General features: G+C 35.6%; 2 protein-coding genes across 2 annotated transcripts in view; one reads left to right on the top strand and one right to left on the bottom strand.

Annotated features, from left to right (window-relative positions):
* Ziz (dedicator of cytokinesis protein Ziz) overlaps window positions 1-38,432 on the bottom strand; it is a 401,589-nt gene extending 363,157 nt beyond the window's left edge. Inside the window, exons 1-4 of the mRNA XM_081769231.1 lie at window positions 38,212-38,432; window positions 20,422-20,538; window positions 8,269-8,441; window positions 5,740-5,809 (exon numbers count right to left, since the gene is read on the bottom strand). Coding sequence (XP_081625357.1) covers window positions 5,740-5,809; window positions 8,269-8,441; window positions 20,422-20,538; window positions 38,212-38,322 — 471 coding nt within the window. The 5' untranslated portion in view covers window positions 38,323-38,432. The remainder of the gene's footprint in view (window positions 1-5,739; window positions 5,810-8,268; window positions 8,442-20,421; window positions 20,539-38,211) is intronic.
* Window positions 38,433-68,263: 29,831 nt separating this feature from the next.
* Window positions 68,264-276,501, top strand: LOC145691888 (uncharacterized). Its single transcript, XM_081767195.1, has 6 exons — window positions 68,264-68,334; window positions 68,727-68,806; window positions 125,431-125,627; window positions 179,063-179,201; window positions 181,417-181,497; window positions 275,507-276,501. Exons 2-6 carry the CDS (start codon window positions 68,735-68,737, stop codon window positions 275,783-275,785), a joined length of 768 nt encoding a protein of 255 aa, XP_081623321.1. The 5' UTR covers window positions 68,264-68,334; window positions 68,727-68,734; the 3' UTR covers window positions 275,786-276,501.
* Window positions 276,502-288,358: the final 11,857 nt, after the last annotated feature.

Genomic DNA, 288,358 nt, shown 5'->3' with positions numbered 1-288,358 from the left:
AAGGAAAAAAGCACTGTTAAATAGATTGAGAAAATCTTAATATGTTGTAAAAGTCACTATAGAATATGTTAGAATTATTTGTTTGGTTTGACATGTCTTCTTTTTAAAAAGAAAAAGTTAAAAAAAAATAGAAATAAAAAATCATAAAAATATGTGGAATATTAAGATAACAACAGTTGGAAAGACTGTTAGAGGAAATGATTGCAGTCACGATAGGGGGCGTGGTCAACGTATCCGACTCTACAAGCTAAAGTAGGTTCCGCTCCTACTTTACTTGTATTCGTATTGTCTAGCCGGAAGATTGTCCAGCCGAAGGATTGTACTTTCGTTTCGACAGGGTTTCTCTTTATTAGAGAATGGTTCACCGTTGTTCTTCTTGTTAGTGTGATTTGTGTATTATCCACGTGTATCGATAAAGTCATATTGGTGATATGTCAGTTATATATTACAAAGTGATCAGTGGAAAAAGGAATGTTTTATTCCTTGATTTCTCAATTCTCGCAAGCTAACTTAGTAGCAAGTCAAACGGGCTCTTTTTCTTTCCTCTTTTTGTGGCTACTAAGTTATGTTAGTGAAACAGAGTGTGAAATCTGTCTTTGAAAGTGAGTTAAATGCTTGTGAATTGATAGCACAGATAGTTATTTTCTTTATAATCTTTTGTTCTCGTTTTCTTTCAATTCTGTGCAGAGAAATAGTGCATTTAAAGGGCAGTGTTGTGCGGGGCCTTTTGTGCAAAGTGAAAGCCCGATTAGATCACGTTAATAGTAATTCCTATTGGGCATTAGCTGGTTTAGTTTGCTTGAAAACCAGTAATAAATCTTTCATGCTTTATATTTTTGTGAGGAAACTAAGGCATGGAAAGATTTTTGTGAGGAATTACGTTACATAAGAAAACTGACGTTTTTATACCAATTTGATTTTATTCGATAACCAGAAAAGCTCAGACTGAAGCCATATTACCTAAAGAGAGAGAGGTTAACTCATTGAAGGTAAATCCGTATTTGAAACAAATAAAGGTGAGTGAAATTTCTAATTTATTCCAAGTAGTCATTGTGGCTTGTTTAAATTTATGTTTGTCCGGTTGTCTAGCTTGTGATCCACTCCTGGTCGTATTGCTAATGCAATTCCAAAGTATTTTCACCCTTGCGTTAATTCCCAGATTTTTCTACAATTTTGGTCTTCGCGGAGTGCTAAGTAGTAAGGGGGGACAAACTTCACCTTTTTTGGTCAAATCACTATAATTCTAATATTTCCAGATTATTTTTTTTTCAGTTTACAGTTTATATTGGTTAAATATTAAGATTTCAGAGTATTTTTATCGTAAAAAAAACAGACTGCAAATTATTTTCCTCTAGCATTCTCATTCCACGTTTATCGAAAAGTTTAATGAGTGATATGAATATATTATTGACTGAGAGTTGGCTGAAATGTTGATTAAGATATATTTAATTGAGAATTGAAGTTTTCAACATTTTCATTCTACTGTTCTAGATTTGAGACTGAGAGTTTAAATGAAAGTAAAGTTATTTAATTACAAATTAAGAGATTTTATATATACTTATTTGCTTGAAATTGAATCTGGATATTTATCTCATTATCTTGGATCTTGTTAGTCTTCGTAAAGTGAAGAAATTAGAAGCGGGCTAATAAATTGTTAAATGTTCAGTTTACTTTATGAAGTCAGATTTGAAGTAACGTTGATAGTATATTATATTGAGAATAATATTTGAAATTAAGAGGAAATTAAATTTAATTGCTCAAGTAATATTTGCTCAAGAAATAGAATCTTCTTTTGAGGAATAAAATTGGAATTATCATTCTATTTAGAATTCAAGAAGATTAAAGAAAATTTATTGCATATTGGAATCATTTACATTTTTCATTAGTATTTTTTATATTAATATTTTTTCTTGTTTTGTTATTTCATCAGTGTATCTACATTATTCTATCGCAATAGTGTAAATACACAACCCTAGTTTTGTTTAATAAACTTGTTATATAAAATTGAATTTCTTTTGTGGTTATTTATTTGATATATAATATTTATTTCCTATATATGTTCGATTTTCTGCGGTATTTGGAAATATTGGAAAAATAAATTAAATCTACACTGACGAATTGTACGATGGAGAACTAAATCTTCCGACCCAAGTCCCATCGGCTAGGTGTTATCGGATTGCATTCGGACTGACGATTATTATTATTATTATTATTATTATTATTATTATTATTATTATTATATTATTATTATTATTATTATTATTATTATTACTTTGAATGGTAATAGTTGTCGGACTGAAAGCTTTCTGTGGATACTAGGTGGAAGGGGCGTTACATCTAGTATGTTTCTTTCATATGTACAGCATGAGCAATACGGATGGCTGGCTTTTCATTGCCATTGTGTAGTAACATTGCCTTGAGACTTATCCTAGAGGAATCTACGAATAATCTCCAATCTTCAGTGTTGTAGTTCAACTTCAGTTGTCCCATAAGCGATGGAATGTCACTGCAATACACCAAATCACCACCCTTTGTAAAATTAGGAACTAGGCTCACCTCTTTTCCTATACATCGATATAATCACATCTTGGTTTGGTAGGCTAGATTCCATTGTTGAAGTTGTGATGTAAGTAACAGGGCCTTAGACTTGGGAAAGTTTAAGTCTCTGATCAAATCACTCAGCTCTTCCTGACTTACCACATGTGGTTCATCAGTGTCAGGCACTGGAGCATAACTGGGATCTGACTGTGTACTCGAAGATTGTGCAACATACTCACAAGAAGCAGGTTCTTCATCAGATGAAACACTGCACAGGGTGTATGAGTCTGGTGGTACGGGTACAGGCAGACAAACATCATGTTTCACAGGTCTCCTCGCGGAATCCAAGTTAGGATACTGTATTTAAGCTTCATGTTTTTTGAGAAACCTTTTATATTAGTCAGGCAGAAGTAACAGTCTGAAACATGATCACGGGGCTCGCGCCAAACCATAGGTACGGCGAACGGCATCGATTTATGTGTATCTTTCAACCATCCTGTGAGAGTACGCGCACACGAGTTACAACTTTGTTTCGCAGCCCAAACGCGATCCTGGTCGTCGACGATTTTACACCCGAAGTACAGATGGTAGGCTGTCTTCAGGAATGGTGACAATGGCCTACTTTGTTCCTTGAAAATCACTTCCCCACACATGTAGCAGAATGAATCTGTCCAATTGTTGCAAGTTCTCGGCATGTTCGTTTAACACAAACGTCAATATTTCACGCAGAAATATTTTTCACCTACGATATACACAGACACAGCGTAACACCACCTTCTAACACGAAGATGAACTCGAAACTGAAATATCTGTTTCACGCGACAACGTGGTGTAAGTCTTGGCGCCTTTTTTCAACAATCTGTCTGTCGTCTAGACAAAAGGGGCCGACGAATGATCGCAAGTAGATTACGAAACCTTTCTCCGTCAATAACGCTTACGTTTTAGTGTATGCAATGTGGAACGACAATAAATCTTTGCAACCCAAGGGGAGGGGGTACGTTTCCGGGGGGGTCGTGAGCTAGAGAAAAGAATGTTCCTGGGATATAGCCTAGTAACAGTTCTTGGAGTAAGATAAAAATTCAGAATTATGCACTCCAAACACGAAAACCACATATTAAACACGAAAAATACGATTTTTCTGTCAATTATGGAAACAGCATCCCGCCAAAAAAAAAAAAAAAAAAAAAGTGCTGGAACTTTCTCGATGAGATATTCGTAATCAGCTTCTCGAAATCTATCCGGTACACCCTTTCACCCTCGTAAAAATTCAGAATTATGCACTCCAAACACGGAAAACACATATTAAATACGAAAAATACGATTTTTCTGTCAATTATGGAAACAGCACCCCGCCAAAATAAAAAAAAAAAAAGTGCTGGAACTTTCTCGATGAGATATTCGTAATCAGCTTCTCGAAATCTATCCGGTACATCCTTTCACCCTCGTAAAAATTCAGAATTATGCACTCCAAACACGGAAAACACATATTAAATACGAAAAATACGATTTTTCTGTCAATTATGGAAACAGCACCCCGCAAAAATAAATAAATAAATAAAAATAAAAAAAGTGCTGGAACTTTCTCGATGAGATATTCGTAATCAGCGTCTCGAAATCTATCCGCTGCACCCTTTCACCCTCGTGGGAGGATTTTCATGCCGACCAGTGTAATAATATAAACAGCGCACATTGCGATCTTTTGTTACCTAACCCTACTAACGTACGTCCTAGCTAGATGTTTTACAGCAGAGAAAATATCACGATACTATATCTTCCATTTTTTATACATGTTCAAAAGAACAATCAATTTCAAGACAGGGTATCTACTAGAGCTGACCTGTATATTTCCAATATTTCCAGTGTCTTGTGGTAAAATGAAAATTAAAAAAACACGAGGGCTATATAGAACTGTATGCTCTGATATTTAACAGCCTGCAAAATAAGTTGAAAAAGCAACATTTTCTTCGATATTCTAATAGAAAGAAACTAGTGGATTAAAATCGAAGAAAAGAAAGGACGTTTACTGGGCGATATTTCTCCCACAACGCTTGTCGTAACCCACATTCACCTTTTTATATTGGCGCCCACTTCTATTTCAGAGCCAACTCTGCCTCACCTGGTTCACCGTACATGTGTATTATATTTTGTACAGAAACACAGTTAAGTAAAAAAAAACTAATTAATTACAAATATCAAAAAGTAATATGTTTAATGCTCATGCTTACACACTTAGATATACTACTCTCTACACACTTCACAAAAATATTATGAATATAAACAGATTAAAATATAACATCATATCTTACACATTTAGATATACACTATCCACTTTTCTTTCTCGAACTAGTTTTTCAGTGGTTGGCCAGTTTCCAGTTAGTGCTATCACCACCTACATCCAGATGATTTGGCTGCCATCGTGGTTACGACACCCTCACCAAAGACTACCCCGCTCCAGCGGCGTTTGACCCCAGTTTGAACTTGTACAGCATACACGCCCTTATGACGCTCTGTGGAGGCCCCATGTTCACTGTCCTTGAGCAAGTTAACGGTGTAACTGAACTGCCACAACCAGGAAGCATGTTGGATATACCCACACCAACAACTGACCTTCGCCTTATCTCCATTCGCATTCAACTCACGGTGTAAGGGCCAATTGAACACAGACTTCCACAAAAAGCGACAGAACTTTCTTGGTTACCTTTATAGAATGATCATCCTTTTCGATAACTTTTTACCAATTTCAGGAAAACAAATTGTTAGATTATAAGTCAGGTTAAAATGGCCTCAAGGGCGTTTGACTAACAAGAGAGAGAAGCATGCAAATATATGTATTCCGAATTATTTACCGTTATCTTTGAACCTTCAAAAACAAGAGTTTGACTGAAAAAGACATGATATTGTACTAATAGTTACTAAGGAAAAGGTAATATTAGAACATGTAAATTACTTTTACTTGCTTACACTAAATCTAACAAGAAATAGTACCCAATATTCACGTTAAACATATCTATATATCTACCTACCTAAATTTGAAACAACCACTGAATGCTGTCAACTTTAATTAGGAAATAGATGCAACTTTGTGTATTAAAGGTTTCACTGAACGTTAGGAAAATTAGTCGAACTTTTTCCCCCTCAATCACTCACAATATATTAAAACTACTTTCTACTTTCAACTGAAAATGAGGTACTACTACTTACTTCATCTGCTTGATCCAAATCTGTGTCCACTTCATATATCTCTTCCTTTAATTCGTCTGATTTAGGAATTCTTTATTTGAAAAGAAAAAAAGAAGGAACAAAATCACATTTAATAACAAGAGTATTTAAAAACTGTCCTTATTACACATGGTAAAATTAATAAGGAAACCCTGAGTCGAACTATTTGATGTACTTAATGTACCATGATCCGAGATTTTGGAACACGCTGTACATGTTTTTTATGTAAAATTTAAAAATGTCATTGTGTCCCAATATTTAATAATGTTATCTTAACGTTGTCTATTTTTGTAACACGTCGAAATGAACATTAATTAGCTGTAAATTTTAATGTTTTTGCTGTTGTATGTCATTTATACGTGTAATTATTATTATTATTCTTTCAGTGTACTTAAGTGTAAATCATAGGTTATTTTAGTATTTAAGGATGTATTTTATCATTTTTCTTGTTTTGTGATGTTTTAATGGAAAAATCCAAACATGAAGTCTTCCTATAGAACTTAAAATTCCACAATTTCTGAAATTCTTTGAAAATTAATTTCATTTAAGATCGGTCATATTTTTATCTTCTCTAATTATTTCTTTTGTCTTCTTTAATTTTTCCAATTGGTGGTACAATTTCTGCAATGTCTAGAGTTTGATGTGTACACATTTTAATGGCTGGTCTCTTTCATGCGCAGAGATTAGTGGCTCTCCGCATGGTTGTTACGCCATTATTCATTATTCAACAATCAAGGGTCATCTCTTTGTTCTTCACAGTCTTGTTCTTGCGACTGCATGAGGGAATGGTCGTTGTTTTCCATCGTCTTCCAAATTGTTATAGAAATTCGGCTTAAATAAATGAAATTGAAATATTAATTTGGACCAAAATGATGATTTACGGGTTTCGCAGCGCAAGAATCGAAATGTGTTTCGATTAGTGTTTACAGGGAACGGAGTTTGCAGAAATGGAAAGAGCGACGCTGTGTGACCGTCATTGCGGTAGACGTCGAATGGATGAATAAGTTTGGCATTTAATCTCAAAATTTAAAGAAGAAGTGATTGAATGGTACATGTTCATTGTTCTAATTATAAAGGATTTTCTTCAGATGATGGTTTGTATGGATAGCACGACACATCAGTTTTATTTTGTAATGTGATGGCTTGGTTGGATACCACTCAGGGAGAAATTGTCTGGCTAATGTACCCTGCATGATTTCCATTATTCTAGAGAGAAGTAAGTGACGTGTTTCGATTTGTAAGTGATCAAAATTCACATAAATCGTATCTGCACAGTTTTAGCGGTGCAATATGAGGACACATCCTTTGTATCGTATTTATGTGGTAAAGTTCTAAAAATACAACCCTGAGAGAAATTTCGTAAGCTAACTAGTTTTCCGTATTCGGTATCTATTTCTTTTGGACTGAAAGTTTTAAATTGTTTTAGCGTGTCTGTAATCATTTATTTGATGTTTCATTAGGTACAGGTAGTACTATCAAAAGCCATAATTGCATCCTATCATGTAGGGGAAAAAATGAACGTTCACATACTCTCCTTATACGTTCCTTGTGCACTTAAGTCAAAATTTATTCCGATACATACAACAATGTGAAGTACCATATCCTATTATTAAGCGACCAGTTCTATATTTTTCATTTTGGTATATTCAATTTAGACGGGACCGTTGTCCTTTTCAAGTTACTTTCACATATCCTCCTCCGGACACTCCTTCACGAAATTTTTGCGTCATGCTCATCCACCAAGATATTTCGTATTCTAAAGCGCTTTTCTTAAAAATTTATCAAGAATATCTGCTGTAGCCCCTTTTAAAACTCGTTTGTTCTTCCGCCGGATCTAGGTGCTCTTAGGTTCTTTCAGTTACTTCACAATACGATTAACACACTGCTACACTTACGTTAATCGTTGAATAAATAGACTCTGTTCATTTTCACAAATTTTTGACTTGCTCTATTCTGGAAGCTATTTCCACCTGCTTCCATACCTTTGTACTTCTTAATTCCGATGCAAGCCCCTCCTGAATCCTTTTTCAAGCAATCTTGTACATGGGAGACTTTACTTGTGATCAACGTTGTATACGATATCTTTACTGTGCCAGAATACATTATACGCAAGTACAATATATTGATGAAAAATATATTGTACTTACGTATAATGTATTCTGGTAAAAATATTCATTAATCAGTGTGTAATCTGGTACAGTACATTGATTAAAACTCCTGGCTCGAATTTGGGATGCTGTCAATAAAAATTACTTTCTCCATATAAAATCATATACGTATCAAACTAATAAGCGATTATGAATATGAAACAATGTAATGCATACAACGCTTAAAAGGACATGTGATTAAAACGTTTCGCTGTTTCAATCTCAAAGTGTATTTACAAAGCTATTTCCTACCATTCTATTTCGTAAATACTAAATATTCGAATATATTGAACTATCTCTTAGTTCTTATGTGTGTTAAATGACACAATTATTATATCCAATCCCAAATATAAATTGTACTTACTTTGGTAATTCTAAATAGCTTCCTGAATAGGCACTATACTTATAATGAACTAAATTCCAATTGGATGTGTAACTCCTCATGCACTCCTTCGTAAAAAGACTACAACTTGAAGACTCCGAGTTCTGGGGCACACTGTGCACTACTGTGCGAAACCTTCGTGGTAGTACAACTTGCTATAAAATAGAACTTAATAAGTTTAAAACATGATATAGTGTTTTTCGCTAGAAGTTTAAAACCTAAAAGTAAGTACAATGAAACTAGGCAAATGAAAACTGAAATTATGTACTTACGAGGGCTTGTATGATCAAACATATCCACTAATATATAATAATATGGAACTTGTATTTTCCTTATTTATGTAATAATTTATTTCATTACAATATTTCGGCATCAAAATCTGCTGAAGCCATCGTCTGCGCAAATAAATCTTGAATTGCTTCGTGGTTCAAATGCCAGTTTTCTTCTTAGAACTACGTTTTATCCTATGCCTGTAATGCTACAAATGCACTAACAAATTATTTTATCCTTCTTATGACGTATGTATGTATAAATTTCAATACATAATATGACGAGTAACAAATAAATAATCGTGAACTGTAACTGGTACATCACACTATCTTTAATCTTCGTGCTGTTCACTACTCTATTTAATTCAGTGCTGCCAATTCCTGTCTGTCTAGTTTCCTTTTTGGAAGCATGGAAAATTCCCTAAAACACGGTAGTAGAATAAGGGTAAATAATGGGATATGTCAAATAATAATAATAATAATAATAATAATAATAATAATAATAATAATAATGATAATAATAATAATAATTTCTAAGTATATATTGGGTTTAAAATTAGATTACAACATTCATTTTAGGGACTTTTTGCATATTCAAAAGAGGAAACTAGGCAGACATATGAATTGAAAATACTCAAAAAGTATGGTGGACAGCATCGAAGATTGGATATAGTGTTGTATCAGTTATTGGTAATTATTTATTGTTAATTATATTATCTGTTGAATTTTATAGATATAGGTTATAACACGGATAAAAGGACTTGTAAGAGGATTTATAGCAATTGCAGACAGAGAATAAAACCAGGTCTAAGAAGAAGAAGAAGAAAAAGAAAAGGTCATGTACTCCACGACAGCGTTTCCCAACCGGTGTGCCGCGGGGAAATCGAAACAAAATTATCAATTCTATAGCAATCAGATTGCAAGACATAAGGGAAAATGTATATTTGTATTTCACATTACTATGAACCTCTACTATGAATCTACAATTTTAAGTTTCATACCGTGTACAATTTTAATGTTGAAAGAAGTATTTGTTATCATTGTTATGACCATTGTTGCTCCTTTATTGTTGCAGACTATTTCATAACCTGAAATTTTAAAATATCATTCAATACTTTCGACAAAGCAAACATGCATACAAATTACCTACATTCGTGTCTTAAAAGTAAAAGAGATTTGTTTGTTCGTTTGTTATTTAGTGATCTATTTTCTTAGTGAAAGGCTGGATACAGTTTTCGAAAAAGAAAGCGTACTTTTGCAAACCTGAGTCCAATATTTCATTGAATTGTTTTCTATTTTTAAATTAGAATGAAAAGTAAGCATAATGATTAACCACGGGGGAAAACCAGTGATCGAGCTTTCTTCTCTGAGAAAGATTATTAATCACAGAAAAAAATACCACGGTATTTTATATTTACAAATAATATATATATATATGAGTGTGCCGCGAGAATTCAAGTTACACCCGTCGTGTGCCGCAAGTTGAAAAAGGTTGGGAAACGCTGCTCTACGAAGTAGATAACGATCCTCTTCTGATTTATTTGCTCAGACGATTTGATGCCAATATATTGGAAAGAAAATAAATTTCACCGCATAAGGTAAATATATATTTATCATCTTATGTATACGTACTTAATATATGAGTGGGTAACAGCAATATCAAAATCCTACCATTTTACACATATTTATACCTAAGTACTTGTACTTTTAATAGGGAGAATTGTAAAAAATTGTTAATTGATTTGTTGGCTGTGTTTTAATGGAGACGCCAGCAGTTACGCTATTTGTCCTTGTCACGATAAGGTCAATGATAGATATATGCTGCACATTCAAAATTCGGACAAATATTCTAAAAGAGAGTAGTTCAGTTTTATAAACTGAGATATTACAATAAATAAATACATTTTAAAAATTAAAAAGACAAAAGTCGAGAAACGGCTTAAAGAATAAAAACCAATACTGAAAAAAATACGAGAGAAAATTTAAAAGTTTTTGCGCCTATTTTTTCGAGGATGTAATATATTTTTATACAAAATCGAGATATACGAGCAATATGGTAGGCTTTTCTTGAAATGTACCAATGTAACTTCCGACTTTTTCACCGCACGGTGATGTTATCAGCTGCCAAAAATGGCCAGAGTGCTCAGTACATTCACGCATACATGAACATACATGCATAGTGCACCTTAAAAAACCCAGATTTAGTGACATTTCCAAAAGGATTTGCTGAGAAAATGGCCAAAACACGAAAATTTTGAATTAAACAAAATGAACTATATAGATATAAAAGAAGCGAACAACGTGGTCAGAGCGTATTACTCTACACATAAATATCAAATAAAATTTTTGTATATAAGATCAAAAAAGCAAGAAGTTATGGAAGATTTGGAAATTGTACTAAAATACATACTAACGGTTATACTAAGTAAAGATAAAATTAGGAAAGAGATCACAGCTCCGCACTTTCAATGGGACTGTGGGGTAAACGACCGCAAGAAGGCATAAAAAGAATATATAAAGTAATAAGAAATTCGAACAAACTAACTTTAAAAATGAAAATACCAGATAAACAACTCTTCAATACAGCCAAATTAACGTTAGAATACCATGAGAAAGAAAGTAGTGAAACGGTAGCTTATAGGGAAAGAACAGAAGGATTTAGAGCATCCACAAACCAAAATTAAAGAAGATAATATCAAAGAGATAGAGAAGAGAAGAGAGTGGAGAGACACTGACAAAATGGATGGAGTACTAACAAGAGCAACAAAAAATGACAATACAGACCAACAGGACCCCAAAAATTTATACAATAGCAAAGATACCCAAATGATCCTAAGAAGATTAGAGGAGACCAATTTATTGACAATGGCCCTACCACTCTTGGTTAGACACCATATTGAGAAAGGGAAAACGATATCCTTCCCGCAACTCGAAGACGTAGACGAAATCAAACTTGAAACAAATGGGATAACCTCAGACCCAGAACAACTGCTTGTACACGTGAAATCAGTTCACAAAAGAAGAAAGAAGACCCTCGACTTGGAGAAAGTGTATAGGAAATTTGCCAAACTGTATGGACGTATCGTATTTGACCACAGAGCGGATGGTCACACACCCACATTAAAATATATAACCCTTGACCACAAGCATGGATGAACCGAGAAAGGATGAAAGAATAAAAATTATGCAGATAAAAGCAGGTGGGTCAGTTACAGTAATGCACGAGATAAAAGAACTCGCTGAGAAGGAAAATATAGACACAATTTTAATACAAGAACCCTATACTAAAAACAAACAAATAAACAAAATATACTAACAGTAATGGAAAAAACAGAAATAGTGTACACACAGAGGAGAAACCTAGAAATAACATAGGTGAAAAACAAAACATACGAGGAGGGAAACCAAACTTAAACCACATTGGAGAGAAAGCTATGGCAGTGAAACAGAAACAAAAACTACAAAATTCTAAATATAACCCAGTTTAGTGACCCGTGGACAAATTGTATAGAACTTAAATCACAAAATGGAGATATTATGATATTAAACTGTTACTGTCAATACTGTCTCGGTATAGAACCTTTTTTTAAAATACCATGACCAAATTCTGTGACACTTTCAAACACAAAGACATACTTATATGCGCCGACGCGAATGCTAAATCTCTAAGTTGGCAGAGTAGATATACAGACGACAGAGGACAGAAAGTAGGAGAAATGATAGCAGAAAATGATCTGGCAGTAACAAATGAGGAAGGTCATCCACCCACGTGCAGGAGTAGACACGGGGATGAATCAAACATAGACATAACACTAACAAAAGTGCAACTCAGCGAAAGAATAACAAATTGGAGGGCACTAGACGCGGCTACCCTAAGTGATCATAACGCAATACTATTCGAGATAAACACTAAAAGAATAAATTGGACTAAATTTTGGGAGACAATTAAATTGCCACAAATTGAAGACGATAGCGATGTTGATGAAATAGCTGAAACATAGGAAACTGAAATAATTAAAGCAATTAACCCTTAAAGGATCCTGGCTTTTTGGGCTATTTTTTAGACTTTCAGTCAAGCAGCTACTGTATCGTCATTAGGATCATGGTTCATACCTCATTCTCTTCAGAATAGAGCTGGCTTTCAAATGGTATCACTTGCATGCTCATACCATATACCAGAAGCGGGAAAAAAAATGTCAAAGTGAAAATTTCGGAAGGAATTTTTTTTCTCGAACTTTGCCCCCCCCCTGGACCCCCCCTGTGTGATCGTAGTCATCTAAAAAAATCTGATAAATAGTACTTGGTATACTGAATGTGTGTGCCAAATTTCAAGTTTCTATCTTGAATAGTAAGGGCGGGAGAATTTTTATCAAAAATTCCCACAATGCCCCAAAGTACCATAAAACACTATGATCTCAGGAAAAAAAATTCCTGAGACATCTCTAATTACCCTAGGACTATAATCCGCCAATCATTCTCTTCAGAATAGAACTGTCTTTTAGGCGGCACCATTCACAGGTCTCCATCATGTATCTAAGGCGGGAAATTCCTGAAAAAAGAGATTTTTTGGGGCAAAATTTCCCTTTTGTCAACTTTTGCCCCTCTGGACTCCCCCTGTTTTTACGCAGAAATCAAAAAAAAACTTCTGGTAAATACTACTCGGTGGACTGAATGTTTGTGTAAAATTTCAATCTTCTACGTGAAAAAATAGGCCCGCCAGAAAAAATTTCCCTACCATGCCCCACTTTTACCCTATACAGAAGTATATTTGGATAAAAATTCACTGAGACGGCCCTAATTTTCCTAGAATAATAATTCGACCGTCGTTCTCTTCAGAATGGAACTGCCTTTCAGACGGTATGACTCACGTGGTCCTATCATGTATGTGAGACGGGAAAATGACGAAAAACGGGATTTTTGGGGTAAAAAATCCCTTTTTTAACCCTTTGCCCCTCTGGTTCCCCCTCTGTTTTAACACTGACATCGGAACAAAAAATCTGGTAAATACTACTCGGTGGACTGAATGTTCGTGCAAAATTTCAATCTTCTACGTGAAAAAATAGGCCCGCCAGAAAAAATTTCCCTACCATGCCCCACTTTTACCCTATACAGAAGTATATTTGGATAAAAATTCACTGAGACGGCCCTAATTTTCCTAGAATAATAATTCGACCGTCGTTCTCTTCAGAATGGAACTGCCTTTCAGACGGTATGACTCATGTGGTCCTATCGTGTATGTAAGGCGGGAAAATGACGAAAAACGGGATTTTGGGGGTAAAAAATTCCTTTTTTTTTTTACCCCTTTGCCCCTCTGGTTCCCCCCCTGTTTTAGCACTGACATCGGAACAAAAAATCTGGTAAATACTACTCGGTGGACTGAATGTTTGTGCAAAATTTCAATCTTCTACGTAGAAAAGTAAGCCCGCCAAAAAATATTGAACATAGGCTTAGAAAATGAGAAAAGAAATTTTTGACTTATGACGTCATCACCTCCTATGTCTGGACGCAGGACGGTCTGAAACCATACGTAATGTCTTCTACAAGGCCTCTGGACTTGGAAAACACAAAAAACAAAAAAAAAACAAAAAAAATGGACGAAAAAGCTCAAATAGAAGAGAAATAACGCAATGTACCATGAAAAACGCGTATGGTACAAATTGTACCATAGGATCCCCAAAGAGTTAAAAGTTCAACTAAAACACGAACATTAGATGGAAAATAAAATAAAAACAACTTATTTTGGAATAATGAACTAAAAGACTTAAAAACTAAAAACGAGAACTAGAAAATTATATCAAGAGACGTGGGAAATAGAATTGAAACAAATACGACTAACAAAATACACGGAGCAGAAAGAAATATATCAAAACAAAATAAAAGAAATGGAGGTAAATAGTTGGAAGAACTACCTTAACGAAAATACTACCCTAGACATTTGGAGTGAACCACATAAAATAACTAGTCACAAAATAAAGAAGCCAACAACTCTCTCCACCTTAAGAAATGATGATGGCAGTTTTATTGAAGGATGGGAAAGCAACATAAAATTTTTAATGGAAAAACTTTTACCTAAGGACGAAAAAGAAGACGATGACGAGGAGCACAAACAAATGAGGGAAGAAATAAAAAATTTACCAATAAACGCCGATATTATGGAAGAAACAACCAATCAAGAAATAAGTAATTACATAAAAACGTTAAGAAAGAAGAAAGCAGTAGGTCCAGACGTGATAAAATCAGAAATTTTCCTGGAAATGCAGATTCAGGGTCACCATATCTATCAAGACACTACAATTTATGCCTCAAGACGAAAAGAATTCCTAAAATATGGTAACACTCAAACTTAGTAAAATAAAAAAGAGCGAAGATAAAAGAAATGATGACCCTAAGGCATATAGACCGATCTGTCTTTTGAATATAATAGGAAAAATATTCGAAAAAGTAATCACTAACAGACTAAGCATATATCGAAACATAGAAAGAGACAAGCTACAGCATGGCTTTAGGAAGAAGAAAAGTACGGAGACAGCTATAAGGAGGCTCTCAGAATTACCAGAAAATGAAAAAACAGACAAGTACCAGGTAGTAATCTATGCTGATATCAGTGGAGCTTTTGACAATTTGTGGTGGCCATCACTCTTCAAACAATTTAAAAAAATGAAAGTACCTAAATCATTATACCAACCAATGTTAGAATACTGCAATGAAAGACAGGTCACTTACAAGGCACCAAATAATATTACAACATCTACAACAAAGGGATGTCCACAGGGATCCACATGCGCCCCAACGTTATCGAACCCTGCCTAAATACACTGGAAATTACTGAAGACACGGAAGGAGTAATCGGTTATGCAGACGATATCGCAATAGTCGTATCACACGATCAAGAGACGAAATTGAGTGAAAAGGGAATTAAGTCTAACACACGCTTCAAAAATGGTGCGAAATAAATAAATTGAAACTTACAAGAAATAAAACTAAATGTACGATGTTTGGGCAACCTATACAAAAAGATCCAATATTAAAGATTAACAACCAAAAAATTGAACGAGTGAAAGAATTCAAGTAATTGGGAGCATGGATTGACGATAAACTGAACTACGCTAAACATGTCGAAAACGTAACTGACAAAGAAAAGAAAGTAGCACATAAAATACTCACAATTGCAAGAAAAGACTATATGATAATCAAAAAGACTCTACAAACGTACAATAATGCCAGCAGTAAAATACTGTGCCAGCATCTGGGCTCACAGAACATTTGCAAATAAAAGATTAAGGGAACAGATAAACAGAGTTCAGAGAGGAGTTTTAATTAGAACACTAGGAATAATCAAAACACTACCGATAGAATCCTTACAAATGATTGCACTAGAAGAACCAATCCACTACCAAATACTAAAAGAGGCTATAAAACTATGGAAAACAAATAATGAAACAACAAAAATAATAGAGATCCTACGTACAAATCCGAACAACGAAGATGAACTAAATATGTTGATAGAAAGAAAATGGCGGGAGGAATGGTACATCACAACAAAACGAGAAAAACTCAACTATCAAAGTAAGGAAATAAATTGGTGAGATAAAGAAGGAAACTATGGAAGCGCTGTCGGGACATGGACCTTCCAAAACACATTTGAAAAGATTAAATATTGAAAATGACGAAATGTATTCATGTGGAGAAATCCAAGCAGCTGAACACGTAATATGGAATTGTGAAAATTACGTAACTAGTGAAGAAATAAGGAATCTCAGAGATGAACTTAGTGATGAAGATTGGACTGGCTTTCGGCAGGATATAACACAATTCGACAAATTTCAAAAAATAACAGAGCATGTAGTGAGAAACCTATGGAATGAACGAACCCAACGAAGAAAGTAATTGAATAAATATCACTTTGAAAAGATACAAATCAATAAAACATATAAAATTCTCACAGAAACAATTTCAAAGTTCTGGCAAACACTCAGAACTATAGTACAAACTTACGTTTCTTTTATTTATTTATTTATGTCGTTTTTATTTCTATAACCTCTTTTTAATATTGTGTGTGTCAGTGTTGTGAGTGTTAGTGTAATAAACACGTATCGAGAAACAGTATGATAAATGCATACGGGATCATGGAAGAAAGAAGAAACTACAAGACAGTTAACACCAAATGAAATGTTTTTTACATTGTGCTTTGTTTATTTTCTTTTTTTTTTTTTTTTTTTTTTTTTTTTTTTTTTTTTTTTTTTTTTTTACTTTCAGGGTGGTGAATGGGCTGGTTTGCAATCATTTATACGTATTATGTATTAATCAATTATTTTCTTTTTCTTTCAGGTTATTTTCTGCATGTAAAAAGGGATAAATAAACGAAAATAAACAAAAAAAAAAGGAGAGAGAGAGAGAGAGAGAAATAAAAGGGCATGGTTTTAAATATTAGGTGCCATGCTGAAAAGACATGTGCGTCACCTCAATCTGCTGAGGTTTGACAGCCGAAAAGACAGGGAGATAATAAAGAAACATGAAAGTACAAGTGAGAGAATAAAGGTAAGAGATAGTTGCGTCTGCCATAAATAAGTCTGAAAGTAATCGGCCACGGCAGGGGAAAGTGGAGACTTAAAAAAAAAAAAAAAAAAATCACGCCACATGAGCAACGAAGTGATTTATTTCCTATGTTGCAAGGTACTCACAACCACAGACAGCCACAGGAAAATGGAGAAGCTGTACGGTAATAAGTGTTTAGTAGTGGAAAGTGTGCATTGATGGTGCAAAGAGTTCGAAAATGGATGAAAAAATATCCATGACATTGAGCAACCGAACCGACTTCGTCCCTCGCCGACACCGGACAATATTACGAAATGATGAAAGCAGACCGACGTGTTCATCTGAAGAACATTATCAGAGAGCTTGACATTTCCTATGGTAGTGTTTTAGACACTGCCCACGATTCACTGGAATACCGCAAGGTACCAAGGTGTGTTTATAAGCTTCTTAATTATGTCCACTAGAGAAAGTGAAGGGTCATGTCACTGAACCATCTGCAGCGTTACTTCGAGGAAAGTGACAGTTTCCTGGGCCGCATTATCACTCGCGACGAAACGTGAATACTGCATTACACTTTCGATTCAAAACAGCAGAGAATGGTGCGGAAACATCCCAACTCACCAATAACGAAAAAAATTCAGAACATTATCGACTGGTAAACGGATACTCACAGTATTTTGGGACAGTTGGAGATCACTCCTATTGGATTTCCTTCCAAGGTGAAACCATCAAACCAGAACGCTTTTGTCGTACACTCTTCCATTTGCGAGCAGCCATTAGGAACAAGCTTCACGGTATTCGGGAAGATGACGATGTGGTTTTCCTCTACGGCAAACAAAACTGCACATAGCGAAAACTACAATAGCCAAACTTCACACTTCGGGCGTGAGAAATTATGGATCATTCTCCTTATATTCCAGGAATTACTATCCTTTTCATCACTGAAGAAGTTTCTGGCAGGACAGAGGTCCACGAATTACACCAAAACGTAGAACGTTGTTCGTCGTTGGTTCCGTGATCAGCCGACCTCCTCCTACGTAGCGGGCATTGATAAACTTATGGCACGGTGGGATAGTGCCTCAACAGATGTGATTGAGTGAAAAAGGAGACAAATTTGAGTATCTCTTGTTTCTCGTTTATAATTTGTAATTTGACAATGAATCATAGACACAAAGATTTTTTTGATTGGCCATCGTGTATAACAGGAAAATAACTCAAACACAATAATAATAATAATAATAATAATAATAATAATAATAATAATAATAATAATAATAATAATAATAATAATAATAATAATAATAATAATAATAACAAAAAAGAAACATCTTAGTGAACATTAAGTATGTCAATCTTACGAATTACACTGAGGATAGGTCAATAAAGATAAACATTATCTCCAAAATGTACTTTAGACTTTTATGCAGTCCTAAACGATCTCTGAGGTCTAAGTATTCTGGAAATTCTACGATAAAGCTCCGGATACTCAATGGAAGGATACATTCTTTACAATACGGACAATAGTCTTTATAATAGCGCTACGCATTAAATAGAAATGCGTAAGATGAGATTGTCCGATATGCAATCGAGCCAGGATCACTTCATCTCGCTGACTAGCAAGTCAAAACATCTGCCAATTGCTTAAAATAGGTTTCAGAGTGAAGCATACTTTTATTAGCCTAGTTCCAATCCACCTGCCAGTGAGAGCGCATTATTGGACGAAATAGCTATGGAGATCTCAGCATGGAAGACTACTCCCGAGCAACTACTGTAAATGCGAAGTTTTTAGCTAGTGTGTCCTCATGCTCGTTTCCCCTAATGCCGACGTGACCGACACCCAGCAGAAAACGACATATTTGTACTGTAGCTGATGACATCTCTCAAGAATGTCCTGTATTAAGGGTGTTTTGCAAAGACATTCTGCAGGCTAATAATAACTTGTGAGTAAGTGCAGATGAACACACGATGACGCGAAACCTGAAGCGCGTTAGTTCAGCAGTGAATATTGAACATAGGCGGACTAAATTCCAAACTGTCCTCATCTGTGACGAAAGTACAGCCAACAGAATTCTCACTTTTCGAATCGTCTGTATCAAACACGCCAAAATTGGGGTACTGTTGTTCACACAAATTCGTCTGCAGTGAGACCATCATAAGCACGGATGTACCATGGGCAAGCAGCCAGAGGACATGCTGCATATCTGTCGTAAATCTAACCACCACCTAACGCAAAACTACAGAACGGTTAGGAACAAAACGCACATGGGCTGTATAAGTTTTGAAAAGTCTCACGACAGTAGGCTAAGTTGGGTTAAGAAAGAAAAACTCACGATTTTTAAGTAACTTTTGCTGTTTCTTTAATTTAAATCGATATTCTTTATTGAAATTATTTGCATCTGATTTTTTTAAATAATCGAATATAGTTTAAATGATGCTCTTTTTTACCGGTATGGGTTTCAGGTTTCTTTTAATATGCGATGTTGGGATCAAGACGAAATCTGATATCTCCTGATATTTATATAATGCTTTTCCCAAAGTTGTTTCTCATACGTGACAGTTAGTAGCAGCACATTATTGTTCTCCCAGCAGTGATCCTCAAAATTCAGTAAACAATAACTGAACGAGAAAAAAATAAATAAGTGATCTCGACTCGTCAGAAGATCTTTAGCAGAAAATGGAGCGAGAATGAGGAATTCGAGTCATTCAGTTTCAAGACATTCCTGTGAAGAGCCATAACGCCTGTCCAATGTATTTCTGCGGCTGTTGGAAAGAAGTCTCCAACATCGACGTTCGCGCACCATCGCTGGTATCTTAAAAGCTTGCAGGAAGAAGTGGGACCAAATTTCCTTGCCCGTGCTTTGCCGGAGTTTGCTTAAATAGAAACTTCGGACTTGAGCAATAGTTCACAATGCAGGAAGGGTTCCAAAAGAATATCAGTGGTGGCAGCGAGGGTTTACGTACTATGAGTAGTCCTTCGATATAAACCGAACTATCTTTTTTATAACTGCAATAATGATTTAAACAGAACTATATTCGATTCCAGACTTTTTAAAATCTATTGAACAACATAAAGGACAATCACATTTAGGTCATGTCACATTACACCCTTAAGTAAGAGTCATAATTAATTTAATTAGTTCCCGTTTGTGATTACGATCACTAGTCCATTCACTTCCTTCAGTACTTGTAATACATTTATAGCGGAAATTGAGATATTTTATTATTACACATTTAAACTGACACATGGTTGCAACTTAGCAGTATTTAATTAGTTATATTGTTGTAAATTTTCCAACTCACTAGAGACGAAGTCTGCACAATTAGAACATACCGAAACATCATCCGGTGGATAGAGGAGCATTTCCCGCTGGGGATCGTTTTGAAGAACAGTTTTATTCTTCAGAATAAAAGTTTCGAAGTCCACTGGTTCTACAAGCTGTGGTTTGTTCTGCAAAAATAAAAAGAAACAACATTAAAACAAAGACAGAAAAAACCTTGTTGTAACTGTATTTAACAACGCAAAAACATACTGTTACATGAAAAGAGAAATTGAATACGTAACTTTTAAATCTGTTTACCATCAAACTCTGCTGTTGACCAAGAATAGTAAAATACTGGCTGCGTGTCTTATCACGTATCAGACATCAAACTATAAGGACTCAAAAACTGATTTCTCAATGTTTTTAACTCACTTGCCATAGAATTGTGATTTTTTTCTTTCCTTTTTTTTTTCTCAACAAATGCATACCCAAAATTATAAATTATTTTCGAACAATTCAGTAATAAAAGATTAGTAATTGCTTATTAAAATGAATAAACTATATCTTTCAATATTAAGCACGATTTAATGAAAGCCACAACACTTTTAGTGACATTTGTCACTTTGATCAGCTGGTAATCTTCGTGCAAAATGTTTCTTACTGAGTATTTGTTGTTTTCTTTCTATACACTACCTGAAAATATCTTAAAGATGAGAAAATAGAATTATGTTAGAACTTCAACTAAGAAGTTCATAGAAAACACTGCGAAAAAAGTGCAGGAAAGAATTTACGATATTTAAACTATCTACAGAACATCCTTAGATTAGTGGTAATGCGCTTCATAAGAACGGGTGATATCAATAAAACGGAGAAGTTTCTCATTATTCCCAATTTGGAAGTAGTTACTCGCATTGGTATTAATAAAAAGAGAACTGAGCACTACTCGTCTCGGCTGACCTCGGAAAAGCCCCGCCCTTTTCAAGTAACCACACCTCTATTCTCGAGCCGAGTAACTACTCCGCGTTTGATACCAATAAAAATCAAAGGCTTCTCTGTGATGCTAGTAACTGTGGAGCAAGCTAAATAGGTGACTCCGTGCGAAATATGGTAAAGTGTATGATTGTTTTGCTACGTAGAAAAACTTATAAACTGCATAAAAATGTTGCAAATGGAGATTACAAAAAACATTATAGGTTCATGAAAGAAAATGCAGAGTGGTTAGCATAACATTTTTTAGGAGAATCAACCGAAATTCGGGGTGGTGCACTATGTAATGACGAAAAGATGCGGGTTTTCCTGCGTTACGTGAATGATCCTGGATTCCAGGTCGCAATGTCAGGGGATTCTCGTGTGGCTTAAAGTACTGTCTATGACTACTACAAGTGTAATGGATGCGATTATTGCGAAATCTGAAAATGGATTGTTTCCGGAAGTGTGCGTAATACGCAAACAGCAAAGGCAGAGTGGCAAGAAAAATACACATTTCCGGGTGCTATCGGAGCACTTGACTATACACACGTGGCAATAAAGAAACCTAGTATTTTGGAGAAGAATACGCTAATAGGAAGAGCTCCTTCGTGGCTAAGCGATTAGCGTACATGCCTTTGGCATGGGAGTTCCGCGTTCGATTCCCGGCGGGAGCTCATGTGGTTCGGATTCCACGTTAATCAGTGGGTCCCGTCTCATATAGCCTCGCTACTGAAAAGGACGTTAAACTCAAAATCAACTCAACTCAACGTTGGTAGGAAGGGCGTATACATGAGAATGTATTTTGTTTATGTCAAGGCGAAAGAGGACACATATGGTGTGGAAAACAAAATCAGATGGACGTGCTTTATGACGTGACTGGCTGGACTGTTTTTAAAAAAGGAAACAAAGGGGCCAAGTATCTGATTTCGTTCTTAAAGCCAAACAATCTACAAAGACCTTGGACAACACGTGATATGCGCTTGTCGTGTTAATCTTGATATTGCTGGATTCGAATCAACATCCATCAGCTCCAATATCTTCGCTCCCATGGTTTCAGTGTTACTTTCTTGTTTCCGTTTTTTTTTTTCTCTCTCTCTTTTTTATTTTTGTTTTATTCTCGCTCGAATATTAAAGATTCTCTTTTGGATTTGAATCTCAGTCGTAGATGTATATATTATTTCGTTGCATTTTACTGTAATTGAATTCAAAGCTTCGGCTTTCCTTCGTTTACTTTCTGGTAACTGTGACTTTGAAAGTACCACTGGAAACTCTCCACTAATGCACTTTGATTGAAACTGTCGCTGCTACCTGCCCGTTCCATGGCGGTTAGGATACTACGCCATAGGTTAAAAACAACGAAATGACCGCGCAAAGGATGGGAGTAATCACTTCTTTTATTGATACGACTCGCTGCTACGCGCAGAGGAAACGCGAGTGAACGTTCATAAATCTGAAGCAGTCTAGACCTGAGTAGTGGCTTGTTTTATTGATACGAAATTGAGGGCGGGAGATTACTTCAGGTGTAGTTACTCCGATTGATATCACCCAACGTTACTATGCCTAATTATGAATATTCAGAATATGATAAGCAAACAAAACTTTGAAATTTTAAACGTGAAGATTTTATGATGTCACCGTTAAAATAGTACTAACTGGGTATTCTAGTTCCAGTTCTTTTTCTCTAAGAAGAGCTTTTATACAGATGCGAAACACTGTTTCGTGGCACCTTTCCCACAACTATTGTTTTCTCTCTTTCGCTTTCATTTTTTTAATTTTTTTTCTCTCTTTGAATTAGACATTTCTTTAATAAATTATTTTTATTTTATTTTTAATGTAAGCCTATTTATCGATTTTCCTTTCTTCTCTTTTCAGGGTCAGACTCTATCATTGTTACATTATTTTCTTGCAAGTACAACAAAATGTGCACATTGTCATTGTTTAACCCAACACTGTTCTTAATGAGCAAGGACTCCTATGCAAGTTTTCTGTTCGATGTTTTATTAATTTTTTTTCAACAACAACAAGAACAAAATCGAAAGTTTAAAGTTGGTTGATGTATCTTCAGTTATCGTTAGACACGATTTTGTGGTAAATAAGAATTCGTAATTTCGTTATAAAAATATGCGTAAAGCGGGATAACATCGGTGAATAAAAATCCAATGTAAGAACACTATTTTTGCTGGCAATTACAATTAGTTACCTTTCATTTCACCTTAATTTCCACTCATCAATCATCATGACATGAGCTCATGTATGACTATATTAAACAAATATTTGAGTTTTTAAAAAATAACATTAAGCACACTCATTGAATAAAAGTATCATTTCAAGAATAGAAAAAATGCATAGAGAGAGAACATTAATAGAAAAAAGTAATTTTAGTATTCACAGTTTACTTATGCAAAGAACACGTAAGCATTGTTTCAATGTTTTCTGATGTTAAATTTGTTCTTTTGTCGGTAAGTATGGCATTGTAAGAAGAGCGAGCCCTCTCCACATCAACATTCGAAACTGATGTGTACATTAGTTGGAGACACTTTGCAGCGATTTCTTAATGCTCATCTAACATAACCGGTAACACTCCCTCCACTTTATCCACTTCACCAGTAGATACCGTTTGGAGCTCATTTTGTAACTGCATGTAAAGTTTCGAAAGTTAATGGTGGTTTATTTTCTTTAAAAAATGGGAATTTTCACCACATTGCTAATAACTGCCAAATAATGGTAATGAATAAATCGTAAAGGCGTCGAAAAATTGTCACTTTTGCGTAAATTTCGTGGCATATCAAGCCTTGTAAATTTCCCTAATTCGACAGAATTTCGCGTTTAATTCGCGAGCGTTGTATGGCCTAACAAATAGTGAAAAATTATATATTTTAGATACACAACAATTTCATACAAAACTGATACATTTCGCGTGTCACCAAAAAATTGTGTCTCTAGTTATCGTCTGTCGTAATCCTATGTCAACTAATCATTAAAATATATTACTGTGAGCTTTTACGTAAATAAATTTTAATATTACGTTAATTTTTCTAACTGAGAAATTATAGTTTTGATGTTTAATATATTCCAGGTTAAATTTTTACTCCACTTTGCATTACTAATACCGATTACAACACTTAGTCCATCAGTGTATATGTATGTCTTCTTTACCTGACTTGATTTCACATATATAACAGTGCTTGTCAGATTGCAAATGTTTCTGTTTCGAATATGGTTGCAATATAATACGGCAACTTATACTTAAACATTTTATTTTCTGTTGTAATATGTTTGACTGCTCCTATTAATGTTTATTATTCTTCGAGTTGTCTGTACATATGTATGTGAATTCTGTTGATAATTATAAATTAAATTGTAATAAATAATAATTTATCAATATGATATTGCCAAATATTAGGTATTATTGATGCAGATAAAAGTTGAGGGGTACTGTGGAATAATGAGATTAACTGATACCGTACCAATAACATGGAAGTACTGGAGCCTTGTAACTTTTCGATTATAAATATTGTATATTATTATATATCTGATAAATTCTTTATATTTAAATTAATAAGGTTGTCCTTTGTTCATATTATGCACGGAATGTTGTATGGTTTGTATTATCGGATAGTTCGCTACAGCAAATCTAGATAAGTATTTATACGTAATTTTGTCTATTTGTATAAGTGTATTATTTTCTTCTTTAAAGCGTTCGTTGCACAGGACGATAGTTGGAATGGATTGCTTTTAACATTTAATATTGAAATTGTGTGAGTTTTTGTATTGTGTGTGTGTAAATGCGAAGAACATCAAATCATAAAGGAGTCTTGAAATGATACACTATTTATAAATAATCTGCAATGTATTTGGATACAAACCCCTTTTCGATAAGTCAAACCTATAAATAGTTTTTCAAAGTTTATTAAGGTGATCTATATGACACTTCCAATTAAGCTTTTTACCTAAATTTAATCTAAATATTTGATAAGTTTGTTTTTTGATTTTTGCGTTTTTTGAGATAGATTTCCTGATTCCTTCGTCCTTTAGAGAAATTTATGATATATCTATTTTCCCTAGTTTATTATCAGTCCATGGAGATTACTTCAGTCATTTATTATGTGTAATTTTTTTTTCAAACAATCAAATCATCGGTAAAATATATATGTAGTTATGTTATTAGATGGCTTTTGAATTAAGTCATGCATATAGATGTTAAATAAAAAAAAAAACGAAAAAAGAAATGAAATCTTTAGTTTTACGTTCCACGGTTATACCGGTTAGGCTAAAGGAGACTGTGGTGATGAGAGATGAGTGAAATGGTGGAATGAAGAAAGTGGGAGGAAACGGGAGAACCCCAAGAAAACCCACGAGCATGATGTTTGTCCACATCTATTGGGATAACTATAGTCACATCACATCTATATTGGGATAACTATAGTTACTGTCTTTGAATTAGTCACATCTAGACTTGAAATTTGAGCGTTTTCTTGACTTGAACGTTTTTTTTTTTTTTTTTTGGGGGGGGGGGTAAATAATTTGCTCTACGTATTTATATCACATATGGCCAGAAATAAGTTTGTGTCGCCTTGGTGTTATTATGCAACAACCGGGTTATGCTGGAAGGGGTCACATAAGCTTGAAGCGGAACCCAAACCGCTTCTTGACTTACATCCGAGAGGAATTGTCCTCCATTTGAACTCGAAACCGGAACTAATTGGCCACAAATGCGATACGTCTGCCGACTCACTCCGAAGGACTCCTGATAAAAATACGTTGAACTGATCTTTACATACCTTTTAATATAATTGTCAAGGGTTATTTCAGAACGACAAAAAGATAAACAGCTGCACAAGTGAAACCATTACATATGGATCGTTTTAAAACATTGCAGAGTACAGAAGAACTAATTTAGTCCAAGTTAGTTCACTGCGCCTTTTATTAGTCCAAGTTAAAGGAATACAACGACTTAATTTGCATATCACTAAGAAAAGTGAATAAAGATACGAATTATTTGAGTCCACTTTGGCTCTGACAAATTTATACATAAATAAATACCAAAGATACTTCTGATTTCAATAAATGCCTCTCGTGGGATTTGTATGCCCCCCCTCAAAAAAAAGTACGCATTTCGATGTATTTTATCAATAGTAAACATTAATAAAACGAAACAATATTTAGAATTTTTCTTGATTGCAATTGCGTAACATTAATAACAAACTATTAAAAAATCACAAAGGAATCATTCATAAATTTATAACAAAAAACAGAAGTTGCTATTGTAGTATAATCTGAGTAATGAGTGGGAAATTTAGGTCTGAATATAATACGAATAATATACGGGAGTGAAACGTGATAATCCACAAATATATGTTTATCAAGATTTTACGAACACTTACGGTGCCTTCCATTTCAATTCAGGCAGAGCATGTACCATCACCATCTCAGATATTGTTGAAACCTTTTTTATAGCAACTAGACGTTTTTAAGAGACCCGTATTTTTTTTCTTTTGTCGAAAAAAAATTTCCCGCCAAGTAATGGGCCATCAAAGACGGGAAGTACAATTTATGAATTGTAGAAGACATGGAAAATGGTCAACTTCGGAGCCTCACCATTCTGCTATGGAGACAGGTAGAGTTATAATTCTTGTTGTGGTATGTACATAGGGATATAAATAAACTATATTTTATTATAGTTTGATTTGCGCATGCGTATCTTTTTGTACATAAATTAACAAATGAACGTCAATTTATCTGAAAAGTCGAAGTTTGCGAATTTTTTTGGAGCACTTCCGGTTCGAATTTAAAAATTCTGTTTTCACCGTTGGTAAAACCTAGCTACCCGCTTTCCGAAAAAAAAAAATGTATCGCTTCTGTGTGCAACCGTTTTGTCGCAAAAAATTCGAGAAATTGTAAAATTTTCAAAAATCCCATTTTCTCGAAAACACCATCTTTTAAAATTCTGAAATTTTGTCAGATGGTTCATCTTTACATGAATAATAAACACACCAAATACCATTCTCGACCAATGCTTCATGAATTAAGTGCAGCCTTTTAAAGTTAGCGAAGTTTCGTTAACTTTAATGTCACAGTTAGCAACACTGGGAACAATAAAAGTGCAATGATTTGATGATGTTTGTGGTTCACATTCATTAAATGAAGAATAAAAGATTTTCTTGACTTTTTTTTTTTTATTTATTTATTTTGATCAAGAAGGCTCTCTGAAATAGTAAAATGAGCCTGCCCCTACTCCTCCGTTTTCTTAAACCGAAATAATCTGAGGTGGAAATTACGATTACGAAACACACAAATTTTAAGTTTACTTGAAATGGCCATCCAATAAATTCTGATAGGTAAAAAGCGTGAACTATTACCTCAGTGATGATTTGGAATGCACCAGACAAAGTTTCAATTAAGTGCAATGTCATTACAGTGATCCAAAAAGAACAAAAAGAAAAAAAAATCGAAACGTTTTATTACGTGTTCCAAAGAAATTTACTAACTTTTTAAACAGAACAATCCCAACATAAGAATGGGTCACTCGGAATTTTACAGTATTCGACTAAAGTGGATGAGTCAGCAACCTGCGAGGGAAGTGTGTATGTGTGTGTATGTATTGTGCAAATTTTAAGTTAGCTGCTACTGCTTAAATCAAAGGTGCAGCCTGTATTGAAGCTGTCATGAGTGACCTATTTCCTTTAGTAGTATGATCCGTAGAAAATGACAACTGTCTTCTTCAAGAATGTGGTGAATGTCCTGGTGTGGAAGGAATAAGTGTGGAGTCTTTACTGATCCTGATGAAAATGAAAGTGTTACGTATGCCATATGGAAAAACAATAATCTCGTTATAAAACTGTGCCACTTTCTGTTTTCGTATCGTACACTGCTGGTTTAATTGTAAGAATTGTAATTCATGACTACATCACGAAAATCCAAAGAGAATCAATTGCTACCGAAAAGCACCGTATAAAATTTCAAGATACAAATTCTATTTTACTTCATGTGGACTTCGCTGAAAACTGGACCGTTATTCTGCAAAGTGAAATTCAGAGTTATCACCGGAATATGAAACAACTGACAGTTTTGTTGTAATAAACGACGATAAAATACACAATTCGGCTCATGTACTCATAGCCATAGACAAGATTCTAAAAATACTCGAAGAAAAGCGAAAAGATATTTTATAGAAAAAGGTTTGAATACGTCAAAATAAGTGTCTACAATTTCCCAAAACGTGTCAGTGATTTCTGATGGTGCTTCATCCCACTTTAAAAATCGCTTTCAGATGTTCGAGATGCAGACAGGTCCGATAAAGCAGTGGTTTTGCAGTGAAACCAGCCATGCAAGGGTCTCTGCGACGGTAGTGAGGGTGGGAGGTGTAAAGAATGTGGCAACCCGGCATAACCTTAGGCAAAAACAGGTACACAGTGGCTCATTCCATCTCCATTCAGGCAGGGGGGGCCAGGTGATCATCTCCGATTTTTTTGAAAAACAAAAAAAAAATATATATATTTGGTAGTCCTGTTGGAGATATGAAACCTGCAAAGAGGATTTTTCCCAGAAAAAATGTCTTCGCGTTATGGGCTAACGAAATTCGGACGAAAATCACTATTTGTGATACAAAAGTGAATCAGCATAATCTTGAAAGACACCTAGTTCAGTAACTACTTGTGATAATTGGATGATTCTTTTTTTATTTAAAAGTGCTCAGATTATATTTGAGATTCTGATATAAAAAGCACGAATTACAGTTTAACAAGAGTATTTTGTCAACACCGGAAAACTTAGTAAAAAAGTAAAATGCAAGAATTTTGACCTTTATTTTCCGTATGAAAGAATGAGAGAATAACCGTATTATTGTGACACAATATAATACTCCTTCTAGGATTCCTGCAGATAATTTTGTTTCCCATCTACGATGGCACATGGGAGAGAAAACGTGAGTGAAAGTATGATAAAACGTAATTTTCGCCTGAAATTTGGACGGATTTTCACCAAAAGGCCATTCTTAAAAAATCTGAAAATCTGCCCGAACGATCTTTCATTGTTCCCTATGTGAATCATGCAAACAGAAATGGAGATATTTGTGTATTAAATTTTTCGCAAATTTTTAAAATATTGTGTTGCACAGGGGCCGGGTATGCAACCACGCATAGCATTGGCGCCTGTAATGTATGCAACTATGATACTGGAGTAGTTGCATAGTATTGCGCAACATGTACCTAAGTATGATGCAACTGTTTTGCAGTACATCAAACGCTCTGGAATAGCTCCCATTTGGCATTTAGACTGCATTGGAGATACACTGCATTGTGTGAAGTGTTGTATGTCAACGATATTACCCACTGCGCATGTCAATGCATCGTCTTGTTCGTGTTTCACAATAGATATACTATCTAATGTATATAAAAGTTAGTTAGCATTGCAAATATGTCTTCACTATATAGCACCAAGAGAGTTAAGTGCAGTGATTATCTAAGAAAGTAATATACAAAAGTAACACGAAAAATTTTACTGTTGTTGGTGATCTTGCAGAGTCATTACAAAATTATTTCGGATAACAAGTACAAGTAAACAGTGCTGATAACTTGTGCAAAAACTGTTTTATTTATTACAAGGCTCAGATTGAGAAACCAGCTGCTTCGGTTGAACCAAATAGTGCGATCATTATTACAGATCAAATGACTGCAGATGACGATTCACTGACTTCAGATCCAATCTACGTTCCAAGTAGTGCAGTGATTGGTACTTTAAATAGTAGCATAAGTGTACTTGATACGTAAGTGTCGCCCGTGAAAAAAACATGGCAAGTGAAGGAAGAAAGAAGTCACGTACGAAAAACGAAAATCAGAAGAACTAGAAAACGTGTTTTCGACGGCAGTGTCTGAAAAATTACAAGATGCTTTTGGTGTGAGTGTACCGTGTTCCTCAGGAAGTTCGTCCGAGAGTTGCAATAATTGTGAAATGAGGTTTTCCAACATCACTTGTGCAATAGAGAAGTCATTCTATCGTGAAAGAGTACGACTTCTCAGTATTGTGCCTGAAGCCTTCAGTAAACGCATGATCGTCGAACGCATCCCATCTGCGACAAAGTATCTAATAGATAAGTCCCGCAAAGTGAAAAAAGAAAAGGGTATGTGGGCAACGCCAGATCCGTACCAAGGATACCCTTTACCGACCGCTTACCTCGAGACTGCATTGTCATATTACGTAGATGATAGTAAAGAGTGTTCTAGACAAAGTTCGAATCAAAAAGATGTTGTTTCTGTATATGAAAACGGTGGAAAAGTAAAAAGAGTTAAACGTTTTATGACCCGTTCCATTAAAGAAGCCTTCAGATTGATGAATGAAGGTAATCCCGATATAAAGATATCTATTTCTAAATTTTACTCTTTACGTCCCAAGTGGGTTAAATGTCAGCCGGTGAAACAAACATGCACATGTATTTATTGTACCAATATAAATCTCATATGTACATCCCTGAGCATTCTAACTGAACGAAATATAGTAGATACGGATCTGTACTCTTTGTGTCTCTGTGGCGATCCTACCGAAAAGTGTTGGTTGCAAGAATGTGAGAATTGCCCAGGACTAAATGCAATTTCGGAACAAAGTTTAGAGATACAAGTTACTGATGAAATCACGTATGCACTATGGGATAGCGGAGATCTTGTGAAAAAAACTGGAAACCTAAATAGATTTTTAAAGCATGTAAAGTACTGGATTTCAAAAGAAATAACTCATAGCTATATTGGAAAAATCCAGCGAGAAAGCATAGCGAAAATAAAAAGATCTACACTTCGTGAAACATCCTTGGTATTGCATTTCGATTTTGCCGAGAACTGGTCTGTTATTTTGCCAGATGAAATCCAAAGTTATCATTGGCACAATTCACAGATATCTATATTGACGTGTGTAGTGTACTTCAATGGCAACACAGAAAGTTATGCGGTAGTGACCAATGACTTGCAACATGATAGTGCTCATGCACTTTGTGCAATCAAACTGATACATCAAGATGTTAATGAAATCACCGACTCATACAATGAATTGCTCGTAATTTATATTTCAGATGGAGCGGCTTCTCATTTTAAAAACAGGCTCCAGCTGTATGAGCTTGAAAAACATTTCAATCAAGACGATTCAATCAAGAGAAGATGGATCTTCTCGGCAGCGGGACTCGGAAAAAGTGCATGCGACGGTATAGGTGGGCTCTGCAAACATTACGCAACAACGTTTAATCTTCGAAATGACCCGGTAAGAGCTATAAGGGATGCAGAATCGTTTGTCAACACCGTTTCGGAACTTATCAAAGGCACAAGGCTCTTATTATTAAGTGTACGTACTATTCAAGACTTCAGAAATCAAAAATCACAAGAGTGGGCCAATGTTAAACCTGTGATTGGTATTCAGTCTAGTCATTTTTGGCAGGTCGACAATACAGGCACATTCATGGCAAGAAGCACGAAACATGTACTTGAAAAAATACAAGTAGCTAACAGATCCAAAAGAATATATTATACTCTGAATGACCTTCAAATTGGAGATTTTGTTGCTTGCGTCTATGATAAGCAGTGGTGGATAGGTCAAGTAGTTTCTCTCACAGGAATTTCGCGATATTACAGTGTCTTTTATGATTCCTCATGGACCTGCAACTTCCTTTAAATGGCCAGCTGAAAACGATGAGTGTAACGTTAATTTGAAAGATGTTCTTCTAAAACTCACTCCGCCGTCTCCTACTTGTGCCTCAGCACGCTATCACAAATTCCTTTCCAAAGAAGTGATGCTGGTACAAGACCTCTTTGCTTCAACATGACTTACAGAGAGAGAAGCCAGTATGTAATAATTAATTATGCTATTGATTAATTTTTCATGTTATTTATACATACCACAAAATTGTTTAAATCGACCACTTTTTGTAACATGTTAAATTCCATATATATATTCTAGTGTACATTAATATAAGAATATTGCATCATTGCACGTTTCGATTTACTTCTTCAAACGATGAAAATTAAAAAAGAAAAAGAACTACCACGCCAAGCGTGGTTGCATACCCGACCCCTGTGCAACACAATATTTTAAAAATTTGCGAAAAATTTAATACACAAATATCTCTATTTCCTTTTGCATGATTCACATAGGGAACAATGAAAGATCGTTCAGGCAGATTTTCAGATTTTTCAAGAATGGCCTTTTGGAGAAAATCCGTCCTAATTTCAGCTGAAAATGACGTTTTATCATGCTTTCACTCACGTTTTCTCACCCATGTGCCATCGTAGATGGGAAACAAAATTATCTATAGGGATTCCAGAAGGAGTAGTATATTGTTTCACAATAATACGGTTCTTTTTTTAACCCTTCATACGGAAAATAAACGTCAAAATTCTTGCATTTTACTTTTTTACTAAGTTTTCCGGTGTTTACAAAATACTCTTGTTGGACTGTAATTCGAGCTTTTTATATCAGAACGACAAATGTAATATGAGCACTTCTAAATAAAAAAAGAATCATCCAATTATCACAAGTAGTTACTGAATTACGTGTCTTTCAAGATTTTGCTCACCCACTTTCTTATTAAAAATAGTGATTTTCATCCGAATTTCATTAGCCCATAACTCGAGGACAAATTTTTTTCTGGGAAAAACCTCTTTGCAGGTTTCATATCTCAAACAGGGTTACCAAATATATTTTTTTTTAAAAAAACAGAGATAGTCACCTAGTCAATTTTGCATATACCTGCCTGAATTGAGATGGAACGGGCCCAGTATTAAAACCGCAGAAGAAAAAAAATGAAATGAAATCTTTAAATTTTACGTCCCACGCTTATGCCGGTTAGGCTAAAAAAAAGATGGTGATTATGAGAAATGAATGAAATGGTGTAATGCAGAAAGTGGGAGGAAACGGGATAACCCCGAGAAAACCCACGAGCATGGTGTTTGTCCACCACAAAGCCCACACGGCGCGAGCTGGGATCGAACCAGGGACCCCAAGCACCGGAGGTGAACGCTCTACCACTGAGCCACCGCATCCCTACTAAAACCGCAGAAGAATTCGTGAGCATAGTGCAAGTACAAACTCCGGGTATTACTCTCGTTTTGTTGCCTGGAACTGAATTCGACGACTTCCGGAAGAAAAAAAAAAGGGAAAGTATGCGACCGGTAACTGGAATTCAACGAAGTCATCTTTGGCTTTCGGAAAATGGCAAAGATTTTATGGCAGTAACGGGTCACCATGAACTAACTTCATGCTTCCCCCAAAATCGAACTTCTGCAATTCAAACTGTAGATTTATCTGCAAAAAGGAACTTTTGTTACATACATATATGTATGATAACCAGTGCTGCGTAGCAGAAATATTATGAATAAATCATGAATTACGTGAAGTTGAAGTGCTGTTTATGCTTCCACATGGACCTTCAGCATTTGTGACTATCGACAATGTGCTACGCAGGGGCGGATCCAGGACGGACTTCTGGAAGGAGGAGGAGGGGGTAATACTCGTACTTAGAGCTACTTTTAAGAGCTCCAAACTCTGAGATCGGTTTTATTTATATATAAAATAAAAAAGTTTCTTCCCCTTTGATCCATTCCTGGACGAGTTGTGGGTGAGCCAACACCTAATGGAGCACCTGCAGGGTTACATGCTATTAGCGAAGAAGACACCAACCAAGCAAATGATTGGTCCATGTAAAAAATAAAAAAATAAAAAACAGTGACATTTTGTTTTCGAAGACCATTTTAAGTAAGTGAACTTGAAATTTCTGCGTTTCGTAATCGTAATTTCCACCTCAGATTATTTCGGTTTAAGAAAACGGAGGAGTAGGGACAGGTTCATTTTACTATTTCAGAGAGCCTTCTTGATCAAAATAATAATAAAAAAAAAAAAGTCAAGAAAATCTTTTATTCTTCATTTAATGAATGTGAACTACAAACACCATCAAATCATTGCACTTTTATTGTTCCCAGTGTTGCTAACTGTGACATCAAAGTTAACGAAACTTCGCTAACTTTAAAAGACTGCAGTTAATTCATGAAGCATTGGTCGAGAATGATATTTGGTGTGTTTATTATTCATGTAAAGTTGAACCATCTGACAAAATTTCAGAACTTTAAAAGATGGTGTTTTCGAGAAAATGGCGATTTTTGAAAATTTTACAACTCCTCGAATTTTTTGCGACAAAGCGGTTGCACACAGAAGCGATACAAATTTTTTTCGGAAAGCGGGTAGCTAGGTCTTACCAACCGCGAAAACACAATTTTAAAATTCGATCTGGAAGTGCTCGAAAAAAATTCGCAAACTTCGACTTTTTAGATAAATTGAGGTTCATTTGTTAATTTATGTACAAAAAGATACGCACGCGCAAACCAAACTATAATAAAATCTAGTTTATTTATGTCCCTATGTACATACCACAACAAGAATTATAACTCTACCTGTCTTCATAGCCGAATGGTGAGGCTCCGAAGTCTCTTTCCATGTCTTCTACAATTCATAAATTGTACTCCCCGTCTTTGATGGCCCATTACTTGGCGGGAAATTTTTTTTCGACAAAACAAAAATATATAGGTCTCTTAAAAACGTCTAGTTGCTATAAAAAAAGTTTCAAGAATATCTGAGATGGTGAAGAACCTTACACTTTTACGAACATTTTTCTTGTCTTGGTTTAAACCTTTTTTTTTTTTTTTTTTTTTTTTTTAAAAAAAAAAAGCTGCTTTAAACCAGCCAACCCTGTCTGTTAGTAAGTTTTGGACTTTTATGTGAAATTTTATATTAGGGTGTCTACTAAAATTAAACAATGAAATTTCGTGATCTTTTCTTTACCGAATCATAAAATTTCTTAACATTTTCAAGAGCGATTTAGACCGAATTTTCATCCATGCGATACAAACGTACTTTGCTTGCGATTTGGTAGCGTCTAAAGCCGACCCTAGACATTTTTGGTGTTGAATTTTGATGTTCTATAGAACAAAATTTTCCAATCTGTACTTACATTTGTACAGTTAAAGAAAAATCGTGACCCAAAAGCTAAATTTCGTGACTTTAATGACCGTTTTCTGATTTCGCGACTTTTTCGTAACATTCGTAACCGAGAGACACCCTGTATACAGGCTAATTTAAAGTTTAATTCTATTGCTATTCTTGCGCAACCATCCTCCCTGATGTGTTCAACAATTGTATAATTTCGAATTTTAGGCGGAAATATTATGTTTGACTAGATCTCTTGTATTAATACTATATGCGGATTAAACACGTCCACAGTATTTCCTGTAAAAACTGTGCACGTTCTACTAGAAAATAGTTAATACATTACTTTCTTTCTTATCTAGTTTTTCTCACAATATTTGTATTATTTGACAAATAATTTTGTTGCTTGTTTCTTTTGAAGTGTTTGTTCCTAACATTAATTGTACGAATCCAGAAAGTAAATTCCCCACGCATCCCATAGCTAGGAAACCGTATGTTGAACGAAGCAACTGCGGTGCACGTGAGAGAGTAAGGTCCTAGCATGACGCATGCGCCAGCGGAACTAACCTAGTGTTCTCAGTAGCGTCGTGGCAGTGATAAAGTTTTTGAATGTAAAGGGCATGCGCCGATTGAATGTCAGGGCTACAGGTCTAACGTCATGAGCAAGCAGATGGTGCGCCGCTCGTGTAGACAATTTGCAGCAGGGCGCCAAAATATGCATGACGAGGAGCGCAGTGGGAGGCAACCGTCATCACAGACGATCTTGCTATGTGGACTTTGTTCGGGAACGTATCGTGCAGAATCGTCGCTTCACAATAACGGAACTCGGCGGTCAGTTTCCGCAGATTTCTCGCCTCTTATTGCACACTATTGTCACGGAGCACCTGTTGTTCAAGAAGTTGTGTGTCAGGTTTGTGACTCAAGAACACAAGCAAGGTGAATGAGGTCAGCATTGACACTTTTGCAATGATACCACGACGAAGAAGAGTTTCTGGACTGGATCATCACAGGGGATGAAACGTGAGTTGCTTACAGGACTCAAAGACATTTTCTATAGTGATAATCCAATCAACTTACCCTGAAAAATGCCGCTCGATTCAATTCGTTTGAAAGATAATGAATAAATAACTAGTGGAAAAAATACGGGTTAACTTTACAATGCCCGTCCCAGTTTGGTATCCTTATGCAGAGACGAGAAATCACACTTCATTCGTTTTTAACTAAATGAACCTGACCTAACTAAACTTCCCTAACTTTAAGCTAACCCAACCCTTCTTACCTTACTCTATACTAGCCGCGACCTTATCCTGATAGCCGAGATACGCAGCTTCAATTCAGGCAACTCCGCACGTTACACACGTATAACATTACTTAGGAGATCAATTCAAAGAGCCAATTGAGTTCAAGTATATAAAAATGTCAATACAGAAACAATATTTAAAATAAAAGGTACTAGATTTATTAGTAACAGGTTATGAAAATGACGTCACGACTCAAATCGGAAAGAGAGAAGGAAAGAAAGGAGTGAAAAGCCGGCAGCTAAGATGCGAGTCTCTTGCAAGTGTTGCAAGATTATAGACTTGAAAAATCTTATTAAAACAGAGGACTAGTAAAATTAGTTAATTGATCAATGTTAGAAACCGTCCACAATGGATAGGAAATGGCTTAATATTTTTATATGATATATAAATTAAACAGAGTAGCTACCCCTTAAGAAACTTCTTTGCCTGCTGATAAATGAAACACAGAAAGAATAGGACTCACATGTAACTTCTGCAATTTTTGTACACAGAGTAAAACTGTTCTGCCAAATATAGTCTTCGCGTGTGCGTTAGTGTGGGTAGGTGGGTATACTGAAACTAAAACCATGGAGAGTGTTAAGCGCGAAGTTGAAAATATGAATGAATCCGAATTATCATCTTCTCAGTATTATTGTAAACACGAGGAAGGGAAACCTCTTTAAAGTCAAGCAAAGTAAATCGTCATCAATGTGTCTGCTCGACTAAGAGAAAAATATGCAGACAAAACTGTTGGAAGAAATTGTTGATATGATTGTTGCCAGTTCGCTGCTGGTTTACTCATTCCCAACATAGAGTTACTGTGCTTTGAGGGAAAAAAATCGTACTTTTAATTTATTGTGTGGGAGGATGGCTGCTCGTATGTTCCTGTTTATGATTGACCTTTTCCACGTAGATATATGAGAATAACTTTATTTCTTATCCTTTCTTATCTTAATCAATTGAAATGAATAAGCAAATTAGTTTTAATTCCTCTCGGGTTTTAATTGTGAGGATTGCAAATATATCATGTGTGAATTTCCAATACATTTACTACTATTATCGTATCTTCATGAATTATTAAAAACAAATAAGACCAAGAAACATATTTTCCGTTAGTGGCAGGAAAAGGACGAAAAATCACCGCTCTGCACATAGCTGAAACCCAGAGCAGCACCAGTTGAAACCCTGGCGATTGAGAACCAAACCAAAACACACACGCACATACAAAGGCTTCCCTGTAAAAAGGTTCGCGCGCCGACATGTACTAATGCGCTTGTGGTGCGGCTCTTAAGATAACATTGCGTTTAGTATAGTCTACTCTATCGTACTGTACTACACCCTTTTAAAGATCCTACTTATCGACGAGCAGCTGGCGCGTATAATGTAAAGTTTACCTATTTTACTTCTCAAGAATTGCTTCCAGTATTTTAGAAAAACCTAAATGCAGTAGGTTTTCCCGAATCCTTGTACAATTATACTTTTACACTATATACATTTTTTGAATCAGATTTTCGCTAGAAATATAGTTGCACAGCCGTTCACAATGCCTATTATTAGAATTAATAAAATACCTACCATATATTCGCAGTGGTCTCCGCTATTATTCTAGGTCATAACCTCACCCAAATAACACAGTATCCTATATTAATTCAAGATTACCTGTACAGTGGACTCCCTAACGACTTGTGACACTGTTTCACGCAGCTGTGCAGCCATTCCTGGCTTACCAAGAGCCTTTGTAAACTTTCTTTCGCTCATTTTGAAGGACATTTTCTAACTACGGTCTTTAAATCAAAATAAACCCATCTCCATGATAACAGAAAATATAAACACATATCACTAACGACGCCATGCTTATCAATGGTTCAATGTTGCTCATCGGTAATATAGTTTTACCCGTTAAAAGTCTCACTTAACACACTGCAGGTGCATCATTCTATAACGATTTGGTGTCAAAGCAAGGCTAGAATAGGATTGAGCTCATTCCGCACCAATCTTCACAAATGCACTCAATCCGTATAATGCAAAATGAAATAGTTCAAAAAGTTGATGAATTCCCATGCTAACTACATTATACTCATATTAATACCTGGCACTGTATTATGGATACCTCTTAAAAAAAAAAAAAATCAGAAGGGTACTGATATACTTTTGGCGCACCATATATTAGAAGATTTACAGGGAAAATTCAATACTTTGCATAAAAAAGACATATTTATAAAGAACAAATTTCTGCAAGCAATAGAATTAAATTCAAAGTAATAGACTCGTATTTTATGTTTAGAATTGTAGTGTTACTAGTGCAAAATGATCATGTGTTTTACAATGGATAAAATAAATGAGGGACAGTGTTCAGCACAAAGGGTTCAGCTATTTTTTCTAAGAAATGTTTCAATTTCGGTAGTTTCTGTTCACATTAGTTTAGTTTACGTTAATTTGTTATGTTAGAGTATATTAGTGTAGATGTCCAGCATAATTTTCAAAAAGATGATGGAATTTCGCTTATTTCTATTAATATTAGGCTAGTTTAAGTTAGTTTAATTTCATTAGGTTAGATATGGTTAGGTTGTACTAAGCCTAAGTACTTGCATTTTACATTTCCCTTGTAAATTTTTTTTACGTACTTCTGGACCCCTCCTGCGAAACATTTACCTAAGTGAGTGCATATGAAAGATGACCGGTTATACTATTTTCCACTACCACTGTATTTATGCATAGTTTACAGAAGCTGCAATTTATGTATACAAGTGGAACACTACTTCCAGTGGTATACAAACCAGCATCATTGCCAAAACCCACACGTTTTCACTACATCCGCTAACGCGCATGCTTCCCTCGGATGCAACTCCTCGCTGATGCTCGGGCCGCCGCTTCGCCCTGCCTAACTTGATTAGATAAGATTCGTGCTTTTCAGTGGCTACCTAGCACAGGCTGGTTTGTTTTATGCACTATTCTTCTTATACTATACATCCGGACGCCGTATTTATACGCAAATCGTAAAAGAATTTAGTTTTTCAATAGTTTCAATAGTTTTTAGTTTAGTAGATGGTTCCCTTCAATTTTATCTGTGCCACGTGAGATATTTTCATGTGGCTCAGCACAAATCATTTAGGCAACTATAAGAAGGAAATTAGTGACAAATTATAATTTTTCAACAATTATTTCGAGTGGTGAGCTGAAAGTAAACCCGCACGATCAGAAGCTAAATGAGCAGAATATAGGCCTAGATTAGTTGTTTGCTTCCACTTGTTTGTTTTCACCTTCTCTCATCTGATGTCGCTTAAATCGAAATCTTACGAATTTTCTTTCCGAAATAGAGCGTGCTCTAAACAGGAGAAATCTCATAAGATCAGGGATAAAGGTAGGGGCATGGTGGAAAGAATACCAGGTGATGCAATGCAGTGCTACATTCTTGTCGCTCTGGCGCATGACGTCATCTTGGTCCCAGACGTGGCCAGCGAGAGCACAGATCACATAGCCTAACGGCAAGATTGGTAACTACATGGGAAAACAAACGTATCAAAAATATCTATTGAAGCTTTCCTGGCGACGTATTGTAAACAGGTCTTCTCGGGCTAGCAGCCAGATGAATACTGTTATATCTTGCGATGTTTCGAGGGCTGACATCGTCCTCATCTTCAGGCGAATATGATGGCTCAAGAGTTTGGGACAGGAGGATAAAAGAAGCCGTTGCAATCATACAAGAAAAAACGAACCTTAACAGAGACACAGGATTCCAACTGAGTAAAACATGGACACCAATCATATCCCGCCATTTCAAGCACCAATCAGAAGCCGCCATTTCAACCACCAATCAGAAGAGTCCAATCATACATACATGAGTATAAATATTCCATACACTCCATTGCACCATCATAGATCTGATCTCATCTCTCATCCTAGATCTGAGTGCTACGGGGACATACTTAGAGAAGAGTTAATGTGCAGTGTAGGAGCAAAGCTGATAGATCGCCTTGCGAAGATAGAAGAGAAGTTTCGTCAATGAAGAGAAGTTTCAAGAAAGAAGATAGGCATTCCGGGAAGACCTTGCGGTGTTAACGAGGAATTGCCGTGAAAACAAAGGATTTCACATCCTTTGCATAAAGAGAAAACTGTTTATCTAAATAAAGATAGCTATAACAACACACTACACACACCGCTTCCTGGAGAAATAGGCATTGTTTTCCGTCGGCTGGACCCCCTATTGTGAGTCAAGCTTCGCGCTGGCTATATAGGTTGTACAGCCTTTGGCGACAGTCGGCTGACGGGAACTCAATACTATCTCTTTGGGATAGCATTAGAGTGGCATATCACACTAAATTAGAGCGCCAAACCCTGCATAACTCATAACTCAAAACTTAATTCATACTAGAAGACCGGCCCTTACTAGAGCCATGCCAAGACCCAGAAAGAAGACGCCGACGAGAAGACCGCCAGAGAAGGAAGAAGATGAAGAGTTCATCGATGGTGTCACCGTCACTGAAGAAGACCCGCCAGATGATGCGTTCCAGAGAGTTGCCCCAGTGACAATCGAGAAGACGTTCCTAGGAGCTACAGAGGCCTACCTCAACAGAGTCATCAGTCTTAGGATACTCAAAGAAAAATTCCATGTTACCCAAATAGAAGAAACCACATACAGAGTGCTTTTCAGGACTGAAGCAACCAGAGAGAGGTTCTTGAAAATATTCCAAGACGCAGACTTTGGCTCGAAGGCTAAGATCCTAGAGAAACACAATGAATCCAAACACAGAGAAGAGACCCAATCGTCGAAATCTAAAACTAAAACAAAAGTCCCCGCACAGGCAGAGAAACCAAAACACACGCAGGTGGAAAAACCAAGCTCAGGCTCTTATGAGGGGCACCGAAACATACAGGTGAAAAGCCAAACCATCCAGACGCAGAAATCACGCGCAAGTGAGAAACCAGACCCTTATGAGGACCATGATGCATCACCCCAAGATGAGGACACGCCTAGCAGCCATAAAAAAGAGGATGACTTCCAAACCGTGAAAAGAAAAAACAGAAGGAGAAAGGCAGCAGAAGATGTTGAAGCACCACAAGAAGACGAAAAAAGAACATCAGGACGTGAATCAACATTCACATGCGTGATCAAAGGTGTACACACTTCAGTAGATATGAACGAAATCAAAGCAGCCCTTAAAAAGGAGAAAATTCAGTTTACCAACATCATTCGTGTACAGACAGCAACAGGACCAGCGCCAATGTTAAGAGTATTTTCGAAGAATGCCGATGATGTAAACCGCTTAACCTCTTATGGACTGAAAACTAAAGACCACCACTACAAAGCAGAGAACTCAAGACTTCAACCAAGACCGATGCCGTGCTGGAACTGCTATCAGTACGGCCATCGTAAATTCCAGTGCAATTCCCAACGTGTTTGCTTCCGGTGTGGTAACACTCATAAAGAAGATTGTGGAAAGCCCATAAATAAGAACTTTTGTGCTACTTGTAAAACCAGTGACCACAGAACAGGAAGGAGCAACTGCCCATCAAGACCAAAAGGCAACATCCAACAAAGAATAAGAAACATCACATTCGAAACAGAAGCACGACCAGCCAGGCCTACTGGCCCTTCTCAGGACCAGCGCAGCCAACATCAGATCCCACCAGCTATTGAACCAGAACAATCAGATACAACAGAAGAAAACCTAAAAGAAGAAATTGAAGCAGCAACCAACCAAATAATAACCTGGCTTACTACAGTACTGACCATCTCAAGCCCACAGAAGGAACACCATAGGATGTTAAGCGCAATACAAATAGCCACCAAAAAAGTTTTTGGAAAAATAATTAACGCTCTCACTACAACAGGACACCTTCACATCACGAAGCCAACATATGCACAAAAAATCAAGGAGAAAGTAGCCGCAATCAACACTGCAACCCAAAGCAGACCGGAAGTACATCCTCAACCTACAAGCAGTAGAAGCAGCGGAGGAGAAACACAGGGGAGGAAGTAGCTGCAGCCTGCAAACCGATGACGACTCAGCACAGACAATGGCCCATGAATTGGAAAATTGCATGTTGAAAAAATAACAGTCTTCCCTACTAACAAAATATCCCCAAATACAGACAACACAGATAGCTTAACATATACAGATAGGTTTTAGTAATTTAAATTAAAATATAACTTATTAACTTATTAATACAGACATTTTTACATGGATTTTCACCACCCTTCTCAAGTGGTTTTGCCATGTAAATACTATTGCATGCAGCATGACCGATACAGGGTTTTTTTCCTGGTTTCCAGGTTTTTTGTCCCTCTATCAAGACAATAAAATCTTCTTACGTGCTTTCCTATCTTCTTCTTTACCCTTCTTTCTTTCTATTTTACACAACTACAGACTCGCGAGTAAATGTCTTACGTTTAAGATAGAAACCGCGGATTACATCTACACCCGACAATGGCTTGTAGACAGATGGTTGATGCCTTACTCTCTGTCAGGGCGCGGGCTTTCCCGAGGGGCGTCCTTATTTTTAAATTTTCTGTTTCTGTTCTGCACCATCATATTCGCCTAAAGATGAGGACGATGTCAGCCCTCGAAACGTCGCAAGATATAACAGTATTCACCTGGCTGCTAGCCCGAGAAGACCTGTTTACAAACGTATCAAGTTCGTCGCGCTTGCAGCGACATCTATTCTCGCTGGCAAGATAATGTAACTACTCGCCAGCAGTGTAACTATCCACCTAAAGAATTCACCAATATGAGCAGTAGATCCATAGGTATAAATTAGTTACCAACATTAGCAGTGTATCCATATAGCACCTTGACGTAGTTTATAAATAATATTTGCCATTAAATTTAAAATGCAAATATGATGCCCTTCTAGTAGTTCTAATTTCCTATATTTTATTTTCAACCGATTATTTTAATCGAAAGTCATATTAATAAGAGTTGAAATATCGTTATTGTGTACAATATTCATATAATTTTACCTATTTAGAATTTGGAGACACTCTTTTCTCACTCTATGTTTTAAGTGCGAATTCAATAAAATTCAAAGAGGAAAAAAATGCTAAACTTGTCTCGCAATCGAACCGGTCCTCTACTCTTACAATGCCGGTGAGCTATCATACAATTTCAGTTCCTCCCCGATTGGCTCTGCACTCTCCTGAACATTGAATTAGGGTTAGTCTGGACAACATACCGATACAGTAAGCTAGAGACCGGAATACGACCTCTTGTACATTCACATTTTCATTGTTCTAATTTTAATAGTTTCGTACCTACAAAAGATATAGTGAAAGAAAAATCAAATCTTTTCCCTCAATTTCTTAATAAATATAGTTTTATATATACGCAATAAACACAATTAAAATGTAACACTAACACGCTTTCAATTGGAATCATATAGTAAAGTGAAAAGTTTCCAAATTAAGGCTGTTAGAAGGTAATTATAACTATTTAACTTTAATTAATGTTAGGTAACTATTGATGCTATAGTTCTAAATATATACATTTATTTAAAATTCTTTTATATCTTGTTTGGGTGCATTGTATTGCTCTTCTTGCGGATGATACAGGTGTCTTCACATTCCCAGCTCCCAGGACTGATTATTTACTTTAAATTTCTCTGTTTTCTTACAAAAGTAATCGTTGTAGATTTTTCTTATCCTCTCTCCCTAAGTGAGAAATCAATAAATTTCCTAACAAAGCTTGGTAGAACATATTAATTGTGTTGAAAGCCTTACCGGGAAGTGCAGTGGTATAGCGTTCACGTCTAGTGCATGGGTCTCTGGTTCGATTCCAGTTCGCGCCAAGTTAACTTTGTGGCGGATAAACACCGCGTGCTTGAGTTTTCTCATGGTTCTTCCGTTTCCTCACCATTATCACCCATCTCATCACGATTGCATGACTAGGCGCACAGTGGATGACGTTTCAAAAAAAAAAAACTTACCTGAATTTCAGTCTCACCTAAAACAGTCACTTCTTCATTGCTGTTCCATAACTAAAAGGTGGACATTTCTGCCAGATAAAATTAAGATAAACATTCCCTACCTTTGTCTCCCCATTCGTATGATTTCAGAACGTAATAATACCATCCTGAATAAAGAGCTAAAACTTGCATTATTTAGTAGGCCCTCTATTTCACTTTTCAAACTCGTACCGAATTCCGCAGGCGCAAAAATAAGTTCAAAAGAGAACACTTCAGTTTAAGAGAACACTTGGTGCCTCATTCCGTATCAGTTTGCAATAACGTAACTCAAAATAGGAGTTTCAATTTGCGAAAATCTACATAGATGTAATAATTACACTTTTGCGTTGCTTTGGAATCCGCAAACTCCGTGAATATTATTACGCAATGAATCTCCTGAGCCCGTAGTGATGGAACTCTAGTATTTGTATAACGAAAATAAATCATGATTAGGAGAAAGCGACGAAAATAAGAATCATAATTACTACAGTTCCTTTTATTTAACATTAGCACTACGCATTTATTACATAATAACAATGCAACTTAAAAAAACAGTCTTAATTTTACTATTTACCCTTATTCTTTGTTTTATTTTTCATTCAATTTACAGATAAAAAAATTATAATATTGTCTACGTTTTCTACGACATCCAGTTAAGTACCGGTACTTATAATTTCAAAGTGGAAATAAGATTGCAATGCAAATACAAATCCCATTAAATACAGAAGGCTGTTTCATCCTTATGGTAGCAATTTGCAGTCGCTACCAGAGGTGCTAGTTTCGCGTCAGCAACGTAACGCACGCAGTACGGAGTAGCCAGACACTTGTGTACAAGCCGTGCAGAGTAGAGACGTGTGTGAGAAGAATTCCGCCGAAAATCGACCCTTTTTGGGAGGGCTACATCGTAGCACTTTCTGATATAGGCTACAGCTATAGCCGAATAAGAACACAGTGCAAGAAGAAAGGTTTCACAGTGTCTGATAAGGGAATTAATGCAGCCATCCATCGCAATGCAAACCCAGAGCAAACCATTGCCATGCGTCGTCAAAAGGGGCAAAAGAAACTACCGGCTCCACAACGCAGTCAAGGCGTCATTGCCAAGGTCCGCCGGTTTGTAACCTAGGAGAATCCACCCACCCAACGTGACATAGCGAGGCGTGTTGGACGGTCAACTGCAACTGTACACCGAATCATACGCGACAATTTGGGTCTCAAAAGTGCACACAAGCGGCGGGTCCATATTCTGAAGCCAACGCACATCGCAGAACGGCGGGCGGCATGCAAAAGGCTATATGAAGGTTACCTGGCAGGTGACAAATAGCGTTATGTGATCACCTTAGCTGAAGCATGGGTCTATTTGACAGGATTCCAGCAGATGCGTGCAATTTACTACCGCCGCAGTGATGGAACCGATCATGCAAAGTGGGTTCGCTCCTGCAAGGAGAGTTTTCCAAAGGGATTTATGATAGTGATGGGTTTCTGTGCAAAAGGAAAGCTTCCGATACACCGGGTGTCATCAAATGTCAAGGTGAATGCAGCGTATTATATCGAGCATGTACTGGAACCCATCTATCGTCAACATGCCCCGGCTTTGTATGGCAATCACACTGACAAAGTGTTCATCCACCAGGACAAGGCCAGCAGCCATACTGCCAAACGAACGGTAGCCTACATGACACGTATGGAACAGAAGACAGGTGTAAAGGCTATCCCATTTCGAGACATCCCCGTCAAGTCACTAGATGCATCCCCTATGGACTTCTGTGCTTTCGGCCTCCTCAAACGGAACATCAATAAGCGTCGTCCGACCACACTTGGTGGCCTTTGGAAAGTGTGCAAGGAGAGTGGGCGAAATTGGATCAGGCAGTGCTCAATAGAGGTCTCCTTCAGTGGAAACTACTATGTCGTGCAATCGTTCACCAACGGGGCTCTCACTCGAACATGATCGCTGGTGAAAACGGGGTTTTATGCCCTAGGGCATGGGCCTGTACTTCACTATCATAAGGCTGAAACAGCCTTCTGTAGGATACAAATCTCTGCATGCCACAAATGTGTATGATCAAATATTTATAAGATGTATAGTGTACAAATACTACACACTTTTTAAGTCAATAAAGGATAGAAAATCATGGATATAAACATGAAAGAAAGCAAACCCTCAATTTTCATTATGTTAGAGGCAACGGTAATAAAAATGTATTAACCAATAATTACTTTTTGTTCTCAATTTTTGTATAATATGAGTCATAAGTCTAGTAATATTCTGGTACACAATCAGATTAGCATTCAAAATACACCTATAGCCCCTCGAGTTAACTATCTGGAGCTACCCTGCTAGTTCCTCGTTTCCATGTGGATAGCCCGGAATAGCTAAATAAGAATATAATTCATTTGGCATAAAGCCCATTACGCTTGGTTTTGTGAGCAGTAACAAACAGAATACATGTACCTATACACACCAACTTGTATAATGGTAGGAATAGACTTGTAATCTAACGATTAATGATCAATGTTGGTTACAAATATCAAACATAAAATAAAGAATATTAATTTTTGTCAATAATGACCGTTTCTGTTGTACAGACTGTATAGATACGCACGTCTTGTATTCATGATTAAGGGACTGTGAAGTACGTGGGGACAACCGATTTCCCTCTATCTCACACATGGCGTAGTTGAATCGCAAACGCTGGTTAAATCCTGAAGAGTGTAGTGACTGCGAGCATTAATCCTGACATTCATATTGTTGTCACTATATGTGATAAAAGGACGTGAAGACTTAAAAGCTGCTAGGAATAACAACAGAAGAGTTATGATCCTTGTTTCCTTCACGTGAGGGAGAACCAAATAATAAGGTGTTCACTTTATGACTCATCGCATTCTTTCAAATACAGAGGTAAAAGCTATGACGTTTATTCCACTCAATTAATGTTCAGGTTTCTGTATAAGCTTAATGCTTCTGTTCGCTTCTGACACCTGTCAAAATAAAGAGATAATAAAAATAAATGAGATAATAAAGAGATAAGAAAAAGAGTGAGATATGTATTTAAATCAGTGATGTGCCGTAAACTATAATTTTACGTCTACGCGATTGTCTACTGTAATCTATACGTAATCTACATTACACTTTTTCCCGTGTAGACTATGTAGACAACCACTATCAAATGTAAGGAACAATTTCGTTGCTCGTTTGTTCATATTTCCTCATTCAGTTGTTTCGCTTCGGTGCAGCGAGCATTTTTGCCGATCCCAAACGTTTCAGCATTCTTGCCAATTTGATGTCGAGAACAGAACCCAAACAACCCCTGCGGGGCTTCTAACCCGTTCCTACTACTACTACAACAACTACTACATTAGCTGTGGATCTATATAGTACAAGGGCAACGTACTACTACTACATTTGCTGTGGATCTATATAGTACAAGGGCAAACTTATTTTAATGAAAGAAGTTTAATGAAAATAAAAAAAAGGTCGTTAAATCACTTTTTGAATATTATTTTTAATCTTATTTTAACGAAAGAAGTGTTATAAAAATTTTTAAAAGTAGTAAAAAACTGTCCTTAGGCAGGATTTGAACCCACGCCAAAAACATTTTCTTTACTAACATGTTGCGCTGGCCCACTCGGCTCCAGAGCCGACACTAATTTGCCATTTACTTTGTGCTATATGTAGATCATGTCTTGCGATATCGTATCTGTATCGACCAATCAGATCAGAGGATATCTGAAACGTTTGGGATCCGCAAATATGCGTGCAGCAAAAGATTAGAGAAACGAGTAACATAGAAAAAGTGGAGGGAATTATCTAATCTGTACGTTTACTCTGCTCTGCACATACCACTTCCTTAGATTTTCCATTTCGAGCACTGCTTTTATAATGAAATTTACAAAACTAATTCTCACCTGTGAGCTTTCAGTCTTGAATATGTTGTATTTGCCAATTTTTTCTTGCATATTTTACAAAATGCATAATATTTTTCATTTTCCTTCAAGACGAAACTAAGTATTCGAAAGTTACTATTCGCTGTCTAGGCATTTTATTTTGTACGCAATTTCGCAAGGTAACGACAAAATAAAGCTCGTTTATTGTCCACGATGCCATATTAAATTACGTGTTGTTGACATATTCTACATAGTCTACGTTGTTTACATTGTCTACGCATAGTTGACACGTAAACGTAAACTATCATTTTTTACGCGTAGACGCACATCTCTGATTTAAATTACTTCGTAGGATTCGATTATCGTAACCTGTCTTATTTCTAATATCATTATAATCTTGAAATAGCCAGTATTCGCTATTTTTATTTTAACACATCAGAAAAAATAACTCTATTCTAGATTATGAGGGTGTTTAACCACTTTTGACTCATTCTATTGAACTTAGTATTGACAGAAAGTAATTAAGGACATTCATATCTGCTTTTGTGTGCTACGAGGCGCGTTATCCACATAGCCCAAACACATCTGTTATAGATTTTGATAACTACTTCAAAGTGAACATACAGATGGTGATCAGAAAAATGGAAACACCTGTAGTTGGCAACACGTCAGATGTATGGGTTGGCAGTGGTGTCATGGCGCCCGCAGTGCCGGACCGCTGGTGGTGGTGTGTTAGGTCGGTCTCCATACTACATTAGGCGCAGTGGAACAGCAGTGTCCAGTGGCTGCAGCAGACGGAGGTAGTGTAAAATGGGAGACCTCTCAGATTTTCAAAGAGGGCAAATTGTTGGTGCGCGGTTACGTGGAGTGAGTGTGATGGCAGTGGCTACTGTGTTAGGTGTGTCGCGTGGGACAGTGTCGAAGGTGATGACGGCCTACACAACACACGGGAAAACCACATCGGGGAAGCGGAACAGTGGGCGGAAGAAAACTATGAGTGACAGGTCACGCCGGGTATTAAAGCGCATTGTCACGCAGAACCGTCGTGTCACTGCGGAGCAAGTGACGGAGGAACTCAATCAGCGCCTCCCCCACCTGTTTCGACAATCACAGTCCGCCGCGAATTACATGACATGAACTTACGGGGTCGTGTTGCACGGGCCAAAGAGCTCATCAGGGACCATAACGCTTTCGCACGCCGGAAATGGTGCCGCGACCATGCAACTTCGACCGTTGAGGACTGGAAACGTGTGATATGGTCGGATGAGTCATCCTTCACCCTATTCCCAACCACGGGCCGTGTTTATGTGTGGAGAACGCCCAAAGAAGCTTATAATATGCAGTGTCTCCGCCCAACTGTGAAACATGGCGGCTTCTCGGTGATGCTGTGGGCCGCCATATGGTTTTCATTGGGTCCTGTGGTCACACTTAGCGGACGAATCACTGCCAGCGATTATATCGCAATTTTAGGAAACCACTTGCAGATGTTGTTCCTGGACAATGACGCCATATTTCAGGATGATAAAGAACCCATTCACACAGCTGGCGTTGTTGCAGCGTGGTTTGAGGAACATCGGGATGAAGTTCAACACCTCCCCTGGCCCGCCCAATCCCCAGATCTCAACATAATTGAACATCTGTGGTCCGTCTTGGAAACACGACTCCGGCGACGATTGCCACCTCCATCCTCTCTCACAGAACTGGCCGATGCCCTGCACGAGGAATGGTGTAAAATTCCCCTTGCTACCATTCACGACCTCTATGCCTCCATCCCACGTCGCATCAAGGCTGTTCTGAAGGCGAAAGGTGGCTCGACACCATATTAATCTGGTAAGTTGCAATTTCGTTCAGATGTTTCCATTTTTCTGATCACCATCTGTACATCCGGTGTTGGAAGCTGAAAGTATCAGCAATTCTCTCATTATGTCATTCAAATTATCGAACCGATAAACCACCTGTCGACATATACTAGCCAAAACGTTGTAAGATATTAGAGTACGTTTGTTTTATCTTGGCACACTTTCCGCCAGTGCACTTGGGTGGCCTTAAAGTATTTTCTGCTAACATTCACGTCAACGTTTAAATCCAATAGTTGTCTTATTGCTTTTGTCCTGTATGTGACGTTAGTTGTCAGCCAGCCCATCAAATGAAGTAATTGCTGTTTGGCGAGTATTTGAAGTGTTCAGTTGCCACACGCGAATAGGTGTGTTACAGTGATTTGTGAGTAGTGTCGCGTTTTGCTGTATTGTAACTGTCAACTTAACCGTGCCATGGCAACAATGCATTTGCAGACAGATCCATCCTTTAGGCGGAAGGCGTGCCAAGATAAAACAAAAGTACTCTAAAGCAATTTCATAGGAAGTGGCCACATCAGTCATGCAGACTTAACTTGTCTTCGCTTAACTTCTACATATTTGATCCAATGAAGGTAATCTTACTGGATAGAAGAGCCCTCTACCAACAGGAATAACGGGTAAAAGTCTCGGCTCATCTCGATAATAAGCGTATTTCATTACAATTCTTCAGAAGAGTTTAACTTGAAGATCTAGGATTATAACAAAATTTCAGGGACTATTAAAGAAAAATCATGTGCTTCCAAAATACAGAACCTTATAGTTATGTGGCAAATATCTGCTGCCGTAGCAGAAGAGTTAATAGAAAATAGCACAGTAAACTTCAGTCCATACTCTACAGTTATCTAAAAATTCAATCAGCCATATCAGAACTGAAATAGTGATATATGGGTGTATTGTATGATACAAGTGGCAGTATTTTAGTCTTCGCATGATTTACCAGAGTTCCGGATAGATTCACATAGTCTCCAAGGCATGTTTCCACAGAATGAAGATCTTCTTAGTCACGTAAAAATACCGTTACATCATCCGCATAACTACAAATTTTGAGTCTATTGTTGTAAAGAGGAATCCCTTCAGGGGTGTAGCCAAGGGGGGGCATCGGGGCCCGGCCCCCCAAGTGGTTTCCTGCCCCCCCCCAAATGACCAGGTTTTAAAACATCATAGTAAAATTATCTCACTTCATTCATTTAAAAGTAACAAAGCTTATTGACAATTAATAATTTATGGTAAAATAGCATGGAGAAATATTGTTTTTCCATACCGATCGAAAAATAGTATAGTATCTCTTCCTTATAACGATCGAAAAATAGGATACTTTTTTGTGACAGCAGATTACACAAATTACTGCGATTTATATTTGACAGTTTGAAGACAAACGTTTTAACAAGGTACTACAAATACAGCCATAAAACAAAGGTACTAAACTGATTTGTAAGTACAGTATATGCTTTAACAAGTGTTTTAAAAGACATAGGGGATGGAAAATTTGGTGAGAAACAATGCTTTTATTCAATTTGGATTTCATTCACTCTCTTTTATTTTTACTCAGTGTAATAAAATAATTACCGTATGTTTTGTTTTAGTCACGAATAATAAATAAATATTTTTGTGAGGAAAACATAAAGAAATTAAGTGAAATTTCAAAGAAAATCAATCTTATGTAGATAGGTTCTGTATACAAGGTCTTAAATTAAAATATAAAGGTAACCAAGAAAAGTTTTGTTGCTTTTTCACCACCACCTTCGAACATCGATATGTCACCTAACCTGGAAGATCAAAAATAGTCCCCATCAGCATCGACGACCTTCTGAAAACGTTCTGGAAGGCCATGCAATCCATCGCGGTAGAACTTGGTGGGCCGTGAAACGAAGAAAGTATGAGGTGCATTTTGGACTTTTACTAGGGATTTGAACTGGCGTTCTCTAAGGTGATTGTCCAAAGAGTGGAACAGGTGATAATCGGACAGTGCAATATCCGGGGAACATAGTGGTTGCAATATTGTTTCCCATCCAAGGCGGAAAATGGTGTCCTGAGTCATCCTAGCCACGTGGGACTTAGCGTTGTCCCGTAAACGAGGACCCATTCGCAATTCAGGAGTGATGGCTCCAGAGTTTTGAGTTTTTGTTGAGCACAGCTCAACTGCTGACAGTACACAGTTGCATTGATACTCTGACGAGCTGGTAGCAGTTCCCGATGCACGATGCACCAAACACACAGGACATTCTTCTGGTACAGTGCTGGTTTCGGCTGTTTTGAAATCGGTTCATGGGATGCTAACCAATGATGACAGCGCGGTGGAGCTTTGTATAGGACACACTTTTTATCACATGTCAACGTCCTGTCCAGAAATGGCTCCGAAACAGTAAATAAACACAGGCGACTGCCGCGTTGCCTTCTGGCCCGGAGTCAAAATATGAGAGACCCATCGACCCAACTTGTAGTGCTTCACAAGTTGATGGATGTGCTACCGAATGGTTAAACCACATACTGAATTGTAATCCCAGTTCCTCTTTGTACATGTGTTAGTCTTCTGGCACGTGGTGTTTTCGGGTGTTTGTCATAGTTCTTAAACTTGTTAAACCATCGCTGCAATGTCCGCGTCTTCACGACACCCTCACCAAAGGCCTGGCATATCTTCTGTCCCGCTACAGCGGCGTTTGACCTCCATTTGAACTCGTTCAGCATACATGCTCTTATGACGCTCTGTAGATGTCCCATGTTCCCTCTGTCTTTACGCAAGTTCACGGTGTATCTGAATTGCCACAACCAGGTAGTATGTTGGATATACCCAAACAAACAACTGATGTTCGCCTTATCTCCACTAGCATTCAACTCACGGTGTGAGGTCCAATTGAACACAAACCTCCACGAAAAGGGACAGAACTTTCTTGGTTACCTTTATAGTTATGCACAAAAGTATAGCGTTTGGTCCCGGGCAGTAGTTCTTGATTAAGCATAATAAAAACGATCTTGAATATAATTTATGGATAATAATAATAATAATAATAATAATAATAATAATAATAATAATAATAATAATAATAATAATTATTATTATTATTATTATTATTATTATTATTATTATTATTATTATTATTATTATTAGAAGAAGAAGAAGAAGAAGAAGAAGATAAAATAGTGTTTTTAGTCTTCCAGAAGGAAACCATAATTTTCCTTTCTTTCAGGCCTCAAAAACACTAGCAGCAACACTTTTTTTGGCTTTGTACATTGTAGCTGCCCCCCCCTCAAAAACGACGGTCCCCCTACACAAACCTGCTGGCTACACCCCTGAATCCCTTGAATATTTGCGGCAATGTGACTTAGTAATGGACTCAGGGAAATGATGAAAAGTGTCATGCTCAGCGGACAGCCTTGTCGGACACTTCATTTGATTTTTATAGGGTCACTCAGAAAGCCATTTATTTTGAGCTTTGTTTGTGCTTCGTCATATAATACACGGATCCATCGTATGAAGGTCTCCCCTATGCCGAACATTTGTAGAAGAGTCCATAAATAGGCTTGATTGACTCTGTCGAATGCCTGATGAAAGTCAATTGATAAAATCGCAGGATTGTTTGGTGAATCTTGGCAACTGGCAACGAAATCTCGAATCGTTTGCAGAAGATGGTAGATTTTCCTCTCTCCGACACTTGGAAATTGATGCGGTCCAGCCAAGGATACCAGATATGGTTGTAGTCTATTGTTCAAGCAGCGGGCCAGAATTTTGTAATCAGAATTCATTAGGGTAATGAGTCTATAATCAGCGACCAAACTTGCGGAACTCTTTTTGGGAGTAAGTACTTTCACTCCTGGAGATTTATAATTTTTCTCAGGCGCAGCACTGAAATATTCATTAACTAAGGCTGTTAAAGTGTCTCCTATCAAAGGGAGAAGCGTTGGTACCATTCCGCTGGAAGTCCATCAAGACCAGGAGATTTGTTACTACGTGCGTTCATTACAGCAGATTCTACCTCCTCTTTCGTAATTGGAGTTTCCATTGTTCTAGCGGAATCATAATCAACCACTGGAGAGAAGTTGTTTAGGATCTGTTGGTCGGTGTTTGCATCACCGCGTTCGCCAAATAGGTTATTATAGTAGGAATAAAATGCTTTGTTGATTTCAGGGAAGGAAGAAAAGATATCCCCATCCTCATCTTGAGTACGTGCTACTAATTGACTCGCACCACGCTTATATTCCTGTATAACATGATAGAGTGATGGCTCTTCCTCGAGATCGAATATGGGAGATTTACTTCAGATAAATACACCTTTCATTCTGTGTCTATTCATGGTTAAAAGGTTTGCTTTATATTTATTAACAGTAGGTAGGAAAGTACGATCACAAATTGTAGAATGTTGAGCGTCACACAAATATCTGTAGGAAAAATTATACAGGGCTCGATTATCTCGACTTTTCTCCCAAGAATACCATCTGGAGAAACTAGAAACGCGAGGTTTCAAATATTGATGCCACCATTCGCTGAGAGTTCGGAAATGTCGTTGTTGTATCACCCAATAGTGCCATTTAGCTGCAAATTCTTCACAGAAGAAGGTGTCAGAAAGAAGGGAAGTGTTGAAATGCCAATATCCTCTACTATGTTCAATTTTAGCGTCAGGAATTTTCAAGGATATGGCATAAGCTTGATGACCAGAAAAGATGGTATGGGTAACTTCTACGTCTAGTATATTTTTTGCAAGAACGGAAGACAAATAGATGAGGCCAATTCTCAAAGCGGAGTTGTTCCGTATGTAAGTATATCCACGTTCATTTGGACGTTTCAATGACCAGCTGTCTTGTAAATGAAATCCTGTAAGCAGTTCATGTAAGGTAGGACAATAGTTAAAAACAGAAGTTTGGTCTTCAGGATGGATGACGGAATTGAAGTCTCCAGCTATTAAAAATGCTCAGTATTTGGGGATAAGGTAGAGGGAACATCATGCGCATAAAAGACATTCCTTTCTTAAGTTGCTGTGCTCCTGACGGTGGTACAGATTTACTATCTGTATAGTTCCTGGTGTGCCAGATATTATTCTTCCGGATGGGTGAATTTTATAAATCGTTGAGGTATTTCTAATTTTGCTAATCAGAGTGCTCCTGTAACTGTGTATATTCAACGATAACCGTTTGAGATTAGGGGTGTTCGATAAGGCTGAGGACCTATCGAACTTCGGGAGTGAAAATTTATCGAGTTGTCACCGGTTACTCGAAACCGTTCGAGTATTTGAAATTATCGAAGTTTCGGGTATTATCGACATTTCGAGTATTATCTAAGTTTCGGGTATTATCGAGATTTCGAGTATTATCGAAATTCGGGTATTATCGAAATTTCGAGTATTATCGAAGTTTCGGGTATTATCGACATTTCGAGTATTATCGAAGTTTCGGGTATTATCGACATTTCGAGTATTATCGAAGTTTCGGGTATTATCGACATTTCGAGTATTATCGAAGTTTCGGGTATTATCGACATTTCGAGTATTATCGAAGTTTCTTGTATTATCAAAAGTAGTGATGGACAGTTCGGTTCCTTCACCTCTGCAATGATTCCTTCTTGCAGCCAAACTAGTCAAACAACTTTTTTCATCTGTTAAGTTATTGCAAAGTTGTATTTGTGAGGAGAAATGAAAGCGTACAAAAAAGGATTGCTTTTTCGTCCGACACACACACACACACAGGAAGTTCAATTTCTTCCTGAATTTTATCTCTTCTTTGTTATTTGCTGACAGTTATTGTATGTTGTGAGACATACGGTCTTAAACGTACAAATAGGGTAATTTGCTCTTCATACGATATAGTATACACCCAAAACCTCAACAATATTAATCACGTACGGTGTTGCTAAAATATTGTAGCAAAATATTATTTTTAAGCCAAATGTGTTACGTACCTTCTGTCGTGTTTCCTTTTCATTAATGACCACTAGTTCACACATTGCCACAATAAGATATGATGATGCTTTGGGCGCAAACTCCCCCTTTAGTTTTTCAGTAAAATAAATGTTTGTCAAATCAGTGGTGATTTCATGGGGTTGCTCAGGAGGAATATTCCTCCACAAACATATCTCTGATCATATTCACCTTGGCTTACCAGTAATTTTGCTACTTTCACCCTCCGTGTTCAAAATCTTCCGGGGTAGGATTACCATAATTTCTGGATAAAGAATGGTGTGTGTTTATTGAGAAGTTAAGAAAAGTCTAATCTTAAGTTCCAAAACTGCTTATGCTCATTTTCTATACTTAAAATATATTTTTATATTACTAGCAGCGTTCACCCCGCTTCGCTGCGGTCACCCCGGAACGCAATAAACTTTGTTACTTAGATAATTTTTACTTTTTCGCTTTCAAATTGCAGTAAATGTTAAAATTATAGCGCCTGTCATTTATGTTAACCCGCCGAGTCACATGGTCATGCGGGTTGCATATAAATACGTTTATTTTTACCTATGATGAACTAATAACAAAGGATTTGTATGTATGGACACTTGAATGGTCAATTATCTCAAGACACTGGTAATTAAAAATTAAAGTGATATGATAAAAACCATCTAGGGTCCAAATCCTAATAACCCCCCAAAAATGAAAGAAATTGGTTCAGCCGTATTAGCGTGATGAGTTCACAAAGGATTTGTGCGTTCTCTTTTATATATATAGATTGTCTTAATTATTTCCCTGAGTAAAGTATTCTTGCGAAGAACATCTTATCGCTATTGATATTTTCATAAATATCAGCACAAGACAGAATTGCAAACAAAGCACTTGACCAAACACAGCGAAATTTCCCAGTTTTCCATTTTCCCTAAAATTTCGGGCATTAGTTAATCCCTGACAATTTTCCGGACCGGGCTTGAATCTAGGACATATGGTAAGTCTATACCGGGGAAACCTTGAATTCATCACTAAGTTTAATGAAGTTGAAAAACGGAAATAAATCTATATCCTCGACAGAGAATATACAGGGTGAGCATAAAGTCTTGCCCTGAATACAAAAATTTATTACAGAAGAACCATTTGACATAATAATGTAAATACTGGTCAGTTACATAGGTTAGTATTACAAGTTTTTTTAAAGACCACTTACGTTACTTATGTTACTGATGGGCGATTTGCTTTCGTGATACCACAGCACGCATTGTGCTTTCTCCTGCTTCGATACCATTTCGCCAACTAACCCGCGCGCGCCAAGTAACGTACTGCGTCAGTCTTGGGTAGCACTAGTGCCATCTATTGGTCTTTAAAAAACTTGTAATACTAACCTATGTAACAGACCAGAATTTACATTATTCTGTCCAACGGTTATTCCGTAATAAATTTTTATATTCAGGGCAGGACTTTATGCTCACGGTGTATAGTGTAGCATATGTTCTATACAGTCGGTTTGTACATTATGATGAATCCACACACAAGCAGATCCAGAAGCATCGTTTGGTGGAGGCAGATTGCTTCCTGGACGAATAATGTAGGCGGCTTTAAAAACGTAAGAGTTTTGCATCAATTCAGAATAACGTGGTGCACTATATTATACAGAGTGTTTCAAAACAACACCGCCAACGTTTGGGAGGCGATTCCTGACATAAGGTTGCCATATTACCTGATTTTAGCGGACACCACCAGATTTTCAGGTCTTATATTTGTCCCTCGCTTAATTATCTCTTAATCACGAAAAACCGCCCGCTTTTTTGGATTGGAGAAAAATCTAAGACGACTTTGTTGATAAAGTGTTATTATATTGAACGTAAACCGCTACATTTCTGTGTCAATCTCAATCGCGAGTAGACAGACGACAGAAACAAGATGAACGTAGAAACTGTCAAATTATTACTACTGGTTTTGTACAATATGAAAGACGTATCATGCGTAGAACTTTATGATAAGATTTTATGCAATCAAAATTTTTAAAAGAAAGTTAAAGGGAATGAAAAATGTAAAAAGTTTCGCATAATCATGCACATTTTGGATCAAACCATGAATACTAATGTATGATCTCATGGGTGCGTATTTCTTTGATAACATTCTGTCCAGTTCAACTCAACAAGTCTATGCTGTTACGTAATCTATATGTTCAACTAGTCTTTATATATTCAGGAATGATTGCAAATTGAACTACGGTATCCTTAGCATTTTGTTTAGATTAGATTAATTATTAGTATTTTTTTCTTTTAAAATGTTTATACTGTATTTCATATATTGTGAAACTGTGGTAATGTCGTATGTTAGTATGATTTCAAGTAGAAATCTTTGAAAATGATTAGAAATTTTATAAGAGATGGACCAAGACTCCTAAATATGTTTTAGCTTTCTTACGATAAAAGTTTAGAACTTATTTTGTATTTCTTAGAGAGAAAACCGTATGAACATCTGCCATATATCGCTTTTTTTTTTTTTTTTTTTGAAAACAACTTGTCTTACAGATATCCTTATTAGAGATATCTTACTGTAATACTTACTTAATACTTACTTTACAATTCGAGACTCACATTTGTTGAACTTAATAAAACATTAAAAGCAAAAACTAAATTTGCTTTACTTTAGTTTTGTTAAAAAAGTACATTGGAAGTGTCATTTAACAAAGAAATCACTAAAAAAAAAAAAAAAAAAGCCAGAAGGATCGTCGGTAATTGTAATACACTAGTTCACATCAGTACTTACGGTTTAGAATCCCCCGCTTTTCTAATTTCAAAATATGGCAACCCTATCCTGAGACCAAGATAAAACAAAAAGTATAGACCAACATGGGTGCACAAATGCTTCCTTTTGGAGTTATAGGCTGCCGAAAACATGAATAAATGAACTGTATATGTCCATAGTTATACTATACTATAGGATAGGATCTACCGTAGTCGGGTCAAAATTTTATTTAGGAACTAGTATGTGCCCTATCCAAATATCCAAGTTTCAGAATGATCCAAATATCCCATATGATCTTTTCGCTGACATTTTCACTATAATAACTTGAACACACTTTCCAGTACCGTTTCAGCTTGAATTAGCAGTATAACCTGGTTTCCCATAGAAAAATCAGATTACAACCGAAGTCCAATGTAATCGCAATCGGTTTCAAAGACATTGGCTTCTTGTTTCGGAAAAGAAAGAAACAATGATAAGTAGTCTATTGTATGCAAGACACAACAGGAGAGATAGGGTCTAATATTTCTTTCAACAACTGCAAAGCAAGTAACTGCACGACCATCTTTCTTTAAAAGTCTGTTTGCAACAATATACGAAGCAGCTGAGAGAACTCTTGAGGAAATAATGCTTTTCTTTTTTCCCTGAAGAACTGATCGGAAGTTATTTTAATTTGATTTGGAAATTGAATCAGAGCCATTGAAATGTAAGTCAGAGTATGTATGTTTTCTCCCCTTTCCTCTTCATCCCTTTTGTCCCTCCCTGGTTCGATCCCCGACCAAGTAATTTTTTGGTGAACAACATTGTATCCGTGGGTTTTCTCGGCGTACTCCCGTTTACTCCCACATTCTTATTCCACCAATTATTCCATCATCATTTACTTGCCTTAATCATCCTTCTCCCTTAGCCTAACGGGCATATAAGTGAGACATTAAACTGGAAGATTTCATTTAATTTTATTTTTCTTTAGTCTCTGTTTTGTCATATGTAAAGTTCTCCCTTGTGCATAGTACCATGCCATGAGGGCATATAGGGAGTGTGGAGTTAATTCTCCAAACTTTCTTGATCTCAGTCGTAGATGAATGTGGTGTTGTTGGCACCACGCTTCGGTCGCATCCCCCCCTTCCTCCCAGGTACGCATTGAATCTGAGGTTGGTAATGTCCCAGAGCCGCACGGCATCTTATATACAAAATCAAATATCGTAAAGTAACCAAGAGCAACAGATATTTGACACATGCATTTAGACCAATCCCCTTTAAAATCAGACAATTCATTCGAAAGTTATCGTAGCTTTTACACGCCTACGCTCAAAGTAAGAACAAATACTTGAATTCGGGAAATTTCCCCTTGTCGTATGGCAACCAAAACAATAGGTGTCTGGTGACAGCAAACGAGAGCATTTTAAAATGACTTCCATCACAATCGGACAATCCGTTCGAAAGTTATCGTCGGATGCCACATACAAACAGACAGACAGGACGGCCTGTAATACAGAGCTTCGCACCCAAAATTCTCAAGGTTTGTTTCACGACAATCTCAAATACTAGAAGGCATTCGAGCGTCGGATGGTAAATTTTCTAAACGGAAGTTTGATAAGTCTTCAGCCTTATCGAATTTTCTTACCTCTACCTATATCAGTAGCTGTCTCAATACAGAACTTTAAATTAAACCCTCGAAATTATCTGCCTGCCCCGTTATTGGTGCAATCGGCAAGGTGACTATTAGTAGACTAATGGTGTCTTGGATTCCAATTCCATTCGGGTGATGCATGTTTTCTCTTCCTCTTTCTCTCTTCTGACAGACTGCTTAAACCTTGTACGGATTTGTGAGGGGGAAACTTTACCTTCACTTCATTGCTAAGGCGAGAAGTTTTAAAATGAACACCCTGCATATATGAAATACATGTTATATACAACTATGATAACCTCGAATACATTGTTTCTTCCGAACACTCTGATAATCCCGAACTTTTCAAAATATTCAAGCGACTCGACAAATGCGATCATATTGATATATTTCTGTATTTGCTGCTTTCAAACAATTAGAGACTCTTGAACAGTTCGAGTGTCTCGAAGTTGTCTACTGTTTCTTACATTTCGAGTGCCTCGAACACTTCGAGAGTCCCGAACATTTCGGGAGTCTCGAACATTTCGGGAGTCTCGAACATTTCGAGAGTCTCGAAAGTTCGATAATTCGATAGAATTAAAATTCTTTATCGATGAAACGGTTTTGAAATTTTATCGAATTGTTATCGATTACTCGATTATCGGAACAGCCCTATTTGAGATAAGATAAAATCCGTTCGCCATGTAATTTTATAACAAAATGACGCACGTCTATTTACTTTATTTCATAGTTTTCCGATATTCACTTTCAAATGAGCGGCTACAGTTGTCATTTAAATTCTTACAATTATACGCACCTATCTCAAGATTTTTAACTTCATGATGTAGAAGCAGGAGTTATTCTTGACCCCCGTAGCTCACTTTAGGAACAATTCGTCAGAGAAAATAATATATAACAATAACCGCATGCATATGACTGGCGATAGTTTGTGTTGGTCCCTTCGCGATTCTCCGAGACAAATCGAAGAAGCGCGGACCAAGATGAAGTTCTCGCTGCTAGACGGTGGTAACTTCAATACTCCGACTCTAGATATCTCTTTCGACTCGATGAAACCCTGCCGCCAGTGCCACAGTAACGGTAGTCCTTCGACGCGTCGCTATAGTGGGCCACTAGGTGTTGGCGACGTTTACGGCATGGAGTAGCGTATTGGCCTGAGGAATGAGATATCCTAATTTCAATTATCGCGCAACGTAACAATTTTATGTGTACTCTTTTGTACTGAAATAATAAACTCATACATTTTAACTTCTATAAAAATTATGTATTTATTCGTAATTTATTAGTTTCCAAGAAACTACAAATTGCAACAAAAATGGTTTCTTTTTTGCTGTAAATAACCCTATGACCTCTGATCATAATAACCCTGTTACTAAGTACCACTTCATAAAGCTAGTTTGCAAGACAATTATCAAAATTTGTTTTGTGTGTAACTTGAATAAAGTACTAATTGAAGCTTGGTCCTAAAGTACTAATTTAGTCCAATTTTATACATTGGAAAATGTATAAAATTAATATTTGGGAAAACAGAAAAAGAGGTTGCCTTGCGCGGGAATCGAAATCAGGACTTCTGAGGCTGGACTCCAGTCAGCTAACCATCTGATTACAGACTACGGGACTGATAACCGGTATTTTAATAATGTTTTCTTGCTCGTTTTTGTGTGTGTGTGTATGTCGATTCAAGCGCCATCCGTGAACGGCTTGTCTTCGATTCTGGGTCAAATCATTGATCGTTTTTTTTCTGGAGAATCCAAATATGCAATAAAAATATGGGTATAGTTACCCCCGTACCCCCGAAGGAGGTAGGGATAGGGGTTGCGTTTGGTATCATTGAATAGTTTTTTCAAAACTATTTAACACGTGTTGTTTTTGTTTTCCTGATCTGTATATTTCGCGAGATAATTAATTATTCCGGACTATGAACATACACTCACATGTATAATACTTGTACTTTCCATTAAAAGTTACAAGTGTAATTCATAATTTTGTCAATTTACAAAATGTTTCCAAATACAAAATTCCTACTTCCCAATATGGATTTAAATCGCAATACTAACAATCAGTGATAGTCAGGTTTTCTACTTTTTTCACTTCTTATGAATAGCCTCGCTGCTGAAAGGGACGTTAAACTCAAAATCAACTCAATTCATATCCTGATATAACCGTACCGATATAAGATTTCGGATAAAGAATACATGCTATGACTGTTGTTGGTTTAAAATGGGCATCGGGAGTGGATCTTTAAAATTATGTTTTTCTAATGTGTTGCAATAAAAGGATGTACAGGGGTAGAAGTTTCAAAGCAAATGTAAGGCCAAGGAGCGTCGAATGATTTTTTTTTTTTTTTTTTAATATTAGCATACTCGTCTTTGGTGCGAGACATCTGAGTTTGAATCTGAATGTAAATCCGGTTTCTGAATGTGAAAGCGCATATGGTTTATTATAGAGGAAGATATTTTAGTGGGAATTTTCTAGAGGAGGAAGACCAATTGACTTACATGTAACACTTCCCAAGTGTAACACTCCGATTTTGATTAAATTTAGGAGGTAGATGCTACACATAAAGGAATACGTGTTTTTTTTTTACTTTCTGCGGAACAACGGTTTTAGGGTGGCAAAAGCCCCCACCCAAAATTTTGAAATTTGACTCCCGAAAGGCAAGAAGAAGTCGACCGAAGTGAATGAAATTGTATACAGATATTGTAGGCGTAAAATGAGGGAATACGTATTTCGTATTTTCATGAAAAAAAAAAAACCGGGTAGAGCAATGCCCCCTCCAAACCTTTTATCACGAAATATCAAAAGTGCTAATAACAGTATGTTAGAAGTGCCTAAAGATCATAAAGACTTGCAACGAAATTTTGTGTAATACGCAAAAAATAAATGAATATGTTTTTTTTTATATATTATGCCGAAAAACGGTTTTAGGAAGCAAAAGCCCCCACCCAAAATTTTGAAAGGTGACTGCTGAAAGGCAAAAGGAAGTGGGCCGAAGTCAATGAAACTGTGCACATATATTGTGGACGTAAAATAAGGGAATACTCTTTCGAATTTTCCTTTTAAAAGAAAGTTGGGCGGGCACAGACCTTCTAAAGTGTTGATTACAAAATATCGAAAGTGCGATTCGAAGGGGGCCTTGGCCCCAATATTGTTTTGGGGCCAAGATCCCCTCCGAAAAAAGTAAATTTTACCGTAGTAGCGCAGGAAAAAGTGGGCCGAAGCAAATGAAATTGTATGTAGGTATTGCATATGTTAAATAAGGCCTCTCGTGTTTCCCAAGTGTCCGCATCCGATTTGCTTCAAATTTGGCACATCAACAGTAAATAGGAAATAAATCGATACGTCTTTCTTTTTATGCGGAAAAACATTCTAAGGGTTAAAGGCGCCTCCCGAAATACTATAAAATACGCTATACTGTTTGTGCTTACTGTTGATGTGCCAAATTAGAAGAAATCGTATGAGGACACTTGTTGAACACGAAAGGTCTTATTCTACATATATCTAAAACAAACGAAATGTCTATTAGTTATGCCTTTACTCATAAACTTTAAGCTCTCGTCAAATAAAAATTACGAATGTTTACAAAAACTAAACATTAGTAAGAACCCTCCCCCAAAATACTTTTCTAAATCCGCCACTGATTCTCAGTATAAAATCATCTTCAAGGTTGTATCCGGAAGATTATTGCTAAATATATCAACGAAACGAAATATTAGTTATGCTTGTACTCATAAACTTCAAGCACCTCCCAAATAAAATGAAGACTTTTTTAAAAAACAAAACAATCAGAGAAACCCCTCCCAAAGTACTTTTCTAAATCCGCTACTGATTATTTGTATAAATTGGTATTCAAGGTTGTATCCGGAAAATTATTGCTAAATCATTGCACAGCTACAGTATAACAGAAATGTGGAAGTACGATTTGACGGATATATTGAAAAACGTACGCTTTGACGGATATATAGAAAAAACGTAAGTTTAACTTTTGCGCTAGAAGCTAGAGTACTAAGTTCTTAGAAATGAAACACGGATGACAAACTAAAATGATCTAGAGAAGAAAAAAATCTTGAAAACTCAAAAGTTAAAATAAAGTTAAATAACTTCTAAAATTGCCCTCAAATACTACATTCTTTATGTTTGCTTTAATTCGTAAAACATGTGCTCCATCCATCTTGATGGTGAATTTCAGAGCGAAATATGGCAATTAGGTCATGGAATTCTTATCTAACTATAGAATATACTATAAAAAAGCTATTTAGATAGAAAAATCATGAAAATGAAAAAAGCCAAAATTTCCAAAATTCTCGTTTTTTTCCCAAAAAAGCCGGCTTTTTATGTGAAAAAACCATCGATTCAAAAAAGCCGGCTTATTTGCATCTCTAAAAAAACATCAATCAATTATTCAACTATCGGAACACTCCTTTACTCTCTTATTCTTTGTAAACTGCAGTTCCAAACAATAGGCTTATTTCGGAAGGTAAGAGGAAACCACACATCAAGCTCGTTCAGATTATATTAAATCATCATTGTGTCAGTTTAGAAATTTAAATGTTTGCAATCTACATCGTAAAAAATTGAATATAACTTTTTCCCTGTCTTGTGTCCTCCTCCTTCGAAGTACGATTTATATAAATATTTAGTGATCTCAGGTCACTAAGTACAATGATCTAAGATTGTACCAATAATAGGCCAAATGGATTGAGCTGCTTGAACGTAATATAGATAAATGTGAATTTTTAATCCTCTTCGGCGTGGCTCCCAGTCTGTTTCTTCTATGCTTTCTTTTTATTCTTTTACTTAACAACACAAGGTTTATAGCACCTGCACTTAAAACCATGGCCTTAGATAGATCCATCTTGTTCAAGCAACTTGAGTAAACTGGAAAACGACCATGTGCTCAAACAACAGGCAAGAGGAAGAGCGAAAAATGACCGCTTCTTTTTCTTCTTCTTTTACGCGCCTATTTTTACGCTAGGTGTATGGGCCAACTTACGGACCGAAATTTACATCATTTTACGGACCAAAAATACGCGCTGAAAATACGCTAGTGTATGTTGACCTTTACAACCAATTTCTAACTCATATATTATATTTTTTTTCTTTCTTTCTGCTCATATGCAGTATGTAGTGAAATAATACCTTATGCACACAACCAGCTATAATGTCTCTATATGGTATTCATTGAACAATAGAGATTTATCTTAAAGTGAATAAAGTTTTTTCCGAGCATCAATCGCACAGAAAAAGCCTGTTTCAGTGCTCCACAGGTTTAACAACTGGTTGAAAAGTTACATGTAAGTTAAGTTGCATATGTCCAGGCTTCTGGTAGAGACCTAGTGGAGTTATAGCAGTCAGACGGAGATACTTTTGCTGTCGACTGTACAAAATTTCAAAGTTTTACTCCTATAGTTTCGGGGATCCAAAGAACAACAACGGAACTTTCACGACTTACTTTTTACCCTTTAGGAGGTGCATCTCGCAGCATTCAGTGGTAACTGAAACCTAAAATACGAGACTATTATGCTTCAAAATTTCCAAGTACTATTCGTAATAGCTTCAGAGATCTGAGAATGCCAGTAAATTTTCTAGTTCTCTCTTCTTAGCCCTTTAGGAATCGAATGTAGCAAATATCATCTTATTTGAAATCTAGGTGGAAGGCTATATTATGTAAAAATTTTAAGGTTCTACCTTTACTGGTTTCGGAGATCTACTAACGTAAAAATGAAATAAAATCTTTCAGTGTAACGTAACACGATTATGCCCATTAGGCTAAGGGAAACGGATGATTAAGACAAGTGAATGATGATGGAATAACAAGTGGAGTGAGAATGTGGGAGGAAATGGGAGTATCCCAAGAAAACCTACAGATACGATGTTGTCCACCACAAACTTACTTGGCCGGGGTGCGAAACAGGGACTGTACACACCTGAGGAAAGCGCTCTACCACTGAGGCATCGTGCCCCCAGAACCATTAATGAGAATACCATTGAGGCAATCAGTGGATTTACTCTTATAAGTCTAAAAGTTGAATCAAGATCATTCTTCATTCAATTCCATTATTACTGGCTAGGAGCATTGCATTCATCATAGTAGTTGAATTTGAAGAAAAAAATTTTAATGTTTAAAGTTAATAAAAGTAATATATATTTTGAGGAACAATATACAAATAAAAGGTAGTTTTTCTAATTTTCCAATCTTTCCGAGAAACCAACAATAGGAATGAAACATTTTTTTTCAAGGGGTTCAAAATTTTCCGACATTTCACAACGTTAGGATCAACACAACCCTTCCAAATTTTGAGAAGGGACTATCAATGTACCCATGTTCTATGAAAGAGAATAAACTACTGATGAACCTTATAACCATATAACGTGATAAAGGCTCATCAGAGAAGATAATTAAGTCAATAACCTACCACGTGATTAGCACATGGCAACACGAATATCTTGACAACTTTTTACCCATAAGAGATGATAAGCAGGACCATCCAAGTTTATAGAGTTATATATTTCGAGTCCTAGAGAACCTTTACTAAATTTTATTTTTTGACAATTCATAAATTTAAGGGTACACCAATGTATCCCTCCCAAATTTTGAGCAGCAAGCATCAATGTTCCTATGTCCACCATCTAACGGGATAACAACCTGATTAAAGATGATAAAATAGGTCTAAAACCTCCTAAATTTACATTTTTGACAGTGTTTTACTCATAAAAGGGAACAAGGCCCAATTGAACTTGACAAAGATACATATCTTGGTCTTATACTACCATACCAAATTTTTCGTTTTGTAAATTTCCAAAATTTAAGAAGTTGTCCTATGCACCCCTCCCGATTTTGAGGACGCGAGTCAAAGTATACTCATATTTACAGAGGATCGTCCTACGTACTCCTATCTCATTGATCCTGGGAGAAGGACCCTGAGTCCTGAAGCAGGGGCCATTTAGCCAAATGCCTGCCAATACTACTCCAGATAAAAATTGTTTACTTAATTTAATTTTTTTAAAAAAATAGATTCTTGAATAAAACTGCAGGATTTTAAATTCTCTAAATTGTTAACTTTTGAATAATTTTATTTAAGCCTACCGTTATTAATTTTAGCTATATTTCATTCTAACGATAAAATTTGGGACTGAACTAAGGACTTAACTATGGAAGACACAACACTCATCTATGTGTTACAACCATGCCATCCTTAATTTAAACTGGAAATTTAAACATATTTAACTATAGAATGTTTATTTATATAGTTATCTATTTATATATTTGATGTTCCTTATTTTCATGATGTATATAAAAATATGAAACTACATAGCACTCTTGGTAGATAATTCTAGTCAGTCGAACTAATTTTCGTCCTAATTCGAATGTTGAAACCAACGAAAACACTGGCGCAAATCCTGGGGGAATAACGGGGACATGTCCACTTTTACCCCTGTTTACAAGGCTTAACAGATTAGTTTAATTAAATAGTATATTTATTTAAAGTAATTTGAAAAAGTAAAGGAGGGCAGTTCGCCAGAAATTAATCTCTTTTAGTCGTTTTCAAAATAAAATTTACAACCAGGAAATAAATTAACATGGAAGATCGAGAAATAAAAAAATAAACCGATAACACGATGTCTTTAATATGTCCATTAATAAATGAGCAAAACATATGCAAAAAGTAAAACAAAAGTGAAACCTGTTGCATATTCGAGTACAATATGTACTGGAACTAAAATCGATTTTCCGGATGTTTTTTTTACTAACCTCTTTTTTTCTGGCGTTGCTTAGCAACAGTCAACAAAAGTGTCATAGCGAAGTGTGTGCTATCCTAAAGTTGTGTTGTTAGTCTCTCAAACTGAAAAAACTTAGGTAATTATTTATAATATTGTTATAAATTTAATTTAGAAATGTTTTACTGTATCAAAGAAATCATAGATAATAACTCTCGCGCTCCGCAGTTGTTTTCTCCTTTAAGTGAAATTAGTCAATCTGGTTTCGGTTACTTGCTTTATAGCTACTAAGCTATTTTTTGTTCTTTAATATGCATTGGTTTGTTCATTCCGTATCGCTTAAACGAAATACATATTTTAAATAATTTAAATATAGTTGTCTTCTTCCATTACATTCCTATGCGTGTTACAATACAGAAGCTAGGAATTGCATCGTTTAAAAGTACAACTTCATACACACATAAAGTAGACATTTATTGATTTCATATACTTACACACTAAAATTATGCTGGGAAATATTTTTCTTTGTAGGAGTATTTATGCTAACCAGAAGAGAGAATTTGTTAACTAGGCCATGGCAACAGCGTCGTTATCAAAATCATAGACGCAAGGTAAGTTTGTGAAGTAATGATTCTTTAACTATTTAACTATAAGAGATTCAAAAAACTATAATCTGCAAATTCAAGCAAAGTGACATCAGAACTTTATTATTATTATTTCGTATTTTCTCTTCTTCTCATCTAAACAAGCGTACTGTATGCGGTCCATCCAATATATTACTGTTTCCTCGGTGTTTTTAACTTTATTTGGGGTATGCAGGAAATTTCTCACAATTCTGCATATTACGCTCTTCTGTATTACTTTCATCAATTCCAATTACTGTATTTTCAAAGCCCTTTTCGACATCTTGTGAACCACTGCACTACTGTTGGTATTACTGTTGGTATTATTTTCACATTTTTGGTCTTCCAATGTTCTTTTATGTTTCCGGCTAGTTATTTGCAATTTTCTAATATATATTTTTCCACATGCTTTCTACACGTTTCTAATATTTATATTGTGGCATCTCTTCTTTCCCTCTTGCTTATTACTGTGATGTTCGGCTTGTTATTATATACTTCTTTATTGATTAGTATTGTTCTGTTCTAATAAAGCTTGTGTTCGTTTCTAGTACGGCTTCCGATTCGAATTTGTAATATGGTACTATTGTATCATTTTCTGTCTCATCAGGGTAAAGGCACTGGATATGGAATACTTTTTGTTTCTTCTTTATTTCTCAGAGATGCATATTCCAGAATAGAAATATTATACATCATAATACTTGCGGTACCTTTGGAAAACAAAATACAAGTATGAAAGTTTGTTCAACATTATTGATTTTTTACAATATTACAAAATTGAAAGAAACCCAATTTCCCATATTAGGCACAGCCGGGTTCTAATATGGAACACCACCTGTTCTTAAAATGAGATACTATGACAAATATGCGCTTCTGCCTACAATGCGATATTTGGATAATTCAAGCATGGGAAATGCATTCGATCAATTTATTTATTTATTTAAGAAATAAATTTATGTATTAGTTCAAGAAAAGGAGCAAAGGAAGTATCCGAGCCTCAGACTTCGAGATCACTTCGGTCCTTAAGATAATTCTACGAATTGGATAGGACTAGACCCTGGCCTCAGAATAAGTACCATCCCGGCATACGCCTGATGGGACTGAGGAAAACCAGGGAAAACCTCACTCAATATGGGCTGTCTGAGCAGGGATCGTGCCCATGCTCGAATCCAAATTTCGCATTGTAGGCACTGTGGCCTATATATCATATTTGGTAGGTCTATAAGACAAATAAACAAAAATTACACAACATTCTTAAGACAATTAAAGCATAAAACAGCAGAAATAGCAGAATTTTACGTAGTACAAAGGTAATTATCGAGCTTGACTGGACTTATTAAGCCTATATTTGTAAATTGATGTAATAGGCTGTAATAGCTACCTATTTTAAGTTTTGGAATAGCTATAATATATTTTACCTTGGAAGAAGCATGTTTACTAGATACAACCAATAATAAAAATAATAAAACGAAATATCCGGGGAAGCATACTATGTGCGACAAATAAAGTAAAAAGTACCCTATATAAAAGAGAAAGTTTTCATATACTGGATTAGCGTGCCTTAAGGCGTCCAAATTTTGATTCTAGTTTTACTTTGCAAAACAATGGCTACAAACATTTTTCTCCACCTTTCCTGGGGCACACTTCGTGGGACCATCTTTTACAAACTGGGCGTTTTAATCAATCCCCTTCCCCTGCACTGATCGACCACAATGTCCATATTCCTTGTCATCGTCATCATCAGTAGGATCACTTAAACTGTCACTATCTTCGTTCAAGTCACTCACTGACTCTTCGGATTAACTTCGTAATTTGTAGTCGCGTGATGTCCTTTTTTGGTTGTTTCGATAGGATTTTCTTGAGGAGGGTTTGGAAAGCTAAACGATTTTTACCTACTTGCAATGATGAACTAAAGACTCGTTGTGATGAAGTAGAGGTAGATTCTAAATCGTTTTTGTGTGGAGTGCTCGTAACTACTTTCGCCTCGCCTGGCTTTCCACCACGTGTGTTGCGATGCTGTGGCTGTATTTGTGGTAGCGGACGGTTCATGCGTTCAGGAGTTATCGCGAGACACACTGACAGACAACACAAATGCCAAACGTCTCGAATAGGAGACATTCGCTGACGCTTGGTCTAAAATAATATGTCAGGTCTAATATAACTGACAATTCAGTTATTATTCTTCACTTCTAGTGACATACGTATGAACCTATTTAGGAATATTCCATATTAGGATCTTGCTAGTGTTCCATATTAGGAAAATCGCCATTTTGGATAGTACTCTTCCTACGCATACGTGACTCTCTGTGTGAAAATATGCTCTTATGGTACACTATATATGCAATCTAAATATCACGAACTCAAAAATAATACATGCCTCTTTGTGTACACTCAGCAGCCTGGAAATATACGCCAGAAAAACTCAAGTTCTTCAAAAAAATATTCTGCACCAAAAGAAAATGTTATGTCATCGTTCGGGAGCCAACCATTCATGCGCAGACTGAGGGCGTCACTGTGTACAAGTTTACGTAAAGTGTTTCCGGTGGCAGCACATAGTAGACAAAATAGTCTGGTATTTCATATTAAGAACGTATTCCATATATGATGCACCCACCCTACTATTTTTGCCATTTTGTTACATGTTTCCTTGTATTCAGTTTGTGTTATCATCGCGCATCCACTTGTGATATGTTGTATTGTATTGTATTGTATTTATTTTCATCCTTTTTCATACAAATTGTTCACAACGTGAACGTATGAGTTGGGCACGTCACAAGAACACTGAATGTGTAATACATATGTATACATTTAAATCTACATGCAATATTAAAATAGTGTCAATTTAAGTAAAAAAAAAAGTACAATTTTCATTATTCTAATTTACATACAACGATATAAAACAACATAACAGCTAATAAAACCTTACATTATAGCAGGACATTTTGTAAGCTACCTTTTTGTATCCAAATGGATACCCAGGCCCAGCAGTTTGGATACCCAGTGCACTCCATAAATCTTTAAATTATTGGAAGAGTACTTGAACAGTAAAGGGCCTATTCGGTTCTAGTGATGTAAACAGACCTTGGGAGAGATGGCAGAAATTCAGCTTAAATGTGGAAGAGACTATGCAGATTCTAATTCGAAAAGAAAATTGTCCTAAAATGGATGGAACATATTCAAAAACAGCATGGAACATTAACATTAATGTCAATGGAAAATCTACGAAAAATAAATAATTCCTCCACTTATCTCAAAAACCAAAACTGGGAGATGGCTGAAATTAAGCGCAAATGTAGAAGGGACTACGCAGATTCTATATTCTTAAAACAAATTGTCCTAAAATGGAAAGAACATAGTCAAAAAGCACGAAACATTAACATTAATGTCAGGGAAAAATCAATGGAAAACAAGTATTTCCTTCACTTATCTCAAAAATCTAAAGAGGGAGATGGTTGAAAATCAGATTAAATATTGAACAGACTATGCAGATTCTACATTCAAAAAACGAAATTGCCCTAAAATGGAATGAACATAGTCAAAAAAAAAATCACGAAACATGGAAAAGTCAAGTCAATGGAAAATCAGTGAAAAAAATGAAGTTGTCCACATATCTCAAAAACTGAAATAAGGAGATGGCTAATAGAAAGCTTATTACAAAGACATAGTGAAGAGCTTATAAATGCACATAGCACATAGGATAAATACGAATAGGACATTGTCAAAAGTCAAGTTGTTTAAGTAAAATCAATAATAATGATAAAGTATATGTATCTTCTTCGAATTACCCAAGTCACCCCACGCGGGGGTTAGGTGCTTGAAATATCACATCTTGATTTGGAATCTCCAGACTCGATTTAGCACGTAACGTGACTTTTGACCTGATCACGTGACACAGTCTGGTGCTTATGGCAAACCGGATAGGCTCTTAGTTGAATTACTTCGTTCGCTTTCCAGAGATCCTCAATTTTCATCGCCCAATTCCAGTCTTCTCAAAGATTGTTTTTTTAACGTATCCTGGCCTAACGTTTTCTGGCAACCAAACATTTCATGTCTGCTATGGGCAATATCGATAATTGAGATTTGTTCAGACAATTTTTCTGACATAATTAATAGATGGCACAAACTTGTTAGAAAGTAAGACATTGTCCATTAAGTACAACGCGCTATTTTTAACAATTTTTTACCCTCTTTATTTCACAGTTACCTTCAGTGGCGGGGAGACTGAGCTCCAAAATTTTAGAATTTCTGTAGGAAACAAATCAAATGTTACTCATAATCTTCAAGCTCCTTCTCCCAAAATTTTGGGATTCCTATACACTAAATATTCCTAGGAGAAACCTCTACCAAAGTATCTTTATAAATCTGTCGAATACTGAGTCACTGTACTTTCCGTTTTTTTCTTCAGCGCGAGTTTTCTTAAATATTACCAGAAAAAAATCCTTTTCTGTGGTAATCAGTCAGTTCCATTTATTCGGTGATAGTAGATCATGTTCAAATTCCGTGACAGTAATACGGGTATTTAGACTGCTAGTGATATTAACGGTTGCGTGAAACCTATGGTAACTAGATGAGAAACTCAATTATATTCTAAATATGTAAGAAACCAAACAATGCAATTGAAGTGTGAAAATAATACTAGAAATTAACCAGTTGCAAGTGGAATAACACGCTTTAAAACAGAAGAGATTTAAACCATAAAGATAAATGTTTGATTACATTGTTTCTTAAAAGAATAAATATTGGTAGTAATATTTAGTATTGAATACATACGTATACACCTAAAACGATCTCGTTAGGGAGATGTTCAGCCAGGTTCACATATTGTTATTTCTTTGTTGAGTGGTTTGTGTCTTGTATTGTGTGATTTTTGTCCTCTCCAACTCTACTAGTCGCGTTCCTTTGTCCTTGTACTGTCTATATCCAACTTTAAAATATGGATATAAAAATAAATAAATAAAAAAATGAAGGAAAATATCCAATCATGATAACACAGTATGGTTTTATCTTTAAATACCGACCTGAGGGCGGATCTGAACCAAAATGTAAAAAAAGAACATGTCCGCTCCTGTATTAATGGTGATGTGTTAAATCGAAAATGAAACGGCTAGCGGAAGTCTGACAAATACGTCATTTTGTACGTCATTATTTCAAAAGCGTGTACATTATACAAAACTGCGCTTTAAAAACTCTGTGCGTTTGAATTTGCTATGTGTGTGTAAAGGGCCCTTTTGTGCCTGGATACCCAGTAGCGATTTCTTAAAATATGTATTGCGTTATTGATTCCGGATATATTTTACACCTTCCGTATTTGCCATCTTGTGTTCTGATATTTCTCAGAATGTCTCTTTGTATTTACTGAATTTCTAGTCTTGCATTCCTTGGAAGAAGCCTTCTGTGTCTGGATATAGGTAACTCTCCAGATTCCACTAGAATGTCATATCTCGGTCTATATGGTCCTGGTAGACTTGTTCTGAGGATTGACCAGATAATGTACTTTTCTCTTCATTTTTTTCATGTATGTTCTTCTGTTTTGTTTTTAGTGCCTGTATTATTTTCGATTCTCCTGATTGGCTTAGGTGGAATGTTGTGTATGTGAAGTCCGCTGCTACTATTGCCTCTATGTAGTTTTCAATTTTATTGTTTTTCGTAGTAGTTGTTTCTAAATATTTGGATTTGCTGGTAATGTATCATAAATATCGGTTAATTATTGGTTTTCTTTCTCCTTCTCTCTTGGTAATGAGACTTTCTCTAGCCGCTCGAGAATGTAGTATTCTGTTCTTAGTCAATATTGTTCCTTTTTTTTTTTTTTCAAGTTCTACTAGTTCGCTCTCTGTCCATTTTATTACTTCAAATGAGTATGTTAGTATTAGTGCTGTAAACGTATTAATAGCTTTACTTAAATTCTTACATAATTATACACTTGTATCTTTAAATTCTTAAACCCATACACTTGTATCCTCGTCGCCATAAGTGCCTTTACATCGCAGTGACGGGTATGTGACCGCGCAGTACTCCAAGGAAGGGATGGTTGTATAAGAATTTGTGATTAATTTTGAAAAGTTTTTATTTTGACTAGGGAATTAACATAGCTATAGGGAGTAAAGACACAGATTTGAAGCATCAGTGCACGAAAAGATTCTTATTCTCAGTTTTTCTATTTATTGTTTTATATGTTAAGTTAAACACTACAATATGTATCAGTGATATCGCAGATCGTATTATTTTTTAAAATCGTGTCTGTAATCTATTGTCAAAACATTCATCTCCAGACATGATGTAGAGAGAAGAGAAAGAGATAAGACATCTGTAATATATGCATATGTGATTCACTAAGTAATTGTAGAAATTAGTTAAAGGACACGTAAGAGAGCGAAAAGGAGGTCTAGAAGTCTGAACATTTTTTAGAAACGTCCTAGATAGGTGAAAATATAGTTAAAAATTGCAAAAGGTATCACGTAATTTTTCTTTTCTTATATCCTAGCATACTTTTTCTTTCACATCCAAACATCTTTATTCAGAATTACGAGATAAAGGTGAAGAGAGAAACATTTCCATTTCAAGAATTATATCAGAAAAAATCTTTTGACTTAGACTAGATTCGAACTCGCAACCCTTGAATCCATGATTCTGCGCTCTACCGAGTGAGCTAACAATTGCTGTTGCAAAATCCTGATTTCTACAACTACCTGTTGCTGAATGGTGTGTATTAACGAAATTGGCCGAGATAATTGCTTCATATAGCTATAATAATAATAATAATAATAATAATAATAATAATAATAATAATAATAATAATAATAATAATAAAGAAGAAGAAGAAGAAGAACAGAATTTAAAAAGTTGCATTGTTAAAAGTTTGGTGTGCGAAGTTAATCCTAATATGAGATTTTATTAATTATATATAATAAATGTAAGCATGGTTTATTTGTGCGTGCTACTCAAACTGCGCAACTCACTACCGTGGTCTTATAAGGGTTGTACGAGTATGGTTCAGTAGCCTTGCGTCTTCCAACCGTGAAGAAAGATTCGGTTTGAACCTATGCGTGTCCTAAGAGGAAGGAGGAGATTCAAAGAAAGAAAAGTGGTTTAGAAATTATGCAAAAGTAGAATATCTCACGAGGTGAGGTGATATATTTTTTATAGAGTTCAGCGTGTCTTTCAGCTGTGACTCTATACAAGATATGCATTTACGACTTAACGTGGAACCCGTACCACACAACTCCTGCCGGGAATCGAAACCCGTATCACCTCTAGCTCTATCATGGGAGACACAGGGACATGTAAAAATAATCGAAAATGAACGATATTAATGTTAAATCCATAGCTTTTGAGGTCCTAAAAATTTCTAATTGAAAGATATGAATGTCTATTCAATAGTTTTCGGGGTCGCTGAAGTGAATAATGACACTCCCGATACCATAAAAGACCAAGTTTTTATTCTTTGTTAGCGGTAAGTTGATTCATTTGCTCCTGCTGGAAATGGATTCGTACTAATTAATTCCGATTCAAATATGTATTCTACTGGGAAAACTAATTTCAAATATATCTTTGAAATATAAAACTATTCTTCCCGTGCAACGCCGGGTATTTCAATTAGTATATAAATAATTTAAGAAATAATGAGTATATTTAATGGAAACAGACATATGTATTTTTGAATGTTGTATATGAATTGCTAATTCATACTTTATCTAGTAGAAAATGGTGCATCCATTATATATTCTGAAGCAATAGGCAGAACTATTGAAGGTATATTTTATATATCTACTGTCGAATTTAGTGTGGAATAATTTCACACAAATTATTTCGAAACTATCGAGACGAGACTGAGACCGCTATTTGTCGGTTGAAAGGAGACTAATACTGTAAATAGTCTCGTATTGTCTCGTTTTGATACCAGTGCTACTTCGGGGTTTGTTCTCTAGTAACTGGTTGCGTAGTGCACCTACAGTATATAAGACGTCGTATATTTAAATGTTTGAGAACTTACTCCACCTCCACTTGACGAATCGTTCTAACTAAAACTACCAGACCGTTTATGTAATTTTGCGTTTAAGTACAGTTCCTATCCTTATGTCAATTATTTTCTTGCAACAGAGAATGAAAATGTAACAGTTATAATGTTGATCGCGCATAATCCTGTATAGATAAAAGGCACTTTATAGAATGTCGGACTCTGTGGCGTAAATACAGTAGTTACTGGCTTGGTAAGTTCATCACTGAACGCGTTTCCGTCATACTCGTGCAATGACGTCGCCTTTGACACATGCTCGGGACAGGACTACAGGAGGAGTAACGCTGTTGTTTGCCTACTCGCTTGCTGCTGTGTATTCTCTTTGGAACCTGATGTGAAATTACTGCTTTCTCCTTACTTTCAGCTGTGTTTGCTATTTCTAATTTAGATGTCTATTATATTAGTGGAATTTTATTCCACCATGGAAATATATTTTATTTCTTTTAAAATGTAAATAAAACGAAAAGTGTATTTTGACTAGTTTCCCCACAACTCTAGAGGTATTGTCTTGGGTGCGCTTTTCTTTTCTTTTCCTTAAGGGCCGCGGTGGCTCAGTGATAGAGCGTTCACCTCTAGTGCTTCGGGCCTCGGGTTCGATCCCAGCCCCCGCCAATTGAACTTTGTGGCTAACGAACACCATGTGCGTGGGTTTCCTGGGGTTTCTCCCATTTCCTCCCACTCTCTTCATTTCATTTATTACTCATCATCACCGTCTCCTTTAGCCTAACCGGCATAATCGTGGGACGTAAAAATTAAAGATTTCATTTCATTTCTTCAACACAAATGCATTTAAAACCTGACTCTGAGAGCGCAACAATGTTATCTTGTTCGAAGGGTCAGTGATTTTGTGTCGAAGGTAATGTCACGCGAAGAGACAGGCTGCGCTTGGGCTTACCTTGTCTTACGTTTGGCAACATTGCTCTTGCTCAAGTGGCCTATTGCTTATGCCTTTAGGTATTTGCCCTAAAGCTATACAGCGAGCTGTGTGCGTTCTGTTACTCCTTCCCTACCCCTCGCTGTGTTTGCGAAAATATTATATGCTTTTCATGCATTGCGATAAGGGGTAAGACACCTTGCATACCTTGGGACAATGGAAGGAAGTAACATATAAAATTATGGAAAACGACAACCGATGTTAATGTAGAGTTCATAGTTCCAAGGTCGCTGAGATGATTAGGCGTAAAGCTATCAGCTATTTTCTGTTAGTGGTTTCTACCTATACGTCTACCAAGTTAACGAATCTTGACTTATCTGCGTACAGTAGTTGGTTAGTGTGTCCTCGATGGCTATTTTTACTTTTTCCATGATCATCCCATACCATACAGTATTTTTTTACGTTTTGAAAAAGCTTGATTTTATCAATTCGTTAAACAACAATGTTTCTTTTTTTCTAACCATGTTTCTTAGTATTATCCTCTTCATTCTAACTAATTTAAATATTTTCAATAATTCAGAATTTTGACTAAAAATTTTACAATGATCAAGATTTGTATAAGACGAGAAGCCTTCATTTCTAATCATTGTCATAACCGGAAGGGAAAACATAAAAAATTGAAATAACTTAGTAGACCTAGAAAATCGATATAAATAATGAACATCAACTATTAGTTGACTGTTAAAAGTATAGTAGATATAATTCTCAACCCAAGTAGAAGATGCACTCTTTGCTTCATCAAAATAATAAACATTTTTTAAAAATAATTACAGAAAAGTAATTTGATGACATTTACTGAGCGAACGTAGGTTACTGGTTAGCGTTGACGCTTCGTAATTGAGAGCCTCCCGGTTCAAATTTCGATGCGAGGCATCCTGACTAGTGATTTTGCAGTACAACTGGGCAAATACCGGGATACTTTTAATACGTAAGCTTTGGTAAATTTTCTTGAAATCTTTGTTCTTATGTTGTTGTTAATGTTTCAGTGTGAAATGGCATTTTGCTGCATGGAAAATATTTTTTGTAAACAGGATATAGTAGATGAATGGTTGGTGTAAGGGACTCCTACTTGTATGGCCTAGGTTTAAATCCCGACTGTTCTTATTGATTTTTTCTTTTAGCTACGTTCATATGTTGCACTCCAGAAGTTCAAGTTTGAATTAAATGTAGTCGCACCTAGTTTAAACTGAAATTATTTTCAAAACTATTTGCTGTTACATGTTTTTGTTTTACTTGCGATTTTTCAACTTTGATATTAGATCTTAGAACCCTAATGTAACTCATTTCCCTACGTCATATCATGATGAATGTTTTCATAACAACGATAGTCGGGCGGTAATACAGAATTCTATTGTTACTGCAGGGCCGGATCTTGAATCCTGCGAACTACGCGTTCGCAGGAGGCGCCAGGTGAACAGGGAGCCAAATTAGAAAAATTAAGTTTGTTTTAAATGTAAATATTTATTTAAAAAATGTTATGATGAAAAATTTTCCTCATATAGCTTCAAATAAATATTGTACAGACTGAGATACAGATAAAATACATCAAAGGACAATAAAGTCGAATCTTCGCGTGATTGGCTGTAAAACACCCCTTTACAAATGAAATGAACTCGAACATCAATTGATGCTAATGACACACTCACAAGAGATGCTAGTTTGAGGAAAATTTCCATGGCACAGGATAGATCTTTTAAAAAGGGAAAAGGGATATATTACAAATATGAGATAAAATGAAGGTAAATTTAGCTTTCCAATAGATGTTGTATTAAGCACTATGACCGTAGGGCTAAAGACAATTCTTTCCACAATCCCACCATATGCACACAATACAAATATAACAGACTCTTCATTCCTCCCTCAACAGTCCTTCCGACACCTTGCTAGAGAATGTCATTGCCAAATATGTCTTTAAAATCCGAATGGATCAACAAACGAAAGGAATTCAAGCGCAAGTATTGTTTATGGATTGGGTGGCATTATCACAGTAGAACGAAATGTCTCCAAGGGTGCTCCTCTGTCTTGTCTTAAACAGTGTCTTCGCATAGTGTTCTTTGGTTCAATGACCACAGTTAAGGGTTGAGAAATATCACCGTAAATGAAATTCACATTATCAAAGTTAAAGCAAGCATGGGCGCCCAAAAGGGGACGAGGGGGCCGGGCCCCACCTGGCTTACGACAAGTATAATGTATATGTATAATTTCTTAAGATTTTCTTGAGAATACCAAACGTAATATACCAACCAGGGAGATGACCCCCTAAAAATTCTTCGGGCCCCCATGCAAGCAAGTAGGCTTTTCTTGTCCATTCGCCCAGGAAGTGGAGCGCATACTAAGAAAAGACGGGCGGTACAAATGGATTTTTTAAAAATCATTTCTGAGGGAAATTTTAACTTAAGTTCCTAATGGCTCAAATCGCTGTCCACTGCTTAATGCTCACTTTGTTAACATCTACTAGTTCATTTGTCATTCGTCAAGATTTTCATTTCTATCCTAAGTCGTTTCGTTTTTGTTTTATTTTTTAATTTATAATGATGTGTGGTTTCACTTTTTAATAATACTTTGTTTTTCATGTAATAATAATGAGCAACAATATAAAACCAAGTGAGCATTTTATCGGAAAAGAAAGCTACAAAACATGAAAGAAGATAAGAAGCAACCGAAGGCTCTAAAAGGTTTCTTTCGCGTTCTGGACAAAATCATACAAATGTTGAGGTGGGGAGTTGCCAATACCAGTCACTGTTAACGAAGCATTTGCGGGTCGACATTCTTTTGAAACTGTAAGGTTATTTTACCTGATTACAGTAATATAATTATTGAATTAAAATGGAACGATAGGTCATTTCGTTGAGTTAATTTTGAGTTTAACGTCCTGTTCAGCAGCGAGGCTATATGAGACGTGGACCTACTGATTAACGTGGAATCCGAACCACATGAGCTCCCGCCGGGAATCGAACCCGGGCCTCCCACGCCAAACGGTCATTTCGGTTACGGGTCTGAATTAAATTTCATGTATTTCAAAATATGTTTGAATACAATTAGTTTTCACGCAGCATATAAGTATATAACTTGAAAGGATATAATCGAAAGCGACGAAAGGTCATTTGGATGACAAGTATTTTTTTCAGTACTCTCACTTTCAATCACAGCAGCGTATACAGATGCTTGTTTTATTATAACAGTATAACAATAATTATTAATCCATTCTCTGGTATTAAATTTAGATGGAGCGATATTTTAAATTAGTAATAGTTCTAATGCAAAGTAGAGTTTTGATTATTAGTTACTTGTGTTCAGGGATACACCGACATAGGTGCTAGGGATGCGCACGAGACGAGTCGAGACAGGATTTTCCAGACAAAATTCGAGTCGAGACACGGTTCTTCCAAAAGTGAAGTATACATTTTTCGAGTCGAGACATCACTTTTATAGCACATTTTCGAGACGAGACAGCCACATATCTTGTCTCGTGGGCATCCCTTATAGGTGCAGTGTTCCTTTCAGAAAAAATCTTCCGGGGGGTACACTTAGTGTTCACAGGGCCACTGCTGCTACTCTTTTATTTATTATTATATTACAGACGTATTATTTTGATCTCCCAGTGGGGGCAGTGGCCCCCTAAAAATGTATGTGGACGAAACAGGTAGTCTGAGAGTCTGGATCCCCCAATTAGCACAATTTCAGGGGGCAAATACACAAAATTATTTGCATTTTGTAGGCTATTCCGAAAAATCTTCGGACCCCAAAGCAAAATCTTGGATGCATCATTGCTTGTGTTTACATTGTGTTACTGCCTGATTTCGTACTTCTATGTTGGAAAGAAACATGAAAGAATTGAATTGTTCTATAGGCCTAAGCGGCCCTGAAAAGAACTTTTTGCGGAGGAACCTGATTTTAAAGTTCTGCCACTGGATCGGGGACAAATTAAATATCAATTAAGACACACACCTTTGTCATTTGTTGTGTATTGAACTAGTTTAACTAAAATTAATAAAGAATTATTTGAAATCAAGTATATCTCAAAAACGATTAAATGGACTAGCTTTGATGGCCATTGAAAATGACATTCTGAATGAACTTCATATGGATGCAACAATAAGAGATTTTGCCAAATTGAAAGCCAGAAAAGTGTCTTTATAACAGGAACTTTTCAGTAACAAAGAAAATGAGAAATTAAGCTAATTACCATATTTGTATAACTAGAAAACACTATTTAAATATGCTTTTAATGAAGTGTAAGAGCATATCTCTGTCAAAATCAAACCTGTGATAATCTTAGACTTGAAGCTCATGAGTTTTATTCTATTTCGACTTTTATGTTTCAACTGTATTTGTCAAAATACATCTTAGGTATAAATTTTAGTTGTTTCCTGTGCTTATTTAATAAAAAATATATAAATTATTAAAACTGGAATTTTGGTCATGATTCATCCACAGTTAATTAGGTTTAATTTCGCGATTTTCCTTTAATACTCACAGGAAGACTGAATTATTATATATTGAAGAAATATGTAATTGTAACAATTATCTGAAGAATTTCTGTCCATTACAGATTCTATTCTTTTATTATCATTTAGAGGGGGGCGACTAAATATTGTTCGCTTACACTTACGACATGTCTACAACCGACCCTGTAACTATATATATATATATATATATATATATATATATATATATATATATATATATATATATATATATATATATATATAGAGAGAGAGAGAGAGAGAAAGAAAGTTTTGACTCAGAAAAAAGTACTGTTGAACGTACGATGCAACATGGGCTCCTGGAGGGATTTCAAACGAATTTAGTATACGTATACATTACCATCTGAACAATTTAACCCTAAAAATGCTTTCGATCACTGAAATAAATTCCTGCCTACGCTCCTGTAAAGCAGTAAGAATTTTAGGGACTGATTAGGGGGTAATGCCTCCCTGGAGCAACGACAGTTCCCCAGAAATCATACGTCTGATAGGTCCGGATGTGACCCCAGTATTTGTGTATTACCACTCCTCACTTTCAGTGTATTGAAACTTAAGTCAAAGGAACTGTTCTGAAATCTTCACCGGTTCTCTTCTCTGAAACCGCATGCGAATGGGGCCAACCTTGGTCATATACCACATCTGGAATATTACCGTTTATGTCAGAGATCCCGAAAAATATATATTCGACACAAATAAAGGATGTTTTCGATTTTATTTTATTTATTTTATTTATTTATTTTTTTATTTTATTTTATTTATTTTTTTTTGCCTGTCACCCTCCCACTCTGAGCTCCATGCCAACCAAGGCTTAACATGAACTTAAGCAACATCGACAGCGTCACTATTCATCTACGACCACGAAAACTAATACCATAACGATTTCGATATTAATATTGTTCATATTGAGTACTTTTACATGCCACTTCCCCCCTTATTACGGATGGCTTCAGTGTCTCGCCCCCACAATTATGGAGCAATTTCAACAAACTTACGTATAGCTATAAACCACCATCTGTAAAATAAATGTGCGGGTGATCTTTTTCGGGGAGGAATTCATTAGCTACTTTTCCAATATCAATGTGGTGGCTTTTTTTCGCTTTCCATGCTAAAGATTGCCAAACAGCTCAACTGCATTTGCACCACTGTCCTATGAATATAGATTTTAATGGCATTTACTTTACTGAGTGCTTGCTTAGGTGTTACTCTCGTCACAGGAAAAGTGAGATTCTGTTATAAATGAGTAGGGGTCTAAATAAATACGGAAAACTATTAGCAATGACACTACTCGAAATGAGTTTTCGCAATATAATGGAACAGTATTTTATTCGAATGTGAAGGAAATCATTGCATAAATTGACCCTTCCCCTCCTTAGAAGTCTAAGCTACAATACGTATCTAATAATTTTTAATTAGAAATATATGCATCGAGTTTCATATCCTTAACTTTAAGCTCTCCTGAGTTAAGTAAATGAATAACCTTCCTGCTAACGAAAGAGTAAAGCTTTGGGCTTTAATGGTATCGGGAGTGTAATTATTAATTTCAGCAACCCCGAAAACTATTGAATAGACACTCATATCTTTCAATTAAGAATTATTAAATTTTCACCCCTCCCATTAAACCTCCTTCCGATAATGCTAAACTTTGATGTGAACGATATAGAGGGTATCATAATTCATGTACTCAAAAGCTATGGATTTAACATTAATATCGTTTATTTTCGATTATTTTTGCATGTCCCTGTGTCCCCAGGTGCGCCCATTAAGAGGGTAACGGGGTGCTTGCCCCCTCTAGAGGAAATTATACTTTGCACGATCGAAAACCCAATAAAATTGTTTGAATATTTACCCCAAAATTTGCAACTATATTTGAAATGTCGCTTATACTTGGCCCCCTTGAAAACCACAATATGGGCGCCCTTGTGTGTCTCTCATGATAGAGTAGAGATAATACGGGTTTTAATTCCCGGCAGGAGTCGTGTGGTTGGGGTTCCACGTTAAGTCGTAGATGCACATCTTGTATAGAGTCACAGCTGAAAGACACGCTGAACTCTATAAAAAATATATCACCTCACCTCGTGAGATATTCTACTTTTGCATAATTTCTAAACCACTTTTCTTTCTTTGAATCTCCTCCTTCCTCTTAGGACACGCATAGGTTCAAACCGAATCTTTCTTCACGGTTGGGAGACGCAAGGCTACTGTACCATACGCGTACAACTCTTATGAAACTACGGTAGTGAGTTGCGCAGTTTGAGTAGCACGCACAAATAAACCATGCTTACATTTATTATATGTAATTAATAAAATCTCATATTAGGATTAACTTCGCACACCAAACTTTTAACAATGCAACTTTTTAAATTCTGTTCTTCATCTTCTTCTTCTTTATTATTATTATTATTATTATTATTATTATTATTATTATTATTATTATTATTATTATTATTATTATTGGAATAGCTATATGAAGCAATTATCTCGGCCAATTTCGTTAATACACACCATTCAGCAACAGGTAGTTGTGGAAATCGGTTGTTAGCTCAATCGGTGTGTCTAGTAGTCCTGAAAAGTGGTTGTAGTCGAAAATAAGTCAGGAAGTTTTTTTTTTTTTTTTTAAACCGGTAGAGCGCAGACTCACGGATTCAAGGGTTGCGAGTTCGAATCTAGTCTAGGTCAGAAGATTTTTTTCTGATATAATTCTTGAAATGGAAATGTTTCTCTCTTCACCTTTATCTCGTAATTCTGAATAGAGATGTTTGGATGTGAAAGAAAAAGTATACTAGGATATAAGAAAAGAAAGATAAATTACATACCTTTTGCAATTTTTAACTATATTTTCAGACTTCTAAAAAGTTCAGACTTCTAGACCTGCTTTTCGCTCTCTTACGTGTCCTTTAACTAATTTCTACAGTTACTTAGTGAATCACATACCTATATTACAGATGTCGTATCTCTTTCTCTTCTCTCTACATCATGTCTGGAGATGAATGTTTTGACAATAGGTTACAAACACGATTTTAAAAAAGTAATACGATCTGCGATATCAGTGATACATATTGTGGTGTTTAACTTAACATATAAAATAATAAATAGAAAAAATGAGAATACGAATCTCTTCGTGCAGTGATGCTTCAATGACAGTGCACTAATGCTTCAAATCTGTGTCTTTACTCCCTATAGCTATGTTAATTCCCTAGTCAAAATAAAAACTCTTCAAAATTAATCACAAATTCTTATACAACCATCCCTTCCTTGGAGTACTGCGCGGTCACATACCCGTCACTGCGATGTAAAGGCACTTATGGCGACGAGGATACCTCTTTCGGCAGTGTTGAATTCAGACTTTTGTACAAGGGGGGCAATAAAAATTTAAGGGAGTTCTGTTCTAGATTGCAATAGAGCAGCAGGAATCTGTCGCAACAAAACTTGAGACTTGTTATTATCTGGTCGATTGTAATAACCAATATATTGCCATATTTCCCTAAGTAACGTTATAAAGCGTTTCTGTGCGTCTTAGAGATGCGCACGAGTAGAGTCGAGTCGAGATTTAAGCCTGTCTCGACTCGTCTCGAGAAAATGTTGTCTCGACTCGAAAATATGTTGCTGTCTCGAGTCGACAGGCTCTGTCTCGACTCGACTCGAATTCGAGTCGAGACAAAATATACGAGTTAAAATATACACACACATCAGCCAGACCATTATGACTACCTACCTAATTGTTAGTATGTCCACCTTTTGGCACGAATAACAACGGCAACGCATCTTGGCATGGTCGCAATGTTCCTCGGTGGGTCGCTGTAAAGAGTTGGCACCACATATGCACACACAGGTCATCTAATTCCCTTAAATTCCGGGGAGGGGGTGATGCGCCCTCACTTCACGTTCAATCACATCCCAGATGTGATCTATTGGGTTCATATCCAGAGAGTTTGGGTGCCAGCACATCACTTGGAACTCGCTCCTGTGTTCCTCGAACCACTCCATCACACTCCTGGCCTTGTGACATGGTGCATACTACTATTGTCGAAAAATACCACTACCGATGGGAAACATGGCCGTCATGAAGGGGTGTACGTAGTCTGCAAGCAGCGTGCGACGCCCCGGCCGTCATGGTGCCTTGCTCGAGCTCCACTAGACACATGGATGCTCACCTGAATGTTCCCCAGATAATAATTAAGCCGCAGCCAGTTTGTCTCCGTCCCGCAGTACAGATGTCAAGGAGCTGTTCCCTTGGAACACGACGGATTCGCACCCTCACTTCGTCATGATGAAGAAGATATCGGGATTCATCAGACAATGCAATACTCTGCCATTGTGCCAAGGTCCAGTGGCGATGGTCACGTGTTCATTTCAGTTATAGTTGCCGATGTCGTGGTGTTAACATTCGCCATAGTTAGGAGTGTTCGATGCACTGTGTGTTCAGACTAGTGTTGTGAAGGCCTGTGAAAAAAACAGAAATTTTGGGTTTAAAAAAAATAGTTTTTTACGGTTTTCCCGAGCTGGGGAAAAATGGAAAATTTGGGTATTATCAGAATCATAATTTTAGTTAATCACAGAATCATTTTAGTTAATATGTTAAATCAAACATATATTTCGTAGAGATATCTTCATTGTTCTATGTAAAATTCCGGAAGTTTTGAAACCATTAGAAAAAATCATTTGTTCAGAAATATTGGTAAAAACAGGAAAGTATAGGAAAGGGGGGCAAGAGTACGCAAATTTCAATTAAACTTATATATTTTGGTAAAAAATAGCTACAACGGAAAACTTTTACATGGAACACAAAACTTGAACTCTCCTTTACGAAATGTGAACTCAACTTTTATATACCTCTGTCCTTGGAGAAACCATAAGGCATAAAATAAAAACATTCAATTTCGTACTCTTGCCCCTATATGTGGGGCAAGAGTACGAAATCAAAGAGGCAAGAGTACGCACCCAAAAAAGTATTAAGAATTATCACAGATGAAGGTGCCTACTCCTTCATATGATGTGCATTGTTCATGCTACCATTCATGGTATCTTGCGCACTTGATCCAGTCTTCTATTGGTGGATCACTGTAGATGATATTGCAGAATGAACACTCGTACACTACTTCCTCACTGACCTGAGGAGTTACCTTCGGTTGTAGCTTTCTTGGTGCAAGTTGATGTTTGCCTTTGCTCTTTGGAGGGTAAGTTCTGCTTGAAAGGAGAGGATGTCAGAATCTCTGATTGACCTCGAGAAGATCAAGATTTTTGGTTGTGGGTTTGGTGGCAGTCGGAAGAGGACTGACAACCACCAAAGGAGTGCATGATGTAGACGGTCTACATGGACCCTGCTTACCTCCAGTGAAGATCCAGTTTTACTGGTTGAAGGTTTAGTAACAGATGAACGAGCAGCCGGCAGAGGAGTGTTTGATGTGGACAATCTGCATGAGCTCCTGCTTGCTTCTAATGAGGATCTAGCGTTACTGGTTGAAGATTTGGTAACAGATGAATGAGAACGAGCAACCGGCAGAAGAGCGTTTGAAGTGGACAGTCTGCATGAGCTCTTGCTTGCTTCTAGTAAGGATCTAGCGTTACTGGTTGAAGGTTTGGTAACAGATGAATAAGAACGAGCAATCGGCAGAAGAGCGTTTGAAGTGGACAGTCTGCATGAGCTCTTGCTTGCTTCTAGTGAGAATCCAGCGTTACTTGTTGAAGGTTTGATAACAGATGAATGAGAACGAGCAACCGGCAGAAGAGTGTTTGAAGTGGACAGTCCGCATGAGCTCTTGCTTGTTTCTAGTGAGGATCTAGCGTTACTGTTTGAAGGTTTGGTAACAGATGGAGGAGGACGAGCAACTGGCAAAGGAGTTCTTGATCTGGATGCGCCGCATGGACCCCTTTTGACTTCCAGTGAATCATCATCAGTGATGAACGATTTTGGGCTCTATTCAGGCTGATGCTTGATTTGTTGCTTCAGGAACACTTCCAACTTCAGAGCTGGCTTTTATATTTAACTCTACCACATCCACAATAGAGGGAAGAAAATCTTCTTCAGTGAACACATCTGGATTCAGTGGGACAACTCCAGATTCTTGAAGGCTGGATACCAATGGTTGCAGCTTTGTAGTAAGCCTCAGTAAACAAACTCGCAACTTGGAATTAGGCGGGATGGATGATTCCTCATCCATTCATCATACACTGTTGAATACCAGGAATTCAGCAGGCCGAAAACAGGAGCGATCTAATGATTTCAAATTATGGCTGGTATGGGGTGGTAAACTCAACATCACTATCCCATTTTGCCTGCAGAAATCAATCGCCTTGATTGAAATGTGAGAGGTCTGATTGTCAACAAGTAACAATACCGTTTTCGTAACCGAACTTGATCGCACATTTTGGTGTAAATAATATAACCATTCTACGAAAAGTTGTGAGTTGATGAACCAGAATCAGATATCATTCCCACAGAACCCTGCGGCAAGCCATCGAATAATTCTTGTTTCATTTCTTTTTCTGGGAAATATCTGGGGAATAAAGGAACCAAATGCACTCACCAGGAAACAGCTGTTATGTTAACTCCAAAATTACTAGATACAGTTTTATTCACAACTGATTTTTAATCAACTTTTGGAACTTTATGAGGAACCATATTTATGCCAGTTTCGTATATGTTGTAGATATCCCGTAGAGAAAAGCCGTTTTCTCTTACAAGATCTTTTAGATAATTAAAAAAGCGTTCAACTTGTGGCTTGCTAAAACCACGAGCTCTCCCCAGACCAGTCTTTGAAGGCTGTCGCAAAACAATAGTCATTTGTCTACGACGGAAAGACTCTGTCCAATCTCTTCCTGCCATTTGATTCACATGGCTAAAGGATATGGGGCAACTAGTTACGTTCAGCAAAATTGTATTCCATTCTTCTTAGATCTTTTAAAGTTAAGTCATAGAAGAATTGATCCAGTAATGTGATATATTCCACTAATTCGTTCTCCATTTCTTCGGTAAATAGGCCTACTGGCTTTATTGTGCCTAAAGACGTTGCAGATTCTCATTTAAAAAAAGAAAAGAAAAATCCTTAATTCTCCTTATATCAGTAATGGGAATGCATAGGATACCAAAAAATCAGATATTATTTAGACCCTTTATAAAAATATATTTTCAAATTTGACTTATTCTATCAGTTACGAGGGTAACTTGAAAACTTCTCGACCTATCTTTGATGAAGCTACATATTGTCAAATGTTAGGTTAGGTTAGCTTCATATATATTTATAGGATCCCATACCAATCATTGGATGATACCGCCTTATGTAAGGAGTGGTATTTACATATTTTATGTAAGGAGTGGTGTTTAGAATAACAATTTATCCCTCGTACATAAGAAAATATCAGGATTCTTGAGAATTCTTAACGTTAGAGGCTACATATGGGAACCCATATTCGTAAAGTTTGCCGTCACTCTCTATTACAACGGAATCTACATTCTTTTTTGATTGTTAGATTTAAATCAAATTGGAATCTTTTTCATAGAACAGAAGGGGCAAGAGTACGCACGCGTACCCTTGCCCCGTCGGTATCTGCGTACCCTTGCCCCCTCACTAAACAGTTGACTTTCCCGTGGTGTTGTACAGCCAACTGTTGAAAGAAAGTCAATGTACTCCATCCTGTCAAACAATGGATATGTTGGAAACTAACACTTTATAGTAGTTTGAAATCGTTAAAAAATTGTGTAAGTTATTCATTAACTACTTATGTCCCAATATTATATCAAACTATTAGAAAAACATAAATAATTACCTAGATAGCTTGTAGTTTTCCGCAGCACACTGAAACTTGTTTAGGTTCTAGACGCCATTATCATCAAACTCCACGTGACGCATTATTGCCATACGCGAATATATTCACCTGATTTTAGGGAATCGTATCCTTACCCCCCACGTACTCTTGCCCCCCTCTACTCTATAGTTTAAAAACTATTTATTGGCCTGATGCTAGTAATCTTACTTGCTGTAATGTGTCTGCAACATATACAGTGGGAAGTCGAAAATCCGAACTAATTGGGGCCACAGGTAGTTCGGATTTTCGAAAATGACCAAGAAAATGCCATTTAGGCTTACATATACTGTACGGTATGTTCTTCTATCGATACAGTGGTTATTCAGAACATACAGTAATTACAATACAGGTACGTAAGGATACTTACATTTAATGTTTCTGAAGAACCTGCTTGTACTCTCCCCACCATTTCATTCATTACTCATCATCACCGTCTCCTTTAGCCTAACCGGCATAACCGTGGGACGTAAAACTCACAGATTTCATTTCATTTTTTCAAAATAACACTGTTGTTGTAAGTCACACTAAAACTTATAGGCCTAAGAAAATATAAAAATAAAAATACATGACAAACAATTACATATATTTTTAAAAAAAGATAAAAAATAAAAATAAAAAATGTGCTGTTATGATTTAATAAAAAATACATATAAATGAACTTTTGTAAAAACACTGACTTCACATAACGTCGACGGACACGCTATTGTTTGTTTATCGCTAGCGTTAAGACAAAATGTAAAAAGCTTCTAGGGACCGCGTTCGGATTTTTGACGTTAAAATTATCGACGTCCTACTGTATATACAATGTATTTCACTCATGGAAAAATACTTAAAGCAACAGGTTTTAATTCTACTTTACACACATATACCGCAGAAGTGAGTAAATTTGAGCAGCGAGAAATACATTAAGTGAAACTTCCGTTAGTTATTATTACAGACTAGCAGAATACCCGTTCTTCGCACGGGAGAATACGTTTTATTTTGGACACAAAGGGCACCAAAACTGTCACCAATGAACTTGTGGAGCCCCAAAACTATGAATTTGACATTAATATTGATAATTTTCAATTACCTTTACATGTCACCATCCCCCTTAGAGTGCTAATGGGGCTGAATTTGTAGATTTAAACGGTATCTTCTGTTCAGCGAGTATGGATTCGAGGCCATTTTCGATCATGTATATATCTATATCTATCTATCTATCTACCTATATATATATATACACAGAGGCGGATCCAAGGAGGCTATAGGCCCTAGTGTTGCCACGAGACGAGACAGTACCCTTTTTGACGAGACACGAGACGAGCAAGACTACTTGTCTCGTCTCGTGTCTCGAAAATAAAAGCACTGGCGGGAATGGCCAAGATTGAAATTGCCAGTGGTCATATAGATTGCAAAAGGAAAATCCCCTTTGTGAGAAAACATGTTGAGAAGCCTTCATAGAAAAGTGTCCTCTGTCTATTGAATGAAACAATCGTGATACATGAGCTTCCAGGAATATCATCCTTAATGTCTTGTCCCCAATTCCCCTTGCTGTAAACTGAGGAATTCTCTTTTTTTCATTTTTGGCTAGAATGATGACAATCAAAATCAAAGACAGGGAAGATTTTTACAAGGTCAAGAAACCGAACTACCAACACCATCTATTCAATTTGAAAACTGGGTAAGGTCTACACTCATTACAGGCTGCAGTTCAAAGTTCTGGCTGAAGTGGCGGAAGAGAACAGGACAGACTACACTTGTCTTTATTCTCTGGTGGCGGTATTCTTTTTGCTATATGGGGGCCGCGGTGGCTCAGTGGTAGAGCGTTCACCTCTGGTGCTTGGGGTCCCGGGTTCGATCCCAGTTCCCGCCAAGTGAACCTTGTGGTGGGCAAACACCGTGTGCGTGGGTTTTCTCGGGGTTCTCCCGTTTCCTCCCACTTTCTTTATTCTACCATTTCATTCATTACTCATCATCACCGTCTCCTTTAGCCTAACCGGCATAATCGTGGGACGTAAAACTCAAAGATTTCATTTCATTTTTCTTTTTGCTATATGAACCGAAATGAACCGAAAACGGCAATTGAAGTACATCTTGCAACTAAAATTTTGTCTTCTCTCTCTCTCTCTCTCTCTCTCTCACACACACACACACACACACACACATGCACATCAAAACGCACTTTTACCATTTTACTAATCGCTCGCTTATTATACAGCAGTCATGTAAAATTCACCTCTTCGTTTGGAAGGCGGACGAAGGACGAAGAAAGTAGAGATGCAAAAAAGCCAGCTTTTTTAAATCGATGGTTTTTTGCACATAAAAAACCGGCCTTTTTGAAAAAAAAAACGAGAATTTTGGAAATTTTGGCTTTTTTCATTTTCATGATTTTTCTATTTGAATAGCTTTCTTATAGTATACTCTAAAGTTAAATAAGATTTCATGACCTAAATACCATATTTCGCTCTGGAATTCACCATCATGATGGATGGAGCACATGTTTTATGAATTAAAGTAAACATACAGTACGTTGTATTTGAGGGCAATTGCAGAGGATATTTAACTTTAGTTTAACTTCTGAGTTATCGACATTTTTTCTTCTCTACGTCATTTCTTTTTCAGTCATCCGAGTTTCATTTCTTAAAGATTAGCAGGCCTACTCTAGCTCCTAGCACATAGGTTAAACTTATGTTTTTCAATATATCCGTCAGAGCGTACGTTTGTCAGTATATCTGTCAGAGCGTACTTCTACATTTTGTTATACTGTAGCTGTGCAATGATTTAGCAATAATCTTCCGGATACAACCTTGAATACAGTTTTATAGAAATAATCAGTAGCGGATTCAGAAAAGTATTTTGGGACGTGTTTCTCTGCTTAATGTTTTTTTTTTTTTTTCTAAAATTTTCTAATTTTTATTTGGGAGGAGCTTCAAGTTTATGAGTAGAGGCATAACTAATATTTCGTTTTATTTGTATCCAGCAATAATCTTTCGGATACAACCTTGAAGACCATTTTATACTGATAATCAGTGGCGGATTTAGAAAAGTATTTTGGGAGGGTTTTTCCATATTAATGTTTAGTTTTGCTAAAAATACCTAATTTTTATTTGACGAGAGCTTGGAGTTTATGAGTAAAGGCATAACAAATATTTCGATTGTTTTAGAAATTCCGTAATTTCGGGATACAGGCTTCAATCTGTAAGACGTCCTCGCCCTAACCCCCTTCGCAAATCAGTCACTGCTGGTAATTAGTAATAACAACGATTTAAAAACGATAAAGGAAGTCGGCCAGGATTCGCAGTACACGCACTATCTCTACATTCACAGATGGAATTTAAAAAAAAACTATTGTCAAAATGCTCGAATTCGGGGTTGAATCCCGGACTTCCTGATAGAAGTGCAAAAACTAACCACTCACTCATGGTTATTGTGCAGTTGTGCTCAAATTATTCTCTCTATATATGGCTTATGGAATCCGAAGGTTCAATGCCGCGTTCACAAAAGCTCTCCACTGACATCTATCCTTAGCCAACTGGATCAAGTTTTTACTTTCTATTCCTATTTCTGCGAGGTCCATCTTACTGCCCTCCCATCTGCCCCTAGGTCTTCCTAATGCACGTTTTCCGATTGGATTTCCAGTTAAAACTTAGAAAGCGTTCCTACCTTCTTTCATTTTGACTACATGACCTACCCACCTGAGCCTCCTAGACTTGATGACCGTAACGATGTTTAGTAAACCGTATAAATTATGCAGTTCTTCGTTATGAAGTTTCCCCCATTCCCGTTCCTCTTGTGTCCGAATATTCGTCTCAGGATATTATTTTCAAATACCTTCAGTCTATGTTCTTCCCTCATCACAAACGACCATGTTTCACAACCATACAGAACAACAGGCATGATTATCGTTTTATATATTTTAAGCTTTAAATTCCTCGACAGAATTCGCGACGACAAAATATTTTGAACTGAATAATAACACGAATTTCCTTATTTCAGTCGACATTTAATTTCTTTGTGGATATGATTTTGGTCTGTTAATATTGATCCTAGATATTTGAAAGTATCCACTTTGTCGAAAGTATTATTTGATATTTTAGCGCATCCACACAATTTGCCGTATTACGATCCCGGTGAACTTCCATGTATTTAGTTTTCTCTGCATTTTCTTCTAAACCAATGTCGCTACAAGCGTTTAGTAAGGCCTATGAATTTCTTTCTATTGTTCTCCCATCATCCCCTATTAAATTTACATCATCAGCATAAGCCAGCGTTTCCCAACCGTGTGCCGCGAATGGGCCGCTGGTGTGCCGCGAGGAAATCGAAACAAAATTATTAATTCTATTACAATCAAATTGCAAGACATTGAGTCTCATATTATATTTATGAGGAAAAATGTATATCTGTGTTTCACATTACTATGAACCTCTACTATAAATCTACTATTAAGTTTCATACTCTGTTAATATTCTGTACATTTTTATTGTTGCAGATTATTTCGTAACTTGAAATTTTAAAATGTCATTCAATCCTTTCGACAGAACAAACATGGACACAAATGACCTGCATTTCTGTTTTAAAAGTACAAGAGATTTGTTTCTTTGTTCTTTCATGATATTCCTTCTTAATGATAGTTTGGATACAGTTTTCGAAAAAGAAAGCGTATGTTTAAAACCTGAGTGCTATACTGCATTGTAATTGCTTTCTATTTTTAAGTTAGAATGAAAAAAAAGCATAATGATTTACCACGGAGGAAAACAAGTGATGGAGCTTTCTTCTCTGTGAAAAGGATATCAGTAATCACAGAAAAAAAAAATTACCACAGGATTTTATATTTACAAATAATAATAATAATAATAATAATAATAATAATAATAATAATAATAATAATAATAATAATAATAATAATAATAATAATAATATCTATATGATTGTGCCGCGAGAATTCAAGTTACACCTGTAATGTGCCGCAAGTTGAAAAAGGTTGGGAAACGCTGGCATAAGCTATAGCCTGGTGAATACCATTCAGCTCTAGGGCCTGGTTGCTATCTTTAATTTTCCTAGTAGCGTGCTCCGGAACAATGCTGAATAATAATGGCGATAGCGCATCTCCTTGTTCCAAACCATTCTCGACGTTGAAGCTCATGGACAAGAAATTTTCTACTCGGACTTTTCTCTGGGATTCATTTAAACATATTTTAATTAATCTAACTAGCTTTTTCGGTATTCCGAATTCTGTAAGAATTGTACAATACTTCCCTCCTATCCGAGTCGTAAACCTTTTTAAAATCAATAAACAGCTGATGTACTGGGTAATATATTCCCATTTCTTTTCAAGTATTTATCGAATAGTAAATATCTGGTCAATAGTTGATCGATATCCCTAAATCCACACTGATAATCTCCAATAATTTCATCTGCGTATGGAATCAATCTTGTTAATATAATGTTAAGAGAAATGCCTCGCTAATTATTACAGTAAGTTTTGTCGCATTTCTTGTGAATTGAAACAGTGATTGATTCTTTCCACTCTTCTTAAATGTATTCCATAGTTTTTTTTCTTTTAACAAAAAAGTTGAATTCCTGTCCTTAAAAATTCAGAAACCTTCAGGACTGGGTAAACTGTGATGGTGGTTATAAGCCTAGGAAACCACGCGATAAGATGAACAGTCTATTACGCATATGATCCATGAACAGAAAATTCAGTACTTGCCCGATTCTAAACAAGATTAAGGAACAGCTTCAGTGCATTATAGAATTCGAAATTTTACCGATTTTGCAGATCCGGAGCACCTAATAGGTGGTAACAGATTGTTACGTATGTGATCAATGATGAAAAATTTGTTCGAAACATTCATACAATGTATATGAAAGTTAAAACTTAAAAGTTTCAAGAATGTGCAGAACCATCCGAAACCAAGCTCTTGATGTGCAGCCTGTAAGATTATCATATAAATGTATTTCTCTCATGTTTAATTTTATTTTGTTTTAGTAAAAGGGTGTGTGATATTTTGAAGTAAAAATACTATATACAATTTTGCTAGTTATTTGTGTATCATTTTTTTTAAAATAAAAGAACTTACTTTTGTGTATAAGGTGTTAAAAAATTATTACATCTATTGGTTAATCCATAATGTAAATTTGTTAAGAATTTTTAAAAAAATCTTTTCGAAATTCATGGTTTATTTTAGGTTTTATATTATTACTAGAGCAATCCAAAAGCATAAAAAGCATAATAGCAATTTAGAAATATGGTCGGTACCTTGAACATGGTTGTGGTTATTTAAGGATCCATAAGAAACTAATTTTAAAAGCATAATAAAGCATAATTTTAGAAAATAAAGCAGAAAACATAATTTAAAATATATAGCACAATTCTTAAAAAATACTGTTTAACTGCAAGTTTAACATAGGCCTACTATATTATTTTTAAAACCAATATTTACAAAGCAAAATCATTGAGAACGTAACAATCCAACAATGAAAAGCTAATTTTTATTTCTGTAAACTTTTCGGTGTAATCCTCTGATGTGGAGGAAAAAGAAAAGGAAATGAGTAAAACTTTCCGCCAACAACGAATAGTACACAAGAATTCCACTCTATATTGTTATGTGTACCTCTTGAACTTGAGCACTTTCTGTATTTTTTGGTGATATCTTTTACTTTCCCTTTCTATATAAACGATGCACCTCTAAGGCGCACACAAGTGAAACAAAAACTGACTCGAGTAAAGCATATCTCTTTACAATGCATTAAGTAGAAATTCCATTAAATATGAAATAAACTGGTTGCATAAAATATTAATAAATAGACCAAGATATTTAGAATATATAATGTGTAGTAAATATTTTACATTATACACGATTAATATAAAACAATGAATGGAATTAACAATAAAGCATAATAAAGCACAATTTGGAAAAAAAATAAGCATAATTACACAAAAAATAAAGCATAGTGTGGGGTGCTCTAATTATTACCTACATCAACCACTAACTAAATGAGTTTTTGTGCTGTAGAGAAGCGAAACAAAGTCTGCTTTATCAATTTAAAGCACAATTTTAAAAAAAGCCCAAAATTTCCCAAGCAAAAAAGCGAAGCAGAAAAAAACGAGTTGTTTTTTTCAAAAATGCTGGTTTTTTTCCGAGCCCTTGCATCTCTAAAAGAAAGCAAAGATATTATCGACGAACCCTTCAAATTGTTTGCTTTCAGCAAATTTATGATACTAACAATAACACTGGAGGTAAAGAGGTTTTACAGGGGGACCTTCGTTTTGTTACGCGGAAATGTTTGATCTGATCAGAGTGCGAAATTACCCTCTGCTTCCATGTTGAGAGGAGGGGAATACTTCCCTTTCTTAGTGAATAATATTCATTAGGACCTGAATTATCTTCAGAAATGGTTTCTTACAGAATGTAAAGAACATTTGGTATAATATTCATGGAACGCCGTTGAAAGCAGAAAATATGAGAATGATCAAAATTGGAACATAGAAGAACATAATTAACAGAAAAGAAATAGGATTTCCAAACCATATTTTTAAACCTGCTATAACATGTATATCCTATATTTTTACTAATTCCTTACTCCCATGAAAGTAACCTGGGAAGGATATTCTCTCCATTTTTTTCAGACTGAAATCCTTTTATTCCGTACGATTTCGCCACGGCTGACACAATACGAAAAAACAAATGCTGTTAAAATCCATACACATGACCATTCCGGGACTCAACCCGGGGGCCTTGAAGCCGATGGTCTATCGCCGCAGACCGCTCGGCTTGGTATAAAGATGTACGTTATATGATTGCGAATAGATCACGACAATATCAGAAACTTTACTCCAAAATGGCCACCCAAAAATCAACTTTTTTTTAGACCACTAGCTAATCTGGGTGTACTGTCATGAGTTTGTTACACAAACGGGGCAACCACCATATAGGGGCACACACCCTGCGGTTATGGGAACAGATTTGTACCATGGAGGTGAAGACTGGCCCCAAGCATTCTTTCCTCCGATGTGTCGTTCAGCTCCCTTTACTATGGCACTTTAAGTAGAGCTTACTGTGCATTAACGTATAAAATTTCAATGAAATACTTTCCATTACTCAATAAAATTATTTGGTTCCAAGCTTTCTTTTTTTAAAAAAATAATTGCAACAAATCTAAACATGCTAAAATGGAAAGTAGTTTTTGGATTGTTATGGGTTAACACTGTGAAACCTAAAGGCTGGAATATATGAAATCAAAGTGTACACACACATCTATCTCTCTATTTATCTATATATCTTTCCATCTCTCTTTCTTATATATATATATATACACTATAAAGCAAGTGGGCTAATAGTATCAGAGATGGAGTGGGTCAGTGGGTCAAGTGGGTCAAGTTTTCTGAGTGTGTCAGTGGGTCGTGGGTCAACAGCATGTGACCCACTGTGACCCACCACCCACAGTGACCCACTGCGACCCACCACCCACCGTGACCCACTGCGACCCACCACCCACCATGACCCACTGCGACCCACCACCCACCATGACCCACTGCGACCCACCACCCACCGTGACCCACCGACTCAGTATGATCTACCGACCCTCTCTGCTCACTGTATTGTAGACAGCATCTTTTGAGGACTGGTAAATTTGTCTCCGTTTTACTTTCAAAAACCTTCATTTCCCTTTCTTTTCCACTTGTTTCTGTCTACTTACCTGAGGTGAGTATATCTAACCAAGTGAAAAAAGAACTTCAGACACTTTAGGATATTGATATTTTTAATAGTAATAATAACAATAGGACTTACACTACTACTTGGCTTTCGAGACCTGTGAGTTTTTAGAGGTAACTACTGGAAAAAATACATTTTTGAATCACTGTAATATATAAATTATTATATAAAAAAATTGAATGTAACTATGTGTGCCTGATCATCACGGTCAAATTGCAAAGTCAAATGAAATTACTTTTTTATATAGTTAGGCCTTAATCCAAATTGGGATGTTATATTGCTTTTATTATAATGCATAATATCCTAAGGAGGTAGTGAGGATCCAAATTTTTGCGAAAAAAAATGAGTATCTCGCAAGTCGTTAAACTTACGGAGATGAAATTCAGTGTATTAACTCTTTATTAAAAATAAACAGCGTGTGTCCTAGCATTGTTTAAAATTCTCCTTTATATGGGGGAGGGGGCACTCTATATATGGAAAAATTGGTAGTGAGTTGGTTTGTAAAAATGATCGAAAACGATCGATGTTATTTAAGAAAAAAAAATCAGAAACAAAAAATACAGTGCTTGACTTCATATATCCATTGTTTCTGCTATAACAATTGCTGAAGCTTATGTTTATTATTTGGAACGCTTACAGCACAGGGCAATCAACCCATAAAGTTGTGAGAAAAATGGGCATAAAATTTGTACTGTAATCTTAATTACACGGAAATTTGAAGTTCGGATTGTACGCATAACTGTATGGAAAATTTTACACTTTTTCTCCCTTTACGTTGGTCGACTTACTTTGATTTGGAACTTTGAAATTTCATCCTTTTTTCCACTGAAAAGTATTGATAATTCAACAAGGAAATAATTATACTATGATAATTATCTGAAATTCATCGTAATTTGGCACATCGCAAACAGCAGTGTGATAATTGAAGTTGAAGAAGGAGGGAAATTCCTATTCAACTCTGAACACTTTCCAGGAACCTCGTTCCCTTTCGCTTTCTAGACGAGGGAGGGAACTTGGTAATGGTATCAAACCTTCATGTGTAATTACAAAATTTAAATTTATAAACAAATAAGAAATCATCAGTTTTTCAGGCTTTAATTGATAATTTATTCACAAGATTCCCTATCAAAGGCGTGGTAGATGAAGTTTCTGTTCTACATGGGTCGATATTGCCAACTGACATGGTCGATATGGAAAAGATGTTGTATGTTGATAGAGAGATGATACTTCTTGCTGAATATTTCAAACCTGACCAAGAAAAATTGTTATCGGACTTAAGTCTAAAAAGTAGATTATCGATGAGAAGTTGCAGAAATCGGGTAGAAATATTATCAATTTCCATGACAGAGTGCGAACGGGAATTTCCTCTAATGAATTTACAGATGACTAATATTAGAAATACACTAAGAGCTCAAACATTGTCTAGCTTGTTGCTCATCAATGTTAATGGCCCACCGCTAGACAAGCTCAAAGTAGACAAGCTAGTTATTTCTTGGCTGAAGGATGCACATCATTCCACTGCGGATGATTTACCGCCAAAAAGTTACCAACAGGAAATAAATCCGATTTCAGATTTGTTTTAAGGTGGAAAATTACGAGTTACGGAAAATGTATACTTGTATTACTAATGGTTTATTTGTGTTATTCAACTTTGTACCTAATTTTTAGTAAGTCTCTTCTTTGCTTTAGGTAAACTACTTTGAATAACTATTCATAATAATTGCAATTATGCATATTTGTAACTTAAATTTAACGTGGTGTTTTAGTGATTACACATATTACAATTATGAGCATACTTTATGGAGATGCTCTCACAGAGAGTACCCGAGCACCTTTATACCCTATAAACAACTGATTTTTCAAGTCTTTTGTGAGAAAAATACTGTGAACTGAGAAATCATAACCTTTTCCATATTGTACAGGGGTATTTTCCTGCGAATAGAAGTTTCTTGTGGAATGCGTCCAGAAATTAACACTTGCAAGAATACTCTCTTAGTACAAGTATATTTTAGGCACACACTAATTTCCCCCCACCTCGAACTGTTTCAATTTCCTCACTGACAAACACTTTACCATTTTATATCTTAAATGTCAGATCCACTGTTATTGTAACAGAGTGGTGCTTGAGCGATTGACTAGAAATTCAAACTCTGATTAGTGACAATCTCACAGTCTTGTTTTATTACAAGTGTAAACTTAGCTATTACAAGTGTAAACTTATTACAAGTGTAAACTAAGCAAGTTTAGAAGAGGCCGTGGATCGTGTTCAGAGTTGATGACGATGGGTTTTGGTGAGTCAGAGTAGGTCAAAGTGGATGAGAGTGGTTCATGGTGGGTGGTGGGTCAGAGTGGGTCACCGTGGGTGGTGGGTCAGAGTAGGTCACCGTGGGTGGTGGGTCAGAGTGGGACACCGTGGGTGGTGGGTCATGGTGGGTGGTGGGTCATGGTGGGTGGTGGGTCATGGTGGGTCGTGGGTCAGTGGGTCGTGGGTCAGTGGGTCGTGGGTCAAGTTTTCATTGACCCACGCCAACTCTGGATAGTATACGATAGTGTCGGAGATGATGACACCTTTACATCGAACTTTGCTTGTGTAAATATTATTTGACATTAGTGTCTTCACCTTCGACGAACCTATAAGCAATTTACTGTATATTCGTGTATTGAAACTGGTAAAACAAATTTCAATGTTTCAGAATGTAAAAAAAAAAAAAAAAAAAAGCCAGGGTCGAGAAGCCTCAGACAACTAACAGCAGAGATATATTTTCTTGCAAACTATTTGACCTTGCCTTGTGAGCTTATTTGAATTTATTTTTAAGACCTTTAGGCAACTTTGGCCCACCCCGAATGGACAATTATGGGAAAATTAGTGTAATGAAGAAAGTGGTAGGATACAAGACAACTTCGAGAAAGCACAGACATTCAATGTTTGTCCACCACATAGCTCACATGGCACTAACCGAGATTGGACCGACTACCACATACACCAGAGGTGAATGCTTCACGGTGTAGCTACCGTGACATTTCTTGTCTTGTGTGTTTTGGGTAATAACTTAGTTGTATCTTGATTAGCATGGTGCAGCCTGCTTCATTTTACTTTCGTTCCCATGGTATGCTGCTATATTTTTACGAGACAAAACGAGACAAACGAGACAAACGAGACGAGACGAGACGTGACAGAACTTCTCGAGAGGAGACACGAGACCGGACGAACACATTTTTTCGAGACGAGTCACGAGACGAGACAGTCTGAAGTCTCGTCTCGTGGCAACACTAATAGGCCCCCCCTTCATACTCAAGTATACACTCCATAAAATGGGCTTCAATCCTGCTTTACACTGGATAAAACTGCAAACTATGGTTTAGCCCCTCCCTTGATCATATCCTGGATCCGCCACCATATATATATATATATATAATGCTCAAAAAATAGCACACAAGCTAGCTAGGTAGTTCAGCTGAAATATCACACAAGACCTTAAGATAAGGTATGAATAAGCTTGTGTTTGACTCATATATATCATACAAGAAGGAATGCTTTAAGATACACTAGAAAAATGGGGCACATTCTGGTGTTGGGGCACGGAAAACCTTGTTCACATGGCTCATGACACAAGACGATTATGTGCACCTCTCGAACTGCTCATAAACAGGCAAGGCAACAACACTGATTGTTCCTTAATATGTTATATGATCACTTCGAATAGCCAACACAGCCTCGCACCTGCGTGACATGGATTCAATCAGATTATCGATGAGTTCTTGGGGGATGTTGTGCCACTCATCCAGAAGAGCGACTTCCAGCTCTGGAATGGTTGTTGGATTTACTGGCCTAGCGGCAATTCGTCTGCCAAGCATATCCATGAAAAGGAACGAATCTCCAATGGCACCAGCAAAAGGAAGAACAAGAGTTTTCAGGATCTCATCCCTATATCTGAGAGCCGTCAAAGAGGCATTTCGGATGATGTGGAGCTCAGTACGCCCACCAATGCTGATTTCTGCCCACGCCATTAGTCCACCACTATGATACTGGGATCTTTCTCGCACTAACATGAGTAGAAAATAGCATAAATGTATACAGGAAGTCCTCTTTGATAAGACTTTAATTCCCATATTAAATCGTATAGTATAGAGTGGAAATTATCATTGTGTGTTCCCTTGAATAGCACTGGGGGAGTTTAGACCCGGAAGTGATAAAAAATTATCAAAGAATGATTAATTTTGTGAGTCGATAATTTTTAATTGGAGCGGAAGAAAGTTTGATACTTTTTAATTAGAGCGGAAGAGGCTGTGATATGATTTCTTTTCTCCCCTTTTGTAGCGGAAACTGAATATAAGATATGAATAAAGTCACGGAAAGCAATATATGCTTTGAGTCACGTAATTTGTGTGTTCGATTAGAATATCAAAGGAAGTAATGATATGTGTATCATATTGTTTTAATTGGAGCAGACTTCCCTCCTTTTGCGTGGGCAAAAGGGAAGTTTTGGATAATAAGCATAGAGATATTGATTTCGTTTGCATGAACGGGGGATGAAATACGTGGGCGAAGATAAATCCCTCCTCCTTTTGTGGATAAGAAGCAAAAACTGATTTATAAATAAAGTATATTGCCTTACATGATTTTAATGTTGTGTTTTTAAGTGCTAAGTTGTTTGTAGACGGTGTAATTTGATTGGAACGGTTGGATTTATTATTGAAGGTAAGGAATTTTATTTATTTATATGAATTGAATATTAAAAAAATATAAGATGAGATAAATGCCCTGTTATTAGATATATAATGGTAGTACTTTGATTGTTGAGTTACTTTTGAATTAACTCAATTATTGGCAATTATTAATTATTGGTAGCGAGGCTATATTGTTGTATATGCTTACAAGACTTTGCTTATAATGATTATATTAACAATTTGAAAGACATAAGATGGCGCCGGGAATAGAACCCGGCTTTGCTATGGCAAAGACGCGCACGTTAGCTAATGCCGGGAATGGAACCCGGCTTTGGTATGGCAAAGACACGCACGTTAGTTAATGCCGGGAATGGAACCCGGCTTTGCTATGGCAAAGACACGCACGTTAGTTAATGCCGGGAATGGAACCCGGCTTTGCTACGGCAAAGACGTGTATGCTAGCCGCTGCCGCGGGGGAATGGAACCCGGCTTTTGTACGGCAAAGACGCGCACGTTAGCTAACGCCGGGAATGGAACCCGGCTTTGCAACGGCAAAGACGCGTATGTTAGCTGTTGCGGGGGAATGGAATTTGGATTTTTTACGGAAAAATGCGTACGCTAGCTACAACGGATGTTTATTTTGGTGCTGGGGTTTGAAGCCAAGCGCTTTAAACTTGGAAGTTAAAAGAACTTTATTTGAAAAAAGAAACTATTTACATGTAATTTTAAAACAGAATTATAAAAATAATGAAGAGACTTGGCTTGATTTTTAAAATGGCTGAAGTGTTGTTAAGTATGACTAGCGTTGAATGACAGTAGGCAGGGCTAAAGATATTACTATCTGGCAGGGGGTTTGAAAATTGACCTGAAGGAGTTTTAAGCTGTTGAAAATTGACAGGAAGGCGGGGCTGAAGACATTGACAGAAGGGTTGACTTTAATGGGTGGAGTGTCGGTTAAGATAAATTGGTTATTGGTGGTTTTTCACCATTTTGTTTTTTCTTTTAGCAGAGTAAGAAGCAATGGCGAACATAAAGATTTTGAATGAATGAATAAATGGTGTACAAGTTTTAAATGACATTGCCTTATTTAAATATGTAGGGGAAAAAAAAAGAGACTGTTTTGGCATACAAAGTATGGTACATTTGCGAAATGAGATCTGTGAGTTTAACGGGAGACGTATGATTAAAGTAACTGAATGATGATGGGCGGAGAAGGGGAAATATTGAGAGAACTATGTAACGATTTTATTGTGTTACGTTTGACGATTATGCCGGTGAGGTAAAAGGAGACGGTAATTTTTGTCCTATTGGTTTTATGAAACTTGTAAAGAAAGGTATATAGAAAGTGGAAGGAACTCCCGAAAAAAAAAATTGCACGCATACGGTGTTTGTTTACTACGAAGTTTACTTGGCGGGAACTAGGATTAAACCCGGGACCCCCAAGTACAAGAGACGAATGCTTTAACATTTTAGCTTGCAGACAATAATGAAATTTAAGTTAGTATATTGTTGTGTTGGTCTGAACTTATGAATAGTGGAATAAAACAAGAAATAGTTTACTTACCTAATGTCCATATGGCAGAACACACTTTACGTTACGGTAACTGATACTAATGTATAGTAGAAACTGTACATGTTTTGAATGAAAGAACATAGGAATTTACTTGATTTATAGTAAACTGATTTTATATGTATGCGGAATATACTTTTGTGAATGATTTTGTGTATGGAACTTGATTTGTTTTGCGTGACCGCTATTTTTGTTGAGTAAGAGTTTGCAGCGGCACGAGAAATTTTTGTGACGAAGTATATGTGACCCGCCTTTTGCTGTGGTGCGATGAAAAAAAATGCGGGCATTGCGTATATGGTTTTGACGGTAGCGTATTATGGTGAAGCGTGCGACCAGACCTGGTGTGGAAATGGGCGCTTATAGTATGCAAAGTCGCAGATTTAAAACAAAGATGGCCGACATTGCCAAGTTTTATGTACAGTGAATATTAATGGTAATAAATGTCACATTGTAAAAAGTATACTATATTGCGTATAGGTACACCGTGAGTAGTAATGGCAATGAGTAATAGCGACATGAAGTAATGATGTATATAGCGTATGGAAAATATATGTATAATGCGTGTTGGGTGACAATAGTATTAATTGATGACGTATATAGCGTACGGAAGGGCAAAATTAGATGGATGCAATGGGTGACAATAGCATGAACGGATGGCGTATATAGCGTATGAAAATGCAAATTTAGCATTTAGTAAATATGATGGTTGAGAATGATATTAAGGGATGACGTATATAATCATATTTATGGATATGTAATTTAGTTGTATAGCGAGTGACAGTAACATGGTATGAAAGATACAGCATTAGCACAGCGGCGGTATGATAGCGACTGCTATCGTGTATATAGTATTTATTAGATTTTATGGATGCGGAAAATAGACGTATAGCTGATAGTAAATGCAGTAGGTGCCACACTATTGATGTTAGCGACTGCTATCGTGTATATAGTATACATTAGATTTTATGGATGCGGAAAATAGACGCAAAGCGCGTACTAAATGCAGTAGGTGGCACATTAGATGTTATGAATGCAGAAAATAGATGCAGAGCGCGTAGTATATGCAGTAGGTGACACATTAGATGTTATGAATGCAGAAAATAGGTGCAGAGTGCGTTTTGTGGGCATGCTATTTGTGAATGTGTTGAAGAAAGAATTTTATTTAGCTTTTTTGAGTGAGCGAGCGGGAATTAAACTGAGGGACCAAGTATGAAATGGTGGATAGCAGAAATTTTATTTTATGATAGTTGGGAATTGAACCAGGGACCATATGAACTTGAAATAATCACTGAGCTATTATAGAATGTTAGGGGTTGTTTTGATATTTGCTAATAGTAGTAGTAAAAAATGATTTTTGTTGTAGTAGTATTTATTAATTTTATGTTATTTTTTTTTTTAGGAAGAGTATTTTTTTGCTTAGTGGAACAGAACTGGAAATTTGTAAAACGTAAGTACATATATATATTGTTAACTTACTGGGTAAAGTTTTGTATTGTGAATGGGAAGAAAAAAGCAGAGGGGAGTGACAAATAGTTTGGCTTTTGACCTGCATTGTACAAGTATTAATTTATAATAGAAAGGAGGGAGCTGGTAGCAAACTTGTTTGCTATTGTGTTAATTAGTTTAGAAACTTAAAGGTATGGAAAACAGCATTGAAACCCGCCCATTGGGAGAACTTATATTTGCATAGAATTAAGAAAGGGATGCTAATTGTTATTTTTCGTAACTTAGATAAAGTAAATATTTTTGTGAAATATGAACAATGTAATAGAACACTAATTAAATATTATAGGAATAGAATAATAAGCGCTATTATTTTATTGGAGAAACGCATTGATTGGAAAAGAATCATAAAACTCTATTGTGTAAAATTAGATTGAATAGAATTGCGTTTAATATAGCGCTGTTACCTTGAGTATTCTATTAAAATTGTTTGGAAGTTACTTGTGTTAATTTGATGTAGCGAGTTGATTTATGAAGGGGAAACATATAAATTATATTTATTATTGAGTATATGACATATTGACTTGTATGGGGGTAACACTAGTGTAATATCCTAATAGTAATTGTATATTTTAATCCCATTATGGATTTAGTAGTTAATAAAAATATTATCTGTTCATTTAAAACCTACTTAGGCAATATGTAGGAGGAAGGTATTATTGAATTAATAATAATTATTATTTTTTGCTAACCTTTTGTATATACATTAGCAGTTTAATGCTTTTCTTTTAAAAAGGACCTTTGGAAATAAGAGAAAAAAGGGAAATATACCTTACCTAATTTGTTTTGACTAATTATAAGTAAGCCTTACACTAAGTTTGATATTGTTTGGACATGAGAATAGCGCTGCGTTGTGGGAGGGAAGGGGAAACGTCCGGACATGAGAATAGCGCTGCGTTGTGGGAGGGAAGGGGAATGGCTTGTTTTTTTACAAATTAATTTTGGGGGTAGGCTATAGCAAATAGTTTTTTAGCTTTGCCTTTGAATAAAGTGGAAGGAAACCCACGCACACACTGTTTGTTTACCTATTAAGAATTGAACTAGGGACTTATGCATTAGAGCAAAAGAAATAGTAATTTTACGTAGAAATAATGTATTATTTTGAATTATTATTCTTACTGTATAGTACTTAATTAGTATGGAACTTAGGATTTATATTTGATCGCGCTTTAGATAGGAACACCTTGGCATTTACGTAATGTGAACGAAGAAAAGTTTACGTAGGGAAATGAACTTAAAATTCCTAGCGCCAATTTTAGGAAAATCCCTTGTATGGGAAATAGATGCACTAACTTTGAAGTGTTGTGTTTTAAATGGAGATGTGTTTAAATAAATAAATATGTGGAAGTTGAGAGAGACTGGATGCCATTTTTATAATAATAAAAGTGGAGAAACGTAAGAGAAAACTGCTAAATTGGAAAATATAATTTAGTATAGTAATACTAGACGGTAAATGGAATGATAGTAGGCAAAGGGAAAAGTCATATAAATTAGTATGTAGAGTTTTTTAATTATAGATACTAAGTTAGGTTAAAATGAACGAAGAGCGGGACTTGGAATATTTTGGCTTTTACTTAGTGTTGATGATGAAAACCTCATTTAGGGCGGGTGGTTTGGAAAAAAGCTTTTAAATGTTTTAAGCGCACTGGGAGTTGAATGAAAGACCGCATACACTACTAAAGGGAATAGCGCTACACGAAGTTGAACATAAAGGAAGGAAGGTGTTGCCGGGTAAAATACTTTAATCGTAATAATAATAATAATAATAATAATAATAATAATAATAATAATATCCTTGAATTTGCACTAATTTTTATAAAGAAGAAAATCCACAAGTTGTTCACGGCACAAAGTGGGTTGCCATTCATGTGTTACGTTCATTTATCATTTAGAAATATGACTAAATTCACAGAGAAGGTAGCAACATATAAAAATAAACGAAGAATGCTAGAAAACAGTAATATTTTTACGTAATGCGCTTATGGCGCTTTTGAGTGATCTCGAAGAGTTGCGTATGGTTAATAAAAAGCAGTTAGTGAAGAAAAGCTTTATTGCGTAGACCTAAAGGAAAACAATAAGATTATATATGTAAGGGACAAGTTCATAGAAAGGTATAGACGGTAGATGGTTGCAGTAATTAGTATTGTATGCAACATAGCATGGACCGTGAAACGAAGTATGAAGGGGTGGATGTAAAATTGAAATGACCACCGGGAATTGAACCCTGGTGTTAGAAAAATATTACATACACTTGTAGTATTTAGTGGAACGGCTTTTTGCTTAAAACTATTGCTTATTTATTAGAGAAAAAGGAGAAGTTAGCTTTGATTTTTTTTTCTGCTAAGCGGAAAGTGAATTTGACTCTTTTATTTTTATTAGTTAGGCATGAGAATATATGTTACATTGAGTACCTAATTTATTAATTTTATAGATTTGAAAATATTTGTTAATTATAATATCTGTATGTTTTGTCTTTATAGGATGGCAGAGGGAAAGTCGACCATTTTTTATGACCTGATAGAATATGGACCGAAAGAATACTGCGAAGAAAAAATAAGAAGAAGGGGGCAAAAAACAGCATATTTTATTTCTTACGCGTGCCCGAAGAATAAAAGGTTAGAAAAATGGCACGCGTGTGAATTATGTATAAATTTTACAGTTTTACAAAAATATTTGGAAAAAAAGAAAGAAAGAAAAGATGAAAATGACATTTTAGGGTTAGCATGGGACTTAGAGGGGAAGTGCATAAGTGAAGTAATACAAGAAAAAGAAGAGGAAGAAAGCAACAAAAGAAAACCAGAAGAAAAAGAAATGGTGGAGGGAGAGGTAATTTTTGGCCTCCCATAAAAAGAGAGAAAAAAAAACTTGTAAAAAGATGTATATAGATTAAAAATAATAAAAAGAAAAAAAGAAAAAATATTAGAATTTGGCTTTAGTTGTAATTTAGTGTTTTATTTTATAATTATTCCTTGTCCCTTCAATTAGTATTGGATATTTGTTGCTGACGGTAAAGATTTCTTGTTGTGTTTGACAATGATTTCTCATTTTTTTTAACTTTAAAGGTGTTTGTGACTTTGAAAACACATTTGAAGGGTGACCCATAGAGATAATTTTCCCTCTTTGTGAATGCTTGCTCGTTGTTTTTTTTAAAAAGACAACTATAAGGCTGTGGTAATAGAGTTTGTAGCACCTAGGGTATTGTATTGAACTGGTTTAGGAAAATGAAAAGTAAAATAATGAACTAAATTTGGGCGTTCTAGGAAACATTTGATTTAACTTGAATATTTCTTTTAGGTGAATGCATACTTTTACCTGATTTTCTCCAAGAGTTGTGGGTTTGAAACGAATTTGACATTGGTTTCACATTAAAAGTATTCTAATCTTATTATTACTTTTGAAATATAACTTATAAGAATTGTGTTGTTAGGTCTTTACTAAAATAATATTTTAGCAAAATTTCTGACATGATTTCACTGTAATTTTGACAGGATATCAGTGTAATGTTTGACAGGATATCAGTGTAATTTTTGACAGGATTTCAGTTTAATTTTTGACAGGGTTTCAGTGTAACTTTTGACAAGGTTTCAGTGTAATTTTTGACAAGGCTTCAGTGTAATTTCTCACAGGGTTTCACTGTAATTTTAAAGATTCATGAAAATGAATAATAAAGAAGAAATTAAAGCAAATGAATGATGATCATGTGATTGAGGAATCAGTGAAACTTTAAATTATTTTGTTCTTTATAAAAGAACGGCTGAATCATGAATAAATTTTGGTGTAAAGAAGAATGAGGATTTCTGAAACAAACTAGAATTTTTTTATTGACAAAATTTAAGAAATTTTGATGCGTGTAGAACAATAACTTGAGAAGCTTTCACAGGTTGCGCAAATGTATATTACAGATAAATATAGTTTGGATGAGTATTACTAGTTAGGATTTAGATTATGTCTATTTAAACTGTTACGTTTGAGGGATGACGTTGTTAATGAGTCCGGGGGAAATGGAAGGGACGTACACATTATGTATTGTCTCGACATTTGGCTGAGCACGGAAAACTGTATTTAAGTTAGATAGCGTGAAAAAGCTGTTTTAATTTTTTATAACCACCGGGAATGGAAACCGCTTGCAGCATAGCGACAGCGTTAGCGAGTACATTACGCGGGACTACTGTAGTACTAGTTAAACATATATATTTGGATCAAAATGGAAAATGGCGGAATTATGTACCGCTAGGATGGAAATAATTTTCAAATTTTTTAACCAGTAAAAGAGAAAATATAGCCGAAAATGGGAGGACAATATTAAGATGGATGTCGTAGTACAAAGTACATGCAATTGGCTAAGGATAGATGTGAATAGAGAGCTTTTTTGTCAATCTTAGGTTCCATAAGAAATAAGGTTACTTAGTTAGTTTAATTAGGTTAGGAATTCACTATTTAAGACAAATTATTGGTAATGAAAAATAAGTAAAGAGGAAAATCAACGGACATATTAATTATTGCTAAAATTATCTATAAAATTGAAATCACATTGGAGGGAACCACTAAGTAATTGCCATGGAAATTAAATGAGGGATCCCCAAATAGCAGAAATATCCACTTTATTAATTATTTAGTGCACCCCTGCATTAATGAAATAATAATTTAAAGATATGTGACTGGCAAATTAAAGTCTTAATAGTATTTTAAATCGTTACACGGTTAACTAAGAAAGCAGAGAATTTTGGTTATTATCCCATAGAAAATCTCTTGTTAAGAAATTTCAGGCTTAAAATTATGCGTGTTTTTCCTAAAATCTGTTCGCTTACTTTAAGGGAAAGAAACAGGGAACTATATAACATATATGGTTGAGTAATCAATTTTAGGGTCTAGGAGGCTCACATGAGCAGGTTATGTAGGTAGAATGGAATGATTTTAAGTGAAAACAACCATTAGGAAGACCTAGGCGCAAACGGTTGAATCTCACAGAGATTGGAATACCTAAAATCACAGCCAGTAAAGACATCTTCCAACCATTCATTCATAAGGTATTTTACATATAGAAAATTACTGTTGGAATAATATGTGATACATTCAGTCAGAGAATGTGATCATTTATTAACTTTAGTAAGCCATAAAGTTTATTTCGAGGGACAATTTATTTTAGAATACCTATGTAGACATTGAATCTTTAAGTAAAAATCCTATTGTTCTTTCCTTAGCTGAAAATGGAAACTAAAATCATATATGAAGGTATCATAATAAATTAAAGCACTAGCACCTGTTCCTAAAAAATTGTCTAATTGAACGTTAGATTCTATTTTGCGCCAAATGTGGGAAGATCAATCACTTTTATGCTGCTATAGAAAACAGATTCCATTATGTTAGCCCCATATGAGGAAGCAATATTCAGAATACGAAATGACATAGGAGATTCTTATATTTAGTTAATGATTAATGAAACCGCTGACGATTTATTTATAACTTAACTGTCAGGAAAACTAACCCAACTTTTAAGAGATTCCAATATGTTAGCCCCATATGAGGAAGCAATATTCAGAATACGAAATGACATAGGAGATTCTTATATTTAGTTAATGATTAATGAAACCGCTGACGATTTATTTATAACTTAACTGTCAGGAAAAACTAACCTTGATATCTCTTCTTAGGCAACCAGTTTCTTTTCCTAATAATATCTAAAAGTTTTGTTTTTCGCCCACCACTTTTCCGCTTAACCCAACTAATTCTTTCCATTCTTTTCTACACTCACATTTGAAAGGATTCCAGGCGATTTTTATCACCTTTACGTAATGTCTACGTTTTTGACCCATACAGTTTGACGAAACTTTATCAACTTATTTAAGGTTTCAGAAAACAGTCTTTTTCTTACTCCTAAAGGCTTTTTTCAGCATTTCTATCCTTGCGTTTATTTTATGTTTGCACTTTATCTTATTACTACCCTGATATCGAAAACTATTTATTTGTTCTCCTTTCCTAATTTTACATTTGACACAGATCCTTGGTTACAATCATCATGGCTCTCTAACATTGTATATTTTTGAAAAAACCTTTTCTCATTTTTAAAATATTTTATTGATTATTTTTCTATTGATTAAGATTTTACAAGAAGCCTCATATTGTCTGCAAATCTCCTATTGAAATGGCGTCATTATCATAAAGGCTCTTTTTCACTATTTCTTCTAGATAAATAACATCCTTGTTGAACTCCACTTCGAATTGCAGTCTTTACCATTAGTTTTTCCCATATTCTAACACTTACTTGTTGGTTTATGTATAAGTTTCTTACGAGTTTTCCATTCCAAGCCTATCTTTGTTAGAACTCCCAACAACAATTTCCAATTCATGCGGTTAAAAAACCTTTTCTAGATCAATAAATGTAACATACACCTCTTTCCCTTTTTCTATAAATCTCTTTCATCAATTGCCCTTAATAATCTAATTGCATGTTTTGTGCCCTTGCCCCTCCTGAACTTCTTTATTTGTTGTTTCATATAACCTTCTGTTTAGTATTTGAAGAAGAATTTTAGCTGCATAAAAGATGAGACTAATAGTCCTCGTATGTATTTGCTTTTGATTTCTTATCCATCGGTTTCTTACCCAACTTCTGTTTCATATATTTCATTACATAGTTAGAACAATTCTTTGTTTCCTATATATTTTTAATGAATTCGATTGCTATGTTCCGATTGCCTTTTATTCTTAAGGTTAAGGTAAAACATTAGAATATTTTACAAGTGTTAAAATCCCGGAAAATAATACTGACCGCCGGGTCCATTGAATTCGAGGACTATAATTGAATTTCAAACGTAGTTTTTGCATCTTTTGCAGTTTATCTGTTTTTTCTCTTTCACATATTTTCTTTGCACTTGTTTTGTGATCATTATCCTTGACTATATTCGTACGAGTAATTGGAATGTCACAAATTTCTTTATATTGAAAGCCATCTTTTCCAAGTGGGTCCTTAAAGGCAGCAAGTAAATAAAGTCCCTAATATATAAGCACTCAATGGTCTTACATCTAGAATATCGTAGAATGGGTCATTTGGTTCATGGAATCCACTTTTTTCTTTCCATTATAATCTTCTGAGATTTGAGATATGAGAAAAATTACTAAAAAGAGCTACAACTTTAGGTGACAAAAAGATACTATCATAACATTGTTTTAAAATCCAAACATGGTTGTAAATTTCTTTCTCTCCTCATGAAATCTAATGCCAATTCTCCATCATATGATAACAACTGTGAGGCGCCTTGAAACCAAATCCTGTGCAAGTTTTGCACTTGTGACGCACGTGATATTACGGCCACTGTTTTTAATTTCTGAATTTTTCTGAAATTTTCTGACCTTTTTTCATGTTTATTTGCATCTTCGAGGCATGCTTTATTGTACTATCATATATAGCCTAAATTTTAATTCTATTATTTTCCAGTTTGCAATGTATTTTTTTTTCTTTTGCGTCTCTCGGCTGCATTACATCGAAATGTAAAATTTATTACTATCTTGGACGCTCATTTGAGCAATTCCAGTATTGACACCAATAATTAAGAACATAGCTACAACTTTCTTTAGTTCAGTTTTATCCTTTGTGTTTGTTATATTAATTTCAGCAACGGAGGGCGAAACTGCAATATAAATGCAAATGATTTCGAGTCACATTCTCTAGCTGCAAAAAAAATAAAGTTTTTACTTGACATTCTGCTTAGAATCTCTGTATGTAGTTAAACATGTGTAATTTTATTACTCGCTGCAATATTCTTCATTACCTAATGTACTTCGTTGACAAATGTCTTCTGCTGCCATCTCAACCATTATCACTACAACTTTTTTATTTCTTCATTTATTTAGAAAACAACACAACAGGATTAATGCCTAATTATAGTGTCGTATACCCGTACAATTAATCAAATCACTTCTATTATCAGATACTCGTTAATAATCCTGTTTCTAAATACATATTTTGACATAGTGAATATATCTAATACATCAGTTTTATGACTTAATTCATTGTAGGAGTCACACATTCTTCACAGCAGAAATTTACTGAAAATATTTGTTCATGTCCTTTCACAAAAATATAGCAGTATTTCCTGGTCTTGTTTTACCTGTTGGAACGCTCAAATATATTTTCGTAAGTAGCAGTGAATTTTATTATTTAATACTTTATATAAAACATCTTTTGTCGATGTTAGGAAATTCAAACTCCTTACTAAGTGCACATAGGGAATCAGTTTGGGATAGAAAGCTGTTTTCTTTTACGTAAGCATTTTTTAGAAAATGTATGTTTTCTATTGCTTGTAAGTATTTATTTACATTTGGTGTCGCACGCATATTCTAATCGGGACCTTACGAACAAATTATAAAGTTTAATGAATGTTGACTCGTTTGTAAACTCTTAACCCATTCTATAGATAAAACCAAAGTTTCTGAATGCAGCGATTGCATCAATGTAATGGGAAAAAAGTCAATTACTCCTAAATCTTTAACTGAATTTGGTTTACACAAAGATATACCATTAATTATATACAGATGATTTTCTTTCCTTGAGAACAATAAAGACTTGCATTTAGACATATTCAATGAAAGTTTGTTTTTAGCACACCCTGTAAATCCTCCTCGAGTTGTGTGCAGTCATCTATTGTGCTTATTTTTGAATATAATTTGAAATTATTGGCAAACAGCAAAAAGTAAAAGTTTTTTAACATAGGTTGAAAAATTTTTATTAATTACAAGTAGAAATAATAGCGGACTTAAATGGAATCCTTAAAAAATACCTGATAATGTGATAATATATACCTTGTAAAAAACAGCTTGCTCTCAATTGCACACGTAGAAAGCAAAGTGCTCTATTGCTCGTTTAGAAAAAAATATCAAAAGCCTCTATGGAAAGCCTTACTAAAATCCGTATAAATAATGTCCACTTGACCGTCTTTATCTAACTTTCTTACTATGTTATTATTAGTATAATGGTTGTGAATTTATTCCTTAAAAATCATTGTTGATGTTTAGATATAACAGGCTTTACATGGTTTAAAATTCTGTTCTATAATATGTTTTCAAGAACTTTTGCAAAGGAAGATAGGATGCCTAAGGGTTTGAAATTCTCTATTTGATTCCTGTTTTCAGATTTAGGAATAGGGCAAATGAAACCCTCTTTTCATTTATTCGAAAATATATTGGTTTTAATGCACATATTAAAGATAATGTAAAGTGAATGTTTCAATATATGTAAACAGCCCTTCCCCACATACGGTGGAATGTCATTTATAGTACAAGTTGTTTTGGAAAATACAAAAGGTTGTATTTCCTTTATATGAAAGGTGTTTAACATTCCGAATTATTTGTTATTAAATAATTCGTGTCGTATTTAGCGGGTACACTACTATATACTAACTTAAAAAAAAATAATGCGCAAATACCTGAAAAAATTTCTTTCTTACGTTTTAACTCGTTACCATTATATGTTAGAAAATCTAACGAAAGACGTTTGGTTTTACTTTTAATAAAATACCATAACTATCGTGGGTCTCATTACATTCAAAATGTGAAATACATGCTCTCCAAATTTCTAATTTAATTTCTTTTCGTAGTTCCAAAACTCTTCACAATGGTATGCCCCTCTTTACACTTTTTACAATGGTAAGATTTCCGTTTAATTTTTTAATTATATGATAGGTAAACCAGCACGGATAACTGGCATTAATGTGATTTTTAGCAGGGACGCCTCGCTTAAATACGTAAAATTTTCAAACAGTACAATTAACATCATCATTTTGTAAATGGCAATCCCAAAATAATTTTGAAAATTCTATATATATAATTTTATAAAATACCCCCTTTTAAAGTTGAAAACCAGTTACTTTAGGAACTTGCTTTAATTTAGTAATATGATTAAACGTGTTCCAAGAAAAATATTCTGATTTATTTTTATCATCTAAGGAAAGTACTCACTGTCTTTTCAAAATTCATAAGAGCAACTTGTCAATACAGAAAACTAATGAAACCACTAAAAAATTACGAAATCTCACTTTCGTCTTTGTTTTGTTCAAAGATTATTTCCATTTAAATAAAAAACAGTAAAAGTAACCGTTTATTTCGACTGTGTGCTGTAAAAACATAGCTTTGGGGTCCACTGGAAGTTCTAGGGTTACCTCTTAACTATTTTACTTATATAAAGAATGTAAGTCAAACTATAATATAAAGACCATATTTCTATAGTAAATAATGAAACATACAGTCATTATAAGATCTACGTATATGAAACGGGCAAAAGCAAAATGAATAAAAATTTCAAAATAAAAATATTTCTTTTCAGTATAAAACCAAGAGAAGTGAAATACTTCACACAATACTTATTTTATAATAATGTAACTAATAAATATAAACATATTTAAATATCGCCAAAAATAAAACATGTCATCAAAATTATAAATAACGCGTATAAGTAACATTAAAAAGGTCATATCAATGGTATAGGTCAATTATATAAACGTTTTCACTTATATGATATTTCGCACATTACATACATACATATACTAATGCGGAAAATATTTCAATGTCAGTATACTGTTGGCATATGTAAAATATATACTTTTTGTATATACAAAAAAAAATATTCCCCCCTTTTGCGTGCAATTTTCTCTCGTAAAGCCGTTTATAATTCCAGCGCGTAAAAAAGCGCAAAATAACGGTAGGCGCAAAGCGGGCCCCGGTCGCAAAAGGCATCCGGCCGCGCGGAAATTTTACATGGCGTGCCACGGCACAGTAGTGCTGACGCGTAAGTATTTTTCCTTTTCTGCAATATTAACAGTAATTTGCAACATCTTGCTTACAATATGCAATACTGTGTATTAAACATAATTTTATTCGATCACAATCTACGATTGTTCAGAGCTTCTATAAGAAGCGATCCAACTAAAATTCACACTGTATGTGTTCTTATGAGTTTCTATAAGAATTTTAATATTCTCGCATTTTAGTATTTTCGAAACGTAGTTTCTCTTTATGAACTTCTATAAATAATCACAATCTGCGATGGTTCTGAGCTTGCTCTGCAAGCGATACGTAAAAAATTAATGCAAGCGCTATTCTTACGTATGTGTGATACAGTATAACCACATTTATCATTCCAACTTAGTCCATGTAAGTGTAATGTTAACCAATCAATTTGTTTTTTGACAACCTAACGGCAGTAAATTATATTCTACTGGTAATTTTATTAATCAATGCAGTTAAACAAAATTCACAAATAATAAATTCATGATTTGAAATCTTGAAACCTTGTATGTCAATAATGTATTCATTAGCACATGTTTACGTTGCAATAAAAATGGAATAATTTGTCCAACAAATTCAGTGATACTTAAAATTTCACTATGTCTTTCTTCAAACAAATCAATAAAAGTTATTTCATTGGATAAATACTGCACTGCAAAATTGTCAATGTTCTCAGTATTCATTACAATTGGATTAAAGAGTAAAACAACAATAACTGGAATATTATATCACAAATATCCACTAATATAACAAATCATTTTGTAAGTATTTACACAGTCACTTCACATATGGTTTTATCATGTCTTTTCAAAATTGTTATCCACTCACTAAAGTGTACATGCACATTTACACAATCACTTTGCATATGCTTTCTTTTTGTCTTTATTTTCAAAAATGTCAATCAATTCACTCATAAATTTTTCGTCTCTTTCTTCAATTAAGTCAAAATAAGTCTCATAAAAAATTTCTTGTGTACAAATGCCAATTACATGTGATTTCGCATACGTATAAAAAATTTCATCAATATCAACATCCATTAAAATCGTCACTACCCGTTCTTCTAATTCTTCTCTTGACATAAACAAACAGTCATGTGCCATTTGATTCTCAATCCCTTCAGTACAAGAACTGCAAATTAAAATTTTGTCTGTCTCCCACTCTTTAATCGATTTCACAATGCACTTCACATCCACTTTATAATTACTACAACAGCAATTTAATCGCCAAAATCGTGATGTCCTCGATAATAACGATGGAGATGAAGGTGATGTTCGTGAAAATAATTCTTCGATATCTGTTTCATTTGATGATGCATCTTCTTCATCCGAAGATGACAGGTATACAACATCTGCACTCTTTTCTTTCTTCTCCATTAATTCTCCGCTCTCGTCATCAGAAGATGATAAATATACAACTTCTACAGAGTCCAAACTGTTAAACTTCAACGGGGATTCAGTTTTCGATTTCTTCCGCAGCAATGGCGAAGAAAGCATAGTTTCTTCATCGTCGTCAAACACTAGCTTTCGTACAGGAGCCATAGCAAAATACATACAACATGGTCCTAACACCGAGTATTTATGCGTTTACGACAAACAAAATGGCGTCCATTGATTAAACAAGCTTCCTATCAAATTTTAATATTCTCCCAAGTATATTCTACACAATAATCAATCACTTCTTATCAACAATACAAATTCCTAGAATTGTAATCATGTGTACGTGCCATCAAACATTCGCGTAAACGTTCACGTACGCCCACGCGTTGCTTTGCGTTTTCCGGAACTTATCTTTATTATTATCATTTATATGATACTCACCCCTCTTCTACTTCATCCTGTTCCTATTTGTCATTTTCTACTTATCAACAACATACCACTCACCCCCTTCCACTACATCCAATTAACGTTTATCATTATCAACATCCGCAAAACATTGATATCAAAAAACATAAAGTCTCTATAACATAGTGTATACCAATACCGGAAATACATTGATAAATCAGTCTTATCTCACCGGACTTCCTGTATACATTTATGCTATTTTCTACTAACATGGGATTGTGTCGTGTTCCACACTCTCTCCAGACGAAAGCACGTCGATTATCAGGCTCCACACTGAATCGAGACTCGTCAGAGAACAAAACATTGCTCCATTTATTGCGTCCCCACCCACGATGTTCCTCCGCCTACGATCTTCAATCAACACGTTGTCGTGGAGTTAATGGGACACACACCATAGGCCTACGTGCGTACAGACCACCTTCTGGAAGGTGATTGCGGACCGTTTGATTGGATATTGTGCGTCCTGTTGTTGTTCAGAAGGCTCGCGGGAGCAGAGTTATATTCTGACGCCGGTTTCGACGGCCTATTAACAAGATATAACGATCGTCTCTGGCTTTGGTTGCTAGTGGACGGCCCTGTCCATGTCTTCTTCGAACACTTCCAGTTGTTTGAAATAGATTCCACAATCGGAAATCACACTTTGTGCCACTCCTATGGCATGTGCCACCTCCCGCTGTGACTGACCAGCTTCCAACCTGCCGACAGCTCGCCATATCAACGATTCTGCCAAATGTTCTACAACAGCTCCAGGCCTGTTGTTGCGCAATTTCACTAAGTGGATTTGTGACGCAATAAACACAATGAGAACAAAGGTATCCTGGAGCTGGAATGTGTTGGCAGCGCCACACTACAAAGTGATATCTCGTAGCGCCAGGTCACTGATCACGTGCACAGATGTTCCAAACGGTTCGTTTTTACGTTGGACCTTCCTGAACTGGACAAGATACAGCGTTTTCACATTATTCGTAAGAAGTTTTACATGAGTTTTCATCTGATTCCCTAATTTTTTGATAAATTTAGCTAATTTAGCTAAATATACCCATTCTTCGCATGGAAGTCAAGGCCTCTTGAAGTATTACCCTCATTTCGGTGAAAACTATGGATCTGAGACTAATATCGATCATTTTGGATTACTTTTACATGTCTCGGTATCCCCGCCCCCCGCTGACTCCCGGCCCGTATACAATGGTAGCTGAATTTGCAAGTGATCGCTAATGAAAGTGTCACCATTCATCTCAGCGACCGCGAAAATTATGGATTTGACACTAATATCGGTCATTTTGGATTACTTTTACATCTCTCGGTATTCTACCCCCGCCCCCCCCCCTTGCTGATTCTCGGCTCGCAGGCAATGGTAACTGAATTTGCAAGTGATCACTAATGAAAGTGTCAGCATTGATCTCAGCGACCACGAAAACTATGAATTTGACACTAATATCGGTCATTTTGTATTACTTTTACATGTTTCGGTATCCCCCCCACCCGCTGACTCCCGGCCCGCATGCAATGGTAACTGAATTTGCAAGTGATCACTAATGAAAGTGTCAGCATTGATCTCAGCGACCACGAAAACTATGGATTTGGCACTAATATCGGGGTCATTTTGGATTACTTTTACATCTCTCGGTATCCACCCGCACCCCCCGCTGACTCTCGGCCCACATTCAATTGTAGCTGAATTTGCAAATCATCGCTAATGGATGTGTCACTATTGATTTCAGCGATCAGCGATGGATTTGACACTAATATCGGCCATTGTGGATTACTTTTATATGTCTCGATATCTCAACCCCCCCTTCCCCCGCCGGTGACCCCCGGCCCGGTGCCGCATATCATGAATTTGGAAGTTAATGCGATCGAAGTTTCACCATTGATTTCAGCGACCGCGAAAACTATCAATTCAACACTAATATAGGTTATTTTCTTCTACTTTTACATGTCCCGGTAAACGACCCCCTGAGACCCCCCCTGGTTCGAATTTTGACAAAAATCGTTTAACTCTGGTCTGGAGCCTGGACCAAGGTATTCGTGACAAAAATTTGGTAACTCTCGGTCAATTTGTCTGGTTCCCAAGCCGGTTCAGGTAAACGCCCCCCTGAGACTCCCCTGGTTCGAAATTTCAAAACAGGGCTTCGTCTTGATCTGGGGCCTAGGCCAAGGTACCCCTGACCAAAATTTGATAACTGTCGGTCCACTCGTCTGGTCCAAAGGCCGCATACAGAAAGACAAACACACAAACAAACTCTTTTATCTTCTATATATATAAAAGAGAACGTATAAATCCTTTGTCCGCTCATCACGCTAATACGGCTGAACCAATTTCTTTTATTTTTGGGGGGTTATTAGGATTTGGACCCTAGATGGTTTTTATCATATCACTTTAATTTTCAATTACCAGTGTCTTGAGATAATTGACCATTCAGGTGTCCATTACGTACAAATCCTTTGTTAGTTCATCATAGGTATAAAAATAAACGTATGTATATGCAACCCGCATGACCGTGTCACTCGGCGGGTTAACATAAATGACAGGCGTTATAATGGTTTTTATCATATCACTTGAAAGCGAAAAAGTAAAAATTATCTAAGTAACAAAGTTTATTGCGTTCGGGGGTGACCGCAGCGAAGCGGGGCGGGTTAACATAAATGACAGGCGATATAATGTTAACATTTACTGCAATCTTCTATGGTTTTTATCATATCACTTGAAAGCGAAAAAGTAAAAATTATCTAAGTAACAAAGTTTATTGCGTTCCGGGGTGACCGCAGCGAAGCGGGGTGAACGCTGCTAGTTTTATTTATATTAGACAGCTGAATATACCCTTTCTTCGCATGAGGTCAGTATTTGGAAGACAACGCCTGTTGAAGTATTACAATTCATTTCTGCGATCGCAAAAACTATGAATCTGACACTAATGTCGATCATTTTGGATTTCTTTTACATGTCTCGGAATCCAACCAGGGGATTTCAGGGGGGCGTTTACAGGGACATGTAAAAGTGGTAGGAAATGGCCGATATTACTGTCGAATTCATAGTTTTGGCGGTCGTTGAAATGGTGACTTTTACTTGGATCCGACCCCCCCCCCTGTGACCCCCTGCCCGAATAGGGTGAATTTGGAAGTTAATGTGATCAGAGTTTCACCATTGATTTCAGCGACCGGGAAAACTATTAATTCGACAGTAATATCGGCCATTTTCTACCACTTTCACATGTCCCTGTAAGCGTCCCCTGAGACCCCCTGGTTCGAATTTTGAAAAAAAAAACGATTCGTCTTGATTTGGGGCCTGGGCCAAGGTACCCCTGACCAAAATTTGCTAACTCTCGGTCCACTCGACTGGTCCCCAGGCCGCCTACAGACAGACAAACACACAAACAAACTATTTATTTTATTTATATTAGACTAGATGGATTCTTGCAAATTACGCCAGATTTTCATATTATCTTTCCGAACTAATTTTAAAGACCCGCTCCTACTTTATCTTTATATATATATATATATATATATATATATATATATATATATATATATATATATATATATATATATATATATAGTATATCTATATTTATATCTATCTATATCCATATATGTATACAACAAACGCAGCTGGGGACCCCTTTCCCAAAAAAATTGCTGAGGAAACACTTATAGAAACTTCGGTTTTCGTACCGGACGATTACCAAGACCTGGTGAACAAAGAAAACTCCTTTAGCGATCGAATTAAAAAATAGTTCTCCTCAGGTTAGTATTCACTGAGAATATTTTTATAAAATTTAAATTTGATGGGTAAATCAGTGGACTTTGAATACATCCACATCGTATCCACTGAGTTGCGGCCTGCAGACATGGGCGGCCGAAGAAAATTTTCTAGGGGGCATCTTCAATGTTTGCTATATTAGTCTGGCATTTAATATGCATGGTTTGTTATATTACGTATACATTTTCGTGAGTCAGGGAGGTTCATTCTTATCAAACACGGAGATTTTGAAGGAGCAGATCTACTGTACAAAATATAATAAAAACAACTCTTTCGGATTTCAATCATCCCGCAGTCCAACCCCGAGACGAAAACATAAGAGATAGGCTTTTTGTTTTTAAACAAGATAACGTGCCTAGCGAAGGCTTTACATTGTGAAGATTATACTAGTGAAAACTAAACGAATATAGTTTTACAACTTAATATACATATTAGTAAATGTTGAGCTCCCCGTTGCTATGTGGTTAGCGTATACGCCTTTCTCGAACGAAGTTTGATTCATGGTAGGAGCTCATGTGTTTCAAATCCGACGTTAAACTGAAGGTTCACGTCTTGTAGAGCTTTGCTCCTGAAAACGACGCTAAACTATAATCTAATTTAATATTACTAAATATTAAAAAATAATGACTTACCAAGGTGACATCAATTTGGCAGTCATCAAATCCATTTTATACTTTCACTTAATCCAGTGGATATCAATATAACAATTACAAGACACACGCGCATATAAATACCCAGAAACAAGCACATACACACGTACTCATACACAAATATAAACACTTCAAATCTATTTACATGTGGTGGACTGCGCTGCATCAAGCACTGTTATCTTCGTCATCATCTTCTCTGTATCAGCATTATTTGATTCATTCACAGATTTGTTATTTGTACGCATCATTCATTTTAGCATTTTCGGGAGGGTTCAGGGTTCTTTCTTCATTTAAAGAGTCGATTCTCTGTATTGGAAAGAGAATCGTGGGAGGGAGGGAGAATTTATACTTTATGAATGGATAACATTTTAAGAAATATATACAAAACATGCCGCTTCCGACGCAGCACTGAAGCATTTCTTTTAGCGGTGTATTACTAGTAGTCCCCTGACGATCATAGCCCTTCCCCTCTCAAGTTGTAAAGTAAGAAGGGACACAAACATTCCAGATAACCTCACACTTAGGGTTCAGTTGACAATAATAAAACTACGGGTAAGTAAACATCTGATGCAGAGTCACGTTTTGCTTATTTTAGAACATTTATGTGAATTCAACAATACAACAGCGGAAATACTAACTGGTTTTATTATTCCAACCATCGCTTCAACTAAAGGATAATTCCCAACGGTCAGTAAACCGAGTTCTGTAAGTCATAGAGTTAGTTAGAGCAAATTATTTGTAACGTTTGGTCACAAAGAATACCCAAAGAATTAAGCTGCAAGACTAAAAGATATAACATTATCAATATGGCCACTATCAGTATTTATATGGCAATCTTTAAGTAAGTATTACTTCTAAAAAATTAGAGATTGAAACTTCACTCATGACCAAAATTCAAGAGAATTGATAACAATTTTAAAATGGAGCATTTTATTCATGCCTAACAAGTTATTTGGAGATATATGAACAGAAACTGAGATAAAATATTCGGACCACCTCATTAAACTTTCTCCTTTAAATTTCATAAACTAAATTATGTTATGCTGTAGTTATTACTGAAATATTTATTTATAAAATACGAATGAAATTATCAGAAAACTTCGTCCTAAGAAAAATCATTCTGAAAATAACCTACCGTTTAAGGATTATTAAATGAGATATTATTGTTATATAGTTACTTATGAAATATTTATTTATGAGATATCAAACAAAATCATATGAGTCGTATTTGAGGAAATGGATTTTTTTAAAAGTAGTTTCTAAATAGCATGTAACTTGCTATCGTCATTCAATCACATTTTTGTCTTATTGGAGATTGGGAAACAACAAACTGACAGGTGGCCGTTTAAAATTTGACCTGGAAATAATTAAACCGTAATTAAGCGTAAAAGTAATCATGGTTTTGCACTTAAAATCGCATATATTTCGAGTTAAATTCAACTCATGTTGCCCTTTTTAAAAGGAAGTTTACCTCATGATAAAACTCACGAGAAACGAGAGAGCTCAAGTGAAGGCGCTTAAATGAGCAATCTCATTTACAACACTGATTGAAAAGAAATGATGATTATGGTGAAAAGAGATTAAGGAAGATCAAGGTAGAAGGCAAAAGAAGAAAAGGCCAAAAATAAGATGGATAGATAGCATGAATACGAACTTAGTAGAAAAGAGTTTAATACATGATTCTGTTTGGGATTAAACAAGATGGGAGGAAATAATCAAAAGTGTCAACTCTGCTAAGCGGGAAAATACAGAATAAAAGAAGGGATAAAAGAATAAAAAAACTTCAATATCTAATACAACTATTAGTTAAAAGATAGGGAGCAAACTTTACAGAGTTTGTTAAACTATAAAGTCAATGTTGACAAAGTAATCTTAAATATATTAATAAACATTAAAAATATATTTTCTAGGTGAAATCAGCTCTCCCTGCTATTGATGTTGGGCCACCGCCAGCTCGAGCCCATGTCTGCTGCAAATTAAAGAAGATGCAACGGGAAGTTGAAAGAAGCGCTCAGATTGAGGAAGATAACTTTCGACTGCTGCAGCGAATGGCAACTATTATGCAAACAAAGAGATTAGATAATGAATGGGATACATCTCCTCCAAGGTACTGATCATCAGCAGAAACTAGCAGCGATTAGATTATAAAATACCAGATTACAATAATATACTGGAACTTAGATTATTCACAAAGTATGCTCATATTACTATATTTAAAGTCGCTTAACTTTTAACGATCTGATGTCCTTCGGGAAGTAGAAAATTATACAACCACGCAATATTAGTGTTATTTTGTTTGTTTTCGTGTAAAGTTATTTTAAATGATAATAAGACAGTATAAATAAGAAACTAAATGGAATGGGTTATATTCAGAAACAATTTTATGTGTGCTTAGCGTCGGTCGTATTTATCATTTGGCTGACGCGTGATTATATTTTCCATATTCAGAAGTACGTTTGTGGTATTATCTACTACTATATCGAAGAATCAAGCCAGAAAGAAGTCGAAGATACCAAGACGACTTTTTCGCATGGTTTTCCAAATACATTATGAGAAAAATGGTCAAGTCAAGATATTTAACATTCTCTCTTACCTGTTCTCTGCTAGTGTGTTTGGACTAGTACTCGGAAAATAGAATCGACTCTGGGCTTCTCGCATGTCCGCCCGTTGGATCAATATTGCATTTTTACCCGTATGAAACGGGTTGACACAATAGTGCTGTTAGACCCGTTTGCACCGTTCGGCTCGCTTACCCTGTTTGGACCGTTTGAGCCAATAGACGTGGTAACAGAATAAAACCTGTAAACCTTGTGAATACTTCACGAAAACACAAACATACATTACAAGTGGGTGATACTTTGTAATTTTGTTCTTAATAATTGCTACTCTTGATTCAGATACTTTCATTTAATTTCATTTATTTACTTCGTTAACCATTTAGCTATTCGAGGGTTCAGTTTAGAATACATAGGTTCAAAATACATTACGCTGGTTCTATGAGTTTATAAGATCAGAAATTTAACGAGGATAACTAAAACCAACACACTGAAAGCCACAAAACTGGTTTCAAAATTAGTGTGCTAAAAGTGTGTTTCTAGTTCCACTACTTAACAAGAAGTGTGGTCAATTACCTCCTGGAGAAACAGGATTGCCATATCAGGGGCTCCACACTGCCAGCTGAAACAAACGCTCGGAGAGCCACGAAATTCGTTTCAAACAAGTATGCTTTCGATTCCACTATATAACAAAAAGTGTGTTCAATTACTTCTTGAGAAAATAAAGTTACAAGAACCTCGCGTTAAATTTTATTACTTAAAATCAATTAGCAGAGTTCTGGTTGCTTTCTTAAAAAACAACTTTGCTCTAGTAGATCCTACGTAAGTCTATTGTACGCCGTTTCAATCTTATGATGTTTCGACCTTATGCCGTTTCGGTCCTAGAACAGTCCATGCATATAACAAGGTATAGGATCAACAAGAGTTTATAAATTGTAGAGCATGGATTAAACAGATAATTCAATTTTCTTTGAGGAAAGGGGGCATACGATCCAAATGTCGCACGACTGTCACCGGCTTAGAATCGAAACAGATTTCTGACAAGCAACGTACAGAACGAGGCAGGATCAGATCCGACTCAAACTTCGCCCAGAGAACACATAATAAAAAAGAAGAAAAAAATGCCAAATTTTAGTTGCCCATATCCAGAAACACCGGAGATATGCTCCGCAACATAACGCACCACGCGACAATATGATATAAGGTAAACGTCGCAAGATACCTATTTATGTCGAGAACGAAAAGGATGGGCAGCATTAAAATGAAATCAAGATATTTGATATGCTATAACACTGACTTGGCAGCCATCTTGAATACCGCGATCTTGGATATAGCGTAAGGTATTGAAATGAGAAGCTGGATGTATTATATATCAATGTAAGGTAAAATGCAAAAGGAAACCAATGATGTAACCACGAAAAACATATGTGTAATTGTGTGGACGGGATTAAGTTTGGAAGACTCGGGCAAAACAAACGTATATTCGAAGAACAGAATAATAGGGAAAGAGCCCCACGACAATGATACGCGACAAGTAAGTGCAAGTGTCTGTGCATAAAAGTGCATCCGCCTTGACAGATTATGCCTTTCGAGGATATTGGGATTCGGTTTGGGACAGTGAAAACCACAGTTACAACCCGCGATACGAGCGCTCGTTTGGAGACAACATAAACTACAAAGGACTATCTCTTATGAAACAGTAATTCGGCACTCGCTTCAGAGTGTAGAAGATATCATCTTGGATTGATGATCAAAAGCACGACTTATCTGGGATTGAAGCCTATTCCTAGACAACGTTTTGTACGTTTCTTTTTCAATTTTCTTGCTGCTTCGTGTAAACAAAGGACATTTCGGCCCACATATGTTTAAACAACACTATCTGAAGCAAATTGTGTACGAATGAGAAAGCCCAGCCATGTTCTAGGTTACATTTCTTTACTAATATTTCTTTTTTCCTTTGCGCGGTTTGATACACTGTTTCGCGACAGTCCCAAACAGTCATAATATCAGGAAAAGGCAGCATTCTGCATTGACTCGATGAATTCCGTGAGTTGTTGCAGTCTCCCACTAGAAGGCTAATTTACCACACAATGAGAAGACTCGAATTGTGTCTACTGGTTTCACTTGTACATATGGAACGAAGTGAACGTGACAGCAGGGACCGGCCAGTGAAAAGTGGTAGTGTGATAGCATATGCACGCCAAAATGCGCAATATTCTTTGTACTGAATGTGTCCGCAGTATCGTTCATCTACAAACACCAATGTAGAGCTGCAATGGCGAACCCTCTCAATCTGGTGTTACTGATGCAAAGTGTACTTCCGAAACAAGTGTACGTCCAATCGACAGAACCGACAGTGGACGGACGACAAGCAACTGAACACATGCTGGAGACTTTGAACAACCACGATGTAACAAATGTGAATGTGGATGGGACTCTCGAAACCAGCTGACACAATTCGAGTCGTTTCATTTTGTGGTAAACTAACCTTCTAGTGAGGGACTGCAACAACTGGTGGAACCTATCGAGTCAATGCATATTGTGGCAGTTTGGAACCGTCGTGAAATAGTGTAGCTAACCGCGCAAAGGAAAAGAAACATTCGTAAGGAAATGTAAGCTAGAACATGGCTGGGCTTTTTCATCCGTAGACACTTTGCTTTAGATAGTGTTGTTTAAACAAACGTGGGCCGAAATGTACTTTGTTTACACGAAACAGCAAGAAAATTGAACAAAAATCATACAAAACGTTGTCCAGGAGTGGGCTTCAATCCCAGGTAGGTCGTGTTTTCGATCACCCATCCAAGATGATATTTTCTACACTCTGAAGCGAGCTGCCGAATTGCTGTTCCATAAGAGATATTCCTTTGTAGTTTAGTCACCAAACGAGCGCTCGTATCGGAGGTTGCAACTGTGGTTTCCACTGTTCCAAACCGAATCCCAATATCCTCGGAAAGCATAATCTGTCAAGGCGGATGCACTTTCATGCACAGACACTGTTGCAGTTACTTGTCACGTACCATTGTCGTGTCTTGCCCTATTATTCTCTCCTGCGATAACACGTTTGTTTTATCCGAGTCTTCCACACTTCGTCCCGTCCACACCATTATACTTATGTTTTTCGTGGTTACATCATTGGTTTTCTTTTGCATTTTACCTTACATTGATATATAATACATCCAGCTTCTCATTTCAATACTTTATGCTATATACAAGATCGCGGTATTCAAGATGGCTTCCAAGTCAGTGTTATGGCATATCAAATATCTTAATATCATTTTGGTGCTGCCCATCCTTTTCGTTTTCGACATAAATAGGTATCTTGCGACGTTTACCTTATATCATATTGTCGCGTGGTGTGTTATGTTGCGAAGCATATCTCCGGTGTTTCTGGATATGGGCAGCTAAAATTTGGCATTTTTTCTTTTCTATTATTTGTGCTCTGGGCGAAGTTTGAGTCGGATCTGATCCTGCCTTGTTCTGTACGTTGCTTGTGAGCTGAAGTTTCGACGTTTGGCCCTACGCCGCATTCCCGATAAGGTTATAGACCAACAGCTGGAACACGTTTTATTTAGTCCTGTTTACCATAAACTTCGTTATGTGCTTAAGATTACCCATACCCTACAGTCTTCAGAAAGGCTTTTCTTAACGTTGATGAGTGGTGGGTGTTAGAGTAATGACGTCATCAACATGGCTGCCGCCGGAATTAATAACACAAGATTTGACTGTGGATAACTCTCCACTCAATGAAGGTAGAAACTCCAATCGTGTATCAAATTGAAGGTAATAAACGTGTCTAAAATTTGATGTCATTTCCGTTTATTTATATTGTCGCCATCTTTAAATATGGCGGATGATTTTCTCAAAATTTAGTTTCATTCGTGTTATAAATATTTACTGGCAAATAACTATGAAACCATTATAGATATGCGAAAGCGATCTGAAACAAACGTGGCAGAGCAGAATTTGAGCTTCCCAACGATATCCATTTCATTACTATATCTTAAAAACTGAATGAGTAATTCGGTTTTACGTATCACATGGTGTTATATTCTTCACCTCTAATATTATGCAAAGCGAAACTCGCAGACCACTTTTATTTATACAAAATTTACCATAAACTTCGTTAAGTGCTTAAGATTTCACATAGTCTATAGCCTTGGGAAATGAGTGGTGGGATCCAAGCAATGACGTCATCACTATGTCAGCCGCACCAAGGTGCAATACTTTACTTAAAGAAATATAATTCCACAACAAAGCGTCGTAGTGAATTGTTCTTTTTTCCCTCAATGTTTGTATTAAAGTACCCTTTGTTTTGTGTAATACCAATGTATTTTTTTTAGCTCTAATAGTCTTCCTGATATTTAACCTGAAAGTTACATTTTATGACTTTTTGTAACACAGTGAATGTTTTAAACCCAACAACTTTTAAAACGTTAGGGAAATAAACTTTACGGAAACAAAGAAAGTTTCCTAATTAACTAACTAACTAACTAACTAACTCTATGGCCTATGGAACCCGGAGGTTCAGTGCCGCGTTCACAAAAGCTCTCCACTGACTTCTATCCTTAGCTAATTGGATCCAGTTTCTACTTTGTATTCCTATCTCTGCGAGATCCATCTTAATATTATCCTCCCATCTGCGCCTAGGTCTTCCTAATGGTCGTTTTCCTATGGGTCTACCAGTCAAGACTTTGAAAGCGTTTCTACTTTCTTCCATTCTAGCTACATGACCTGCCCACCTAAGCCTCCTAGACTTGACGACCCTAACAATGTTGGGTAAACCGTATAAACTATGTAGTTCCTCGTTATGAAGCTTCCGCCATTCTCCATTCTCGTCCCTCTTGGGTCCGAATATTCTTCTCAGGATCCTGTTCTCAAATACTTTCAGTCTATGTTCTTCCCTCAGAGTAAGCGACCATGTTTCGCAACCATACAGAACAACAGGCATGATTATCGTTTTATATATTTTAAGCTTCAAATTCCTCGACAGAATTCGCGACGACAAGAGATTTTGAACCGAATAGTAACACGAATTCCCTGCTTTTAGTCGACATTTAATTTCTTCGTGAATATGATTTTCGTCTGTTAATATTGATCCTAAATATTTGAAAGTATCCACTTTATCAAAAGTATTATTTAATATTTTAACGCCTCCACAATTTGCCGTATTACGGTCCCGACGCACTTCCATGTATTTAGTTTTCTCTGCATTTACTTCTAAACCCATGTCCCTGCAAGCGTTTAATAAGATCTCTGCATTTATTTCTACTGTTCTACTATCATCCCCTATTAAATTTACATCATCAGCATATGCCATAACCTGGTGAATGCCGTTCAACTCTAGGTCCTGGTTGCTATCTTTGATTTTCCTTATGGCGTATTCCAGCACAAAGTTAAATAATAATGGCGACAACGCATCTCCTTGTTTCAGGCCATTTTCGACGTGGAAGCTCGTGGACAAAAATTTTCCTACCCGGACTTTACTTTGGGATTCACTTAAACATATCTTAATTAATCTAATTAGCTTTCTCGGTATTCCAAGCTCTGTAAGAACGTTGTATAATGTTTCTCTCCTAACCGAGTCGTAAGCCTTTCTAAAATCAATAAATAGTTGATGTACCGGGGTATTGTATTCCCACATCTTTTCGAGTATTTGGCGAATGGTAAATATTTGGTCGATAGTTGATCGATTTCGTCTAAATCCGCACTGATAATCTCCAATAATTTCATCTGCGTATGGGGTCAATCTTGCTAACAGAATATTTGAAAGGATTTTATAGGATGTTGACAGAAGAGAAATGCCTCGATAATTATTACAGTCAGTTTTGTCGCCTTTCTTGTGAATTGGAACAATGATTGACTCTTTCCACTCTTGTGGCAATTCTTCCTTGTTCCAGATAAGGAGAATGAGTTTGTGTATCTTGTTCCACAATTTTTCGCCTCCAGCTAAAATTAACTCAGCCGGAATTTCATCTACACCCGGAGATTTGTGTTTCTTTAATTTCTTTATAGCGGCTTCCACTTCTATTCGATTGGGTTCTGGAATATACGGTTCTGCGGTGTGTATCTCCTTTCCTCCACGCACATTAGTTTTTGGCTGCGTGTTCAGCAAATCGTCAAAGAAATCTTTCCATCTATTTAAGAGGCTATCCGTATCAGTCAGAACTGTTCCGTCAGATTTCTTTAATATATAAGCACGAGGTTGATAGCCTTTCTTAAATTCGCTGATCCCCTTATACATGTCCCGAATATTTTTATTTTTACTATTATCTTCAAGTTCCTTAATTTTAGCTTTCAAAAAATCCCGTTTCTTTGTTCTAAAAGTTTTGGAAGTTTCCCGCCTGATATCTGCGAAATTTTGTGTAGTTATTTCATTCGGATTTTGTAGCCACCGTAATTTTGCCTGTTTTCTCTTCTCTACTAGTTTAATGCATTCTTGGTCGAACCATGGTTTGTTCCTACGTATTTCCGCGTGTCCCAGTTTTTCTATTGCTGAACTTTTAATGCTATCTCTAATTTCAATCCAAGTATCCTCAACACTAGTGCACTCCGAGTCTTCTAAAACCGAGAATCTATTCGAAACTTCAATCTGGTATTCCTCTCTTACCTGGCTCTCTTCTAATTTCTTTAAATTAAATCTCTCCGTTTTCGGACATTGAGTATTACCTTTATTCAACGATAATCTCTCCCGTATTATCGCTGCTACCAGGTAGTGATCAGTGTCACAATCAGCCCCTCTAAACGACCGGACGTCAATTATGCTAGATTGTCTTCTTCTATCTACTAATACGTGATCAATTTGATTATGTGTTTTTCCGTCTGGTGATGTCCAAGTGTATTTATGAACGTCGCGATGTGGGAATTTTGTACTCTTCACGATTAGATTTTTGGATGTTGCAAAGTTCACGAGTCTAACACCGTTGTCATTACTTTCCTTATGCAAACTTTCGTTTCCTATGATCGGTTTGAAAATATCCTCTCGTCCTACCTTCGCATTGAAATCCCCTAATAGAATCTTCATATGGTATCGCGGGAGTTGGTCAAATATCCGTTCCACTTCTTCGTAAAAACTATCTTTTATATCGTCACCCTTATCTTCAGTTGGAGCATGTACATTTAAAACAATAATATCAGACCACCGTCCCTTAAGAGTAATAAAAGAAAGTCTGTCAGTAACAAATTCAACCCGTTTAATTGCTGGTAGTATTCGTTTGTGAACGAAAAACCCTGTTCCTAACTGGTGATTTTTATTTCCTTCCCCGTAAAAGAACGTAAAATTTCCGGAATTCTCAGATCCATTTCCTTCCCACCTAACTTCCTGAACTCCTACTAAGTCCATCCTGTATTTCTCTAACTCACTCGTTACAGATTTTAACGCGCCTGCCCTATAAAGACTTCTAATATTCCATGTTCCAAATCTCATGTCCATTTTCTTTTGCTGATGTCGTGCCAAGTTATCAGTCCTTGTCCGAGGCTTTTGTGAATGTTTCTGAACAAGTACCTTTTTTTACAGGATGAGGGTGTTAGCCTTACCCAAACCCCCAAGCTGGAGGACCACTCCTAGTCGTCTGTCCGCGACTGCTTATTCAGTATATTCGCAGCTAACCTCTATATCTAGAGGCCTTCTCCTCGATCCGCAACCTGAGGACGCGCCATGCCGTGGTGACAGGAACCCACGTTAATACAACTATGGAGAAAGTTTCCTAATATTGTGAAGAATTAAATATGGCTTTTGGATGGACAAAGTGATAGTAATTCCAGTTATAGCCATTTTCTCGAGGCCAAGAACTTCTTAATCAATACAGTGTTGGAAGCAAAAACCTTTTAAAAAAGTTTTACGTCCCACGGATATGCCGGTTAGGCTAAAGGAGACGGTGATGATGAGAGATGAGTGAAATAGTGGAATGAAGAAAGTGAGAGAAAACGGGAGAACCCCGAGAAAACCCAAGAGCACGGTGTTCGTCCACTACAAAGTCCACACGGCGCGAGCTGGGATCGAACCAGGGACCCCAAGCCCGGAGTTGAACGCTCTACCACTGAGCCACCGCGATCCCAGTGTTGTAATGATGAATTAAGATGTAGGTTATGGATAATCTGAAAACACAACAAAGTTTAGGGGAAACTTGTAGTAAATAAAATGTGTTCTCTCCCTTGGCCTATGAGTGAAGATTGACCTCTTTAATTTACTAATATGGATTTATAATGAAATATAATCATAAGCAAAGATTAAGTAACAAAGAAATGAAATATTTTAATGTGAAGTTTGTTCATTATGTGATAAGCACTTATGTACCTAGGGATTTGAAGATGTTTTTTGTAAGTACTGTAACGTAATATTCTTCTACTGATTAAGTAAATTTAAAACTATTCCTACTTCAGTAGGTATCAGAAATAATGTAAAAGTCGATTTTGCGTTCCGCCTAAAGCATTGTTTTTATACCTATCTTACTACTCATTATCGAAGTATATATATATATATATATATATATATATATATATATATATATATATATATATATATCTGCCACTATTACAGCTTGTTGAAGCAACTTCAACCTCAGTTTCAGAATTATCGTCATTTTCCGGCAGAAGAATGTCAGTGACATAGGCCCTTCATACCATTTAATTTGCCACTTTTCGTGTTCTAAGTTCTATCCATGACAGGTGGGGTTAATGTCTTAGGGTTACAGAGGATTGCACGTTTCCATGTCCAGGATACGACTTTGCCCCGCTTTATTTTTTGTTCCAAAGCATCTTTTGACGAAGGAAGAAGAGTGGGATCAACAGGTCTAAGTGTTGACAACGGTTTACTTCTTAACACATGAGACGTTTTCTTTTTAAAAATATTTTATCTCACTTCTGACACGGAGGAGTATGAAGGATGGCCATACATACAACACACAAATTTCTCTACACCAGACAGCAATGATTCATCCACCAAGATGGGTTCTTCCAATTTAGCCGAAATTCTTTGGTGAGCCATGGTTTCTGTTAGAAAGTTAAATGGTTTGATTTTTCCTTTGCTAAAAGCAGCAGTATAATCTGTACAGTGAGGACTTGAAAACAGGCAGTTTGTCAGCTATTTCACTTCCTACTTCTTTGGCTATGTTTGTGACGTTGATATGTCCTCTAAAGTTGTATGAAGGTAAACCACATTTAAGTCATAATTGTGCATCCTTTAAGTCTTTTTGGTGATAGATAATTAACTAAAATATCGAAATCATTTGCTCACACCAAAACATTCCTTTCTTCGCTATAACGAGTCATGTAAGAAATATGCCAAATGATCCTCGTATCTGCTTCATTGTGTTGGCATGCAAGTTCTTTCACCTCAATCACATCCATGTTCACTCCTATACATGAGTACTTATAACAAGTCTGTTCTACAGCAACATATACCGGTAACGTTTTATTATGTAGCAAGTGACAAAATTTAGATTTCTATTTGCATAAAAGCTTTGTTAAAGATGTTTTGGATGACATGCTTCGTGGAGATATTAACGGCTTGTTTGGGGTATTTTGTTCAGGTCCAGACAAGTTTATTTCGCTCACTGCCGTTTCAATATTACGTACGTTATGTTCAATATCCTTGATAGTTGGAGGGCCATAGACGTCAAACACTAAGTGAATTTCTCTAGCTTCTCCTCTTTAGATTAATTTCAGAATGTGGTAAGCGAGAACTCCATACTTATCTGGGAATTGAATTGTATGCAGGATGGACATAGTATCAAAGATGATTGTGTCCACAGTAGCTGGAGCAGATACTACATCTTCCTTCTGAAGCTCTTCCAACTTATGCATCAATATTGATTTATATATTTTATTTATGGAGCCATCTATTTGCCCAAGAGCTAGGGGAACTGGCGTAAGAGGATAAGTCAAATCATCCCTCATGTTACACCTCTGGTCAGAAGCAATATTGAGAAGTCTTGAAAAAAGCATGGGTGCATTTTACAACCTGTAGTTTCTTATCTGACTTTTGGATAGTTTTATTACTACAGTTCATAACAAGTTTTTTCGTATTGGAAGTTCAACATTCCTTGGATCACTAACATATAATGTTTTAAATTTTCGAGGGCACCTGTGCCTTAAAATACGCACTTAGAAGATTTTGACTTAATTTACTTCCCAAATTTTGACCATGGGGTTAGGTTTCTATCCACGAGATCTAGTAAGAACGGTGTAAAAACAATGTATAAGGGAACGCTATATTGAATTTCATACTATTTCTGATACGTAATTAGTACGTAATTTACGTAATTAGTAGAAGAATATTACGTTACAGTACTTACAAAAATATATTCAAAAGCCTAGGTACAAATGTACCTATTACATAATAAACAAACTTCATATAAAAATATTCCATTTCTTTGTTACTTGATCTTTGTTTATGATTATATTACATTATAAACCCATATTAGTAAAATAAAAAGCTCAATCTTCACTCATAGACCAAGGGAGAGAACACATTCTATTTACCCCAAGTTTCCCATAAACTTTGTTGTGCGTTCAGATTATCCATAACCTACACCTTAACGCTTCCCTACAACAGTGTATTGATTAAGAAGTTCTTCGCTTCGAGAAAAAGACTATAACTGCAATTACCATCGCTTTGTCCATCCAAAAGCCATATTTAATTCTTCACAATATTAGGAAACTTTCTGTGTTTTCATAAAGTTTATATCTCTAACGTTTTAAAAGTTGTTGGGTTTAAGACATTCACTATGTTACAAAAAGTCATAAAATGTAACTTTCAGGTTAAATATCAGGAAGATTATTGGAGCTAAAAAGAAATATTGGTATTCATAAAACAAAGGGTACTTTATCACTAGCATTTAGGAAAAAAAGAACAATTCTCTACGACGCTTCATTGTAGAATTATATTTGTTTAAGTAAAGTATTGCACCTTGGTGCGGCAGCCATAGTGATGACGTCATTACTCGAATCCCACCACTCACCAAGCTTGAGATAAACTTTTCCCAAGGCTATAGACTATGTGAAACCTTAAGCACTTAACGAAGTTTATGGTAAATTTTGTATAAATAAAAGTGGTCTACGAGTTTCGCTTTGCATAATATTAGAGGTGAAGAATATAACACCGTGTGATACATAAAATCGAATTATTCATTCAATTTTTAAGATATAGTAATGAAATGGATATCGTTGGGAAGCTCAAATTCTGCTCTGCTACGTTTGTTTCAGATCCTTTTCGCATACTTATAATGGTTTCATAGTTATTTGCCAGTAAACATTTATAATAACGTGAATGAAACTATTTTGAGCAAATCATGCCCCATATTTAAAGATGGCGGCGATGTAAATAAATGGAAATGACACCAAATTTAGACACGTTTATTACCTTCAATTTGATACACGGTCGAAGTTTCTACCTTATTGAATGGAAGGTTATCTACAGTCAAAACTTGTGTTATTAATTCTGGCGGCAGCCATGTTGATGACGTCATCACTCTAACACCCACCACTCATCAACGTTAAGAAAAGCCTTTCTGAAGACTGTAGGTTATGTGTAACCTTAAGCGCATAACAAAGCTTATGGTAAAGTTGGGATAAATAAAAGTGTACTATCTCTTGGTCTATTACACATGCGATCGAGTTGTCCACATTGATGAAGAGACAGTATTTATTATTTTTTGATAATCTAATATGGAACACTACTCTCTATATAGGGTATTACTTGCTGGAAACTCAAGAGAGAAGTTGAGCAGACATAAGGGAAAGTAGGCCTTTGCTCGTATAAAAAGACATTTTAGATAGCAGAAATAAGTAAATAGGTTTTGTTGCAATCTTCTTGTATCCCATTTCATTTTATTCTTATTCTGATAGTCGGAAAAAGAAATACAAAAATTCAGGTTTGCAAATGACTGAGGCAGATGGAACCATTGCGTCGTTTGTCAATAATCCATTCCCAAGCCGAAAATGAAATTAATACCGTAATACTTTGCACAAGATTTAAGCAATTTTAAAGAAAATCGCATGTAACTTACAAACATAATGATTTAAAACACTGTATTTCAAACATATAATATCTAGATATATAAGGATAACATTAGTGCAAGTTCATTAGTAAGCATTCAGTATGACCATAGATATTGAAATATAAACTTTGGTGCAAAGTAACCCAGTAGCTGGGGTTAGTTTGCACAACATACAAAAAGTATGTTCAACATACGAACATATCGTTTCTGTGCAATATTTTCCCTTCAGTATTTATACATTTCACTTTCTACACAAAACTTCATGCAGTGTACAAATATTGATATTAGAATAATGGTACCGGTATCACTACTTAGTTTAAATTATCGATATTTGTAAAGAAAATTATGTATTTTCTAGTACCGACACAAGAACCTCATTCGAATAGTTTAGCATATGTTCCCCAAAAATGCCAACTCATTAAGAGAAAAAATCCCCGTGAACGGCTTTGCCTTGGTTACTCCTTACGTCCAAGAATATCATCCCAACCGTAATCAGTGGAAGATTTGCGATGTATGGGACTTTCCGGCTGAAGCCCACCCAAATTGCATGGTTTCTTTCTAGAAAAATATAATCTTAGTCATTCCTATGCGTATAATTTGCAAGCCCCCTCCAAAAGTCTAGTGATTAAAAAAAAGGAGTCTTTGTGACTGAAGCCCCTGTCAAACTACTTTTCTGGATCCACCACTGTTCATAATTTATTTTCCAACAAGAAATTGATTCTGGAATCTTCCTAAATATGACATTTACCTAAATTTAGAATGAAGGAGGTTCCAGTAGTAATAATTTGCTATCTAAGCTGCATTTTGGACCGGTGCAAAGTAACCCTAAGTAGAGGCTGAAACCGCCTTTTCCAATTTTTTCTTTTTTATGGCTTTAAAACGTTTCATATTTCGATTTTAACTATTACATCAAAGTCCCATTAGCCACAGTAGTATTCTAGGAAACTTATTTAACTTTGACGGGAAATTTTGTACGTAATATCTTTCAAGTTTTGGCGTCCTTTACAGTGACTGATTTTCAAACCTCTACAACAATGAACCCTCGGGTAATTAGAACTGATGTTAACCGCCAACATTATAGCCAAAATGTAGTTAGATGTTCTATCTTACAGATGCAGTTGAAAGTTTCTCTTTACTGTGCATGGTTTTGCCGAACTCTTTTCATATTTTGTGGAAAGTAACCCATGATGTGCAAAGTAACCCCGTGTTACGGTACTTGTTTACTTGCAATAATTCAATCCAATGAACATCATAATAATGGCAAGACGATGAATTCCAACCATTGTATAAGTCAACCAAATAGTATGAATAGATCACCGTAGAAATTGCTAAATTAAGCAACTCCAGAAGAGCGAATCTAGGGTATCAAAAGATGGTACCGGAGTTTCAAAAGACGCTAAGAAATAGCATAAATAAATCCCTTCCGAAGGAGACAAAAGAAATAATAAGAGTGATACGAGTTTGTGACTATAGATTGGAAACTGGGTCACGGAATGATCCATACCTTTAATATACAAAATTTGGCTTCAAATCATTGATAGAGAGTTGGACCCGATAGACATCAACATGGAAGTTATAGTGACTCAAATATAAGAGCACTATTCGATACTGTAAAAGCGAAAATATGCAGGTAAACCGTACAGTAGGACGTCGATAAGAAAACTGGCCTGTGTTCCAGCAACCTGATATTGCTACTGTCAAGACGTATTTAACCGGCACACTCCTATACATACGAACATAGTTGTAGCCACAGGGTGGGACTAGACACACGCTAATGGGCTGCTTTATTAAAGAGAATTAAAGAAAGATATTTCAATAAAAGAAAAAAATAAGCGGCATCGTCCTTTTTCCAGGGCAAATTTATTAAAAGTAGTTTATTCGAAATATGGAACTCACTGAGTATACCCCCGAATTCCACCTCCCTTCCAGAATATTGGTTTAAAACTTACCTATATTTGTGGAAATGTGGAAACTGATTATTTTCTTTCCTGAACGTTCGAAATTAAAAATCGATATACAGTAGGAAGTCGATAATCCGAACGTCAAAAATCCGAAACGTCAAAAATCCGAACTCGGTCCGTAGAAGGTAGTGATAGTACACCAATTCAATTTTGTTTGTGTTAAGTCTGTATTTACAAAAACTCATTCATATGTAATTGTTTGTCATACATATTTTTATTTTTATTTTCCCTTAGGCCTATACAAATTATTTTTTAAGTGTGAGTTACAAGAACAGTGTAATTTAGGTAATTTACGAGCAGGTTCTTCAGAAACATTAAATGTAAGTAACATTATGCATGATATTGTAATTACTGTACGTACTGTATAGTAGTACTATGGTGTATATAATCCCCTTTATAATCCGCTCCACGTATGTTAAGCCGGGATTACTACCTTGTATGGTCTTATTTTGCCAGGGAGCTATGGGATTAAAGTGGGATTACGGCCAAACTTTAGTTAAAAAGGCGACATTTCATCATATAGTGTGATGTGTGGAGAATAATTACATTTTTAATTGAACTAATGAGATTGCAATTACAGTGGATAATCTTGCTTTGTAATCGGTATACCTTCCAGTGTGTGACGTGCTTAAGATGTTTTCGCTGACGCTATTATTGTCTGGCCTCGTTGCGGCTTTTATTCCTTTATACATACCGCTCGCTTTCGATGTTCGCCCGCTGCACCACGCGCTAATGACATTTTCCTGTTTGTCGGCTCTTGTATACTTTAGTCCACGTAAGAAGAGAAAGAAAAGTTTACTTATCTTTGATGACACATTCCTATTCTGTTGCTGTTATTTTCCTGGTTGTTTGTTCCCGCCCACTGGTTTATTGATGTTGGTAATCCTTTATAACGTGTTAGAACTTGTAGCCTGAACCGGAAATTGAAGAAATATTGTGATGGTGCAATTGAAACTTATGGTTTTAGAACGATTAAGTATTTTGATTTAGATTATTACTGAATTTAATAAATATTAATTAATTGGGTGATTATACTAATTTGATATTATAATTTTATGAAAAGTATAAAGATTGAACACTTATGTACTGAAGATTTTTTTTAAAAAAATAGAAAACTTAATTTTATATTATGAATATTCCCCATAACACTTACACATATGTTAGCCAGAAGTATTTCTACAAGCTCAACTTGTTCCTCATTTTCATTCCACTGGATAATATGAGTTGTTTTACATTAACAAAACATTTGAATTTGATACCTTGAGTTATGTTTTCTTGTATGAAACATTTTTATTTGCATTTATTATTATTGTTGTTCGTAACAATTCTGATACTAAATTATATGAAAGTAATATTTTGGTGACAGCTCGGGACGCGAACTCGCTACCTTTGTGTTTTCAGCCCGTCACATTACGATTTACGCTATTTTGTGGCTGAGAAGTCAAACCTTCTATTTGCTAGAGCTGTATGCAGCCCCTTGTAGTGACATCTACCTTTTAAGCGTGAAAGCGATACTAATATCCTCAGACCTATCTACCGGGAAAAGTTGAAACTGCAGGCTCAACTCTATACTTGTTAAGTTTTGAATAAATGAGATGAAATAAATATGATCACTTTTAATGTTGAAAAGATTGCAGAAAATATAACTAGATATAGCAATATAGCTTTAAATGGCCATACTTGTTTTCCTGTTTGCGTTTTATTGTATTTTTAAATTATAGAAAATTAGATTACGTATTTTATAGGACTACATTGATAAGTTTAGTTTATGTATTTTTGTTGAATCTAACTTTTAAAATAACACTTTATTGGTGTTGATATTACTTAATATATTTCTAATCTTTTTAGCTAACTACTTGAGTATATAGATTGTGTATAGGATTACGTAAATTTAATATATTGATGATGACTCCCTTTCCCCCTTTGGGGGCCGCGGTGGCTCAGAGGTAGAGCGTTCACCTCTGGTGCTTGGGGTTCCGGGTTCGATCCCAGCCCCCGCCAAGTGAACTTTGTGGTGGACAAACAGCGTGTGCGTGGGTTTTCTCGGGGTTCTCCCGTTTCCTCCCACTTCCTTCATTCCAACATTTCATTTCATTTCATCATCAATAACCGTGGGACGTAAAACTCAAAGATTTCATTTCATTTTTCCCTTTCCCCCTTTGTTAAAATCGAAGAAAAATTGAAATGAAATCTTTGAGTTTTACGTCCCACGGTAATGCCGGTTAGGCTAAAGGAGACGGTGATGATGAGTAATGAATGAAATGGTGGAATGAAGAAAGTGGGAGGAAACGGGAGAACCCCGAGAAAACCAACGCACACGGTGTTTGTCCACAACAAAGTTCACTTGGCGGGTTAAAATCGAAGAGTTTCTTTTAGCTATTACATAATAGTACCATACTTATTTATTTAGAGACTGTTGTTGTGAACAGCTAAGTTGTAATTTGTAAATTAATATAATGCCAAGTCATTTTTGTGGAGCGCAAAAAACTAAGGATACACTATTATTTCAATATTGAAACTGCAATTAGAAATTCTCGTCTCGAAAAAATGTAGACAAGGGTTAATTTTGACATAACAGATAATTATTTCTGGATTTATTGACACCAGCTGCATTATTTAAATTGGTTTCATGATGACACTGTGTATTAATGCATACTATTTGAGATTGGAGGTACTAATATTTCTGGAGGGGGGAATATTTCGTCTCAATCATAGGACATTTAGTTTGTGATTCTGCATGTTTAGAATAATTTTATGACGGTGGAGGTTGAATTATGCGTCCCACTACAAAATATTTGAGCAGTTGTCTATAGGACTGTCTCGAAAAAATTGAACAGTGTTTTAAATAAATAAGATTTAGATGTATACCATTACCTATATTAGTTGGGGACCCCTGGGTTGGAGTTAAGCTGTGTTGATTTGAGTTTAATCTCCTTTTTTGAAACGAAGAGGATATATGAGACATTGACCTATTAACGCAATATCAGAAACATATGAACTTCCATTGAGAATTGAGCTCGAAATTCTGAGGTCAAAGATAATTGCTTACCAACGAAGAAGCCTAAATATGAGTTAAGGAAGGAATAATATTGAATGATTTTGAGTTTAGCAGCGGGACTATATGAGGCATGACCCTACCAAAAATGGATTAAGTGCATTTTAATGATTGAGTTATATTACCAATATTGAAAAACGGATTATAAACCCGGACTATTAAAGAAGAAAATATTTCTTTATTTAATGGATATTATATTAACTTTTTTCGATGAAAACTATTTGAAGGCAAGGAGAAGCTAGACAGCCTCAGATTTCGTTGGTATTTTGTGACAAGTGAAATTTCAGTTTTTGTGTCATGAGGTGAATGTCCCGACGCTAGGTATGAATACTGCATTTTCATTGGTCGAAATATGCATAAATGTATGCCACAACGTTACCTAGGCCTCTATTGCATTTTAGTTACAGTGGTTAACGTCGTGGTCGCTATGTAAAGTTTACTAAGTAATATTACTACTCGCATTTGTGCAGTGTTTTCCGAGTGCTGTGTTAAGTTAATTTTAACTTTATTTCATATTTATTATTTTGAAAATATATTTAAAACAATTTGACTTATTGAAAATTATGCGTCTCGTATCGTCTCGAATATTTTACTGGAGATGATTTGAATTTGGAAATGCGCTTGAAAAGCAAAAAAATAATAAAATAAACGTGCACATTACTTTTTATTCATAATTATGAACAGATAATTTATTACTATAGTTTTAAGCTTGAATATTTCAATTCAGATTTCTGTTCGTAAATACTATTGATACTTGACTATAAAATTTGTAATGCGGCTAATAGACAGAATTGTTTTGTTACTACTGCATACAACTTGAAAAGAATAAAATTTTAACACTTAATTTTCGATTGCTGTGGATTTCGGTGAGCATCGTAGCTTACTGGCTAGGGATTTAGGATTTCAATTTCTGGGCTTTTGGCATCTAAGGTCATTTAGCCCTTCATGTTCTGAAGAATATCATTCCTCGGCGATCGCATTATCCGAGGAAAGTGAAGAAAGAAAGGATTGGGGAAGAAAGGAAGCGGCTTGGGACCTATAAGTTAGCTACCACTCCGGCATTTGCTTGGTGTGAATGAGGAAAACCCAGGAAAACCTCATTCACAATGGCTGGCCTAAAGAAGCTTCTACACTTTTTTGACCGAATGAACCATCGGGAATCCAACACTTTGCTTATTGGTATTGCGTATGTATTTTGGGTGAAGACATCCGATTAATTTTAGTGTCGGCATACTTTTTACTTTGTTGGGCATTGTGAGCTTTTTATGAAATAGTGTTAATTTTTTTGCTGTTTTATAAAAATGTTCCTTTGATTATCGAGAACAGGACTTATTGATTATTGAGGGGCTCATAACAGGAATTGAACCGAAGGTCTTTAGTGAGAAAAGGATTCAGTTACGGCATGGATGTGAATGAATAAAATGTTTTTCATTTTACTGTAGATTCATTTAATATAGTCTATATATTGGATGGAGCGAAGTTTGAAAAGCAAAGAAAAAATCTTATGGAAGGCACAATTAGAAAAATCGCATTTTATATTATTCCATATTTTATTGTACTACTAAAAATATAGCGTTATCTATAATTTAATTGGTGAAAAATTATCCGGAAGTTTATTCCCTCCTTTTAAAAATTCCATACGAAAATTATAGGTTGCATTGACCATTTACGTTGCTTGGTTTCCATATACTCATTTCAAATAGCTTAGACCGATTACTATTTTTCTGTGGAATAAACTATGCTATAATATATTAAATAATTACTGGAACAAAACATTAATTTTACAAATATTGTGATTGTAAAGGAAAATATTTAAAAGCGTTGAGAACATTATTTTGACTGGCGTAGATAGAACAGTTATCATCAGCTGCGATCGTGGACAACGCGTTTACTGCCATCTATTAACTAAAGTAAAAACTGCGTGTGGAAAGCAGTTACAAGGACTTACTGCTCGGTAAAATTTTTTAAATTCAGATATACTTGCGAAAGTAATTATTCCATATATGATTTTACAATGTACGTAGAGTGTATGGAAAAATATATTTTGAAATATAAGTTGCTAGGTAAATAATTTAGTTTAAATAATAATACGTGAGAAAGCCTTCCATTGTAATATTGAGGACATTTTCGACAGAACGTGCAGATTATCGTGGCTATCCCATAATTTAAATTTGATAAATACTATATATTTGACATTGTAATATAACAGATGAATATTTTACCCTTATAATGGTAGCATGGGCGGTTCCTTAAAACTTATATATTTCCCAACAGGAATAAATATATGTCTCTTCGTGGAATTTACATGTTGGTTATAATTTGCTTTTGGAGTTTAGAATTCAACACCTAGGTTTTGTGAGATTTGCCCCGACAGATTTTTTAGAAAAAACTTGAATTTGGGTTTTCAGGAATATGTATTTACGTAAATTTGCCTTCGAAAATAACAATACTTGTCCTACCCCTTCTTTTACGCATATTTGGAGCTTTATCGAGTTGAAACCGCTTGTAGGGTAATTTGCTTTGACAGACAAACATTAGCAAAAAGCCATTTTATGTTGTACAATTGGACACGAGTTAAGATTCCTCATAATTCATGTAGACAATTTCCTTTTGGGTGTTAGGAGGGTGCGAATTTAGTTTTATTTAAATAGTATAATAAAATACTAAGCCATGGACATGATTTTCAAAGCATTTGGGTTCGAGGTATCAGAATTAATGTCTATGAGTACGAGATTTTAAAGCCTAAGTGCATTTGGGTACGAGATTTATTTTTGTTTAATGCGTCTGGGTACGAGATTACATTTTCCGAAAGTAAATAAATTTCGTGCACCAAGCCGCGGGAATTCACTATAGAAAAAGCAGCGATAGAGTAAAGACGTTCCTAATTGTACTCTCCGTGTTATTATCTTATAGACGGGACATTGTCATTTAGTTATCGGGAAGTGCTGACGGATTAGGCGATAAACTTACTAATACATCTTCGGGAAAATAGTGAATCGTAAAAGTCTAGATCGTAAAAATCAAACTTCAACAATTATCGCTAAGTTTACCTTCGGAAAACTTCGACAATTTCCCTAAAATTTCGGATAAAATTTGTGGTTGTGTACGTGTATATAAGTAGTTCGGAATTGTCAATCGCTCAGGAAGCAGTTCCACCGTGCGAACGTGTCTAACTGAGCTCCGTGTTCTTTGAATACGAAAATAAGGAGATGTAAACCGTTTGTGTAGGATATTATAATCCGGGAAAAGTAGAAGTAGAGCCAATAGGTCGTGAAGGAATCATTTCGTCATAATCATTCGAGGAAATTGTAAGAACAGCGCTCCATTGATTCTAAGCTCAAGAATTCTTGGAAAAGTATTGTATATAGTCAACTCCTAAATTGTATAGCGCTGTTCTAAGGAAGACGTAGAAGCATGCGGCCGTACCTAAGTGTGCTCTCGGAAAAATTCACAGTGGAATCTTTAACGAAATTAAAGGAATAGTGTTTGAAAATCTATAAATTCGATCTTACGTGGAAACATAGTTCAGTTTCCTTTTGTACTTTAAGGTATAAACATCGCTCTTTAGAAAGTTCACGAATTTAGTGTTGATAATCATATTATTGCATTATTATTATCAGAATATAAACACGAATACAATTTTCTAGTTAACACAAAATATTTTAGAAATTTTAGATTATTTTTTTTCATTTTGTGGTGAACGTCTTGTAAACACTGCCTTACTAGGTCAAAAAAGTAATACGATTTCGGTATAATTTTATAATAACAGATGGCGCACACGGAATTGCTTAAGGAAGCAAAAGATCTGCTGGCTCCTCAGAACCAATTTGGATTCGACGCGCCTGAAATGACATATTATACATGGACGCGTTTAGTTCAAAATTATCATGCCAAAGGGGTGCGTGTGTGATATGAACAATATGACCGTTTATTAAGGCTTTATTGAGCCATTTTAAGGGCGTACAAGATGTAATTTTGGAGGGATTTAAATCTGCAACCGATATCAGCGAACTATATCGGGCAGGATTTTTCCGCGAAGATGATATACAAACACAGGTTTGCGAAAAGTTCAAGCAGTTGATTTTGTCAGGTAAATAATTATTTGCTGAAGCTGCTGCTGAACTATTAGATGATCCTGTAAACTTAGCAGATCCATGTTCTGTGAGTTCTCGGGAATCTATGGACTTATCAGGGCCAAGCTCTGTGAGTTCTGGGGAACCTATGAAATTAACAGGATCAGGTTCTGTGGTGATGTACCTAAAACAACGGATGGTACGGGCGTGCCAGGATTTAAGATTGTAAGGAGTTCATCTCGTAATTATGGGTACTTTGGGCTAAAGAGGACAGAAGGAACCATTAAGTGTATGGGCCCAAATGGAATCGAAGACCCGGAAAAATATATACGAGATCTGTTTGATTTTGTAATGGCCCATACAATAAAGGATGTTGACAAGAACACCTTTGTAGGAATAACTATCGAGAGCACTGCCTTGAATTTGAATAGGCCAATTTATCTCTCATGGCGCAAGAAATCTGAATTAGACTGTGAGGCCCTCTTCTCCGTAGTGGAAAGTACCCTCAATAGTAATGAGGAGTTCCTAATTGGGGTGACGTCACGTTTAAGGTGCATAGTGTGCATCTCCGAAAGGGAAGAGGAAAAAGGCGGAATCAAACTATCAAGAAATATGCACCGCTGGGTGAATTTTTAGGACACAAAGTTATTTCCATGGAGAAGGATGTGTACTGCCTTCCGAAGAGTTGAATTCTGGGGATGGCAAGGGCCGATCAAAATCATCAAGTACATAAATTGAAAAATCATCCACGGCGTCTGCTAAATCAGGCTGCTAAACTATGTCGAAGATTAAACATAGAGGCTGCTGCACAAAACGGGTGTATTCTTGAGGATGCAAAAGAGATACAGAGCCATCTCGCATCCAAGTACCAAATCGTTGTCTTTCAAAGGAAGCTTAATAGTCGTTTATTTCATGTGTTATATCCAAGTATAAAAGGTGGCAAACAAATATGTTAGAAATATATATTAGGTTAGAAATATATATATATTTATATATATATATATATATATATATATATATATATATATATATATATATATATATATATCCTGTACGAGGATAAAAATTATCAGCTGATTGGAAGCATATTAAAGTTATTAGGGAAGAGAGGATTTTGTAAATCTTGTTTGCAGGGGTACAATAATGATGGGATTTAGCATAAGTGTGAATTAAGTGTTCATCTTGTGAAAAATACCATGAACTACCTCTGAAATTAAACGCGAATGTGATGATCGTCATAGATTGTTTTCATAGGATGAATATTTCAACAATCAAAAATGTACTAAAACTGGTAAGAGTGTATGTGATTTAGTCAGGGTTTGTAACGATTGTCGTGTTATGTATAACTTACAACGAGGTAAATCTGAGCACAAGTGTGGTGAACGGTTGTGTAAACCATGTGATATGCATGTTGACCGAAACCATGCTTGCTATGTTCAGAATCAAAGCCTTACGAGGGTCGAAAAATATTTGTATATTGTATTTGAATTGGAGACTATGCTACTGGATGTGAATGGTAAAGGGTAACATGAGATAAATCTTGTGCGCGCACAACTAATTTGTCACTCATGCAAAAATAACTCGTTGGATGATACGTGCCATATATGCGGAGATGAAAACGGAAATCGCGAGTTTTCCTTTAAAACTCTTGACGGGTTTAAGTTTGTGTTAACACCTCGTCGAGAGTTTGACAAGGTACTTCTGTTATCACATAATGGGAGTCGTAACGATATCCATTTTGTAGCTAAACATCTTGTAGAGATCGTGCATCTTTCCGTACATTTAACAATGACGGGACAAAAGATTATTGAGTTGAGAGTCGGGACCGGGCATATTGTGTTCAGGGATACTTATTTATACATGGGAGTTAAGTTGTGTAAATTACCCAAAACTTTAGGGTTATAAGGGCCAACTTGCGGAAGGGATCTTTCCCATATTGGTTTAATACAGCAAATAATCAAAATTATGTAGGCAAAATTCCGGACCTTGAGTATTTTGAGCCCGATAGCTTGTCCCCCGAAGAAAAAGACAGCTAATCGCCTGACGCCAAGAACGTGTTTTAAGCGGCGAGGAGTATGATCTTCGAAAGGAGATGCTCGCCTACTATCGTAATGACGTAAGGATTTTAGCTGAGGGTATCATAAAATTCTCAGACTTGATCGAAGAGAAAACTGGCTGCATCCAGTGTTTCATTCCTTCAAGTACGATAGCCAGTCTTCCTATGCATGTCTATTGTACTTTATATTTACCTAAAGATTCAATTGGTGTAATTCCGCCACTTGGATTTGATTATCGCGATCGCCAAAGTGTGAAAGCATTGCAATAGCTGCGATATTTGAAATTAACAAGCGGTACGGAAATTCAGTGTTCGAAAAATGGCACCGAAAGACGCTTTGGGAAGTATAAGGTTGATGGTTACGAGCCAAATAGTAAGACTGTGCTAGAGTTCTATGGCTGTTTTTGGCATTGTTGTCGCATGTGTTATCCAGAATTGCGTCATGAACAACGTGACGACCCCTCGCCTCATCGTGCAATTATGCAGCAACGTTATGAGGAGACTGTCATTGAAACAAATTACCTAAGTATCCGAGGTTTTAACCTTATTGAAATGTGGGAATGTGAATGGGGTGATCAGGTGAAGGACAAGTCCATGCAAGAGTTTATCAAGACTCAATATAAGGATATTGTCGATCATTTGATCCCCAAACGCGCATTTAATGGCGGTCGCACAGAATGTTTCAATGCACTGTATGAGTGTAATGATGATGAAAACATTCAATATTTGGATGTTACGAGTCTCTACCCCTGGGTTATGGTTCGTAAGCTGCTGCCATTAGGTATGTCAAAAATACATATGGGGCCAGACTTTCCAGAAGTGGAAAGAATTCATGAGCCGTATTGCCTGCAAAGAATCTATATTTTCCAATCCTGCCGTACGTTGCGGGAGGCTGATTACTTTTCGGTCTTTGCCGTACATGTATGCAGGAGGAAAGTGTCAATGATTGCTTGCATTGCGATAAGAACAAGGCTATTACTAGTACCTTTTGCACCCCCGAACTTCATAAAGCAATACAAGCCGGATATAATACACTCGTAGTAGAGGAAATATGGGAATTTAAACTAACCGGCTCGGAGGATCATAATGCGCGTAGTTTGTTTCGCGACTACGTGAATTCTTTCCTCCAAATGAAGCAAGAGGCGTCTGGTTTTCCCGCCTCATGTCGAAATAAAGGAGACGAGGAAAAATACATTAATGAGTATCTTGCCCATGAGGGCATACAGTTAAACCATAGCAATATCAGGAAGAACCCGGAATTGAGGTATATCGCTAAGATATTCCTTAATTCATTATATGGTAAATGGGGGCAGCAAACGGACTTGCCGCAAACAAAAATCATTGATAAGCCGGAAATATTTTTTATATATCTATTGTCGGCGCAGTATGAAGTTGCAAATGTAACGTCTCTTGGTGACGAACATGTGCTTGTTACATACAAAGACGTCGAAAACGAAAACAAACCGTGGAAGTTTTCGAATGTCATGCTTGCTGAGTTTATCACGTCATGGGCAAGGCTTCGCCTTTATGACCTATTTACATCAGCAGGATCTGAAAATGTTTTATATTGTGACACGGACAACATTATGTTTGTCCAACGACGGAATGATAAACCCAAGCTTACAACTGAATCCTACCTGGGTGAACTAACCAATGAAGTTCCGGAAGGGTGGGAAATAGATATGTTTATCGATTTAGGGGCCAAAAGTTATGCGTATAGATTAAAGGAAATTGGGACGGGCAAATTTGATTATGTATACAAAATCAGGGGTATTATTACTTTGGACAGTAGAACGCGAAAAGAAATTAATTTCGAACATTTGTATGATTTAGTTCAAAATAAAATTGAGAAGAAAGAATTAAACTTCCCAGGGAGGATTTCACGTAAGGTTGGGTTTACCATTGTTTCACGACCTGAGACGAAAACTCACCGAAAAGTAAACAATAAAAGACAACGGTTGAGCCCCGACAGTATGACAGATTACCGTACCATTCATTTGGTTATCAAAGTCGAAGCTCTGTCCCGTAATAGATTGTGCGAGTGTATGTGTGTATATATGTATATATTTATTTTCAGATGTAAATATGATGTAAATAATAGTGTGAATGGAGGTGAAAACATCTATATTAATCATGCATTTTCGTCAGCACGATCTGATCTGGATATATCATATAAATATTCTATACTATAAGATTCCTTTCATATTCGCAAGTACTGGTTATTATATCATCCTTATACCTGCAACCCACAACGCACAATCATTTTCTAAATAATATATTATATAATGTAAATAGAATTTTCATATACAGGGTTATTCAAAAATAAAGAACAGATTTCAAACATTTATTTCTTGCAAACTACAAAAGATAGAAACATGAATCGATCGTTACTTGATTAAGAAAGTTTACAATTTATTGTTAGTAATTACGTGTGCATTCAATATAAGCACCGTGTGTTACACGACAAATGTCAAAACGGTGGCTCATTTCTAGCCCAAGTTATCGAATTCACTGCCGCAGGATTTTCACTTGCCCAAATTCTAACGTTATGGCGATTAACTTTACCAGAAAGATGGAAAGTGGATTCATCGGAAAAGTTAATCGTTGAGCAAAATTGTCTCCTTCAATATCATCTAACATACTAATGCAAAATTCGTACCTTTTGTTGTGGTCGTCAGGATGCAATGCTTGCAATAACTGCGGTTTGTATGCCTTCATGTGCAGACGATGTTTTAGAACTCGCCATACCGTTGGTTGAGGAATGTTAAGTTCTTTGCTTGCTCGTGACGTGGATTTCTTTGGGCTCCTTTTGTAAAGTGTACGAATACGCTCGACATTCTCGTTCGATGTGCGTTGTCGTCCCGTGCTTTTTCCTTTGCAGATGCAAACATCTACGAATTTTCGATGCCACTCGTAAATTTGCTTATGATGCGGCGGTTGTTTATTAAATGCTCGCTGAACTGCAACAATGGACTAAAGTTTTGCCAATCGTAGCACACAAAAATACTTCTCCTGTGGTGACGCCGCCATTTCACTAGAGACAAACAATAACAAACAACAGCACCAATACGGACGTGATTGGAACTTCTATCCGGGCTGTTTAAATTGCAAACTGTTCTTAATCAAGTAACGTTCGAATCATGTTTCTATCTTTTGTAGTTTGGAAGAAATAAATGTTTGAAATCTGTTCTTTCTTTTTGAATAACCCTGTATTGTAAATAGTTTTTTCAGGATATGTATATTGTATATAGGATTTTCATATATTATATTGTAAATAGAATATTTCATAACTTCAATTATTTTTGTTGCAAATCAAGTACAAATAAACTTATGTAAACACCTATAGAACATTGTGTATAAATATTTATATTCTAATACTTTCTTATTTTTTCATTATATATATTAACAATTTTTAATTTTTATTATTATATATATTGACAATTTTTTATTAAATATACACATTTTTAAAAAATTACATTTTTTAAATTTTACAATATTTAAAAAAAATATATTCTTGTATTTTATTTCTACATCCTGTTCAATTATCAAAAAGAGTAATCATATAAGGAACATAATACTTAAAAGTATGTCTATTCTATATAAGTTAAAGGAAGAATACCCATACTTCTTGTCCGCAAAAATAGAATATCAGTTAACATTATGCAATTAACAAACGCACAATATTTTGCCTATTTTTTAAAAAAACTGTTAAAAACTAATTGGTATTCTAAAACGACATATACATATAAATATAAATTTAGTTATAAAATCTAACGTTCTCCACGTATTCTTATATTGACGGTTGAAATTAAAAGAAGAAAAAGAAGTAAAAGAAACGACTGCGCAAAATGCAATCTGTTTCGGCAACAATAACAACAAAGATAAGTGGGGTCCATTTACTTGTAGTGCGACATCTTCAAATTCGAATTTTAACTAGCTCAGAATTTTGTCCAATTTTTGTCCATTTTTGTCCACCCAAGAAAAAATTTTGTACCATTAAAATAAACGAGGGAGGGCCATTTCAAAATTTAGGGCACTTCGATCACCTGTAGTGCGACATCTTCATATTCGAATTTTAACCAGCTCAGAATGTTGTCCAATTTTTGTCCATTTTTGTCCACCCAAGAAAAAATTTTGTACCATTAAAATAAACGAGGGAGGGCCATTTCAAAATTTGGGGCACTTCGATCACCTGTAGTGCGACATCTTCAAATTCAAATTTTAACCAGCTCAGAATTTTATCCAAGTTTTGTCCATTTTTGTCCACCCAAGAAAAAATTTTGTACCATAAAATAAACGAGGAAGAGCCATTTCAAAATTTGGCCGAAGCATTTAGCTGTAGTGCGACATCTTCAAATTCGAATTTTAACTAGCTCAGAATTTTGTCCAATTTTTGTCCATTTTTGTCCACCCATGAAATAATTTTTGTACCATTAAAATAACCGAGGGAGGGACATTTCAAAATTTGGGCGAACCATTAAGCTGTAGTGCGACGTCTTCAAATTCGAATTTTAACTAGCTCAGAATTTTGTCCAATTTTTGTCCATTTTTGTCCACCCAAGAAAAAAATTTGTACCATTAAAATAAACGAGGGAGGGCCATTTCAAAATTTGGGGAATTTAGATCACCTGTAGTGCGACATCTTCAAATTCGAATTTTAACTAGCTCAGAATCTTGTCCAATTTTTGTCCATTTTTGTCCACCCATGAAATAATTTTTGTACCATTAAAATAACCGAGGGAGGGCCATTTCAAAATTTGGGCGAACCATTAAGCTGTAGTGCGACGTCTTCAAATTCGAATTTTAACTAGCTCAGAATTTTGTCCAATTTTTGTCCATTTTTGTCCACCCAAGAAAAAATTTTGTACCATTAACATTAACGAGGGAGGACCATTTCAAAATTTGGGCGAACCATTAACCTGTAGTGCGACATCTTCAAATTCAAATTTTAAATAGCTCAAAATTTTGTCCAATTTTTGTCCATTTTTGTCCACCCAAGAAAAAAAATTATACCATTAAAATAAACTAGGGAGGGCCATTTCAAAATTTGACCGAACCATTTAGCTGTATTGCAACATCTTCAAATTCGAATTTTAACTAGCTCAGAATTTTGTCCAATTTTTCTCCATTTTTGTCCACCCAAGAAAAAATTTTGTACTATTAAAATAAACGAGGGAGGGCCATTTCAAAATTTGGCTGAACCATTTAGCTGTAGTGCGACATCTTCAAATTCGAATTTTAACTAGCTCAGAATTTTGTCCAATTTTTGTCCATTTTTGTCCACCAAAGAAAAAATTTTGTACCATTAAAATAAATGAGGGAGGGCCATTTCGAAATTGGGCCGAACCATTTCACTGTAGTGCGACATCTTCAAATTCGAATTTTAACTAGCACAGAATTTTGTCCACTTTCGTCCTCCCAAGAAAAATTTTATACCATTAAAATAAACGAGGGAGGGCCATTTCAAAATTTGGCTGAACCATTTAGCTGTAGTGCGACATCTTCAAATTCGAATTTTAACTAGCTCAGAATTTTGTCCAATTTTTGTCCATTTTTGTCCACCCAAGAAAAAATTTTGTTCCATTAAAATAAACGAGGGAGGGCCATTTCAAAATTTAGGGCACTTCGATCACCTGTAGTGCGACATCTTCATATTCGAATTTTAACCAGCTCAGAATGTTGTCCAATTTTTGTCCATTTTTGTCCACCCAAGAAAAAATTTTGTACCATTAAAATAAACGAGGGAGGGCCATTTCAAAATTTGGGGCACTTCGATCACCTGTAGTGCGACATCTTCAAATTCAAATTTTAACCAGCTCAGAATTTTATCCAAGTTTTGTCCATTTTTGTCCACCCAAGAAAAAATTTTGTACCATAAAATAAACGAGGAAGAGCCATTTCAAAATTTGGCCGAAGCATTTAGCTGTAGTGCGACATCTTCAAATTCGAATTTTAACTAGCTCAGAATTTTGTCCAATTTTTGTCCATTTTTGTCCACCCATGAAATAATTTTTGTACCATTAAAATAACCGAGGGAGGGACATTTCAAAATTTGGGCGAACCATTAAGCTGTAGTGCGACGTCTTCAAATTCGAATTTTAACTAGCTCAGAATTTTGTCCAATTTTTGTCCATTTTTGTCCACCCAAGAAAAAAATTTGTACCATTAAAATAAACGAGGGAGGGCCATTTCAAAATTTGGGGAATTTAGATCACCTGTAGTGCGACATCTTCAAATTCGAATTTTAACTAGCTCAGAATCTTGTCCAATTTTTGTCCATTTTTGTCCACCCATGAAATAATTTTTGTACCATTAAAATAACCGAGGGAGGGCCATTTCAAAATTTGGGCGAACCATTAAGCTGTAGTGCGACGTCTTCAAATTCGAATTTTAACTAGCTCAGAATTTTGTCCAATTTTTGTCCATTTTTGTCCACCCAAGAAAAAATTTTGTACCATTAACATTAACGAGGGAGGACCATTTCAAAATTTGGGCGAACCATTAACCTGTAGTGCGACATCTTCAAATTCAAATTTTAAATAGCTCAAAATTTTGTCCAATTTTTGTCCATTTTTGTCCACCCAAGAAAAAAAAATATACCATTAAAATAAACTAGGGAGGGCCATTTCAAAATTTGACCGAACCATTTAGCTGTATTGCAACATCTTCAAATTCGAATTTTAACTAGCTCAGAATTTTGTCCAATTTTTCTCCATTTTTGTCCACCCAAGAAAAAATTTTGTACTATTAAAATAAACGAGGGAGGGCCATTTCAAAATTTGGCTGAACCATTTAGCTGTAGTGCGACATCTTCAAATTCGAATTTTAACTAGCTCAGAATTTTGTCCAATTTTTGTCCATTTTTGTCCACCAAAGAAAAAATTTTGTACCATTAAAATAAATGAGGGAGGGCCATTTCGAAATTGGGCCGAACCATTTCACTGTAGTGCGACATCTTCAAATTCGAATTTTAACTAGCACAGAATTTTGTCCACTTTCGTCCTCCCAAGAAAAATTTTATACCATTAAAATAAACGAGGGAAGGCCATTTCAAAATTTGGAGCACTTCGATCACCTGTAGTTCGACATCTTCAAATTCGAATTTTAACTAGCTCAGAATTTTGTGCAATTTTTGTCCATTTTTGTCCACCCAAGAAAAGATTTGTTACCATTAAAATAAACGAGGGAAAGTCATTTCAAAATTTGGCCGAAGTATTTAGCTGTAGTGGGACATCTTCAAATTCGAATTTTAACTAGCTCAGAGTTTTGTCCAATTTTTGTCTATTTTTGTCCACCCAAGAAAAACAATTTGTACCATTAAAATAAACGAGGGAGGGCCATTTCAAAACTTGGGGCACTTCGATCACCTGTAGTGCGACATCTTCAAATTCGAATTTTAACTAGCTCAGAATTTTGTCCAATTTTTCTCCATTTTTGTCCACCCAAGAAAAAATTTTGTACTATTAAAATAAACGAGGGAGGGCCATTTCAAAATTTGGCTGAACCATTTAGCTGTAGTTCGACATCTTCAAATTCGAATTTTAACTAGCTCAGAATTTTGTGCAATTTTTGTCCATTTTTGTCCACCCAAGAAAAGATTTGTTACCATTAAAATAAACGAGGGAAAGTCATTTCAAAATTTGGCCGAAGTATTTAGCTGTAGTGGGACATCTTCAAATTCGAATTTTAACTAGCTCAGAATTCTGTCCAATTTTTGTCTCTAGTGCCGTTTCAAAATTTTTCCACTTGCATCACTTGTAGTGATAAAGTTCAAATTCTAATTTTAATTATTCAAAATTTAGTCTAGCTTTTGTTCATTTTTGTAACACCATGAAAAAATTTTGTACCATTCAATTTAACATGGAGGTCAATTACAAATAGTGGCCAGTTCGATCACCTGTAGTGCGATATCTTTTTATTCGAATTTTGACTAACTGACAAGGGAACCTTCCGAAAATGATAGTTGCAGGGAAAGATGTGGCCTATGCCAATTAAAAGAGCTGTAACAGAGATGAGCATTCTTAAAAAATTAGCTGCCCAAAGCAATAGGTTCACGAAATATAAGGGGTGGGAGTTCGGGAAACAGCAAGGTTGGACAAGGGGGAAATGTGCAAATTCCGAAAAAAAAGGGGGGCACGGCAAAATACAATGCTGACAAGTGATGTATAGAAACAGACTTGCCACAATAGGGAACAAATGAAGGCCACCAGTGTTGTTAACAGTGTTGCCAACTGCAATGAAAAGTACATGTTTTGCAAAGAAGGTGCGTGCAGTAGTGAGTGCAATATTCAGTGTCATGTAGAACATAAGATATGACGTGTATAATCAGTGGTACAATCTAACAAAAGAAAATAGAAAAAACAGAAGTACGAAAAATACGGAAAAGACGAAGTTGGCCATAATGCGCCACATTTGATCACGGGCTGTGCATATTAGAATGAACAAAACAAGAAGCACCGACTATGCAGGAAACCGAAGTACCTAGAGTCGAAAAGAAAAACGAGTTCCATAGTTGGCAGCACTGGCCATGAACATCCAGACATGTCTAATATAGTTAGGCCACTCGCTTCACAAAAAGAAAATTCCGGCAACAGGCGTCACTCGGAATGCATCAATGCTAGAATGATTGAGGCAATGCCAAGTCGGGGAATATGAAATGGTTGGGTTCAGCCAACAACCTGTAATAGAAGTAAACATTATGTCATGGTTGGGTCGTATGTGGGAATATACAGGGTGTCCCACGAAACTTTGTGACCTGAAAGATTTGAGAAACGAACAAAAATGTGACGGATCCAGTTGTGCAGGAATGTACCTATGTCAGGGGATGATAAAAGTCTGTGAGAAGCAAGTGCCCCCAGGATCCCCATCATAGGGCCCCAGGAGCCAACTTCAAACTTTCAAATGGCAACAGGGACCGAGTGGTACCTCTCTCGATAGATCATGGAATGTGCAACAACACATATAGGAAACATTTGCTATATGAAGCATGTTTTTCAAAATGGCCGCCACAAATATATGTTGTGTCTTAACATGGCATCGAACATTGTGATCTCAAATTGCTGCGAAGCGAAAAGAGATGTTGCAAATCCAATTGCACAGGAATGTACTCATGTTGAGGGCCAAGAAAACTTCGTAAGAAGCAAGTCCCCAGGGTCTCCATCATTAGGCTCGAGGGGTCAACCGCAACATTTCAAATGGGAATAGGGGGCGGATGATATTTCTCTGGATAGATATAACACCGCCTATAAGAAACATTTGCCATATGAAGCACGGATTTCAAAATGGCCACCAAAAATGCACGTTGTTCTTGTCACCGAGCAGATATTTTTGGCGGCAATTTTGAAATCCCATATAGTAAGTATTTCTGATATGCGCTGTTGCATATTCCATGATTTATCGAAAGAAATATAACTCGACCGATGGTGCTATTTGAAAGTTTGAAGTTGGCCCCTGGGACCCTATGATGGGGGACTTGGGGGCACTTGCGTCTCACAGAAGTTTCTCGCCCGCTGACATGGGTACATTCCTGCACAACTGGATGTGTCACATTTTTTCTTTTTCGCTTTGAAACTATTTCAGTCGCAGAGTTAGGTGGGACACTGTGGATACATCATATAGGCGGTATAGTACTGCAGACAGCAACACACAGCAGATCAAGCCTTTGATTATGTTTGCTTTCTATTGGTGTGGATATGTGATAAAAAGACCACCAAAGGTTCCGACACCTCTAGAGTACTGTTCCGAGACATTCACAGGCGATCATTGTACCATGTATGATGGATTGGCAGTATTTCGCTGTGCTCACTGCATATATATCTTCTGTTTGGACCATTGTCTCATCGAACAATTGCACGTACAATGTGAACGAGCATGTACAAATGATGCGAAGGCTAATGCCTCTTGCCTGAATTTTCTTTTTGCCAAGCGAGTGGCCTAACTATATTAGAATTGTCTGGATTTTCATGGCCAGTGCTGCCAACTTTGGAACTCGTTTTTCTTTTCGACTCTAGGTACTTCGGTTTCCTGCATAGTCGGTGCTTCTTGTTTTGTTCATTCTAATATGCACAGCCCGTGATCAAATGTGGCGCATTATGGCCAACTTCGTCTTTTCCGTATTTTTCGTACTTCTGTTTTTTCTATTTTCTTTTGTTAGATTGTACCACTGATTATACACGTCATATCTTATGTTCTACATGACACTGAATATTGCACTCACTACTGCACGCACCTTCTTTGCAAAACATGTACTTTTCATTGCAGTTGGCAACACTGTTAACAACACTGGTGGCCTTCATTTGTTCCCTATTGTGGCAAGTCTGTTTCTATACATCACTTGTCAGCATTGTATTTTGCCGTGCCCCCCCTTTTTTTTCGGAATTTGCACATTTCCCCCTTGTCCAACCTTGCTGTTTCCCGAACTTCCACCCATTATGTTTCTTGAACCTATTGCTATGGGCAGCTATTTTTTTGGGAATGCTCATCTCTGTTACAGCTCTTTCAATTGGCATAGGCCACATCTTTCACTGCAACTATCATTTTCGGAAGGTTCCCTTGTGAGAACTAAGTACATTCCTTTTTCTGTGGTGGACAAAAATGAACAAAAATTGGACAAGATTCTGAGCTAGTTAAAATTCGAAATTGAAGATATCGCACTACAGCTAAATGGTTCGGCCAAATTTTGAAATGGCCCTCCCTCGTTTATGTTAATGGTACAACATTTTTTCTTGGGTGGACAAAAATTGGACAAAATTCTGAGCTAGTTAAAATTCGAATTTGAAGATGTCGCACTACAGCTAAATGGTTCGGCCAAATTTTGAAATGGCCCTTCCTCGTTTATTTTAATGGTACAAAATTTTTTCTTGGGTGGACAAAAATGGAGAAAAATTGGACAAAATTCTGAGCTAGTTAAAATTCGAATTTGAAGATGCCGCACTACAGGTGATCGAAGTGCCCTAAATTTTGAAATGGCACTCCCTCGTTTATGTTAATGGTACAAAATTTTTTCTTGGGTGGACAAAAATGGACAAAAATTGGACAAGATTCTGAGCTAGTTAAAATTCAAAATTGAAGATATCGCACTACAGCTAAATGGTTCTGCTCAATTTTGAAATGGCCCTCCCTCGTTTATTTTAATGGTACAAAATTTTTTCTTGGGTGGACAAAAATGGAGAAAAATTGGACAAAATTCTGAGCTAGTTAAAATTCGAATTTGAAGATGTCGCACTACAGCTTAATGGTTCGCCCAAATTTAGAAATGGCTGTCCCTAGTTTCTTTTAATGGTACAAAATTTTTCTTGGGTGGACAAAAATGGAGAAAAATTGGACAAAATTCTGAGCTAGTTAAAATTCGAATTTGAAGATGTCGCACTACAGCTAAATGGTTCGGCCAAATTTTCGAATGGCCATCCCTCATTTATTTTAATGGTACAAATTTTTTCTTGGGTGGACAAAAATGGACAAAAATTGGACAGAATTCTGAGCTAGTTAAAATTCGAATTTGAAGATGTCGCACTACAGGTGATCGAAGTGCCCCAAATTTTGAAATGGCACTCCCTCGTTTATTTTAATGGTACAATTTTTTTTCTTGGGTGGACAAAAATGGACAAAAATTGGACAAAATTCTGAGCTAGTTAAAATTCGAATTTGAAGATGTCACACTACAGCTAAATGCTTCGGCCAAATTTTGAAATGGTCCTCCCACGTTTATTTTAATGGTACAAAATTTTTTCTTGGGTGGACAAAAATGGACAAAAATTGGACAAAATTCTGAGCTAGTTAAAATTCGAATTTGAAGATGTTGCACTACAGGTAAATGGTTCGGCCAAATCTTGAAATGGCCCTCCCTCGTTTATTTAATGGTACAAAATTTTTTCTTGGGTGGACAAAAATTGGACAGAATTCTGAGCTAGTTAAAATTCGAATTTGAAGATGTCGCACTACAGCTAAATGCTTCGGCCCAATTTTGAAATGGCCCTCCCTTGTTTATTTTAATGGTACAAAATTTTTTCTTGGGTGGACAAAAATGGAGAAAAATTGGACAAAATTCTGAGCTAGTTAAAATTCGAATTTGAAGATGTCGCACTACAGGTGATCGAAGTGCCCCAAATTTTGAAATGGCCCTCCCTCGTTTATTTTAATGGTACAAAATTTTTTCTTGGGTGGACAAAAATTGGACAAAATTCTGAGCTAGTTAAAATTCGAATTTGAAGATGTCGCACTACAACTAAATGGTCCTAGTTAAGTGAACTTTTATTTCTCTCCTTATGTGAGCTAAAGTGTACAAGAACCGACAAACAGGAAAATGTCATTAGCGCGTGGTGCGGCGGACGAACATCGAAAGCAAGCGGCAGTCTTGGGAAGTAACGTAACGCAAGTAACGCGTTACTTGTAACGCGTTACTTTTTAAGTAACGTTTCCTAGTAACGCGTTACATTTTTTCCAAAGTAACTGTAACGGTAACGCGTTACAAATTTTTAAGTAACATACCTAGTTTGCGTTACTTTTTTTCGCGTTACATTTCGGATGAGTAACTACAATATATGTATATTTTTTTTCGGAAACAAATGTTTGTTTCCTGTAAGTGAATTTCTCAGAATGGAACAATGGAGCATGAACGTTGTCAGTGACCGACAATTTCTGCACTGTTCGCCTTTTCCCGTTTCGCCTTATGACCTCTAGCAATGAAATTTGCATGTAAAACCTGTTATCACTTTTCATCTTAATGTAAGGTGGAACGGGAAATCTCGATGTGCATTTTCCCGTTTCGCCTTACGAACTTTATGCTGGTAGGCTTGCAAATACACTCATAGATACAATTTGATTTGTTTATTTACATGACAAAATATAGTGCCACTTGCTGTTTTTGGAAGGTGAGGACAGCCTCAGGGAAATCACGTGTACTGATTGCAAGCACCTGGAAGATTTTGTCTTAGATTTTGACAGCTCCAAATCAATACGTTCAGTGAGTGAACTAGGAGTGCAATGGTGCTGGTAGTCTATTTTATTTTCATTGTTGTTGTTTTTATAAAGGTGGAGAACGAAAATATTTTATCGTTCGAACATTGGAAAGAATACTTTTTCTTAAAAGCTGAAGATGATGGTGAACAGAATTTAAAAGTAAAGTGCTGCCCCGGCGGGAAATATTTATCAACAATTAGGGTACCATAATTAACGACATTCAGTAAGGGGTTAATATGAATAAACTGTGTTCTGATGAGCAGGCCTACTTTATTTTGTAATGTTGATGGTATGTAATATTATAGTTCTTTTAGATCAGTTTGCATATTCTAAAGTCCCGTTAATTATGAGTTTGGAACAAGTAGCTTTAAAAATCATGTATCGATTTTAGAGTTATTGGCAAATTTTGATTCACCCCCAGTTCATGTGTTCTCATTTTGTCAGTTGTAGTGTAATGTTTCTCTATATTCTGTATTTTTAATTTTACATAGCAATATTGTTATTATTATATAATTAGTTTAGCAGAATAATAATAAGCAACCATTTTTTCTAACGCTTAGGGATGGGCACGAGTCAAGCTAAAACTCGACTTGAATCCAAGTCGAGTTTCGAGTCGAGTCAAAAGTAATATTCTCGAGTCGAGTTCCGAGCCGATTCACTGTTTTTGGCGTCGAGTTTGATAAATGGCTCGTTCGTTTTAACTCGTTTTGAAATCATGGCCTGATTACACTGGAAAGCGAAAGCCATGAGAAATGTAAGATAAGCAGTAATATGGAATACTTTTAGTGTTGCTCACGAGAGGGGACACTGCTCGCATCTCGTCTCGTCTCAATACCGAGACTACAAGAGATTTTTTATAACAAGCTTAGCTCGGCTCGGCTTAACTGAGCCGATGGCTCGAGCCGTCTTGTTTGGGGAGAACCATCGGCTCGAGCTGGCTTGGTTGGGATGAGCCATCTGCTCGGTTCGACTCAACTGAGCGAAGGGCTCTAGCCGACTCGGTCGGGTGAGTTGTTGGGTCAGCTCACTTCTCGGTTTGGGTTGATAGTGAATGAGCTGTGAGCCGATCTGCTCGAGTCGTTGATAATTCTAAACCTGGGCAGAGCAGGTTTTAAGATATTTGGCCAGTGCCCTATAACTTTTAACAATATTTGGCTCGACCTCGAATACTCAACCTAGACCCTCAACCCAAATTCAGAAGCTCGTGAACAATGTCCTTGACTCCTAGACTTCACGACTACCGAGGTTGGAAATCAACTACTTTTTTAGTATTCATACATAAACCGTCTATCTTTCATGATTATACACAGCATAGATGTTCATTTTACTTCAACCTCACTCACCCTCACCCTCGCAGTAGCAGTTGACCCTCGCCCTCGTTCACCCTCGCCCTCGCGAATGGAATTGTCCATCGTCCTCGCGCGCCCTCACCCTCGCTGTCGAAACTTGTCCTCGCCCTCGCGCGCCCTCACCCTCGCTGTCGAAACTTGTCCTCGCCCTCGCGCATCCTCGCCCTCACCGTCGAAGCTTGTCCTCGCCCTCGCGCACCCTCGCCCTCGCGGCCAAAACTTGTCTTCGCCCTCGCGATAGTTGTCCATTATCCTCGCTCGCCCTCGCCTTCATGCTCAAAACTTTTCCTCGCCCTCGCGCACCCTCGCCCTCATATCATTGAGGGAGAGGGTAATTGAGGGTGAGGAAGCCTCGAGAGGGCCTCCTTCGTGAGCATCAGAGCATCAATTATTCAACATATTTGTTGAATTATTTCCTTATCGTCAGTGGCGGATCCAGGGGAGCGATCGGGGCGATTGCTCCCCCCCCCAGAAGAGGAAACTTCTTTATTTTATATATACAAATAAAACGCATCAAAGAGTTTGGAGCTCTTAAAAGTAGCTCTAAGTAGCAGTATTACAACCCACCACCCCTCCAGAAGTCCGTCCTGGATCCGCCCTTGCTTAACATACGTCCTAAAGAAAGGAAACAAAACATATCATCGTATAACTTACTGTGGAACACCTAAAATGGAACAACTGTTACAATGGAGATCTCGGTCGATAGTGACGTTTACATCATTTATCAACAGTATCCAATGCCTTTACTTCAAAATGTTCCTTGAACTACGATGCAAGCATAAGTATTCAGCCACACAAGGGCGGCTCTCATGAGGGTGAGGGTGAAATCAAGGTTTGATGAGTGGCGGTAGAGTGACTGCCGCGGACTATCTGTCAGAATTTGACAGTCAACACGTTGGCCATCCCTGATGCATGTACCGTAACTGAGGAATTTGAACAAATTCAAAGGGAAATATCTAAAGAGCTTAATTTTGAAACTCCGTCAGCAAACAAATAAAATACTTCAGAACACTATTGTTGAATTATCACTCGGAAATATATACCCACTCTAACCTATAACATGAATGACTTCATTGATTTGAATGTGAATCTAAGTTAAGTGTATATAAACTGAAATGTGTCAATGTGCTTGTAAGGTTGATTTCGATGCTCAAATATTGTTAATATTCACCACTAATAGAGATACATTTGTCCTACCTTAACAATGTTAATTTTTTTTTTTTTTTCAATAATTGCCATAAATATGAAACTTTGTCTTAAGAAACTACCCTAGGAGCCAATTTGTGCACTGTATCACTTTGGTCTTGGTTCATTTTTGGTAGCTATCATTGTTGGAAAGTTTTTCAGTAATTCCCACAATTATGAAATGATATCTTTCAAACGTTGTCTCAAGGATTCCTTACACTACAAATACGTAAAGGCAAATGAAAAATGAAATCTTTAGTTTAAGATCCCACGATTATGCAAGCTAAATGCTAAAGGAGACAGAAGTGAATGATGAAAGAAATAGTTGAATGAGAATGTGGTAGGAAACTGGAGAATCCCCAGAAAACCCACGAACACGATGTCCTCCACCACGAACTTACTTGGACGGGAATCGAACATGCGACCCTTCGAACAAAGGTAATTTCTCTATCGCTGAGCCACCGTTCCTCCCTAAATGGCACGCGCAGAGCTTAGCGCCTCCAGGGGCATTGGAAAGATTATCGAGCCTAAAATGATTTAGCACTGACTTTTATAAATCCACCAATTCAACAATTAATAATGTCGTGCAAACTTTAATACGTGCAAATTTTAAAATTGTAGTAATGAAAGAAAAGATGAAATCTTTAGTTTAGCGCCCCAGAGTTATGTAACTGCTAAAGGTGATGGATGACATTGCAAGTGAATGATGATGAAAGAAATGGTGGAACGGGAAAGTAAGAGAACAAACCTTTATTTTCTTTAGCACAAATAATTAAATGTGTAGATTAATTGATTTCCAGAAATTTTATTGTAATTAGCAATAAAAAACTGAAAGGACGATCACAAACTTTTCTTGCCCAGGACCTCGCATCAATTTGTTACACGCTGCCATACATCATTAAAACAGGAGTAGAGTGACTGAATTATTTTGCTCTGTGGTTGAAAAGTAATAATGCAAAACAGGCAATTATTGACTTGAAGAGATAGGATACTTTAAAAATTCTGACTGGGGAATAAAATCTTTATTTTTACGTCCTACGATTATCGCAGTCTTGTAGCCAACCTGGAACGAAAGAGATTCAGCCCACTGAAGATTCTTTGCGAATATTATTTCAATGTGAATTTCGAACAAAGATCTAAGCTTACCTTCATGCTTACGTTACGTCAAACAACTAACATATAAGGTGGAAATTATTCAACTTTTTTCATACGATGTAATCCAGCTGACTAATTAAAATTTTATAAGCTTTATATGTTATATGTTGATTGATTAAATGTTGCACCTGATAATATGTAGTCGTTACTGCTTGTTACATAGTATTAGCGTGTGTAATGGTTGTATGGGGGAGAGGAGTATTTAAACGCTAATATTCTAAAGTGAAATATTTACATAAAAATTAGGATAATTAAACATTTTCAATAACTCCCTCTTAGACTTCGACTCTGGTTATAGGTCGATTACCGGTGATTACTGAAAGTTAATGATATTGAAATATACAAAGGAAGTTAGTATAGTGTTTAGCAAGCATATCTGCTTTGCAGCAAGTCTCAGGTTCGATTCCCTTGAGTGAAGTTTGAACGCATTATGGTGGTTCGGATCCTACCATAAACTATAGATTCACGTACCATTTAGCATCGGCATCGGTGATGAATTATAAAGGGACATTAGCTCTAATACGTCAGAATACAGACAGATCGACTGATTCCCAGATATTCATAAGTAAAACTTATATTTTCCAAAACAGCAAATTACGTTAGAAGAGTGCTATTTTTTTCTAAATATAGATCATGAACGGTTTGAAATTATGTTTATTCTGTTGTGTGAGAACGTTTCTCTATAGTTAGAATTGAGGACATCTTCGAAAGTTCCCCTTCTGGAGGATGAACACTAAGAATCATGAAATTATAGGTGTAAACCTGAATGCAGTTTTACCCACTTATCTCAATAGTAATCTATGTAAATGTAAGGTCACTTGACAGGTCCAAATGTAAGGTCACTTGACCAAAGGCTTAGATAATGTCCCCACAACCTCCACGATGCGGAGCCACCTACTCCAGGGATGTAAAATATATAGAAAATGTTTTGAAAGTAGAGGAGAATAACTAGGGGCTGCAGCGGGCAGGGGCTGTGTTGCAATAATAGACTGTCAAAAACTTCCTGCTCAAGTCCTAAAATTTCACACGGCGTACACCATAGTCTTAAAATTTTCACAGAGTATACGCTAGTCTTAAAAATTTCACAGGTTATATATGCTAGTTTTGAATATAGTACTACACGCCTTGAAGCAGAAAGTATGCGCAAATGACTAAGTGAGCAATACAGCTTCGTATACTCTCGACTACACCCCTGAATATATGCTTTTATTTTCTTAGTTTGCTTACATACGTATGACGAAAATCTGGGAGGAACGCGACTACCCAAGCCCCTAGTTACGACGCCCATGATTAGATGAACCATAGCCGAATACTTCAGGTAGTTTTGCTTCTTTATTTCTAAGTTTTCCTATGCTTTGCTGACTAAATATCAGTTGTCAGGGAGCTTTAAAACTTGCGATATATAACCAAATCATTCTATTTTAATATCCTAATTAGCGAAAAAACTAATAATAAAAACGTCGATAATGAAGGGTAACAGATCACAGAAAGAAGCCTACTGGACGCCCAAAATAGTCTCCCTTTTCAAGACTGTGCGCTGCATATTCTTACACTATATTAAAAACGCTTTCAAAGATACCAATCTTAAAAAATAAATAAATAAATAAATCTTTAGTTTAACATCCAACGGTTATGCCATCGATGGCTAAAGGAGACTGATGGAATTGCAAGTGAATGATGATGAAAGAATAGGTGGAATGAGAAAACGGGAGGAAACGGGAAAATCCCGAGTCCCTCGCTCCCGCAGTAACACTTGGCCCTCACCCTCGTTCACCCTCGCCCTCTTCGTCGAAGCTTTTTCTCGCCCTCGCGCACCCTCACCCCCGCCATCGAAGCTTGTCCTCGCCCTCGCGCATCCTCACCCTCGCTGCCGAAACTTGTCCTCGCCCTCGCGCACCCTCGTCCTCTTCGTCGAAGCTTTTCCTCGCCCTCGCGCACCCTCACCCTCGCCATCGAAGCTTGTCCTCGCCCTCACGCACCATCGCCCTCGCTGCCGAAACTTGTCCTCGCCCTCACGCACCCTCGCCCTCTTCGTTGAAGCTTTTCCTCGCCCTCGCGCACCCTCACCCTCGCCATCGAAGCTTGTCCTCGCCCTCGAACACCCTCGACCTTGCGGCCAAAACTTGTCCTCGCCCTCGCGCACCCTCACCCTCACCATCGAAGCTTGTCCTCGCCCTCGCGCACCCTCGCTCTCGCGGCCAAAACTTGTCCTCGCCCTCGCGCTCCCTCGCCCTCGCGTCACTGTGGGCGAGGGAACTTGAGGGTGAGGATGCCCTCGAGAGGGCCACCCTCGCGACGGTGAACATCTCTGATACACAGTGCTGTTGTTGTTGTTGTTGTTAATAATAATAATAAGTTGTAGTAGTAGTAGTAGTACCATTGATAATAATTATATTGTCTATGTAAGATACTTGAAGAGAGTACTCGGAACTATACACCAGATTTGGCTCGACTCGACTCGAAACTTGACCCGAATTCGAGTCGAGTTGGAGGAAATTTGTCAAGCCGAGTTGTCGGGTCGAGCTCAAAGATGTCTGTTTCTAGTCGAATCGAGCTTCAAATAAAACTTGCTCGAATTCACTTGTGCCCATTCCTAACGCAATATGGCATTTTGGTCAATGTTACATTACATTAAAATGTTCATATAGATGTCAAGTAAAAATTTGTCCTTGCATTTACATAAATCGATTCAGAACCAGCAATAATAATAATAATAATAATAATAATAATAATAATAATAATAATAATAATAATAATAATAATAATAATAATAATAATAATAATAATAATAATAGCGGTAGTAATAGTAGTGTGGAAAATTGAAGTAAAAAGTTGTTTTCACATATTCAAAGTTTCGGACCTAAAAGTAACGGATTAGTAACGCGTTACTTTCGAAGTAAAGTAACAGTTACTTTTTTGAGGCAAGTAACGCGTTACTAACGCGTTACATTTTAAGAGAAAGTAAAGTAACTTGTAACGCGTTACATTTTTACAAGTAACTTACCCAACACTGGCGAGCGGTATCTATAAAGGAAAAAAGCTGTAACGGGCTCAGACAATAATGGAGCCGGCGAAAACATCTTACGCGCGTCATACACTGGAAGGTTTATCGATTGCAAAGCATGATTATCCACTGTTATTGCAATCTCATTAGTTCAATTAAAAAATGTAATTATTCTACATACATCATACTATATGATGAAATGTCGCGTTTTCAACTAAAGTTCCGCCTTAATCAAACGTTAATCCCATAGCTACCTGTCAAAATAAGACCGTACAATGTAGTAATCCCGGCATAATCCCCTTACATAGTGGAGCAGATTATGAAGGGGACATATACACAATAGTACTACTCTGTATAACCACTGTATCCATAAAAGAGCATACCGTACAGTGTATTTAAGCCTAAATGTTATTTTCTTGGTCATTTTCGAAAATCAGAATAATTTGAAAATCCGAACTACCTGTGGTCCCAATTTGTTCGGATTTTCGACTTCCTAGTGTAATATAGAGAAACAATACATATAAAAATAATAGCAATGTTTACACTAACATATTTGCTGCCAACAAGCGCTTTGCCCTCCATACTTCCAATCAACTAATTAGTGTGTTCTTTCAGTGGGACCAGTAAACATTTTCACAATGTACTACGGTATATTTGGAAGTTATTTATGAATGTCGCAGGTGGCTTGTGTTTTAATCTCCGCTTTTCAATCTACTTGATTTGAAAGTTAAAAATGGTTGGAATATGGTATAGCTGTTGATTCTGCATTTTGTTTTTGCTGCGGAGTTTTTGCATCAAACAATGCATACGTGAGAGGACAAATTGATCAATCCTTCATTACACGAGGTTTTAGAAACTGGCGTAAAGCAAAGAATGCTTTCGAAGTCATGAAAGACCTAAAAGGGCACCAGAAAAGTTTAAATTCTTGGTCAAATTACAATGAAAATAAACCAATGGACGTCCAATTAGATGAGAGAGTGCAGGCGTAAAAGTGGATCTGGAAAGTAAGGGGACAGTTGACGTTATGCCGTCGTCCGTGCCTATCTTTGCCCACTGTATTTTTTTTTTAGAAAGTGGGGTGACGCCTTAGATATTTTTGGAAGTGGGGTAACGACCTCCGTCAGCATTCCCCCTCACTTTTACTTCTTAGTAAGTGTAAAAAAAAACAACTTTTATTTCCAAACAAGAACAAACACGACTGCAAAATCGAAAAACCATGGGCAGGTTAATAAACATAATTTTTTGTCTTACAAAAGGAGGAAGCCCATTGAGAAGTCGTGCTGAGAATAAACAAGCATACGACCGGGGGTTGATTTACTTTCCGCGTACTTCATTTAATTTCCAATTATAATCCCATTTTGAAGGAACACATAACTAACGGGCCAAAGAATTGCAGTTACTCAAGCGCACAAATTCAGAATGATATAATCCGCAGTTTAAAAAATGTACTTGTAAGGAAGTTGAAAATGTCATTACTTCGTAAAAACGTATACATTATAACAGATGAAACGAGTGATTGTGAACATGACGAAGTCGGAGAATTATTTATTTATTCCGATATAACTATAGTATATCAGTTGCTACGTACTATGTCTTCCATTGGATCTGCCATGTTAATCAAACTAGTAAGATCAGAAGTTTTTGTTGAGGGTAACTTGATATCCTCATCCATGGTCTAAGGTGAAAGCTAAGCCCTTTATCCAATACACAGAGAACATGTAAAAGACATGCAAACAAAATTTGGGTAATTATGTCTTAATATTAAAGAAAAAATAAAAATTAAACAATTGAAAATCAACAGTAAATAAACACTAATGTCAAACAATCACACGTTAATCTTATCACTAATGGAAATATAAGTTATCTCCAAAAATAAATTTAAAATTTACACATTTGTCATCACTTAATTCACTTCATCACATTTTTCACACTCTTCACGGCACAAAATTATTGCATCACATCATTTGAAACACGTCGAAGCACAGATTCAGACGTCATGTTTTCGATACCCCACATGAGCCCTTAGTGCTTTATTTCTTCATTCATACACAGAGAAAAATCCGTTCTCCGGACAGCGGTATATTGTACAAATATACGGTGTCCTCTTCCTTACTATAGAAATCAGTACGAAGCATACGTTATCCGTATGCTACATAGGCACTGCCCTTAGATGTTACATCATGCCGTTGCAGGATGTTTGACATCTAACAGTTTCCCGTATATCACCAGCTATATGTTATATACGTCCATTTGTATGTGAGATCCTGACTGCCTACATTATTTCATACGGAAAGTAGGTATAGATGGAACACTTATACAGAAAGTATTATACAGGGTTTGTATGATAAGTAATGAGACCAGGTCTGGAAACATTGTTTTATTGATCTGATCTGTACAGGGACTTAAAAGCTTTCGAAGTACTCTCCTCTTGCGTCGATGCACTTCTGCAATCGATGTTTCCACGCTGCAAACGCCCCCTGGAAGTCAGCAGCCGGCATGTCCTTTAGAAATGTGGTCACGGCTGCTTGGATGTCTGTGACGTCTGCAAAACGGGTTCCTTTCAAGCGTGGCTTCAGCTTCGGGAAGAGGAAGAAGTCGGCCGGGCTCACATCTGGGCTGTAGGGTGGTTGTGGAAGGACTTCCACCCCAATCCGGGTCAAAAAGGAGGTCACTAAGAAGGCGGTGTGGGCAGGGGCATTGTCGTGATGCAACTTCCACCGGCTAGCGATCGCCGGTCTTTTCCGCTTGACGCTCCTGTGCAGTCTCTCAAGGACTTGTTTGTAGAAGGCGGCGTTGACGGCTTGTCCTTGGGGTACAAACTCCTTGTGGACCACCCCCACATTGTCAAAAAAACAATCAACATTGTTTTCACCTTTGACTTCGACATTCTGGCCTTCTTGGGGCGCGGGGACGCAGGAGTGTGCCACTCCGCGCTTTGACGTTTCGTTTCAGGGTCGTACTGGAACACCCACGACTCGTCACCTGCTATGACGTCATCTTCAAAGTTAGGGTCACTGTTCATGAGGTTCAACAGTTCCTGACAACAATCAACACGTCGTTGCTTTTGTTCGTCAGTCAACACTCGCGGCACCAGTTTCGCACAGATTTTTCTCATTCCCAATTGTTCCGTCACAATCTTGTGCACTGTTGTGTGGTTCATATCGAGTTCATCAGCAATCAATCTCAACGATAATCGACGGTCTGAGTTCAGGAGATCCCTCACTTTTGCCACAGTTTCGTCCGTAGTCACTGTTGTCGGGCGTCCAGCCCTCTCCAGATCCTCAACGCTTTCCCGGCCGTTCCGGAACGCACTGTGCCAACGAAACACCTGGGCTTTGGATAGGGCTTCCTCTTTGTAGGCCTCCGTGATGAGAGAAAGCGTCTGAGTAGCCGTTTTCCCCAGGCGAACGCAAAATTTGATCGCATAACGCTGTTCGATGGAACCCTCCATGTTTGTTGATTTTCCGACGTGACAAGAATGTTCACAAGGGCTTTGTCCAAGGCTTGTCCGCGCTCCACTAAGGCTCGGAGCCAACTGACGCGCGGTGCGTTGCTTTGCTCGGACCCCCCCCCCTACATCCTCCATCACCGACAAACCCGCTCCAGCGACACGCGCGCCGCGGCGCGGCGAGTCTCATTACTTATCATACAGACCTTGTAAAACACGCGTTTTCAGTCATACGTCTGCTGCACGTTAAGTGCACCAAAAACTACAGGAATTACGCATGTAAACTAACTTTTTAAGTACGCCACCTACAATTTTTTCTCAGTGTAGGCTATTTCAAATTCTATTTTTTAGTCATGCTGGCCCAAATCGTAAATTTTATTTCATTCTATCGTATCAAATAAGTTGTCTACAAGGTGAACACTATATATACTAATCATATGTTATCGATTATATTCCCCGGGATCTCATTCCGTATTGGATGTCTCAAGATTTTAGGATGCCAATGCAACAAAAAATACAATTAACAATTACAGCTGGAAAGCCGAGTATCGCAAACTGAAACGGAAATTTAGAGTTACGCTGACGCAAACGGCTACAGAATGCGGCTCCCGATCTTTATATTCTGTTGATTGACATGTGATTGACATGTAGAGACGAAATGGTGTTTAGAATTAATGATCAATCCATGCACAGTGTTTGCAATAACAACTTTTCACACTTAAAGAAAACTTTAATATTTATTTCCTTATTAGCATCAATTTCCCACTTCGCTAGGTTAAATTAAGAAAAAATAGTTAATATGTTCCGTTAGTCAGTCATAAAGCGCTTTTTGATATTGTTAACTTTCGGTGTTTTTTCATATATATCCCTCTCCCCTTCCCATCGGAAGTATCATCGTTCATCTCAGAGACCCCGAAAACTATGAATACTACACTGATATCCGTCATTTCGATCATTTTTATATATCTCCCCCTCCCCAAGTTGCGGGGCTGAATTTGGATTTAAACGGCATCAGAAGGGTCACTGTTCATCTCAACGACCGCAAAAACTATAGATTCGGCACTAATATAGGTCATTTTCGATCATTTTCAAATGTCTCTCTCCCTCCCTTAAGTTACATCGTCAAAGTGATATGACAAAAACCATCTCGGATTCGAACTTCATCTAGGTTCAAAATTTGATCGAGATCAGTTCGGTGGATTAAGATTTATTAAGTTTTATTTGTTTTTATATATCTCTCCCTCCCCCTCCCCTAAGTTCTACCGTCGAAGTAAAATGAATAAATGATGAAGGATCTCAGGCCCCAATCTCATATATGGTAAAAATTTCAAGATTAATCGGTTGGTTCAAGAGTTATTAAGTTATATATATATATATATATATATATATATATATATATATATATATATATATATATATATATATATATATATAGGGGAAGGTAGTACACAGTGGATCATTGTACACAGTGGATCAGAAGGCGTTATTCATTTATTTATTGCACAAATTCACCTAGCGCATGTCAGTTATTCTGTTTTCACATTACACACTTATGAACGAAATGTCAACAACAATGGATGCTTCTCATTTGTGGTGAAGTGAAAAATCTGTTTTCCTTATGCTGAAGTAAAAAATGAAGTAATAGGAGTGAATGCTCTGACGCTGTGATTTATCTTGTAATTTAGAATATCACGGAGACGGAAGGTAGGTAAGAATGTATTTGTAATATAGCATTGTTTATTTTGTTCTTCTACTTTAATAGTTCCTTGTTGTGGGAAACTGTTTGGGTTGACATCAACAAGTACACAGTGGATCACATCGGTGTGGTACACAGTGGATCACATCGGTGTGGTACACAGTGGACTGATCCCTCTGTACCTCATTGTGTTTATAGAAGTCAATGTATTTGGCATACTCGTTTAGAAACAAGTCATAGTATTGGCATTTCACGGAGCTTTTAATATCATGTTACACGTTACAGATTAATGGTTTAACCACAAGGAAATATACGCAAGGCAACATGAAAGACATTTATTTAGATGAGAGAAGCAGTGCAATTAGTGGTGGAGCAGGGATATTCTATTAGCAGCGTTGGTAAATTGAAGAACATTGCTTACACAACTTTGAGCAGATGTGTCAAAAAATAAGAAAGTACCAGGTGACAATGTTAAAATGAAGTCAAATTATTCTGTATGACAAATATTCACTTCAGAGTTGGAGCATTTATTTCCGAAATACATAAAAATGTGCAACAAGATGTCTTAGTCTACGTTGCCGTGAGGCGTTTGGCATATGAAATTGACAAGAACAACAATATATCGATACCTGCTTAGTGGGAAAAAAAGCAAAATTTCAGGTCTAGAGTGAATCGTAATAAAGATCTTAGTATTCGAAATCCCGAAGATGTGTTGAATAGCGTCAATCTTAGACTCTCAAGATTGATGTCATTCAACAAACACAATGTTGAGGCATTCTTTAGTAATTTACGTAACTTGTCTACGAAATATCCCAAATTCTGTAGCCTTTCACGTATTTTCAACTTGGACATGAACTAGAACAGATCAGACATCCAAGAAAGTAATAACAGAGAAAGAAGCCAGTGAATAAAAGGAGTCCAAATTCAGCAACAATCTGAAGCAAAACGGATAAAATAAAGAAAATGATTTTTAGATTTCGTTTCTAAGAAGTGAGAAGATACACGAAAGTTTCGTCCACCCAAATAATCCAGATATTTCACCCACACACAATATTTGAATAGTAAGACGGCTTCCAAAACCTCTTATTGTGAAGAATAAAATACTATCTGTTCATATCAGGTTGCCGGTAGAGTTCCATGGAATTGATCTCCGCTAACCTTTTGAAGTTTCAAAGGATGATATTGTCGAGCTGGACATATATTTTTGTCGTCATAGTGAAACTAATAATTTGCATAATCAGACTAATTGAATTCAGTACAGAAAGTTAAATTCTCCATTTTATAACAAATTGATTATGCTATTGTGCATAACTACTAAATTTACTAATCCAAAACCAAAGATTCTCCGTACAAGATATCAATTTAATTGTCTAAAAAGTTTGTTTTATAACAGTCGTTTGTATTGTTTATTTTGGTAATCAATTTCTGAAATTAATACTATGCAATTAAGATGCTTGTAATACTTCGATTCTAACTATTATTTAGAATTTTAAAATTTATTTTGTATTGTGAGTAATAAAGATTTTGACAATAATGCTTACAATTTTATGTAGATTTGGAGATTTTCAGATGATGGGCCCCTATCATACGGTTTCTATTCATTACTTTCAATACATTGTTCCTTTGATCCACTGTGTACACATATATGATCCACTGTGTACGATGGTGGTACACAGTGAATCACTTTACAAGCATTAGCGTTAACTGTAACTGTAAAATACAGAGCAGCGCTTCATATTAATAAATTAGTTACGAATGTAGTGGAGACATGTGTCCATGTTCTACACTAAACAGATTCCAGTAATAGTTGCATTAAATGGATTTGTGCTGAAAGTTTTAAAAATTGATCCACTGTGTACTACCTGCCCCTATATATATATATATATATATATATATATATATATATATATATATCCTCCCCTAAATTCTACCATCAAAGGGATATGATAAAAACCACCCAAAGTCCGATCCTTATCTATGTTGATAATTTGATTAAAATCGGTCGGGTGGTTTAAGTTTGATGAAGTCACAAAGACAGTCACTTTTATTTTTATTGTTACATATATGTCCCCCTTCTCCATCCCTACATTGTGCCGTCAAAGTAAAATGATGAAAACATCCCAGGTCCGAACCTTATGTAGGTTGAAAGTTTGATCGAGATCAATCGGTGGTTCAAGAGTTATTGACTCACAAACATCGCCACATTTTATTTTTGTATTTATTGATTTTTGTATATCTCCCCCTCCTTCCCCTCCCCTACATTGTTCCGTCAAAGTGAAATGGTAAAATTCATCACAGTCTCAAACGTCATATGTGTTGAAAATTTGATCGAGATTGGTTGTTTGGTTCGAGAGTTACTAAGTTTTATTTATTTTTTTACGATTCCCCCTCCGTCCCCTCCCCTAAGTTCTACCGTCAAAGTGAATAGCTAAAGGCACTCGCAGGCTAGAACTGCATGTACCTAAAAAATTTGATCGAGATCGGTCGGGTGGTTAAAAAAATTAAGAGTCACAAACATAGTCACTTTGAATTTTATAATATATATGTAGATTACATTGTTTCAGTTCCTAAATTCAAAATGTTATACGCATTCTATTATTTTATAAGAAAAGAGAAATAAGAAAGTAGATTGATTCGATCTGGGATAAAAACGTTGTTAGTGCTAGTACATTACTGACTGCTGAAACAATATAATACCTTTTTATAATACAGTATATTTAGGTTCTTAAGTGATAGTGTCACCTCAAGAGAAGAGTCTTTCTATTTGTTTCTATGTTTGAAAACTAAATCTTGATTACAGAAGCCAGTATGTGCTGAACAATTTAGATACTAGGTTTAAACCAAGAAATGCAATATTCTAGTCCACTACCAGTTCGTTGATACAGTTCCTGTAATTGAAATTACGTCAATTTTTCGTTCAATCAGCTACAGAAATTAATCGCAAGTATAGGGGGGACGCGGTGGCTCAGTAGAAAAGCGTTCACCTCCGGTGCTTGGGGTCCCTGATTCGATCTCAGCTCGCGCCGTGTGGACTTTGTGCTGGACAAACACCATGCTCGTGGGTTTCCTCGGGGTTCTCCCGTTTCCTCCCACTTTCTTCATTCCACCATTTCACTCATCTCTCATCATCACCGTCTCCTTTAGCCCAACCGGCATAGGCGTGGGACGTAAAACTTAAGGATTTCATTTCGTTTTTAATCGAAAGTATTATTGCCAGGATATACTCAATCGAGCTAATTTTGTTTTCTACTTACATTTTTATTATTTTGTAATATTTTCTGGCAACAGTTTCATACACGCAATGCTTTGTACTATCCGAGTTCCCAAAATCAATAAAGAAATCACTTATCCGAGATTATGTTCACAACAGTTCCCAAAATCAAGTAGGACGCCTTCTACTTCTCAAATTAAACTAAATATACCTGTTTAAGGTTATTGTCGAAAATTGAGGAGTGATCTCCTCGTACCAAAGTACATTCCGGAATTTTAAGGGATGTAGGAGAATGCAATTGGAAGAAAATTCGACAAGGATGCTGTCTCTCGCTAACGTTATTTAACATTTATCTAGAAACGATAGTGAAAAAGAGCCCTCAATGAAGACGACTTTTCGGTAGAATGTAGAATGATTAGATATAGGCCTATATGGTTTGCAGATGATATAGCACTTGCAATGGAATTTGAAGTGTTAGAAAACTTGAATAAGGGCTATGAAGAATATGGAGTGAAAATAATTAAATGTTAGATAGAAAACAGCCATGGTGATTGGAAGAAGCGGTCAGTGTCAAATATAGAAATAGGAGGGGAGAAAATAGAAGAGGAGACTAGTTTTCGATGCTGGTATTGTAATATTAATGTTATAAAGTGCGAACGTGAAATAAAGCCAAACATAGGAAGGGCGAAAGAAGCCTTTAGAAGGAAGAAAAGTCTTTTTTGTGGGACCTTGAATAAAGAGTTGAGAAAAAGATTGATAAAATTCTTCGTGTGCAGCATTGTACTGCATGGGTCAGAAACATGGACATCAAGCAAAAAGAGATTGGAAGTTTTTGAAATGTAGGTGTGGAGAAGAATTAGTTTTATCGAGAGGAAAACGAATGAGAGTTTGCTAGAAATGGTGGGGAGAAAAAAAGTCTTAGATATTATTGAGAAGAGTAAGAGAAACTGGTTGGAACAGTTGCTAAGAAGGAACTGTATCATGAGGCACGTGCTGGAGGGTGTGGTGGCAAGAAAGAGAGCGATATGCGAAGGAGGCTACAATTGATGGATGACATCAAAAGAAGAAAATTGTACGTGAAGACAAAGAGGTTAGCGGAATATCTTGGAGGATGGAAGCTTCTCAGTTGTGGCAAGTAACTTGCTAATAATGGCAGAATACCTCTAATGATAATTTCTTGGTAAGTCCCCAAAAGAACTCTCTTTTAAAAATTTAAGACTGTATATTTTTTTCAAGGTAATTGTCAAGAACCAAAACCGATTTGAAGAACCAGACTATACAGAAATTATCTCCACTAAAAAATTAAGACAACATACTAGTGTTAAGGTCAATGTTAAAATACGAAGAGTGACTTGATTCAATCATTACCTTCTCTTCCCCGAATCAAGGGGCTTATTTATTGGCTAGGTGTAACGTAGGACTAGCGGACTTAGTTGAACCATCACCTTTACGTTAGGTAGTAAGGTGTAACGTAGGACAAGAGAAACACAAACCCCGGGCTATCAGAGGTGTCATGGACCGGGTCAAGATCATGTACCCCTGTCAGAAATTGACAATACCGCTGTCCAAATTTAGAAAAAAGTGCCTTCATCCGCGCCAACTGACATCTCTAAATTTTCTGATTTGGGTACCTATAGTGCATAGAGTACTACCGTCTCTTAGCAAGAGGGTATTCAAGATAAATATTTTCAAATAGTTTGTGTATGTAAGTTGCATGAATCGTGCTTAAATTTAGGAATATATCTTGATATGGTAACACTGAGGCTATAGAATTTGTTAGATATTTAAACTTGGAAAGCTGTTGGCGTGTGTTGTTTTAATTTTTGAATATATTTTTTCAGTTTTCTCAAGAGAGTTAGAATGTATCGAGAAACTCGATCGTTTTCTCCTCCACCATTGGATCCTAGCTCATCACCAATATCTACTGGAAGAAAGAGTCGCTGCCTGGCATGTTGTCCTCCTAGAGAAGGATTTAGTAAGGTACTAAAACACACATCTTAAAATATATTAATTAATATTAGTTCGTTTACTAGCAGTCGTATATATACAAGATATTTCCTAGTGTGCTCCTACAATGTTCAAGAATGAAAAATATATAACTATATAGTCAAACCAGAGATTTGCACTTTCCTGGGGAGCAGTTACTAACGGAGTTAGAGTAACAAATAAGTTGTGCGAAATGAAATATTTAACTTAACGTCTCGAAGATACGTTATACTGAAATATTAAAGTGTTTGGGCTTTGAGGAATCGTAAAATTAAAAAAAAAATAAAACACTTTGAGTGGATTTGAACTATTGTTATTCAAATTCGTAGTCAGTTATCTTAAGCATAAGCATTAGACCACGACCACTTTGCCCTATACATGTTGTCATTGATGTCTTTACTGCAATCGAATTATGTGTCCCACGTCGAATTTTCTATGATATTTTTCTCTGTTTCATAAATTCTTTCGTATTTCTCTTATATTGTCGTCACTTATCTACACTATGCATTATTAGTATTTACAACTTCTAGTCTCTTACTTTCATTGCCTCTCTCCACAGAACTATAGCTTTGTCTAATTTAATTCTCATATTCTCCACGAATGCTAGACTAAAGGGATCAGGTGTACATTTAGTTGTTTGATATACAAAATAAACGGAACGTGACACCGCACTGAACTTACTAGCTTCCATTTCTTGAATTCCGTGCCATGTCACACTGCTGTCATTACTGAAACATTTATTTATAAAGGATAAACAATATTATAATAGGAGTTTTGGGGTAATTTCGTCCCAGAAAACTTCACCCTATCATTAGAATGCTCTTTGTGGGCTCTTCAGAAAGAAACTAATTACGAATATCATATTCTAGGTTTAATAATGAAATATTTTTGCATAAAAGTATCCAAATTACTAAAACCATTAAATTACAAGAAAATTGTCGGTATAAATATGTCGACAAAAGTAAATTAATGTTTTTGAAATTTTGTAAAATGCGGTGAATTATGTTCTATTTTACAGTTGTTAATTAAATATTTCTTTGTGTCATAAAAACGTAGCAGATAGAACCGTTCTCGAGAATATCGCTGTTAATGATTATGACTCTTCAGTAAACAATATTTGTAGATCGGTGTAGGAGGAATAATCGATTCAAGCACGTTGGAAAATTCTATAACGATTTTTTAAAAGTCAGCCTTGGTACGTTAAACAGTGTGGCTTTTTTGTGCATAGCAGCGAACCGAAGGAAGGAGTCTAAGAACCTCTACTTAGGAGTGTACTTGTTATGAAACGTGTAAATCCGTCGAAATTACCAATTATTATTTTTTATCTACTGTTCCTCGAAATTTTAAAAAATCCTCACCCAGCCATTTCTAGCTTTTACTATATGTGATATTGTAGGACTGTTAAGAAAATATTTATTTATGAAGTATGAGCAAAATTGCCTTAGTCGTTTTCGGGAAAGTTGTCCAATTAAAAATCACCCTCAAGATGAATCCACCTGTTGTGGATTTTTCATTAGAAATGATATATCATGTTATAGATCACTTAGTTCGAATATTTGTTTATAGAAGTATAAACAGTATGGTAAGATCCGTTTGGAGAAAATTGCATTTTTCATTATTTATTTTCATACTTCAGTAAACTAACTTGAATTTTGTCATGAGAAGAAAATTGGCCTCCGCTCCCTCACCATAGAGAATCTTGTGAAATCCTGAAGTTTAAAATAGACCAGAATACGTTGAATGATATGCCCTCTAGACGTGTATACATATATCAAGACGAACGGACTGACGAACAGATGGATAGATATTTTTTAAAAAATCAGTATGAAGGAGCCATAAAACTCGGATTCCATATTTTTTCACGACTACTGTACTTTCTTCTCTCCTCACTTGAAAAAAAAAATGCATCTCCTTCAAGGAGACAACAATTGAAAAGTGAATGAAATATTTCAATCTTAAAATATATGCTTTTATCCTCACGTAATATACATTTCATTTTATTCATTACGTATAATACAAATTTCATTATCCATATTTTCTTAATAAAGCTTTCATAATATATTTTCAGTTGATATTTCCCATACTGTTTAAGGTTAATTATTACTTTCATGTAATAATTTTGAATGTAGTTATTCTTTGAGACTTTACATTGACTTATAATTTATATATGGATACATCAGTAGATTATCATTCCATTTTTTCTTGTTAGGTAGTGATTCCTGAAGAACGCATTCCTTGGGAGCCAGTTCGTCTTCCTGTTTCTCTTCCAGTTAGGCGATCTCTTAGTGAGGTAAGAAACAAATATTATGTCAGAATAGTATGAATACTGATATATTTTCCCCACAATTTTCTTCAATAGAATACAAAATGAAATAGGTAATACGTAAATTCAAATGAAATCCACATAAGAAAAAAATCAACTGGATAAAATTTGTTGGAGTAAACAACCATCTAAATGGAACACCCATTTAATCTATTTTATCCATTTTTAATTCTTCAGAAACACTGTAAACACACAAATACCAAGTGTAGCGTGTCATTATTATATAGAACACTGAAGCTGTTCTAGAATAAACGAATGAACACAGATTATCTTCTTATAATCAGCATTGCAACCATCTGTTTGAAAATAAAACTAAAAAGTAGGTATCAAGTTCATAAGTTGTAAAACTACATCAACCAAATTTTAGTAAATTAAAAGTTATGTGCATTATGGCATATAGTTTATAGCCGTACTTTATTACTTTCACTGTAACAATAAAATGGTCATATGAGTTTACCAAGAACTTTGTAAGTGAATAAATAAATAAATAATGACAAAAACCTCTTAGAAATTAATTCTTCGGAATTAAACTTCAAAACATTCAAGATGGAAAAGGACATTTAAATTTTCTCATGATTAAATAGAGTTCTCGCCCCTTATAGTCTAAGATTCTCGATCTCGATTCTCTGAGGAAACTCAAGTGTCCCAATCCCAATAAACTGGTAAAGATGGCAAAGCACGCGAACTATAGTATTGCCTGTATGAACATGGATAAATAGGTTACTTTTACCATTCAGATGTTAACATATTGACTTTATGAACGAAATCGAGCGAGATAATCGCTCTAACTATAAATGCAGAAAACATAATTCAAAAATTTGGTTACGTGTATGGGATATGGACTACAGATTACCACTGTTTAGATTGTCGTTATTCGTAACCCCTTAAATAATTGTCTTTGTTAACGAACTCGGTAAATATAATTGCTTTAGTAATCTGGTGCATAAAATACAATTCAAAAATTCCTTCACATGAATGGAATTGGCCTATAGATATCTACCCTTAAAATCGCCGAAATGTGTTATTACGTTCATTGATTTGGTGCGTTAACGAAGTTGGTCGAGGTAATTGCTTTAGCTATTTGTTTCAAAAAACAATTCAAAAATGCGTTTATATATGGAAAATGGAGTATAGATAACCACAGGGCTGGTAAAATTGTAATTTCCCTAGCTATCCATTGCAAGAAACAGAATTCAAGAATAAGTGTATATATATATATATATATATATATATATATATATATATATATATATATATATATATATATATATATATATATATATATATATATATATATATATATATATATATATATATATATATATATATATATATATATATATATAGGGGAAGGTAGTACACAGTGGATCAATTTTTAAAACTTTCAGCATAAATCCGTTTAATGTAAGTATTACTGGAATTTGTTTAGTGTAGGATATGGGCACATGTCTCCACTACATTCGCAAGTAATTTATTAATTTGTAGCGTTGCTCTCTATCTTACAGTTACAGTTAAGTCTAATGCTTGTAAAGTGATTCACTGTGTACCACCATCGTACACAGTGGATCATATATGCGTACACAGTGGATCAAAGGAACAATGTATTGAAAGTAATAAATAGAAACGTATGATAAAGGATCCATCATCTGAAAATTTCCAAATCTACATAAAATTGTAAGCATTATCGTCAAAACATGTACTATTCCTCAAAATACATAATAAATGATCAAGTTCTAAATAAAAATGAGAATTGAATTATTGCAGAATTGAACTATTAGAAGCGATTATACATGATTCAATTTGTCGAGTACTCTTTGGCTCTCATTACAGCTAGGAGGCGCTTCGGCATCGATTGCACCAAATGTCGAGTATCTTCGACTGTTATAGAAGCCCATTACTTTTCAAGTGCAGTTCACAAAGAACATTTACTCGTAATGCTGCGCTTGCGAAGTTTCTTTTCGAGTATTACCATAAATGCTCAATCGGATTGAAGCCAGGTGATTGAGGAGGAGTGGTCAGTTGCTTTGGCACATTGTATACTAACCAGAGCTTTGTATTGTGTGCCGTATGTCTGGGATTATTTTTCTGTTGAAATATAAAGTGATCTTGCAGGCCAATTTGATCAGCACTAGAACGTAGATATTTCTTCAAGCTGTCAATGTACATGTGCTGACCCACAATACTGTCGCTAATTCAGCTTCCCCACTCCCGAAGCACTCATGCACCTCCAAAGTAGCACTCCCCCACATCCATGTTTGACGATTGGAAGCAGATTTTTCAGGTCTATCTCTATATTTGGCTTCCGCCGCACCATTTGCCTACCGTCGGAAGCAAACACATTAAATTTGCTGTCGTCTATCACTTTTTCCTAGAAAGCCACTTCTTCGTTCACGTAAGATTTTGCAAACCGAAACGGTTTCTTCCCATTCACCCCGGAAACAAATTTCTTTCGAGCAACACGCCCATTATAACCTTATTTGTTGAACGCATGACGCACAGTGCTTTCCGAAATCAACACCTGATGTGGCTGCTTCTGCCGCCAACTGCGGAGCATTGATTCTTGGGTTCTTAGTTCATTCAGCAGTATACGTTCACAAAAGATCTTCTGTGGACGTCCACTTCGCAGCATGTTTTCTGTCCAAAGTTGTATAACCAATGTTCTTCAATTTACTAACACTGCTAATAGAATATCCCTGCTCCGTCACTAATTGCACTGCTTCTCTCCTCGAAATATCTTTCTCGTTGCCTATCCCGTGTGTCTCCTCGTGGTCAAACTATTACTCTGTAACCTTTAACATGAAAGCAAAAGCTCCGTGACATGTCAATATTATGACGTCAGTCCATTGTGTACCACACTGAGGTGAACCACTGTGTACTTGTTGGTGTCAATCCAAAGAGTTTCCTACGACAAGGAATTATTAAAGACGAAAAACAAAATAAAGTTTGCTATATTACAAATACATTCTTACTTACATAACCATTCCGTGATATTGTAAATTAGGGGATAATTCACAGCGTCCAGCATTCACTTCTATTACTCGATTTTTACTTTACCATGAGAAAAACAGATTTCTTGCTTCATCACACGAGAGAAGCATCCATTGTTTTTGGCATTTCACCCGCAAGTGCGTAATGGGAAAACAGAACAAATAACATGCGCTAGGTGAATTTGTGCAATAAATAAATGAATAACGCCTTCTGATCCACTGTGTACTACTTTCCCCTATATATATATATATATATATATATATATATATATATATATATATATATATATGGGTCATTCAATTTGAAAAGGGCTTTTTGAGGGTTTGAAAAACGAAATTTTCACAGTGTTCAAAATCATTATTTTCTTTGTTTTTCTGTTCGCCATAATGGCTTACATTAACATCAATACAGTGGTTCAACACGAGAACCAATATTTTGAGAAATATTGGTAAATTTGAAAAATGCTCTCAACGGAGGTGACAGCTAGCTGAACGGAGATAATAGCTAATCATGAAGAAGACTTTGTACTGGCATGGATGTGACATCACATGAATGAAGATGACAAGAACATCTCTTTCCAATTGAAAAGTAAAAATTTGTTACGAATTTCGAAAACAGTAGTATTATATAATATAAGATTAGTATAATACATGTGCATAAATGATTGCCAATGTCCGGAACTTAATTGTTGACATTAGCATTCAAATCAAGGATCTTATAAAATAGAGGATCTGCCCATATATATCTTCATCCTATTAAATCAATGAAGCCAAAAAACAACCAAGAATCGGCACGTCTGATTGGCTACTCGCGTTTATGCCATCGTCTGATTGGCTACTTTCGTTTCCGCCATGATTGTTGGCTCAAACCCTTGCGATCCTATTGGGCGGAGTAGGTAGGGTAGGGTTGGCGAAACTGTGACGTATGGCTTTAAGATTTTGTTGTAAGGGCAGATCCTCTATTTTATAAGATCCTTGATTCAAATGAAGTACAGTATTTTGTTTAACATATGCTATCCTTAATAATTGTTTATTATAAGACGAAGAAATACGATGTTCGCATTAAAAATATAGCTAGTTAAGAGGCCTCATTGTGACGAAATTAAACTTCCGCTAATTTTATAGATTTTGTGTAATATCTCCAAAATGGATAAAATTAATCAAAAAGTGGAAACTCATTGTACTAGACAATATTATTTTGCATGAAATACCGTTATCATGACTCATCTATGTACTTTCGTTTTGCAGCCATTATTTAATGTGAAAATAAATGTCGTATCTATAAAATGTTCGCAAAGCAAAAGCAGATAGGTCAGTCGTGATAACGGTATCTCATGCAAAATGCCCTTGTCTAATATACTGCTTTTCCACTTTTCGATTAATTTTATCTATTTTGAAGATATTACAAATCACAGCTCCTCCTTGCACACAGTAATGAACGGAGGTGACATTACTTCATACGCACGGAGGTGACAAATTCCGCCATTATGGCACGATTAAGATATATTCCTAAGGTTAGATTCTGGTTACCCTTATTTTCAGCATTAATTCTTAAAAAGTAACATTATGATTCAACTAAATTATATTATCATCTATAAATACTTTCTTATAATTTCGAACGGAGTTGACAGCTTGTGTTGAACCAAATTATAACATGTGCGATTTCAGACTAATAAAAAGGAACAATCACCACAAACAAACTTACCTCGCTTAACTGACGCCTTCCTTGGAAAGTTCCATAAACTAACAAGTTCTGAGACTACGACAAAAATGAAGTTGAGAAATATGGTGGGCATATATGTTTTTTAAAATGCATTAGCACGGAGGTGACAAAAAAACTGGATGCAGAAAAGGATGCTACTTTTAAAAGCATAAAAAAAGCTTTAGCTTATAAATTTATTTCCATCTATTCATTGATATTCATACGTTAAAAAAGTCGTCTAATACTTGGCGAATAAAAGATAATACTTTAGTCATTTCGAATCATTCAAGTAAAACTGTAAGTGGTTAAAACGCACGATGGTGACATATCACCTATTTTGAAATCAATATTTTTAAATAAAATTATAAAAATATTACTGAGTTCATTATTAATTTTAAGTTACGTTTGCAATGTATGTGCTTACACAATTTCAACGTGTTTTGATTTGTACCCATTTCAAATAGAATGATACATACATATATATATATATATATATATATATATATATATATATATATATATATATATATATATATACACGTTAACAGATTTACTCTATTAATAACCTCCGTCGAATAATCGTTCTAATCTGTTGCAAGAAATGAAAAAAATAGCTTACATACTGTATATGGAATATGGGCTATAGATAGACACCTTTGAAGTCGCCGTTGTCCATTAATACTTGAACGGAGTGGTTCCATCAACAAACTCGGACGAGATTGCAACTTTAGCTAATTCTTGCAAAATCAAAATTACAAAAAAAAAAAAAAAAAAAACGCTTACATGTACGGGAAAGAAACTATAAATAGCCACAGTTAAAGTCGCCGTTATTTGTTATTTCGTTAACGAATTTACTCCATTAACGAATTCGGTCTAGATAATCGCTCTATCTATTCTAAGAGAGAGGATTTATTGCAAGAAACACTATGTTGGACACCTACGTAACCTTTATTTCTTAGAAACCCTTTCAGGATATATTTTACTGTTGTGTGTTCCAGATGACCAGGAAACAGAAGGGACAATAAGGGAAAAATTTTGAATTGAAAATAAGTTCTCTAAAAATACATGAAGCGATGGTACTCTTTATTGCTTTTGTAACAGTTGACGGTAAGTGAATAGATTAGTACAGTTCAGGCTTCACATGCATATTTTTTACACCAGGATCATTTCACGATTCAGTCCAGACAGATTCAGATGTCCGTTTCTTCACGTCTTCGAATCCTTTCTCCCCTTAGGCCGTTTAAATGAAATTTAGAACAAATGGCGATCAGATATATGTTGCAAAATGTTAAAAAGAAAGACATATAAGATACTAGAACAAGCATTGTACTTTGTTGGTTGATGGCCAACAATCATTTTAGAGACATCGGCATCATTATATCAGAAGTATTCCACTATTACCAGCGGGTCACTTACCGCGGCTGAGAAACTGCCATGCTCCACGATCTTCTATTAACCTTTCCATCTTCATATACGATTTTTCTGTTTTGATATCGCCAATAGCCTAATTCTGTTTCTATATAGTCTAATTAATCCCTTCCCTCTCTTTCCTGCCACCATACCCTCTAGCACACCCCTCATGATACAATTCCTTCTTAACCAATATCCCAACCAATTTTTCTTCCCCTTCTTAATAATATTTTTCTCCTTCCATTTCTAACACCCTCTCATTCGTTTTCCTCTCGACCCAGCTATTTCTCTCCATTCTTCTCCACGCACATATTTCGAAAGCCTTCAATTATTTCTCATCATTTTTGCATAATGTCCATGATTCTGCCTTATAAATACAGTAAAATACAGTACACAAAACATTTTATGAGTCTTTTTTCAACTCCATTCAAGGTCCCACAAAATAGTATTTTCTTCATCCTAAAGGCTTCTTTCCCCATTTCTATCCTTGCTTTTATTTCACGTTCGTATATCATATCATCACTAATAATACTACTCAGATATCGAAAACTAGTCATTTGTTCTTTTCTCCCGCTCCTACTTCTATATTTGACACCGATCGCTTTGTTTCAATCACCATGGATTTTGTCTTTCTAACATTTATTTTCATCCCATATTCTTCAGAAGCCTTTCTCAAGTTATCTACATCTTATTAATTTTCTTTTTAGATTCTGCAACAACAACTATATCAACCCCAAACCGTATACACCTTATCATTTCATCTCCTACCGAAATTCCATCTTCATTAGGTTGACTCGTTTTCGCTATCTCTTCTATATAGCTATTAAATAATGTCGGCGAAATACATAATCTCTGTTGAACTCACCTTCAAATTACACTGTTCGTCTACTGTGCATGCACCAGCGAATTTCCATGATCGTGGCTAAGCGGTTAGCATGCGCGCCTTTGGCGCGGGAGACCCGGGTTCGATTCCCGGCGGGAGCTCATGTGGTTCGGATTCCACGTTAATCAGTAGGTCCACGTCTCATATAGTCTCGCTGCTGAACGGGACGTAACACTCAAAAATCAATCAATCAATCAATCATCGAATTTCCATGAAAGATCATGAATAATTCTGATAATTTAGGCCTATATAGTATTTATGGACGAATACGTAATAGAACCTATATGAATAACATATATCGTTCCTCAAAGTACCGAATACGGTAAACATAAAAACAAAACATCAATAGACATATTACATCAGGGCGAAATAGGCATAAATTTCAGGCACTTCAAAACAGGTTTCATTCGTTCTTACCGCTAGTCTATTGTCTAGCATGTGTGCCTTCGGTGTATGGGGTCCCCGGTTCGATTCCCGGTGGGGGAATTTTAATTGACCTTGATGTTTTTGCATTCGTGTTCCTGTCGTTCAAGCTTAAAAGAAATGATTGTAAAACGTGTATAACCGAGTAGAAAATAAAGACAACTTACTCAGATACGTTCAGTGAATCAGTTACCTTAAAGACAAGAAACAAAGTGTCTAAGGCATTTGTAACTTGAAAGGAACTGGTAAAGGTTAGTTCCAGTACCACCAAAGTAACATTTTTCTTTTACCTGTTCCTCGATGTTTCTCTTTGTATTTCTATCCGATTCGAATAAATAGAACTTCGAATAGAGACCACGTTGAATTCATTTATTGAGTAAGCCTGAAATTAAGATATGGCTATGATATTATTATTATTATTATTATTATTATTATTATTATTATTATTATTATTATTATTATTATTATTATTATTATTATTATTATTATTAGTTAAAGTACGAAGTTTCAAATCAGGCGATGCAGTATTTACATAAACTAAATGATAATTTATTTGATAATATTCACTAGGCCACTATACATTTGCGAGGTTTTGCTTTGGGAAATGAAGTGTATATGACATTGAGTAGTAAAAATATGACAATAAAAATATATTATTAAAAATATTGATTAAGTAATTGGAGTTAAACATGCTTTCCAGTAAGAATTATATGTAGAGAGGATTTACTTTATAAAGTGCGATGCAAAAGAATATTCTAGTTTTAATCCGATTAGAAACCAATAACTTACACAATACTATTTACTTCATTAGTTCTATAAACCTTTATGCTTATCCTATTATAATTATCTTTAAAATTGTGATTTTGTCATTTCAAAACGTAGAACGAGAAATAAATGTAATATTCTACCTAAGTATTTGTTAAGGAAACCTTTGAAACAGTGATGATTTCTGGGCATGATCTGTGGTAGAGTTTGAGACCCTGTGGACATAAATTCGTGGCCATATCTTCGATCATGCTCAAAGTGGACTAATAATGTTCTATCAATTCCCTCTCATCCATATATTGACCATTACCCGGGGAGAATCTTCTGAAATCATCAATGCTTATAATTAGTTTTTCATTAGAAATCAAAGGATAATAATGAAATATTGAACATACTTAATATTTTGTTTTCAATTTTGGATTTTAGATTTGCAATTCATATAGGGTCTAATGTTCCCTTCTAATCGAATTTGAGAGAAAAGTAGTTGCCAAAGATGTATTCAAAGAAATGTTTTCAAGCAGTCCTCTGATGAAAATAGGAACACACTTTCAAGGAAAAAAAAAACGAATACTTCCTACAGGGTTTGAACACATAAACTTATGATTGATAGACTATTGACCCAAACCGCTCGACCAGTTCGTACGTCTTTACTGAGTGTCTTTAGACTTTTGTGTAAAGTAGTTTCCTGCTCCACACTTCTTTTGTTTATGTCGATACCACTATAAGTTTGTGGTGAATATTTGGGCGTTACAGGTCTTGCAATGCATAAAGGTCTTTTTCGTATAAACTACGGATATAGTATACGACAGTGCCTCGTTACTTCCCGAGGACGCACGAAGTGCAGTCTTTTACAGATTATTCACTGAACATCTAGGAACTTAAAAATGGGGTAAAAAAGCGAGTGTCGTTCACTTTTGTGGTGGTACGAATATAAAGAACAACGTATGTATTTCACTTTTGGGATCGTACAACTTGTTTATTTTGATGCTCGGTGAACTCTCTTCAACTGTTTGAGAGTTGTATGCAGTAGTAGCAGGTCTACCGTGATTGATTACCGATTTTTGAAGGGTTGTTTTCAAGGGTTGTTTCGTGAAGGTTTGGGCTCATTCCGTAGAGGTTTTTCTGAGCTCGCGTTTTGTTTTTTTTTTTTTTTTTTTGTTACTTTCGCTTATTGGTAATTTGCATTTTCGGGATTTTCTTGCGGGCCGTATAACGTCCTGGAGTTCTACACAGAGGTTCCGCCTACATGGGGGTGCCATTTTTTTTGTTTTGTTTTGGTTCTGCGTATATTGACGGAGCTTGTGCTTTGTGTTCTGCAGGTGGCAGTACGGTAGGAAGAAGATGAAAATGGTGATATTTGTACGTGTAAGTAAGTAAAGTGCGTGGATCGTGAAGTAAATGTGCGATCTTAATCTTTTTTTATATTTGTGCTTTAAAATCTTGTATTGCAGATCTTGTATTGGAGATAATAAGTGATTTTTTCTGTTGATTGATAGTTTAATGTATTAAAATTTCAGCACGTTGGCGGTAAGCATTTCTATGTTGCTCAGTAGGTCATTGTAGGCATTAACTTTTCCACACCTTTATATTTCGTGATTAACAATAATATAGCCCTTGTACTTCGGGCTATATGTGCGCTTTTTCGCTTGGTACTCCCTCCCTAATTTTTATTGCATTCTTAAAATGGCCCTTGTACTTACAGATGTTCTTCTAAGAATGTGTTTTTTTTATATGGTATGCGAAGAATAATAATGTGCCCTTGTACGTTTTGTATGAGTATATGTGGGGCATTTGAAACACATATCGCATGTCACGTGCACGTGGATGCTTCTTACTGTTGCACTATGTATAAAAATGATTTTATTACATGTAGAAGTAGTAATAGAACACGGAAGAGACCCAGATCATGTTGTATTCACACTTCATATTGGAGTGTGAATACAACATGATCTGGGTCTCTTGCGTGTTCTATTACCACTTCTACATGTAATAAAATCATTTTCATACGTAGTGCAACAGTAGGAAGTATGCACGTGCACTGGACATAATGAGGTCCTCTTGTATACTATTACCTAAACTACATTCAATTTTACGTCCTAGTAACTTATATGCAACAGGTTGAATCTGTGAAATGATTGGGGTTGGAGTGATCGTAAATATTTTCATAGTTAGGAGCCTGGATATACAAACCCGCTTAACGTTGGGATTTACTATTGTGAAATTTGGTACCTAATATTTTCACCACGAGTACAGTAAGTGCATGACCTCCGCATTAGTCGAAGAATAAAACAACTTGGGTTCTCTAAGTCGGAGTATAGCGGCGTTAACCTATAGTAAGACGAGGAGTCTGTATCCACCCGTGGATCCGACCTGAACATTAAAGTGATAGTTACGAAATAAGTCGTCTACAGAGCTTGTATTATTCAGACACTTATACTTCAACAACATACAAAATAATGTCATAATACGGTACTTGGAACATTTCTACAGACACGACTAAATATAACTTACACGCGTTAAAATTATTCTCTGAAATTCAATTCTTTTTATTGTACCATAAACGGGGATGCTCCTGAATATTGACGTAGGAATTATCGATGTTTAGATTTAAGTAGTATGAACACATAACTACGAGCACACTTTTCTTCTCTACTACTTTGACCCGCAGAAGCACAGCGCTAAAGTTTCTAAGTTAGATTTTATAGTGCATAATCCCTTTATGATATTACTATAGAGTAGATAAATATAACACATCTAAAACTACACCTATTGCTCTTCTATCTTACATTTATAACATACGCCTATTGCTCTACGATCTTACATCTATAACTACACCTATTGCTATTCCATCTTATAATGACCCCAGCCTCTAAAACACATCTCTCATCATCACATAACTTAAAGCTAACTTATTTACTAGGGATGGCCGGATCCGGATCTGATTGGGTTCGGTTCCTTTGGATCCGGATCTCGGATTTCGGATCTGGATCCGGATCTCGGATCTGCATCCGAAATCCGGATCTCAGATCTTGATTCTTATCCAAACCCACATCCCACCCAAATTGTGATAAACTTCAATATAAAAAATTCGCCGAAAGTAATTTCACGAAGTCCTGACAGTGAAGAAGAAAACAGAATATTGAAAAGTCTATTTGTCTCCTTCATTCTACACTAAAGGTCAAATACTTGCCTTACTAAAAAATAATCTGATTTAACCCGGATGAGAGTTCGAATGTCGAACTAGGTCCACTTGATTGCAGGACCGAGATGAAATACACACATATTTATATTTGAAACCGGAATACAAAACTCGAATATTTAAAATTCCTCAATACAATTATTTCATTGACAATTAAGAAAACATAAACAGTTAAGACAAGTATTGACTAGTTTTTACGTACGTATATTTATCTTGCTCAGTCTGCTCAGAATATCAAATGTATACCTCACAATTAGATTTAATAATTATTTAGTAAATCACAATATGAGCACCGAGAATAAACTATGAATTTTGGTGTCCCTAATCTAGATTTGAAATTTCGGATTCATACATAGAATCAGGCTGAAAGATAAATATTTGAGATCTGGAAACCGAAACAAGTGCTAGTACCAAGATCGTAGCCGTTTGTACCTAGGTAATGCGAGCGGAAGGCACTTGCACTAATTCCGCATGTACCGGTACTTTGGGGAACACGAGAAACTAAAAGCAGATAAATATTCTTTTTCAGGGGCAAGTCGCGCTTTAACATGACTTTTCATGAGTGTTGTGTTCAAATACGAAAACTGTAATGGCGACTTGTTTGAAATAAATGCCTTTTCTTTTTTAGCAATAAAGTTAGGTACTTTCACATTGAATAAAAATTAGCAAAGCATATTTCACTGATTAGAGTGCTGGTTGTTATGGAAGCTTTCACACTAAACCGAAGATTTCCTCATGTGGGTATCGGATTGCCACAATTCACCTTCCTGAAAGACGCGGTTTATCAGGGGGTCGGCCAAGATTCTTTTGGACTTAGCCTGTAGACTGCTTCTGGTCTCAATTATTCCCATATAACAAGAGTAACCATATATAAAGTTGGTTCGAAATAATTCAAAATATCACTAATTGATCTTAAGGGGATAATCGCGATTTAAATATTCGTAAATCAGAAGAGATGTAAAAGTTAAGCGCTAAAAATAAATCCGATAATTCCTAATGCAACCTAATGATAGGAATAAAACTCCTTATGTAACATTTTCAAAGCTAAGATTAACAGTTTTGTTCTTGAAGAGGGTTTATGGCAACATAGAATATTATAAATCCAATTATCATAAATAGTACCTCTGACAGCCCCGCATTTCACATCACTATCGCCCTTCATCCTGACAAGTGGGCAATTCACTTACCCACAATGACTTTTCAGACGTTCCAGTGACATCAATATCTCAGTTTGGCTTTGGGATCATGCTTCGGTGAACCTTGACTATCACCATCAGCAGCTATTAGAGAATCAGAACTTATTTCTATATTAGATAATGTGTGCAACTACAGCTTTTCGTCTATAGAAGACGGAGAGCGTGCCTTCGGTGCCCATGGTCATGGGTTCAATTTCCGGAGAGGCACTCAACAATTTCGATGTTGACCCAGCATCGTGAGGACAATTGGGGAATTATCTTAAGTAAGAGGTAGCGGACTCCAGTCTAGAAAGCCGGCATTAGGGACTTCGGGTGTCGATGCGTTGACTACACATCCCCACTTTCAACGTAAGCCCGCTGGTAGGAACCAAAGGACTGCCGTGCCAAGAATTTAGTTTGTTTTAATTATCATAAATGCCTCCTTTATTATTAAATTTTATCCAATATTTTCTTTTCAACTAGTTTGCGAAACTCAGAGCTAGCTACTTGTTTACATTTTAATTCATGTTCATAGTTAGCACAACTAATCACTAAAGAAAAACAATCTTTTCAATAAAATTCGCCCCGCGTCTTTCGTAGCTCTAAGTTTAGTTATTTTTAGTTTTTTTTTTTTAAGTTGAAGGGTGGTTTATCATTTTCCCCTCGCTTTCCCTATTTTTTTTCTAGTTTTACCTATGTTTCTTTGCACGGACATTGCGCCTATGCGCACGTGCTTAGTGTGTTCGTTTACAAAAGCGGGCCATTTTCCTGCCACTATAGAAAGTAAGAGTGCACTGTATCAGAGAAATATTAATTGACGTATGGAAGTGAATATATCTGTGACGAAGTCATAATTACTCAGTTTTTGCATCGTAGTTTCCTCATCCTTATTAATCTCTTCACCCCCGCTTCCTGAATTACAGTTCTAGTATTCTTTCTTGATGGGGGACTGATGTCTCATGTAGGCTTATTAACTATAACATCAGCAATAAAGAAAGTACCATTTAATTTACACTAATTTTAAAACATTACGTTAATTAAATAATAATAATAATAATAATAATAATTATACGGAGCGAGCTCAGGCTGGTTGTTAGGATTCTTGCTTCGTAATTGGATAATACCGGGTTCGAATTCGGAGACCAGCCATCCTGACTGATAATTTTCCTGGGTTGTTCCTCAGTTATACTGGGCAAATACTAGGTTAGTACCTTGACCTAAGGCTCTGGAGACCTTCCTTTCATTCCTTTCACAATATTTTCATCTGTTGATTACTACAGTGTAAAGTGGCCTCTGAGGATGTATCTGGTAGCTTATAGTAAATAAACAATAACGACGTAATATACCTTCACGAAACGTGTGGGTTAATTTAACTACAGCCGTACAGTCCCAATAGATAGCTAAAGTTTTAATATCAATTTCCTGACTTTTACATATTATTTTCATATTGTTTCTGCTTTCAATTTTCTCATGTATGTTCCCACCGAGAATTGAGCCTGAGATCACATGAACAAATGCGAAAATGTTAAATATTTTTGAACACATTAATATACAAAACACAAAACGCTTCAATGATACGATGCACGGATATATTTTGGTTATGTCCTGCAATGTATGATTAAAGAATCCTGGAGGGTGAAGAAAAATAACAGAAATCTCTTTTATATTTACTCCTTCAACAAACTCCCGACCTCAGAAGGGCAAGCCATAAGTTAGGTAATAAAGTCATACAACGAACACAACCATATCGCTCTCCTGAAATTCTCGCGCGTATGTTTAAAAATCTACTGTTGTTCCACGCCAACCAGTCTATATTTTTTGTTGTATATACCTTCGAAGTGAAAGATATTCATTATTACATTTGTTGGTGGTTGGACTCTAGTGAGTCAGAGACTACTATTAATAAAGAGTTTGTTTTGTCTACTATTCCTGCGATTTAGGGCCTTATCTAAAAGATATTTCATTTGTGTATGAGAAAAGAAGAAAGTTTATTTTCTAAGAATAAAATAAATATTTTCAATGTGAAGCTAACATTAAGCTTCGCAGAGGAGCTAAACAGAAGAATTTGTTACCATTTACATCAGTTTTCAGACAGTTCACTATACTCTGAAATGGGAAGAAATCAAACTTGGAAACATTTTACTAAAGAGACTTCAACAGAAAGTGCAACATGTAAATATTGCAAGGTTAAAATAAAATAAAGAACAAAGGTAGCACAAACGTGTTATGGAAACATTTAAAAGCATAGCAATCTACTATATCAGTGAACCCTAAAAAAGTTTTAACGAATTTTAAATATTCAATTTTATCATCTCAATTTCAGATGTAGATTTGGATACGAATCAAGATCTGAGATTCGAATTTCGAATAGAGATCCGAGATCCGAATTTCGGATCCAGATCCGAGATCCGGATCTGAGGTTCGGATCCGAGATCTGGATCTAGATCCGGATCCGGCAAGATCCGGATCCGGGTCTCACTATTATTTTTGGCCATCCCTATTATTTACCTCAATACTATATATATCGTGCTTAAAGCTTCTAATTAAATTCATCTTATAATATTCTTTTAGGTTGAATAAATACTCTTTATATTCGTGAAATGTTAGTTCCTGATATACAACACTTTTCTTAACTCCTTTCGCTTTCTTACAACATTTCTCTTTATCGAACTTACCTTTAAAGTCTTTACCGCTTAAGTCCATTTGTGGTGCTTTGATGGAGTACATTTTTGATCTTAGACAAACAAACTGTTCTAGTTTGGTACCTTTTACCTCATCCTTCTTATTGATTTGTGGTATCATCAAACCCTAACTATTTAACGTATACTTTGTCACCTTTCTTTCTCAACACCTTCTCCACCAAGTATTCATCATTATGTTTCGTCTTTAATAATTCTGGTTTGTAAAATCTATCTTGCACATCCTCTTTTTCTAAATCTTTAATTCTATACGTAGGTGGTTTAGATGGAATAACTTCGCTAATAACAAATACTTCTGTTGACCAATTAGGTGTATATCCTTTCTCCTTTCGATTTAGTTATACGAACGTAATCAACTAATTTGTATTTGAGTTTAACGCGCTGATATTCGTGAAATGTTAGTTCCTGATATACAACACTTTTCTTAACTCCTTTCGCTTTCTTACAACATTTCTCTTTATCGAACTTACCTTTAAAGTCTTTACCTGTTAAGTCCATTTGTGGTGCTTTGATAGAGTACATTTTTGATCTTAGACAAACAAACTGTTCTAGTTTGGTACCTTTTACCTCATCCTTCATCTTGTCATGTATTTTCTTATTGATTTGTGGTATGTTGTATTTATTATTAGGCTGATATTCGCTGGTATCGAAGTAATCAATATAAGTTTTCATATCTTCGTACACATCTTTTGTTTGTATAAGATATATATATATAACTGTCTGTGTCTGTATAACATATCTCTATTTTGTCTTGGTATTTCGGCTTCATTACATTATAATGAAAGTCATACATCAGGTATTTGGATAGGTCTAATATACTCATCCCAACATATATCGGCTTATTAAAAGGCAATTTGGATTCGTTCATTATTATTGCACATAAGTCTCTGTATATACAGTTCTTTTCCTAAAGTTTGGTTGAGCAATTAGTTTCTCTACTCTCTTTGGAACACATTCTATTTTTGTAGGTTTACATCTCTTCCTTATATTTTCCATTGTTTTTCCGGATACATTGTTGTTCATTAGCTTATAGAAGTCTTTCAAAATCATTCGTTGCCTTTGTTCTCATCTCTGTGTTTAAATCTATATAACTTTTTAACCAAGCTGATTGCTCAAATTCTATTACTCGATGTAACTTTTTAAGTTTCAAACGAAGTGATGTATACAATTTTAAGTTTCTACAATGAATCACATGTTTCTTTACCATATAGGGTTGTTAATAGCTTTTAATTGTTTTGAGCCGGGTGGACACATATTTTGAGGAGCTAATGGATAGTCTTTGTGATAGTCATGTAGTTTTGGAGACACTCACGGTCTACTTCTAAAATATATCCAGTATTACCATTATCAGCTACACTTGTGAGATCTGTTTCTTTTATTTCTTCCTCACTTAACCGTCTAAATCCTTCATACGGTAAATATTGATTAATAGCCCATCCGTACAGGTTGTTTGTGTCTAAGTACATTAGATAAGTATCTTCTTCATTCTCATTATAATATTCCATATATTTGTTATTTACTTTTACGTATCTTTTCAAACATTGCCTAATTCCTTCTCTTATACCTTTCTCTATCATTAAGACCCTATTGTAACTTGTTAATAACTCTAATTCTATATTTGTCATCTCTAACATTGCATCCCAAGCTAGTCCTGGTGCTGTCATATACCAAGTAGGGTCGACCATAAGCCTTAAGATATGTTTCTCTAATGTTCTCAAACACATCTTCTAGTAACAATATATCCGTTTTTAGATATGTCATGGTACTCTCCGAGATAAATAATTCTAAATGTCTCCCATACTTTCTTTGCATGTTCATAGTCTTCATCACTAATATGTGTGTTGGTGAGTCTATTGAAGAATGCTTATTTTGGTGGAAATGTTCTTTGTCTAAACTTCGTCCAATCACTAACTTAGTCATATGGGTAAACATCTTTCTTATTACAAGATTAAATTCCTCTTCATTAGGATAGAAGTGAATTGTATGAACCATTTGCTGTCTTGTTATTTTTGAGATAACTTGTCTAAACTAAATGCCATAAATCGAAATGAGTCTATGAACTTTAATTTGATAGTTCCAACTTTCTTACTGAATGATATGTACCGTTCTTCGTTATTAGGTATTAGATCTATTGTTTCTTTATTACATCCTAGCTCTTTAATAAATAGGTGGGAGTCATATCCAGATAGCTTGTGTATAATCACTGGTACAAACTTAGGCACTCGAACTTTTAGATTACAGTTGTTACACAATGGAACTACAAACTCTCCAGTGATGTGATCAATATGTTTAACCTTATGATTTTCTTTACTATGTTACCTTATAGTAAGAACATTGATTCGATTTTTTAAATTCTTTTCTCTGCTCATATGTTCAAGGTAGTTCGTTATTTTCTTTATATACGTTCGATATGTATTTGTCTTCTTTCTTTAACATCGATATGAATTTCCTAGCTGGATTTTTTACCTCTATACACAACTGGATCTGTTTTAGTTACATCACATTTGACAATGTACTAACAGAATCCAGACGGTATATTCTGTTGATATTTCTTCGTATAGGATTTGTTCTCTGGATAACATTCTTTACAACCCATCACCTTATGGAGTAAACATTCAGAGTCAGCATAAATCACAAATGGCATTTTCATCGTGTATTTATAGTTCTCAAACTTAACATATGTACCTTCTTCTGGCATTTCTATTTTAACAGCTTCGTGACTAGAACAATCTTCTTCATGTCTATCAAAAGCATGTTTCGAGTAAAAGTATAACTAACATCTATCGCATAAATATTTTCGAGCTCTGAATTTAGTTATTTGGGTACTAACTAGTCTACTTAAATCCTTTATCCAGCAATTGTGTTTTATTTTCTTCTTTCGTATATAATAAATCTACATGCTTTTCGTTTTTCTCTTTCGTTAATATAAAATGTAGACCTTTGGAATGTCACTTTGGTTTACTGAAAACTCAATACAGTACTTTTAAACTTAGGTTCTAAGTCTATAAACACATGCTTATATTTTGAGGGTTGTTGTGGATTTTTCAACAGACTAGACTCCCTTTCAACACACAACTGGATTCAATTGGCTAAGGATAGAAGTCAGTGGAGAGCTTTTGTGAACGCGGCATTGAACCTCCGGGCTCCATAGGCCATAGAATTAGTTAAATAGTTAGGTCAACACACAACCACATACAATATGCCGGGGCTACCTTTTATGACTAATTGCCACAAAAGACAAAACATATTAAACTTCAACTCAAACCATTTATTGTCTTAATCAGATATTAACCGATCATATAAACAATCAATTTCTCTAATCTATTCTTCTTCTAATAGTGATGCCCAAAACTCACTACCCTTTCCTTTATGAATATCTAGCTCTTGTTACATTAAATTGAACAACTTTTGTACTGTTAAGATCTCTAAACTTTTCGTGTATTACCTCAAGATTTGGAAACTTCTCATCTGCTTTATTGAAAGACTTATACAAACTTCTCTTCTGACATCGAACAGCATAATAAGGAAAAGGATCATTGGGTTTGTTCTTAATACACAATAACACACTGAGCAAGTCTATGTGATAATATGTAAAAAACAGTATCACGTAACAGTTTCAACACAATAACTGTGTCTTCATCATACTTTCACTCCTTCTGGCTGCTTGGGAGTTGGTCATCACTTATATAGTCTCCGGATATCAACTTTTAATTAGGCTCCGCCCTTTTATTAAAAAATAACACTTGTCTGGCTTTCACTTTCACTTTTTAGCTGCACACGTGTCCAATTAAAAGTTTACTTTTTTCGTTGGATACATTCTGTCCTCTAATTATCCTTATTAATTTTTCCTCTTTCTTTCTTCCTTTTCATTTCTTCTTCTTTAAGCAGAATCTTCTCCAACTCTTTATTTATCGAGAATCCTGCATTCCAATTCATCACCTTGTCTCCTGCCCTCATAATCTCCCTAGCTTCCTTCCATTTTCTCACCAAAGTTCTGTTCTCTACTTCTATGACCTTTGCTCCTTCCCACCCTATCCTGTGGTTTGTCTCTTTGTGATGCTTGTATATCGCATTGTTGTCCCTTTTCAATCTTACATCATCCTGGTGCTGATTAATCCTTTCTTGCATTTTCTTTTTTGTTTCTCCTATGTAAATTTTGTTACACTCCCAGCATCCTACTCTATATATTACTCCCATTTGATCTTTGTCCGCTACTGCTTTTCTCTTGATTCTTACTAATTCATTATTCTGCTTCCTCCTTTCCTGTACGTCCTAATTCCTGCGTTCCGAAGTATTCTCTTTATCTTCTCTGTTTCTTTGCCTAGGCTTTCTATTCCAAACCATTTTTTGTTCTTGTCTTCTTCCTCTTTCGTTCTCTCTCTTGCTATGTCTCTTGTAATCTTATCCTCTTCGTTGTATCCATTTCTCCTTAGCTGTCCAGAACTTCTTTAAATCTTATATAATTAAATGTTCTTATATAAACAATAACAATAACAATAAAAATAAAAGTTAACAATAAAAATTAATTGTTCTTCTTATATATGATTAAACAATTATCTTTCGAACCATCAGTAGTATATGGTGCTGCAATTTTACTTAAACCCTCGTTCTTAAGACGTAATTTCCCATTTGTTGTTCTATTTCTTGCATTTTTGTTTGGAGTAATTCGTTGTTGTCTCTATACTGCTTAAAGTCTTTGATAATATCATAACATTTATCATAAAACTCATCAGATAACCATGTTGAAATGTCTAAGATTATCTTTTTGTAAACATATTTTCCTGAAATTAGATTGTTAATTTCGTTAAATGCAAGTTTTATTTCGTAAGTTGCTATAATGAAGTTCTTGGAATTAGAGGAGTTAAGTTTTTCGTTGTAATAATTGATACATTTTCTAGAACGATGGTTTTCTAACCAATTATCAAACCTCTTACCATCATCTTTACACTACTTTGTAGCATTGAAGTATCCTGTGCTCTTATCTATAATGAATTTGAAATCACAAACTTTCCATACCAATAGTCATGTTTAATCTGTTCGTAACATATCCATACTAGCCATATTTATTAATAAAAAAATAAATTTAATTTTTTAACAACCTTTTATGGCTATTATTCCATAAAAGACATTTACGTTTACACTACATTACTTTTATCTATCCAGCTATTATGTGAATCATCAAACCCTAACTATTTAACGTATACTTTGTCACCTTTCTTTCTCAACACCTTCTCCACCAAGTATTCATCATTATGTTTCGTCTTTAATAATTCTGGTTTGTAAAATCTATCTTGCACATCCTCTTTTTCTAAATCTTTAATTCTATACGTAGGTGGTTTAGATGGAATAACTTCGCTAATAACAAATACTTCTGTTGACCAATTAGGTGTATATCCTTTCTCCTTTCGATTTAGTTATACGAACGTAATCAACTAATTTGTATTTGAGTTTAACGCGCTGATATTCGTGAAATGTTAGTTCCTGATATACAACACTTTTCTTAACTCCTTTCGCTTTCTTACAACATTTCTCTTTATCGAACTTACCTTTAAAGTCTTTACCTGTTAAGTCCATTTGTGGTGCTTTGATAGAGTACATTTTTGATCTTAGACAAACAAACTGTTCTAGTTTGGTACCTTTTACCTCATCCTTCATCTTGTCATGTATTTTCTTATTGATTTGTGGTATGTTGTATTTATTATTAGGCTGATATTCGCTGGTATCGAAGTAATCAATATAAGTTTTCATATCTTCGTACACATCTTTTGTTTGTATAAGATATATATATATAACTGTCTGTGTCTGTATAACATATCTCTATTTTGTCTTGGTATTTCGGCTTCATTACATTATAATGAAAGTCATACATCAGGTATTTGGATAGGTCTAATATACTCATCCCAACATATATCGGCTTATTAAAAGGCAATTTGGATTCGTTCATTATTATTGCACATAAGTCTCTGTATATACAGTTCTTTTCCTAAAGTTTGGTTGAGCAATTAGTTTCTCTACTCTCTTTGGAACACATTCTATTTTTGTAGGTTTACATCTCTTCCTTATATTTTCCATTGTTTTTCCGGATACATTGTTGTTCATTAGCTTATAGAAGTCTTTCAAAATCATTCGTTGCCTTTGTTCTCATCTCTGTGTTTAAATCTATATAACTTTTTAACCAAGCTGATTGCTCAAATTCTATTACTCGATGTAACTTTTTAAGTTTCAAACGAAGTGATGTATACAATTTTAAGTTTCTACAATGAATCACATGTTTCTTTACCATATAGGGTTGTTAATAGCTTTTAATTGTTTTGAGCCGGGTGGACACATATTTTGAGGAGCTAATGGATAGTCTTTGTGATAGTCATGTAGTTTTGGAGACACTCACGGTCTACTTCTAAAATATATCCAGTATTACCATTATCAGCTACACTTGTGAAATCTGTTTCTAAACATATTTTCCTGAAATTAGATTGTTAATTTCGTTACCTGCAAGTTTTATTTCGTAAGTTGCTATAATGAAGTTCTTGGAATTAGAGGAGTTAAGTTTTTCGTTGTAATAATTGATACATTTTCTAGAACGATGGTTTTCTAACCAATTATCAAACCTCTTACCATCATCTTTACACTACTTTGTAGCATTGAAGTATCCTGTGCTCTTATCTATAATGAATTTGAAATCACAAACTTTCCATACCAATAGTCATGTTTAATCTGTTCGTAACATATCCATACTAGCCATATTTATTAATAAAAAAATAAATTTAATTTTTTAACAACCTTTTATGGCTATTATTCCATAAAAGACATTTACGTTTACACTACATTACTTTTATCTATCCAGCTATTATGTGAATCATCAAACCCTAACTATTTAACGTATACTTTGTCACCTTTCTTTCTCAACACCTTCTCCACCAAGTATTCATCATTATGTTTCGTCTTTAATAATTCTGGTTTGTAAAATCTATCTTGCACATCCTCTTTTTCTAAATCTTTAATTCTATACGTAGGTGGTTTAGATGGAATAACTTCGCTAATAACAAATACTTCTGTTGACCAATTAGGTGTATATCCTTTCTCCTTTCGATTTAGTTATACGAACGTAATCAACTAATTTGTATTTGAGTTTAACGCGCTGATATTCGTGAAATGTTAGTTCCTGATATACAACACTTTTCTTAACTCCTTTCGCTTTCTTACAACATTTCTCTTTATCGAACTTACCTTTAAAGTCTTTACCTGTTAAGTCCATTTGTGGTGCTTTGATAGAGTACATTTTTGATCTTAGACAAACAAACTGTTCTAGTTTGGTACCTTTTACCTCATCCTTCATCTTGTCATGTATTTTCTTATTGATTTGTGGTATGTTGTATTTATTATTAGGCTGATATTCGCTGGTATCGAAGTAATCAATATAAGTTTTCATATCTTCGTACACATCTTTTGTTTGTATAAGATATATATATATAACTGTCTGTGTCTGTATAACATATCTCTATTTTGTCTTGGTATTTCGGCTTCATTACATTATAATGAAAGTCATACATCAGGTATTTGGATAGGTCTAATATACTCATCCCAACATATATCGGCTTATTAAAAGGCAATTTGGATTCGTTCATTATTATTGCACATAAGTCTCTGTATATACAGTTCTTTTCCTAAAGTTTGGTTGAGCAATTAGTTTCTCTACTCTCTTTGGAACACATTCTATTTTTGTAGGTTTACATCTCTTCCTTATATTTTCCATTGTTTTTCCGGATACATTGTTGTTCATTAGCTTATAGAAGTCTTTCAAAATCATTCGTTGCCTTTGTTCTCATCTCTGTGTTTAAATCTATATAACTTTTTAACCAAGCTGATTGCTCAAATTCTATTACTCGATGTAACTTTTTAAGTTTCAAACGAAGTGATGTATACAATTTTAAGTTTCTACAATGAATCACATGTTTCTTTACCATATAGGGTTGTTAATAGCTTTTAATTGTTTTGAGCCGGGTGGACACATATTTTGAGGAGCTAATGGATAGTCTTTGTGATAGTCATGTAGTTTTGGAGACACTCACGGTCTACTTCTAAAATATATCCAGTATTACCATTATCAGCTACACTTGTGAGATCTGTTTCTTTTATTTCTTCCTCACTTAACCGTCTAAATCCTTCATACGGTAAATATTGATTAATAGCCCATCCGTACAGGTTGTTTGTGTCTAAGTACATTAGATAAGTATCTTCTTCATTCTCATTATAATATTCCATATATTTGTTATTTACTTTTACGTATCTTTTCAAACATTGCCTAATTCCTTCTCTTATACCTTTCTCTATCATTAAGACCCTATTGTAACTTGTTAATAACTCTAATTCTATATTTGTCATCTCTAACATTGCATCCCAAGCTAGTCCTGGTGCTGTCATATACCAAGTAGGGTCGACCATAAGCCTTAAGATATGTTTCTCTAATGTTCTCAAACACATCTTCTAGTAACAATATATCCGTTTTTAGATATGTCATGGTACTCTCCGAGATAAATAATTCTAAATGTCTCCCATACTTTCTTTGCATGTTCATAGTCTTCATCACTAATATGTGTGTTGGTGAGTCTATTGAAGAATGCTTATTTTGGTGGAAATGTTCTTTGTCTAAACTTCGTCCAATCACTAACTTAGTCATATGGGTAAACATCTTTCTTATTACAAGATTAAATTCCTCTTCATTAGGATAGAAGTGAATTGTATGAACCATTTGCTGTCTTGTTATTTTTGAGATAACTTGTCTAAACTAAATGCCATAAATCGAAATGAGTCTATGAACTTTAATTTGATAGTTCCAACTTTCTTACTGAATGATATGTACCGTTCTTCGTTATTAGGTATTAGATCTATTGTTTCTTTATTACATCCTAGCTCTTTAATAAATAGGTGGGAGTCATATCCAGATAGCTTGTGTATAATCACTGGTACAAACTTAGGCACTCGAACTTTTAGATTACAGTTGTTACACAATGGAACTACAAACTCTCCAGTGATGTGATCAATATGTTTAACCTTATGATTTTCTTTACTATGTTACCTTATAGTAAGAACATTGATTCGATTTTTTAAATTCTTTTCTCTGCTCATATGTTCAAGGTAGTTCGTTATTTTCTTTATATACGTTCGATATGTATTTGTCTTCTTTCTTTAACATCGATATGAATTTCCTAGCTGGATTTTTTACCTCTATACACAACTGGATCTGTTTTAGTTACATCACATTTGACAATGTACTAACAGAATCCAGACGGTATATTCTGTTGATATTTCTTCGTATAGGATTTGTTCTCTGGATAACATTCTTTACAACCCATCACCTTATGGAGTAAACATTCAGAGTCAGCATAAATCACAAATGGCATTTTCATCGTGTATTTATAGTTCTCAAACTTAACATATGTACCTTCTTCTGGCATTTCTATTTTAACAGCTTCGTGACTAGAACAATCTTCTTCATGTCTATCAAAAGCATGTTTCGAGTAAAAGTATAACTAACATCTATCGCATAAATATTTTCGAGCTCTGAATTTAGTTATTTGGGTACTAACTAGTCTACTTAAATCCTTTATCCAGCAATTGTGTTTTATTTTCTTCTTTCGTATATAATAAATCTACATGCTTTTCGTTTTTCTCTTTCGTTAATATAAAATGTAGACCTTTGGAATGTCACTTTGGTTTACTGAAAACTCAATACAGTACTTTTAAACTTAGGTTCTAAGTCTATAAACACATGCTTATATTTTGAGGGTTGTTGTGGATTTTTCAACAGACTAGACTCCCTTTCAACACACAACTGGATTCAATTGGCTAAGGATAGAAGTCAGTGGAGAGCTTTTGTGAACGCGGCATTGAACCTCCGGGCTCCATAGGCCATAGAATTAGTTAAATAGTTAGGTCAACACACAACCACATACAATATGCCGGGGCTACCTTTTATGACTAATTGCCACAAAAGACAAAACATATTAAACTTCAACTCAAACCATTTATTGTCTTAATCAGATATTAACCGATCATATAAACAATCAATTTCTCTAATCTATTCTTCTTCTAATAGTGATGCCCAAAACTCACTACCCTTTCCTTTATGAATATCTAGCTCTTGTTACATTAAATTGAACAACTTTTGTACTGTTAAGATCTCTAAACTTTTCGTGTATTACCTCAAGATTTGGAAACTTCTCATCTGCTTTATTGAAAGACTTATACAAACTTCTCTTCTGACATCGAACAGCATAATAAGGAAAAGGATCATTGGGTTTGTTCTTAATACACAATAACACACTGAGCAAGTCTATGTGATAATATGTAAAAAACAGTATCACGTAACAGTTTCAACACAATAACTGTGTCTTCATCATACTTTCACTCCTTCTGGCTGCTTGGGAGTTGGTCATCACTTATATAGTCTCCGGATATCAACTTTTAATTAGGCTCCGCCCTTTTATTAAAAAATAACACTTGTCTGGCTTTCACTTTCACTTTTTAGCTGCACACGTGTCCAATTAAAAGTTTACTTTTTTCGTTGGATACATTCTGTCCTCTAATTATCCTTATTAATTTTTCCTCTTTCTTTCTTCCTTTTCATTTCTTCTTCTTTAAGCAGAATCTTCTCCAACTCTTTATTTATCGAGAATCCTGCATTCCAATTCATCACCTTGTCTCCTGCCCTCATAATCTCCCTAGCTTCCTTCCATTTTCTCACCAAAGTTCTGTTCTCTACTTCTATGACCTTTGCTCCTTCCCACCCTATCCTGTGGTTTGTCTCTTTGTGATGCTTGTATATCGCATTGTTGTCCCTTTTCAATCTTACATCATCCTGGTGCTGATTAATCCTTTCTTGCATTTTCTTTTTTGTTTCTCCTATGTAAATTTTGTTACACTCCCAGCATCCTACTCTATATATTACTCCCATTTGATCTTTGTCCGCTACTGCTTTTCTCTTGATTCTTACTAATTCATTATTCTGCTTCCTCCTTTCCTGTACGTCCTAATTCCTGCGTTCCGAAGTATTCTCTTTATCTTCTCTGTTTCTTTGCCTAGGCTTTCTATTCCAAACCATTTTTTGTTCTTGTCTTCTTCCTCTTTCGTTCTCTCTCTTGCTATGTCTCTTGTAATCTTATCCTCTTCGTTGTATCCATTTCTCCTTAGCTGTCCAGAACTTCTTTAAATCTTATATAATTAAATGTTCTTATATAAACAATAACAATAACAATAAAAATAAAAGTTAACAATAAAAATTAATTGTTCTTCTTATATATGATTAAACAATTATCTTTCGAACCATCAGTAGTATATGGTGCTGCAATTTTACTTAAACCCTCGTTCTTAAGACGTAATTTCCCATTTGTTGTTCTATTTCTTGCATTTTTGTTTGGAGTAATTCGTTGTTGTCTCTATACTGCTTAAAGTCTTTGATAATATCATAACATTTATCATAAAACTCATCAGATAACCATGTTGAAATGTCTAAGATTATCTTTTTGTAAACATATTTTCCTGAAATTAGATTGTTAATTTCGTTAAATGCAAGTTTTATTTCGTAAGTTGCTATAATGAAGTTCTTGGAATTAGAGGAGTTAAGTTTTTCGTTGTAATAATTGATACATTTTCTAGAACGATGGTTTTCTAACCAATTATCAAACCTCTTACCATCATCTTTACACTACTTTGTAGCATTGAAGTATCCTGTGCTCTTATCTATAATGAATTTGAAATCACAAACTTTCCATACCAATAGTCATGATTAATCTGTTCGTAACATATCCATACTAGCCATATTTATTAATAAAAAAATAAATTTAATTTTTTAACAACCTTTTATGGCTATTATTCCATAAAAGACATTTACGTTTACACTACATTACTTTTATCTATCCAGCTATTATGTGAATCATCAAACCCTAACTATTTAACGTATACTTTGTCACCTTTCTTTCTCAACACCTTCTCCACCAAGTATTCATCATTATGTTTCGTCTTTAATAATTCTGGTTTGTAAAATCTATCTTGCACATCCTCTTTTTCTAAATCTTTAATTCTATACGTAGGTGGTTTAGATGGAATAACTTCGCTAATAACAAATACTTCTGTTGACCAATTAGGTGTATATCCTTTCTCCTTTCGATTTAGTTATACGAACGTAATCAACTAATTTGTATTTGAGTTTAACGCGCTGATATTCGTGAAATGTTAGTTCCTGATATACAACACTTTTCTTAACTCCTTTCGCTTTCTTACAACATTTCTCTTTATCGAACTTACCTTTAAAGTCTTTACCTGTTAAGTCCATTTGTGGTGCTTTGATAGAGTACATTTTTGATCTTAGACAAACAAACTGTTCTAGTTTGGTACCTTTTACCTCATCCTTCATCTTGTCATGTATTTTCTTATTGATTTGTGGTATGTTGTATTTATTATTAGGCTGATATTCGCTGGTATCGAAGTAATCAATATAAGTTTTCATATCTTCGTACACATCTTTTGTTTGTATAAGATATATATATATAACTGTCTGTGTCTGTATAACATATCTCTATTTTGTCTTGGTATTTCGGCTTCATTACATTATAATGAAAGTCATACATCAGGTATTTGGATAGGTCTAATATACTCATCCCAACATATATCGGCTTATTAAAAGGCAATTTGGATTCGTTCATTATTATTGCACATAAGTCTCTGTATATACAGTTCTTTTCCTAAAGTTTGGTTGAGCAATTAGTTTCTCTACTCTCTTTGGAACACATTCTATTTTTGTAGGTTTACATCTCTTCCTTATATTTTCCATTGTTTTTCCGGATACATTGTTGTTCATTAGCTTATAGAAGTCTTTCAAAATCATTCGTTGCCTTTGTTCTCATCTCTGTGTTTAAATCTATATAACTTTTTAACCAAGCTGATTGCTCAAATTCTATTACTCGATGTAACTTTTTAAGTTTCAAACGAAGTGATGTATACAATTTTAAGTTTCTACAATGAATCACATGTTTCTTTACCATATAGGGTTGTTAATAGCTTTTAATTGTTTTGAGCCGGGTGGACACATATTTTGAGGAGCTAATGGATAGTCTTTGTGATAGTCATGTAGTTTTGGAGACACTCACGGTCTACTTCTAAAATATATCCAGTATTACCATTATCAGCTACACTTGTGAAATCTGTTTCTAAACATATTTTCCTGAAATTAGATTGTTAATTTCGTTACCTGCAAGTTTTATTTCGTAAGTTGCTATAATGAAGTTCTTGGAATTAGAGGAGTTAAGTTTTTCGTTGTAATAATTGATACATTTTCTAGAACGATGGTTTTCTAACCAATTATCAAACCTCTTACCATCATCTTTACACTACTTTGTAGCATTGAAGTATCCTGTGCTCTTATCTATAATGAATTTGAAATCACAAACTTTCCATACCAATAGTCATGTTTAATCTGTTCGTAACATATCCATACTAGCCATATTTATTAATAAAAAAATAAATTTAATTTTTTAACAACCTTTTATGGCTATTATTCCATAAAAGACATTTACGTTTACACTACATTACTTTTATCTATCCAGCTATTATGTGAATCATCAAACCCTAACTATTTAACGTATACTTTGTCACCTTTCTTTCTCAACACCTTCTCCACCAAGTATTCATCATTATGTTTCGTCTTTAATAATTCTGGTTTGTAAAATCTATCTTGCACATCCTCTTTTTCTAAATCTTTAATTCTATACGTAGGTGGTTTAGATGGAATAACTTCGCTAATAACAAATACTTCTGTTGACCAATTAGGTGTATATCCTTTCTCCTTTCGATTTAGTTATACGAACGTAATCAACTAATTTGTATTTGAGTTTAACGCGCTGATATTCGTGAAATGTTAGTTCCTGATATACAACACTTTTCTTAACTCCTTTCGCTTTCTTACAACATTTCTCTTTATCGAACTTACCTTTAAAGTCTTTACCTGTTAAGTCCATTTGTGGTGCTTTGATAGAGTACATTTTTGATCTTAGACAAACAAACTGTTCTAGTTTGGTACCTTTTACCTCATCCTTCATCTTGTCATGTATTTTCTTATTGATTTGTGGTATGTTGTATTTATTATTAGGCTGATATTCGCTGGTATCGAAGTAATCAATATAAGTTTTCATATCTTCGTACACATCTTTTGTTTGTATAAGATATATATATATAACTGTCTGTGTCTGTATAACATATCTCTATTTTGTCTTGGTATTTCGGCTTCATTACATTATAATGAAAGTCATACATCAGGTATTTGGATAGGTCTAATATACTCATCCCAACATATATCGGCTTATTAAAAGACAATTTGGATTCGTTCATTATTATTGCACATAAGTCTCTGTATATACAGTTCTTTTCCTAAAGTTTGGTTGAGCAATTAGTTTCTCTACTCTCTTTGGAACACATTCTATTTTTGTAGGTTTACATCTCTTCCTTATATTTTCCATTGTTTTTCCGGATACATTGTTGTTCATTAGCTTATAGAAGTCTTTCAAAATCATTCGTTGCCTTTGTTCTCATCTCTGTGTTTAAATCTATATAACTTTTTAACCAAGCTGATTGCTCAAATTCTATTACTCGATGTAACTTTTTAAGTTTCAAACGAAGTGATGTATACAATTTTAAGTTTCTACAATGAATCACATGTTTCTTTACCATATAGGGTTGTTAATAGCTTTTAATTGTTTTGAGCCGGGTGGACACATATTTTGAGGAGCTAATGGATAGTCTTTGTGATAGTCATGTAGTTTTGGAGACACTCACGGTCTACTTCTAAAATATATCCAGTATTACCATTATCAGCTACACTTGTGAGATCTGTTTCTTTTATTTCTTCCTCACTTAACCGTCTAAATCCTTCATACGGTAAATATTGATTAATAGCCCATCCGTACAGGTTGTTTGTGTCTAAGTACATTAGATAAGTATCTTCTTCATTCTCATTATAATATTCCATATATTTGTTATTTACTTTTACGTATCTTTTCAAACATTGCCTAATTCCTTCTCTTATACCTTTCTCTATCATTAAGACCCTATTGTAACTTGTTAATAACTCTAATTCTATATTTGTCATCTCTAACATTGCATCCCAAGCTAGTCCTGGTGCTGTCATATACCAAGTAGGGTCGACCATAAGCCTTAAGATATGTTTCTCTAATGTTCTCAAACACATCTTCTAGTAACAATATATCCGTTTTTAGATATGTCATGGTACTCTCCGAGATAAATAATTCTAAATGTCTCCCATACTTTCTTTGCATGTTCATAGTCTTCATCACTAATATGTGTGTTGGTGAGTCTATTGAAGAATGCTTATTTTGGTGGAAATGTTCTTTGTCTAAACTTCGTCCAATCACTAACTTAGTCATATGGGTAAACATCTTTCTTATTACAAGATTAAATTCCTCTTCATTAGGATAGAAGTGAATTGTATGAACCATTTGCTGTCTTGTTATTTTTGAGATAACTTGTCTAAACTAAATGCCATAAATCGAAATGAGTCTATGAACTTTAATTTGATAGTTCCAACTTTCTTACTGAATGATATGTACCGTTCTTCGTTATTAGGTATTAGATCTATTGTTTCTTTATTACATCCTAGCTCTTTAATAAATAGGTGGGAGTCATATCCAGATAGCTTGTGTATAATCACTGGTACAAACTTAGGCACTCGAACTTTTAGATTACAGTTGTTACACAATGGAACTACAAACTCTCCAGTGATGTGATCAATATGTTTAACCTTATGATTTTCTTTACTATGTTACCTTATAGTAAGAACATTGATTCGATTTTTTAAATTCTTTTCTCTGCTCATATGTTCAAGGTAGTTCGTTATTTTCTTTATATACGTTCGATATGTATTTGTCTTCTTTCTTTAACATCGATATGAATTTCCTAGCTGGATTTTTTACCTCTATACACAACTGGATCTGTTTTAGTTACATCACATTTGACAATGTACTAACAGAATCCAGACGGTATATTCTGTTGATATTTCTTCGTATAGGATTTGTTCTCTGGATAACATTCTTTACAACCCATCACCTTATGGAGTAAACATTCAGAGTCAGCATAAATCACAAATGGCATTTTCATCGTGTATTTATAGTTCTCAAACTTAACATATGTACCTTCTTCTGGCATTTCTATTTTAACAGCTTCGTGACTAGAACAATCTTCTTCATGTCTATCAAAAGCATGTTTCGAGTAAAAGTATAACTAACATCTATCGCATAAATATTTTCGAGCTCTGAATTTAGTTATTTGGGTACTAACTAGTCTACTTAAATCCTTTATCCAGCAATTGTGTTTTATTTTCTTCTTTCGTATATAATAAATCTACATGCTTTTCGTTTTTCTCTTTCGTTAATATAAAATGTAGACCTTTGGAATGTCACTTTGGTTTACTGAAAACTCAATACAGTACTTTTAAACTTAGGTTCTAAGTCTATAAACACATGCTTATATTTTGAGGGTTGTTGTGGATTTTTCAACAGACTAGACTCCCTTTCAACACACAACTGGATTCAATTGGCTAAGGATAGAAGTCAGTGGAGAGCTTTTGTGAACGCGGCATTGAACCTCCGGGCTCCATAGGCCATAGAATTAGTTAAATAGTTAGGTCAACACACAACCACATACAATATGCCGGGGCTACCTTTTATGACTAATTGCCACAAAAGACAAAACATATTAAACTTCAACTCAAACCATTTATTGTCTTAATCAGATATTAACCGATCATATAAACAATCAATTTCTCTAATCTATTCTTCTTCTAATAGTGATGCCCAAAACTCACTACCCTTTCCTTTATGAATATCTAGCTCTTGTTACATTAAATTGAACAACTTTTGTACTGTTAAGATCTCTAAACTTTTCGTGTATTACCTCAAGATTTGGAAACTTCTCATCTGCTTTATTGAAAGACTTATACAAACTTCTCTTCTGACATCGAACAGCATAATAAGGAAAAGGATCATTGGGTTTGTTCTTAATACACAATAACACACTGAGCAAGTCTATGTGATAATATGTAAAAAACAGTATCACGTAACAGTTTCAACACAATAACTGTGTCTTCATCATACTTTCACTCCTTCTGGCTGCTTGGGAGTTGGTCATCACTTATATAGTCTCCGGATATCAACTTTTAATTAGGCTCCGCCCTTTTATTAAAAAATAACACTTGTCTGGCTTTCACTTTCACTTTTTAGCTGCACACGTGTCCAATTAAAAGTTTACTTTTTTCGTTGGATACATTCTGTCCTCTAATTATCCTTATTAATTTTTCCTCTTTCTTTCTTCCTTTTCATTTCTTCTTCTTTAAGCAGAATCTTCTCCAACTCTTTATTTATCGAGAATCCTGCATTCCAATTCATCACCTTGTCTCCTGCCCTCATAATCTCCCTAGCTTCCTTCCATTTTCTCACCAAAGTTCTGTTCTCTACTTCTATGACCTTTGCTCCTTCCCACCCTATCCTGTGGTTTGTCTCTTTGTGATGCTTGTATATCGCATTGTTGTCCCTTTTCAATCTTACATCATCCTGGTGCTGATTAATCCTTTCTTGCATTTTCTTTTTTGTTTCTCCTATGTAAATTTTGTTACACTCCCAGCATCCTACTCTATATATTACTCCCATTTGATCTTTGTCCGCTACTGCTTTTCTCTTGATTCTTACTAATTCATTATTCTGCTTCCTCCTTTCCTGTACGTCCTAATTCCTGCGTTCCGAAGTATTCTCTTTATCTTCTCTGTTTCTTTGCCTAGGCTTTCTATTCCAAACCATTTTTTGTTCTTGTCTTCTTCCTCTTTCGTTCTCTCTCTTGCTATGTCTCTTGTAATCTTATCCTCTTCGTTGTATCCATTTCTCCTTAGCTGTCCAGAACTTCTTTAAATCTTATATAATTAAATGTTCTTATATAAACAATAACAATAACAATAAAAATAAAAGTTAACAATAAAAATTAATTGTTCTTCTTATATATGATTAAACAATTATCTTTCGAACCATCAGTAGTATATGGTGCTGCAATTTTACTTAAACCCTCGTTCTTAAGACGTAATTTCCCATTTGTTGTTCTATTTCTTGCATTTTTGTTTGGAGTAATTCGTTGTTGTCTCTATACTGCTTAAAGTCTTTGATAATATCATAACATTTATCATAAAACTCATCAGATAACCATGTTGAAATGTCTAAGATTATCTTTTTGTAAACATATTTTCCTGAAATTAGATTGTTAATTTCGTTAAATGCAAGTTTTATTTCGTAAGTTGCTATAATGAAGTTCTTGGAATTAGAGGAGTTAAGTTTTTCGTTGTAATAATTGATACATTTTCTAGAACGATGGTTTTCTAACCAATTATCAAACCTCTTACCATCATCTTTACACTACTTTGTAGCATTGAAGTATCCTGTGCTCTTATCTATAATGAATTTGAAATCACAAACTTTCCATACCAATAGTCATGTTTAATCTGTTCGTAACATATCCATACTAGCCATATTTATTAATAAAAAAATAAATTTAATTTTTTAACAACCTTTTATGGCTATTATTCCATAAAAGACATTTACGTTTACACTACATTACTTTTATCTATCCAGCTATTATGTGAATCATCAAACCCTAACTATTTAACGTATACTTTGTCACCTTTCTTTCTCAACACCTTCTCCACCAAGTATTCATCATTATGTTTCGTCTTTAATAATTCTGGTTTGTAAAATCTATCTTGCACATCCTCTTTTTCTAAATCTTTAATTCTATACGTAGGTGGTTTAGATGGAATAACTTCGCTAATAACAAATACTTCTGTTGACCAATTAGGTGTATATCCTTTCTCCTTTCGATTTAGTTATACGAACGTAATCAACTAATTTGTATTTGAGTTTAACGCGCTGATATTCTTTCTGATACACTTTCTCCAAGATGGTTCACTCGTCCTTCTTATTAACTTCTATAGGTTTCATATCTATTGTTTTATGAACCTTATTATTATACTCACTACCTAACTTTGGCAACATCTCTATCCATTTATAATTTCCTTGTGCTGTAAACTTCTTCCACATGTTTTGTTTAAGTCTCCTATTGAATCTCTCAACAACATAAGCTTTCATACCACTATAGGTTGAGTAATGATTAATATTGTATTTCCTCACCAACTCCTTAAACTCTTTATTGTAAAACTCTTTACCTTGATATGTTTGTAAATGATTACGTCTTCTCATTTTTAATATAGATTCAAATGCTTGTCTAACATTCTTTCCCGTTTTATCTTTAACGGGAACAGCAAACGCATATTTCGAGAAGACATCGATGATCGTTAGCAAATACTTATAGCCTTTGTTGAACTTGGAGACACCTTTCAACACACCACTATCCATTTCTACAAGATTTGCTTGCCATAAATCATCTATACCTTTAATAACACTTAACCTAGGATAGTTCTTTCTGGAAGGTTTGTGAATTTCTTGTATAATGTCTTCTCTAACGCCTTTACCTTCATATAGTCAATCTTTCTTCTTTTCGAATTGAGTTTTATTAATTCCACATTTGCTGCATCTTCCTTTCTTTAGATATCTTCCATTCTTTGTTTGTTCTATGGTAATGACATATTTCTTTGTATCTGTTTGCTTCTTACACTTAACACAATACATCAACATTACTATTTATTGTATAGAAATTTAAAATTCATCATTGCCTAATACTATAATACACTCCTAACATTTTCATCATCACTTGACTTTTCATCATATTCTCTTTCTATATACATAATAAATAATAATAATTTGCCATTTTTCAGATCAGAATCTTTGGATGGCCTAATTGCCAACTGATCATTTATATTAAAGTGTAATGGAAAACTTTCAACTAAAGTGTAATTTAAAAATACGTCTATAAAATATAAATTGAGACTTAATTCTATATGCATTATCCTACCTCTATAAAGAAATTTGTAGGCGTCAGCTAAATTATGTACAAACAAGACTGGTTTCTCAACATCTTCTACCAATCGACATGGTAATTCTACGGTTTCGTTTCATGTAAGTATATTAAACTCTTTTTTTACTGATTCAAGCTGTTCTAATGTCACAGCATCTTGTTTATCGATAGCACTAGATACATTAACCAATCTTTTATTCTTAAAATCAACCCAGTATGTGTAATTTGACGTCAAAACTTTATATATTTTAAATTTAAAGAGCTCCAAAGCTGCCTGACCTTTTATTTTATATTCTCTAAGTTCTTCTTTCCTAATAAACGTTTGCAATAGCATCAAACTGCTTTCTCTACTTTTAATATTACCAAAAATATCCATATTTATTCTATAGCAAATGTTTTTTTCATGAAAGCTCTCTTTCTATGTACACTTGTGTCCAAAATTGTTGTCGCATGTCTTTAGAAATTACATAAATAGAAATAACTCTCTTTCTTGTGATAGAGAATGTCACATTTCTTCTTTGAAATAAGCAGAAAAACAAAACAAATATTTCCAAAAAATATTTCAATAAAAAATTAAGAAATAAGCAAGTTATAATTAAAGAAAGAAATCTCCGAAACTTTCATCGAAAAATTCTAAGTTCCATTTTCGTAAACGTGGCAAACGCGCAACGAAATTTACAAAGAGGGAGGGAATTTTATGCTTTGTTAGAAATACAACGTAAATCTGTCATAAGGTTAGTTACTATACGTGTGGCACAGCTCTAACAATCATTGCTATTAAGCATTTTACATTTAAACAAAGGACTAAATAGAAATAAGCTACAAAATGTGCGAAGCGATCAGGCATTTTGTGTTAGTGATTTCGTTACATGCATCTGCCAATGTGCAGCCCTTACCGTGCCTTCGTAGAGTAGTCAGTTAAAGCTTCTATACATACTTTATTTTTCCACGATCATCACTTCACCCTACAGTAACTTTTTTTTTTTTATTAGAAAAGCTTGATTCTGTGAATTCCTTAAGGAACAATGTTTTGTTCTAATAATGCTCCTTAGTGTAGCCAAACCCAAACTATCACATAACTCAGTGTAATGTGCTTATTCCGTCGAAAATACGAACACTTGATTTAGGGACCATTCAAAAATTTTTTGCCCTTGATTCAGAAATTAATTCTTGGCCAAGATCGCAATCTTTTGATTCATTTTTTGGATCATTCCTAAAATTCTTTTATTTTTACGTTTCGACGATATAGTCAAGGTTGATTTCATTTACGCAATATACTAGTTGAAATGCCGGTTCTTGTCACGGGAAGATTAGATGTATGGAACCTATTTGAAAGGTATATTTGGGGACTCTTCCCCTTTTAGGATGCCTCTATGAATTAAAATGAGATGATAAAAACTCAAGTAGACGCAAGTCACAAATTCACTTTTAACGATGTAACCATTTTCACATTTTGGTTATTTTATGAACAGACTATGGGAAACTAGATTAATATGGAAATTGATGTCCTCATACCCATAAATCGAAATGTTCGAAAGCGCTGTAACTCACACTAGCTTAGATTTAATAAGGAACTTATATACTGAGTTTCATCTGTTGAACTTGAGTGATTTACAAGATATATTTTTGGCATACATTTTGAATATCTCTAATCTTTTAGCAAACATATTTTAATGAAGGTAACATGATAATAGCTACGCATAGTTAGCACTGTCTTCCACCTCAATGTTTTATTCATTTATTTATTTATTTTACTTTAATAAGGACGGACACATATACTAAGGAGGGCAACATGATCCAAAGTATACATAAAAATAAAGTATCTTACGAAATCTTTAAGTTAAGAATATGAAAGTCATCGTATATATTCCTAATTTAAAATATATAGACACTCGTTCTAGTATTTTGAACAATTCCGTTTTCACGTAGGGAAGGAGCAATTTCTACCATAACTTTTTTCGCATTCGAATACAATACAATCTCATTATGATAGGAAAATTTCTTAAGTGTTTAAATTGAAGTTATGAATAGTTAACTCGACTTTGTTTTTGTCATGTCAATTTCATTAAAATGCTCTAGGGGGATAGTCGGTTTAAAAATTATGCAAAACAAATATATATATATATATATATATATATAGTATATCACGAACCCCAAATGATTGGAATATGGAATCTGGTATATAAACTCCTTGTTAAAACTCGATGGACACAAGAGCCAAAGTTTCCGAAAATTTCGCTTTTAGGAGGAAGCGCAATTATTCCTCTGTTTTCTCAATAAACAGTATAAAATTGCATCGATATTTTCTGTTTCACCACGAAAAACGACTCAACCATTTGAAATGAATTTGTGCACATAGTAAGCACTTGAGTCGAGCTTAGTTTTCATCAGTTCACTTTAATTCAAATATGCATTCTGAGAGGAGGAATAAGGTCCAAACAACCTTCAAAATATTTCTCAAATAAAACTACTTTTCCCGTACAATGAACGGACATCTTTGCTATTAAAGAAATAAATGTAGAAATTTTACGTTTTTCTTTGAAGCAATCAGATACAGGTTAAAACGCAAGCACGAAATGCACCCTTGATAAATAGATTACAGCCTACTATTTCCTAGCGATGGCCAAAAATTTTCGCGATCCGGAATCCAGAAAATTTATTTTCCGGAATCGGTAAGTTTACTTTCCGGATTTCGGAAAAATTTCGATGTCTGAACAATTCCGGAATTTAGAAATATTCCGGACTTCGGAAAAAATACGAAACTTTTCCGACATCGGAATTTTACTGAAATCCGGAATTTTTCCGAATTCCGATTTTTTTCCAAAATCGGAATTTTCCGAAATCTAGAATGTTTCCGATTTTACTTTCCGGATTCCGGGAAGTAAAAATTCTGGAATTGGCCATCGCTATTTCCTATTTCATTTGTACTTATTTTACCGGTAAGTTGTATACATACATTAAATAGGATTTATTGTTACGAAGAAAATTAAAAATGAATCAAATAGGGTCTATATGTGATTTAAAGTGGTTCAGGTATATATAATTTAAAGGAATGTTGCGTTCACTTGCGGCTAAGGGGTATCCTTGTGAAAGGAATGGGGGCTCTTTGGATTCGATTCAGGCCGGTAGCCAGCCCAAAAATGTAAAGGGCTGGCTGAAGTTAGGGGAGGCCCGATCCAACCATATTATAGTTCATCACAATTATAGTTCATTTGCAAGCCTACCGTGAAACTTTTAGGGGGCAGCTAAAATTTAGGGGGGGGCGGCCACCTAGACCCCCTGGATACGGGCCTGATTCGATTATCGGTGAATGTGCATTTGTTCAAATTAAACGCTAGTCTGTAAGTCTACGACTTATATAACCTCGGTGCTGCAAGAAGTATTCTAGATGTCATTGAATGAAACTGAGGGATATACATATATAGTGTTACTAGTTCTGAAGTTAAGTGTGTTTGGTTATTGAAACGCCTACAGAATACAAGTTACATTATGCACATTCAAAGGTAAAGCTGAAAGAAAACGCCTCTGGCTGTGTTTCGTGTGATACTGTAGGGCTATTAAGTAAGGACTCAATTCAAACTACCAAATATCTGATATTGACAACCAATCAAAATTCGATAAAAGGGAGTTCGTGTCTAGTAAATGCCATGTAATACATGGGATTTCTTCTGCCGTGTCGTGACAAAACGCTGTAACTTTGGCGGAGAAGTTTTGCGAAATGTGATTTGTATCGTGTAGAACCAGTGTAACTAGGCAATAATGATCAACAAATCAATTTTCACCAAATTTAATCACACAGCATGCATTTACGTAACATTACATGCAACCACGTGTTTCCAAAGTCAAGATACACTGGTTCTACACGATACAGATCACATTTTCTAATGAAAACTTTACGGCTCATTTTCGCAAAACTTCTCCGCCAAAGTTACAGCGTTTTGTCACGACACGGCAGTCTTTTAGATAGACATTCGCTTACATTTGAGTGGTAGGCGTCATGGAGGAAGCAAGAATTCGTTTCACAACGCTTCTTGACGAAGGTTACAGCGCTAAGCAAGCCGCGGAACATGTAGGCATTCACCCTAGAACAGGTCAGCGGTGGGCACACAGATATCGTGTTACCGGGGAAACAATTCGTCGTCGTAGTAATGGGAGACGGCGAGTTACTACAAACGAGCAAGACCGTCGTCTGGTTGAACAAGCCAAGAAAACTCCCCATTCAAATTCGCGTCAACTGCGACAAGCCGCTGACTTTCCTGGATCACGTCAAACAGCTATTAGGCGACTCAGGGAGGCTAATCTCTTCGCTCGGCGTGCAGCCATTAAGGAATTTCTTTCTGCGGAACACATCAGACGACGATGTCAATTTGCAGAGGAAAATATGCATCGGAACTGGACAAGTGCCATTTTCAGCGATGAATGTATATTTTCTTCTGCAAATGATGGACCGGTCTGTGTCTTTCGTGAGAGAGGTTCCAGGTTCGATCCTCGATACATATGGCACAAGCGTTCCAGCGGACGCATATCAGTGGCTGTCTGGGGCTGGATCTCTGCAGATGGATTTGGATATCTTCACAGGATTGATGGGCGTCTTACAGGTGCGCAGTATAAGTTCATCTTGGAGAATATTATGCTGCCATCTGTTGGCGAACGTTATCCTGAGCAATCCACTTTCAACACGATCGGTCACCTGTCCATATGTCACGAGTTGTCCAAGAGTGGCTGGCAGAGCAAAATGATGTAGAGGTAATCAATCCACGGGGAGCCGATCTTAACCCAATAGAAAATGTCTGGGCAGAGGTAAAGAGATGTTTGAGGGAGAAATGGGCTAATGAAGTTCCTAGAACTTCCAATGAGCTCTGGGATTCGGTCGTTAATGCTTGGGAAGATCTTGCTACGAATGGCACGGGCGATGTCCGTCGAATGATAGAAAGAATGCCTCGTCGAATGTTAGCGGTTGTTGAAGCAGGTGGTCACTGGACATCATATTAAGAACGTGTTTAGTTTCAAACAGCCCTTTTAAGGGCTACATTTCATCTATAAAATGTTATGTGAATATGTGATTAAGCATGCAGAAACAATTGTGATGCAATCATCGAAATATATTTAAAAAAAATAAATTTTTCTTTGAGTGGGTTTCGATCTCGCAACCCTCAATACGTAAAGCCGAAATGCTACCTCTGCTCTAGCCTCTCACTAGCGGGTACGCCTACCAATTCCTTGCACAATTGCTGCCAAGCCGCCAAAATTTCATACGTAACATTCCTTCGTAAATAAAAATTACTGTATATACAAGAGAGATACCTAATTACTACCATTGTTTGGCATTATTAAGAAGACGTCTCTTGCATTGAAAACACATGACTTCATTATTGACTGATAAAAAAGAAAATGCAATAGTCGAAAATTGTATTTTCTTTGCAAGTGATTTAAAGCAAATTCGTATTCATAACCAAACTTGAAATGAAGTTGGGTTGAGTTGACTGAGTTTAATGTCCCGTTCAGCAGCGAGGCTATATTAGACGTGGACCTACTAACTCACGTGGAAAAAAATGAAATCTTTGAGTTTTACGTCCCACGGTTATGCCGGTTAGGCTAATGGAGACGGTGATGATGAGTAACGAATGAAATGGTGGAATGAAGAAAGTGGGAGGAAACGGGAGAACCCCGAGAAAACCCACGCACACGTAACTCACGTGGAATCCGAACCACGTGAGCTCCCACCGGGAATCGAATCCGACTCCTCTACGCCATTAAAATAAAGTGATTCGTATCTCTAAATTGGGATAAATTTCTTAAAGTACCTTTGAAATTCTTAACTAGATTTTCGCGTGTTTCCAAAGCAAATTTGATAAACCCTACTGAATTTTGATTATTATCTTTTTTATACTTCTGAACCATACCTATTATTTGGTATCAAATATACAGAATGTTTCAAAACAACACCGATAACTTTTGGGAGGTGATTCCTGAACCAAGACAAGACAAAAGATATGGACCAACCTGGATTCAGAAATGTTTTCTTTCGGAGTTATAGGCTGTCTTAAACATGAAAAAAAAAAAAAAAAGAAAGAAAGAAAGAAAGAATTTTAAATGTCCATAGGTCCAAAACTATGGGACCTACCGTAGTCGCGTCAAGACTTCACTTAGAAACTAATATGTGCGTTATCCAAAAATGCATGTTTCAGAATCTTAAGGTACTCACGCAACAATATCTATAGAGGGAGTACTCACCAACTACCTCTATAAAAATTGTTGCGGAAGTACCGCAGGATTGTGAAAGTTGGATATTTGGAGAGAGCACATATAGTTCCTAAGTGAAGTCTTGACCCGACCACGGTAGGTGCCATAGGTTTGGACCTATGGACCTTTGAAGTTCATTTTTCATATTTTTGGCATACTATAACTCCAAAAGGGAGCATTTGTGCACCCAGACTAGTCTATACTTTTTGTACTACCTTGGTGTCATTAATCACATCCCAAATATTTTGTCGGTGTTGTTTTGAAACACCTTGTATAAAACCACTAACTAGAAGGATTGCACATGCTAATATTCAATCTTATCTGAATAACTGAATCTCTGAAATTAGGGAAATTATTTGATTATCAGTATACATACAATATGGTATTCACATTTATATTAAACGTTCATTTAGAATAAATAATTTATATTTACTGTCTTCTTTGTGCTGTATAATGTTTTGTAAGAGTATGTTTTGACTTCACTCTTGTATTCAATGTGGGATCAAATTATGGTGATTGCGTTGTGTTTTATTTTTTTAAAAGATTTTAGATAAAGTTGATAGCCCAAAAGATCCAGGTGCACTGAAACATTAACAAAAAATGAACAGAATATTTATTAATTCAGCCATGGCCTATATATTAAAAATATGTATCCCTGCCTCCGCGTAATGGGATGGAGAATCTCTAGCCAAGAAGGCATATATTTAATTGAAACATGGAGATCCCTGATTTTGAAGCGCCAGTGCGAACTGCACACCTACATTCATTAGTTACCATCCATGTGATAAAGTTTTTGAAACAATTGTTTTTGTAAAATATTTATTATTTTCTGCGAGAGTTAATTTAATTATGTTCCCCCTTCAAAATAGTGTTAAGTAATAAATAATAATTTAACAATAGAACAATGCTTAATCCCACACCCCTTAGCAGTTAATACACTCTAGAGCAGCCTAATCATCAGATAGCTAAGGACTCTCTTCCTATAACTTTTACAGTATAAACTCTCAAGCTGATATAACATCTATAACAAGAGTTATACATCATATTAAATTAGAAATAAGTGTGGTTATAATAATTGCTTGTTACGTCAGAAAGAAGTTTCTTTGATTAATATCATAGGTATTAATCTATGTATTTTCGTGTACAGAAAAGAAATAAAGAATTACGCTAGGAAGCCAATTAACTCGTTAGACAAGAAACTCTGGTATTTTCGTCACTTAGAATATAGACGTCCTCAGATTTCTGAATTAAGAATTACAATTAGGAATTCATCAAAGTATTTTGAATTTGTTTAGAATTGTCTCAATGCTCAACGAATTATTTTTCAATTGAAAGTTTTGAATAAAAATCTAAAGATGACACTGCTTTTTTACTTTCTTGTGCACTCTCCTTACGAACAATTGTTCGGCATACCTTACAGAGTACGGAAAAGTACTAGGTATCCCCTGTAATCTATAATGTGCACGAAGTATAGATTTGAAGTCATCCTTTGTCTGAACGAAATTCTATTCAGAAATATTTCGCTAAAACGTAAATTATGACTACCACCTCAGCAGATATGTCTACAAGATTAGAAACAAAAATCAGTATTCGGTAAAAGCACTGTTTCTTTCAGAATTTATGTTCCGGGGGGGGGGCACACTAACAAGGAGAAGGCAGACTTTGGTAAGTGAACTTCGGGGCCACTTTTTGCGAGTTGTTAGTGCACATTTAAAGAATTAATATTGCAAACTGGGAGAGCGCAATGTCCAAAAATAACGGAAATAAACCATCTTAAAGTTTTCTATTCTCGCTGCATATATTGTACGACACACACATTTACCAAGTGTCGACGTGGCAAAGTGAAAAAATCTTTGACTCATGTGTAAAGGGTTCCGAATTCAACTCCTGTTCGAGTCATACATTTTTTTTTTTTTTGCTTCAACCAATAAAGTAGCCATTTATAACTATAAGTAAAATATTAATTCATTATCTATTATATAAAAGAGAACGCACAAATCCTTTGTTAGCTCATCACGCTAATACGGCTGAACCAATTTCTTTCATTTTTGGGGGGTTATTAGGATTTGGACCCTAGATGGTTTTTATCATATCACTTTAATTTTTAATTACCAGTGTCTTGAGATAATTGACCATTCAAGTGTCCATAACGTACAAATCCTTTGTTAGTTCATCATAGGTATAAAAATAAACGTATTTATATGCAACCCGCATGACCGTGTCACTCGGCTGGTTAACATAAATGACAGGCGCTATAATGTTAACATTTACTGCAATTTGAAAGCGAAAAAGTAAAAATTATCTAAGTAACAAAGTTTATTGCGTTCCGGGGTGACCGCAGCGAAGCGGGGCGGGTTAACATAAATGACAGGCGATATAATGTTAACATTTACTGCAATCTTCTATGGTTTTTATCATATCACTTGAAAGCGAAAAAGTAAAAATTATCTAAGTAACAAAGTTTATTGCGTTCCGGGGTGACCGCAGCGAAGCGGGGTGAACGCTGCTAGTATGTTTATAATGAATAAAACAATAGAAATTTTCAAATCACTTGTAAAATCTTTCAATGTTCCATTTTAACTACGGTAGAAACAAAATTTAATCTATTCCGTAAATATTATTGTTACCGCAGTCGTTGTGTAAAAAATGTTCTTGATGCTTCGTGTTTACATCTGTAGACAGTGTGCGAATTACAAGGGGAATGAGTAGGAAATCTCCTTTGGTTATAGCAACATCCAGTATTAGCAAAGGGGATTTTCCCCTCAACTCCTTTGTAATTCGTACATTGTCAACAGATGTAGACACGAAGCGTCAAGAACATTTATTACACAACGATTGTCGTAACCAGTGGCGTATTTAAGGGAGCGCTTCCGGGCTTAAGCCCCCTGAAATGTTATTTACTATATATAAGTAAATTAAATATCTTGAAGAATTTTCACATTTCCAGGACTAAAGTTGGCAAAGCCCCTCCCCCCGAAATAAAATCGCAAATACGCCACTGGTCGTAACCATAATATAACTCGTGATATCAGTATATTTACGGAATAGATTAAATTTGGTTTGCCAGTTAATATGGAACATTGAAAGATTTTACAAGTGATTTGAAAATTTATATTGTTTTATTCATTATAAACTTACGATGAATTAATATTTTGCTTATAGTTACAAATGCCTACTTTATTGGTTAAAAAAAAAGAGATGTGTGACTCGAACCCGGGAAACTTTATACACGAGTTACAGTTTTTACTCACTCTGCCACACCGTCAATTGGTAAACTCGTACGCCGCACGATATATGCGGCGAGTAGAAAACTTTAAGACGGTTTTTCTCCGTTATTTTTGGCCATTGCGCTCTCCCAGTTTGTAATATTAACTCTTTAAATGTGCACTACCACCTCCCAAAAAAATGGCTCCGAAGTTCACTTACCAAACTCTGCCTTCTCCTTGTCAGTATTACGGGGGGGGGGACACTGTCAGAGCTTGTCCGGAAGAAGCACTGGGTGAAAGATAACGTGTTAAGTATGAAGCGTTTAAGATCAATCCTTCAAACACTACTGAAGGGGGATTTCTAACTTAATTTCATACATACACCTTAAAATAAAAGATTTCGACTAAAATTACCACTTTAAAAACTCCATTTCAGAGAATGACTATGAGAAACAATAAGGTCACTGTAAAATACATTATGAAACACACACACTCAAGACTCTATCTACCTTCAAAATGACATTTCCAAAAGTTCAAACGCAACTAAATTGGTTTTTCAGACCTGAAAAATTTAACCATTCTGAAGTTCATGCAAATATTTAATCTTTCTTCCGAAATAAACTCTTTCAAGTCACCTCCGATTGGGATTTCCCCTTGAAGTGAAAACTGTTCTTTCGTGATTATAAGGTTCACGTACGCCTTTTCGACGCAAAAGATCCAGTTCGGATTCCCGGTGAGAGCGCATGTGTTTAGGAACCCACATTAAGCTGTAGATCTACGTCTTATATAGCCTCAGTGCTCAAAGAGACGACAAACTCAAGATCAGCCATCAAACCGAAAACTTATTTACGTCAAGTTTTCACTCTCATCAAAGAGTATTAAGCGCTTTTTTTTAATATTACATTTACAATCAAACAAATTAACTTGGAGTGCTGTCTTTAAAAACATTTAATTTTAATTTCACATATATATTAGACAACTTCGCATAAAATGATACTTGTAGATCTTCATATTGAGCAACACATTTTAAATCGCCAATTGATATATATTTTTTATATTATATTAATTATTTCAACTACATTTACGTATAACTTGCAGTGCATATGTAGAGTAAACAAAAAAAGCAATCCTATTATGGTCATTTTTATGCAACAAAACATTGAATGATGATTTTAAAATATTCTGCATTGAATTAGAAGAAATTTTCGATAAAATAATTTTGATACTTTCATACTTGTTTATGTAGTAATGTAACGATTTATCACAGCATTGTGTACAAAAGGAATTAACAAATGTAGTTACTTTTTCTAGAATATTTAAATTAATTTGTATTCCAAAATTATACAACAAATATAGTTAGCACTACATGATGCATAATAAATAGGAAAGTAATGTTTTATTAAAGTTGCGGGTATGTTGACTAAACTTTTATTAAAGTTTCATTTTCAGGTTGTGACAATCAAGTTCCTTCTTTTTATTGAAATCTTGATAATTGTAATATTTGATAAATATAGAAGTTTGAATTATACTTTATGCACATATTCAAATTGAATAGCATTAAATAAATTGAGAAATATTTTTTTGGATTAAAAGAAATTGTTGAGTTGAGTTTAACGTCCCGTTCAGCAGCGAGACCATATAAGACGTGGACCTACTGATTAACGTGAAATCCGAACCACATGAGCTCCCAAAGGGAATCGAACCCGGGCCTCCCACGCTGGATTAAAAGAGAGTTGTTTAACAAAATATCACTAACAAAGTGTGAACATAATAATAATATTAAAAAAAAAACTAGTATGCCGGATTTGAACTGCTGATCATCACCAAACGTGAACATTTAGTGAGAGCACACTAATTGATTGCTCCACGATTGCTAGTTTATTAAATACATCTCGATAACACATATAAACAAATTATACGAAAAGGGGTGGTTGCTTCATTTTTTAGTTTATTTAAATGGTTTTCTCAACATAATTAGGAGTGTCGTCTTGTCAATGTTTTGTTAAAATTTGCATCCTAGGGGGGAAATGGAATTTTAAAATTTAACCTATAAATAAAGTATCTCCAAAGTCCCTCATGTTATATAGATGAAGTTTGATATATAAACTCCTCACTAAAATAAATGGTTCGGTGTAATCGAGTTTTCGAATATTCAGCATCTACAGGAAAAGGTATAAAGGTAATTTATATAATACTTTTTCAACATATAAATATGAATCGAAGTTTTCTGTCTCCTGATCACAGGTAAACGCTGAACTATGTAAAACGAATTTTTGAAAATCAGAATCACTTGGCTAAAGTTGAGTTGATTTTGAGTTTAAAGTCTTTTTCAACAGCGAGGCTATATGAGACGCGATCTACTGATTAATGTGGAATCCGAACCACATGAGCTCCCTTCGGGAATCGAACCCAGGTCTCCCACGCCAAATCACTTGGCTAGAGTCGTGATTTCACCACCTCATTGTCGCCAAAATATATATCCTAAAGCGGAAGGAGATTCACAATACATGATAAAATAGTGTATTCTGCAAGTCCGTCATTAGGGACTTGAATCTACTGATATAAATTCGTCAATGAAGTAAGTGAAGACTTATTCCAGCGTTTAGGATAGCTTGGCTTCTAAGAGGAGAAATGGCAATTTGTAAAAATTAAGTTGATGTTGTTTGCCTCATTACCACGTACTGATGATTTCAGGGGGTAGCACAGGGGCACATTTTCTCCTGGGACCAATAAAATTCTTACCACCCTCGTCCAAACTTCCGAAGAAACCAGTACTTTTGCAGTGCTACTTTTACCCTGTGTATTGAAATTCTCCCCCGGGAGAAATAGTTTGTACTCATCACTTTCATCACGGATAATGGCTTCGAAGATAGTCGAATCACTTTTCTTTTTTATCATATTGCTTTCATTAGAATCGGTATCCTAAGGGAGAAATCGGCTCCAAATTTGTGATAAAAATATAGTATCTTCCGAAACTCTTAAAATAGGCAGATTAAATTTTGTTTATAAACTCCTTTTGAAAAGTAAGATGACACTTGCCCCAATAAAGGAGTATGACCCACATGCAAAATTCTTGGCCATCCTTTGTAGCCCCTTCGTGATAAAAAAAACGAAAGTATTGTTTTATTAAAATTAATGATATGTTGATTAAGTTTTATTAAAGTTTCATTTTCGCGTTATGACAATGAAGCTGCGACTTTTTGTAAAACTCCGATAATTTTAACACGTTTAAAGGCAAAAATTTGAATTGTTTGCCCATATTTAAATTACTAACATAAGAATAATAATATCAAACACATTTTATTAATAGAAGAGAGCTGTATAACGAAATCTCGCGAACAAAATTTTAAAAATACTGTAGGTACGGAGCTGGAACTAATGATCATCGAAAAAAATGGGGGGCACTAAATCATGCTTTAACAAATCACCCTACTACTTGTTGGAAAACACTATAACGAATAGAGAGAACAAGCGTTTCTTAAAAAAAGAGAAAAAAGACTGTAGGATATGTGATTTGTACTGATGGTTATGGAAAAATAAAGAATAAAGAGCAAGTGCTAAGTAACTATTCTACAAAGTTAAGTTAAGAGCGGACTACTTTGCAGACGCATATAGGAAAGCCACTAACACAAAATGCATGATCGCTTAACATATTTTGTAGCTTATTTCTATTTATTCCTTTGTTTATGTGTAAAATGCTTAATATCATTATTTGAGCTATTCCATATGTATAGTAACTAACATTATGACACATATACTTTGCATTTTTAACAATTTCTGAACATGAATCTTTGAACCTTATGGGCTCTGAAAGGAGATTCAAGTAGAGATCTTAAAGATAAAAATGTCTAAAATATCAAAAGTGAACTTGACTCCCTCGTGCACTGAATGTGCCAGTTTTCAGTTAAAGATCAATTCACACATAGTGTATCATGCCCATGTCATTCCCCTGCCATGATCCGTCCGTGTCACTGCCGTGATCATTCACACATATCATGCCGTTCTGTAGCGTACCACTATTTCTTTCTACACCCTTTCCCTTCGTTCGGATCAACTTGGTGTCCCTTCGTGTGCTACGAAGAAAACCGAAGGATCGCGGCCGACACAGTTTCTCTTCAAGCTATCGAGTAAGAGTGGTTGAATTATATAATTGTATTTTATTTATTTATTTACTAAACAAATGTTCGATATAGCAAAAATACCATTATTTTTGTAAAATGTTCATTATTTTCATGAAATAGAGAGAATTTTCTACTTGGCTTTAGAACTATCCCTACTAATTTTTAATCGACATCTAATAGTTTACGTTCATTATTTCTGTCTATTACCTGCATATTACTTGCAGAAACTATGCGGAGTAAATGTTTTATTTAATTACTGTTTTATGAAATTTTAGTCATATGTTAATTAAAATTCCACTATTTGTAAATTTCTCATTTCGGTTATGAAAATCATTATAAATGAAGCTTGCGCTTTTTATAAAATTCTTGACAGTTTTAATGTTTTTAAAGACATAATTTTAAATTATTTGGAAATATTCAAATAAACTAGAATGAAGAGAATAATACTAACGAACATTATTAAAACAAAACATTGTTTCTTAAGGAATTCACAGAATCAAGCTTTCCTTAAAAAAAAAATAGTATAGGGTATGGGATTCGAAGTGATGATCGTGGAAAAATAAAGTATGTAAAGAAGCTTTAACTGACTACTCTACGAAGGCACGGTAAGGGATGCACCTTGGCAGATGCATGTAACGAAATCACTAACACAAAATGACTGATCGCTTCGCACATTTTGTAGCTTATTTCTATTTAGTCCTTTGTTTAAATGTTAAATGCTTAATAGCAATGATTGTTAGAGCTGTGCCACATGAATAGTAACTAACCTTATGACAGATTTACGTTGTATTTCTAACAAAGCATAAAATTCCCTCCCTCTTTGTAAATTTCGCTGCGCGTTTGCCACGTTTACGAAAATGGAACTTAGAATTTTTCGATGAAAGTTTCGGAGATTTCTTTCTTTAATTATAACTTGCTTATTTCTTAATTTTTTATTGAAATATTTTTTGGAAATATTTGTTTTGTTTTTCTGCTTATTTCAAAGAAGAAATGTGACATTCTCTATCACAAGAAAGAGAGTTATTTCTATTTATGTAATTTCTAAAGACATGCGACAACAATTTTGGACATAAGTGTACATTACAACAATAATTGTCCTTCTTTCATAGCAGAATTTTTATTTGGTTTAATCGTAATTATATCGTTTTTTAAATCCAAAAGGTAACTCTTCAATCAAAGAATAGCCCAAATATGTATCTAGAAAGTATCTATCAAAGCTTAATTCCATGTGCATTATTTTACCATTATAGAGACATTTATAACCATTAGGGAGATTAAATATTCTAAAGATTGGCTCTTTGACATTTTTACTTCTCAATCGACATAATAGGTGTATAGTTTCTTTCTGCATAATTAATTTTTCATTGTCTTCAACATTTTAAAGTCTTCTTTTGTAGCAAACATCTTAGCATCAATCGTATCTCTCGTGATGTATATGTCTTGTAACGTTTCTAATACGTCTTCAAATCGTTTTCTATCGTTCTCTAATTGACTATTAACACTGGCTTCTAATGATCTAAGTTGTCTTACGTTAACAACATTATATAAATTCTCTAGTAGTTTTTTAATTTATCTTCACTAATACTAATACCACTTATCCTACTTTTTACGTTACCAAAGATATCCATATTTATTATATAAATTTTTTAACTATTTAACAGCAAGAACAATTATACGAGCTCCACGAAAATTAATCAAATCACCTTTGTCATCTCGAATTGAAACTTTAAAATTATCAAAATTTGTTGTGATGTATTGGGGAAAATATCTTTTCTCTAGGATCATATATGATTGGTTCTCTAAATTCTGCACTTGTTCTAAACGTTGCAATTAAATCTGTTTCGTAGTAGGTGGTATCGTTATCTCTTAAAATCATACCTTCTGCTAAATCACAATGGATATTAATAGTGTCAAATAGATGAAATTTTAGTAGCTTATCTCCAACATATTGTTTAAGGCCAGATAAATTCTTCTTACTAAAACCTAATACAGTATTAATAGTATCTAAGGTAATAGAAAAATGTTCACTTAATATCTTAACCCTGTTTTTGTTTCTGTCTTCGATTAACTTAAAATTATCTTCAAATTTAACGTCGTAATTACTTAGCCGAATTTGCAGTTGAATATACTCTTCCAATTCTTTTAATTTATATTGACCTGGTGGAACTGTGACTTGCTTCGGATCTGATAAATGAATTGTAAACTTATTATTTTGCTCTCTAATGTTTGGGGTTAAGTATGTTGTACAAAATCATGCAACAGCTACTTCTAAACCGTTTTCAAATGGACAATGCAGGCACATGTCTAATACAGATAAATAACCGTTTAAATTAAGTACTTTCATTTTTATATAATAAAAACTAAAATGGATAAATGGGATATTCAAATAAGGTTAGCAGATCAAACTCTAAAAAGGAAGAAGAATGGGAAGTTGTTACCTGATAATATAAGATGTTTAATTGTAGGGCCTAGTGGTTGTGGTAAACGACATTAATGATTGCTAATTTTTTACTAGCACCAGATTGGCTTAAATGTGCAGATGTTTATATATATTCCAAAAGCCTACATCAACCTAAATATCAACAGCTAATACTACTTTTCCAAGACATGTAACGAGATATTAATGACACAACTGCAATAGTAAAAGGAAATAATGAGGATATAATTCCATTAGATCAATGTGAGAACGATTCTGTGGTAGTATTTGATGATTTCATTTTAGAACAACAAAACCAAGTTAGAGAATATCTTACTCGAGGTCGACATAAAGATTTAAACTGTTTCTATCTCGGACAAACATATTCTAAAGTACCAAAACAATTAATAAGAGACAACTTAAATTTTCTCTGTATCTTTAGACAGGATAACACAAATTTAAAACATATATATGATGATTTTGTTGGACCTGATATGTCGTTTGAAAAATTACAATCACTCTGTAATAAGTGTTGGGAAGAGGAGCATGGTTTCTTAACAATAGATATGACTAGAAAAGCGAATAATGGAAAATACAGAAATAAAATTAAAGACTTTTTAAAAGTATAGAGAATGAAAGGGGATGATTGCCCCCTTGTCAAACATGCACCCTCACACAGTTTTTATTAACGAACCTCGAGTGTACTCTCATCATGAAGTCAATCAAAACGGGGTAAACCTTAAACGTAAACAAACGCAAACGAAAGTACCTGAACGTGAATGAACGTACCTGAACGTAAAAGTATCTAGATATTACGTTAGGTTACGTTACGTTATATTATGTTACTTTTTTTATTTTTCTTTATATAATAAAATGAGTCAGATGCTGCTAAATGTAAGAAATTTATAAAGTTAAGAGAAGAACTTGTGAAAAGATTAAGAGATATTAAACGAACTAATCGGATTATATATGAGAAATATAAACAAGATCAGCCTGTTATAGATGCAACTGAAGGCTTAGGACAAAATATAGCAAAAGTAGCAGAAGAAAATAAAAATCTAATACAAGAATTAGTTCCTGTTTTAAATAACACTACAAGACTAGATTCTGATTTATTTGAAACACCTCCAAGAATAAGTTGTGATAGTTCAATAGAGGATGATGTTTCACCTTTGATTAAAGAAATTAAGGATATGAAAAAGCAAATTAAATATAAAGTAGAAGGTATAGAATCAATTGAAAAAGGAACACGATTTGGTAAAGTTGCTACAAGATATTATACAACAAGAGACGATAAAGTTTTTGGAATACAAGCATATAATAAGGGTGGAAAAATAATAAGTATGATAGGAGACAGAAGTTAAAATAAATGGTGGTGATTTAATAGTAAACAATCTACATTATACAGGAACAGAAGGCATATGGGAACTGTTAACAAAAAGCAATCCAACAAATTATGATGATGATTTACAAAAATATACACAGATTCGTTCTAATGTGGCATTTCAAGATAGCAACCCAAGTAGAAGAAAACAAAGGTCTAACAGCGGTTAAAATAAATATATTGGAATCATCAAACCCATTTGGGATGCATATATAAAATCAACTGGAACCAACGCTGCCAAGAAAGAGAACACCAAAGTCTGGAGAGGGAATAAAAATATACAACGAATTACCTAAAGAATATGTATGGATGGATAATGTGAGAAAATTAATAGATAGGTTAATAGTTATCCATGGAGAGGAAAAAGCTGGAAATAATAATTTTTATAATGAGAAAGTAGGCATAATGGATATGATTAATTCAAAACTCTCAGAATTTTTTCCAAACGATCGATCCAAAAGGTATGGGTTACTTAATTAAGATACTAAACACATTACCGCCAAGATTTTGGAATAATGATAAACTTGGAAAGGGGCTGCTAAATGATTTGATTAATAGCCTTCCATTTGAGTTGGATATTCCTGGATTCGATTTTGTGGTCCGGGAACTAAGCTAAAAGAAAGATTGGAGAGAGGAGACTCTGGAATTAATTCTCTGGATGAAGCTTGTAAAGAACATGACATATACTATAGAGATCATAAAGATACTAGTTCAAGACACATTGCAAAGAATTAGAAAATAAAGGATGGGAAAGAGTTTTTGCGAAAGATACTGATCTTTTAACAGAACGTTTACCTGCTCTTGGAACTGCCTTAGCGATGAACACAAAAGTTAGATTTGGTTAGGTTTATAAGTATTTTTAGATTGTATTGTTTAATTTTTATAACGAATTTTTCATAAAAGTTTTTAGTTTTATAATAAATATAAGTATGAAGTTGTGTAGTTTTACGTTTACAGTGCCTAACGAAGAACTTAAGAAATTAAATATTGATCACATTCTAACAAAGAAACAGTTAAACGATAAAGCTAAGAAGATAAAGAAGGTAGCGGAATGCATTTATCTCTTTCTTTACCGCAAGTTAAAAAGATAAACAAAGAAATGAAGAAAAATAATAATAAAGTTCATTATAGAGGTTTTATATTTACTATTCCAACCATTTTAGCTTTAATAGGACCTCTTGGTTCTGCCGCTACCGGAGTTGCTGCTATAGCCAGAACGGTAGATGATGTAAAAAGAATAAAAAGGAATTAGAAGAACAAAAGAGACATAATTTAGCAATGGAAGAGAAACAAGGTGGTGAGCTCCCAAAAAACGGAAAGCTCAAAAAACTAAAGAAAAAGAAGAAATTAAACCTTCAAGTAATTTCGGCCTAGTACATCGTGTTAAACAATTTAAGATAAGAAACTTTAGAGGTGTATTTATGAGTGATGAATTGCCTAAACAACCAAGGAAGAATGAGTGTGGTATTGTTAACTTTGATGTATCTAAAAGCGTGGGAACACATTGGATTTGTTATTGAAAGAAACGATATGGTAAATATGTGTTTGACTCATTTGGAGGAAATCCACCAAAAGCTCTCATAACATATCTCGGCAGTAACAACCTAGAATATAATGCGTACGTATACAAAATTTCAATGACGTTATCTGTGGACATTTATGTATTGTAGTATTAAAACTTTACAGATGGATATAGTTTTTCAGATATCAGTAGCAGTAACGTAGCATGAAGTTTTGAAATGGGTAGGCAGAAATTAGATTCGTAGCTACAGGGTAGCTAGGAGGGGCCCAGTCTCCTGAAACTTGCAATTGTTTGTTGTATGTATATATGAGTGTAAAGGGAATTCAAGTTGCTCCCCTCTCCCCCCAAAAAACTATCTCGCCCTTATTTAAAGGATCACGTCTTAGTGTTCTGACTACGGACGTGGCTGTAATGCTTGATAGAAACATGCTAATTCATACAATATATTTTTCATACAATGCAAGAAAAAGTATAAGAGTTGTTCTGGTTCTTATTTCAATTACATATGGTTTCCTTACATATGCGATACTCGCATATCACACATACAGTGTATTACAGTTGCAAAGAAACACGTAAAAACAGATAAAGGGCGATCTTAATTTTAAATTCCCCAAATCATAAACTTCAGCACTTCATCCACAACACATATCAGCATACTGATGGAAAACACTAGTGCAGCAGCTCAAAGTTATTTGATGCTTTTTATAGAAAAAAGATTTTTCAAAATGAAAAAAAAAGGAAACTACATCTGAGGACTCATTCGGTATAGATCTTCGCAAAACTTGCGGATCCCAACGCAACTCCAAAACTACAACAAATAATTATAGCTGCTATTTTAATTATCGCCAAGTAAAATGCAAATTTTACGCTGCGATAACGCAAACCGGTACGCAACAAGGTCCCTGATGTATTATTACTATTCATAATAAGATTTTTATTTTCTCTCTCTCCCCCTTTTTCGGGGGATCAGAACTTGTTACTGAATGCGAGCTCCTAAATTTTTCATAGTCAATCTGTTTTATACTTTCTTGCAACACAGCGTCTTGTCGGTTTTGTTTCCCGAAACACCCGAAAGACTAGCCTTTCGTCAGCATTCGTCAACTTTCGTTGCATCGTGTTGAATTTGTGTTGCTTAAATGGTTTTCGTCTGCTGAGAGTGACGGAAAGCGATTGTCACCGTCCCATTCTCAACATTATTTGACAAAGACGGAAGGTTAGCCCATAGCCTACAATACGTTCATGCAGAAGCTTCAATCTATTATTTCTCGAGTTATGTTTAAACAACGCATTATAAAATGAATCCATTTAAAAAAAAATAATTTTATCAATGTTCAAAAGCAACATTTCACGATGATGTGTAAATAAATGGATAGGCTAAGCCTTATAGCCTTAATGGTCACTACGTCCCTGATCACTAGTCAGGTGAATAGGAATAAGGATATTTGGAGAAGTTACATTTAAGTTGTTTTATGCGTTTAATTCATTAAACAATAAAAATATTTTTTCTTATAATAAAATGGATAAGATAGAGTCAAATCAAATGTAATGAGTTACAAATCTTTAAACGTAAAGAAACAACAGCTGAAAACCTAAATAAACCAGATATATTAAGTTTGGTATTGATGTTGGTTATGGGTTTTACATCCTTATGCTTATATGTATTTAAGTTTCGAAACTAGAGAAAGAGATGCTAATGGAGAATATACTGTTAACAATAACAAATCACCGAATATTAAACTCATTAATAATTTCTTTCCACATCTGTTTTCTCAAATACAAATCAGTAATAATGGACAAATATTAGATACTATAGATCCTGGTTTAACTTCGATACAAATGTTAGATCCTGGTTTAACTTCGAAAGCAATGAATACATGTACGATTTCAAGACCAGAAGCAAATCATTATGATGGAAGTGGATGGGAAGGAATTACTTGGAGGAGAACAGATGAAGAAATAGTATATTTACTACGTCTGCTACCAGGGTTCTGCTCAAGTGTTAAGGATATACTTTGGAAAGGTGAATAAAAAAATATATTTAAAAGAAGTGGGAATGATAAAAAAGCATTTGTAATTTAGAAAATTAAAAGACAAGATAGAACATGTGAGGATGATCAACCACATACAGGTAAAGTTACAATTAGGACAATGGAATCAAAAATGCCTGTTGTCAATTATGAACCAAACTAAACTATGTACTCTTACTAAAAATAACATGCTAAAACAAAATAAGATCCATCTTTCCTTCAACACATATCAATGCGTAGAAAAATCATTAGTGGTAAGTACTTTGAATTTGATTTAACCACACAATTTAACTCTGACGAATTCTATATGCCAAGTTTCGTAATTGTCTTCTTTCAAACTGATAGAAATGAAAATCAAGAAAAAGACTTAAGCAAGTTCTATCACTGTAAGGTTCAAAATATTCACTTTAAGAATGGAAGAAATGAATGTTTCCCTTTAGAATCTTTGAACTTGGATTTTCCAAACCATAAATACCTTAAAGCATATGAGATGTATATAGTATATAAGAGAGCTGCAATCGGAAATACTGAAATGTACTACTATCCAAAAGAGTTCTTAGAAAATAGACCAATGTTTGTAATTAATACAAGCAGGCATAAATTGGTAACAACAAATGATAGAACGGATTTGAAGTTGACTGTTAATTTTGAAAGTGCGGTACCAGATAAAACTATTTGCTACGTAGTTATGGTTGGTAAGAAAAACTTTGAATATGATATACAGAAGGAAAAGATAGTTGAGATAATGTAATATAGGTTTTAGGTTTTTAGATGTTAAGTTTTTATATCATAAAATTTATTTAATAAAAATGAACATTCCATATAATATTCCACGAGAAAATTAAATTACATTAATCTAAGATAGAATATTAACACTTGAAAACACTAGCAAAACCCGAGAGAAAATTTAAGAGAATAAAATGTATTTATGTTACTCCTATTACATTTTCGATACTACTTTCTGCTTCAACAGGATTTATAAATGTATTTATTCCTGGTACAATGTATTCCATTATCATAATAGCATTTGCATCAGCTTCTGCAATAATCACTGGCCTATCAACATGATTTCATATAGCTTCGAAGAAAGAATATAAAAATGTGGTTACTCAAATTGCTATGTTTAAGGATGAGCTTAATGTTATTAAAGTAATGAGTGGAGAATTAACAGACAAACATACAAAAGATATTGTTGATAGTATTACCCATATATTGAATGAGATCAAGTCATTACAAAAATGATCTGGCTCACATATAAAAATGAATAAGTTTTTAAACTTTTTTGTATAATTGGAAATGGCATCACAATTAAACCAGAAAACATTAACGTTTTAAGACTTGTTAAATTGCAAGATCTGGAGAAAGGAAAATCATACGAAATAAATATGGAAATTGATTCGAGCAAAATCCACTAGTGAAAGAGTAGTATATTTACATGAAAAATACAAAACCTTATTACCACAGAGATATAATGAAGATACTGATCAAGTTTTAAAAGAGATGAATCTAAGATACTGTTTACGAGGTATGATGGAATGAAAGAAAAAATGAAATAAAAATATTTTAAATAATAAATTCAGTAGTTAGTATAGAACTTCAAAGGAAATTTATTCTTAGTAATAATTTCAACGTAATTGTGAAAAATGTACAAGACAATACAGAAATAGTATTCGAAATCAATAGTTGTTTACTCAGCTTGAACTACGATCAGTGAGCAGAGTTTAAGAAAGCGGGATTTCCAATTGAGAACGAAGTTAGCAGATTTCACTATCAGTATAGTCGTTTATAACTATCATGTAATTATGTAGAATTTAGTTAAGCTTTGTGGTAATAAAAGCCATAAAAGTAATTTTGATAGGGAACGTTCCAAAAGACTAAAAGATTAGCTATCATAATTGATTTGAATTTTAGGTATATGTTAACAATTAGACGAATTATTTATTTTTTGTAATTTTATACTTAGACGTAGGCAACTGGAAATACACTAATAGATAGCTAAGAGATAATTATTAACTCTCAGTTGAAATTTTAAAAGTCTGTTAATATGTAGAAGATTTATTCTACCTTTTGTAATTTTATCCTTAGTAGGCAACCCCTCAATACGCTAAATATATTTTGTTTTTAATTATCTATTAGGAACAGTTTGAATTTGAAAATCAGTTAATAAATAAACAAGTTACAGCGAATTAAAAATTTCGGTACATTTTTTCGGGATTATTTTTGACTTGATCGAAAAATGTTATTCTTTAAAAATCTTAGAATTTCATGAGGATTACGAAAATAATTTTTATTTTCAAATATCTCAATTTGTGATTTTGAAATGTAGTGTTACAAACTCAGAATCAAATTTGTTACTAGACTTAGTGATTTTTAATTTTATATGTTGGCAACACTTACGGGTTAGCTCAGAACTAATTGCCAAAATCAAAATATCGACTCTCTATGTCTTATAGGAGCCAAGATATCCACAATTTTCATATTTTTGCTTTGAGTTTGCCGCTTCTATAAACAACTTGTGCTTACGTTGTCTCCCTAAAGGACCGTGTGTCTGCAAGAGAACCAAGAGATATTTCGTCACGGATTCAATGACGTCATGTATTACGTGGTCTCCCCGATGGAGACTACGTCATCGATGCAGTGCCATCTATAGGTCGGCTAAATACTTCCATGTATAAGAGATATATGACGATATGGTTCCGATCTCCAATTGCAAACTCTGTGGGAGAGAATGAAAGAGATGTGGAAGTATGATGCAACGGCATTAAAGAAAAAATAGTGTGCGTCATGGCGTCAATCGCCACTACGTAAACAAAGATTGGCCTCTGGTGGTAGTGATCTCGTGCTGAAGCGTTCCAGCGCTGGTACTGGAATGGTTCAAATGAATCAGTGACAAATCACCTGTCCCAGAGCAAATGTTGTATTTGTTATATTCCTTCTCATTGAATGTTATTAATTTTTAACGGATTTTAATGATACAAGTGTCAAATTAAAGCTTATTAACTTAAGATTAAAATGCAATAAATATATTTCGTACAGGATTACGAGATCTCCGTCAAAAAATGAAATAATTACCTTCCCAAATGAGATAGAAGAGTTGTGTTATGTCAATGTATACATAAATACTTCTTTCGCTAGCGTTATTCGAAGAAATTAAATGTCGACTGAAAGCAGGAAATTCGTGTTACTATTCGGTTCAAAATCTCTTGTCGTCGCGAATTCTGTCGAGGAATTTGAAGCTTAAAATGTACAAAACGATAATCATGCCTGTTGTTCTGTATGGCTGCGAAACATGGTCACTTACTCTGAGGGAAGAACATAGACTGAAAGTATTTGAGAACAAGATCCTGAGACGAATATTCGGACCCAAGAGGAACGGGAATGGGGAATGGCGGAAGCTTCATAACGAGGAACTACATAATTTATATGGTCTACCCAACATTGATAGGGTCGTCAAGTCTAGGAGGTTTAGGTGGGCGGGTCATGTAGCTAGAATGGAAGAAAGTAGAAACGCTTTCAAAGTCTTGACTGGAAGATCAATCGGAAAACGACCATTAGGAAGACCTAGGCGCAGATGGGAGGACAATATTAAGATGGATCTCGCAGAGATTGGAATACAAAGTAAAAACTGGATGCAGTTAGCTAAGGATAGAAGTCAGTGGAGAGCTTTTGTGAACGCGGCATTGAACCTCCGGGTCCCATAGGCCATAGAGTTAGTTAGTTCGCTAGCGTGATTTAGAGAGTGGGATTTCGGTACAAAATAGAGTCAAAAGTAAAGAAAGAAATGTGGTTGTATTAAAAATGAACCTATATATATATATATATATATATATATATATATATATATATATATATATATATATATATATATACATGTTCCATACTTCGTGTTATTTTCTACAGCGCTGGGAGAATATTAAGTTTATACACTATTAATGTAAAATTTGGCAATCTTATTGAGAAATATATGAATTTTTCGAATTTCTAAAGAAAAAAAGAGAAAATTCCTGTTTAGCCCCCCTTTTTAGGGGTGTAAACACGAAAGTTCATTTTCCTTATGGGAGATTCAATGTTAAATTTTAGAGGCAGTTTTCTCCAATAATTATTCGTGAAGATTTTGGAGCAAATGAGTTGTATTTGTTACAAAATGCAAAAACACTCATTCACAAAGCTAGTGAAGCCGTCTCAAACATTATTTTGCGAAGGTCCCCCTTTTGGGGGGCAAGGGGCGTAAAAAGGTGGTGGGTGATATGTTACCTAAATCCCAAAATTTATTTTCGGAATGCCAGTAAGCGTGAGATTAATCACAAATGTCACAGAATTAATGCTCCAATGTCCTTACATGTAAGATTGACTGATAATGGGGCTACATCCCCCTTTCAAAAATAAAAAAAATCACCATAAATATCCTTAGTAGGGACATACGAGAAGAAGGTATTTTTGTTAATTAATGTAAAATTTGGCGTCATTGTATCAAATGAGTATGCGTTTTTCAAATCTGGAATGTTATTTTTATAACGCACGGCCTTAGGGGTACACAGGAGGCGAAGTACTCGATGATGGATCTTCATAAAAATTCAAAATTTTGTTCCGGAAATGCCAGTGAGCGTCAGATTTTTCACCACTGTTACAGAATTAATATTTTAATGCTTCTTGCATGTGCCAGTGACTTATATGGGGCTATAACCCCCTTTCAAAAATAAAAAAAATCACCATAAATATCCTTAGTAGGGACATACGAGAAGGTATTTTTGTTAATTAATGTGAAATTTGGAGTCGTTGTAGCACAAAGGTATGAGTTTTTCACATCTGAAATGTTATTTTAGTAACCACTGCCTTAGGGGGGCACAGGGGGCGAAGCATCATATGATAGACCTTTATAAAAATTCCAAATTTTGTTCCGGAAATGCCAGTAAGGGTCAGATTAATCACAAAATGTCACAGAATTAATATTCCGATGCTCCTTGCACGTGTCTGTGACTGATATGGGGCTACAGCCTCCCTTCCAAAAATCATATTAAAAATTCACCATAAATATCCTTAGCAGGAACATACAGGAAGAAACTATTTTTTAAAAAATCAATTAAGTTAAGTTTGGTGTTATTGTGCTAAAAAGGTATGTGTCTTTTAATATGGGATGTTACTTTGGTACCGCACCGCCTTAGGGGGTACAGGGGGTGAAACATAAAATGATGGATGTTTATAAAAATTTCAAATTGTATTCTGGAAATGCCAGTGAGCATCAGATTAATCATAAATTTCGCAGAATTAATATTCCGATGTTTTTTTAAATGTGCCAGTGATTGATATGAGGCTACAGCCCCCTTCCAAAAAATCACATAAAAAATTAGCCATAATTATTTTAGCAGGGACATCCGAGAAACCATTATTTCTTGTCAAATTAATGTAAAATAATTTGTTATCTTAGTAAAAAGGTACGCGTTTTTGAAATATAGAATGTTATTTTGGTGACACCGGATTAGGAGGGCACAGGGCGCGCAGCATAGGCATTTGAATCTTTATTTTAAAAAATCCAAATTTTATTCTGGAAGTGTGAATGAGTATCAGATTAATCACAAATGACACAGAATTAAGATTCCGATGCTCCTTGCATGTGCCAGTGATTGATGTGGGGCTACAGCCCCCATTCACAAATCACGATAAATATCCTTAACAGGGACACACCGGAAGAAGCTATTTCTTTAAATCAAGTAATGTGAAATTTGGCGCTGGCGTTTTTTTTTTTTTTAATTCGGTACAATTTTGATAACGCACCACCTTTAGCGGTAAAAGGGGCGAAGCATAAGATTGTGGATCTTTATGAAAATTCCAAATTTTATTTTGAAAATGCTAATGAGCGTGAGATTAGTCACGAATGTCACAGAATCAATATTTTGATGCTCTTTGCATGTCCCAGTGACTTATATGGGCTACAGCCCCCCTTCCAAAAATCACAAAAATTCACAATAAATATGTCATAATTAATATGTAAGTTGTCATTATTGCAAAACAAAAAATACAATTAACCTGGAAATTACTGTAAATGAATAACTTCTGTCAGTGTAACTGATTATGCATATAGCTTTGTTGTTATGTTGTCACTGGAATATAATCAAAGAATTTTATATTTTTAAAAATCAATTAGGGTTCGTTTTATAGCAGAAAATCTCACACACAAGTCACCTACGTTTTTTCTACACACTTAAGCAGAACCATCTCGAAATAGAACACAAAATGACAATGGAAAACGTAGCAGGAACAAAAAAAAAATCTTAATGAAAAGTAAGATCTTAAAAGTTAAAAGTGAGCTTTAAGTTTTAATATTGTTTGCTTTATTCGTAAAAAGAAAAAGCATGTATTTTCATTACTTCTTACACAATAGCCGTATTATCCAACTTTCCATATAACAACTTACTCGTATGTACTGCAGACGTAATTCACACGGACACACGGTTGTAATAGAAACAAATGTTTCCCGAGGAATAAGAATCAGTTGCTGGAAATTATTCTTTATTGAAAACAACTCTTGGCTCTACTATCACTAATTGTTTAAAAAGATCATTAACCTAAATGTAAAACTCATAAAATCAACTTACTTTTATTCGGCATGCCCTCTTGAACGAGCAAGATATAAATTAATGCGATTTACTAAAGAAACTGTGAACACCTTCTCCAACATATCTGGAGTGATCATCTCTATACTGTGGACAATCCTCTGTTTCAAGTCCTCTACGCTGTTACATGATTTTTGGTAGACAATTTGTTTTAGGAATCCCCACAAGAAAAACCGCATGGTGTAAGATCCGGAATTCTTGGTGGCCATTCGACACTTGACCCCATAGAAATAATCCGTTCCTCAAATTTCTCTCTCAAAAGATTTATATTCGTATTTGAGCGATGCGCTGGCGCTCCATCTTGCATAAACCATAATTCATCACTTTGACCTAAATTTAAACGATCAAGTTCAGCAAATACTTTTTCCCTTAGTATCTTTTAGTATGATGACGTTGTTACATTTTCATCAAAAAGGAAAGGTACTATCACTTCAGTCGCAGTTATACCACACCGAACCATTATTGCTCGTTTGTCCATTGACACTTCTGATCTCTCGTTCGGCTGTATCGATGACCAATATCTTGCATGTGATTAGGACACAGAACCATTTAAGAAGAATTTTGCTTCATCGGAAAACATCACTTGAAATAAGAACATAGGGTTTTCATTTAACTTCTCGATAAACCAGTTACAGAAATAAACACGATCACCATAATCACTTGCACACAATTCAGAAACCATTCGGACCTTGTATGGTTTTACCTTCAAGTTTCTTAAAATTCTTTGTAGCGTAGTTTTCTTAATATTTAAGCCTAAGGTTCGACGAGCAAGGGATTTCCGCGGTGAACTAGTAACAGATATCAACACCTGTCTTTTTGTTTCTTCTGTAATTACACATGGAGATCTTCCTGCACTTTTTCTAGATGCAAGATGGGCAGTGTGAAAACAATTGCTGCGGAATTGTTTGTACAAACGGTGAATTTGCATATCGTGTACTTTTAATCCGAGTTCTTTAACTATACGGGATCTTGTTGCTCTTGCAGATTTTTCTGATAAAATGTACCATTCAATTACATTAGCACGCTGATCCTGAGTTAAAGACTGCATGATCGAAGAACACTACAGTATGAATGCACTCTTAAAGTATACTGGAAACGACAAGTAATTATCAAATGATTAAGCCAGTCTATCCCCGAGATTCACCTACCATGTAATGTCCATTTCCGAAGAAGTCAATCTAACCCAGGTGTTGATTACAGACACGAAATCCTATTGAACTGTCAACACGTTAACTCGTAAATCGTTGGTGTATTGCGATAAGAAAAGGTCTGAAACTGTTGTCACCACACATCGAACAAGAAGTTGAGTCAGGAATTAGAGGATGTTTTATAAACAAAAGTTTGTTGACATTGCTTAAAATCAGCTTACAGTGGGACGCCAACAAATGATTCGGACGTGTTCCAGTGCTTCTTGAACACACATCTCTTAGCATGCATTCTGAATAGGCCAGAGAGAAGCATGAAAGATAATAAAACAAAGTGGTGTGGTTCTTTAAATGATTTTGGGACCGGGAAGGGGGAATTGAATCATTAAAGTGGTCACTGGCACATGGAGGTAGCTTCTAAGAATTAATTTTGGTATATTTCCATATAGTTTGACGCTCACGGGAAATAACGAAGAGTTTGAATTTTTCTTACTGCCTATCTTCCCCAATTTGGACGTTTGGCGTAATAAAACTAGAAACGCATGTACCATCATAGATGAAAGGGGAGGAAGAAGAGGAATGATATCGTATTTTCTACCTAAAACTGCTAATTTACAGCAAAATTCGTATAAATATAGAGCAAACTGCTTTCCGCATTTTACATTAAAACTCAGTTAGGCCAATCAAATTTTGAGTTGACGCCACTAAAAGAGATCAACACATGACCATTATCATATTGTCGCTTTAGCTCTTTTTCTAAACAAACATTTTTCGACAATAATGCCAAATTTCACTTTAATAATGAAAAATATTTACCTTCTGCCAGTAGTTCTTTGCGTATAAGGACATTCATCATGAATTTCTATTGTTTTAAGAAAGGGGATTGTAGCCTAATATCAGTCACTGGTACAGTCCGGAGCAAAAAACCTGCAACATGAGCATATATGTTTATTGTGAAACGACGAAGTCTTTTGCTCCAAAATAAGTGTGCAGGGCATGTTTCTCCTGGCGTGATTCATGCCACTTAGACGTTATGATGATTCCCTGTGCTGTTAGTCGTAGTTTCACAATAAACTTACATGCTCATGTTGCAGGTTCTTTGTTGCGGATTGTACATGGAAATAGCATAGGAGCATTAATTCTGTGCACCTTGCAATTAATTTCATGCTCATTGGCACCACCAAAATAAAATTTGGAATTTTTATACTTCGCCCCTTGTGCCCTCCAAAGCCAAAAATTACCAAACGCGCCCTTTGTCCCCTGTTACCAAAATAACATTTCAGATTTTGAAAATACATAACTTTTTATTGCAATAACGCCAAATTTCATATTAATCGACCAATAGAAAAAAAAAGCTTCTTCTGGTATGTCCCTGTTAAGGATATTTATCGTGCTTTTTGGTGATTTGTGGAAGGTGGCTGTAGCATCACATCAATCACTGGCACATGCAAGGAACATCGGAATATTAATTCTGTGTCATTTGTGATTAATCTAATACTCATTCACACTTCCAGAATAAAATTTGGAATTTTTATAAACATCCATCATTTTATGTTTCTCCCCCTGTGCCCCCCTAAGGCGGTGCGTTATCAAAATAACATTCCAGATTTAAAAAACGCATACTCTTTTGATACAATGACGCCTAAGTCACTGGCACCGCCTAAGTCACTAAGCCCCATATAAGACACTGGCACATGCAAGGAGCATTAGAATATTAATTCTGTGACAGTGGTGATAAATCTGACGCTCACTGGCATTTCCGGAACAAAATTTTGAATTTTTATAAAAATCCATCATCGAGTGCTTCGCCCCCTGTGCCCCCCTGAGGCGGTGCGTTATCAAAATAACATTCCAGATTTGAAAAACGCATACTCATTTGATTCAATGATGCCAAATTTTACATTAATTAACAAAAATACCTTCTTCTCGTATGTCCCTACTAAGGATATTTATGGTGTTTTTTTTTATTTTTGAAAAGGGGATGTGGCCCCATTATCAGTCAATCTTACATGTAAGGACATTGGAGCATTAATTCTGTGACATTTGTGATTAATCTCACGCTTACTGGCATTCCGAAAATAAATTTTGGGATTTTGGTAACATATCACCCACCATCTTTTTACGCCCCTTGCCCCCCAAAAGGGGGACCTTCGCAAAATAATGTTTGAGACGGCTTCACTAGCTTTGTGAATGAGTGTTTTTGCATTTTGTAACAAATACAACTCATTTGCTCCAAAATCTTCACGAATAATTATTGGAGAAAACTGCTTCTAAAATTTAACATTGAATCTCCCATAAGGAAAATGAACTTATATAAATTAAAAATATCATAAATGCCTAAACAATACATAATAGAAGTAGAATACAACAAATATTATTGTAAAGCTTGTAAGGCATTTGCAACGCGAACCAAACAACAATGTAATAGCGATTTCTGTTGAAGAAGAATATGAAGAACTTACAAAACAGATAACCCAGAAATAGAGATCCCTTATAAAAGAACAACCACATACTATTTTTATCAATGAATGTGGAAGAAATTTTAGCGCAGTGGTTGTGCGAGTCAAAGTAGTAGAGAAGAAAAGTGTGCTCGTAGTTATGTGTTCGTACTACTGATTTATATTAAAAGTTTGGTATTGCTATGACTACGATACTTCTCACATACGTCCCTAAATCACGTTTACCATAGATAGATAGCATAACCGCAATAATATAACACAAGACACCATTCACACTCACATACATAACACATAAATATTTACTTTTTATTTATTTTCATTAATTTTAAATTGCCTCATACACGCGCGAACGAAACAGAAGTCTTCTACTGAGAAAACTACATGACTTCCATGTCTAGATACTGTCTCTAGAGGCTGCCGCGATATTGAACAATAAGTTTGTAATAATATTTTAATAAACCAGTGTGTAAAAAAATCGAAATATTTGTCTTCCGAGTTGTGAAATGCTTATGAACGTAGGTATAAATTGATGAAAATATAACCTCTTAACCGCGTATTCCTGCAACAGTAGCTATTAATCACAGTATACAAACGGAGGTGAAATTAACTCTCTGAAGGCAGTGAATGCTAACTCATGATGCGCAACCATAGAAGTGTCCAAGAGTTAAGTAATATACATGTGAAATGCACGTATGTAATGTGTTATGTTATTTTAGAACAGCAATGAAAACATATCCGGGTCTTACATCTAACATTCATAATAACTACAAATACATAATACAACATATCAAGTAAATACTTTTATGCCGTATAAATTTTTAACACTATTCTCGTTTAACGTCGCTAATGCGCTTGGTTCCTATGAACACAACTTGCGCGGGTTCCTCTGCTGCACTCCTGCTCTGACTTGGTTAGATAGCATTCGTACTTGTTAGTAGAAACCTAGCACAAGTTAGTTACTGCCTCTGCACAATAGTTTTTATGGCATACGGAAATTTAAGTTTTCCTAAAGTGAATCTGCATCAAGTAATAGAAGTACACACCTTAAAATCTTTAAACAAAAATTGTTTAATTCCTTGGGCAATTTTTAATATTACGTCATATATGACGTCACTGTTTCACACCTATAATTTACGCAGGAAATACTGATGGATAAGTTAAAATCACTGTAACACAGCAACCATACACAGTAAAGAGACAATATTTGGCAGGATACATGTAGTCTCACCTTTCCACAATTTGGAACATTTTGGTGACCATTTCTGGTATGGGAACAATATAGTGACTTCACAATTTTGGACAAATATTCATTTAAAAAATTCCCTTTAATAATTTGCTGTGAAGAAAGTACAAATTGAACCAAACTAAAGAATATGGCAAAGAAAAATATAAAATAAATATTTTTTACTCATGAAAGCACTAAATTAAAACCTGTGTAAAGATAAAAAGTGGAATAAGGGTGTTTATGTTACGCTATATGTACAATGTTCTTTTTTCTCCTCATATGGATTGAAACGTTTTGTTTCATATTCCGAATGAAGTCATCCTGTCAGCGTTGCGCAATTTTCAGTGTTATCACTAGGGACCGGATTTTAAGATGCAAAAATGTGGTAGGTAAAAGGAATAAAAGGTGCTAAAAATCATTCAAAAAGGTGCTAATAGGATATCTTTATTAAGTGCTATAGCATATAATTACGTGAACATTCTTTACTCATTACACCAACAAATATTGTTAAAAACTAGGCTTTAAACATTTGACATAAATTGCAAAATTGTTATATTTATTCTTATAAACTTATTCAACATTCTTGTAATAAAATTGTGGTTAAAACCAACTCGGTACTTTAAAAAAAAAACACTAATTTAGCAATATTGTGGCTTGAAAAACCGTTCCATACTACTGGGTTTTCTGAAACTGGTTATACTTGATTATGCACAACATTTCTATGGTTTCGAATGTAAATTTCTGTTGCTTGGAGTTCAAGTGATCCTTAAACATTGCTCGACATGAATGGAAGCCAGTGGTGCATATCTTGTAAGCACATGGACAGGAAGTTACGTCCGGATTGTTTCACAAATTCAGTTCAAATTTTTCCCTAGCAAATCCGTCAAGATTGTATCTAAATTTATGGAATATTATGTGAAAACCAGATTGAAAATAAAACATATTGTTCTGTCTAAATTAAAAAAAAAAAATAGGAAAAAGGGACAATAAAGATGCTTAAAACTAAAAGAAGTAAAAAAAAGGAAAGTTTATTAATTTAGCAGAAAAGGTGAAACATTCACGAAAAAGGTGCAACAAAGTGCCTTCATTTCAGTTCGTTTTATGTCCGAAAATACATGTTTTGAACTTTCGTTGTTTAACAACTACATTTTTAGAAAAGGTGCTGCACCTTAAAATCCGCTCTCTAGTTATGACTAATGACAATTTCACTGGGAAAAGTAATATTTATGTACCGTTTGTTTTAATAATTTGCAATTCTAAATTTTATCTCCCGATTCTCTTTCAGGAAGATGATATTGATAGATATGGCAAACATAATCTCCTGAAACTTATATTGACTGCTAGAAAATCATGAAAATTAATATTTCTTGATTTACATCCTTACAGTATATAAATATCTCTGTAACCATTGAGATATTTTTAAATATATAAGCAATGTGTAGTTTTTTTTATTTTTTTAAATTTTATTTTACATGTGAGTGATAGTGTCTAATTGCTTTTCCGATTATGGAAAGAACGAACAATTGGTAACTGCTGGATAACAGATTATTCTCTTTATTATTATTGCAAATAAACATAGGCAAGATGATCATTCTAGATTAGAATGTCTTCAAAATGATCCAAATTCTTCAATCAGATGCCATAGGACCTGGTTATCTACATATATGTCTAAATATCATATTACACGTGCTCAAAAGAGAGCAAATCTCGACAAATCACAAAGAATTTACAGCTTATACAAAGTGAAAGAAGGTCATCAATGTTATCCTTCCAGTTGTAGAAACAGTGTGTGTTTTGCAGGGAAAGTGTGCAGAATGTGATTCTAAACATCTACAGGAATGGTGCTGTTATTATCAATTTCGTTCAACAATTACCACTACAGGAAAACCACTGAAAGAGGAGCAACTAAAGATACGCGATGAACGAGGTGATGATCAGGCTGAAGAAGTACTGATAAGGCTACATAAGAGCTACAGCTGGTTTACACGCAGTAGATGCAGTATACCACGTGAATTGTCCATGTGCTTTTGGAAGTAAACGTAACACAGAAAGTGCTAATAAGCAAGAGAATATTTTCTCAGCCCACGAATTCAGCTTTATCGTTTTTTGTTGAAAAGATGCTAAACGATCCATCTCACATGCGGACTTCTATTGAAGTGTACGAATTATACAATGATACATAAACTCAAAAAGTTTTTGTAGCAATAATTGAAATCACAAACACTCGATGTGCGCGCCACCTGTAACGCGGGAAATATCGAGGCGGTAATCTAGCTCCAACCACACGTTGTGAAGCATATCCGGTGCGATGGAGTTGGCAGCATCACTGATGCGTTCTTGGAGATCGTTCAGAGTTGCGGGTAGTGGAGGTGCATACACTTTGTCCTTCACAAATCCCCACAGAAAGAAGTCTCAAACAGTGAGGTCAGGTGATCTTGGAGGCCACTTGCAAAGAACTTGATCATTGACTCCAGAGGGCCGTATCCATCGGTTTGGGAGGTTCTCGTTTAGAAACCTGCGTACAGCACGATGCCAGTGTGGCGGCGCTCCATCTTGTTATAGAACGAAGTCGTCTATCTCTGCATTACTAAGTTGCGGAATCAACCAGTTACGTAGCAATGCTAAGTAACTTTCACCTGTAATTGTTTGTTCTTGAAAGAAGAACGGACCGTGAACCCGACGCTCTGATACTGCACAAAAAACATTGATTTTCGGTGAGTCACGTTCCACATTTACAGTTGCATGAGGATTCTGGGTTCTCCATATCCTTACATTCTGTCTATTCACCTTTCCACTTAAGTGAAATGTCGCCTCATCGCTGAAAATGATTCTTCGTCAGAAAGTTTTCGTCGTCCTCCATGAAATTTTGCATAGTCTCACAGAACTCACGGCGCTTTACGTTGTCTTGGGGGTATAACTTCTGAACCAACTGCAGTCGGTACGGGTAACACCGCAAACGCTTGCGTAAGATCTTGCTTACTGTTGTTTGTGGCATTTGCAACTTGTTGTGGGGTGACGACCCGCTCGGGAGAGTAATACTCCTGGAAGTACGTTTTTTCGCACGCTACTCTAGCCAGCTGTTTTACGCGCTATCCTAGTCAGTTGTTTTAAGTTGGTCACAAAATCTATATCATGGAGTACAGGGGCAACAAAACGAGCCCTGCGGGGCTTCTAACCCGTTCCTACTACTACTACTTATCTGCGCAAAAGTAAGTAAATTACATTTTTGAGTATTATTTTAATTTAAAAAGTGTTATAAAAATGTTTAAAAAAATGTTTAAAAAACTTTCCTCGGACCGGGTTTGAACTCACGCCAAAAGAGATTTTCGTAACTAGCATATAGCGCTAACCCACTCGGCCACGAGGACCGACGACAACAATTGTCTGCATTCTGCTATTTGAATGCAACGTGGCAAGACATAGATAACACCAACCAATCAGAACTGTTGTTTTCCGTTCCTACTTCCGGGAGCATTACTCTCCTGAGCTGGGAGTTCTTAAGTTGACATAACCACAGCAACAGGACATGACGTCACTTAATGTCGTCACTATCCTGGAGCACTTCATGCGCAGTGTATCCATAAGCAAGGTAGCTCTGTTGACAGTATTACTGCTGAGATAATATGTCAAGGTGGATTATAATTTAAGACATACCTGGAATTTGTTCGTGTACTGGTGGACAATAAAAAAAAACCATTATGTTGTTACAGCGGTTGTTAGTTGCGTTTTACATTCAACAAACGAACAAGATTATACACAAACAATGCACTGAATAATGCGTAAATAATTGCGGTTTGTTCCATCAAAGGCGGGAAGAACGCCGGGATTTTTTTTTTTTTTAATTCATTTCGTGCTGCGGTGTATCAAGATTGAAATTTCAGGTTTCCTCAGTTCTGTTCTATTTTATAAGTGTACTGACATTCATGATATATCACTTTATTTTAGTACCAAATGAACTCTTGTAGGTTTAGTAAATGTTTTGGAGTGGCAGAAACGGGATTAAGAATACGTGGACATTTTTAAAATTACAATTTACAGGTAAAAGGTGTTAATTCAGAACAAAAGACAAATGTTTAGCGAATTTATTTATGAAGGCGCAGAATATGTAAGTCATCTGTGAACATAAATACAGCAATAAGATGTTGCTTTAATTCTATGAAACTCTCCATAAGGGCGTTATTCCAGGGCTGCAAACTAATGTACAAGGGCCTTGAAATATGACTATTTCGCTGCCTGAACCTACTCTAACCTAACCCGAACTACTGCTACTCTACTACTACTAGTATACTATTATTACTACTAATACTCAACTACTACCATTACTGCCTTACTATACTACTACTACTACTGCTACTAGCCTATTATTATACTATCATTGCTACTACCAGGGCCGAAACCAGTTATAAAGGTTTGGGAGGACCGTGAATATGTTACGGGGGGCAAGTCTTTAAAATTATCTTATAAATATCTAAATTGTGCTTTTTGTATTAATAATAAAATTTTGTATTGAAGTCTGGAGGGGCCACAAAAAGTTTAGAGGGACCTGGCCCCCCTCTGGTTGCGGGCCTGGCTACTACTAAACTACTACTGCCTTACTACTACTATACTATCATTACTACTATTACTACTACTAAGTGTGCACCCATAATTTTTTTTTAAATGTAATTTTTGAACAATTATCTCTTATAGCGCCCCTGAATTTTACCTGTTCCTGGTGGATCACTGGCATGCGCCAACACATGTACAGTCTAGAAGGCGTGATGACGCTATTCTCATCGAGAAATGTGGGTTTCAAACTAATATGAATTTGTCCACGTATTATTGATCTGAACTGCGGAAACTGCTCTATCCCAATTTAAGGATGCACATTAACACTGATGTAATAAAGTAATTATGCAGCCTATACCTAAGCTACACGAGGTTTACGTTTACGCGCCCACCGTTTTAACTTTTGAAGTATTTCGTTTTATTAGCTTATCGACGTCGACCATACCCTAGACGCCGCATGGACAAAGTCGCACATAGTACGAACTATTAGCAAAATCAAAGTAGGCGAATCACTTATCGACAATTTTCGCATTTATTACTGCCTTAAAATGGGGAGGTCCTTAAGTGACATGAATTCCCGCTTATATCTGTGTGCGTTGTGGATTACACGCACAACATTTAATGGATTTATCAAGAAATACTGAACCCACAGGTTCAGCACCCACATAACTCCATTACTTATGAACAAGGGCGCCCATCAAGGGGGGAAATGTGGGGCGCTCGCCCCCTAAGAGGAAATTGTACTTGGGAATACTGAAAACCCAATAGAATTTTTACATTACTTACAGCAAAATTTGAAACTATATTTGAAACGTCGCTTATACTTGCCCCCCTTGGAAACCCCAACATGGGCGCCCTTGCTTATGAACTGCACACTAAGAAAAATCCGTTCTCCGGACAGCAATATATTGTACAAATATACAAAATCATCTTGCTTACTACAGAAGTCAGTATGGAGCATATGCTACATACACACTGCCCTTAGATGTTAGATCATGCCATTGCAGGATGTCTGACATCTAACAGTTTTCCGTTTATCAGCTATGTTACATTCTGCAGCTATATTCTATTCTACAATGGACATTCTGCGTCGATTTGTATGTGAGATTCTGACCGCCTATGTTGTTTCATACGGAAAGTGCGTATAGATGGAACACTAATACAGAAAGTATTATAAAACATGCGTTTTCAGTTATACGTTTGCTGTACGTTAAGTCCAAAAACTACAGGAATTACGCATGTACCCTACAGTTTTGAGTACGCTACCTATATTTTTTTTTTCTCAGTATGTGCTTTGAAAACTAGCCATATGTCGGATTACTGGGAGAAAGCATTTTTTGTTGAAAATCATTACTGTTTTCTTAAATATTTTTGAGGTTAATCTACCTAAAGCCAAACATACCACTAACTAAAGAGTTTCAGACAGTATTGCTGAGCATGAGTAGTCGCTAATGCTCTCGCCTTTGGTCCTGGGCTCGATTTCCGGCAGGGTCAGTCGGTCGAAAAGGTGTAACAGCTTTTTCAGGCTAGCTATCCTAAATGAGATTTTTCCTAGGATTTCCTCATTCACACCAGGTAAATGCCGGGATGGTATCTAATTTACAGGCCTCAGGCCGCTTCTTTCCTTATCCGTTCCTTATATCCCTCCCCGTACCGTGATTATGTGCTCGCCGACGATGTCATCCCTCCAACCAGACGTGCTTAAGGCCATAGATGTCGGTAATGGCCATGACTTGTATAAATAAATAAATAAATAAATATTGACGAGCGAGCGCTAGCAAGCGAAGTCGGGTTAGAACGCCGCAATGCACGTTATATTTGTCCATTCTAATTAATAACAAATAGTAATTGCAAAATTTTTCATTCACCACACGGCATTTCCAGTCTACTCAGTTCACAAATTATTCACATATCAATATCAATTATCTTTCCGCAACATGAACTCATTCCACCTATAAAAATTGTGTTTTTACGTAGTTTTGGTCCCCCGTAGTTCTGGGTAATCCTACAGAACCCGAGAAATATATTACATACTTCTTTCGTAAATTTTGCAAATTCAAACTCATAAAATAGGACAGCACCATCGTTTTCTACATACAGTAAACGTTATATAATTTTTAAAAATTAGTGGTACAGTCCTCTTTCACACGCAGTCATTCATTTTAATCATAAATTACTGTTTTTATGTTTATGTATTCTACACCTGCATCCATTTATCCAGCGCCGTAACTTAGATTGTTTTCTCGGGAGGGGGGTAAGCATTAATACGCGTATTTGGTGCTCCTAAAAAAAAGTTGTTTCTCTATTCTTGGACTACCTCTTTCCATCTTTCTCTTACTCTTTATCGGCCTGGGTCGTTAGTTACACTTTAGATCCCGTTCCATACATGACAAATGAATTAAGGGGGCAAAATTGACAAATATCAAAGCCATACGAATAAACATTACTTCTAGGGCCCCTAATAGAAACTTTTTTATTGAAATGGGCCCACGACTCATTTTTGTTTTATTTATCTTTTATGTGTTGTTTTGTTTATGTAATATAGTGGACATATTCGATGCTTCATTTATAATTTCATGTTCGTATCGTATACGGAGTAAGAAAATGTCTTAAAATGGGTCCCCTCGAACGGCGGGGAGCTTCCTTGGGGAAGCATTTGCCCTCTCCCTCCTCAAGTTACGGCCCTGTCACTTATCACATACTAGGCTGGTAGCCAGCCCAAAAATCTAGGGGAAGCCCGGTAGAAGTTTGGGAGGGAGTCCCGATCCAAACATATTATAGTTAATCATCATATTATAGCTCAGCGTACAAATTTTCGACTAGAAATTGGCAACTAGAAATTTAGAGCTGGCGACCAGTGTTCAGTAGGAATGGTTTCTGCCTGAACTCACAGGGCAGCGCATTTTCTGTTTCGTAAGAAAATAATTGTCACTGAGTGAGAGAAAACACGGAATGTGAAGTCTTTCTTTGTCAAACCAAAGGCCGTTTCTTTTTGGGGGGGAATCTCAATTTGTACGTGAGAGATACTGGCGACCATTATTTTTGGATTGGCGAGTGCGTCTGACTTTGAAATTTTGCACCCTGTTGTAGTTCATTTGCAAGCGTACTGTGAAAATTTTAGGGGACCAGTACCGTAAAAATTTAGAGGGGCCAGCCCCCCTAGACCCCATGGATAAGTGCCTGTCACATATTAATATGATGTAGACCTATCATTAATTTTTATGTCAATTATATATTGTGGATCTCCAAATTTTTTGTGGCAACAAATCTTTCGCGGAGCACATCATCAAATATCGCGTGTGGAAATGCTATGTTTTCATACAAATATACAAATATCTCTTAAGTATATTAATTCATTAACAGATAATCATTTTTAAACATATTTTCTTTACCGGTCTGTTACTCTAGTATAAAATTAATAAGTTGACACCAAATCAGTTGCAAACACTGCTCAACTTGCTATCACATTTAGTGACGTCATATTATGTGGTGCTCTGGTTTTGTCAACTTAAGATCTCCCCTCCTGAGCTAGTCCTGTGGGGTGAACGCCATTTTCAATGTTACTGGCCTCTAGCTGCCCTGGTCAGAACTAGGATTCTGAAAAGATAGATGGGAAAATATTTTGAATTTATTGTGCTCTGTACAAAATTTCATGTAAATATTCAATTAAATGTTAATTATATGGCACTTTAAAATCAGGTATTGTTTCTGTGCTCACACTTGAAAATAAATATATCGTACAGATTGACAATACAACTCAGGGAAGACATCCACTCGTATAATACTAGAAGCAGTAAATTCATAAATGTCCCATATCAACGACTGTTCAAATCATTAAATAGTTATGAGACAATTGGAATAAAATTGTATAACAAGTTGTCTGCATCACTAAAAGATGAACATATAGATAGATTTAAAAGTAAGTTATACAATTGGTTAGTTGCAACGCCCTTTTATTCTGTACAGGAGTATTTTAATTGTTCAATAGAGGTGTAACGTATTTTGTAATCTCGTGTTGAGCTTGTATTTAAAATGCATGTTGTTATTGTAATTTATTTTGTAATGTCATTTCATCATTAATTTAGTTATAGATCATTATTTATTTATACTTACGTATCAATATTGTATCACATTTTGACGTTGTCTATTGCTATGTATAGCTTAACGACAATAAAATTCTTTATTATTATTATTATTGTTATTATTATTATTAATATGGGGTAACCATAACATGACTTACAGTTTCTTTCGTGTATGCTATTACCTGACCAGCGAACGAGTGCGGGCGGCCGGTTTTGGAACTAAAATGCAAGCAGCAGTGTTTCTAACCGGATTACTTGTAATCAATCTATCACAGTACTTTTTGTCCTGTTCGTAATAAACCACTTTACGCACATGCTCAAGTCAAGGGCAGATCCAGGGAGCGGGGCGATTGGGACGATTCCCCCTCCCCCCAGAATAGGATATTTTTGTTTTAAAAATAAAACCTAAGAATTTTCACCTTTGTATTATAAATGTAAAATAAAACTTAAAATAGATAGGCCTTACTTTTTTTGTTTTACGTTGCAGAAGTCAAATAAAGCAATAAATTGCAATAAATTACTTACATTGGCGTTCTTGCTTTTAAAAAATGTCCATCTTTGAAATCGCAGGTGGCTATTTCTGTTCTAGAAATTGCAAACAATAGCTACTTCTCCTTTTCTAAAATTGCTTTACTTTTTTTTTTTTTTTTTGCAATACACTCTTACCTTGATTTGACTTCGAACGACCACCCCCCAAACATTCAGCCTGAATCCGCCCCTGGCTCAAGTTAAGACAAACAGTTTCAAAGTTATTGAAGTTATTTACAGAACATCTTAAATAACAAGCAAAAAATCAACTACAACAAAATAAACCCTCCATATTAGCTTGTGAACAAACTAGCGAGCAGCGTTTTACAGGCTGTTCTTGTTTTATAATGACATCGAATAAAACGTAATCAATTTTTAGACAATCTGCTTAATACACGGTAGAAGCTCACTGAATTGTCAATTGTGCTATGTTGTTCTTAAATTGGTAATTTCCATTCATAAATGACTGTTCACAATACGTCTGTATTACTGCAGAAATGATTCACTACAACCACATAACTTATGACGTTCTTTATTAAGCGGAAAGAGATTAAGCTATATATAACATTCAAACTGCAACTTTTAAAAACCGTTGGATACACTACAGAGTGAAACTCTCCGCTCCCCTGTTCCACCGCGCTTCCCAAGAAACTGATGTAAACACAACAGCAGCGCCATCCTCCCAAAACCGCACTGCTATCCTGGTCAGGTAATAACAGCTTCAGCTTTGCTATATCTACAAATATTTGTCATTTCGGATCTTTCACGCACAGATTAACAAGAGCGGAGCGTAATGGCAATATCTATATACGTACATAATATATATGTATGTGTATGTATGATCTTATGTGCACAATAAACTCGTAACAGCATAAAATAACTAAACTATTGACGCATTTATTCCATTTTCTATTTTATTAGGTATGCTTGCCGCAGGCACGTAGCCAGGATTTCGTGAAATTGGGTGTCCGTGATATGAAATACTGTGGTCATCACAAAAGGGGCTCGATCACTCTAAACTATTTTACTGGAACATATATTGGTTTCATTTAGCTAGGATTTCGTAACGGGGGGGGGAGTGACATCAAATCCCGAAGGTCCAGGAGCTCGATCAATCTAAACTACTGTACTATCAACATATATTGGTTTGTTAGGACAATAAAATGAGGATATGTTGGCAAGTATTTTAATAACAAACTATGAAGAAATTTCGAGCAAAATAATAATAAAAAAAAGTATTGAAAAAGATTTTGCAATATTTACGTCCTTCTCCTGTTTATTCAAATATAACAATTTTCCTTTCGTTATGACCTCAATTACTATAAAAAGTACATATTGAATACTATTTTGTAAACTATCTTCTAATATAAATAAAATCAAGAGTTTCTTTGTGTGTTTCTCTGTCTGTCTGTCTGTGTGCGGTCTGGGGACCAGACGATTGGACCGAGGGTTACCAAATTTTAGTCAGGGGTGCCTTGGCCCAGACCCCAGATCAAGACGAAGCGTTTTTTTTAATTTCGAAACAGTGGGGTCTCAGGGGGCGTTTACCGGAACCGGCTTGGGAACCAGACAAATTGACTGAGAGTTACCAAATTTTAGTCACGAATATTTTGGTCCAGGCTCCAGACCAGAGTTAAACGTTTTTGTCGAAATTCGAACCAGGGGGTCTCAGGGGGGCGTTTACCGGGACATGTAAAAGTAATAGAAAATGAGCGATATGTATTTATTTATTTATTTAACAATCACCAGATACAGCTCAGAGGCCATTTTACATTGAATAGCCAACAACATTAACAATGGAAAGGATTTGGGAAGATATCGTCCAGGGACTGCTTAGTAGGTGCCATCCCGGCATTTGCCTGGTAGGACTGAGGGAAACCCTGGAAAACCTGTCAAGATGGTAGCCAGCGGGATTCGAAGCCACGACCTCCCGAATGCGAAGCCAACGCTCTACCACTTGAGCTATTAGTGTCGAATTTATATTTTCGCGGTCGCTGAAATCAATGGTGAAACTCCAGTCGCACTACCTTCCAAATTCACGCTATTCGGCTCCGGGCCGGGGGTCACCGGAGAAGGGTGAGATACTAAGACATATAAAAGTAATCCAAAATGACCGATATTAGTGTCAAATCCATAGTTTTCGCGGTCGCTGAGATCAATGGTGATACTTCCACAGGCGTTGACTTCCAAAAACAGCCCCTGTGCGAAGCATGTGTATATTCACAATATATGCGTTCCTTTCTCTGTTCAATCAAATGCTAACAGAACTTTCTTTCAACATATTTTTTTTTGTTTTGTTTTTATTATTCCTTCAACTACAGTCGGTTCCAAATGACAGGTTAAATGAGCAACAGAAAATTGTCCTCGAAATAACATGTTTGATACTGCAAGGATGCGATGACGAAAATTTATGATTAAAAATGTCAACGCTGTTACACAACGGCACTTATGCTTTCGAACGCTTGAAATCTCCCTAACTACTAGCAGGAATTCTGAGAATTCCATAACTTTTCTTGAAATTTCAAATTCCCTGACTCTTTCAGAATACCTCGCTTACCTCGCCACCACATTGCAATTAATACAAATCTCCTCATAAGAAAGAGTAAGCAAAAGCTTCCTGTAGTTTTCTTTTTAATTTTTAACGCTGATCCTTCTTTTTGTCATTTCATTTTGTTTTATCCTTCCTTAATTTTTTCATTTCTGGTCTCGAAGGGGAGGTCGGGACCACCCCTTGCGTACGTGCCTGTGCTTGGGCAAGGGGATATTTATTAATCCCCCGGAAGAAGAGTAACACTGGTGGCTAGGGCGCTGATAACACTTGCAAAGTAGCTTAGGAATTTTATTGCAAGTAAAAATAGGCAAGTTGCAAGAGCGTTAGGTCACCGAAGGTTCTAAGGGGAGCGCTATTTACAATAATGTAGCTCAAAACTACTTTGGGAGAGAGTTCATATTGGTTATAATCGCTTGTACTGTAGATTAAACAACAATGACACTATAGTTGTCGTGGTTATACTACATTGCTTTAGTTACAGGCATACTGATTGAACTATTTCTACCATATTGCGCCTATGATGAAGTTCCTTAGATGTTACTCTTTCTTTGTGAATCTATAGATTTTACACGTAATTCTTCGAAATAGTGACTCCATATTCCTAATCTACACCGAAAGTTAACACTTACAATGATGACTAAGAAAGAAGTGGTAGAGTTGAACAATATGACGACCAAAATTTACAGGAAAAAGCTATTATGTCACTATGAAATACCAATTTATAGGGGAACGGACAGAATGGCAGGAGGACAAAATGGCAGGGGACATAATGGCAGAAAATAATGGCAGGAGGAAAAAATGGCAGGGGACAAAATGGCAGGCGGACGAAATGGCAGGAGGACAGAATGGCAGGAAGTTAATTTGAATTCTCGGGTTTTAAACTATTTTGTTTCTTGCTTGATAAATGAAGATTTCAACATAAATTTTCGATTTATTCATTATGCTTCAAAATTCGAACTGCTAATAATATTTCAATTCTAATTGACAGTCATCTACAAAGACCTTACTATTGCAAGCTTTCTATTCATACTAGCAGTGTCTTAATGAAAGAAATTAGTTTTAGTCATTTTCTTTTTTATATATATTATTTAAGATCTTTTCGGGAATTACTAGAAGGAAGCAGCTTTTATCTTTATTTCCTACTGTGATCTGTATATGCTCAAGTGAAGACAAACAGTTTCAAAAGTTATTGAAGTTATTTGCAAAACATTTTAAGTAACAAGCAAAAAAAAAAAAAGAGAGGAAAATACATACATCCTCCATATTAACTTGCGAATAAACTAACCTCGGCAAAGGCAAAGAAAACGAATTAAAATTGGTCGATTCGACTCGTTCCGAAGTTTTTGACGAGAGGATATGTAGGATGCGTATTCATTATTTTCTGGTGACTGTCTCTATTATTTTTAAGTCTATAAAATATGCATAGGGACAAATTCAAGGGAAGCTCGGGGCAAAAATCATCGGAGGAAACAAATTGTAGAGTACTCACAAGCAACATTAGAACTTTCGGTAGACATAGAATCTCCCGTTTTCAAAATATAGGATATGATTAATTGTATATATGTCATATGCAATTTGATAAGGTAATAGTATGAACACAAGAAAGAGCATTTATCAACGTTTAAAGATACGCAAGTCATTAAACAATTCACTTCATTAATAAATATGATTTAAATGTCGTTATATCAATCTTTCGTGAACTCGTCGTAACCTGGAAGAATTCTGATAAATTCTACATGAATCTAAGACGGAAATCAGGACACATTTTGTACATAACTTTACAAAACGAGACGAGAAAATTTTGATTCGACACAGGATTTTTACAGACATTTAAGACCAAGACGAGAAAACCTGAATTCTCATCTCGTCTTGAGGGCAACGCTATAAGCAAGCAAGTTAGAAATCAAATATGCACGATCATGGTTCCTTTAAGCTGCATTAATCTGTAAATATACCCAATATTGCATTGGGGCTGAAAGGGGAGCGATTAAAGTGGAATGCCTGATAATTTAAGGTTCCTCATAACACCAGTGAAATTCAGGAAAAAAATCTCTGAATTACGAAAAAAAGAAAACATACAAAATACATTTTCAGGGTAACTCTTACAGCCATTACGTTATTATAAGATTAATGCTACTTCTGAAACTGATTTGATTGAATATGTATTTGGATAACGAAACTATTTTCATAAGTTTTTCAAAGTATCAAGTTTGAGAAGAACGAAGTTTGTCTTTCATTGTTGTTATCTCATTGCTCATAGATACCAGTGATGAAATAATTGGTCGAAAATCACGCGGCCGCTTCTTACATCAATTCATGAAGAAAATTAGTTCCAATATTAGGTACCTAAGTTCAGTATTAACAAAAAAAAAAAAAAAAAAACACCCAGCCTCTTGCAACCATGCGTAACACATTTTAATACTTACACTTGAAATAAAAATATGACTGGATAAAGACGATTGCCTTTGTCTTTGAATTTCATATGTGAATAACAATATAGGACTTTTCAGATAGAGGAGGGGGAGGGGCAGGTTTTATTAAACAAGATCGTACATCTGATATGTTTTAACTATAGGCAACTTGTACTTGCAGGCTAAACTCAGTCTTCTGAAGTCAAACGACAAATAGCATTAAGATCTTCAAGAGAATAACGTATCATTATTATTACACACTACAGACACAAAGATACCACTAGGCTCCCAAGTTTCAAAATTATATTTTGTCTGAAAGCAGTTAGTAGCTTTAATTCTTTGTCACATAATAGCTAGACCCTGAGAGAAATTCAGAGGGAGTCCACGGGAAAATTCTTTCGTCATAAATAAAAGTTGTACTACTTAGAATTATTATAAAACCAAGATATCAATTGGAAGATGGTTAAAAACAAATAAATTTAAGAAAAAAGTTAAGACATAGATAACTGATATTTACCCTCTTTTACGCTCTTGGTTCAATTTAGCTGTATTTATATGCTTTGGACATTTGAGGTAGAAATGAATAAATCGAGAACCGTTACCTACTAACAAACACAATAGGTAAAACCTAAAAATACAAGCCCTAGGAGTTATAAGTTTTGCCAAATTAACTTCCTGCCATTCTGTCCTTCTGCCATTTCGTCCTCCTGCCATTTTGTCCGCTGCCATTTCGTCCTCCTGCCATTTCGTCCGCTGCCATTTTGTCCTCCTGCCTTTATTTCCTGCCATTTTGTCCTCCTGCCATTCTGTCCTAAATTCCAATTTATAAGGATCACATATACTCAAGGTGGATAACTCTAATTAAAGTAATGTGGTAAAAATAACAAAAAATGTAAGATTACTATCTTATAAGCCCGCTTAAATGGAGTCCTGAACATTGTATACATTTTAACATTTACATGCATTGCACTACGCTTTCGGCGCCCTATATCTCTCTCGTTGTACACCCACTGTCTCTCTTACATGTTTCCCACTGCGAAAATGGTTACTCATTTACATAACAAATCCTCTTGTCCAAATGAGAGCCAAAGTATAACCTTTAAAAAACTACTACTAATATAATAAGAATTTTATGAAAATTAAGAGACGGTTTTATGAAAAAATACAATATGTATGTAATATAATATCTCTCATTGTTCAACTATACGGAAGGAATTATTTATTCATAATCGCTTCGTAGTGGGTACAGTAATGGGATTATATGAATTAAGAGAAAGGCAAGTCCTTACTTTGGCCATTTCATTCAATGAATCGTTCGATGAACAGATTCGTAACGAAGACAGAAAAGGACGTGCCCTGCGAGGATGTGACTCGCGTTCACTCGCTCACGCTCTCTCGGCAATGCTATGTAAATTAAATATTAAACTTTGATGCAGAAAAGAACCAACCTAGCTACTAACTTTTATATATGGCCTAACAGGCAAGACCTCAAAACCGGAACCGAGAGATCAAATCACTGAATCAAAGAAAAAAATAAAATAGCCAAAGTAAAGACTTTCCAAGAGGAATTTGTGAAATCTTTGATAAATGTGTAGGAAGAAATTTTTGATCTGTATTTCAGTTTTGGGCAACTGTCAAAAATGCAAAATGCACGGTAATTGGTACATTACAGTCTCCCACAAGTGTAAGGAAATATGGTAGCTTTGAAAGGATTTTGTTTAGAATCAAAACTAGAAAATTAGGCTTATCTACCTACGAATTAACATTTGCAACTGAAGCTGTAGCTATAAATAAATGAATAATCCAGGTATTCATTATTCTATGTAGAGTTTAACATCATACACCATTAAAATTTGTCATTTAGGCCTACGTGCAAATAGCTCGTTACCGATAGTCTAATTATCTCAATTAAGCTACATAAACCATGTAATATTTAAGCGAAAATGTCTTTATAGCATTAACCCTTAACTACCGAGGTACAAAACATGACACACTCCCCGAGGTCCCGTATGTGATACCGCTGTGTTTGTATTTCCACCATTTTGTTACTAAAATTCGTATGTGGACCCTTCTACGTTTAATTCATAAATACTGCCTTGTCGAACTTCTGTAGGAGCTAGATTAGCAGAAATTTATAACTTAAGGTCTCTAAATAGTATTTAAGTTTAATGGCGGTAAAAGAGTAACATTTTACATGTACTTATCTAATCATTACAATAATAGGGAAGATCAAATGTTTTCTTCTCTATTTGACTTTTATTTAAGAGTACGGCTGTAAAATGGTATATTATTATTATTTTACAAAAGATGTTTCGAAAATACAGGATCCAGGAGCTCATGGAAGTACCATAGTTTTTCATGTCTTCGCTTGATAGGAAGTATAGATATAAAGAAAGAAATTTGGTTCCACAAATAACGAAAATAATAATAGGAGACAATTGTAACAAAATAAAACATAGGCCTATATAAAACACCATCTCTTATCACTAATATACCATAGGGGCAGGATTTTTTTTTTTTTTTTTTTAACTGTAGGCTCTTTCCTTTCTCAGGCACATATAATACAAGAGTCTTATCATGTGTGAACTCATAGATTGAGCTTCCTACTGGACGTCGCCTATCAGGTTTAAATTTTGAAGGAATTTCACGCCTCGATTGACGCATTGTACCAACAAACGTAAGCCCTCGGTTAAATAAAACACCAGCAACTTCAATTGAAGTATACCAATTATCAGTCGTAATGTTCCTGTTTGTGTTCACTATTTCCCTTGTGAGACGGATGACAGACTGGGTCGGCAGAATATTGTTTATCAGCTGGTGGAAGTGTGGTTCCATCATTGTTTTTACCGATATAAATATATCCATTGTAGAAGTAATGAGTTTCGAGTCGACAAGAACCTGAAGTTTCAGACCGTATTTGCAGGACTTCTTCGGCATATAAACCTTAAATCTACATATGCCTCTGAATCCCACCAGCATCTCATCCACTGTAGCTAGCCCACCAATTGTGTACACTTCCTGACAGTTTTTTTTTTTTTTTTTTTTTTTTTTACAAATTTTTCGAAAATTTCAGATATAGCTGCTGCTGGATTTTCGTGAATACGCTGAGGTCGGTCTGATCGGTCATCAAAGCGTAGGTTGGAAAGTAAATTTACAAAACGATTTCTACTCATGACACAACGAAAAATGTCGCGACCTGTTCCATCTGTTGCCCATATTGTTCTTGTATCCTCATGGTTGGACTTGAAGAGGCTGAGTAAATAAGTAAACCAATGAAAGCCTTCATTTCTATCAAAACAACATCACGCATGTCGGTTGAGTCTGGGCTTTTGTATCTTCCCCTTTCTCTTCGTAGCTTAAGGTTAGTAAATTCAATAATTTGTTTCAACATGTCATCATCACATAGTAGTCCCCAGCAGTCTATCGGTTCTACTTTTGTACCAAGAGCACGAGCACGCTTTCTTAAACCTGGCAGTTGAACTATAATGTGTCATTGGGTTCGAGTGATTCTACTGTGAAATGGCTCGGCTGACCACCTAAATCAATTTTTTCCGAAGTAAAATTGCCCACTACTGTTTCTTTCATTATCTGATACTTCCTCTTCTGAAGTCTCTTCACTCTGATCTGATGCTGTGTCGTGTTCACTTTCACCAGCAAAACAATCGTCTATTTCTGTGTCTTCAATTTCACTTAGATCTTCATCTAGCCACTCAGTAACAACAGACTCATACTCCAGGACCGCAGTACTCACACTGGCAACCGAAGTCATAACAACAATATAAATAGCAATCGGAAGCTATGATAAAAGTGTCACGTGCACCACGAAGTCCGGTATCTGATACCGCTTATTCAAACAATGCCCTCCTCACGGCAGCTAACTAACAACTAAGTACCGTTGTGAGCATTGTTGGTGGTGAATGAAAGGTACCTAGGCGGACGAAACCCACAAACAATTAGTTACTGAAAGGCGCCACTTCAAAATGTAGCAGCGATATCTCATACCGCACCTCGGTAGTTACGGGTTAAAGAAACTATTTAAACTCCATTGCGTATTCAGAGAACAATGCAAATACGTTTGTTATTTGTGTAACATATTTATATTCCACTTGTAAAATTACTAATTTGTATATTTATCAAGTAAATTAATATTAGATCAGCTCACAAATAAATTCACCTCAACAAAAATATTAAGAATATGTCTTTTAAAATTTTATTATGTCATTTTACGAGAAATTGCCATGTTAAGCAGAAAAGTGTATTAACGTAGTGTACGTCCTCGCACACTACGCACTGTGCACTCGCAGACTTGTGAACTCGAATCTTTTGACGCACACTAGGTGACGTCAGTTTCGGAAATAAGCGCATTTCGAATTCGCACTTGTAACTTTCGGACACGGTCTGTATAACAGTTCAGTTATGTTACATAACTTGCAATAGGGGCCTATTAGTTTGTACTAAGAAGAATATTTATTTATGAATAAATTACTGTTACCTTCTAAATATCTTTCGTTTTATTAGCACCATCGTATATACTTGATAAACATGTATCGTAACTTTCTCTAATCTGTTATCCTACCTTTCTCTAAGCTGTTATGCTATCCAACAAAGATGATTTCCCATGTACCAACTGGCCCTCGCTGTACCAACAGGTGATGTACAAAAATTGCGGTTATTGTTTCAATCGCACAAGTAAGAGACTGAAACTGAATTGCAAATGTCTACGACTTAAAATCAATGCACAGAGGAAATGAAGTGCTTTCCATTACCAGTCAGCTCTGAAGTATTTTATAGCATAATAGAGGAAATAGTAGAAATATCCGTTTAGTGTCTCCGGGATATTGAATTTTCCCTGAGCCACCCTGTTCTATCATCACTAGTGCTCTCAACGGGTCGGGTCAGGTCGGGTTGAAGACCGACCCGACCCGACCCGTGACCCGAATTGACTGACCCGACCCGATGACCAGACCCGACCCGACTGACCCGAACCGTGATCCGATCTGATAGACCTGACCCGATAACCCGACCCAAGCTGACCCGGTTGACTCGACCCGAATAACCCGACAACCCGACCCGAGCTGACCCGACCCGACAACCCGACCCGAGCTGACCCGATTGACCCGACCCGACAACCCGACCCGAGCTGACCCGACTGACCCGACCCGACAACCCGACCCGACCCGAACTGACCCGATCCGAGTCGGGTCGGGTCGGGTCAACCCGACCCGTTTGAGAGCACTATGGTCACGACACTGGGTGAACGCCAAAATGCACTCACATTGGGAAACTAGTTTTAAAAGCATAATTTTAGAAAATAAAGCATAAAGCATAATTTAAAATATATAGCACAATTCTTGGAAAATTCTCTTTAACTGAAAGTTTAACACACTGTGTTAATATTTTTTAAAGCCAATATTTACAGTGCAAAATCATTGAGAACATAACAATGCAACAATGAAAAGCTTATTTTCATTTCTGTAAACTTTTCGGTGTAATCCTTTGATGTGGAGAAAAGAAAGTAAAAGAAGAAATTTTTCCGCCAACAATGAATAGTATGCAAGAACTCCATACTATATTGTTACAGTGACGACGCCAGCTTTAAGTTCTTAGGGAGGCAAAGGAGGGGCAGATACATTTTCGGGTGGCGGCTATTTGCCATATCAAAAATGACATATGTATTACGTTTGACTTATTTTACATTACAGTGTATATTTCGTTGCTGTTTTTATGTTAGATCTATATGATTATAAATTAAACTTATTTCAAATAAAATTTGTAACTAACAAATAAATAACGTCTGCACATGAAATATTTTTCAATGAAACTTTTGAAGCCTAAACATAAATTGAATTACTTTCGCGTATGCTACAAGTAACACATTCGTCTATATGCTACGTATCTCTCGCTCTCTCCCTCTCTCTCTCTCTCTCTCTCTCTCTCTCTCTCTCTATATATATATATATATATATATATATATATATATATATATGTAGAGAGAGCCAGAGAGAGAATTTACGAGGAGCTGCTGAAAATGTCGTAGTCCAATCCAGAAGGAGTGTAGGTACTAGGTAGAAAAATGAAACCGTAGTTTAGAAAAACATATCTCTGTATGTACAAATATAAATTTTCATATTAATAATGAAATTCTTATTGTTTCTCAGGCCTCTGAAGTGATTATGTGTGCCCAAACAGATAATTTCACGAACATCCAGATCCTTACTGTTATAACATTTTTGTTCCACCAAGGAAAGTCACCGAAGTAAATTAATTAGGAAATCAGTGAAACACCACGGGACTCTCCTCCGTTATATATAGTGGTGAAGAAGTAAGTGGCTTAGTATAAACGTAGCAATTTCTCAACAAATTATGCTTTACTTCCAGGATGATTAAAAGCAATGACTCTTCCTGGAATCATGGATGCAATTTGTGACATTATTCTTGAAAATTGCAGCATTTCAGCCAGTGGTGGATATAGCCCGGAGCCGGAGGGCCTAGGCCACCCCAGTTTTTGTGTGACAAAAATAATTTAAGCTATTTATATTTATTATAGTCTGAGGTCTGCACCCCGCTTTCTCAGTTTTTACCTTCTCAGCAAAACTTGTGTCAGGGATTCTGGTCATTTCTTTGGAACTCGTCGGTAGCATAATTTAGAATGCCTTGGGTATGCGCAAGTTCTCGGCATAATGGGTTCCCAAAATATATGTCAGGAGAATAAAAGGGTAACGGCATTAAGAGAAGTATTCTTCCAATTTGACCGTAATGCTGATCAATTTCGCTGACGAATAGTAACCATAGATGAAATATGGTTGTACCACTATGATCCTGAATCGGAACAACAGTCAATGGAGTAGTAGCACTCATTTCTCCATCGCCCCAAGAAGTTCAAGACACAGAAGTAGGTTGAGAAACTGTTTGGAACATTCTTCTGGTATAAGTATCTAGTGGTAGACTACCTCCTCAATGGTCAGATATTTAATCCAGAATCTCTACATTACTTACAAAACTGAAAGAAAAATTCAAAGTTCAACGCTGCGGAAAATGAAAAGAAAGGAATTCTGTTCCTTCAGGAGAATACACCTGTCCATCAAGCCCCTGCGAACATATCTGACATTGCATAATCTAGGATTTCAATGTCTAGATCATCATTCTTATTCCGCAGATTTAGCTCTGTCTAACTATTACGTGTACTTATTTCCCAAACTTAAATAACACTTGAAAGATGCCATTTTAGATCTGATAGGGGTAGTGCTACGAACAGTGGTGCGAAGAAATCTAGATTTTTTTAACTTTTCTGCAAAAGCTGGAGCACTGTACAACGTAGTATATTGACTCTCGGGGGAAGAGAAGAAGAAGTAAAACTTCACCAATCGACTTGCACTCCTTCTGGGTTGGGCTACGAATTTTTCAGCAGTTCCTAGTCAATATGGTAGACGTCACGTCAGTACTTTGAAACAAAATAAGTAAAGGAGCACTAGTACAAACCAATTACTAACTAAAGATCAGCACTCTGACAATACATTTTATTGGGAATCAATTTCATTCCATAATTTTATTATTATCATTTGCAGGAAGGGAAAACACAACTCTTTTTATCTCCTTCAAAAAATTAAGCCCTGGTAGTTGCAAACTAAGCTGTTATAAGCACATCCTCTGAATATTGGAAGCCGAGAATAATGTTTCAGAAAAAAGAAGTTTTAAATAAAACAAAATATGAAACTGAAAACTTCAAACCTGGACAAATACAAACAAGTTACGTAACTGGCTTTACCTTTCTTTTGTTTCCAATCGAAGTTGATCCAATGAGAAGAAAACAAGTCGACCAAATCTACTATTGTTCGCTAGGCACAATTATTAAAAATCATAAGAAAGAAGTATAACTAAAATTTACCTCAAATGGGGCTAAATTAGAAAACAGAAATATGCGTGCATACCCAGACGCTCAAAGAAGAAAGCTTGAGGATTAATCTGCCACATAGTAAATTCATGGAAAGTAGACTACAATTTGTCAATGAGATTGCTTATGATACTGATATATAATACTACATGAAGAATGTTTAAAGATTGTATGAGTCTGGGGGGGGGGAGTCAGGGGGGCAGAAGTAGCTACTAGGGGGGCGCTCGCTCCCTTGCCCCCCTCTGGCGTCATCACTGTATTGTTATGTTTACTTTTTGAACTTAAGCACTTTCTGTACTTTTTGGTGGCATCTTTTACTTTCCTTTTCTGTATATATGTACCTGTAAGGCGCACACAAATTATAGAAATAATTTATTCGAGCAAAGCACATCTCTTTACAATGAATTAAATAGAAAGTTCATTAAATATGAGAGAAACTAGTTGCAAAAAATATCAATAAATAGATCAAGATATTTAGAATATTTGATGTATAATAAATATACATTATACACGATTAATGTAAAATAATCATTGAAATTAACAATAAAGCATAATTAAACAAGAAATAAAGCATAATGTGGGTTGCTCTAACAATTAAGTTGTATGAAGACGAGAAGAAAACGAAAGCTGATTCCTTAACGAATTTCGTTGATCTTCTTTGTGTCTACAAAAACGCATTCCTAGAAACCTACAAGCTAGGTATCATCTCTGTGATTATATCAGTTTCTAGTGCTACATGTGAAAGGTCATTCTCTTCTTTGAAAAGATTAAAGACTTGTATAGGCAAGTCAATGACTCATGATAGGTTGAAAAACTTAGTGTTACTTTATATTGAGAAGAAAATTGCTAAATCGTTAGATCTTTAACAAGTTGTGGATGTGTTTGCTGCTGCCCACACGAATGGAAAGATCCTCTTTAAGTAGAGGCACGAACCTATAAGTTATTTTCTTTACCTGTTAATGTGTATTTGCTTCCACTTAAGTCAACCAGCTACACATATTTTAAACGCCATGATTAAATAACTATTTACTTATATTAGAAATCAATTGCATTAATGAATCCTAGTTGTTTGAGGTACTAAATTCTTATATTTTTCTGTTTTCCAAAGAGTAAAATCATGAACAATAAAGATGGAAACATTCACCTTGAATACACACACACACACACACACACACACACACACACATATATATATATATATATATATATATATATATATATATATATATATATATATATATATATATATTGGAGATGTCCCCCTCAAAATCCTCTTGGGCCCTTCATTGGCCCCCCCTGAAAAAAACTCTAGCTACGCTACTGGACACCATGCACCAGAGATGAATTCTCTACCACTGAGCCACCGCGGCCCTGCTTGGGCTTGGTCGTCCATATCCAATCTCTCTTTTGGCGTTGCTTAAACAACTTCTAGTTTTGTTCTAAATCCAGACTCCATATTGGCGTAGATATTAATATTACAGTCGATTGGTAAAATCAATCTTCCACATTTAAAAATTAAAGTACACACAAGTAGAAAAATAAGCATTTATCATAAAAACACTAGCTGCAAGTGTTAAAAATAGATTTATGGTTTCTATAAAATCAATTGAAAATTGCTATTTTTAATTAGGCAGCTAGTGAAAAACAGCAGCTTTCGACTCCAGCCGAGTTTAAACTCAACCTAAACTCAGTTGACCAAAGTCAACTGACCCGACTGATCCGACCCGATAACCCGACTGACCCGACCCGAGTGACCCGACCCGAGCTGACCCGATTGACCCGACCCGACAAGCCGACCCGAATAACCCGACCCGAGCTGATCCGATTGACCCGACCCGAATAACCCGACCCGACAACCCGACCCGAGCTGACCCGACTGATCCGACCCGACAACCCGACCCGATTAGCCTGACCCGACAACCCGACCCGATAACCCGACCCGACCCGTTTGAGAGCACTAATCATCACTGATTGTATCCCTTGGTTTGGAAGTTAGTTTTACTGCTATGACTGTCTTTTACCATTTTGTAACTAATTACTTGTCATTCTGTCTTTTAATTAATTATAAATCGAACTCCAATAACTCCGTTTGCGATTCCTGAGTTAATTTTATATCACCTAATCAGAAATCGTCTTGTTCTTTCCATTTTACCACCCTTTCACATTATCCGGCGATTTGCCGGAATTGCCGGACAAGGTAGAAAGACATTGCAAGAAATGAAGCTCTTCACACATGTACGGTGGTCGCCGGACATTTATCCGGCGAGCAAAAACAGCCGGATCTCCTTGCTAGAATCCGGCGCGGCAGATCGCCGTATATAGCCAAGCGGGACATTACAAGCAATGAAGCTATTCACATATACGCTGCAAACTGCCGGATTGGTGTTGGGGGAGGAAGCAAGTGTTGCCAGGAAAGAGTAGAGGGTAGTTGCGATAGTATGGATGCGTTTGTTTTACGTATATACAGTATATATATGTGTGTGGAGTGTGTTTGTGTATGTGGTTATGTTCTAGCCCAGTACACGTGGAGTAATTTTAACCAAACTTGTTACATACAATATATGGGAAAAGAGGAATGACATATGAAAATAATCGAAAACGACCGATACTACCGGAGCGTCGAATCCATAACGCAAAGAAAGAGAGAATTCATGATGTGATATTTGATAAATATATTGTACCTTATAATTATATTTTATAATTATCTTTAACACTTCTGTGGTTGTAATTTCTTGAATAGTCCTTTGAATACAGGGACTAGAGCAGTGCTTTAAAGAGACGAGTCAATAGTCGGAACGCTTAAAATAAAAGAATAAATCCGAAATACTATAATAATAATAATAATAATAATAATAATAATAATAATAATAATAATAATAATAATAATAATAATAATAATAATAATGCCGACAGATTAGCCTTGGGCTCAGTGGTTGTGTTGACTTGGGATTCTGGCAGTGGCGGATCTAGCCCGGGGCCGGGGACCTAGGCCCCCCAGTTTTCAGGGTGACGAAAATAATTTAAGCAATTATTTATATATTTTTGAAACTTTATAGTAAACTCATGACATACTTCTCATAGTCTGGGGTATGGCAGCCTCCCTGTTTTTACCTTCTAAATCCGCCACTGGATTCTGGGATAGATCTCAACCACCGACTAATCTAAAAAGAATTTATCCTGGTTTTCCCAGTCACAACAGGTGAATACCAGGATCGTATTTTAAATATCCAGAACCAGGCCGCTATTTTGCTCAAGTCTATCGATTGTGGAAACAGTATAGAAAAATCTCCTTCAAGTTACCACTTCTCTAAAAAAGGGTGAGCCCATATGTGTCTCTGACTTTTTTTTCTGTCTATCTTAACAAGGTGAGTAGAAGACACTTTTTGCATCTGTCACTTGCAACAACCACAATGCGACAAGATTCACAAGGTTTCGTTTCTTCAGTTGCACAGCAACCCTGCTCGGATATTTTTCATCCACGGCAAAACGCCGGATAATATGAAAGTTTACACTTTTCATCCGGCAAATCGCCGGATAATGTGAAAGAAGCCTTACTCGCTAATCCACACTTCGTATCAGTCGTCCTCTCTCTCTCTCTCTCTCTCTCTAGATTATAGAACTTAGCTTCTATTTTGATTCCTGATGTTTCATTCTCCAATGTGTATTGTCTGATCGTAACTGTGTTGCGGGTTTTTACTTTCCCCAAATCTACGAGGCTGCTTGCTTTTGCAGTGTTGGACTTTATTGTGCTATTTGATTGGGGTAATTCAATTTTTAAAATTGCCATTCCCATTCTGCGTCTTCTTGGGAAAAATACGGTGATAGTTTATCGTTGCCTTTCACTGGCTAGGAACTCATTCTTTTAGCCGATTCTCTAGTCGTTTTTGTTTTTCGCCGTTGTTCACTGTTATCGCATCAACGTGAAGGCCTTTCCTGAAGAGCGTGTTCCTCTCTTGCTCTCAAAGACATGTGTGGTGTCAATAATAATTATACTAATAAAATTACGAAATTAAAATGGCTTCATATTCAAGCACAATAAATACAGAAATATATTATCAATGAAATTGTGAATATACCACACGTTTTGTCATATGAAGAAATAAATAAATAATAATTGGGACAGTGAAAAGTAGAGAAAAGAGTAAAATATTGTAAATTTATGTCCTTGCCAATATCGTAGCTGTAACTGTTCCCACCGTTGCTTCTCGTCCTTGTTTTAGGTATATGACTGTAATTTTAAATAAATTTCTGACCAAAACTTTGTATTGAAAATGCATCGAATGTATGTACTATATTACTTTGTATTGAAATGAAAATAGTAATACTTCTATTTTATTTCCATTCCAGAGTTCTGCTGCCACGGCGATAGAAAAGCAAGCGAAAAGAAGTAGCAGCAGTGCAATGAAAAGTAAACCGAAAAGGATGTCTTCTCCAGAAGCGGTTAGACGCCTGCTTCTTTCCCGTGGTTCTCTGCAACTGGCTGTGGATTTTCCTGCTTACACAGATGTTAGATACCAAGAAGGCAAAGTCGAAAAATTATTGCATCGCGATTATTGCGAATGTAAAGCTATTCGCGTAACAAAGTCACGTAACAAAGGCAAAGGCAAAGGCAAAGAAAATATCTGAAGTACTATATTCTTGACTTCTCATATTACACAGTACACACATTTAGTGAAGTATTTAAGATAAAATGTAATTGCAAACGTGATAATGTCATCATATTAACTGGTACTGATTTCATATTTATGTAAACGAGTATATCATCACGTATATATCATTTAGACTTACATACTTAACATTTTTAATCCACATTATAACTGTCAAAAAATTATGCACCATATGTAGTCCATTATCAAAATAGAGGATATTTAATCTATTAGCACGCTTGTGTTTACTCATTTATAAAAAGATCTAATATACGAGTACTATTGTTTAATGCATTTTGCACCTACTTACACAACACTATATTACCATATTATTCTGAAAGTTAGGAAAACAATAATCTGGTCTTCGGTCAAATTGTCGCTTGGTTCTTTTTTTTAACATTGTTTCATAAAGTTATTTTCAGAAAAAATAAATTTTAGATGAAGATATGTGGGGGGAGGGGGCAAGCCGGTAATATTAACTGTATAAGTCTAAAGTAAATTCTTGGAAAACACTGTGCAACAGTGTTTTTTTTTTTTTTTTTTTTTTTCAGAAATGTAAATGGTCATCCTTTATTGATTTTTGGGCGCTGAACACGAAACTGACAATAAAAATGTGCTCATAGCTAAGATTTACTTGTAATTACACAATTTACATGTTACATATGACGCTATAATAATCAAATTGTAGAGGTAAAAGTTACAAAACATTGAAATGATTACGGAAATAAAAACAGCTATTCTTTAGAATTTCTTTGACGTTGAACAATAAAATGACAATGATAATATGCTCCTAGCTCAGATTTAATGGTAATTGCATAATTTACCTTTTGTATATTATGATGAAATTGTAAAGGTAAAAGTCACTGAACTTTGAAACGATTACGTAAATAGAAATATCCGTCCCTTATAATTTTTTGGGCCCTGAACACGAAAAACACAATAGAGTCTAAATACATGTTCCGAATTCAGATTTAGTACACAATTTACATTTTGCACAAAACGCTATGATAATGGAACTGTAAAGGTAAAAGTAAGAAACATTAACATTACGGAAATAAAAATAGCTGTCTCTTATAAATATTTGGACACTGAATATGAATATCAAAAATATAATGTCCTCCTGACACACTATCGGTGTAATAGCACTCTTAACCTTTTGCATATAGGGCTACAGGACAAGAATTGTATTGGTAAAGGTTACCTAAAGTATCTGTTTTAAACACGCCGCCTCTTTGCTTGTTTCTTGTGAGGAACATCTGCAGGGCCGGCCTTAAGCCGATTGGATCGATTAATCCCAATCGGGCCCCGCGCTAATGTCGTCTACTCTACTGTCCAGTCTAATCTGTTCTCCAGTGCCGTTTTAATAACATATTAGGCCCAGAGCAAACAAGTGTGCTGTAGTCCCTATGACTAAATTTTGCTCCTACCCAATGCTAGCGGGGCTCCTGGCCAAGTAGCTATGGTACCGTTAAGATGGCTCTGCTACTCTCGGTTGTCAAATACACATAACAACATATTGCAATACAGGTACATCTATGGACTCCACAAGGGAGGGTATTACCTCTCCCTAATATGTAAATGAATAGTTTGTATCAAGTTTCCGGACATAAGCAAATATTTTCTGAATTTAATGCTGCAGTAGCTTCTTTATTTTTTTTACGTTTACAACTTCGTACTTACGTATCGTTTTACGTTGTTGTAAAAATATATATTATGTTCAAGGAGTATTTTGCACACCCCAACACTGCCCCAAATTTTCTCACATACTTCCCTGAGCGTAGAAATAAAGTTTTCTTTGAGTTTGTGTAATCATTATTCTAGGTGCACACCCTCTTTTATTTTGAACACCCCATTAAGCAAAATTCGTGGCGTTCTTACTGATTCTGTCATGCAATACTACCGTGAATACCGAAATGATAGGCCTATTAAATAAATCAGCGTCAATGATACTTCTTTGCATGTCATTTCTCTTATTTAGCTATATTACAAATACAAAACCAGAGGACAAACTTTGTCCTCTGGGAAAAATCCCGTAGATGTATTTAAAAAAATCAAGTCACTAAAACGAAATGTATACTAATGCGTACTGACACGGGCGTGCCCACTGGGGGGAGGACGAGGGGACGCGTCCCCCTCAGAAATTTTCCAAGGAGGGGATTGTCCCCCTCAGAAAATTGTATAGCGGGAGTCTTCTCCAAATTCCTCGCCAAAAAAAGATGAAATACTAAAATGGGATCGATTGTCAATTAATGATTCCTGGAATGGGTAAAAAATTACAATTCTTTGAAGAAAATTCTGCAAAAAAATACCATAGTATATAGACCCTAACTGAAGTACAGAACGTAGCGAGACTGTATTAGATATATCGAAAATTACGATAAAGCGTGCACACGTTCAATTGCAATGTAAGAAGGTATGATGAAAATAGTAGATTTAATTGAAAATACGCAGTTCTTAGTGTGCCTTTTTATTTTGTACAGCTACCAATTTGTAATAGACTTACAACTTGCTTCCAAAGCAAAAATATTTCGAATACCTGCCTAAAGAGACCTTTTTCTTTATGTGCGGATGTGTAGTTCTCTTTGCGTGTTTTTTCTAACGTACTGTTCAACTCCATCAACTGGGCTGTGCGCACGTGCGGCACTGTTTTTGAGAGAACTTATTTTGTAGCGTGTTTTCTCCAACAATAACGTTGTTTAGATAGTTATATCCATGTCTGATTGTAAATATAACATTGATCTGAAATTTTTCATCTCTTGCTTGTGTTAAGTGTCGTTTGAAATGTATAAATTTGTCATAAGAAAAAGAAAAGAAGACAGTACGTGGGTCATAAGTGGGCCGAAGAAAGTAGTACCATTATTGTAGAAAATAAGAGAAAACTAATTCAAATCATAGTTCATCTGATGGATTACAACCTGAAACTGACAATGGAAATTCTAATTTCCGTATCAGGTCACCATCACCATCAGTGTCTTATAGGAGAAACCCCTCAATCCCCATGTTTAGCAAGTGGTTTAGATTTTCTCCATCCTTTGAACTTTTCGAAACCCAATCAGCCTTTAGTGTTACCTACAAATTTTCCACAACAGTCTCTGAAAGGTCGAACATTGAAATTTGTACCAACCTGTTTCCAGATTTCCCTGGCTGCATGTTGATCCAAACAAAACTAACAGCATTTTCTGTTTTTACTGTATGGACTTCTTCAAAAAAAAATAAAGAACAAGTTAATACTAGAATCATTGAAGACGCTTTCACTATTGTAGGATTTAACAACTGGAAGAAGGTTAAAGAGAAATTCCGTTTACACGAAACTTCAGAATTCGCTACACGCAGATTAAAAATCCAATGGAAAACGAACTAAACAGATGATCGACTGAACGCCAGGAAAAACCTGGAAAAAATAATTTCAAGTATACGCTATCTTGGAAGACAGGAAGTCTCATTTAGAGAGCATGACTCCTGGTATTGGAATTTCTTTCAGTTGATAAGCCTTCACTCTGAAGATTTTCCACAATTGAAGAGCTGGATAGAGTTAAACATGAAGAGATGTAAATTCATGCATGGTAAAATCCGGAACAAAATCCTGGAAATCATGGTACAAGAAACTGTTTTTCACATATGTAACAAGATGAAGTCTCAAAACCCTTCTGTTCCCTATCATGTGTGATGGTTCCCATGATGTGAGTGGTGAAGAACAATTAAATATTTGTGCCAGGTGGGTTGATGAAGATCTTTGAAAGTTTTCTTGGGTCCTATAGTAGTATGTCAAGAACCACTGGTGAGTTTATAGCTTAAGTTTTTCTGGGTGCGATTGCGAGACTCCAGCTTCCCATTGCTCAACTCATAGGACAAGGTTATGATGGCGCTCGAATTATGAGTTGTGCAGACATTGGTGTTCAAACTACTCGTATCATTTGTAAACAGCAACCTCTCGCCTTGTACGCACATTGTAGAGATCACTGTGCTAATCTTGTGATTTAAGATGCTTGTTGTGCGTCAGAAGTACTGAGAAACTCTTCGCAGTGGGTGCATAAACTAGGAGTATTGTTTTCGCACTCACTTCAAGTGAGATCAGGATTTTCTTCTCTGATCGAGGCTAATGCTGGTGGTTCCGTCTCAAACATTGTAAAACATTAAACCCTTGTGTCCCACTAGGTGGATTGTGGACTCACATCAGTCAAATAACGGGAGTGCTTGGGGTCTCGGGTTCGATCCCAGCCCCCGTCAAGTGAACTTTGTGGTGGACCAACACCGTGTGCGTGAGTTTTCTCGGGGTTCTCCCGTTTCCTCCCACTTTCATTTCACCATTTCATTCATTACTCATCATCACCGTCTCCTTTAGCCTAACCGACATAACCGTGGGACGTAAAACTCAAAAGATTTCATTTCATTTCATTTCAAATAACGGGAGTTGTTTAACATTATAAAGAAATTCTATACATGTTGGAAGATATGAAGACTGAAGGAAATGCCAACACTTCTTCAGGATCAGCAGCTGGACTTTTGCGCTTTTTGAAGAAGAATCTACGTTTCTTGAGTTCATAATGGCTGAAGATATTATCAGCAGGTTGGAACTACTTAACAGGACATTTCAAGGACCACTTTCAGTGCCAAAATGGGAAACAATGCACAATGTTTCCCATAAATGAAGACATGGACTTGAACAATATGCTGAGTTACTGACCTTAAATTCACTGTGCTGTCTCAAAATATATAAGTCAATATCATCACCCTGGAAACCCCATTAATTTTAATAAATTATGTCAAATCTATAAGTAGGATTTTGCGTGCCGCTGAAATAGAACTCGCTTCCAATCATTGATAGGATTTATCCCAAATTGCAGAACTTTGTCATGTGACATATCGAAAATTTCTGGAGGGGTGTAGTGCCATCAGCCTTTCTTTAATTTTAGCTCACAATGATGAGTGAAAGGTACTGTCCCTCTCCCCCAGAAAAGATTTGGTGTGTACGCCTATGGTACTTAATATGTGGCTGCTTATGAAGGTTCGTCTTCTAACCCGAATAAACTACAGAATGGAATGGAAACTAATGGAAACTATTCATTCACCCGTTGTAATGGAAACTATTCATCCATCTTCCAACAGTTCCTTAAGGTTTGTGATCGTCCCATCACCATTTCATTTTTTCTGCAGTCGATAACGATTTCAAGCTGATTGTAGCTTTAATAAGTTGTTACCTACGATGTTCTCACTAGCTTACATCAGTGATTTATTTGTGGATTTTGTAGAAGGGGGGGATGTTTATGCATGATTGTGTCCGTATAACAGAACAACTTTAAAGTCGGGTTGGGGCAACGTTATTTTTAAACCTACCTACTTTAAAATTATGCTACAAGTTCGATAGGTGGTCCACAAGTTCATTTTTTCACCTTTTTAAAAACAGTTTTATGATAAATACGAGTAGGTACGTTAGATAAGATTTGGTTAGGTAGATTAGTTTACATGTGTTACCTTGCTACTTTTCGACCTACTGCTGAAGACAAGTGTGCAGCATCCAGTAAAAGCCCTACAGTTACATTGCAATCTGCACAACTTGTCATGACAAGTGTCACACTCCTACGTTAAACAGTTTTGTTATGACAAATAATTCTTTAGTCCGTTCTAATTTGGTCGTTGATAACCAAATTCCTCGCCCGAACAATAAATACGATAAAAGATAAGAGTTTACTTTGGACAGAACAGTGATAGATGCACATACACTTGAACCTGATTTTATTAAATAGAAGGGGAAAGACGGTATTAAATGTCATTCCTCATATCATAAATAAGTTTTTGCACTTGCTCCTTCTACTTAATAAAATTGGATTCAGGGGTCTGTGACCGTAGCACTGTTCTGCTGAAAGTAAACTCCTGGTCAACAAAACATACTGGTATTAAAACGAATCCAGAATTGAAAAAAGACTGTAATCTGGTCTCTGAAGAATCATGAGCATCTACAATTACCAATTATTGTATTAAACAATTACCAATGTGATGCTATCTAGGAAAAAATACTTTACCTTTTCTTTCACTTTTACTCTCGAAATGGAAACAGCCATTGTAGCCTACAAAATTTACAGTTTTTACAACAAAATCACAAGAAATGATTGACTGTCAATTTCGTCATGAGTTAAGCTAAAGCATGACTTATGGCGTGTTATCTAACACTGTCTTTAGAAATTAACAATATTTTCATAACGTACCTCACTTTAGAATAGTGAAGCAATAGGAGGTTGGTTTACATGGGATACCGTCGTTTTCAGTTGGTTTGTCGGTAGCAACATGATATCCACTTTTTATCCAGCTGGAAGTCATACTTTTCTGCATTGAAAGAAGTAATGTCTGGTCCATTAACGTTTATGGAAAGAAGAGATTCGAGGGTTTTTACAGATAAATGGTTTCTAGCGTCAGTATGCTGTAAGTTTGAGTTGAAAAAGCCTCTTTCACACTCTGCAGAAGAAACTGAAAGCAATTCTATGAACAATTCTTTGGAAAGCAATTTTATAAACAAGACCAACATTGCTCGTGACAATAAACACACTGAAAAAAATAAAGAATCGATACTAAAACATGAAGTTGAATCGTTGCACTTCTAAACAGTTTATAGCTTAAGAAAGGGGGAAAACATCTTCCCAGGCTGGGAAGACTGGATTAAACATAGAGACAGGGAAGTCAAAATTTAGAAGGGGGGAAATTCCCAGGCTTCCCTGGCTACAAATAAATCTCTGGCTTACATTAGGTTTCCCTGACTTGAATTCTTTTTTTTAAAAAAAAATACAGCTGTTAAGAAATTTTTGAACCAATGAATTCATATCAATGTGCATTTCATTATGTCTTACAAATAAAAACTTATGAAAAGACTTCACCATTATATTTCTCGTAAAATTCTAGCTCATTTTCATGTATTACATGACCCCCTTCCTGTTTAAAAAAGTCGAGCGAGATACTAGGTGGCCACCTTTAAGATGGCGGCTACGATAAACATACCTTCCTACTTCCTTCCGGTGTGTTTTTGTTTTTCATCCCTTTAACCGTTTTACAAATAAAATGAAATTTTCAAGCTTGAAACACATTGTTATGGCTTATTATGTTCAATCACGTTTTTGACCACTGCTGCTGTCTTTATGGACGGAAGCACTTTAAATTAGGCTTACGCTCGTTTCTTGATATTTCATACATTTCTGCCAAGTTTCGTCAAGAAACTATATTTCCACATCGATAGATTTACTTGTAAGAGAAAAAATAACTATGAAATACTGATACAGAAACTTCTTGAGAAGTTGCGAGACACAAGGGTGAAATATATATTTTAAAATTCATTCACTGTCTGCATTTCTATTCTGAAAAATTAGCTGCTATAAGCAATGAACAGGGTGGGCGTTTTCACCAGAACGTTTTGCAGATGGAAACACGTTATAAAGGGAAATGGCTATAACCACTAGACCAGCAGAGAGAGCGCTATATATATATATATATATATATATATATATATATATATATATATATATATATATATATATATATATATATATATATATATATAGGTTCTACAGACCTTGGTGCAAGTTAGTTGTAAACCAGGGGCCCCGCAAAATGTTCCCAATCGGGCCCCGCTCCACCTAACGCCGGCCCTGAACATCTGGATCATCTCTTGGAATCATCCAGCAGAAATCCGCTAACATTGAAACTGATCACTTTCTTTTGTAATGTTGTTCCATCGCAGAAATGTTCTGGCGAAATCGCTCTCTTGCTCGTCACTGAAAGATCCATAATTCACTGGAAAAACATCAAGGTGGGAATGGAGGAAGTACATTTTGAGCGACACATTGCACCCAAGTTTCTCGTGGGCAGATAGTAATTCTTCTACTAACTCTTTGTAATTTTCTGCTCGGTGGTTGCCCAAGAATTTGCTACAAACATTGCGGAAACAATGCCACGCATGGAGCTCATCAGCACTGAGAATAGATTCAAACACCTCGTCTTGCAATAGCTTGCGTATTTGCGGCCCAATAAAGACTCCCTGCTTAATCTTTTTTGTAGTTAGACGCGGAAGACGAACGAGTATGCCAATGCACGTTCATTTCTGTTCATGGCCTTCACGAGTCCAAGTTTGATGTGCAATTGTGGTAGCACAATGCTTTGTAGGTTTACGAGAGGTACATTTGAAATTTTATTTTTTTTTCGCCTGGCAACAAAGCTGTTCTTCGCAGCCATTCCTTTTGAGTGTAATGGACATTCTTTGCACGACTATCCCACTGACATATGTAACAACTGTATTTTGTATAGTCACCCTCTAAACCAAGCAAAATTGCGATCCCCTTAAAATCACCACAAACTTAACCACTTAGGAGCACAGGAGCACAGGAGCACAGAGCACAGGAGCACAGCAGTAAGGCTTATTTTTGAGGCGTCTATAAACAGTCTCCTATCTTCTACTTTGTACGGAATCTTTAGTTTCTGCATCAAACCTGGAGCATCATTGCAAAATACTAACTCATCGGTGCATCAGAAATATTTTGCAAGATCCTTATGACGATCACGTAGAGTTGATACTTTATTCTCTATTCCATGAATACATGTGCAGTTTATATATAAAGGATGCCGCCTTCTATGTGTGGGGGTTAGTGCCATAAATAAGTCATCGTCCGCGAGAACTTGTGGAAAACACCCCCGATAACTAAATGGCCAACCAGAACCCTCATTTCCTGCATTTGACAACCGCTCGTCAGGTCCACGTGGAGTGCTTAGTTGCCACAGTTCGAACCGCTGTCCTTTCAGTCAGTGTTTAGAAGATTGCTGTTCAACATATATAGTTTTCTTATATATATACTCTATATTATATTCGATTGTAACAAGATGTGGAGACCCTGGGAGCAAAGTTCAGCGAATGAACTTGTAAATAACATGCAGCAAGGTGATCAGACATTGCAACCCCGCACATGCGGTCAAAAGAGGGTTGGAGGGAGGAAGGGATTCTGTTGTAAAATCCAGCAGGGGAAGTTCAAACAATTTGCCGAACTTCACATCTATTGATGGAATACACAATAACTGTATCCTCCAGAAGGTTCCACTGCTGTAACCTAGATGCTAAGAGCGCAGCTTTATTCTTTGGCAGTTCCAAATCTCTAATCGGGTCATGAAGCTCCGCTTATGTGAGTCGGTGTGGTTCAGAATAGCTGATTTTCGGCTCAAATGAAGGATCAGTGCCACTGGTATGTGGAGCATGTTCACCTTTACTTTCATTCTCTGTACTACTTACCGTCGGAATGGTAGCCGGGGGATCGGGAACAGGTAATCCTCCATGGGCCACTGGACGAATGACAGATGGTATCATTGGGTATTCGATCTTCCTCTTCTTCTTCGTATTTATACCTTTCTTCAAGCAGGATAGCATGCAAAAGTAGCAGTCTGTACTATGGTTTGTTGGTTCACGCCAAATGGCGGGCACAGCAAAGTTCATGAAAACGTTCTTCCCATGCATCAAGGCATGGAGAGTAGATGAACAACTCGTACAACAAACGTGGGGAGGCCTTGATTTATCTTGGTCTCCAACACGACACCCATAGTAAATATGCTCTTCGCACTGCAGCAGTCAATGGCCGTTTCATGGAACCACAAATCACGTCCACACATATGTAGCACATACTGTCCATGCATGTGCGTACATATGCGTAGCACACACACACACACACACACACACACACACATATATATATATATATATATATATATATATATATATATATATATATATATATATATATATATATTGTTACGGTGTATATATATTCCACAAAAAAACGGTACTTGTTAGAAGGTTAGACTATTTAATTAATAAGCTACGATTGCATAAGTCATAACTTTTTCTTAGTCAAAAAAGACACAAAAATAATTGTGTAACAATAATTGTCATGTCTACATACTAGGTAATATACCATAAGTCGTTGTTTTTCAAATATAAACCACAAACTGTAATATCATCATGCATACAATAAAAAAAAAACGTACCATACCCAAAAATCACAAATTATCTTGCATTTAATATAAAGTTTATTGTACCGTAACAAAACTACTCTGGTACTCCTTCATAGAAAAACAATGGTATTATCAAAATTTAATTTATTAGCGCTCTTCTTTCTGGGTACCCGCAACACACGTCGTTAACCAAGTACCAGCATCAGTACCTAGCATTTTACACCCTATTAGTCAAATAAAATTTCTAATGTACGTTAATGTTAATGCACGTTTAACATGTATATTAATCAAGTCTAGTTTAATAAACTCAAATAATAATAATTAACTATGTAGTTCCAAATTAACAATAAACATCTCACGACTGTTCGGTGATTGGGACTACTATGCGTAAAGGTAAAAAGTTAATACACGATTCAGCCAGTTAATAACTTAAAATACAGATAATACCAAATTTATTCAAAATAACAAGCTTTCAATACCTTTAACAGCGTTCCCCTCAAATCTCTGCTTTTAATGCTATTATGTATTGTAGCTACGCTTTAAAGTAAAATCTGCATTATTATTTATTCAAACAAGCAAAACTTATGACTATCATTTGTCAAAATAATAATAATTATTATTATAAAATAAAATAAAATAAAAAAAATAAAAATTAAAATAAAATAAAATAAAAAAGGGTATTATGTATTCATCCCAACACGCATAGCAGTTCCAACATCACTGTACAGCTAACTTTACGCTTTTTTTCTTTTTCTGTTTTCTTTTTTTTTTAAAGTTCAAGTTTCAGCGGATGTTACGGTGTAACATTAGGCTGGCCTAAAACCATAATCAAGCCGCCACTAATTTATTTCAGCCACTACTGACGTAAAATAACCCTACTCTTAAGAAAAATCGATAAAAGATCGTTATTAAACTTTGGTTCTTGTAGGCACCATGCCAACGTAATTGTTATTTTTTATTATCTTTTTAATTCTCCCACACCTTTAAAAAAGGTAACAGAGCAAGCCACAATAAAAAAAATTAACGTAAATAAGTAACCAATAATAAACACGTATTAAATTATCAATAAACAATTCCTAAAGTAGGTAACAAACAAAAGTCAGAGCATTTATAGGATCTCTATTCTACGCAATTAAAAAAATTACGGAATTGAGTTCTCCTAAAGTATAACGCTCAAAATTATTCTAAATTCGTCAGTGTCCCTGCACACCCTAGAAGTCTTGGGTTGCGTTATTTTTCCAAAGGAAGGGAATGACAGTGTTTGATAAAATTGTGCAGCTTTATCTCAAAACCAAAAAATAAGAACGGCTTCTGCCGACTCAGTAAATGGGTAATCTTACGTCAGACGGCGCATATAAAAATTAGAAACAAAAATTCTCGGGGTGATTTGGGGGTGAGTCTTGTGTGGTGTTCGCCTTGTGCGGGTCTTAGTTCAACGTCGTCGCACAGAGTGTCAGTCAACACTTAGTGCTGAAGCTTCTTCGGGTACCGTATGTAAGAAATGAATTTTTAATATTTACTACTAAACGGCAAAGAAAATGCAGATATAAAGGTTGGGAGGCTGAAACTTCGGACTTTAACAACTTTCCGTCATTCAAATCATTAACTCTAGCTTAATAAATTATTTTTGCAATACTTTCCTTTTTGGGACGTAGGTAAACTACCTTACAGTCGTAAAATAGCCAGTAAAATCAAGAATATTCAATTTAGTGTTTAATATTATGAAAATAAACTACATAGATAATTAAAATATGATATCAAAGACAACTCTTATAAACCCCAATAAAATGCTGAGTTACTTTAAAATTCTTATTTTATAATTTTATTATATAAATTATTTTAACTAATCTTATAATAAATGTGCTAGCTTAAAAGGATTATTTAATTTTTTATGGATTATTGTTCAAAAGTTAATAACTATTATCAGCTGTTTAAAGAATCAGTCAATAAACATATTATGCTACTCAATCCCATTAGTGTATTGTACCTAACGTCCCCGTTTTCTTTATAAGTATCCTATAAACTTGGCGCTAATAACAGAAGGTTTTCTCAAGGCTATTTAAATAGCTAACTACTCACTATCTTATCCAAGAAACATAATACTAAAAGTTGCTTAAGCAAGTACTAAACTAAAGTGTAAAACGCAACTGTAAACAAAAAGTTTACTAAAATCAAACCTTCTCTATAAGTCTCACTCTTCTTCAATCTTACTCTTCCAACACCTACTCTCTGTGCATTCTCAACAACGTAAAACTTGCTTTAAAAAAAATCGCCTAAAAAAACAGTCTAAAACCAACCTCAATAATGGCCTCATAAAAATCTAATACCCATATTTAAGTAAGTATGTTTCTTTTTCAAAATCCTTCTTAAAACCTCATAACTAATGTTCTGCATACTTACGTAGTAACTAAATTAAAGTCACCACTTAACCCTTGCCAACTTCCTCAAATTTTAATGTAAAATGCAGTATGTACACACACACAAATATATATCATAATAATATATATTATGATTATGATTATTAGTATTATTATTATTAACAAACTTCATGGTTCTGGACGGAAGTAATAAAGAAGTT

This window comes from Thermobia domestica, chromosome 8 (genome assembly GCF_964235325.1).
Source record: "Thermobia domestica chromosome 8, izTheDome1.hap1.1, whole genome shotgun sequence".
NCBI lineage: Eukaryota > Metazoa > Arthropoda > Insecta > Zygentoma > Lepismatidae > Thermobia > Thermobia domestica.
The sequence above is the reverse complement of the archived record's forward strand: the minus strand, read 5'-3'. Positions and strand labels throughout refer to the sequence as shown.

What these genes read in the sequence shown, in the direction of transcription:
- LOC145691888 (XM_081767195.1), top strand. Translation starts at nt 68,735, where the DNA reads ATGCTAACCAGAAGAGAGAATTTGTTAACTAGGCCATGGCAACAGCGT. An exon ending in ATCAAAATCATAGACGCAAG is followed by an intron (nt 68,807 to 125,430) that starts GTAAGTTTGTGA and finishes TATATTTTCTAG; the next exon opens with GTGAAATCAGCTCTCCCTGC. An exon ending in TGGGATACATCTCCTCCAAG is followed by an intron (nt 125,628 to 179,062) that starts GTACTGATCATC and finishes ATATTTTTTCAG; the next exon opens with TTTTCTCAAGAGAGTTAGAA.